We start from the raw sequence: 280,051 nt of genomic DNA, 5'->3' as shown, positions 1-280,051 counted from the left end.
CCAGACATGATTTCACCAAAAACCTTACCCTCAGTGTGGCGACCATAATCAGGAGGGATCCCACAAATCCAGAGTTTCTCCCTGAGGACTGACAGATTTGCACCCCATATCAGGCATCCCAAACCCTGGAACATGCACCAGAGAGATGGGCCCCCAAAATGTCTGTCTTTGAAAATTAACAGAGTTTATTTACATTCAGGAGATCCAGAGGGCCGTAGGCAAGGAAGATACTGCTCTTTACGAGTTCTCATGCAGACTCACTCACCCTGGGGCCCAGGGCAAAAGCAGCACTTTGAAAAACACCTGGACTATACGTGAAGGAGACTCGTTTGCTAATCTGAAAATGTCTATGCAATGGGAGGGGCTTGTTGGGACTCTCTCTGGGTTCAGAGGCACTGGCAGGCACCACTTTTGCACTTTCCCTCTCCCTTACTAACTCTGACATGTGTGCTATAATCCTGCGCTCTCCCAGTGCCTTGCCAAAGCTGGCAGGCACGAAGTAGTCTGCACAGAGGATGCTCTCTGATCACCTGGCTCTGGTGGCCAGGAAGGTTTGCATTCTCGGGGCCCATGGGACTGTAATAATTTGGAGCGACACTTCTTGGCAGGCTACCACCTAAGGGCACTTCCATAGACAGCAGACTAAAACACACTCCCAGTTGTTTTGTGCAAAGGTCTATTTACTAGTCCAGGAGCTTTGGCCTGAGGGGAAGACCTCAGGCTGCAAGACATCTAGGAAAATAGGGAAGTAGGCCAGGAGATGATATCTCTGCTGTCTCTCTTGACCTCTCTGCAGCATGCCAGTTCTTCCCAGAAAGGAGCTTGTACATGTAGCTGGAGCCCTGATTTTTGCAACTGTTGCCCAGGGGAAACCCCCAGCTTGCCTGGTCTGGAGGCCAGGATAGTTTGCAACTGCAGTTTCACAGGACTGTATATATTTTCCTACCCTAAAAGTTGCTGCCTGAGGGTCTGGTTTCCAAACAGCCTGAAACTAGGCGCTGACGACATCCCTCACTTTGGAATGTTGCTGAGGGTCTTGGAACACCCTCAACACCTGGGACCTATCAAGAATGAATCTAGCTACTTAGAAAATCACAAAGGTGAGAGACAGTCAAGAGATAGGACAAGTTGAACACTGAGGTTAATTTCTTACACAAGTTCACTCCTTTAAGACTGAGAGAGGTGGCTGTTTCATTTAATACACAGAAAAACACAGAAAGTCAAGCAAAATTAAGAAATAGAAGAATATGTCCCAAGTTAAAAGAACAAGATAAAATTTCAGGGAAAAAAAGAACTTTAAAAAATGGAGAAATAATTTACTTCATAAAGAGTTCAACGTAATGGTCATAAAGATGCTCACCAAGCTTGGAAGAATAGATAAACACAGTGACAACTTCAACAGTTAGAAAATATAAGAAAGTTGCAAATAGAAATCACAGAACTGAAGATGTAATAAATTAACTGAAAGATACACTAGAGGGATTCAACAGCAGACTAGATGAAACATGAGAACCAATCAATGAATGCAAAGACAGAGCAGAGGAACTCACCAAATCAGAGCAGCAGAAAGAAAAGAAAACAGATTTTAAAAAGTGAAGATAGCTTAAGGGACAGATGGGAAACATCAAATGAACTATAATTCACATGACAGGGTTCCCAGAATAAGAGAAAGAAAGGAGCAGAAAACTTATTTAAAGAAACAATGGCTGAAGACTTTCCTAACCTGGGGAAGAAAATAGATCTCCAAATCCAGAAAGCCTAGAGAATTCCAATTATGGTGGACCTAAAGAGATTCACACCAAGATACATTATAACTACAATGTCAGAAGTTAAACAGAAAAGCTTAAAAACTGCAAGACAAAAACAACATGTTATTTACAAGGGAACTGTCATAAGACTATCAGCAGATTTTTAAGCAAAATTTTATAACCTGGAGTGGAAAAGTACAATACATTTAAGTGATAAAAGGAAAAAAAACTTCCAACCAAGAATATTCTACCCAGCAAGGTGATCATTCACATTTGAAGGAGAGATACAGTTTTTCAGACAAGCAAGAGCTAAACGAGTTCATCACCACTAAACCTGCCTTACAACAAATGTTAAAGGGACTTTTTTAAGGTGAAATGAAAGGGCACTAATTAGTAACAAGAAAACATATGAAAGTTTAAAACACAGATCAGCATTACCCTAATACCAAAACCAGACAAGGACACCATACACAAATACACAAATTATAGGCCAATATCCCTGATGAACATAGATGTAAAAATCCTCAAAAATATTAGCAAACCAAATTCAACAATATTTTAAAAGATTCATGCACCATGATGAAGTGAAATTTATTACAGAGGCACAAGGATGGTTCAACATCCACAAATCAGTTAATTTGATACACTGCATTAAAAAAAGGACAAAAATTATACGATCATTTCAATAGATGCCAAAAATCATTTGACAAAATTCAACATTCATTCATGATAAAAAAATCTCAGTAAGTGGGTATAAAGGGAATGTACTTCAACATAACAAAAGCCATATATGACAAGCCCAAAGCTAACATCACCCTCAATGTTGAAAAGTTCAAAGCTTTTCCTCTAAGATCAAGAACAAGACAAGGTTGTCTACACTCACCATTTTGATTCAACACAGTATTGGAAGTCCAAGCCAGAGCACTTAAGCAAGAAGAAGAAATAAAAAGCAACTGAATCAGAAAGGAAAAAGGAAAAGCATCACTATTTTCAAGTAACTTGACATTATATACAAAAACCCCTCAAGAATCTACAAAAAAACTTTTATAACTAATAGATGAATTCAGTAAAGTCTCAGGATAATCAATATACAGAAATTTGTGTTTCATTAATAATGAACTATCAGAAGAACAAATGAAGAAAACAATCCCATTTACAACATCATCAAAAAGAATAAAATACCTAGAAATAGATTCAACCAAGTAAACAAAAGACTTGTATACTGAAAACTGTAAGACACTGATGACATAAAGTGAAAACAGAAATCAATGAAAAGTTGTTCTGTGTTCATGGATTAAAATAATTAATATTGTTAAAATGTCCACACTATCCAAAGTGATCTATAGATTCAGTGTAATCTCTATTAAAATTCAATGGCATTTTTCACAGAAATGAAACAAATACTCCTAAAATTTGTCTGGAACCACAAAAGACTCGAGTGACCAAAGCAACCCTTGATAAAGATGAGCATAGCTGGAGGCTTCATGCTTCCTGGTATCAAACTTTATTACAAAGCTATAGTAATCAATGCAGTATGGTTTGGGCATAAAAATAGACACAAATCAATGGAACAGAACAGAGAACCCAGAAATGAATCCACACTTAAAATGGCAATTAATCTATGACAAAGAAGGCAAGAATATACAATGGGCAAAAGGGTAGTCTCTTCAATAAATAGTGTTGAGAAAACTGGACAAGTACATGCAAAAGAATGAAACTAAACTACTATCTTACACCATACACAAAAATTAACTTAAAATGGATTAAAGACTTGAACGTGAAACGTGAAACCATAAAGCTCCTAGAAGAAAACTTAGGTGCCAAGTTCTTCACAGCGATCTTTTTGATGATTTTTTGGATCTCACTCCAAAAGCAAAGACAGAACAGCAAAAATAAATAAGTGGGATAACATCAAACTAAAAAGGAAACCATCAACAAAATAAGAAGGTAAACTAATGAAAGGGAGAAAATATTTGCAAATCATACATCCATTAAGGAGTTAATAGCCAAGATATTTAAAGAACTCATACAACTCAATAGCAAAAATAAACAAAACAAAACAAACAAAACCCAAAGAATTTGATTTAAAAATGGGCAGCGGACCTTAATGGACATTTTTTTTTCCAAAGGAGATATACACATGGCCAACAGGCACATGATAAGATGCTCAACATCACTAATCATCAGTGAACTTCAAATCAAAACCACAACGAGATATCATCTCTCACTTGTTAGAAAAGCTGTTACAAAAAAGACAAGAAATAGTAAGCTTTGGCGAGGATGTGGAGAAAAGGAAATCCTGTACATTGTTGGTGGGAATGTAAATTTGTGCAGTTACTATGGAAAACAGCATGGAGGATCCTCAAAAAATAAAAAATAGAACTATCATTATGATCCAGCAATTTCACTTCTGGGTATCTATCCAGAGAAAATGAAAACACTAATTCCAAAAGATATATGCACTGCTACATTTGTTGCAGCATTATTTACAATAGCCAAAACATGGAAACAACCTAAGTGACCATCAGTGAATGAATGGAAATGAGTATGTGTGTATATACAGTGCATATTTTTCAGCCAGAAGAAAGAATGAAATCTTGCCATTTGCAACAACAAGGACAGACCTTGAGGGTATTATGCTAAGTGAAATAAGTGTTTATACAGAGAAAGAAATATACTTTAGATTTCACTTATATGTGGAATCTAAAAGAAAAAAACAAGACAAATGAACAAACAACACAAAACAAAATAGATACAGAGACTAAACCTGTAATTACCAGAGGGGAAGGGTGTTGGGGACTGGGAAAAATGGGTGATGGAGGTTAAGAGGTACAAACCGCCAGCTATAAAATAAGTAAGTCATGGACATATAATGTACAATATAGTGACTACAGTCAATTATATTGTAGTGTATATCTGAAAGCTGCCAAGAGAGGAAACCTTAGAAGTTCTCATCACATACACACAAAAATTGTAACTTTGTATGGTGATTGATGGTAACTAGACATATTGCAGTGACCATTTCACAGATACACAAATGTTGAATAATTATGATGTACACCTGAAACTAACATGTTTCAATTATACCTCAATAAAAAGGAAACTAAGAAAATTTTAATACACGCATATTTTTGCACGTGCACAAAATGACACATGCAAGGCTGTTCTTTGCAACTGTCTTTGCAATAAAAAAAGACTGGAAACACTCTGAATCATGTTTTCATTAAATGAACTATTTTACATGCATTTAATGGGAACACTATACCACTATCGTTCACAACATGATTCAGCTCTCTCTATATATACCGAGATAAATGTACTTCCCAGATAGATTGTTAAATAAAGGTAACATGAATCAAAACAGTGTTATAATGTTCTATTAGTTTTGTTTAAAAAACGAAAAGAAAATACACAAAGAATAAACTATGAAGGATACTGGGACTAATGATTCCCTGTGGAGGTGGGGTAAGAATCTGGGTGGTTAAGAAATTGATGGAAGAGGTTTTTTTCCCTAAAGTATATTCTTTTATAATTTTTGAATAATTTATTATGTGTAAGTACCATCTGTTAAAATTAGTACATGACTTAATGAGATATCAAGAGCACTAACTGTATGCTATGGAATTTCATTTTCACCTGAATGTGGGAAGGAGTCACTGAATGGTCTTAGGAAAGGAGACAACATTACCAGGTGTACAGAAGGAACATCCTGACAACATCGCTAGCATTTGAGTCTTAAGAGTCTGCGTGCAGGGAGCTGCTTAGAACAGTGATTCTCCACCTTTACTTCACACTGAAATGCCTGAACTCCAACCCATAGATCCTAATGAAACAGTAAGGGTATTTTCAGGGCATCAGGGATTTTAAAAGTTCCCTGAATGATTATAGTGTATAGCCAAGATTGAGAACCACTGACATAAAAGGCTATTTAAGTAATTAGGTCATCACTAATGAAGAAGACTCAGTTAAATAATGCCATAGGGGATGGAAAAGAAGACAAATTCTAGAGCTGTTAAGAAGATGAATCTTCAGGACTCACTGATCAATTTGATGTGGGTGTAAAGAAAAAGTGCAGAAACAAAGATTTAGGCAAATAGGTAATGCTACTAAGGAGAGAAAAGCTTTATGGGAGGAAAAGGAATGGCTTTTATTTTGGACAAAATGCTCAGTTAAATGTTTGTGAGATACACAAGTGCAGTGTCACAGGAGAAACTGACTGTGGGCTTGGGGTTTGGAGAATGAACAATGGAGAATATTGTAATTAGTATCAAAGGCTGTTATCGAAAAGAGAGAATGTAGACAAGGAAAAGTCACAAAAATAGAACTATCAACAGGGATGGATTTGGGGGGGCAGAAAAAAGGCCAGAGAGGTAGGAGTGAAGAATAGAAAACAAGGGGTTTCAAGAGGTCAACAAAATAGTAGCCTCAAGAAAAGAATTGCTAACAGGGTTAATCACTATAGGGAAAGACTAGAAAGCCTTTTATGGATTTAGCAACTGGAAGCAGACGTTTTGAGGACAATGTCTATGGACAGTGTGGATAGCCTACTGTGTAGATTACGATGAAGTTTAAGGAGTGGAGTGTGCAGACAGATACCAGACTGCAGCAGGAAGTGGGCATGACAGGAGATGAGGAAGAGAGATGTAGACGTTTCCAGAAGATGGCATCTCTCTAAAGGATGGCTACGAAGAATAGGAGATTGATAAGACTTGATTACTTATTAAAATTGAAGAAACAACCTTAGTGTCTTTGTCTTTACACTAAGGGAAGAGTTATTAAGTAATGATGCTGATGACTCAGGAGAACAAAGAGAAAACTGATAGAGAAATTTTCTCAAGGAGGCTGGAGAGGATGGGACCAAGATTAGGTGGCAGGTTTTGTCTCAAGCAGTGGTACTGACATCCCTTCCTCTGAAGTTGAAAGATTTTAGAAGAGTGAGGATGGAGATAAGTTTGTTGGAGCTGAAAGAGGAAAGTTTTCCCCTTCTCTTCTAGCTTCTATTTCTCTATGAAGCAGGAAAAGACATTGGCTGCATAGAGGGAGGGAAATGTGTTAAGGAAAATGAAGAAAAATTTTAAGTTTAAAACAGCTGGAGTTGGGAGGAGGATGGGAAGGAAAGATGACCAAGATCATGCAGAGGAACTTTCAGGAAGGAGTAAAAACCCTGCTGGTGTTGGAGTCCATCAGACACACTGTTACCTCACTGAAAACTGAGTAAATGATCTAGGTGCTGATAACATAAGCAGTGGGAATTTCAGGCAGGAATCTGAGCCTCCAGAAACTTGAACTGCAGTTAACAGGGCACCCAGACTGGAGGGATCTCCAGGAACACTAACACAGCAGCAGGTGGCTGTAAATTATAGTAAACTCCCTAAAAAAAAAACAGGTGAGGGAAGAGCAAGAAATATGTGATCAGGGAAAGGCTAAAACAAGGAGGAAGAGAGTTTTATGAAGAGCATGACTGACTTGGATAAAGTGGCAGCACAGAGTAAAGAAAAGGGATCCCAGAAACAAAGAATGATATGGAAGAACGTGAGCTCCAGAAGCAGAGAATGTTCACCACTGTGGACCCCTAGGACCACAGCAGAGCCTCAACAAAGACTTACTGAATTAAAAACAGCAATAACAAAAACTGAAAGGCATGCATAATAAATGAAGGAGGGAGCAGCTAAGAGATTAGTTTACCACCCACATTATAGTAATGATATCAGTAGGGACACGGCTCTGGAGCTTACTAAGAGAGCTAGGATTTCCTGGAGGGGTAAGTGGGGGCTGCACTACATGAGTAGGGGCTATGAGTCAATGATCAATCCGCCACTTCTCTTTTTGGCTTACAAAAGAACAGGTCAAGAGGGGCAGCTCTTCTTAAATTCTCTCCAAGGAATGCAGAAACTTCTCTTAGGCCTTGACTAGGCAGCATGCTACTCTTTGCTTGCTTCCGGTACCCAATTGACCTTTCCCAAAAAGCTGTATGTGGAAATGTGTGCTACATCTTGGTCCATTAGCCCTACTGCTCAGTCTAAGAGGCAGCCTTGTTAAACCACCAGGGCCCTTCCTCTTCCCACTGCCAGCTATTCTCATAGTGGGATCTCTGTGAGATCACTGAAAAGCTGTGTTAATTCTACAGAAAAGAAGTATCTGAAGATATTTTATTTTCTCCCTCTATAATCCACCCTCTATACCCTGGCCCCTCACATGCACTTCCTCCAGCCTTTTTATTTTTTTGGATGCTCTTATTATGTCTTTGAATAAAATTGTTACATTAAGAAAAGTAGGGACATTTGACTTCTTGCTGGACTCTCAGTACTGAATTCTTTAGAAATGGATAAAAATAACACTGGAGGAAAAGTTTAAAACACAAACTCTCTCACCTGCCAGAATGAGACTTGAGGTTTATTTTCTAGCTTGAAAATTCTTTCGACTGACATATAGTTTTGTATGCCTGCAATAAACAATGTTCTACTGACATAGCATGCACTATACTCAGTATCCTGTAATTAAGCATTTCTAAAATTTCCATGAATTTTAAATACCACAAAGAGATGCTGAGTTTATTGCATAAATATAAAACAGCTCATTAACATCTGCATGAAGAACAAAATAACACCTCTACATTTTAAAAAGAAACTATTTCTTTTTTTAAAATTGTCAACTTGTCTAGTGCATTTCCTTCTAAGCACTTTGATTAATATTTTCCTGGCTAAAGTGTTTGAGGAAAGGTGTTAAAATTATCTTCAAGTAATTTAGCCATATCTAGCTGCTCTGTGTGACAGTAACAAATGGAGTCTTTCTTCCATGTTGCAAGCTGTCCTCAGAATCACACTATATGATAAATATGGATATTGATGGGAAAAGTATGTATGCAGCCATTTCAAAAGCATGTTGCAAAAACAAATTTTCTCCTATCCCCTCCCCTGCTTTCTCTAGCTCAGGTTTTTTTGCCCTGAGTATGTTTGTGAATACATGTCAAGACCATGCTGTAATAAACCTACATGAAAATAAATACAGGAATGGTGGAACGAAACACAGTAGTAATTAATGAAAATATTCTTTCAGTTGGGTAATTTTAATGTTTTAATTTTACTACCATAGTCATTCAATATAGGAAACTTTTGATTTTGATGATTGTTTCAGGTCTCAGCAATTTTAATTTTTAATTTCTTTTATACAATTCATTTCTTTTTGTCCTTTATTTAGATTATGTAAGTGGATGAGAGGGATTCTTTCTTTCTTAGGTAAACAGTTTGAAATCAAAATGAGAAAAAATGGCATTAGTACCAATATTTTGTTAAAAAGATTCTAGAGAGGTGTTTTCCTTTGCTACATTTTACACTTCTACACTGTTGCACACTGGGAGGATCTAGCTTCTGAAAGCAGTGGTTTCCAAGGATGGAGAGAACTCAGACTGTACTGATTGCCCAATAGAAGAAAATACCAAGGGAAAAGGGAAGGTTGAGAAACAGGTATAGGATGACGATGAATATAATAAGATTTGCCCAAGGAGAATACATGTACACAGCAGTGGCACTAACAAATGCTGAACTGAAGAAAAGACCCCAAATTAAGGATGCAAATTATAATTTTATGATAAATCCATGTTGGTGCCAACAGGAACACCTTAGCACTACTGTACCTTTCTAATAATGAAAGCCAATCTGCTTATGGAGCTGCCCTTTCCTGGATCTTTCAAGTGAGCTAAGCACAGCATACCAATGATGCATTTTTACTCAACAGCCATAATCACTCAGGGACTAAAAAGGTCTAGAAGCAGCAGATTGAACATAATTAAAGGACTAAAAGGAGGCAGAGCTTCTTGTTTATCTATTCTATATATGTGAACTGACAATACAGCAATAAAAATATATATGTATTTTTTAAAAAGGCAGAGCAATGAACAGACTGTTCTGGATTCTATTTTGCCACCAGATAGAAAGGCTGATAATGAATACATTCTTCTGGCATTATTAATTTCCTTGTTCAGAATAGTAAAATGTATCCTAGTATTTCACATGCTGCAAAATTACCAGAGATGCAGTTACAGAATTTTTTAAAATATCCATTTTCTCCATCACTTTATACTATCTGCAAGTGTAAAGCAGAGATGATAAACTAATATCTGCAATTAATAGTGATTCCACTGTAGCAGAACTTAGCCATCAATCACTGCAGTCTTCCTCTAAAACATGCTGCAGAACTAGAATCCTTTCAAGCAGCTCTCTAGGAAGCCACTACTGATTCACCTGAATTGGTCCATGAGATATAACATGGTTTAGGGTAATCCTTATGCAGGTAATCCTATATTCTTAACATCCTTCCTCTCCACCTTCACTTTAGGCCAGGTCTTCACAGTCAAAGTGAACCAGTGTAGGTATGCTAAAGTCGAGAGGCTCAGTAATTCTGAGTAATTCATCTATTCACTTACAACAATTTATTAAACTCCTTTCACATTCCTGTCACTGTATTAGACTCTAAATGCAACAATAAACAAGACTCAATTTCTGCCCAAACAAGGAATCCAAAGTTTAATGGATTTATTCCCAGATTTTCAAACTGAAGAAAAAACGAGGAACAGCTAGCAATTTTCCAAATAGTAAATTTGTCCTTCCACTTCATGGTGGCTCTGAAGCTACAGAAACAAAGCATCAGGTTATTCCGCCCAAGCAATTTTCTCCATGATGCAGCATGTGTTCCCTTGTTCACTAAGCACTGGAAAGTATAAACTTAATTTGGATCAATATATAAAACAAGTGTATAACACCAGTATATCGGGCGCACTGCAGGGCAATGGGAAAACCATAGGTTTGGAACCAAAAAGACCTCGTTTGACTCTCACTTCTCAACTTATTAGCAGAGTTACCTTGCCTAAGTGACTTAGCTCCCTGAGTTTCAACTATGTCGACTCAAAAATTATATATAAATTAATACCTATGGTTATGACAAAGATTAAATTAAATGAAACCAAAAAAAGCCCTCAGAAGTCAACAACTATTTGTAAAATTGTGATGTCCAGCATGGATCACATCCACTAAGAACACTGTCACAGAAGAAGCTAAAATGATAAAGGAGTAGCATTGACTTTCTAAATAATACTCTCTAAAAGATACCAAGACGCAGTGTAAGAGGTATTTAGAACAGACTATTTATTAGCAGAAGCCACATTTGGTCACTGGAGCAGCTGTTTTGAATGGACCTGAAGCCCTAGCAAAGCAAAGGAAATGAGTGATGATTCTCCAGAAATCTTTCACTACTACAACAGAGAGGGGAAAACAAAAGAACAAAAAAAAAAAAAAAACAAGTACCACTGCTTCTCTGGGAATCAGTTTCTCCAGCATTCCTCATGTGCTACTTGATCTTTAATTTATAGAGTCAACAGAAAGCCCTGTCTTCAGCAGCACAGATGCTGGACAAATATCCAGAGCATTGATTTCGGTATGTGGCCAAACCGGTGGCATCATTATGTTGACTGAATATCACTGTCTCTAATAAAAATGCTTTACGTATAGTCTCAGGGAAGGGAGAAGACTGGAAGAAGAGAGAAAGAAATGTAGTTCACAAGTGCTGTTTTCTCTTGGGCCACTTGCCCTCTTTGTTTAAACATTATGTTGTGGTCTTTTATGTCTTTGTTTCCCGCTGTTTATTTTTCCTTTTTATTATTTTGCATGTTAACAGCATCAAACTTTAGGCAAAAGACTGTAAATATAATTTAGTTTTTCATATTAGTACTTGTTTGCAATAAAGCAGTTAAATATTTGATTAAAACATATGTAAAATATGCAACCAAGCTTCTGATTAATTCTATTGCCAAAACTAACAGCAGTAGCCAAGAATCTATACTCAGGAAAAAAAGTTATAAAAAGTTGCTTGTCTTTAGACCTCCACTGAATCAGGGTTTCCCCCTAAGTGCTAGTCCAGGCATATAGCCACATCATGGAACAACAAATAATTTCAGATCATTAAAGGTATTAGCACAACCAAGTATAGATAAGTGATGGAAAGAAAAAAAATTAAAGATGCAGGAAACTCAAATACACTTGTAAATTACAAATAAACTTTAATTTATTAAAGACTATAGTATGTAGGAATACTTGCCTAAATACCCTTGAGAGGTAGGAATGAATGCAATAAATTTGCTTTTTGAGATTTTCCATCATTGTATGTACACATTATATGTAAATGACCTCCATGCCACAATTTTACACAGAACATATTGAGCTAGATTACTCAGCACAAGGGCCACACCCTTACTGGAGAATATGTACACACAGAAGCTGTAAGTATATCTTATTCAAGAATACAAAGTCGTTTTTGCTTTTCTTGACTGATAGATGAGCTGCAGATCAAATCAACAGTTCAATGATTTGATTTATTGCTTGGAGACTATAAGCATAATGACAAAAATACCAATTCACTAGTCTTCCTGCCAAGTGTCTTCCACCTTTAATTCATCCTGTATATCCCCAGCACATTTGCCTTTTAAAAATACCAATTTTATCCTCTTAATAAACCTATAGCACAATAATTATGACCTAAGGTCTTGTTGTCAAAAAGGCATACGTTCACATTTCGACTCTGCCACTTTTTAGCTATGTGACTTCCAGGTATTTAACTTTCCTGAATCACAGCTTCAGTAGCCTCATCTATACAATGGGACTAATAAATCACCTTATTGCCATGAGAATTAAATAAGGCAACGCATATAATACACTTCACAACCATGGCTAGAACACAGTCATTACTCTTTCATGGCATCTCCTTTGATAGCACCATGTTTATGGCGCAAAGTTAAGAATCTTCAACATGAATTTTTTTTTCAGGTTCTAAATCCTGCCTACACATTAGAATTACTTGGAGAGGTTTCATAAAATACTAAAACTTAGGCCCCAACTGAATAACAGCATCATTATTCTTGTCATGGAGCACCATTGTATGTTATGACCCATTAGGAGGACGTGCCTTAACTGTTCCAGCCCACTAAGCTTTCCCTTCTTTTCATCACCTCCGGCCTTTTACATGCCTTTTCATGGCCTAAGCCAGCGTCTCAGCAATCACAAAAAAACACTACATTCTAAATGCTGGGTTTCAGGGTGGGCCTCTCCAAGATGGGCCATTCTGGCTTGCAAATTATTTCAAGCCGAAAATAACTAAGGCCCAAAAGACTCAGGAAGAAACTCTGAACTTGCTAACTGCCTAAAACAATTTCACATAGAAGGCATGTTCCAGGAAGAAGCTATCACTGTATATAACTATAACAAAGTTGAACTAGGTGGAGGAGACAGAGAGGAAATTAGCAAGGTCCATGTGATCCAAATTCTCTCTGTGTCTCTAGATAGTCCATCAAAACATTTGTTCACCAAACATCAACTCTTTTCATCTTCCTGTGAATTACCTCTCTTCCCTTTGAAATCTCAGACCCCCCCCACCTTCTCCTTAGTCCAGAATGACATAAATACCTCACCTTACCTTACTGTCTTCAGAATTCTTCATGCTTATGAAAATCCTCTGTACATAGATAAATTTGACTTCCTCCTGATAATCTGCCTATGTCATTTTAATTATTTGACCAAACAGAAGAACCAAGAAGAGGAGGAGGAAAATATTCCCTGCCCCCACACAAACATACTCTGCCTTGGCAAAATTTTACAATTGGATTAGAAATTATGTTGCAGGCATAAAGATATAGGCTGGAAGCCTAACTCAAACTCATCTGAGGGAAAAGAGCAATGTGTTGGCTGATGCAACTGACTGGATTCAGATACACAAATAACGTTACCAAAGCTCTGTCTGTCTGTCTCTTCTTGATCAGATTCGCATGTGGGTAGTAACACGAATGAGGTTGAATGGTGTCCTCATATAATTTATATCCACCTGGAACCTCAGAACTTATTTGGAAATGGGGTCTTTGCATATGTAATTAGATAAGATGGAGTCATACTAGATTGAGTAGGCTTAAGTATGATGCCTGGTGTCCTTATAAGAAGAAAAAAGGAAACACAGAGACATCTCAAGAAAAAGGCCTCATGGGGACTGGCATGGAGATTAAAATGATGTCCCTATAAGCCAAAGGATGCTGAGGATTTCTGGAAGGCACCAAGAGCTAGGAAGAAGGAAGGAAGGATTTTTCCCTAGAGTCTTCAGAGGGAGCCTGGCCCTGACAAGTTGACTCAACTTCTTAGCCTCCACAACTGTGAGAGAATGAATTTCTTTTAAGTCACCAAGTTTGTGGTCATTTGGAATGGCGGCCCAGTAAATGAATGTACACCCTAATGGCAAGATGTACTTTTGACAGTGGTAGGAAAATAGTTTCGGGTAGCCTCACATTGGCGCACAGCAATATGAACTCACTTTAACCAGTCACTGTGGCCAAGAGCAGGGGTCATTCTGGCCAGGACTGGTTCTCTGTCTTCCCTTCCTGCAGGTCATTTATAGTCCCTCGCATAGTGTGTCCTGATAATAAAGTGGCCCTTTCTTCCTTAGGCCAGTCTGGACCCAGTAATGAGGATTCCCTAGAATGCAATGATCCCCTAATACTGGCCTAAACCTATCACACCATGATCAGCCTACACATGGCACAGCTAATACTAAATTTTTCTTCTCAGTTTTCACCTGTATCAACTTAGTTAGCAATACCCAGAAAGATCTGTATGGTGATGGCCAGCTGACAGAAGCTATAACCTTCAGCAGAAGAAAGTTATATCCAAATCTTTGATGACAGAGGAACAGAGGTAATAAATAAACCAACTTTACTTTCCTTCCACCCTTCACTCTCATGCCAGTCCTCCCCACTGTCAAAGCCATGTAGAGGCAAGAGAGCACCCTGAGGCAGTCCAGAAAAAGTCAGACTCCTGTGGGGTATACAGCAGAGCAGAGAAAATGGGACTGTGGATATGGAGGGGCAAATGGAAGACAGCCAGCACAGTGGCGTTGTAAGAAATAATGTAAGAATTAGATGATAGATCTGGTGTGAGATATAAGTAGAAAATGTAAATGGAATGTTTTATTCATCATTTGTGTCCATGATTTTAAATTAAGAAAATAAAATGATGAATTATAGATTCAGGCCTTTTAGGCAAGTCAGCTAAAATACACTGAAACCATCATAGTATATTTTAGTTGACTAGTCTAAAAAGAAGTGAGATTGTACCCCCCCTCCATCGACATCCTTCCTCTTCTGATATCCTCACAAACTTGATTTCCAAATATTGCTTCTGCTCTCTATCTATGGTCTTCTGACCAATCGACCTCTAAGAAGCTACTAGAGTCTGCATTGTCTGAAATTAAATGCAAAGGATGAGCGAATGGTTTGGAAAACAAAAATGAGTAACCAGCCAGGCTGGCATGATTGATCGTGCTTATGTACACATCAGAAAGATCAATCTAGTCTCCTTGAAAAAAAAATTTTTTTAAAAGTTCAAATGACTTTGCCACGAATCCAATATACAATCATACCTCAGTGAATCCAGCTGTGATGTACCGCAGAGCCTCGTGCGCCTGCTTTTGTGAGGAAACTGTCACCTTTCATATACGTGTCATTAGCCATAAAAGAGGCATGCATCTAAAGCAGGATGCTAACACTATGTGGCAAAAGATAAGACAAAAACAGGCATGACCTGGGCAGACTAGGCAAGTCAGGTAATCTGCCCTGGAGAACAGTGCTACCCTCTGTCCTCCTGGAGGGGTGCTCACTGCTTTTCACAGAGGAATGGGGGCAACTTTGGGTGAACAGCATCATATCCATAATTTCAGCTAAACCAGGATCAGAAGGAAAATTAATTAACTAAGACTTGGTTAGCCAAAAAAATAAAAATAAAAAAATAAACTGCTCCTTAAGACAATGGAAGATGCCTATAAGATTGAAAGTTTCAAATCAGACTCAAATTCCTCATCTACTGAATAAACATGTATTGAGAAAATATTTTACCTACCAGATTTGAAAGTGCATTATTTTACCTGAAATTACTTGAGTAAGTACTAAACCACTTCAAGTTCCAGCAGAGAGTTTTTGTTGTTTTTTTTTTAATGGAAGTATTCATAGATATTGCTTAAGGTTTCCTATAGCCCTAAGTATCTGAATAATTGCCTCAGTTTTTAATGTTATTTTAAATTGAGAGATATTCTCCTTGGTATTCTGGCTTCAAGATTCACTGAGTATAGAATATATTTATTAAAATGGTAACTTGAATTACACCATAAATGAATTTCAGTTATATTCTAAATGGGAAAAAAAGTCAAGAAATTATAACTAAAGAGTTAATTCTAACAAATCAGGTTTAAAAAAAGGAGAGCAGGAAAACCGAGGTAAGAAAAAAAGAAAAAATACATAGATCTTAAAGGACTGTCTCACTTCTCTCACTCAGATTTTGGTCCTTAATCTTTGAAAAGTTGTTTATTTTCCTTTTCAAAGGTGATATTCAAATGTCACACAAGTTATGAAATTACACCTGTTCTTATACACAGAAAATACTTCTTTAAAAGGTTTAACTTTACTGCATACATTTCCTTATGTAATAAAAATGTCCCCACAGCTGTATCTTAAAACTTTATGAATCAGAAGCTAGATTTCTTGTCAGTGGTGTGTAATATCATTTGCCTAACACTACTGTAGGCCCATTTCTAAAACAAATTTGAGTGCATTTCAATTCCAGTTTAGGGGACGATAGTTCAATAGTAAGGTCATTTAAGTTTAACAAACTATTTTAATAAAATGACCTGTTTAATAAGAGTTTATATTCTGTCATGAATTATCTGTTCTGCAAACATTTATCCAGAGGTAAAGTAGGAATCAAGACAGATATGATGCCTAATTTCAGGAAACTCATAGTCTAGACTGATACTCAGACAAATTAAGAGACCAGTTATGTTAAATAGTACCAGAGGAAGGAATTTAAAGTTGAGAGTTTGTATCGTTTATTAGTATTTTTGAAGGGCAAAATTTTCATGTCCATCTTTAACTGTAGCTAGAAATAAGAAATGTAAATGTGCATAATTTGATCAAAAAGGTCCAAAGACTTGGTATAAAAACTAGTAACACTGCAGCCCAGAGACCATGAAGAAGATGAGGCTGTCTTCCTATGCTAGCACTGTAAAAAGGAAATAGGGTTTCTGCTCCTCTGCTCTCAAAGTCACAAGGTTTTGAATCCTTTCAGCACTTCAGTAGCATGTCAGAAGCCATCTACTTCTCTTACAGCCTTACAGAACCACTGTGGATGGTTCTGGGTTTAACCTCCAGAATCACCACTTTCTTTGAGTGAGTTATTTAATCTCCCTGCACCTATCTCCTCCTCAGTAAAACAAGTAATTCTACCTACCTCATGGGGTTGACATGGAGGCTGAAACTAATGTAGCTAAAGCCCTTCAGAAGAATGTGTCTGGCCACAGAATAAAAACAAATGGGGGCAAGTCACGTCATTAGCAGTAATAGTAAGAGTAGTAGCAGGTATACAGCAGTGATAGTTCTGTAGCAACAATATGAACAGTTGTGACCATGAACTAGTAATGGGAATAGCTTTAGGAGTACAGAAACTGAGGGCCTGGCAGTTCGTGCCGTGATCAAGGTTGAATGGCAGCCAACTTAGCCTAAAACATGGCCCTCTGGAGTCTGACTCCAGTCATCTTTCTATAACTTCATGCTACCTTCCTTCTCTAAAAAGATTACATTTTTATAAGCAATTGGTTTATAAGTTTTATCATCAAAACAGAAAAGCATTCAGTGATGTTAACCCTCTTAATAAACTATTTCAATCAAGACACGCTTGAAATAGTCAAGCAGTCATTAGGAAAATAGACCTAGGAAAACGTCAACTACAAACAACTGATTTATTATTTATATACAAACATACTAAAGATAATTTAAAAGAAAAAAAATTCTAGCAAGACAGCTTTTGAAATGTTAAATAAACAAAAAAAACCTTTAGCAAGTCATTCTCAACTTTTGGGACTGTGACTCTACAGTGGCTTATTTTGTATAATGAGACTGCAGCATTATTAAAGGTAAAACAGTTTTATTTTAGTAGTGTCATTATATTTCACTTACTAGTTTTAGCAGCACTCAGAAAGAAAATGGCTGGTAATATCTATGCTAAGTACCCCAAAATGTATTTAATTTGCATTAGGCAAAGAACATTATAGAAAATGCTTAGGAATACCCCTTTCCAACATCTTTTCCTTTCCCTTCCTACAATCACCACCCGGGTTCGAGCCCTCATTATCTTGCGTTTCACTGCTGAAATAACCTGCTATCTTGTCTCCTCCACCTCACTATTTTCCCTTTCCAATTCACTCCTACACTCTCCTTGGAGGAGAATTTTCCTAAAGCCCTGCTCTGATTGTGTCTCAGTGCTACGCTCAGACCTAGAGTATCCTTCAGCTCCCCCTAAAAAATTCTGAACACCTGAATCCAATGTTTACCTTTCACTTGGATCTGTCCCAGCCCAGTTGCAATAATTCCGATAATAGCTTGCATAGTCTTAATTGTTACCCAAAAATATCTATTAATTGTTTTTTAAACATTCCCTGAATATTCTCATTTCTATAATGTTCTTCTTGTGGCTACCTTCCCTATTTCTACTCCCAGACCCATTTCTAAAATCTGAAAGAATATACAACAAATTAGTATTTACATCGAGGACCTTAAATTGTTGACACAGAGATAATTAAATAAATCATGGGACATCTATAATGATAGAATGTTATTCAATTTTTTAAAATAATGTATTGTAGGAATATTTAATAATATGTGAAAGAGTAATGATACAATATTTTAAAATAGTGTATAAAATTATATATATAATAATCATTATACAAAATACATTTTTCAATGTATATGTAAGTGAAAGAAAAGCTTATCTGAAATAAATGTTTAAATCTTGATAGTGAGCTCTCCTGGGTGATGGAATTACAGATAAGTTTTTATAATGTCTAGCAGATAGATTTTTTTCAATTTTTTTTTACACCAACCACATAGAATTAAGCACTTTTATAATTGAAAAATTACTGTTTTTTAAAGTTGGCTCACCTATTAATTTCAGTGGAAATATTTCTTCCTTTGGCTATGGCCCAACTACATTTTATGTTTCCTTTCTTTGAGGTGTCAACATATTGAGACACTCTCTCACCATATTCTCTGGCATATTTTGACCATAGTTTGAAGGAGTAGCTCATAGAACTGTGGTTACAAGACTCTTTCTTAATTATCTGGTACTGAAGCCACCTAGTCTTCACACCAATATTAGACTTAAAAGTGAAAAATTAAACAAATAGGACCTAATTAAACTTAAAAGCTTTTGTCCAGCAAAGCAAACTACTGACAAAATTAAAAGACAACCTACTAATTGGGAGAAAATATTTGCAAATGATAAGGCTGATTAACAGCTCATAGAACTCAGTATCAGAAAACCAGACAACCTGATTGAAAAATGAAAAATGGGCAGAAGACCTGAAAAGACATTTTTCCAAAGAAGATATACAAATGGTTAACAGGCACATGAAAAAAAATGTTCATCACTAATCATCAGAGAAATGCAAGTCAAAACCACAATGAGATATTATCTCACACTTGTCAAAATAGCTATCCTCAAGAAGACCACAAACAACAAATGTTGGCCAGGATGTGGAGAAAAGGGAACCTTTGTACACTCTTGGTGGGAATGTAAATTGGTACAGCCACTGTGGAAAACAGTATGGAGGTTCCTCAAAAAACTAAGAATAGAATTACTATAGGATCCAGCAATTCCACCCCTGGGTACACAGCTGAAGAAAATAAAAACTCTCACTTGAAAAGATACATGCAACCCAATGTTCATAGCAGCATTATTTGAATAGTCAAGATACGGAAGCAACCTAAGTGTCTGTCAACAGATGAAAGGGTAAAAGAATATGTTTTATTTATATATATAAATACATATGGGTGTATTTATATATAAATACACACACACACTGGAATATTACTGAGCCATAAAAAACAATGAAATTCTGCCACTTGCAACAATATGGAAGGACCTAGAGGGTATTATGCTTAGTTAAATAAGTCAGAGAAAGACAAATACTCTGTGTTATCACTTACATGTAAAATCCGAAAAATAAAACAAATGAATATAACAAAACAGAAACAGACTCACAGATATAGAGAACAAACTAGTGATTACTAGTGGGGAGAAAAGGAGGGAAGAGGGGCAAGATAGGGTAGGGGATTAAGAGATAAAAACTACTACGTATAAAATGACTAAGCAACAAGTATACATGGTATAACACATGGAAATACAGGTATTACTTTGTAATATCTTCAAATGATTATAATCTATAAAAATATGGCTCACTATTTTGTACACCTGAAATAAAATACCACAAATCAACCATACTTCAATTTAAAAAGTGAAAATTTAATCCTAATCCTTTTAGAGAATGTTTTGTTTTAAATAAAAATGTCACTGCTTTTATCCCATGAAACCAAACATAACTTAGAAACTATGTTTCAACCATAAAGTGTGAAAATAAACCATTAATAATAATGTTTAACAAGTTCATAAGATGAAATCTTAATGTATAAATACTAACTTGAGTGAAATACATAAATTAAAAAATAACACTTCCTGAGTTCCTGTCATGTATTGTGCCACTCATCTCTCAGTCAGTGATCCCCATTGATATTTATTATTATCAGTAAATTGTAATCTAGTAGTAGATAATTATAATGCCTTTAGCTTATAGAATAGACCTTGAAAAAAGGACCCAGCAAAATGTGTGTTTATTCACTTATAATTCTAGGACCCTGTTTCTGAACATAAATACTTCATGACCACAAATTGGTTTATTTTAAAATTCATTATTTGTTCAGTCTAGGCAGTTCAGGAGGCTAAGATTGTTTCTTTATGGCTTAACATGTCCTACTTTAAGTCACTGTACTTATTTGGGAAGAAACTATAAGGTTTTTTCGTAAATAATGTCTCCAATAGGTACTGCTGTACAGTGTTAATGTTTCTAAACTTGAGGATTTCAAGAAACAGTGTTTTTCTATTAGAAGTGTTGGGGCCAGGGTAGGTTGCCTCAAAATGTGCCTCAATGATGTATTATTTTGAATTAAAGTTACTTAAGAAATGGCCAATGAAAGAGGGATACTCTGACCTTCCTGTCTCCCTGCATGCAGGAAATAAATCTCTCATGTGGAAAGTACCCTCCCTGCATCTGAAGATAAGTCTACCCTTATGACCAGGGATAGGAAATTGGGGCTGAGAAGTCTAAATAAACAAACCTTGTTATTTTTTAATTTACTACCCCAACCCCAAACTGTTTAGATCCTTCACTAACTGAGCACCTGAAATCTTAGTTTCTTGATCCTATCAATTCCTCACAATTTTTTTGTTTCTTCATCTAAAAAGTATAAAAAGGTGCCTGTTTTGGCCACTTATTATGCCCCATTTCTATGAGATGTCCATGCTCATGAATTAAAATTCCTTTTTCTTCTATTAATCTATCTTGTGTCAATTTTATTATTAGTCCAGCCACAAGAACTCAAAGGAAGCCGAAGAGGTAATTTCCCCCTCCCCAACAGAAGAAAATTACAGAAATTATGTCCAAATTTCATTTGTCTTTATGCAAAGTGACAAAGAAGGGGGAGGATGGTTATCAAAATGGCATTAATTTAAACTTATACCATATACCAGCTACTTTATATAATTTATTTCACCTTATTATTTAATCCTCATAAACAATACCCTACATAATGACTATTCCTATTTTGTATTTAAAGAAACTGAGAATGTAAGAGACGTTTACTGAAACATGTTAGATCACACAGCTAGAGAATGGCATATTCAGGATTTAATCTAAAAAGTCAATGCTCTTGCAAGCATATTGTGATGATGATTTGATTTGTCAAAAATTTGTAAGTGACAGAGAGAGAAAAAGCAATCTGACATCATTTCTTGAATGTCTATTGGGCACCTCAAATAAGCACATCCGAAACAGTGCCAGTGTCTCAATGCCATTCTTTTTCCTCAACCTAGTCTTTTCTCCCTCTTACTAATAATAGTACCCATTATCCAACTGGTTGGGCCAATAACCAAGGAACTGACATTAATTATTTCCTTTCCTCACCCACATCACATTGAATCTACCCACAAATTTTGTCTACTCTACCTCTAGATCTTCACAATGTCTTTGGACAGTTCTTAAATTTTCTTACACATATGACTTAAAAAAAGAAAGTTAATATTTGACAAGAGAACCAAGAATACTCAATAGGGAAAGAATAGTCTCTTCAATAAATGGAGCTAAGGAACTGGATAACAATATTAAAAGGAAAAGTTAAATTGGACCTCTATCTTATGCCATTCACAAAAATTAACACAAAATGAACTTTATCACTTAAGACATGAAACTGTAAAAGTCACAGAAGAAAACATAGGAGAAAAGTTCTTTGACATTGGTCTTGGCAATAGTTTTTTTGGATATGACTCCAAAAGTATAAGCAACAAAAGCAAAAAATCACTAAGAAGGACAACATCAAACTGAAATAGCCTAAAAGAAAGTCAAGAAAATGAAAAGGCAACCTACACAGTAGGAGAAAATAATGGAAGACTGTGTCTGACAGGGGTTAATATCCAAAATACTTAAAGAACTCATACAATTTCAATGACAAATAAACAACAAACATTTAAAAATGGGCAGAAGAGCTGAATAGACATTTTTCCAAATAAGATATACAAATGGCCAGCAGGCTTATAAAAAATGCACATCATCATTAAATATCTTGGAAATGCCACAATGAGATACCTCAAATCTGTTAGAATGGCTAACGTTAAAAAGAGATAAGTCTGGGCAAGAATATGGAGAAAAGGGAACACTTGTACACTGTTAGTGGGGAGACAAAATGGTACAGCCACTATGAAAAACAGTATGGAACTTCCTTTAAAAATTTTAAATAAAACCACCATATGACCCAGCAATCCTGCTTCTGAATATATATTCAAAGGAAATAAAACCATAATATCAAAGAGATATCTGCATGCCATGTTCACGGCAGCATTATCTGCAATAGCCAACCTAAGTTTCCATATACAGATGATTGGATAAAAAAGATATGGTATATATTTAGACAATATTATTTAGCTACAGGAAAGGAAATCTTGCCATTTTCAACAACATGAATGAACTCTGAGAACATTAAGTGAGATAAGTCAGACAAAAAAAAAGGACAAATACTGTATGATATCACTTATATGTGGAATCTAAAAAAAGCTGAACTCTCAGAAAGTGAAATGGTGGTTACCAGGGGCTGGGGTGGGTGGGAGAACTGGGGAGATGCTGATCAAAGGGTATAAACTTGCAGTCAGAATATAAGTCAGTTCTGGGGATCTAATGTACTGCATAGTGATTATAGTCAACAATACAGTACTACACACTTGTAAGTTGCAAAGGTCTTACATGTTCTCACCACGTTTAAAAATGCTGTGTGATAATTACCTGATGTGATGGAGAGGTTAGCTAACACTACAGAAGTAATCATATTACAATATATAAATGTATCAAATCAACACCTTGTAGACCTTAAACTTATACAGTTTTCTATGTCAACTATAGCTCAATAAAAGAAAATGCTAATGTCATTTAAAGGCAAACTGATTTTCAATGAGTAACTTAATGTGACATAAAATGAGACACCTATGTATATATGGTTGCATATTACTCCAGGATTTTTGAACTAAGACTATGATGAAGACCAGAGACATCATAGGTACCAACAGAGCCTAGGTAGACTGGCAAGATAAAATCCCTTTGCATCTTGTAAAAGCTGCAAAAGGAGAACCTTTGTTTCTACTTCCTGCACTGGGATGAGAGGCTGCTTGATGAGAGGACATACGAAATTGGTCCAAACAGAACAGCTGGAGGGAAGAAGAAAGGATCCTAAAAAGGCAACCAAGGGACAAAAGGCAGAGGATGAATCTTCAGGATATACCTGCTCCTATGCCAAGAAGGGATGCAACAATGAGAAAGCAGTGACTCTGCACTGTGTCTATATAAATGCAACATTGTACATACAAGATGGTGAGAGAGTCTTGTATATAAACCCTGATATGCCCAGAGAAGAAAATTCACTCAACTGCAGTGTGTGTGTGTGTGTGTGTGTGTGTATGTGTGTGTGTGTAGCTGAAATATACTGGTTTGGATATGCATTTGTGTATATCAGGAATGCTTATATATTGTAAATATGCAATATTAGATATACATCATTACAGAATATGAAAATAAGTCTTCCTCCTCCTTTTCATCTTCTGAAGACCAGCTAAAATTTAACTCAAAGGTAATCTCTGCCCTCTGAGTATGCACATGAATTCTTCATGCATCTCTCACCATAATTACTATGCCGTGCTATGATAATTGTTACAGGTCTTAATCTCTCACTAAAACGTAAGTATTTAAGAGGAGGAACTTGATCTCTAGGACCTAGCAAAGTACCTGCCTCATGATGAGCAATGAATAATGATGAATGGATGGATAAATGAAGGAGTACATATTGTTTTCAGAAATATAAAAATTATACAGAAGTTTTATTTGGAAAGTCTGACATGCACAGAGAAAAAAAATACATCCATCAAAACAAAGTCTGATGAACTGTCAACAGCATAGCCTTAGAATCCTGTGAAGCAGCAGAGGATTTAAATCCAACATTAATGAAATGTGCAGATAATTCTAAATGAGAAAAAAATAAACAGGAGCGGTGACTGAACTGCTGAATGACAAACTTGGGGGATTGGCAGATACAAGGAGATAAGATTTAACATGAATACTGCAGGATAATTTACCTAGGGAAAAATAATCAGCAGTTTCGATATAAAATGGAAACCCATTTTCCCTTTGGAAATAAGTAATGTTTAAAAAGGTTCTGGTTATAGTGGATAATAACTTGTATATAAGCTCACTTTGTAATGCTGTTGTCAAACAGCCACTTGCCTTCCCATTATGAACATAATGCATCGTTTCAACTATGTGCGCGCGCACGCGCGCGCACACACACACACACACACACACACACACGGGAGAGAAAGTACTTTCAGAAGCTTTAGGAATCACCTTGATTCTGCTGCCTGTAATTGGAGCCCTTTCAATAAAGAAAAAGCACCTTAAAGTTTAAGGAAAAAGCCATAAACATCATGAAATGAATCAGAGCCCATTTAATTTGGAAAACCTTGAAAGAGCTGAGAACGAAGGTCATTCTGCCCAGTCCAATGCAATCAACTTCCAGCTGCCAGACAACAATACGATGAATTATTGCTAGCATATATTGAGTGCTTACTCTGCTAAGTACTTTGAAAGTACTTAATTCCCCCAGCAAAGCCATGTCATTGCTGCTTGACATTGTATCCATTGTATAGATAAGGAAACTGAGGCTTAGAGACATCAGGGAAGTTGAATATGGTCTTACATCAATGAAGTGACAACACCATGACTGGTACCCTGGCGTCACAGAATCCAAGACTGTGCTCTTTTCTACTCTGTTCTGTTCTCGTTATGCCAATCTGCTTTTTAAAAACTGAGTTCATGCTCCTTTGCTAGATTTCCAAGGTCCTCCATTAACTGAGGAGGCTATTTCCTTTCTCTTTATCCTCACCTCTTTCAGCTCCTCAACTATTACTCTCCCTTGAATTCAGAGCTTTCTGACAAATTATCTTAAATCCTAACTGTACCTCTTTGCTGTGATGGACCTACTCTAGACAATCTCTCTCCACCCAGCCAGCTCTCCCAATCCTCTCCATCAGGACCCAACCTTCTCAGGAAACTTTAAATAGATTATATTCTGTATCAGAAGTTATCTTCAATTGTCCTGCACACATATTCACGTTTATTTTACTACTGCCAACACTAACCCTGTCTTTATCCGACTCACAGCCAGCACTCTTAGGCACAGAGGTAAGTTCTGTTTGGTTGTTCAAAGAAAGAGAATTAGGGAGACAGGGGAGATTTTATAAGTATGTCCAAAGTTTGGCATTCAAAGAGAATGGTACTATTCACAGGGAACTGTGAAGTTCCCTGTTCAAACTGAGCGGAATGAAAACCCCAAAATAAACTTTGTATGAAAAGACAAGCATTAGATCTACTAAGGCCAGCTTTAATAAAATATATTGACATGTGATGCTCAGAAATTATCTACTTAAACTCTCAGCAGTAGCAGTGAGAGAGCGCTGTTCTGCCAGACAAGAGTCCTGGGTTTTCAAAGCTGCCCATCTGTTTCTGGTTCTGTGTGGTAAAACTCTGGCTATTTTGCTCAGAAATTTATTCTGACTTCCACATCTGAAATGTGAGCTATCAGATTGTGAAAAGGGCATGAGGATTGAATAAATTAAAATGTAATGACCCTCAGCTTTGAAAGTATATTTACCTGGAGGACAGCCTGCTCCTGGGGGTAATCCAAGAGCCTAAAATCAGCTGAGTGTTAGTGCATTTTAGCATTGTAACCATGGAAAGAAAAACGATGATGAAGCCATCAGCTACCCTGTACCACACACGTTTCACTGCCATTGAAAAATGTCCCACATCTGTGTCTTAATGCTGGCATCTGCTTCAAATTACCCTCAGATGAGCTCTACAGCTCTTGCCTAATTGGACACTATCAAAATGATATGGCTGTTACTGCTTAGCTTCTAGTTGCCCTTTATGCAACAGTCTGGGCTGCTAATGAATCTTCATCTTCATCTGCAAAAGCCTTGCCTTTCTCAGAAATTCTAAAAGCAGTGTATTTCAGCAACTCGTTCAAAATATCTTATGTATCATATTATTAGTTCTTAATGAAATGTCTTACTGTCTTTTAACTGAGAAATTTTAAAATCCACTGGTCGGAAGCAACTGGAAACAAAACAAATAGGAAATAAATCCATTCAGACCCTCAAAGAATCGGTTGTACAGATAACAGAGCTATTTTTAAAAATGAGACTGAAGATTAAGCAAGTAAAAATGGTTTTTCTCAAGGTCAAATGTTCCACTAGGAATCTGGACTAGGACCCAGGTTTCCTTTCAGCAGGGGAAACATTCTACCCTCTAGCATCACCGCTGCCTCAGTTTCATTATCACCTGTTAAGATGCATCTTACAGAGTCAGCACAGAAACTCCAAAGGGAAGCTGAGTCCATGCACTACCTTTTCTTTCTTCTTGATAAAACTTGACACAGTATCAAGATGGAAGATATAAGGGAACTTTGTTACCACAAAACACAAGAGTGAAGTTGCATGGCCTTGAGAAAGTGATAGAGAATTGAAGCATGAAAGCCAAAAGCAAGGTCTGTCTTGAATTTAATATATGACACGTCCAAAGGGAATTGATACACTGCAGTATTTTTATAACATGGGCCTCACTAATAAGATGACAGCAGAGTAGGAACCATTAGGAGAGTGTTTCAGTATTAATGATGCCTCATCTTGAAAGTAAGTCAAGAAGATATTGCCAAAGTATAATTTATTAAAACTGCTTACACTATGAAAAATATGGAAGGCTATATTATATAGCAAATCCATTTCAGCACTGTGCTTAAATTTTGTGGTACATACAATGAAATTTTATCTTTACAGATATTTCATAAATGTGTAGTGTATAAGTTATAATATGAATTCATTTCATGAAATTATTTACTTCTGTGCAGTAAATGTGTGTTGGATTCATATCTTAACAAATAACATCACCATCAACTCAAGTTCCCAAGTGAGAATCTCGAATTATCTTCACCTTCTTCTCTGCCTTCAAGTTCTCACCCAAATCTTAACTGACTCTGTCTTTGATACACGTTTGGCCCCACTTGTCCGCTCACTGCTTCTGCTTCAACTCAACCTCGTTTCATCAAAAGATTGAAAAATTAACAACAACGACAGTGACCTAATGTGTCTTGCTGCCTTGACTCTATTTATCCAGCTCCCAGTTTATCCTCCTCTTGGCATCAGTAATGTATTTTTCAAATATGAAACTATCTATATTATGTCCCTGCTTCAGAAACTTCAATAACTTCCTTCTACTCAGACTAAAACTCACAATCCTGGCCAAGTTGATGGAGTAGAGAGACTCACAGCTCACTTCCTCCCACAAATACACCAAGATTACATCTACAAACCCACTGAATCACACAGGACACCTACTGAATTCTGGCAGAGTGTCTCGTGCTTCAAAATACAGGAGGAGTCTCACAAAATCCATGCATACTGTATAGCACAGGAAACTATATTAAATATCTTGTAGTAACTTGTGGTGAAAAAGAATATGAAAACAAATATACGTGTCTTCATGTATGACTGAAGCATTATGCTGTACACCAGAAATTGACACATTGTAAACTGACATATTTCAATTAAAAAAATATACATATATACACACACAAGGGAAAAAAACTCACAGTCCTTTGAATGGCCTATGTGGCCATCAAATTACAGTCACAACCAAGGATGTAACCTAGTATCTAGGCTCTTTTCTTCACATGGACTATCCTGTAAACTGCACTGAATTCTCTGCAGTACTTCAACCCACTCATATCTTTGCTAATTATTTTCCTATTAGTTGAATTTACTAGCTTTTCTTATTCACTGATGAATGTTTACTCATTCTTACTAAATTGGCTTAAATATCAACTCTTCTGTGAAGTCCTTCTGACTTTCCACAGCATAAAAATCTTTGAATTTGCCATTATTCCATACATATACCTACTGTTATTTCTGTCACATTCAATTGTTTGATTTAGTCTATTTTTCTTATTTGTTTTTCAGAATTCCTGGCAGGCAGGGACTAGGTCTACTTGTCTTTTTAATCCCCAGTGTTTAGCCCAATATAGGTGCTTACATTGTAAAGTAATTAATACATTTTTTGCTTATTATTTTGTCATGTTTAATAGCCACAGTGATTGGTCATGGTCTTTACTCTTCAGAATGTTAGTTATCCATAATATCAATTTCATGATGAATTTTTTCATAGCTATGTCACATATGGTAGAAATTTCCAGAGTAAGAACAAAGCAATGTCACTGGATTAGGCAATCATGGTGGTCACTGATAACATTTCAGGGTCATGATAATTCCAGTAGAACTGAAGAGAAACTTAGAGGTTTCAGTTATAACATGAACGTGGCAATAAGCAATGTCTTAAGTATTTTGTAGAACTCTTCTCTGTGCTTTACATACATTATTACATAAACCCTATGAAGAGGAGAGTCCCTGTCAGGTGGTGATGGCTCTAAGCATACACACAGATGTCAAAATTATCAAATCCTACTTTAAATAGATGCAGTTAATTATACGTCTCAATAAAGCTGCTAAAAAAAAAAACCCTCTGAGGAACTTGTGAGTATAGTCTCCATTTAGCAGGTAAGAGTATTGAGCACAGAGAGATTAAGGAAGGTACCCAAGTCACAGTCAGTCAGCTACAGCTAAGCACTGAACCTAAAGGCTCTGACTCTAGACCATGTGCAGGGCTGCTCTCTATTTGGCCATAACAGAAAACCCTCACTTACTCTAGAAGTCCTGCTAAGAAAGAAAGGGCTGGCTGCACAGAAAGGGAACTGTAGAAACTCAACAAGTTCAAGAAAAGATTTGTTTTTCTTTCAAATACATTTTATACCTATTGAGGTCAGAGATAGAGGGGGGGAATCCCTATTTTAAAATTGACAGAACAAAACTTCACATTTTAGTGCTTTGTTTTAAATTATTTTGTATTTAATCACCTAATTACAACTTTAAAGCATACTATTATCAACTCTAAGCAATAAAAGCCTATTATTACTCATGCCTCTGGCAACATGTCACTTGGGTCAACAGCGCATAAAAGTAAAGAGTAGCCCCGAAGCAAGAAAGGGCAGGATGATTGAAGAGGATGTGTCCATCCCACTAGCTAAAGAAGAGCTAAAGAAGCACCTGCTGATAACAGGCTCTGCCTTCCAGGTAGAGGAACACATTTAAGAATGAACCGTGAGAAAGTCTCCTTTAAACTGACCCTACAGGGTATAGAGTGTGGGTGAAGATGGGCCATCCTCTGATCTTCACTTTCTGAGAAAAAAATGATGAAATTGTTTCTATGAAGTATAGTGGAATCCATTGTACATGGACTCTAAACTCAGCACACAACGTAAGGCCTCCCTTAAAAAAAAACATTTAAATTGTGCACAGATAAAGTGATTTTAGGAATCTAATCTTAAAAGTAATCACTTTATGAATAAACTTTTGAGAGCCAAATAGTGAAGGGACTAAAGGAAAGTCTAAATGCACAGTCTTGGGCATTTACATAACTCTACCATTCAGATAACTACCAAAGGCCAAGTAGTAAATTAGGAATAGGTAGAAAATTCAAAACATTTCTGCTTGCCTGAAGGTTCTCTCCTCTCACTTTTAATTTGTTTCTACTGCCTTATCACCTACATTTTGTGAGTTAAATAAGATGGTTGAGTCATTCCAAAGTTAACTAGTAATGATAATCTACCATGTCACATGTAGCTTACAAAGTATATAAAGTATGTAGAACATAAAATAAATACATTTAGAACAATACAGACTATAGAAAGAATGAGATAATGTTTTCAATATCTAAATGGGGGACTAAAATCATATATAACAGGATATATGAAACAGTGAGCGTCCTTCTTGCTCATAAAGCCTCAGGACATCTCCTCAATATTTATGAACTCAATTTCAGGGATTATTGCAATGTGCCATTCTCTCCCATGGGGAGTATGTGCTAGCATAAATCATTTTTATAAAATTGATGTAATTATATTTTCATTTTTCTACATATCTATGTATATGTATACCTATTTAAAATATAATTACATACCATATAGTTCATTTCAACAACAGGGGAAACTTTGCTCCTTGTGAAATAACAGAAAATTAGAGTAAAATATATCTAAATTTATTAATAAAACCTCACATTCTGCTATTTGTGCATACACAAGTACTAATAAATTTCATAAAGTTGATGAATGATTTCATAAAAAAAGAATTTTGATATTTTCTTTCTTCACATTTGTTACCATATCTAATTATAAACTATAGTTACTGTATTCATAAATGTGTTTAAATCAGTTTATTAAGTATTTTCAGTATGAATACTATCTAGTAAAATGATTTTCCCAGGGTATAATTCTAAGTGACCTCGTATTACCGTAGTTCACACTATTTCTCAAAATGGGTAGTGGTTCAGTTCACTACAGCAATTTTCAACATTGGGGGTTTAGAGAGCATTAATGCTGAGAAACACAGTGAATGGAGTTGGTATTTCTTATAAAATACATTTCAAAGGGGATGCCTAACGTTAATTCTGAACTAGAAAAGCAGTGTGCCTTTTATATATTCCTCTACTTTCAGTATCTCTTTAAAAAACCTGCATTTTACTTAGTCCCAACCCTAATTTTCATACGATTCATACACTTACCCACTCTACTACAAATTATAAGTTCACTTCTTATTCTTATTCTTATTCTTTTCAACAAGGAAAAAGAGCCCACAAAGAGCACAGTGTATCTTTTGAGTGTATCGGCTCCTGCCTCACCAGCTCCTCCTCCTGCAGGCCCTTCAGTGTCCTGTTCATGGACCATCTCCCTGCATCAGAAATCTTCCTCACACCACCCCTCCATGAGCATTCATTGCTCACCCTCATGTGTACAATCACTAATTGCTGCAAACAAACACCTCAGCTACCTCCTTTTATTCCTATCACTACTTTCTGTGTCTTTGGGCTTTGCCCCTCCTGCAGCAGTGTTCTTACAGGGTTTTCTGCTGTCTTTCTCCCATGCCAGTTTAAACCACAGCCAGATCAGTTTTTTAAAGCACAGTTTCAACCAGCTCACGAAAAATATTGGTTACTCTCTGTCTTGTTCTTCACATTTTAGGCATACAGGGTAGAAATAGACCACATCCTCTCAACAACGGTATATAGTAGAATTTAGATGAGTAACATAGAAGGCCACTATGTATTTTTAAATAACAATCACAAGTTATAAAATATGTGTGTATGTATATGATGAAGAGGTATTTTTGAATGTTTGAAGTGTTTGTCTTTTGGTGGAAGGAATAACCCAGGACTTTCACTGTCTAGTATATATATATACACACATATATATATACGTATGAAGAATGTTTGAATTCAATTATGTATTGAATTCAGTTATGTATATAAACATTAATTTTGTATTTAAAATTATAAAAAACATGATTTAGAGGCAAAAATTCCTATTAAACAGTTCCTTGTTTAAACATGTAATTAAAATTGCAATAATAAACTATTTAGAAAATAGCAGTGTTAGATTATTACACATAAGGAAATTTGGATATAAACGACACTTGATGCAGAACAAAATTCATAGATATGTATATATGGTTATATATATATAAACATCTTCAGTATTAACCCCCTCATAAAAGAGTAGAAGCTGGGGGACCAGTATGAAGACTTCCAGCAGTCCAGCAGTTCAATCCAGTAGTTCACTGGGGATTGGTTTCAAACTATGGCACTGGAGATAAGAGAAGCAAAGAGATTTGAGATCTGCATCTTAGAGGTAGAGCTGACAGGACATGGGGATGAACGGAAGTGAGATGTAGGGGAGAGAAGTGTTAAGATCTACACCTGGATTTAACACAAAAACAGGGTGGACAGAATTGCTATTTATTGAGATGAGATATAGTGGAGAAGTAAAAAAGAAGAGAGAAGGTAAGGCATTACGAGATGTCTTTGAGACCTCTAAATGAAAATGTCAAGAACACAGTTTAATCTATGTGTCTGGGGATGAGGAGAGAGATCAGAAATAGAAATAAATGTGAGAGCACTCACATCTAGATGGCATTAAAACCCTGCTAGCAAATGAGATAAATGAGAAAACGTGTCTAGACTGAAGAGTGAGGAGGCTGATATTAAGATGTGGTAAAGGAAATAGACAGTAAAGAAAACGGAAATTGAAAAGTCAGGTAAGTTGGAAGAAATTAGGATAGGATTCTGTCTCTGAAGTGAAGAGAGGACTTTTCTTTTTCTCTTGTCTTTAGAAGGAAGTCAACTGTATCCAGTGTTCTCAGTAGAGGGTAAGATAAAGATTAAAAGGTACTGATTAAGAGTTCAATTTCTAACAGCACAGACAATCCTGAAAATCCTTACCCAAAGATCACATAGAAACACTGCATAGAATAGAATAATCACTGAGCTCAGAAGAAACTAAGGGAAATATTAAAGACAATAATACAAAATAAAGATGCAAACCAGAGTAGAAGATGGGTTTTAAAGGCATTATGCCAACTGATATAAGGCAGACACAGACAGACAAATACTTGCGATATCACTTATATTTGGAATCTAACAAAGTCAAACCCATAGAACCAGAGTAGAATGGTAGTTGCCAGGATCTGGGGGTAAGGGAAGTGGGAAGCCATCAGTCAAAGGGTACAAACTTCCAGTCAGATGAATCCATTCTGGGGATCTAATGTTTAGCATAGTGGCTATAGTTAACAATACCTATTACATGCTTGAAACAAAGTATGCAAAAAGAGTCAATAGAACTTAAATGTTCTCACCATAAAACAGAAATGGTAATGATGTGAGATAATGGAGGTGTTAACTAACACCCCTGTGGTAATCATTTTGCATGTATATAAGTATATAAATCATCACACTGTACACCTTAAACTCACACAACATTGTATGTTAATTTTATCTCAGCTAGGAAAAAAACACAGTACTTCCCTGAAAAACAGGCAAAAAAAAAATTAGCTGGGCTGAATGATTAATGTGCTGGTTTTCTTCATTTCCTTCTTCCATGTCACATGTTCCAATTAAATGTTTTCTCTGTTGCTTCTCTGTTAAAAGATACTACTGGAAAAATAAATAAAAAGGGAACAGTGGATTTTATGATGTAAACCCGAACATTCAGTAAATATAGACTTTACCACTGTTCACCCAGGAGAGATGCCTTTTCCAAATTTTATGGAGTTTCTTATCTCTGCTTTGCAGTTCCTAGGCCCGAAGCTGCCTTCCATTAAAATAGACAAACTATCACATCATTTTTCTGACTTTTGAAAGTCAGCCTGGCCATATTGTATTTATATTTAGATGAGTTTGCATATTCACAGACAACTCAGTACTTTTCAATTTACCTATCATTTGTTTTTCAATTTCTAAAAGTAAAAGTATCTGGCTAAACATTTCAATCTGGTGGAGCTGTGGATGGCTCCACTTTTACTGATTCTTTTCCCTAACACCAACTCTTTAAAATAAATTTCATTTATTTTTAAATGTATTAGGTCTTTTCCTTTTGTTCAGTTGTCTGAAACAATGAAGTTAAGTAGGCAGCTGTAACATTTTAGCTAGACAGGTAATATTATATGAAAGAGTAAGGAACATTAAATCAGTTTGTTTATTTTAATGGAGGTACCGGGGATAGAACCCAGGACCTCAAGCATGCTAAGCATGAGCTCTACCACTGAACTATACCCACCTCCCTGAAAGACACTAAATCAGTTTTAATAGTTGCTAGTATGGACTGGGGCACCTGGTGAAAACCTTGTCCCTCAAGGATCTTTCAGGACACATGAAAATACTGCATTTTGATACTTAAATACATGTCAAAGAAATAAAGTTAAACACACAAGCACACATACACAAGCACCCTAAAACTCATATATGCCATGAGCCAAAATAATCAACTTCCTTTTGAATATAAACCATCAAAATTTTCAAATAATCATGTTTGGGATCACCTTTGGAGTACTGTCCATTCCTGAAGTGCTTTCTGAATCACTCATATTAAATTCTGCAGATTCTCTGCAAGGCCTTCACCTTACTGTGCAATTCTGAATTAAAGTGTCCTGAATCATCAGGAAAATTATCCAAGCCTTGAAAGTTGGCAAAAGAGATGATTCAGCACTGTCTAGCAGACCCTCTGGGAAGAGGTTGGAAATCTTCGACGAGACTTGTTATTGACTAGGCTCTTCACAGTTAGAAGTTAAGTGACAGAAAAGTGACAGCAATGCAGACAATTCCTGTTCATAGCAATATAGATAAATTTTTGTCTAATACAGAATATAAATCTCTTTAAGCCAAATTCTCAACAGGTTTTAATTTCATGGTTCCTTCATTAAGTGGTGGATTGATAAAACTTTGACATGTTTATTTTATTTTTGCATAAGAGTCATGTTTTTAACTTTATTGAAAAATTATTTGCTATCAGTCCAACCTCCATTTTTGGCAGGAGATATGAGACCTCACACATGGGACCCTAGTGGGAAACTATCAGCAGCTAACCTAGTTTAAGAATGTCCTAAGCCCCTCCTTGTGACTCACATCAAATAATCAGTCTTCTACCTTGCCAGTTCACAATCTTAGGATAATCTTGGCAATTTGGTTAGTATCTCAAATATATCCACAGAATTTTCTAGGGTTCAAGTATCAAAACCAGACTGAGTTTACCTCAGTGATTGAGCTTTTTTTGTGAGGAGTTTACTTCCATTATGTATCTCATGAAAACTTGATAATTATTAAGAACTAGAAGATCACCAGATGTAACACATATCTCTTCCTACTCAACTAAGATTTCACTGGAGTGGTTCATTAATCAATTATCAACAGATAACATTAATTGAGCATTTAACTACCTGGCACTTTAATAAGCACTTTCTTTACATATACAATTTCTCAACAACATTTTGAAGTAGACATCGTATCATAATCATTTTAAAGGAAGATTAAGGTTTATAATGCTTAAGTTCCTTGCCCCACCATCACACAATCTTTTTAAGTAGGAGAGCTGGAAATCAAACTCCAACTGGCTAGAGCTAAAGCCTTAACCCCAGGATTTCCATTTGTATGGCTCCTGCCTCTTCACTTTTATTTTTCTATTTTACTCTTTTTTCTATTTTATAACAGTGCCAATGTTGTTAACTGGGCCCTGAGCTCCCAGAAAACAGCAACCATTTTAAAAATCCACAACTGTTTTGTGTTTTGAGAAACTGCTGCAAAGAACTACACTTCCCCATACAACTTACAGAACTCACTGTCCTCCTTCTCAGGACTGTTGTACAACTTGTGCATTGTTCACCTGTGACAAGACCAAACACAGACTTTTTTGCCGAGATACAGACCTTCCAATTTCCCCTTCTTTGACAAATCATCTGACATTAGAACTGTTTGTCTCCCTGAAACAAGCTGTGATAGGCAAAATAATGACCCCCTAAAGATATCCACATCTTAATCCCTAGAACCTAGGACTATGTTAGGTTACATGCAGAAGGGAATTATGGTTGCAGATGCAATTTAGGTTGCTAATAAGATCATCTTAAAATGGTAAGATTGCCCTGGATTATCAGGTTGGGTGTAATATATAACCAGTAACATCCTTCAATATGGAAAAGAGGTAGAAAAGGACAACTAAAGAGATAGCCGCATGAGAAAGATTTGACTGATTCTGTGTGCTTTGAAGATACAGGAACAGAGCCATGATCCAAAGAATGCAGAAGGCTACTAAAAGTGAAAAAGAAAAGTAAATGATCTCCTAGGGTTCCAAACATAATAAATTATGTTGTTTTAAGCTACTAAATTTGTGGTAATTCATTAATTACAACAGCAATAAACTACTACACTAGCTAACCACAGACAAAAATCTTTACTGTTGATAGAACTTACTGAGATTTCCCCTACTTGAAAACAACCCAACTACATAAATCACTCCGTCTGCAACTTGTTTGTCCCTCCTTATAAAAGTCTAAGGCATAACCATCTACTGAGACACTTATTTCTGGATTTGGGGTATTCTCACTACTGCAACAACCTGAATAAAATCATCACCTTAACTGTGTAGTGCATTTTGTCTTTGATACTTTGATGCCTTGACTCAAATAAAATTGGACCTCAACTTTGGATCACTTACTCCCAGGTAATGTGATCCAATCCTGGCTTTTGACCTAGGGATCTAATAGTGAGTCTGATTCCTGATCCTTTGTTCCAGACTCTCATCCGCCTATAGAACAGTAAGGATTTCGGTCCCTTCCGAGTACTGACTTGATTTGTGGTGATGACTTCTTTTAGTTTAGGTCTGACCATTTGCTGATCTCTATAAATGGATTTACGGTACACAGAGATCTTGTCTCTGTTGGGTAGAAGATACCACAGGGTCTGGTTTACTAAGCTTTTCTCTTTGTCTTTGGGTATTTTGAACTCCTACCAATTTAGAATCCATAACTGCTGGAAAGAGAATAATTCCTTGACATGAAACAGTGAATTTTGTAATTCTGTGTCTATTCTTGACCCCAGACTAAAATCAGGTGATCTTCAGAAAATGGATCTGTTTAATACTGTTGGTTTAATGAAAACAGCTATGTCTTCAGCATTAGGGATAATACACACTTGTGTATGTAGAACTGTGTACACTTGGGTCTGGTAATGAATGTGTTCAACCACCTTCCCAAAATTGAATCCTAAATTCTATCTTTTGTACCTAAAATTGCCTTTGATATTTCTGAGAGGGCCTCTGGAAAACCACAAAGGATTTGTTCTTCTACCCTCCAAAAAGAAAGACGCTCAATAATTAGGTCAACTTGATATATTACTACTGGTGAGTTGAATAGGAAGGAAGCCTTGCCAAATCAGAAAAGCTAGTAAGTTTTCTCTAGGTTAAGTTTCTATGAGTAAAATGTTATACATATTTCAGAAATTAAACACTGTATGGTAAGTCCCCAGAGATTTGTTAATGTCCCAGCTGTCAGGAATATGCTTCTATTTGAGTCCTGGTGTTGCTCTGCCTGATAGTAGACAACAACAATGTAGTGTTATTGGCCATAATATCAGTTATTTTAAAATGTTAACTTTGATGCAACTTTACCTATTTAATTAGTATCTGGCATTTTTAGCCTAGAGGTTTTCAAGTAAGGATTCACATCTGATCTTTCCCCTTTGAAAATTATCATTAATAAGTTAACCACAGCCATTTTAAGTCTTTTGTCATCTACAGATAGTTTTTTTTTTCTGTTTTATTCTGATGCTTTTCTCAAATCTCTTTTATTCAGCTACAGACCACAAACTGCTGACTTTAACAAAGGACAAGTGAAAGAACGATGCCAAAAACTCTTATATACAGGCTTCTGATGGCATTGCTTAAACAACTTTGCAACCATAACAATGAACTGAGTTAGAATTTTCAGAACTCTAGTCCAAAAGCAGATGGTTTTATGAGACTACTAACCCATGAGCAAGTGGAACAGGAATTATTTATATAAGATTGAAAGAACTAATGAGAGATTATTTGGGTATTTGTTTGGAATATTGTTGATGTTTGAATATTCTATTTTCTGTATATAAGGAAATCCATTATCTTTTCTCTGTATCTTCTCCATCTAGCTCTATTTGTATCTATAATTCATAACAATTTAGTAGACTGTGCTTTTATAAACAGAAATGAAACATTTATCTTCATCTCCTCACCTGATCCCTCCAGAATTAAGAAACTCTAATGTATAGTATTTTTTTCATGGCAATACCATTATGTGAATAGACTCAATAAGATCTGTCTTCCTTATTAACAGCACACTGAAAACTATGGTTATACAATCAATTCTTTGTCTGGAATGTCATATTTTAGAGTGATGCTTACTGAATCAAATATAACTAGACAATTTCAAGGACTTACGGTTGACTTTATGGAGGCAAAGATTACAAAGCTCTCTTTTGAAAAGTGGTCAGATAAATGTCTTACAGACTTCTCAGCCTTAGAGACCAGTAAGGAAGGCCACTTCAGGAAGACCCAAGGACTTAATGATATTTCCAGGACATTGAGAAGAGATGAATTTATCCAAAATTATAGGTACTGCTGGTGAAATCTGATGGTGAATTTTTGGCTTGGCTTCCTAATCTAAGGAGGCTTTTAAAAGTCCTATCAGAGATTCCTCATGGAGCTTCTAGCAAAGCAAACTTAAGAATGTCCACAGTCGCCAGCACAATGCCTGGAACAATAAAAGGTTTGCCCAATAGTTATTTCTTAGATGAATGAATGAATAAATAAATAAATGAATTCATAACAATTACGTTTACAATCTTATTCTTTTGTTAATTCAATAACTATTAATGAGTTGGTACAAGCTGCTTTCCTAGGTACTAGAGATACAAGAGTAAATAAGAAAATATCACAGAAATTACAGTCTGATTCAGTCTTTAGATAAGCATATAGAAATCAGCCTTTTATCCCCATCTCTCAAATTTAGCTTTATATAATCATTTTTCCAGGAAAATATCTGATAGGGTCTTTCCTTAAAGAAAAACAAAACATTCTGAAATGTAAAGTTATTCCTAAATCTAGATAGACACAGGAAGAAAACATTTTTATGAGAGTGGACCAGGATGTAGAAAGAATTTCAGTAAGTGAGAATAGTCAAAGGATCAAAACAGGCAAACAAAACAAACTAACAACAAAAACACATGAAGTTTTAATTCTGTCCTTAGTCCAACTCATAAATATATATTAAATAACATTTCTGCATGAGGTCAAATTTAAACCAATGATACAATGAGTGTTTTTAAATGCCTGTTTCATTTAATAGGCCTGCCAAAATAACGTGTTCTAAAATAATTCACAGTGTACTTCTTTTAGCCTAATATGAAATTCTAGAAAGCTAGTAGTTATCAGACTTTCTAACAAGAAGAAAAAAAGGATTTGAATGTCTGTTCCAAATAAATGATTTGAATTAAGGTATTTGTTAATCTCCTTGTTCTTGTTTAGGTTAATATTCCCACATTTTTCTGCATCCCGGAGACTCATATGACTATCAGGAAGAATATAATTAAGTGAAAGTATCATCGTGAAATAGCCAGTTAAAATAAAACTAGAGATTGCTGTACTAATTTGGCTTTGAGCACATGTAACATTATTATCTCTATCAACTTCTAAACAACCACATTATCAACATATTAGCTTGCTCCTTGAATTTTCCAGGACATCTGACCTTTCCTTGACCACATACTAGAAATATTTTTGTTCATGGAAATTAATGGGCTTTAGACGTTAGATGAATGGAACATTATGATTTAGTATCATCTTTGTTTAGGTTAATTAACATTTCCACTAACTTCTTAGCTTTCCTCTCTTTACAAAGGCATTTCTATAAATTCTCCAAAACTAGCAACTAAGAAAGAGGAAAATAATCCTACAAATATATATTTATATGTGTGTGTGTGTGTGTGTGTGTGTATATATCCTTTTAAAATGTATGAAACCAAAGGAGGAACCAAAATTATCAACTTAAGAAACAGATGATTCATCTGGACACAGACTTATGAATACATTTTATTAAAAATATTTCAAAAAAGTGTAACTTACACTTTTTTGTACTTGCAAGATCACACATTGCTAAAAGATCATCTTTGAAACCTTAATTTGATATAAATTTAAAGACTTCCTTAAATGCAGTTTCCATAGTTTTCCTCAGTGATTTATTTTTCAAACATGAAGTTCTTATTTTTCAAATTAATCTCTCTTGTTACAACTGATTATTTTGGACTATAATTTAGAAAATATGTAGTAATGGCTACTTTCAAAGATCCAAAATTTACTTCTGAACTGAACTTACAGAGGTTTTTGTTTTTTAAATTTGTGGGTCTGCATGCTTTTTGCCAAGGAGCAGAGGTTGTTAAAACTTTCATTCAATAAATGACACATGAATAAATGAAAAGGATGGAAGACATTCATGCCTAACACACCATTCTGAATCCTACATTTCTTGTGATGCATCCCTGACCTGGGTCTGTTCTTTGAACATAGCACCACTTTGCTGATGCTTGACCACTTGGAATTCACTATGACTCGAAAGCAAGCCTAGGATCCCAAATACTGAAAATTTCAGTCTAAGGCCTTCATTCAGAAGAACTTTGTCTCCTATTTCTGCCAGGGTAAGATAAGAAATCACCATGGGACAAAGAGATGGGAATCGCTATTTCCTAGAGGGAGAATATCAGCTGCTAGCAAGCCAGGGTTTATAATATAAGAATTCTCATCAGTCTTTCTACCTCTAGCACTGAGACCATATCAGACCAATCTCCCCACCCCTTTTCTAATGCTAAGCACCAGCACTGTGTCCAAAAATGCCATACAGGTGAATAGATGGAGTAGAAACACATCCAAAAGCCAACTCCAAAATGGCACACAGTCCACAACCCTCCTTCTAAAAATACATCTTGTGAAATTTGGGTTACTGTAAACCAGAGGTCATGTTTGAAAACTGTAAACACTTTCCAGGAAAAGAGGCAATTCACAGGGAAAGGTTTAATCAACCCTATCTAAATCATCATTGAATTCAACTACCTCAAATTTCAGATGTTGGCATCTTGCCAATGAAATTTCAGAGGTCTGATTTGTTCTTGTTTAATGCAAAAAGAAGAAGAAAAAAAAAAACTACCAAAATTAGCAATTTGTGAAAATCTGACCTGAAGTTTGTATGTTTCATGGACCTCCAACTAGAACAAGATGAATATATAACAGCAAATGATGCAAGTTTTAAATATGGAACTATAAAATACATTTGTTGACCATTATTTAAACTTTATTTAAAATAGTAAAGTGCTTCAAAAGGATTCTCTTGATTATAGTATGTAATTCTGTTCTTCACATTCTCTTTTCTTTTCCAACTGTGGTTCTGTCAGGGATGCTAACCTTGGCCACTTCCTTTTACATTCATGATTTGGGCTGTCTCATGGCAGCTTTCAACACAATGGAAGCTGCCACTGTTACTGGGAGGCCTTAGCAAAACTGCTGCTGAGCTTTGAAATCCAAGGAAAACACATAGTATTCTTTAAACAATTTTACCGGGAAACTTATTCCTACAACACCTTCATGGTGAGAAAATCACAAGCTAACCTGAGATTTTATAGTTCAAAAATTCTCAGATCAAAAAGCTGAATTAAATACACTCCATGTGCAAGCTTAAGAAATTGACCATCCATGTGGGAAATGTACCATATGGCTTAACTACCAAAATGTGGTCATAAAATTGTGTGTGCGTGTGCGTGTGTGTAAACAGGTCTCAAATATCGTTAGGTAACCCAATAAATGTATATCCCAAAGTTACTTATACTCGTATACCCTCTTCCTAAATCTTATCATAGGAGTAATGTTGGAAGTTAAAAATATGAGTGGCAGAGATAAGCTTCTTCAACCAATAGGAGTTAGACCTGCAGAGCTGCACTAAAAAGTAAGTATTGGCACTTGTGTCTCTTATTTACGTTCTCTGAAAACCTACAAATAAGTTTATTTTCTAATAACTAAGTTACAGTAAGTAAATGAAGTGATGGAGGTGTTAACTTGATTGTGGTAATAATTTCACATTGAAATATATATATATATATAATTATCTTATATGCCTTAAAAAAAGAATTAAACCATAAAATAATTATACATTGAATGAATGATTTTGAGTCAGGCTACCAAAGCTTAGACAAAACAACTTCCTCCCTCTAAAGACTTGACTATAACTTTTGAATGAATATATTAAGGCATCTAAAAAAGACCGTATCAGAAGGGTGTTGAATGTCTTTCATAAAAATATAGGGAAGAGACAGAAGCAAATATGGTTCCCATACTAGCCACACACATGCAAGAAAGTATTTAGGCAAGCTGATTAGATTCTGATGATAATGGCGATAATACAGCAATGAGAGACTACAAGAGGTGACCCAAAGGTGAGATATGTTTCCTCTTTTTTTCTGAATTCACTGTGCTGGTTCTCAATGTTGGCAAATCAAAGCAAAACAAAAAACAATCAAACAAAAATATTTTAAGTGTATTTTTCTAAGGTATAAAAAGAAGTATTATAAAATTTCATATTTACAGTTTCGCTTATAAAATTAGATTATCTTATAAAATTAGATTATTATATTATATTATTTGCATCTATATCCTTTCTTAGCAAGTACTGACTGGAAATGACTATTGATTACTCTCTATAGATAGAACATATCATCCTTGGTTCATGAAGTCTCCACCACTCATTTTATTCCTCACACTAAAGCCATTTGACAGCAGTGACTATCACTGCTCTTCCACTATTTTCATGTTAAATTAAAAAATATGTCTTTTGCCCATATTTCTGTCAAAAGTGGGAAAATGAAAGTAGTTACAAGAATAGGAAGCACTGGTCATGCCTTGTTTTAACCTCTACTCCAAGTAACAGTTAATTTTTTTAAATAGTCAACTAATAAATTAGCATAGTCTTGGCAATGTTTTAAGTGTTAGTTGGACTCTGAGTACAACCAATTTTGAGCCACTCACTAGAAGGAATGACCAAACCTACATATTTGTAGAGTGATGAATTCACCCAGTTAATATCACCTTGTTGAGACCATCCTGGGAATGTTCTTAATGCAAAATTTAATAAGTTCTTTCCCATTTGTGTGTTGTCTTGCAAAACTCTAAAGACACATGTAGCTCATAACTATTGTTAACTATACAGAAAAGCCGATTATTCTACCCAGAATCCGAGTCTCAAACTGGATATATGTTTGAAGGGATAACTGTAAAAGTCATTGAGTTCAAGAGGTTTAGAAAATTTGTTATTGATGCATTACAGTGAATATTTGGTGTAACACATCAGCTAATGAGTTTGCTTCCTCACAATATTTTAAAGGCCAATTTGTAAATAATTTGAAGTTTGTAAGAGATAATGTATTAGCTCTTACAAATGCTGGGACCATCTAAAATAGCTAACCTACAGTAGCTAAGAAATTTGCTAAAGCAAGTATGCTATTTTCTGTCTGTCCTATTATATCTCTATTCTGCTATTCTTGAGTGTATTTAAAATTACATTCCATGTGGACAAGGTATCCCTTTCTCTAGTGTTCTCTCTGCCCCAATTAGAGAAAAAAAGTCATACGACTTATAAATCATGTAAGGAAATGTAATGAATTGTGTTTTTACGGCAAGCAGACCTCCAGGTTTTTTTTTTAATTAACTTATTGTTACACAAAGGACACATGTCCAGTGTAGGAATATAAGACAATATACATAAAATAAGAGAAAATGAAAGCTACCAATATTTTCATCACCTAGATAGATGTAATACTATTGATATTTTGGTATGGATTCTTTCAGATACCTTGTAGATAAGATAATCTTTGAATTGCCAGTTTTTTTCTAAATTTCAAACAGATAAGTAATGTCCACGTCTATCAGTTAAGTGGATTGCTTATGCCAAAGATACTTCGTGACTCTTAGAATCTACTCTGTGACACTAGGATATAAAGAACAAAACCAGGGGCTTTTCTCAATATCAACCAGATATTGATAGAATACCAAGGAATGAAACCAGGAAAGAATTAGACAAGGTATTTGGAAAAAAGAAGGAATATCTTACCTTCTGGCTTTCTAGAACCACTTTCTTTAAGTAAAATCTTGGATTGCTGGACTAAACACATCTAAATCACATACTCCTTGATAAATTCCCCTCAAATTAAGTCATATTGGGTTGGCAAATCTACTGGAAACCCAACCAAATAGTATTATCAACATACAGATATTCTGTCTCATTGTATTGTTTGAGAAGCTATGAAGTAAATGTGTTTCTAAGCTTAACTACCTCATCTTAATAAATATGCTAATACTGCCTCTTTAATTTGAAAATTCTAAACTCGACATCAGAATTTTATGGTGCCATGGTTGTTAAACTGTAATCATTTCTTCCTAAACAACATGCAAATATTTAATGGCTCTTTGACACTCACAAATATATTTGAAAACTATGCTTTACAAGTCACACAGTTTTGAAAACAAATAATAAAATTAACCCATGTTTTAAAATTTACATAACCCATATTCAGTAATATTTGACAAAACACTATAACTAGAATAGATGAGTACTCTTTGTTACATAAAAATGATATTTTTACTGAAGCTGCCAGAATTTTGGAAAACGCTTCTTTGATTCTGCCAAACTCATCTGGAAGAAAATCAACACACAATTGTAGAACTCATGGAAGTCTAAATAAATGTGAGTTCAAAACAGTTTCTCTTTGTTCTTTAGGATTTGTTTTGAGAACAATTTATCCCACCCTTGTGCCTCTCTGTGTCTACCTTCTCTCTTTCATTTACCTCCTGCCATGGGAAAAGAAAGCAGCCAATAAAGGGCTCTGTCTGAAGCCAAATCAAATTTCTTTGGCAAAATGTGAAGTTCACCCTTCAAATATTTAATTACTTATGATACTGTACAAGAGGTATTTAATATAGCAAGGTTTATATCAGAAGAAAAAACTTTGATTTTCAAATGAAACAATTTTTTAATCTAGTTAAAATCAGCAAAAATGTGCTAAAACAAACAAACAAAAACTTCTGTGTGTTTTTTTCTCACCTCTTAGAAAACTAGAACACAAATCTGTCTCTTACTAATGAGACTACAAGGTCTATTTAAGCTTCATAGTACAGAATACTAATCACCTCCCCAAAATCCATTTTTCCTTTCCAATCAACTCCTACTGTTGGATTCACGGAATTTCTGAAATAAGTCTAGTGTCTGACTGGAGAGGTGCACAAATGACCCTATGCAAGCTATTAGCACATGCCATCACAGAGCCTGGGTGGTCAAGTCAAAGTTAGGCATTTAAGCTAGGTCAGTATATTGAGAACAAATCTCAGGAAATTGGCTCAGAATTCTGAAAGAAGGCCCTCTTTCAGATGAAGTGATCTGATAGACACTCAGTATTGTAACAAACATGGTTGAGATAGAATATTAAAGGGATGGGATCCATTTTTGGTTGACTGGCACGTTTTTATGGTAGAACTCTAGAAGAGCCCGGTTAACCTCAAAGTAAGATGGGCCCTATAGTACTTAATCACCCATTAGCTCGGTCCCCTTGAAGTCTCAGTGCCCTGTGAGCTGGCCTAATTGTTATTGGTCCAATTGCTTAATGTCTTAGAAAGACTGCTTCAGTCACACTAGAATTTGAAACGTTTTTCGGCCTGTGTTATACTAATACCAATATAACTCTCATCTATCATGCACACAAAATATACTTAGGAGCTGAGCCTCAAATGAGTTAGAATGACAGGCTTCTCCTTTTTACAGGGAAAAGATGACAATAGACTATGTAAGGAAAGTCTCATGAAAGGTATCACATGTTTTCATCTAACACTGAAAGTAAGTTCAGGACAAACAGAACTTCAACTATATTGTGCTTCTGTAGTGCTCTCCAGTGAAGGCCACACATTCACCCAAGCTTCAGCACTTTAAAACTTAAGAGAAGACTATCAAGCTATCATTCTGAGATAGTTTTTCAATGTCCATGAAGACTGGAAACACTGTATACAAGTTCTGTATTGTAATCATGTGCTTACCTCTTTAAGCTTACTAGACCTTAAATTCACGGAAAGCAGGGGCTGCATCTTTTTCTTTTTTCAATCTTCCACCCAAAGTTTCTGGAAGACAATAGGTATTAAATCAGTGACTGTTAAATGAAAGATCACTTTGGATGTTTACCTGTCTTCAACCTTCTTGCCAATTTCCAGTCTACATGAATCACATTCTTCTCATTCCCTCTTCATAGCTCTTGAGTAAGAAAATCACTTTATTTCACCAACTTGCTCCATGACCAGTGTTATTCAACTATCAGTATAAACTCAATGACACTCACAAGTCCATATATTAATTATGACTTACTCCATGCTCCGTAAGAAATTGGAAATGTTCTCATTATTTTCAAAACTTTGATCCCATCTTACTTTCTTTTTATTCAATTATCATACTTCCTACTTCAGGGAAATCTGACACAGTCCAGTTTGAGCACTAGTTGTCTTCTCCTTAATCTCAACAAGTAGATACACAGAGAAAACAAACTTATGGTTACCAAAGGGAAAGAGGGGTAGGGATAAATTAGGAGTTTGGGATTAGCAGATACAAACTACTATCTATAAAACACATAAATAACAAGGTCCTACTGTACAGCTCAGGGAACTATATTCAATATCTTATAATAACCTATAATGAAAAAGAATATATATAACTGAATTACTATGCTATACACCAGAAACTAATACAACATTGTAAATCAACTACACTTCAATAAAAAAGAGTAGCTAAATTTTTCGTTATTCTAATTATGTTTTCTTCTTTATCGAGGTAACCTCTATTCTGTTGTGAGCTTTTCAGCCTGAAAACCTTTCCTCATCTAAGTTCCCTTCTTTACTTATCTTTATCACTTCCAATTTCTGCTCCTAGATTATAAGTTCCTTGAACCCCAGATCTATTTTGATCATCTTTGTATTTCTTCCTTCCTCCTCTACATAAACTATGGTCTTGGAAAGAGTAATTACACAATAAATATTTGTTGAAATAATGGCAAACTATATGATATTCTCTTAAATTACTGAGGAATATTTTATATGTCACACAAAAATAGTCCAATCCTATTGTATAGATTTTTTTGGTAGGGGGGCATTGCCAAACAGGCAGCTAATTATGTATAAACAAAGCTACTTCTAATGAGAATTTTAATTCATAAGTGAGGAAAAACACTGAACTTTCCAACTTCTTTGTGCACATATATACATCTTCTCTTTGAAGACTGATTAAGAAAAAGAGAACAATCTCTAATAAACAATTTAACTCACCAGCTGAATGAATTAGAAAAAGAAGAACAAAAAGCCCCAAAAGGCAGCAGAAGGATGGAAATTATAAAGATCAGGGAGGAAATAAATACAATAGGGATTAACAAGACCACAGGAAAAAATCAACCAAACCAAAAGCTGGTTTTCTGAAAGTAAATAAAATCGACAAACCTCTGGCAAAACTCACAAAGAAAAAAGAGAGAGCACAAATTAGCAAAATAAGAAAGGAAAATGGAGAAATTACAACAAATAAAATAGAAATACAGAATATCATACGAGAATATTATGAAAAACTATATGGAACCAAACTGGATAACCTAGAGGAGATGGACAAGTTTCTGGAAACATATTGTCCACCAAGACTGAATCAAGAAGAAACTGACCACTTGAACAATCTGATCACTAGAAATGAAATAGAAATAGCAATTAAAAACCTTCCTACAAATAAAAGCCCAGTACCGGACGGCTTCACTGGGGAATTCTACCAAACATACAAAGAAGAACTCATACCAGTCCTTCTCAAACTCTTCCAGATGATTGAAAAGGAGGGAATACTCCCAAACTCATTCTATGAAGCCACCATCACCCTGATACCAAAACCAGGCAAAGACACTACCAAAAAAGAGAATTATAGGCCAATATCACTGATGAACACAGACGCCAAAATCCTCACCAAAATTTTAGCAAATACAATCCAACAACACATAAAAAAGATTATACATCATGACCAAGTGGGGTTCATCCCAGGGACACAAGGCTGGTTCAACATACACAAATCAATCAGTGTAATACATCACATCAACAAGAGAAAGGACAAAAACCACATGATCATCTCAATCGATGCAGAAAAAGCATTTGATAAAATTCAACACCCATTTATGATAAAAATTCTCATCAAAGTGGGTATAAAGGGAACATATCTCAACATCATAATAGCTATATATGACAAACCTACAGCCAGCATAGTACTCAACGGTGAAAAACTCAAAAGCTTCCCACTAAAATCTGGGACAAGACAAGGATGCCCACTATCACCCCTCCTATTCAACATAGTCCTGGAAGTCCTAGCCACAGCAATCAGGCAAGAGAGAGAAATAAAAGGGATTCAAATTGGAAAAGAAGAGGTAAAAGTGTTACTATATGCTGACGAGATGTTACTATATATAGAAAAGCCTAAAAGGTCCACACAAAAACTACTAGAGCTGATTGAAGAATTCAGCAAGGTAGCAGGTTACAAAATTAACGTTCAAATATCAGTGGCATTTCTTTACACTAATGATGAATCAACAGAAAAAGAAAGTAAAGAAACAATCCCCTTTAAAATAGCACCCAAAGTAATAAAATATCTGGGAATAAATCTAACCAAGGAGGTGAAAGAATAATATACAGAAAACTATAAACAATTGATGAAGGAAATTAAAGAAGACTTTAAAAAATGGAAAGATATCCGATGCTCTTGGATTGAAAGAATCAATATTGTTAAAATGGTCACACTGCCCAAGGCAATCTACAGATTTAATGCAATCCCTATCAAATTGCCAAGGACATATTTCACAGAACTAGAACAAATCATAATAAAATTTATATGGAACCATCAAAGACCTAGAATTGCCAAAGCATTGCTGAAGAGAAAGAAAGAGGCTGGAGCAATAACTCTCTCAGACTTCAGACAATACTATAGAGCTACAGTCATCAAGACAGCATAGTATTGGTACAAAAACAGACATATAGGCCAATGGAACAGAATAGAGAGCCCAGAAATGAACCCACAAACTTTTGGTCAACTCATCTTTGACAAAGGAGTCAAGAATATACAATGGAATAAAGACAGTCTCTTCGGCAAATGGTGTTGGGAAAACTAGGCAGAAGCATGTAAAACAATGAAGCTAGAACACTCCCTTACACCATACACAAAAATCAGCTCAAAATGGATCAAAGACTTAAACATAAGACAAGATACAATAAACCTCCTAGAGGAAAACATAGGCAAAACATTATCTGACATACATTTCAAAAATTTTCTCCTAGAAGAAATAAAAGCAAGAATAAACAAATGGGACCTAATGAAACTTACAAGCATCTGCACAGCAAAGGAAACCGTAAGTAAAACAAAAAGACAACCTACGGAACAGGAGAAAATTTTTGCAAATGAAACTGACAAAGCCTTGATCTCCAGAATATATAAGCAGCTCATATGACTCAATAAGAAAAAACTAAACAACCCAATTCAAAAATGGGCAGAAGACCTAAACAAGCAATTCTCCAAGGAAGACATACAAATGATCAAAAGGCACATGAAAGAATGCTCAATATCACTAATTATCAGAGAAATCCAAGTCAAAACTACAATGAGGTATCACCTCACACCAGTCAGAATGGCCGTCATTCAAAAATCTACAAATGACTTTTTGCTGGAGAGGCTGTGGAGAAAGGGGAACGCTCCTACACTGCTGGTGGGAATGCAGTTTGGTGCAGCCACTATGGAAAACAGTATGGAGATTCCTCAAAAGACTAGGAATAGACTTACCATATGACCCAGGAATCCCACTCCTGGGCTTATATCCAGAAGGAACCCTACTTCAGGATGACACCTGCACCCCAATGTTCATAGAAGCACTATTTACAATAGCCAAGACATGGAAACAGCCTAAATGTCCATCAACAGGTGACTGGATAAAGAAGAGGTGGTATATTTATACAATGGAATACTACTCAGCCATAAAAACCGACAACATAATAACACCATTTGCAGCAACATGGATGCTCCTGGAGAATGTCATTCTAAGTGAAGTAAGCCAGAAAGAGAAAGAAAAAATACCATATGAGATCGCTCATATGTGGAATCTAAAAAACAAAAACAAAAACAAACAAACAAAAAAACAAAGTGTAAATACAAAACAGAAATAGATTCATAGACATAGAATACAAACTTGTGGTTGCCAAGGGGGCGGAGGGTGGGAAGGGATAGACGGGATTTCAAAATTGTAGAATAAACAAACAAGATTATACTGTATAGCACAGGAAAATATACACAAAATCTTATGGTAGAGAAAAAAATGTGAATGAATATTTATATGTTCATATATAACTGAAAAATTGTGCTGAACACTGGAATTTGACACAACATTGTAAAATGATTATAAATCAATAAAAAATGTTTAAAAAAAAGAAAAAGAGATCATTGGCATTTAACTCGACTTCTTATCTAATTTTTATGATGCTTCTTTATTTTGCTGCTTTATGCCATCCTAATTAATGGTGTCACTAAAGTTTGTATGTCACTAAAATTTTCCACTTCAGTCAACTGGCTTTCCTTCTTACATTATTATTAAGAAATTAATACAAATACTTTCTTGTACATTAGAAACATTTCAGACTTAAAGCTAAAACTTGGACAAATACCATCAAAAGAAATTTTCTAAGTTATCTGCAAACAGTATACCTAAGACCTTGTATTATTATATGAAATCATGGTAATAAATAGCTTGCAAAATTTTAATAATCTATTCTGTCTGCAATGTAGGATTTTCAGACTAATGTCTTTTTATTCAATAAAATTAAAGTTGTTTAAAGATGTATTTTCTAGGCATATTTTCTATTTCAGAAAAATTTAGTTCAAGAAACCTGGTGACAGGTTGTCTACATGAAAAGAACTGTCCCTGGTTGGGAGTCACTTATTTCCTATGTTGCCATAGCAATGTGGCTGTCCATCATTTGCAGGGATCTAGTCACACACTGAGAAAAAAGACTTTCTGCCAAAAAGCAATTACTGAATCTTAGAATATTCTATCTGAAAAGAATAATCTCATGCAGAATTTGCTAATGTGTGTTCTCTGAAACACTATTTCAGAGTAATTTCACTGAAAAAGAATTCTCCTTTTCAGAGACTCAAAGTGTACATATGTTTAGTGAGGCTCGAAGTTCTGTGGTAAACAAGCCTGTATAAATAGATTAAGTGTTTTTCAAATATGTTTTTCTATAAAATCTAGTTTTGACAAACACCAACCAACATTTTACTGACCTAGTATTCTTTGGAGCACATCCTTTCTTTTCTCTGTGGTTATATATGGGCTTTTGGTCCCAACACAATTTTTACATATATATGACTTATTCATCAGAACAACATTCTCAGAACATGCCAAATGCTACAGTGAAGTCAGAATTTTTAAACGGCATAACCTTTAATGTACTCATAATCAAAATTAGGAAAGTGTGACCAACATATTGAATTACTGTTAAACATATAAAATTCCACATATTTAAATTTTAGATGTATTTCTAAAGGTAAAGGAGCCTAATAAGCAAAACTGATTTCTGAAATTACCCACTTATATTGTTTGAGAAACACACAGTAATATTACGGCCTATGGTTATGGAAAGAGCTTAACACATCACTATTGGTTTTAACTGCAAATCTAAATCCAGAGATAGAACAGTATGCTTAGAAACACAACAACAGTACACAGCCTTCCCTCCAGCAAATTTATACTCACTTATAATAATAATTACAAATCATCACAATTTAAAGTCAATGAAATCCAGAGGAATGACGGTTCAGGCTTCTAGGACAAAGACTTCTTCCAAATAAGAAGCCAAGGAGCAGACATCTGGTTTCAGCTCCAACACTGTAAAGAGTTGAGAAGTCATCACTCTTACCCTCACAGCAAAGAAAAAGTTGAAAAAACTGAAAATCAATGACTTTTCTTCAATCTATCAGATAATTGAAGTAACAGAAGAAATAGTCACATGAGATCTGGAGAGACAGGAGACACAGAGAATCAGTTTAACTAAAGCAGAAGCTGATGAAGCAAGTAACTGGCAGGAACACTTAAATAGTAATATTGATGAATTGTTAGATGCTGTAGGTGAATGAGCTTGAGAGTTACAAATTCTTGAAGGCTCATCACAGGAGGAAGCTCCACTTTTTACAATTTTTTTTTCCCCAAGAGCTCCACCAAATTCTCACAGGGAATATTAGAGAAAAAAAAAAAAAACCCTCCACGTTTAGGTAGAGAGAGGGGAAAATGTAACAATTTTGAAATAGAACCAGACCTTTCTCCATAACAATAGCCTGACTTCTAAGGAAAAAAAATTACCAAAGGCTTACCTGACTTGGGGAAAGGGTAATTTAAAAACTCCAAGCTCATTTCTGTCTCATGTAAAGAGAGGGGAAAAAGGCTAATGGACACTTATGACATCACAGCGTAGGGACTCAAGCCAACTGAAAAGGCTGAGATTTAATTATAAGATTATACAACACTTCTCCTACCCAATACCTCACCAGCACATCAACAGGGCTCCAGGCTAATAACAGTGGATTATACCTGAAAGAGCTGTAAGACGTGCGCTCTACTTAAGAAGAAGTTCACAGGGAAACACAGAGACAATACGGGAATTAAAAAAAAAAAAAATTTAGGAAACTAAAGCCTCTGGGAACTGCAATTAAACATTAAATCAAGCACAACCCTTAGCCAGATGTCTTAAGTCAGTGTAGGATACTATCACGAAATAGCACAGATGGAGCGCCTTTAACAACAGACATCTCTTTCTCATGGTCGTAAGAGGCTGTGAAGTCTATCAAGGTTTTGGCAGATTCAGAGTTTGGAGATGGACTTCTTCCTCGTTTGTAGATGGCCATCTTCTTGTTCTGTCCTCACATGGCCTTTCTTTGATGCATGCACATGGAGAGAGTAAGGTATCTCATGTCTCTTTCTCTTTATATAAGGTCACTGAATCATGAGGGCCTCGCTCTCAGGACCTAATCTAACTCTAAACCCTAATATTCTCCTAAAGGCCCCACTGCCAAATATTATGACATTGAGGATTAGGACTTTAAATGATTTAGTCCATAACACGAGATTAACAGAAAACTTCACATTAAAGGTTAATTACCTCAGTGTCTATTAACCAATACATAATGCTTGCCTTTGAACAGAAACATTACAAGGCATTCTAAAAATAATTTTAAAAAGAAGTCTGAAAAAACAAAGCAAGCATCAGAACCAGAGTTAGATATGACACAGAATTGGAATTATCATATAGAGAATTTAAAATAATTATAATTCATATATTTAGGGCTTTAATTGAAAAATTAGATAATATGCAGCAAAAGATAAATGATGTCAGCAGAGAGATAAAAATTCTAAAAAGAGATCAAAAGGACATGCTAAATATCAAAAACCCTAAGAGAAATGAAGACTGTCTTAAACGGAATAATCAATACACTGCACACAAGCCTAGGAAATGATCAATGACTTTTAAGATAAGTCAACAGAAACTTTGTAAACCAAAGTGAAAGTATAAAAAATGATTTTTATAAATGGAACACAAATCCCAGAACTATGGGTCAATTACAAAAGGTATAATATTCACATAATTGCAATATCAGAAGAAAAAGAAATAGAAAAAAGACCAGAGAAGTATTTCAAGAGATATAGCTGAGCAATGTCCAATTGTAATGACATTGTAATGACAGATACAAACCACAGATCCAGAAAGCTTAGAGGATATGAAATAGGATACAAACACCTAGGCACATAGTATTTAAACTATAGAAAACCAAAGTTAAACAGGAACTCTTAAAGGAAGCCAGGGAAGAAGACACCTTACCTACAGAAAAATAAGGATAATAATTACATTGGACTCCTCATCAGAAGCTGTGCAAGAAGGCAGTGAAGTGAAATACATAAGATACTGGAAGGAAAAATACCAACCTAGAATTCTGTATCCAGCAAAATTATCCATCAAAAGTGAATGAGGAATAAAGACTTTCTCAAAAAAAAAAAAAAAAAACAACAGAGTAAATTTATAACCAGTGGACATACCTTGCAAAAAATGTTAAGGGAAGTTCTTCAACAAGAAGGAAAATAATGTAGATCAGAAACTTAGACATACGTAAGAAAGAGCATCAGAGAAGGAATAAGTGAAGGTAAAATAAAATCTTTTATTTTTCATATCCTTACTAGAATTAATAGTAATAATACCAACACAAGATATTAGTTGATTATAGCACACTGATAAGTAAAATAAATGACACCAGCGTTATAAGGGACAAGACACAGGAACTGAGAACATTCTGTTAGAAAGTTTCTCTTTATTAACTATGAAACATTGTAGTGTCATTTCAAAGTGGAATTAAATTAGATGTAAAGGTATAGTAGAAGCTCCAGGCAAATATTTAAAAATTAAGAAGCATCATTGACATGCTAGAGAGGAAAGAAAACTGATACAAATGTTTGATTAAAACCAGAGAAGGAAGAAAAAAAAAGTGAAACAAATAGAAAACAGTTTTAAGCATGGTAGGTATTAATCCAACTATACCAATAAGCACTTTAATATGAATAGGCTAATACATCAACCAAAAGCCATAGACTATCAGAGTAGGCAGAAAACAAGACCCAATGTGTGCTGTCTATAAGAAACACACTTTAAATATAAAGATTCTGATAGATTAAAAGTAAAAGTATAAAGATACACTATGCTAAACTAATCAAAATAAATAGCTGAAATAGCTATATTAATTTCATACAAAGCAGAGTTTAGAATAAGGAAAATTATCATAGATGAACAGAAATACTACACATTGATAATGGAGTCAATTCTATAAGAAGACATAAAATTCACATGATACACCAAACAATAGAGCATTAAAATATGAGGCAAAAGCTGACAGACCTGCAAGAACCAAACATATCCACTATTACAGTTGAAGACTTCAATACAACTTTTTCAGTAATTGATAGAACAAGCAGGGAAAAAATTCAACCCAGATATAGTTGACCTAAACAACACTATCAGTCACCTTGATTGAATTGACATTTATAAAATACCCCAGTCCAACAAAAGTGCAATATGCTGTATTCTTTTTTCTTGTAGTGTCCTTCTGTGGTTTCAGTAATGCTCATCTCAAAAATTGAGTTTGGACGTGCGTGTTCTCTCCTTGGAAGAGTTTGAGAAGTACGTATCTTAAGAAATTTAAAAGTGCAGAAACTATACAAAGTATGATCTTAGACTACAATGGAATTAATCAGAAATCAATAAATAAAAATATCTAAAAATTGCCAGATGTAAATTAAACAGCACACTACTAAGTAACACATAAATTAGAGTTCCAAAAGAAATTTTTTTGAAATAAATTAAAATGAAAATATGATTTATCAGAATCTGTGGGATGCTGTTAAATAAGGCTTAGAGGGAAACACAGCATTGAATGCATGTATTAGGAAAAAGATCTCAAAATAATAATCTGAGTTTCCATATTAACAAAATATAGAAAGAACAGCAATTTAAGTAATTTAGAGCAAGCTAGAAAATAGTAAAAACTATAGCAGAAATCAATGAAATTGAAAACAGGAAAATAGGGAAAATCAACTAATCAGAAGTTTTTTTTTTTTTTGGAAAGGTCAATAAAATTGATAAATGTATAGAAAGACTATCCATAAACAAGAGGGAAAACACAGTTACTAATACCAGAAATAAAATAGGGACCATCATTACCAATCCTATAGACATTAACAAGATAATAAGGAATATAATGAATAAATATATGCCCACAATTCGGATACCGTCAATGAAACGGATCTATTACTTGAAAGACACAAACTGACAATACTCATACTAGGAGAAATAGATAATCTTAATAGACTTGTATTTTAAAAATTGATTCAATAATTAAAAATCCTAATAAAAAAGGATTCATAAGGGCCAGATGCTTCCATGGATGAATTCTATCAAATATTTAAGGAAGAAATTATGCCATTCCTTACAACCTTTTCCAGAAATAGCAGAGAACACTACCTAAATCATCCTACGAAGCCAGCACTACTTTAATACTAAAACCAAAGACAGAATAGGAAAGGAAAACTACATTCCAGTATCTCTCATGAACATAGATGCAAAAATTCTCACCAAAATACTAGCAATGCAAATCTAATAAAGTATAAAAGGAATTCTATACTAGGACTATACAGGATTTATTCCAGGTAGGCAAGGCTGATTTAAGATTCAAAAATTTAATTAATGTAATTCATCACATAAAGAGAGTAAAGAAAACTCATACAATCCTATCAATACATGCAGAAAAAGCATTGGAATGAATTGAACAACCATCCATGATTAAAAGAAAACAAAAAACTGGAAAACATCTCAGCAAACTAAGAAAAGAGAAGAATTTCTTCAACTCAATAAAGAACACCTACAAAAGATACACAGCTACTATCATACTTAGTGTGAGAAGATGGACACCTTCCCCCTATGACTGGGAACAAGGGAAAGATGCTCTCTTGATATCAAACTGAAAGACCTCACAGTGGATAAGACATGAAAAGAATAAAAGTTGCACATATTGTGAAAAAAGAAATAAACACTTATCATCTGTGTTTTGTTCACAGATATTACTGTCTAGGTAGAAAATCCAAAAGAATTTTTAAAATAACAATAAAAACAAAAAAGCAATTAGTTTCTCCTGCAACTAATAAGCAATTACAGCAAGGCTGTTACAGGACACAAAATTAATATACAATACTAAATCATTTTTTATATACCAGCAATTTACAAGTAAAACCTGAAGTTAAAAGCATAGTACCATTTACCAAACAAATTAAAATAGTAAAGTAAAAATCTAACAAATATGTAAAGGATCTTTTGTGGAAAACTGTAAAACTCTGATAAATAATCAAAGAAGATATAAATAAATGGAGAGATGTTGCATTTTTATGAAAGGAAATTCAATATTATTAAAATATCAATTCTTTCCAACTTGTTCTATAAATTCGATGCAATACAAAAAAAAAAAAACACCAACAAGTTATTTCGTGTGTATCAACAAACTGATCATAAAGTTTATATGGTAAGTCAAAAAATCCACAATAGACAATACAACATAGAAGAAGAAAGAGAAGAAACGAAAGAAGAGGAGGAGGAGAACACCACTACAGTAAAGTTGGAGGACTGATAATATCCAAATTCAAGTGTCACTATAAAGCTACAGTAATCAAGACAGTGTGGTATTGATGCAAGAAGACGCAAGGAGATCAACAAAACAGACTGCAACACTCACAAATAAACCCTCTCAAATAATATCAACTGCTTTCTAACAAAAGGAACAGATGTAGTGAAATTGAGAATGGATAGTCTATTCAACAAACAGTACTGTAACAACTGGATATCAAAAAAAAAATTTTAACCTAGACACAGACCTTACACCTTTTACAAAACTTAACCACAATGAATCATAGACAAGTATAAAATTCAAAACTAAAATTTCTAGAAGATAACATATGAAAAATTCTGAATAACCTCTGGTTTGATAATGAGACTTCAGTTACAGCAATAAAAATGTGATCCTTAAAAGAAAATATTATGCTCTGTAAAACATACTGTTGAGACAATAGAAAGACAGGCACAGACTGAGAGGAGGTATTTACTAAGCACATACCTGATAAAGAACATATCTAAAATATACAAATAAGTCTTAAAACTCAACAGCAAGAAAGTAAACAAGCCAATTAAAAAGTGGACAAAAGATCTTTCACAAAAGACTATATACAAATAACAAATACATATATGAAAAAATGCTCATCATATGTCACTAGAGAACTGCACACTAAAACAACGAAATAAACTATACAACCTATCAAAGTAGCTTAAATTAGAAAAAAAAACCTGACAGTATGTACTGGTGAGGATATGGACCAACAGGAACTCTCATTCATCGTTGGTGAGAATAAAAAAATGATACAACTTTGGAAGACAGTTTGGCATTTTCTTACAAAGGTAAGCGTAGTCTTAGACCATGTAGCAATCACTCTTTTAGATATGTTCCTAACTGAGTTGAAAACAAGTCCACACAAAAACCTGCAAATAGATATTTTAGCACTTTTATTCATAATAGCCAAAAACTGGAAGCAACCAAATGTCCTTCAGTAAGTAAATGGATAAACAACCAGGGTGCATCCATACAATAGAGTATTATTCAGCAATAAAAAGAAATAAGCACTGAACCACAAAAATAAAGGAAGGGCCTTAAATGAATATCGCTAAGTAAAAGAAGCTGGTCTTGAAAAGCTACATACTGTTTGACTGTAACTATATGACATTCTAGAAAAGAACAAAACTATGGCGACAGTAAAAACACCAGTGACTGCCAGCAGTTAGAAGGATGGGAGGAGAGGAGGCAGGTAGAGGAGCAAGAGATAAGTAAGTGAAAGACAGTGAAATTTTCAGTGAAATGGTTAAACTATCCTGTATGATACTGTAATGGCCGTACAGTTGACCATTCTTGATAGTCTTTTCATATTTTGAGTTATGAGCAGAGTTTAGAAGAGTTGGGAGGCAGAATGGTGTTCTTTCTGCTTCTTTCCCAGCACAGTGCTTGCAATTAACCCCTCACTGCCTTTCTTCCCTGGAATCTTCTTTTCAGTTGTGGAAAAGCAGTACATTTATCCTGAGTGAAGTGACCTATTTAAAATGCATCAAACTATAAAATCTTTAAATCCTTGTCAAGACCAGGCTTTCCTCAAGAAAGGTACTTCATGATCCAGTGGTTTCAGTGCAGAAGCATTTTTTTCCCCTGAAGTTTAACAGAATGAATTACATGCCATTTGACCTGTCTACTCCATTTTTCACTCAACCACTGATTCATATCCTTGGTTAGCTCTTTTCTATGTGGATACAGTCACTTTGCTCTTAACTGAGTACATATTAGCATATATTTACAATAAAAATATATTAGTTTCTTCTCCTCTCTGACACTTTTTTCTTCGTGATTTCCAATCTTCTCCTTCTTTCTCTTAAGTTATACAAAATAGTCTGCCAAATCTCTCATTAAAAAAAAGCTAAATCTTTCTCCTTGAAATGTTAGACGGCTCTGAATGTGACAATCTATGACACTGGAAGTACATTCCTATAGTGTACTCTTATTTGCTAATCTGATTGGCTTTATTAGAGCCAGGCTCAGTCTGACTAAGCAAACCAGATAATCTCTCAGCTAAGTGGAACTGAGAACCACCACCATTCAGAAAATACAAAGATGATACTCATTTATGTCCACAGGTGCTAAAAAGTATACAGCCCCAGTTAGGTCTAGTTGCTGCCACATTTCTCCCATAAATCACTTACCAAATTATATTCTAACTGTCTGTTTATTTCTGCCTCACCCATCTTTGAACCTCATGAGAACAGAAATCTTATCTATCATTTTTTACTATTTTATTTCTAGCACCTAGCAGTGTACCTGGTTATATGAGATTCTTATTAAATAATTGTGAAATAAAGCAAGTAGGTGTGCAGACAAGATTAAGCAAATGGCCAAGATTCTAGTAGTGTGCCAGGAAACCATACTCTATTGTAGGATCTCTCTATCCATTCACTTCCAAGCAACCCCCAAGCAAGCCTAATTAAATATTTCATGTTGTTTAAAAAGGCACCTAAAAGTTTATTGATTAAAATATTCTGAAGCACAAAAAAATGTTTCATTTACCTTTCTGGTTTTCTCCACCTTTACCAATAGACTCACAGTTCTCTCCTAACTCCCTCTATACTTGCTTGCAATTATTTACACTAAGGAATTATTTATAAAAGCCTATCTTGAGCATATCTGCAATTTAATAGAACTCAGAGCCCAATGTGGTAGTGAAATGCCCATAGAAGTCTTTAACTCATTTAAAAAACAGAGTTGTCTTTCTCTTATTGGTTTGTAGGAGTTCTTTATATATTCTGGTTATGGGTACCTTGTAAAATGTATAGATTACAAATATCTTCTCCTAACCTCTTAGTTGTTTTTGGATAAGCCAAAATATTAAATGCAAATCAATGCTAGTTAGTGCTGTTTGTGTTTTTAAAAAGAATTACCTTTCCAAAGTTCTTAAAGATGTTATTTTCTAAAATAGTTACTGTTTTACCACTCTTATTTAGGAATACAATCCATGTGAAATTGGTTTTATGTGTGAAGTCAGTTTTTTTTTTTAGTATACATATTTAATTGACCAGCTGTTGGGTTACAAACTGGGCCCCATATAGAGGGCAAGGAAAGAACAAAGAAAGAGGCAGACCACTCCAGATTAGCAGATGGCGAATTTAACAAGCAAAGGAACTTACATACGAGGCTTGTCTTGGGTGGGTGCAGGAGGAGTAGCCCTCTGCTTCTGCCTGCCAGAATCTGAAAAGTTTATACAGAGGCCTCACGTGGGTTCAGTCATGCATACTGTCCAGATGGTCCCTACAACCCACTGCTCTCTCAAGGTTAAGTCCTTGAAAACCACTCTCACTGTAGGAATCGTGGGCAGAAAGTACATTCCAAACACAGAGGATAGAGTGAGGAGACTCCAACTGCCCAGGTCCAGCTGAAGAGTCAATGGTGGTCATGGCCTCTTGATGAGCTCCACCAGCCCTGCCTCATTTATTTCCCGCTGTATTGCTCTTGCACATTAATCATACATCAAATGAATCTTTATCTTACCTTAGGCTACCCCATAAAGCTGAGTCTAAACCGAGGGTTTATATGCAGATAGTTTATTTTGGAAAGTTATTCTAGGAAAATAAAAAGGTAAGGAAGGAAAGCTGTTAGTAAACTGTATTGATGGTTGTCCAGAGGGCATTGAATTCCTTTTAGTTTCAGAGGTGCATGTGTTACAATGCTGCTGAGTGGGCTAATGCTAGCAGACAAGCTACACATGTAGCAGCAGGCATGTCTTGGGGCAGAAAACAATAGATCCACGCAGATGAGGTAAGGCGTTAATGGCTACATCTTCATGCAGCTGGTCACTGCAAAGCTTAGAATAAAAAGGTGGACTGAGAGGATATGGATCAGGACATACAAAATGCCTGAAACAGTTTATCCCTTAAAGCAATCAGATCTGCCCAAGTCCAGGATATCATAGAGATTGCTTCTGCCTAACCAGATGAGTGCAGCCCCAAGGGAAGAGTAAAGGGGGAGTCTGGTCTTGGATGTAGTTAAGCCCAAAGGATCATTTTCCAAGTAAAATGGAAATTAATGCTATGGCTTCTGCCAAGGGAACTGATGAAAAGTGTTTCAAAATATATGTCTAAAAAGTACTTTCCAGAAGTGAAAAGAATAAACCTGAAACTGGGAGAATTCACTAGGTTGCCTCCTGATATTTCCATGACCAGCAACAGTCTATTAACTACTTCCTGCACATGAAATGTGTCAAATTAGCATGGAGTTGTCAATAAAGTGCCCAAAAAGATGTTCTGTCCATGTCAAAATGATCAAGCTCTCTTTGATCCAGAGTAGACAGTTGGAATGCTAGAACAAGGCTGAATGTGTACTTTTCTCCTTTACACATAAATATGAACTCTTTTTGATTACCTTTACAGTTTGACACTAGGGAAAATATATTTACTGTATCAATAGCTACTGTGTTGATCCATTCAGAGAAGATGAATTTAGTTAAACAGTAGTTCAATATTCCAATGACCGTGCCTGTAGCATGAAACTCTGTCTTCCACTAGAACTAGTTGATCAATCCAAAAGAAGAGTTCTGACCTACACAGCCCAATCACATTCTTTTCAAGTGGATATTATATTAGACCAGGGAGCAACAGAAACTGGAAGTTAGGGGATTAGTGCTGTTAATGGCAACTACCTAGAGAGTGTATCAGGAAACTCTTAATACTAAGATCAAAGGAAGACTACCTTTGCTGCTTTCCTGAGTCCTTGGTTGTTCAATTTTCCTTCAATTTTGTGTTTTGGTTCAATATCCTTCTAATAAATTACTCATTTTCTTTAAGGTAGAGATATTTCCTTATTTATAACCAGGAAATCTAATAAATAATAATAAGCATCATTTGAAAGAGTCAGCAGAGTGTATTGCTCCAATGTCATGAAAGACACTCCAATAGGGTCCTTATTTTGCCCACTATTTTTTCTTTCCTCATACTCTACTCGTGGATACAGTAATATCACTTATCTACTTAAAATACATATATAGGTTTATGGATGTGTTTTGGGACAAAGGCGCTAACTGTTTTGCCAATAGTCATAAGTAGTTTGATTTCTGCTTAGTAAATAATATATCTGCCTAAATTATACCAGAAGAACAAGGTGGTGATTTTGTTCTCCCCAATAACAGAAAAATAAATCATTCAAGAGCCCAAGGAAGGAACATGAACATATAAAAAAGAGTACTTGGAACCAAGTTTACAGTACTAATTCTATGGGATATTATTTGGTATATCAGGAAAAAGAAAGTATCCATCAATAATTAAGCTGGAGAAATGTCAGATTAAACTAAGTTCACAGATTCCTCTAATGCCAGTATTCTTGGAGTCTTTAATATTCAATGCATGCTATGAATCTCCAATAAGCAGACACTTTACAGAAACACTGTATGAAACACTTCCTTTGGGGAATGTTGGGAAGGATTAGGGTTCTGAAGTATATATTTTGTGGAATTCTCTACTTGGAACATAAGTAAAATACAGAATGTGAAATTCAGTAATTCCTTATCTCTGAAGAACTAAGTCCTAGAACATAATAACCTACAATAATTGTTGAAAAAATGAGTATTTGAGTGAATACAGTTAAACTGATGTCATCATAATGATGAGAAGATGTGACTATTTGGTTGTTTTTAGTTTTCACATCTTTTTAATGAAAGTTGTCAAATGATTAAAATGCATGGGTACTACACAAAGTATTTATAAGCTTTATCAGTATTAACTCACTTCAACTTCAATCAGAATCCTATGAGGTAGGTATTATGATTTCCCATTTTACTTATGAACAAATGGAGGTTTAGAAAGTTTAAGTAACTGCCCAAGGATACAAAACCAATGGGTGGAAACAAGGCTGAGAGCCCAAGTTCTCCTGCCTCTGGATCCTGTATTCACAACCAGCATGGTAGTACCCCTGTGTTTGTCTCATATGTTCTGGCATTTGAGAAAAACTCTAATATGTATAAGAAATGAGTAAGTGAATTTTTCTTTGCTTCCAGAATTGAGGTAGAAAAAAAAAGCCAGGAAAAAAGATAAAGTGGTATCTCTCCCTTACCTCCCGCTGAGTGAGGCCGAAAGGCATAGTAGAACACCTCCAGACAGGAGTCAATGAAAACTGGACTCTATCTCAGCTCTGAGAGCTACTGGACTTTGTTTCCTCATCTGTAAAATGGAAACAAGACTTACTTTATAGAGTTGTTCAGGGGATTAAAAAATATATCCATATAAAAGAACTCAAGAGCTAGACTACCAGGATTTGAATTCCAGCCACAACATTTGCTAGCTGAGTAATCTTATGCAAGTTATTTAACCTACCTCTGCTAACTTTCCTCATCTGTAAACTTGATTAGTAATAGTCTCTACCACAAAGGATTGTTGAGACAATCAAATAAGTTAATAAACATAATGCACTTAAATCAGTATCTCACTCATGTAAAGCACTAACTCAGGTTAGTCATAGTAGGTAACCTGCAAATGGTACCTTCTATATGTGTTTGTCCCACAGCACGTACAAAAAAAGAGGCTTTGATAAACTTCATTGGATTAGTCACTGCCATTACTAATTATATGACCCCATCAACTTGTTTAATTTTTCTGAGCATTAGTTTTCTCTTTTCTAAAATGCAAACAAAAAAGGCTGTGTCACAGAGTCTTCAGGAGGATTAAATTACTCATTATATGCAAAGCCTAGTACATACAAGTTTTCATTAAAAATTAGTACCGTCCTTCTTTTATTCCTTCCTCTCTCTCTTCCTTTCACAGTAGGCTAGTTCTTTGAGTCTTAAATAACACATAAAGAAATTTCTTCAAAAATTTGTGATAAGTCGTTCAAAGGTAAAATCATCAAATACAATAATGCTTTCAGGAGGGCTTTGGATATTAATTAATTTAACTCACATACTGTGACAGAAAATAAATGAAAATCTTTCTTTCTTGGAGGCACATTTTTTTCAACTGGTATATTATACTAATAAAGTTTGCTCCTTGCCTTACCAGGATGCTTACAAGTGGTGAATAAACACCTGCAAGAACTAGGTAAATATTACCCAAATCTAGGCAATGTAGTCGACGTGGCAAGAATCTAGTTTTCATGATCAAAGAGTAGATTTTCTTCCAATCCTCTGATCTAATAAAAGTCAAGTGAGGCGGAGAAGTCTTGAGTCAAATGATCTCTTACTAATGCTAAACCTCTGGGGCCCTGTGAACTTACTTAGAGCTTCATATACAATCCTCAACACAAGCATTATGGAAAAATTGTCATTATGAATTGTATTGATGCTGCGATTAAAAGCAATCCTGCTTTATGTCCTTTGAGACACTTAAAATATTACAACCTAAAGACATATAAAGATGTTCTAACCAATCAGCACTAATAACACCTTATACGTATATTAAATTTTATAGCTCACAAAGGAATTTTACGTGTATTATCACACATCATCGTTGTGAAGTAAGCAGCCCAAGTATTATAATCGCAATTTTATTAATTAAGAAGAGAAGACACAGACAGGTAAAATGGTATGCTGAAATTTCACAGCTTGTAAACAGAGACACAACTAGAACACAGGTTTCAGCTTAGTCTAAAAAAAAATGTTATTTCTTCCATACATGCTACTTCCCAACAATGTAGGGGGAAAGTATAAAAGAATTGAGTGGTGATATATTAAACATAGTCATTTGTCCTTACTCATGATGAATCCTGGATTTTGCTTATTAGTCAAATTAATTCCCTTTGGCCAAGGGAGTATCTCCTGCTCTAGCCTCACTGTCAAGTTCTCCCTGATACTCAGCCACACTGAAACGCTGAATATGGCAGAAGGCCTTTGAACCTAACTTTCCCCTTGAAACCAACTCTGTGGGTCATGATAACACCAAATCTGCCCAATCCCTTTTCCTCTTCTCTCTGAAATACTTATGTGGAAGAAACAGAGCCAACCCAAATCAATCTTTCAATAGTTCCCCTCTCATTATTTTAAAAGTATACTACAAAATACCTTTGAAATCTACCATCTTTATGAAGGGATATAAAAACCGACCAATAATCTTTACCCTGTAAGGACAGTTGAAGACTGCTACCTATACCCTATGATCAGCTGACTGTTGATGAGAGATGAGGATAACTAGAGCTAAAAATAAGTAAGGGAAGAAAAATGAATTTGTATTGAGCATCAACTTTGAGAAAAATAGTAAAAGTGTCAATAGATTTTAAAATAAAGTATTTTCAGTCCTAAAGATGTCTTTTAAGTAACATGTGAGTGCATGTGTGTGTGTGTGTCTTCTCTGCCTCAGTTTTCTTATAGTAAAGTCATTTAAAGAATGACGATAGTACTGCATGCTAGCCAATTGCACAAGTGGAGTTCCCTGCACCTCAATGTTCACAGCAGCATTATTTAAAATAGCCAAGACATGGAAGCAACCTAAATGCCCATCAACAGATAGCTGGCTAAAGAAGTTGTGGTATATTTATATAATGGAATACTACTCAGCCATAAAAAAGAATGAAATAATCCCATTTGCAGCAACATGGACAGACTTGAAGATTGTCATTCTAAGTGAAGTAAGCCAGAAAGAGAGAGAAAAATACCATATGACATCACTCATATATGTAATCTTGGGGGAAAAAAAAGGACAGTAATGAAATCCTCTACAAAACAGACTCGCAGACATAGTAAACAATCTTATGGTTACTGGGGGAAAGGGGATGGGAAGGGATAAATTTGGGAGTTTGATATTTGCAAAGGTTAACCACTACATATAAAAAAAACCAAATTTCTTCTGTATGGCACAGGGAACCATATTCAGTATCTTTTAGTAACTTTTAATGAAAAAAGATGAAAATGAATATATGTATATATATTCATGACTGGGACATTATGCTGTACACCAGAAACTGACTCATTGTAACTGACTATATTTCAATTTAAAAAAAGAATGATGATAACAAGCTTTATGGGATATGTGCCAGCTACTGTAATACTTTACATAAATATATTATCTTATTTAATCCTCAGAACAACCTTTAAATGTCAGTATTATTAACCCCATTTTACCCATCAGGAAACTGAGATAGAGAGTGGTTAATTAACCAGCCCAAAGTCACAGAGCTAGCAGTGACAGAGCTGAGATGTGAATCCAGACAATGTCTCTCCAGGGTCTATGCTTTCATTATGATCTACTAGCTCCAATAATTAGTACTATTATTATTATTATTATTATTATTATTATTATTATTATTATTATTATTATTATTATAAACTCTTATTATAGGCACACATTCTCTGCTCAATTAATTTGCCCAGCACTCAGGTCTTTTTGACCATATCTCATCTCACCTCATCCTGAGCCTTAAGCAGGCTGTCTCTTAATCTAGACCTTAGTTCTTAACCTCTTACCCAGGATTCCAGCTGGCACCTTTGCCCCTTAGTTCTCCCTTCCTCTCCAGAATGGCCACCAGGTGGATGCTCACTTGTACGTGAATTTTGGTGCCTGATCAATGTTTCTTTTGCTCAGTTCTTTGGCCCTGGTTTGTGTGTGTGTGTGTGTGTGTGTGTGTGTGTGTGTGTGTGTGTGTGTGTGTGTGTGTGTGTGTGTGTGTGTGTGTGTGTGTGTGTGTGTGTGTGTGTGTAGCGCACATACTAAATCAAAGAAAAGAGCCCTCACTTAAAATTTAAAAGATAAACATGCATTTAAAAGTAAGAAGGAAAGTCCTCATCTCTGGCACATGAAAACTTTTATATTCAAAATATTATTTATTCATTCACTTTTTCTAACACCTCTATACCCTCGACTGTTCCTCATTCTTTACACACAGGTTATGACAAAAGCACTGGTTGCATTGCTGAGAGAAACCCAGAGGAGAAACAATCTTCCTATTTTTATAGCTCCAGGGTTCTCTCCAAAGGTTCACATCTTCAGAATTGCCATCTGTACTAGGGAGAGATAGCTGGAAGAAAGTAATGAGAAACCATTGAGAGGAAAGGCAACGATTCCAAAGGGAAAGATGAATCACCCAACTGTCAGGGTTTTAGATACTGAAAATGTCATTATAGTGAATAATTCAAGCCTCTATTTTCAATTCCAAAAACATGCCTTTGCTCAGTGGCCTTGCCCTCACTGCTGCGTGGGGGGAGGGGACTGGCAGTACATCGATGGTGTCACATGTGACTATGAAGCCAGCTTTGTAGGAGCTCAAGGGGCCTCACTGCACGGGACAAAAGAAGCCTTCTTTCCAGAAAAACATGTCTCACCTGAATGTTTCTGGTCACCCTAATATTTTCTTTTCAGCGTTGTCAATTTAAAATGTTTATTCCTAATCAAATATCCCTGGCAGAGAAAGGAACCTCCAAGATGTATTAAGAGTAAGGAATTCAAAGGAGCAAGGAGTGTAGTAGTAATTTAGAATTATAATAGTTATTTTCAATTTGATTATACTTATTTCATTATAAAAAATAAATACATTAGTATGAAAACTTACAGCAATTTCAGCATAGCTCAAAAATGACCTAATTTCAAATTTTTAATAAAGCCTAGGAAAAAAGGATACAGTAACATGATCACAGAAATTTTAGAAGAAAAATTCAATGATGATGGAGACATTTTCAGCTAGAGGGAGTTGAGAGATCATCTTATATTACCTCTTTACCTCTCACTCTTTATAGATTTGAACTCTCAGGCCCAGTAAACATTCCAGACTCGATAATTAATGCTGAGCTAGATCTAGAACCCAAGTGTCTGAACTTTAAGACTTTTTTTTCTTTATACCAAGTAGCATTCGTCAAACAAAACTGTACTGTTAGTTTATGTATCAGTCATCAAACCAAACTAACAAATTCTAAATTCTTTCAAGAGCTAAAAACAATTTTTCCTATAGTTTACCTAGAATCAGGAGGTTAAATACTTGAAAATCCCCTTTGACATTGAACACTTCAGCTTATTACATCCCCTATTTTTTTCTAACCAACAAAAAATGGGTGTTTGGTCAACCAGAGTTTAGAAAAAGAACTCACACTTTCTTACTTTTAATATTGATAAAAACTGAGTTTTATCTTTTACTATAACTAGGAAAATTAAAGTCAAGATGGCAAATTTTAATAGTCTCTTATCATCTTTAAAAAAAATAGATATAGCAGCTTCACTTCCTCTGAAGCCTCACGCACTTCTGCACGCATACATATTTGCCAGTTAGGCCATTCAGGGGCTATTAGGCTCAGATTCCCATACAAATATAGGAAATAAAATTCTGGCTCTTGATCAAAAACATTCTCAATACGCTCATGACTAGCAAAAAAGAAAAAAAATGAAAAGAAACAATCTTCCCAAGCACTGGGCTTGTTATTACCTTATTTTCAATACCATATGTCAAATGGAATCCTGGGAGGATCAGATATAATGCTGAAAAGTACATTACAAGGGAAAAAAGCTCTCTATTAGTCTGTTGATAAAACGAGGTGAACAACCATCTCTTTTCCTTCTCTAATTTTCTAGTATGGATTCCTGCCTGCAGGTAAATGTGTAAATTACAAATAGAAGCAATCAAGTGTCTATGTATCTGTCTATTAGTTTATGGCCACCCAGCCAATTTAAAATGAAATGTTCAACTATGTTTCATCTTATTACCTTCAGCAGAAAGGAAAAACTAACAACAACAACAAAAAAGTATTGAGTGTAGAGTTTTTAAAGCTACTGAAGTAGTATCATCACAATCTCAAAACGTTGTCATTGATAGGAAAATTTATGGTCAATCATCTTAGTATGTCATCATAGCAAAATGATTGTTAAAAAAAGATCTAGATAATTGAGTCAATTTTTCACTTTCTGTTTGATGATTTAGCAAAATGTAGATAGTGCTGAAACCCATTGTTAAAAAGAAATGGTTTATTAATGAGTCATGAATTAAAGTCTGGAATAATTTAAGTACAAAAAAAGTATAAATGCAAAATTTATTATCAAGCTTCAGGCTATGTTAGAACTTTCTGAAGTTGCTTAATTTCAGTTCTTGTGTAAGCCTCACTCTCAATCTTATAAGATCAGACATTTTTAGAGATGGACCTGGTCTAGATGGATGTGTTTAATTACAGCAAATGGTTTTCACCAATACTAAGAGTCAGTAATTTTAGTTCTTGAAATTACTAGTACTTATTGATTGTAAGTTTGGGAAAATAAGTGTTTTTAAAAATAGTATTTGTCATGAGGTAATTTTATGTTCATTTTTAAATTCCCGTTTAAAAATTACCAGATATTGTTGCATAAATCTGGAAAGGGCTTTGGGAAACACTCATTCAAAATGTGCCTACAATTAGTCTCTCTGGCTCTGTTTCAAGGTTAGATCTGACTATGAGGAGTGTTATAGTCACAGTTTCCACAAATTAGACCCTACGGTGGGTTGAACCCATTGTCTGGTAACCAACAGAACTGATATGTTCTAATTCTACCCCATTTATTCTAAGCAACTACCAAGGGCATTACTTTCCACTATATTCACCTTCTGCTTTGTATTTGTCAGATACTGGCCACAAAGGGAAAGTTTTGCCATCTATTTTAATAAACCTAGGTCAGAGTGTGGTCTGACCAAGAAGTATTCAGATAAGATATTCAAGCCAAAACTGCTATTTGGCATCCAAGGGTCAAGGACAGTGAAAGTCCGTGGGCCAAAAATGCATGAGAGGTGGAGGTCACTAAACAATGTATGCTCCTCATGGGCTGGGCTCATGTTTGTCTTTTCCACTACATCTCAAGTGTCTAGAACATTCTGAATAAATAATCGTTGAGTAAATAACTGAATAATATAAAGCAGAAGGCAGAACTGAAGAAAAAAAAGATGAAGACAACTTATCTTGATTAGCTTTTCACCTCATCAAAACCCTTTCAAACTATACGTAACTTTTCTTCTTAGGCATTCAAGGAAAATAATAGTTATTTTTGCAAAATATCAATCATGTTAACGTGTCATAAAGGATACATAATACTATCAATTCCTATTTCCTTAACAAATGTTACTCTATTCCCCAGTAAATGTGGACTTCACTTCAGAATCTTTCTTAACACAGTGTGCCAGGGATGCACTACTTGTAATACCACTGCTAAGTGAGAGAAAATACAGCCATTCCTAATGTGCAAGAAATACATAGACTGATCTTCTAAAAAGTTCTAGTTTCACAACAAAACCCACAAGCAACAAAGTAAATAAGTTGGACTTTAACAAACAAAAACCTTTGTGCTTCAAAAGACACAACAAGAAATTAAAAATAGAATCCATGCGCTCGGAGAAAGTATTTGCAAATCATGTATCTGAAAGGGGACTTGTATCTAGAACACAAGAAGAATTAGCAAAACTCTATCATAACAAGTCAAATAACCCAATTTAAAAATGGCCAAAGGATTGTTAAGAAGTCCACAAAAGATAAATGCTGGAGAGGGTGTGGAGGAAAGGGAACCCTCCTACATGTCAGTGGGAATGCAGTTTGGTGCAGCCATATGGAAAATAGTATGGAAATTCCCCAAAAAACTAAAAATAGACTTACCATATGATCCAGCAATCCCACTCCCGGGCATTTATCTGGAGGGAACTCTAATTTGAAAAGATACATGCACCCCAATGTTCATAGAAGCACCATATACAATAGCCAAGACATGGAAACAACCTAAATGTCCATCAACAGATGACTAAATAAAGAAGTTGTAGTATATTTCTACAATGGACTACTACTCAGCTATAAAAAAAGAATAAAATAATGCCATTTGCAGCAACAAAGATGGACTTGGAGATGGTTGTACTAAGTGAAGTAAGCTAGAAAGAGAAAGAAAAATACCATATGGTATCACATATGTGGAATCTAAAAAAATGGCACAAATGAACTTATTTACAAAAAGAAACAACTCACAAACATAGAAAAGAAACTTACGGTTACTGGGGGGGAAAGGGTTGAGAAAGGATAAATTAGGAGTTGGAGATTTTCAGATATGAACTACCATATATAAAATAGATGAATAATTTTCCACTGTATAGCACAAGGACCTTTATTCAATATCTTGTAGTAGTCTATAATAAAGAATAATATGAAAAGGAATATATTGTATGTATATGTATGACTAAAACATTATGCTTTATATTAGAAATTGACACAATGTAAACTGATAATACTTCAACAAAAATGTAAAGAAGTAAATAAATAAAAATGAAAATGGGCAAAGGATCTGAACAGATATTTCTCTAAAGATATATACAAATGGCCAATAACCATATGAAAAATTGTTCAACATCATTATTCATCAGAAAAATGAAAATCAAAATTACAGTGTACCTCATACCCATTAGGATGACTTTAGAATAAAAAAAAGAAAGATAATAGTAAGTGTTGTGAGAATGTGGAAAAATTGGAACCCTCACACCCTAACAGTGGGAATGCAAAATGGTGCAGCCAAAGTGGAAAACAGTCTAGCCGTTCCTATAAAGCTTAAGCATAGAGTTATATATGCTCCAATAATTTCACTACTGGTATATACCTAAGAAAAACGAAAACTTAGGTCCACATAAAAAACTACACCCAAATGGTCAGAGCAGAATTATTTATAATAGCCAAAATGTGGGAATAACCCTAATGTTCATTAACTCATGAAAGGGTAAGTGAAGCGTGGTATACCCATACAATGGATTATTATTCAACAATAAAAAGAAATGAATACTGATACCTGTTACAGCAGGATGAACCTTGAAAACACAAGGCTGAGTAAAAGGATTAGTCACAAGGGAAGAACTGCTGTGTGACTCCATTCATATGGAGTGTCCACAATAGGCAGATCCAAATCTGCTGAGTGGTCGCTTAGGGCTGTGGGATTGAGACATGGGGTAGAGGGGCAAAAGCTAACGGGTATGGCTTTCTCTTTGAGCTAATAAAAATAATCTAAAATGGATTACGGTGATGACTTCACAGCTCTGTGAAAAACTAAAAGCCATTAAATGTTACATTTTAAATGGGTGAATTGGACGGAATATTAGTTGTATCTCAATAAAACCACTACAAAAAAGAATTCCAGTTTAAAGGACTCTCAGAATATTTTTTTCCACTCCTCACCTTGACAAGACTTCCATTCTCTTTGTGTCACAAAATTAGTAATGTCTAAAGAGGACCACATAGATATAATATAAACGTGTGTCTGTGTATAAATACACATCATACACTCAAATATATATATATACACACACTTAAAACAAATAGTCTGAGACACTGTTCAACAGGTTGAGCATTCCTTCTCACTTCAATCACAGCCACTTTTCCAACAGTCTCCGTAAGGGTTTTATGACCAGGACCCAATTAGGCAGCATTGCTTAATTGGATTGTTAAGGCTGCCAAAGTTTAGTGAATTACACAGCTGTCACATCAGTACATGAGTGATAGTCAACAGAGAGACAATAACAGTAACAAAAGCACCTAATGTACCAATCACAGGAAAAACAAGAAACTGTTCCAAAGTAGCAATGGAATCATTATGGGGAAAAGTAAGCATACTCTTAATTTCTGGATATTTTGCACATGGAAGTAAGTCAAGAACACAATAGGAATTCAGTAAGTGCCTGACCTCACTTCACTCCTCCCAATACACACACTATGATCTTTAGGACCTTAGACGCCCTAAGAACTTTCTTTACAGAGATTACACCCAACAAGGTACCAAGCATACAAATATTACCCGCGCCCTACCATCCTAGATACAGATAAATCTAAGGAAATACAGAGCTATAAACATGCAGATATATTATGTCTACATCTATCTTCCTGCTGATCTGTAAAAAAAATTTGAAAGTCTTTGTTATAACGTTCTTCACTGTGGTTTGCTATGTGAATTAGTGCATGTTCTTTGAGAAGTCCATGGTGAATGCCAAGATAGGAACAAATGCATCAGGAATTTATTAGGGAAAACATCTACATGAAAGAAAATGGGAGGCTAGGAAGAGGGGCATCAGGAGTAATGGAAGCATCATCTGACCATGATTATAGTCTGACTCCAAAGGAAGGAGGGAGAAAAAGTTGGGTGGAAACCTCCCACACTAATGTACAGTGTAAGGACATTTTAGCAAGGCTACTGGAAGTTCCTGGCACAAAGTTAGCCAGCAGGGAAGGCCCATGTTTCCCAGACACCGGTCTGCTTTAGTATATCTGTTTCGCTCAGTCATTGGTTGGGAGCAGTTCGTAGGAAGCATGGCTTCAGTGAAAATGCAGAGATGGCTTTCATGGCATAGCACTGGGGGCCTTGGTCAGTTACAAGGCCTATTCTCCTGGCCACCACACTGTGATTCATAAGTCTCATCTATTCTCAGGAGTTCTTGCACTTTCATAACCTATGAGATATTTTCAAATGCAAAGAAAAATGTATTAATATTTAATGTGGCAGTAAATAAAGATAAAATAATGGTTGAGTTTGTGGATGTTTAAAGAACACTTGTTAATTATGATTTTGCAGTTATCTTTATGAGATGCAGTAGATGCAGAAATGATTCCAATACTTCACTCTACCCTGTATCATCCACTTTTGCAGTATGACTTTGCAACTCCTCCCATAAAGAAGGGTAGTCTGTTTTCACATTCCTTACACATGGACTAGTTTATTTATTTAAATTGCTTTGATCAACAGACTGTAACAGAAAGGATAGTAGCCCAAGTCTAAAACTCAAGAGACTATGGGCTTCCAAGGTCTCTCTTCCTCCTCTCTGTCATTAGAACATGCCTGGCCTAGCATCTTAGAAGATGAACCATGCAACAGAGCCAAATTGGTACAGATGTTCCAGACGAAGTCCATTCATAGGGGAGACTCCAGCCAAGATCAGTAAAACCACCAGTCAGACCCATATCTACCACAGACACATGATAAGAGAGCCCTTCCAAGCCCAGCTCAGATTCGCAGAACCATCCAGCTGACTGTTCGACTAATGGTCAATAATAAAGGACTACTATTTTAAATTTCTAAATGGCGGGGTGATTTGTTATTCAGCAGTAGCTAGTATGTTAGTTATCAAACATTCTAAAGCTTATATGCATAGCACTTGACTACAGTACTTAGTAGATTATCACCATCCAACCTGTGAAGTAAAATTCGTATTTCATAGCAAGACAAAAATTTTAATAAAAAATTTCTGTATAGCAAAATTTCATATAGCACATTCAGTATCTTGTAGCAGCCTATAATAAAAATATAAAAACAAATATACGTATGTGTATGTATTACTGAAACATTATGCTGTACACAAAAAATTGACACAATATTGAAAACTGACTATATGTCAATTAAAAAAAAATCAAATAGAAAAAAAAATTTTTTTTCTCTCTCCTTTGGCCTCCTCTTACCCCCACTGTGCATTGCGTCTCCACATTATGCATCGCCTAAACTTCCCCATGGGCAGAAATACCTGCTCAACCATAAACAGCAACATTCTCCTAACATCAATGACACCTCCTAAAAAGATAACATTTCTTCTTGATCTTGTAAGGGACCACAATGCCAATTAGATTTGGATTGTGTAAACTGTTGATAATACGTCATTACTGTGCCTTGATTTCTAATAGGCGGAACAGTTCTCAGAGCTTTCTGAGATGCTTTTTCCTATTTATAATCCTTAAATTTGGCTCAAAAAAATTGTCCATTTCTTTCTTAGATCAACTGATTAACTTTTCATCAACAAACCACACATACAAACACAGACACACACACACACTCAGAGTGTCTAGGGACCAGTAAGTGGGAAAATTCCATTGGTAGCTACAACTTTCACCATCATGAATAGGTTCCCTATTGAGCTGCCCTATTTACCCCATCAGATGGTGTAGTGACTGGGATAAAGGGCTGGAGGCCCTGAGTCATTACTGCCATTGAAGGATGGTACAGAAAAAGATCCCCTCAGATCTCAGCAAAAAATGAGGAGGAGATGCTGTAGATTTCACTGTAAAGCAATTAAAAACCAGTCATTTCCATCTGCCTATTTTGGGCCTTTGTAGTAGGTTTGGGAGCCCAAAGCAGTACAACAGTGATTTCTATTTATGGCCAATAATTAATAAGAAAATTGAATGAATAAGAAAATATTAATATGGAAGTAGAAGTTCCATTTTTATCTGGAAACATCATAGCAATAAAATATCTAATCTAAGCATAGTACTTGTGTAAGTAGATAGGGTAGGGGATCCCAGGAGAAAGAGAAACCTGCCATGGCTTTCTTGACAAAAGAGAAGCAGATTTTGGCCTAAACCATTTTGTGATCTAACCCTGGCCATAGTGCTTGCCCTTGAACAGTTCTCACAGTTCTCAGTAATTAATGATCTTAAGGTAAGTAAGAGAATGCAGGAAGGAAACCCAGTCAAGAAACAATAGTTCTGCGATAAAACAGAGTCTGAGCCCCTCCTTAAGGAATATACATAAAAAACTGATATATACCTTTGAGTTTTGCAGGAACTAAGGCCTCCACCCAGGTGGAGAATGGAATGATGTTACTTTTTTCTGACCCTCATGACCTCAACCAACTCAAGCTTGGACTCTGTCAACCTCTGCCCCAATTCTATGCTCAATTCTCCTCTGCACAAGCCCCTTCATGAATATGCTTAAAGCTTCCCCAGTTTTGCTGCTGGGGAAATATTACTTTGGGAAAGATCCCCAGTGTTCTTACTTGCCACAAGTAGTAAATTGCTCCTTCTCTCAATCTTTGGCTTGGCTGTCTCTTTTGGCTCAACACCCACCAAGAGAAAAACCCAGTTTTTGGTAACACTTGAAATCTTAGTCATCTACTAGGTCTGCAGTTTTTGCATCTCCACTCACAATGGACTTTATATTAAATTAATTGTTTTAATTTAACCATTTAATTTATACCATGCCGTATATTTAGGCTGCCACGACTGCTAGTTCTGAGGATGTGTTCTTCATTTAATTTCTAGATAGCAATTTCCTCTGTTAGAACAACAAATCCTATTACACACACCAAGCTCGAAATGATGTCTGGAAATAGGAAACCACACAATCCCTGTAGTGTCCTCTCCCACACCTATTAACATTTAAACGAAATCATTCAGATTCTGGGCCCATAAAATTAACAGGAACACAGCCTAGCCCAGAGTGCTACTTTATACATCAAAGAGACGCATTTGGAGTCCTAGTTTTGGAAAATACTATGGAGACACAAAATCTGAGCAAATCAGAGACAGAAAGCCACTAAAACTCTAGCCAATCACTCTTTCCCCTGTCTTTTTTTCAGCCCTTCATTTATTGACTGACAGAATCCCAGCTCACCAACTATCACAAACAATGAAACTCCAAGTTCCCAAAGTCTAAGATCTGGCTATTGATTCCTTTGCTAGCATTAACCTCTGATAATTTCATCCATTAACCAGACATACCAAACTGATTATTGTCTCAAATGATTTTTGAACTTCCCTGTCTGCTTATGGTAATCTCATCGCCCACCTGAGCATGCCTCTTCAACTATTTCTGCTTGTAGAAATCCTACAGATTTTCTACAACCCAACTCAAGAGCTTCAATTCACACAATGGAAAGTTATTTGTAAATATGTCTATTTTATCCAATATATTATAAACTCCTGGTAGTTAGGGGAGGTTTAACTGCATTTCTGCATACTCAATAAAATCTGGGTTTGTATGTAAAGATTACAATAATAATAATGTACTGATTATGTGAGTATGCACACAAATATATATATTTTATGTATGTGTATATATATATTCCATTTTGCCGTCTTCAGATTTAAAATAAGATCACATGTCTTTCAATATTTAAGTCAACATAAATATAGTCATCCAACATACTATCGAAAAATTCTCCTTGTTCCTTTCCTGCTTTTCTCCTTCTTACCCAGATAGGCTCATATCCACACATAATACCTCAGGGCAAGGGAGGAGTCATGGACAAACGCGTCATGGAGGAAGAACTGAAAAGCCTTCTGCTGCCTTAGAAATCTTCATTCTCTAGTACACTTGCATTATTGCCATAAATGGAAGGAAAAGGAGGTCACTCTTTTTGCAGTTCATTTCAGTCACTGTTTCCTTATATTCTGATAAAGGAGACTCTGCAAAGTTACATTTTCTTGTTGTTGTTGAGAATCTTAAATTCATATACACCTGTATATTTTACACATTTTTCTCCAAGCAACATTCAGAACACTTGGATTCTCAAGCTTTAGCCTAAGCATTGGCACAGAACTATAGGCAGTTATTTCCCTAATACAGCTCAGACCCAGATACTGACTCCAAGTCATAATCCTACTCCCCTTCTCCTCATGGTGAGTTTCCCTTCAGGGACCCAGGGTCTCTTTTCCTGTTTGATGGTCTCAGAAAGGCCCATACCAGTATGTCAGTGATGCCACCTAATAGTTTGAACACTGAAAGTGAAAGAGTCAAAAAAGCACATTTCAAATCCAGATTTTCTTACATGCTACACTTTAATGTAGCTAACTTTCTTAAAAAATGAAAGATCAGAGTCTTAATCCCTTTCTTCCCAGACTTCCTGGTTTTATTACCAATTTGATCACCCCTTTCTCAGTGAGCTGTGATCCCCACACTGCAGAAGGTATGGGGAGAGAGAGCCTGTTAGGCCAAAGAAATCTCCAGTAGCGCTCTGTCCCACCAACACACTGACATGACTAATCTCTCTCAAGCTGTGTTCTTCCAAAAAAGATTTAATGTCTCTGACTCCAGAAATAATGGCAACTAATAACTTGTAAACAGAAGATTCTCTAATTTAAAAATAACTGAAGGAAAGAGGGGAAAGGGAGATAAGAGGGAAGCCAATAAAATGTAACCACTGATCATAATTTTTAAATTTCCTTAAGTTCTATTGTATGAAAGGCATGGCATTAGGCATGTTTTATATAGATTGTCTTTTAATCCTCACAACCATCCTGGTGTCTTTACTGACCGAGGAGCTGGAGAATCAAGCAATGAAGAATGTCCTCCAGTTCACCCCATGGGTGAACACTACACTGAAAAGTAGAACTGACATTTGCCTGATTCCATTACTCATATTGTTAGTCACCAAGTTCAACTGTCCCATTACAGATGCCCTCAGCAGCGGGTTTATTGAATTGGATAGGATGTAAGTAGCTTCACACTCCCTTAAAGAGGGTAAGCCAACTTCATTCAATATATTACACATATTTTCATATGCTGATAAAGGTATACGGAACAAATATATATTAAATGTCTATTCAGGGCACTCTTCTAGGGTTAATTAAACTGGCTTCTTCTCTCTGTCTCAGCATTGCTGTACTGGCATCTACCACACGGCACACACACACGTTTTCTTTTCTACCCTCCTCTTCCCATACTGTACCACCAGGGTCTGATGAGGCAGCAGTAGTATCTTTCCACTGAAAGCAATTCCTATTTCCCACAATACTGAATCATTGCATCTTCAAAACAAAACAATTTTCTCCTGTAACATTTTATAGTGGCTGCAGTTGTCATATCATCATTCTGATCATGCTGCATTTTACAGATCTCTTATGCAACCAGCATCCCTTTCCTTCAGGTCTTTTTTTCTCTTTCATTTCCTGTGTATGATTATTCAGTGAAATTGTATTTTGATTTGCGAACTGTGTTTTTGGACTCAGCAGTTTAAAAAGATTTTTTTTTTAAAAAATGTGTTTGTCTCCTGCATTGCTAGCAGATCTATTAAGTTTTCACTCTTACCTTGGGAGCCTCTCTGGTGTCCAGTATAGTGACCGATGAAGTGGCTTCTTGCCTATACAAGTATTGGGAACAGTGACCACACACACACATTGAGAAGCACTTATCCTGGAATAAAACTCTGAGTGTTTTTTATTTAGAAAACCTCTTGTGCTTTTCATACAGGCAGTAAAACTAAAAATACAAGGTGTTAAAAAAATCCATATAATATTTCATATAAATGTACTAGACGAGTATGTAAATAAGGAATTGGGAGATAAAGACAATGTGACCCATGTTCATTAGCATACAGGTTCATTAGCATGCCTGCTAATAAAGCATGTTCATTAGCACATGATTTCTTGAAGGTCAGATACTTCTTTCATAAATTTGCCCATCATGTCTGCAAAGTATCTATGTACATGTTATTTTTATTTTTTTAAATTTAATCTTCCTTGACTAGAGGTTAACATTATGACCTTCAGACAGTAAAAATACACATGGAAAGATGTGTATTTCCAAAACACATGGAAAATTACTTTGCGATTTGAACCATTTACTGCTGTGTTTCACACACTCACTGATTTCCACTGCTGTTTTATGCAAGTTACAGGGAAGGGAAGGAGCACACAGTCAGCTGCCAGACAGCCCTGCCACTTACCAGAGAGCAAGTTACTTAACTCACCTTAGTTTTCTCACTTTGGAAGTCAAGAATAATAGTATCTATATTGAAGAGTTCATGAGAAGACTGAATGGTGTAATACATAAATATATAAAGCAAATACACTAAAATCATCCAGTTTATACAGAATTCTCAAGAATGGTAACTATTAGTATCAATGACTATTGCCTTTAAAGTTATTTTGAAAAGTATAAATGGTTAAATAACTACAGAAAACTGTTTTGAAATTTTCAACAATAATTATTGCTGGCTAGAACTACATTTCCTGAACCCTAATGGCTATTTTTCAAGTATATCACAAGCTGACTAAACAGAATTCCAATGATAAGAATTCTTGTAATGAAGTTCAGCAGATAACTGCAGGATTGCTGAGAAGAAAGCCTCTATCCATTGTCCCTAAACCCATCAATCATTTTAAATTAGGGAGTTGTGCTTCTTCCACTGAGTGACAGAAGGGAAGGTGTCCTTTTGTATAATACATGTGTACTTGCACGGGCACGTGTGCACACACACACACTATAATCAACTCACTCAGAAGTTAGATGATAAACAGAGATACAGAAGGAAATAAAGGGGGAATGAAGATAATTAATGTAGGGGAAGGAGGTACTGCTATTTTAAATAGGGTAGTTAATGAAGAAGTATCATTTGAAAATGACCTGAAAAAAAGCGAAAGGCTATTAAATGCATAAAATTAAGGAAAAGTATTTCAGGCTGACAGAACAGCCAACTCTAATGGAACAGCCAATGCTAACACTCCAAGGCTGAAATGTGCTTTCTCTGTTCAAAGAAGAGCAAGAAGGTCAATGTGATTGGAGCCAGTGGTTAAGCTGAAATCTGAGAGGAGCAGGGTCCTGATCATTAACAGGTACTTGTATTTTACTACAAGGTAGGAAACCAACAGAGATTCAAGCAGAAGAGTAACATGATCTCAGATGTTGTTGAAAAGAATCACTATAGCTTCTCTGTAGAGACAGACTACAGGAGGTCAGGGTAGAAGCAGAGCGATCCAGTTAGGAGATTATTGGCAAAAATCCAGGCAGGGGAGCAGAGGAAGTGATGAAAAGTATATTCTGAATATATCCTGAACAGACAGGATGTGGCATACACCTAAACATGGTAAGTCCAAGATTTTTCGTTTGAGCAATATGAAGGAAGATATAATCACTTCTCCAGACAGGGAAGACTGATGAAAAATTTGGAGAGAAGATCAAGAGTTCAGTTTGGAACATGTTGATTTTGAGATTTCTATTAGACATCACCAATTATCTAACAGAAAGTTAGATGTTGAAGTCTGGATTTTAGAGGAGAGGCATAAGCAGATAAACAAATTCAGGCATCAACAGCACACAGATGATATCTGAAACCCTGAGAATGGGTAAGATCCTCTGGGAAGTTGTAGATGCAAGGAGGATTATTCCCTGGGATACTACAAAAATTAGCAATTGGGGAAATAAGAAGTTAGAAAGAGTTGCCCATGAGATAGAAATTACATGAAGAGTTTTATGTTTTTTTCTGAAGACAGATGAAAAAATGTTTATCAAAGGAGAGGGTATGATAACTGGGTCAAATGCTGCCAATAGGTCACGTCAAGTGGGGGCTGTGAATTCACCATTACTAACAATGACCTGAGCAGCTTCAGCAGACTATTAGAGGAGAAAACTGGTTTAGAATGAATTTAAAAGACTATAGGAAAAAGAGGATTGGAGATAGCAAGCAATGACAAGTTTTTCTAGGTGTTTTGCTGTAAAGATAGGTTATGAAATAAGACAGGTCTGGGGTAAAATGTGAAGTCAAGAAAAGGTTTATTTGTTGTTTGCTTTTCTGTTTTGGTGATTATTATTTTTCATTTGGGGAATGTTTTTTGTTTTGTTTCTTAGGAAAAGTGTAATCCCTTCCTTTTTCATTATTTCCTTGTGTCCTAAGGGTTAGCATGATTTGGAGGGTGGAACTAATGGAAATTGACTTGAAAAGCTTTTCACAAATAAAATCTTTGTGAAAAATCTTTCTTTCCAAATCAGTATTGTCTGGAAAACTTTCCTAATTCCCATGTGAAAGGGAATGGCATTAATATATAAAATATTCTAAGACTGTTTGGCAATGGGAGTTGTCTTACAAATCATAGAAACCATTAATATCTCTTATTTATATTGGTTAGACAGTGTTTCTGGAATCTTTTTGTTACTGTTTTAGAATCCTTGGGATGAGAAAATGTTTATTCCAGTGTTGGGTAATAATTGCCACTTTAATCTCTGCCTCCTTGTCATCATGTCTTAGGGGACATCCTGTTTCTGATGGCTTGCAAGTGCTGACTTTTTGTGTAGCCAAATCTGACCCTGTTGCTTACTGCTTTATAAAAAAAAATTCTTTAGACTGTGTCGCAGCTATAGCCATGGAATTCCCTGGTCTCATAAAGAAAGATTAAGGCAACTTTTCAGCTGAGTCCGGCTAGCTCACAATTTGTTGGCTTTCAGAATTTTAGACTATTAATCGAGCAGTTAATAGAATGTGGGTAATGGACTGCTTATGTTACTGAACTATAGATGTTTTAGGGTAGACACAAAAATTATTCTGTTACTCTCAAACCTGATACCAGTTATAATTATGTTTGTAATACATAATCATGTAAATCAATTAGGTAATTTAATTACACAATAATGTAATGAACTATTACATAAAATCCTGAAACAAACATTAAAGGGGGTTGTTATTTCTATGAAAACTAAGCTGAATCTTTTGGTAAGACTCAATAAATAAAAACATTGAAAAATTTTCTATCAAAGTAAATATGGTGAGATGTCTTCAAATAATTTGGAAAAAACAAAAACAAAAACATAGGATTCTACAGTAAAATTTTCTTTGCTAGTGTTTTGTTCTCACTCTAAAGGAAGATCATAAGTAATGCATTATGTATACATGACTTGTAAAACAACAGTTGGAGTATTTCTTAAGTTCCTGATCTATAGAAAGTGCTTGTCTCATTAAAAGATAGGTGAATGGATATACCTCTGAAAGTTTTAAATGTAAAAAAATTAATCTTTCTTCCTCAAAAGACTAAAAATAGACTTACTGTATGATCTAGCAATCCCACTCCTGGGCATATATCCAGAGGGAACCTTAATTCAAAAAGACACCTGCACCCCAATGTTCACAGCAGCACTTTACACAATAGCCAAGACATGGAAACAACCTAAATGTCTATTGACAAATGACTGGATAAAGCAGCTGTGGTATATGTATACAACAGAATACTACTCAGCCATAAAAAAGAATAATGCTGTTTGCAGCAACATGGATGGACCTAGAGATTGTCATTTTAAGTGAAATAAGCCAGAAAGAGAAGAAAAATACCATATGATATCACTTATATGTGGTATCTTATATATATAAAAAAAGTCAAATGAACTTACAAAACAGAAACAGACTCGCAGACAGAAAACAAACTTATGGTTACCAGTGGGGGAAGGGAGTGGGAAGGGATAAACTGGGAGTTCGAGATCTGCAGATAACTAATATATATAAAATAAGAAAAACAACAGATTTTTACTGTATAGCACAGGGAACTATATTCAATATTTTATAGTAACTTATGGTGAAAAAGAATATGATGAGGAATATATGTATGTTCCTATATGACTGAAGTATTATGCTGTATGCCAGAAATTGACACATTATAAACTGACTATACTTCAATAAAAAATATTAAAATGTAAAAAAAATTAATCTCTTTATATATCCATTTTTATGATTCTCTGCTTTAACCAGTTTTTTGATTAACTAACTATATGAGTCAGGGTTCTCCAGAGAAAAAGAACCAATAGGAGACAGATATAGATACAGATATTATAGTATATGACATTTATTATAGATTATAGACATAGACATGATGTATAAAGACATTCATTATAAGAACTGGCTCACATGATTACAGAGCTCAAGAAGTCCTATGATCTGCCGTCTGCAGGCCAGAGAACCAGGAAGGCTGGTTTTGTAATTCAGTCCAAAGGCCTGAGAGCCAGAAGAACTGGGTTAAGTCCCAGTCCATGTCCAAAGGTCCAAGAACAAGGAGCATTTATGTCTGAGGGAGGCAGAAGATGGATGCCCCAGCTTAAGCAAGAGAAAGCAAGTCCACCCTTCCACCAGCTTTTTGTTTTATTCAGGCCCTCAAACGTTTGGACAATACCTACCCACACTGGTGAGGCCATCTTTTTTAGTCAAATGATTTAAATGCTAATCCTTTCTAGAAACAGCTTCACAGACACACCCAGAAATAATGTGTACCAGCTACCTGGGCATTCCTTAGGCCAGTCAAGTTGACACATACAATTAACCCCAACACTGACCATTAAAGTTTTCACAGTTTTTACTCTATTTTTCAAGTATTTTATTTTTCAATATTCAAGTGGCTTTCTAAAACATAAGTAAATCAATCTTTAGGCTAAATTTAGCATTAAACTCTGTTCAAACCTTATACCCTAAGTATTTTTCAATATTATTACAAGTCTTATGCGTAATATTTATAGTATTTAACAGTCAGTTCAACAGAAGACAAACCAGTTAGAATAGACTGCTGGCCAATCAGACTTCAAGCCAGTCATACACAACCTGTATGCATAGAACATACCTATGTGTGCCAAAAAAGTCATCATTTTAATAAGAATCTCCCAAATAGATAGACCATATTTTATTTCATCACACCACTAATCTTAGACTTGAAGATTGATTTTTTTTCCCTCTGATACTAACAATGTCGTAACAAGCATACATGCCACTTTATACTATGCTTTTGAATAGAAAATTATGATTTTTTTCCCTCTGATACTAACAATGTTGTAACAAGCATACATGCCACTTTATACTATGCTTTTGAATAGAAAATTAATTTTCTTCATGACAAAACAAAGTGAGAAAGAGAAGACTGTTGTTTGTCACTGAATAGCCTTCTTGCTTGTTAGCCGTATACTGCATTATTTGCTTCACAAAGTATTTAAAATGCAGTGTTACAAATGAATCCCTTCACTTCTTTTAAATTTATTCCCTAAAATCCAGGTTTATTTATTTAGTAGCTACACTTCCCAAAATTCTCCAGCTAATTACTAGAATCTCACTTTGGTTTGACTATAAAGAATTAGAAAAATGATATAAAAGGTATTTCCCCAAAATTAAAGACAGAATGTAAAATTCATAATTCTTAATTACCCTGCCTTCTATGCTTGAATTTTGTGTGAAACAACATGTGCTGTCATTTGAAAGTACTAATGCTGGAATGATGTCAAAATTTGCCATATGACATCTCAAAGAATTGAAGAAAAATTCTGTTTCTGAAATAACTTAATATTTTGATACTGATACTTTCCCATATTGTACCAGAACATTCCTGAATGCTGTTCGATGCATAAATAATATTTTCACATTGCATTCCTAAAAATCTTAATTCTTGAGGATTAAAAACTGTCTAGTCGATTTTTTTCTAAGCATCCTTAATTCATAGTAGCATGTGATAGTTAAACATCTTATTAATTTTGAATATGACAAACACGAAATATTAAGTCATGAGCTTTCTGAAGTCTCCTAAATTTTACACTTTCTTTGGAAGTTTATGCAAAATTATTTGACATTTTTTTAAGTTTTCATCCTGACAATTTATAAGCTAACTAAGAAGAAATAGTTTTAAACTCTTATCCTAGCACAACATAATAATTTCAAAGTGGTAAACATATAAACCTGGGACTCAAAAATTTTAGGACTTAGAGTTACTTCACATGATCATATAGTCCATCTTCACTTTATAAATGAACAAATGTATATTCAAAAACTCAAAAAAATTATCCACAGTCACATGGCAAGTAAATTCCTTGTCCAACTTATTTTCACTGCCTCAAGATCTTGTGACTGTTTACCCAATATCACCAACTAAAAAAACAAAACAAAACACCGTATGTATCATCTCTCCATAATGTCATACAATCAGTTTCATTTCTTTTTAACCTATTCAACATATTGGCTGTTACAGCATTCTGGAGGAAAAAAACAAAAAGCAATGGTACCAAACTGGAAGTAAACAAAGTCCAAGTCCTGGTATCCCAATCCCGAGCATTTTTATTAACTCCTCCTTTCCCAAACTACTTGTGCTGAGGGGACAAAAATTGAACTCTATTTTACAGAGCAGAGACCCACACATACAAGAGCGTAAGAAATTTGATCATTCACTGTACTGAGATTACATCTGATGCTATGTTTTCTTTTACACGTAATCATTAAAAGCAACAGGTGGTCCAATCTGCAGGGGAACTGATGGATATGGATAAATTCCAATGAGTAGTACTCAAATGGACAATTAATGCCTTGTGGGAATGTGTGTTCTGAATGTCAATGTGCTCTCAGTGATATACTAAACAAAGCTGCTTTCAGCGGACAAAGTTTTTGTCCACTACACTCTCTGTGGGTCTTCAATTTGTTGTCAGTTTCTAATACCCAGAACTACATTCCTCCCATCTCATACTAAAGCATGAAGTATGTCCTCTTCCTTATCTATGTTACCTTCTCCATCAGAACATTTTTCCGAGGTTCTTACCCAAAGCAAAGAGAAGTGTAAACCAAATGACTGGCATTTCAAAGAATTAGAGACATCACACTGAGCCGTAAGTTACCTTATGAGCAATGGAAGTCACCTCAAATACAGAAACACATTAGCAATTTTGTCCTCTGCCAAAAGCACTTAGTTTTCAAAATGGAATCTTGAAGACTCCTTGCACCCTGCATGACCCTTCATTTCTGTGGTTGTACTGGCAGATCATTTAAAGCCATCTAGCTAAGCTGTATAATATTATAATTATACTGTCACATAAGAAGATTTCCTATGAAATTAATGAAACACCATTCACCTCAGACAAGAGCTGTGAAAGCTTAGAGCACTCTCCTGGGGTGCACTTTTTCTATATCAAATCTGTGTTAAGGAGGAAAAAAATCCTTCAAATCATAATGCAAAGTACAATTCAAGAAACCAATTTTGCTAAATATTTTTCTCTGTTTTGTTTGTTTTCCTTAATTTGAGGATATTTAATTTCCTCTAGTCTCTCATAAACATAGAGCTATTTAATTAAAATCAACAGAAAAAATTAAAAGAAAAATAAAAACAAACATGAAAATGTGGTATCTTGAAAATATTCATTACCTCTCACTGGTCTCCATGTAATTACAAAGTGGAAAAACAATTTCTTAATTCTTTTGGGATCCCAAAACTCAATGTGCTCTCTCTAGATATAAAATAAGAGTATTTCTTCCTTTTTGTGTTACATGTATGAAATTTAAATAACTACATCTAATTACAGAATACAGAAAAACAAAGTGCACACCAATGTGAAGTAAGCAGTTACATTTCAATAACAGATTTACTCATTTTCATCTGTCACGATGTGTCTTCTTGGTATCAGTTTCAAGTAAACAGGAAAAATGTGCAAAAAGACACTTGCCCTTTTTACCTTGTCCAACTCTTGTTTGGTACTGACATCTGTCTCCCACAGTCTCCTTCTACCAACATTGTGTTTTCAAATTATTCATTTCACCCTAATATGTGTTGCATATTTGTTATACGCTAGATATCTGGGCTACTATTCTACTTCATTAGTGATAGGATTCATCACTCTATGCACTTACACATTTACCATTTGTCTCCTTCCTTCTATGTGACAGATGTGGGGTAAGCACTGGAAATTACAGAGTTGAACAAAATCATAACCCACTGCCCTCAGAAGCCTAGAGTACAGTACAGTATGTTCCTAACATATTTTTCAGTATAAGAACCACTTTTAAATATCAAATAATTTTGAGTACCACCCCACATATCAGAGGAGTTATACTTCTACAAGAGGAAACATGGGGAAGTAAAGCTACTATGAAATCACTGTCTTCTTAAACTAGTTGACATTTAATTAATCATAGTGTCTATGTATTTTTTTAACATTTTTTATTGATTTATAATCATTTTACAATGTTGTATCAAATTCCAGTGTAGAGTACTATTTTTCAGTTATACATGAACATGTATATATTCACTGTCACCTTTTTACCTCCGTGAGCTACCATAAGATCTTGTATATATTTCCCTGTGCTATACAGTATAATCCTGTTTATCTATTCTACAATTTTGAAATCCCAGTCTATCCCTTCCCATCCTCTACCCACTTGGCAACCACAAGTTTGTATTCTATGTCTGAGTCTATTTCTGTTTTGTATTTATGCTTTTTTTTTTTTTTTAAGATTCCACATATGAGCGATCTCATATGGTATTTTTCTTTCTCTTTCTGGCTTACTTCACTTAGAATGACATTCTCCAGGAGCATCCATGTTGCTGCAAATGGTGTTATGTTGTCGGTTTTTATGGCTGAGTAGTATTCCATTGTATAAATATACCACCTCTTCTTTATCCAGTCACCTGTTGATGGATATTTAGGTTGTTTCCATGTCTTGGCTATTGTAAATAGTGCTGCTATGAACATTGGGGTGCAGATGTCTTTCTGAAGTAGGGTTCCTTCTGGATATATGCCCAGGAGCGGGATTCCTGGGTCACACGGTAATCATAGTATCTATGTATTTTAGAATGAAAGTACTTGTATACGTGAGAAATAATATTTATTTTATTTGTGTAGAGTGTTAAGGGCCTGGTATTTTGATTAGACTGTTTAGAATTTGATTCCCAGACAGTCCATCTACCTGCGAAGTAGCCTTGGACAAGTCCTTTGACCTCTTTAAAACTCTCTTCAACATAGAAAAATGGGCAAAGTAAAAGTCTCCTTAGCTTTACTGTCAGGATCAAATAAACATAGAGCTATTTAATTAATTAATTAAATTTAATTAATTTAATTAGGTAACTGGGAGAGTATCTGATGCAAGCTGTTTTTGACAAGTTATCTTTTAAAATTATTATTATATCTCAGATAATGACTGAGAAAGATTTCAGGGTCTAGTGATAAGGAATTGGCACTAGGTGAGTCTCAATGTGAAGCATGTATCTGAAAGAAAGATAGCAGCCTCGAAGGAGCCTCCAGTGGATAAAGATTCTGCCAACAAATCACAAGCCTAATTGTAAGGATGAACTAATTGTAATCCCCAGGAGAACATGGACTTCGTGTCTGCACTATTGTCTACAGCAGATCTTGGCACATTGTAGATACTCAATGGATAGAATTCATTAACTATTGCCAACATTTGAAGATAAAGGAAGAGAGAGCCATTTCAAACCCTGTATTTGTGGATGAAGTATCACACAAAACTATTTTATTTAAATCTGGAGAAATACATAAAGGAATTTGAATTTTCCCACAACTTAGAGCAACATTCAAACTACTCTCCAAAATTGTTTCTTTTTCAGCTTTATTCCAAAGTTTTGACTGTGCCACGTGTTCCGAAACATAATAATATTTAATATTTATTCACTTTTTTTTTCATTTTCAGGAATTCATACCACTAGTTTAGTTAAAAAACAAACTCATAGGCTTCAGTGTAAAAGGGCAATCTTAGAAACACAACTTTAACAATTTAACAGATAACCCACACACAAAAGAAGAAAGAAAAAAAAAAACAGCAGCCTGCACACCAGAGAAGGGCAGACCTGAAAGGTAGATCTTAAATCTTAAAATATGGATGAACTCTTTTTATGAAAAATATATGAATACTGTTGAAGGAGAGGTAAAATGGAATTCATTTTCAATAACAACACACTATGACCCTCATGTTCCCATTTCCAGTTCATTTTCCCAGAACACACAACAAATGGCACTTAAAAAATGCATTCAACTCCTCTCCAGGGAGTATTAAACTTTTAAAGTATTAAAAAGCGCCTGCCAATGAAAAGGAACTCATCTACAACCTGAAGATTAGTCGTTGCCTTCCCACTGAATTTTAAGAGCCAAATTTTCACTTCTCTTCACTCATACTGCATTCAGCATACCTGTAAAATAATTCAACACAATGTCTCACATTTACATTTCTGGTTGTTATGACATTTCTTCCTTCTGTAGTCAGTGATGAGGGGGTACAGTAAGGATGTCTCTTATTCAGTCCATGCCCTAATCTGGTACAAAGGTCATTAAAATGTCACCCACTGAAGCTATGACTAGCAGGAACCTCAAGAAAACAAATGGGATTACTTTCCTACAATACCAGCTTCCCAAAATACTGTCAATGAAAATGGAAATGTTTCTTATGTCCCTTTCAAGGATTTCTCAAGGTCAGAGTGATTTGAAAATCTAACAAATGCTAGAGTATACCCTCTGGAAACATGTCTAGAATGCATAAAAAGTAACAAAACTTACAGACAAAAAGTACCCTCTAGAGTCAGTTTATAGAGTCTGACTTAGTCTGTGACTGAGGAACTTTGCAAGGTAGAGGTATCCTAACTCAACTGGCCCCTTATTTGCAGGGAATTATACCAAATAAACCAGAATCTCTCTGGACAGAGTCTGGATCAGTATATTTTAAAAGCTCCTTAGGAGATTTTAATATTCAAATATGTTTACAAGTTATCAGTAGTAATAGCACTAAAGGGAACTATTTATTGAAGTTCTCAATGAATTAGACACTGTCTTGAGAAATACATATACATTATAATCTTTATCCTTAATTAAGGATATGAGTCATGTATCATTTTCTTTATTTTGTGAGCAAGGAAAACAAGACTCTGAGGGATTAAGTAACTTGCCCAAGATCACAAATAGTAAAAGTCTATCCTAAAGTTCAAACCTAGGAGAGCTTGATTCCGAACAGGGTTTGGAATTTACATAGGTTTATAATTTTATGAAAATATCTATCATCCTTTTGTCTGCTCACAGATGGTTAAATTTTTATTGTAAAATGTGGTGAACAATTGTATTGTCAATTTTGTTAAGCTGAGAATTAAGCTTCCCAGAAAACTTTTTTCTGTCTGGTCCTGGTTAGAATTAGCCAAAAGAAGAATTTTCATGAGATTTAGAGGCGGCGGTAAGTGATAGAAGCAAAACAGCACAAAATTATTCTCTAACGTCTTCTTCAGAAGTTGCAAATGTATGCCCACTGGGTCCAGCTTTCCTTCCTTCGCCCCACATTGCACCCTGCTCACCTCCCTCAACTGCAGGCTCCACCGACCAAGAGATGGGCCAGCTGACCCCTGGAGGCAGTATCTTCCAGAGATTTCTCCAGCTCCTCATTTCCATCTCTCTTCTTCTGTTGGATGAGCCTGACTTTTCAGATCAAATGGTTAGTGACCAGCACTGCATAAGATTTTGGTTGCTCCACATCCTCATCAACACTTGGAACATCAGTCTTTTAAATGTTCACTATATTACAGTATTCAAAGGTATCTAACTGTTGTTTTAATTTGCATGTCTATGATAATTACTATAGTTGAGCAATTCTTCCTGTATTTATCGGTCATTTGGATATCCTAACCTATGAAATATGCCTGCTCGAATCTCTTGTTCATTATTCTATTGGGTTTTCTCTTTTTAATGTTGACTTGTAGAACTCACAATGTGAATACAAGCTCTTTACTGGTTACATGTGCTCTACATATCTTCCCCACCCTATGTAAAGTTGTTAGTTTTTCAGTCAACTTAATCAATCTTTTTAATATAAAATTTTTGCTTTTTCTATCTCAAGTCATGATTGTATTACCTTCCTGAGTTGTTTTCTTTTGTTTTGTTTTTTGTTTTTTTAAATCTACAATTCTTCTGGGATTGATTTTGGTGTACGTTGTAAAGTAGGAGTTAAACTACTTTTTTTTCTTATAAGCCATCCTATTCAAATATCAGTTATTGAAAAGCCTATTCTTTTCCTCCAGAGCTCTTTAGTGTCACCTTTTTTTCCATAAAGCAAATTTCAATATATTCTTCACACTCTTCCTGAGAACTCATTTCTCTCCTATAAATCCAGTATAGTAGCTTATCTTGGTGACAATACTGTACTTTCTTAATTACTATGTATTCAAAATAATTCTTGTTATCAGGCAGAGCAAATCTTTCCCACTTGTTTTTCATAAGCTATGTGTTAGCTAGTTTTTGGCTTTTTTCCATTTTCCTATGAAATTTAGAATCAACTTGTAAAGTTATATACATATATGCAGATTTTAAGAAAATACTTTTGTGATTTGATTGGTGTTGCACTGAAAGTATCAATCACCTTGGGGAGTATTGACAGGTCAACAGTATTGTGTCTTCTGTATTTTCTGCATGAAGGTCTAATACAATTATTTTTTACTCAGATTTTTATAGTTTTTAATGCTACTGTAATTCAGTATCTTTTTAAAATTATATTATCTGTTATTACTACTCATTAAATCAAATCATTGATTTGAGGATTTTTTTTGAGTTTTGTAGGTACAACATTTATTTTCTGAGAATAATGATAGTTTATTTCTTGCTTTCTAATTTTCTATTTTTTTCACTTTGCTTACAGTCCTGTGTAGGTTCTCAAGAACAATGTTAAATAGAAATGGTTGTATCTGCCATCTTTACCTACACAAATCTTAAAAATAAAGCTTTCATCATTTTGCCAATAAGTAAGATGTTTGCTGTTAGGTTTCTTCTAAAGACCTCTTTTGGGGTAAGGGAAAAATAAGAAATGTTCTTTCTTTTTTTAGGTAGCTGAAATTTCATATATAAGTATGCATATATAAATATATTTAAGTATCTTTCTACAACTATTGAAATAATCAAGTTACTTTTCCCCTTTATCAGTAAGTTGCATTGGTTGATTTATAAATCTGAAACAAGCTTCCATTCCTGGTATAAATCCAATTTTGGTGTGATGAAACACTTTTAAGATATTATTGGAGTAACTTGAAGATATTTCACTTGAGATTTTTACATTTATGCTAATGAGTGAAAATGACCTATAATTTTCTTATCTCATTGTTTCTGTTGACAATTCAGATGTCAGTCTCACTGCTGTTCCTTTGAGGTCAATCTGTTGACTTTTCTATAGCTGCTTTTAGTATTTTTCTCTTCAGTTTTCTGAAGTTTATTGACTGAGATTTGAAGTGATTTCGTCTGGAATTCTTTGTATCATTCTTATAATTCATAAAACCTCTTGGAACTGTGAGAAATAGTTAGTTATTATCTCTCCAAATATATCTTCTGCCCTAGTCCACCTTTCCTTTTATTCTGGGGCTCCAAGTAGTGTATATTAGCCTTCTTGGTGTATCCTTTATGATTATTAAATTTATACTGAATTTTTTCCATTATTTTTTTCTCTCTGGTCTTGATTCTATGTATTTTATTTTGATATAGGTTCTACTTCACTATAGCCTCTTAAGCTATATCCAGTATGCTGCTAAACTCACGATGTAGGTTCTTAACTTCTATTATTTTATCTTTTAATTCTTTAATTTGTTTCCATTTTTCATATTTTAATTTTTTTTGCCAAATTACTCGATCTTGTCTTAGCTCTTTGAATATAATATGAAGTTATTTCTTATTTTGTATCAGATAACTCAGGATACATGGATCTTCTATTGTCTTTCTCATTTTTCAACTCTTCCTTATTGACAACGTCCTTCTCATTTGTCACATCGTTTTTATTCTTTGCTGAACATTTTATTGTATTTTGGAAAACTACAAAAAAAAATGAGGCCAGGATATTTCCACCAAGATTTAATTTTGTTTCTGCCAGGTACTGGGAGCACTATCACTCAGGGATTACCTCAACACAGTTTCAGGGATGGGAATGATAATAAGCTGAGGTGCAGTCTCCTACAAGGCCTTGATGAATACCAGCCCACACTTAGCCATGGGACAAAGCTCCCTTAACCTACCCTGGCTTCTCACCTGCATATCCTAACGAGATCATTCTTCACTGTTATTCACAATTTAATGCATTTAAGCAGAGGTTTTTTTAAATGATATTTTTAAAATGATATTTCTGTGCTCTGTGTGGAAAGTGCCCCTTTCATTTCATGTCAATACACTCTGTAATGACTCCATTGCTAGTTCAGGGGTGAGATTGGATGGCTTGTTTATAAGCATACATTTTTATGTGTAAAACACACAAAAAGTTATTTATATTTATTGGGAAAATATCATATGTATTCTAATAGGAACATACACACACCCATATAAATCAATTAAAATAATAGCAAGTAAAAGCTTGTATTAAAAATGTTACAGATAAGACAGGGACTTAACCTACTCATGACTCATCTACTCCTTGCAGAGGGTTGATCATAACCATTTCAAATCAAGATAAAAATCTTCAAGCAGAAACCTCAAGAGAGAACAGCTTCACAGAAACTATCTACCTCAAAGTTTCATGAAGAGTCTCTCTTTTCTAATTTACCAGAGTGCCTTCTGAGCAGCTGAGACCTGTGCAATCTGCAGTAAAGGGTCTCTTCCTCTAACAACGTAATTAAGGCAGAAACCAGCTCTTACTGCTGCATGTTAATTTCCTTTTCATTCTGAAGTAAACAGTTAGGGAACATTGGAAAAACAATAAAAATTCAATTAAGAAGCCCTCAAGACTCTAGCTTCACTTTTAGTTATCAGGAAAAACTAATAGCGCACAAAGGAAGAATGTTAAAAAACAGTAAATCAGATGTTTGGTCCAAGACAGCAGTGTAGAAAGAGCCTAAACTCACCTCCTCCCTTGGACACACCAAATTTCTAGCTACATATAGGTAGGACAAATCCTCCTGAAGAACTGAGTGCTGATTGAACAGCTTCTTCACAACATATGATAGAGGGGCACAAAGACATGGGTAGAAGAGATAGAGACATGGTATTGACGACAACCCCACGTCTGATGCAGTCATCTGCAGTAAGGAGGGTTATTACTGAGGCACCCTCATGAAAACTTGCTTGCCCTGAAGCTAAGTGAAAAAATGGTGGTTTAATGTGTACCCACACATTACATGACAGAGATCCATTTACTAACACTAGAATATCTGCTAGGGAAGGGAATGGCTGGCAATGTCCAGGGTTGGAGACATCAGAGAGTGCTATTTTTTGCATTCCCCCTCTGCCTTGAAATCAGCAGTAGAAACAAGGTTGAGAGACTCTCACCAGCCTGCCAAGGCCATCCCAGCACATCCTGAATCCCTGGGCCACACCAGACACAGCCATTCCACTAGGTGGTCCCAGCACAGTACACAACAGCAAGTCCACAGCCCAGTCACTCCAGCTACAGCCAGCCTGTCAAAAGTGCCTGGAACATACAGTCTGCACGTGGGGAATTCCTAAGCAAGGCCGTATCTTCATGACTAGAAGAGGTAGCGGTTACATCTAATTCACAGAAACACACACAGAAAATCAAACAAAATGAGGAGACAGAAAAATGTGTGCCAAACAAAAGGACAAGATAAAACGCCAGAAAATCCAAATAAAATGGAACTAAGTAATTTATTTGATAAAGAGTTTAAAGAAATGGTCGTCAAGTTGCTCACTAAAAACACAGAAGAATGGAGACTCAGAGTGAGAACTTCAACAAAGAGTTAGAAAATGTAAGAAAGAATCAGAACTAAGGAATACAATAATGGAAATGAAAAATACATTAAATGAAATCTACAGCCTATTGGATAATACAGAGCAACAATCAGTGATCTGGAAAACAGAATAATGAAAATCACCTAATCAGAACAGCAAAAAGAAAAAATAATTTAAAAAAATAAGGAGAGTTTAAGGAACCTTAAGGACAACAAAGCATACTGATACTCACATTATGTAGGTCCCAAAACGAGCAGAGAAAAAAAAAGACACAGAAAACTTGTTTGGAGAAACAGTTGCCAAAAAAAATCTCCTAACCTGGGAAGGAAACAGATACTCAAGTCCAGGAAGCAAAGATACCTAAACAAGATAAAGATGAACCCAATGAGATCCACACCAAGAAATATCATAATTAAAATGGCAAAAGTTAAAGAGAATTTTAAAGGTAACATGAGAAAAACAGTCACATATAAAGAAACCAGCATAAAATTATCACCTAATTTTTCAGCAGAAACTCCAGATCAGACAAGTGGCGTAAAGGTTATCCTTCAGAACAGAAGAAAAGATAGTCTCCCAGACAGGCAAACTTTAAAGGAGTCCATCACCACTAAACAAACCTCACAAGATAATGGTAAGGATCTACTTTAAGTGCAAAAGAAAAGGCCATAATTAGAAATAAGAAAATATGAAAAAAAAACCTCACTGGTAATGGCAAACATACAGAAAAAGCAGTGGATGAGCCACCTAAAAAGCTAGTATGACAGTTAAGAGACAAAAGTAGTAAAATCAACTATAACTGCAATAAATAGTTAAAGGATATCCAAAATTAAAAGATGCAAAATGTGTTGTCAAAACACAAAACATGGGGTGGGGAGTAAAAATGTAGTGCTTTTAGAATGCATTCAGACTTCAGCAATTATCTGCTTAAAGCATTACATAATGATAAAGGGGTCAATCCAAGAGGAAGATGTAACATTTTAAGTATTTAAGCTTCCAACCTAGGAGCACCTAAATACATACAGCAAATATTGACAGACATAAAGATAGAAATTGACAGTAATACAATAACTGTAGGGGACTTTAATACTCTTCTTACATCAATGCATAGATCATCCAAACAAAAAAATCAATATGGAACCACTGGTCTTAAATAATGCACTAGACCCAATAAATTACAATATATAAAAAAAATTTCACACACAAACTGCACAATACATGTCTTTTCAAGTACACATGAAATATTATCCAGAATAGATGACACATTAAGCCACAAAACAAGTCTCAAAAAATTTAAGACTGAAATTATATCAAGCATTTTTTCCAACCACAATAGTATGAAATGAAATTATAAGAAAATTGGAAAAAACATAACATGTGGACTAAACATGCTACTAAGAAACCAATGGTTTAACAAAGAAATTTAAAAAAACACCTTGAAACAAATGAAAATGGAAACAATTTTCCAAATATTTATGAAAGCAGCAGAAGCAAAAGACAAGCTCATAGTGATTCAGGCTTTCCTCAAGAAATAAGGAAAATCCCAAATAAGCAATTTAAGTTTACATCTAAAGATACTAGAAATAGAATAACAAAAAATCCTGATGTTAGTAGAAGAAAGGAAATAATAAAAATCCCAGTGGAAATAAAATAGAGACTAAAAAATTTCACAAAAGGTCAATGAAACTAAAAGCAGATTATTTGAAAGAATAAACAAAATCAATAAATCTTTAACCAGACATCAAGAAAAAAGAGGGCCAAAATAAATTATCAATGAAAGACAAGAAATTACAACTGATACCACAGAAATACAAAGAATCATAAGAGACTATTAAGAACAATTACATGCCAACAAATTAAACAACTGAGATGTAGATAAAAGATTGTACGTTCCTAGGAATTTAAGACTGAATCAGGAAAAAACAGAAAATCTAAACAGACAGATTATTAGTAATAAAACTGAATCAGTAATCACAAAATTCCCAAAAAACAGAAGTCCAAGAACAGACAGCTTCACAGGTGAATTCTACCAAACATTCAGAGTTAAAACTTATCTTCTCAAATAATTCCAAAAAACTTGAAGAAAAAGGAATACTTCCAAACTCATTCTAAGAGATCAACATTTTCCTGATACCAAAATCAGACAAAGACGCTACAAAAAAGAAAATTACAAGTCAATATCCCTAATGAAAATAGATTCAAAAATCTTCAACAAAACATTAGCAAACAGAATTCAGCAATACATTAAAAAAGGATCATACACCATGATTAAGTGGGATTCATTGCAGGGATGTAAACATGGTGGAATATTCACAAGGTAATCAATATGATACACATTAGCAAAAAAAGATTAAAATCATATCATCATCTCAATAGATGCAGAAAATGCATGACAAAATTCAAATCCATTCATTTAAAAAACTTTCAAAAAAGTAGGTACGAGTGAACACACCTCAACATAATAAAGGCCATGTATGACAAAACCATAGCTAACATCATAGTCAACAGTGAAAAACTGAAAGCTTTTCCTCTAAAATCTTGTTCCCTCTAAGGGAACAATAAAAGAATGCCCACTCTTGCCACTTTTATTCAACATGTTATTGGAAGTCCTAGCCATAGCAATCTGACAAGAAAAATAAAAGAAATCCAAACTGGAAAAGAATATGTAAACTGACACTATTTGCAGATGGCATGATGCTATATATAGAAACTCCTAAAGACTCCACCAAAAAAAAAAAAAAGAAGAAGAAAGAAAATGAAGTAAATGTGCAAGATACAAATTAATGTACAAAAATATGTTGCATTTCTATACACTAATAATGAACTACAGAAAGAAAAATGAAGAAAACAATCCCAGTTATAACTGCATCAAAAAGAACAAAACATAGGAATAAATCTAACTAAGAAGGTAAACATCATATACTTTGAAAACTACAAGACACTGATGAAAGAAACTGAAGATAGCTCAAATAAATGGAAACCATGCTCATGGGTTTGAAGAACTAATACTGTTAAAATGTCCATAGTACCCAAAGCAATCTATATTTTCATTGCAATCCCTACCAAAATGTCCATGGCCCTTTTCACAGACCTAGAACAAATGATTTTCAAATTTGTACGAAACCACAAAAAAAAGTGAACAGTCAAAGCAATCTTAAGTAGAACAAAGCTAGAGATATCATGCTCCCTGACTTCAAATTATACTACAAAGTGACAGTAATCAAAACAGTATGGTATGGCACATAAATACACCCACAGATAAGTGGAATGGAACAGAGGGCCTAGAAGTAAGTTCATGCTTGTGTGGTCAATTAATCTCTGACAAAGGAGGCAGGAATATACAATGGGGGAAAGACAGTCTCTTCAATAAATGATGTAAAGAAAACTGGACAGCTGCGAGCAAAAATAAAACTAGATCACATTCTTATATTATATACAAAAATAAACTCAAATTATGTTAAAGACTTAAATGTAAGACTTGAAACCATAAAACTTCTAGCAGAAACTATAGGCAATAAGCTCTTTGACATCAGTCTTAGCAATATTATTTTGGATATGTCTCCTCAGGCAAAGGCAACAAAAGCTAAAATTAAAAAATGGAACTACATCAAACTAAAAAGCTTTTGCACAGCAAAGGACATCATCCACAAAATGAAAAGGCAACCTATAAAGTGAGAGAAGATATTTGCAAATGGTTTGTTATGTAACAGGTTAATATCCAAAATATATAAGAACTCATACAACTTAAACAATTCAAGTAAGAAATTGGCAGAAGATCTGAAAAGACATTTTTCCAAAGAAGCCATACAGATGGCCAACAGGCATATGTAAAAAATGCTCATTGTCACTAGTCATCAGGGAAATGCAAGTCAAAACTACAATGAGATATTACCTCACACCTGTCAGAATAGTTATCATCAAAAAATGACAAACAAATAAAAAACTAGTGGTGGTGAAGATGTGGAGAAAAGGGAACCCTTGTGCACTTTTGGTGGGAATGTAAATTGGTACAGTCACTATGCAAAACTGTAAGGAGGGTCCTCAAAAATTTTTAAATGGAACTACCCTTGAGAGATACAAACTTCCAGTTATAAAATTAATGTCATAGTGATGTAATGTACAGCATAGTGAATACAATCATTAATAGAGTAATAACTTCGTGTGGTGACAGATAGTAACTAGACTTATTCGGTAATGTATAAAAATAATGTAACTATGCTGTACACCTAAACTAATATTGTAAGTCAATTATACTTCAATTAAAAAACAGTGAATTAGATTTTGAAATTCAAAGTCATGCTGCTCAGATCCTTTAAATGTAAAATGCGAATTACTCATACCTTCCTTGTAGGTTTGTAGGGAGGATTAAGTGTGGTTATTCATTAAGCAATTTCCATAATTCTTAGTACTTTAGTCTAAAGAAAAGTCAAACTAATATTGTAATTATAATGTGAAATACAATATGTTGATTTTCAAAATTTACCCATGTAAGAATTATTGTCAAAACAATAACTTTACCTCATGTTTACAGATACCTACTTTTTGCAGTCTATAATTTGCTCCTTGGACAAAGCCTGTGGGAAGCAGCTGATACTCCATGGAAAGAAAATTTTGCTTGGCATTAGAAGACCTAGATTTCAATTTCCACTGTGGTATGCATTAGTCATCAAACTTAGCAAAACTCATTTAGTCTCTGCCTAGTTTTCTTATACGCAGACTAAGGATAATATCTTCCTCAGATTTGCCAGGAGTAATTAGACAGCACATGTAAAAATGCCTATGTCTATGGGCAAGTAGGTGCCCATGAACAGTCTCTGCATTACAAACCCCATTTTAAAGATGAAGAAACTGAGATTCAGAGAGTTAAATGGGTCATTGTTACTCCATGAAAAGGACATGATGGCACTGAAAATAAAATGCAGTTTATATGAACATCTGTTCCAACACTATTTTGTTTTAAATTTGTGGGTTTTTTAATTGAAAAAAACGATGGTTAGATGCCAAGAAGCAGGTGGCAATGCCTTAACTGCATGTGTGTTGTCAGGCCCAAGGGCCTCTTCCTTGTCAAGGGGAGTGCTAACTTTCTCTCCTTTCATACAACACCCAACACTCTTCTAATTTGTTTTTTTTTTTTGCATTTATGAACAAGAGGCTTTAGTATGAAACGTATGCTGAATTTTATTCACCTTGTCCCATATGATTCAGCAATTACTATGTGCTCCAAATATCCAATTAGAATATTAACTACTTATGTATAAAAATATAAATATGGAATCATGATATTATACTGAAAGCATCCTACCTGCCTATCAAAACTTATCTTATGTATTTTATCATGAGGAAACAGAGGTCATAGGCCAATCAGGGAACATGTGGATGAGCTTAGATATTGAGTTGTGTATGTTGAGGCTGTAAGGAATCCTGAAAATCACTGAATCAGAAGAAAATCCCCTTATCAGCTTGTTTGCTTTCCTTTTGTTTCTTCCTCATAAAAGTCATGCACAATATGAAAATAGTTATAAAAGAGTATCAGTTAAGCAGAAACTTGGCTTAACTGACTTCAAAACTTCTGAATGTGTTGTGTGGTTTAAGGAAGATTATTGAAAGAAGAGTCTTAGCAAATTGAAATGATGGCTAAAAGCATTCTCAAGCATAAAGAAGATTTTCCCTGTTTAATAAATTCTTAGCTGTAAAACTATAAATAGTAGGGCCTCAAAATGAAACTAAAAATAAGGTTTCCTGATCGAGCAATTAAACTGTAACCAGCGCCGTGATTATCAAGCATTTATCATGTTCCATTTGTTAAGAAAATCCAGTTAACTCAACGCAGGTAAATTCAGCTACTGTCCTCCCAGAATGAGACTGGACCTTGAGAATGAACTGCCCTTCATGCCTGGTTGCTTAGGATTCTCACTTTCTTGACCTTTCACCTCCCCTCTAGGCCTGAGAGCCAGAGAACCCCCATGATTTCATTAGAGTAAATTAGATGTCACAAGCTGTTGTGATCTGTCAGCCAGGTTTAACAGCGACATTGCAAGTCTTCTTGCAACTCTCCAAGAAATCAATAATGCCTCCCTTGGCAGCAGAATCCTAAGCTCAGATCACTTTGTCACATTTTAAAGCAAATGACACAGCATGCAGAAATGGGTAACAGACAAAAAGCAAAGAAGTACACAAGTACTGAAAGTGCTCAATCCAAGGAGGAGAAATTAAGACCTTTGTAAAGGAGTTTCTAATTATATTCTCCCTGACTGTCTATCAAATGGGCAGTCTTCTATGTTTTGAAAAATCACAAGATAGCAACTTTAGGATTTCAAATTAGCACACTTCTGATAACTGGTGTCTGTTTTGAAGTAGCAGAGTTAGCTTCTTGAAGAGGTAAATAATTCTAATGACCTTGTGGTCCAGGGCGGAGTTTCAGAAGATAAGGAACCCCTTCTCTATTGTCCTGTAATTTATGATTACTGTTGATATTATAGTCATTGGTCGTCTTATGATTTCTAACTCACAGATGAGAAAGAAACAACAAGCAGAGTCTTCTGAATTATTTTATAGAGTTGGGAGGATTTGATTCACCTTCATTCTTCACCTTAACCTTGAAAGAATTATCCTGTGTGGAGATGAAAAGAAACTGTAAATCATGTACCAGCAAACTACAGACCACAGAGTAAATGTGGCTCACTGTCTGTTTGCGTAAATAAAGTTTTATTGGAACACAGGCATGCTCATTAGTTTATATATTGCTTGCAGCTACTTTCCTACTATAAATGCAGAGTCAAGTAGTTTGACAAAGATCACATGAACTGCAAAGCCTAAAATATACTATCTAGCTCTTTACAAGACAGGTCGCTAGCTCGTGATCCCAGTGATGCTGAGTTTAACTCTCTCTCCCTTTGTGCAAATGAAAATTGCAAAATTACAACTGAAGTGGCCACAATAAGCTCCATCTTAGGGCAGGATTTGCAAGAGAAGTATTTGCTGGGGATTAGATAGAAGAGAACCCAAAAACAGAGGAAAGCAGGTAGAAGTAGAAGTAAAATATATTGTATATCAATTATTTACCAAGCACTGTGCTAAACTCTATATATTACATTAATTTCCAACGGCTGATGTAATGAATTACTACACAAATTTATTATATTACAGCTCCGGACGCCAAATATTGAAAATGTGTCTCACTGTATTAAAATCAAGGTATTGGCATTCCCGTGTTTCATCTAGAGGGTCTTCAGGGGACTCTGTTTCCTTGCCTCGATCAAATTATAGAGGCTGCCCACATTCCTTGACATTCCTTGGTTGGCATCCATCTTCAAAGCCAACGATGTCCTGTCAAGTCTTTTCCATGCTGCCTGTTTCTTCCATATTTAGGGGCCCTTGTGATTACCATGGACTCACCCAGATAATTCAGGATCACCTCCCCATGCTAAGGTTAGCAGATTAGTAATATTAATTCCATCTGCAAACTTACTTCTCTTTTGTTACGTAATCTAACATATTTATAGGTTCCAGGGAAAAGGGCATGCACGTCTTGGGAGGGCAATTAGTCTGCCTACCACACATTCTATTATTTAATATTCACACTAATCCTATGAGAAAAAATATAATTTTATTTTACTGATCAGAAAACTAAGGTCGAGAGAGGCTAATTAACCATCAATGTCACATGGCTACTAAGTAGAAAAGATGAGATTTAAATCTGGTTCCTTCTGGTTCTGAAGATTATGTTCTTCTGTCATGCACTGAGTAATAGTACACTAAGACAACATTCACTCTCTCACAAAATACCTTCTTAGTTTCTCACATAGCCTGTGGAGCAGAGAATATCACGTTCGCCTAGACATGACTTCTCCTCTACTATTCTGACACTGCACGAATGCACAAAGACATTTACAAACGGACATATATTAACAACCTTGGTAGAAACCGATTTCTTAAACTCCAGTTTAGCCAGATAGGCTGAACTGTAAAGAATTCTTTAAAGAAAGTTCATTGCTGATTTCGGAAACCAATCACTTCTGTTATAGGTCAGCATGACAAAGATACATGTGGGCCCAAAAACTTAAGACAGGAAAATGTAAGACAGGACTGGAGTTAGTGAAAAGATACTGGGCTAGCAACTCTTGGCTAAGTGCTATATCCAGAGAATAAAATATTTCACTTACCACTGGATATACTATAAAATTCAACCTGTGTGCTTCTTCTGTGACTTGCTTCAGATCTCAGCCTGACAGTACGGATATAACTTTCCTTTTCCTAATTAGTTGCTCAAAGAAAAATCTGTCAATATTTACAGAGATACCAGTATCTCCCTCTTGAGATGTCCTCATCTAAATTGTCCAAGAGTTTGGGGTGCTGATTCAGACTGAAAGGGGTTGGTTCAGTTCTAAAACTGTCCCATTAATTCATAGGGAAGGACCAATGCCTCTAAAACTACAAAAGATTGAGTCTACACAGTCTTGAGAGCCACATGCTCACTACTAACGATGTATTTCCTTATCCAATTCTCTATGTAGTAGCTCTTTTTAGATTATAATTTCATATTCGGGCATCTTTACCAAATGTAGGTTGGATCTACAGGGACCTCTTGTCTCAGACATCACTGTGCAAAACAAGTCCTACCACTCACTCTTAGGTGATTCATTCCGCCTAAACTCACACTGGTTTCCCCAGTGGGGTGTTTGTACGTCCTTTCTTATTAAAAGATCTCAGTGTCTCCTTGTCCAGGTAGGAAAAAAATTTCCTCCTCATTTCCAGTGAGTAGCTCTGTATCCCAAGTAGTACTGTGAGGGTCTTTGTCATGCCACAGAAGATCTCTCTCCACTTGAGTGTGGAAAGCATTGTCTTATATTTAATTGAAGGATGATATGTAAATACCTTTCCCATAGATGAACTCTCCAGTCTGACATGCTGCCTCCATCTTGACCATGAAAAAGAGTGGTGTAATTACTAATTATGTTGCATTAATTTTAGAATGTTATTTCAGATCTTCTCAACTGTTTTTATCCTTAAGTTAATTGAAAAATTTTTTTAAAGCCCCTTCTTGTCATATTAAGGAGAATTCATTAAATAAGCATTGAGAGGGTCAATTGTGATATTCAGTCTAGTCATGATGTTCTCTCTGGTTAGATGAGGAAAGAAATGTTAACTTAACAAAATTCTGGCCCCCAGAGAAACTAGTCGTGTAAATTCTGGTATTATCCCTCTCCACAGTGCATTGTAGAAGAGGTACTGAATGTGGATAAGAGTCTTTACTAGTGGTATTAACTTGATCACTTTATTAAAGTGATGTCTGCCAGATTTTTCTAATATAAAGATACTGCTTTTTTTCCTGTTGTACTTAATAAACATCTTTAGGGAAGTTACTTTGAGAACATGCAAATATTCTGTTTTTCTTCATAATTTTGCCCATTAATTGTAGCATCCATCCCTAATTCTTACCTTTAACCATTATTGTTGTGGTGTTTGCCAAAGAGTCATTTTCTATTTCCATCATTGCTTCTACATTTAATTAGAATTCTACTGTAAGCAAAATCTGTCCTTTCTCCCACATTTATGTATTCAATTGTTTCTCTATATTCTTAGGAGCTCATGGATATTTATTTTATTTTATGGGTATAAAATACCCATAATCATTTATTTTTCTCAGAGTGCCCCATATGTGGCCATTGGAAGTCCTTTTGTGTGGATTTCGATGTCTGTTCAGCAAGCTCTCTTCATTTTGTGAGCACTTCATTATTTTCTAGGACAATAATATATATTCCAGGATCATTTTTATATTTTTACTAGTTCAGCTTTGATTCAGTAATTTCATTGGTACTGAACTGTGATTGTTTCATGATCTACTCAGTTGACAGAGCTAGTAGAAAGTGAGAGAGAGAAGTGTGTATTATCTACACATACTGCATATACACAAATCTACACGTGTGCATACATACATATATGTATATATCTATGCAATATAGTCACCATTATACATTTATGTACATGCATGTATGCAAGTATGCATATATACAATGCATCTATATCTCACTATGTACATGTGCATATATAATATACATACTGAGAAAGAGATATACACACAGATCAGAGGAGTTCACTAACTTTCCCTGTTTCCTTACTTAAAGGTCTCTCCTTTGAGTGAGAAATCCAGCTCTAATTATTCACAATATATGTACTTATTTGCTCTGTCCTCATAGTCTCACAACGGATCTCCATAGCCCTGTGAGAAATGAGTTTAATATTTGCATACTTGTATAGCATACCTATATTATGATATATTGGTTCACAGTTATTTTGTGAGTATAAAGAGCATAATGTTTGTTCACAGATCTTTTTGTCTTTAGCCTCAAAGTACATAGTCAAAATGCTGTTCAAAACTTAGGTTAGTTATTTTCTTCCCACATTTAGTGTGGTTATAAAATTTATTGGTAGTTCTTGTTAGATTTAGTTTGTCACTCTTCATATTTTGTCTTCAATCTTACCACCAATTAAAATTCTATTGAATTTTATTTATTTATATTTTGGGATATGTGAAGTATTACCATGGCTTCAAGCATCAGAACGATTTTTTCTTTAAGGTATATTCAGAGATGTATCACTTCTCCCTCGTCTCTTATGCCTCATTCCCATTACCTCATTCTTTCCACATTCTTCCCACTCAACCTCTGAAGATAATTCATTAGGTTCTAGTTACTCTTTGTATTTCATTTTGCATAAATTACCAGATATGTATATATATTTTTCTTATATGTTTTTTTCAACATAAATAGTACCACACTGTAGATACTCTCTTGCAATTTTCTGTTTTCATTTAACAATATCTTAAATCACCCTGTATCAGTTCAGAAAGGTTTTTTTTTATTCTTTTTTTTTTAACAACAGCATAGAACTTCATTGTGTGAATGTACCATAGTTTATTCAAGTAATTTTACCCATATGGGTATTTAGATTGTCTCCAACAATTTGCAGTGACAAACAGTTCCTAATAAATAAATATGTGTATTTTTATTTTCACATTATGGCAGTGTATGTTCAGGAAAAATTCCCAGAAGTGAAACTACAACATCAAAATTTAATTGCATATTTTTTTTGATGGATGTCTTCATCTGTTCTGCTTCCTGGTCACACCCTTAGTGTTCACTCCCAAACAAGATTTCTTATTTTTCACAACATGGATTGGCTGAGAATTTTCCAAAACTTTACGTTCTACTTCCTTTTTGGTTAACAATTCCACCTTCAAATCATTTCTCTCTTCTTGCAATTTACTGTAAGCATCAGGAGGTGTTGCCTTGGTACTTTGCTTGGATGTCACTTCAATACTTTGCTTAGAAGTTTTTTTTTTTTTAGCTAAATGTACAATTTCATCATTCCCAAGTACTACCCTCCACAAAAATACTTGGACATTAACACAATTCAGCCAAGTTCTTTCTCATTTATATAAGTCTCCAATAACATGTTCCTCATTTCTGCCTGAGACCTCTCAGAGTGGTCTTTACTGTCCTTATTTCTACCAACATTCAGCTTAGGTAGAATGTTGAAGCTCTCTCTACGATGAGACTTTCTCTACTGACTGTTCTCCTCTTTTCCTTCTGGCTTCTCACCAGAATTGCTCTTATTAATAGTTCATCCTTTCAGCTTCTCCCTGTAACAGTTCCAAGCCACTTGCTCAGTTTTTAGGTATTTGTAAGAGCAGTACCCCAGTCCTCAGCACCAATTTGTCTCAGGCTGTTCACGCTGCTATAACAAAATACCATAGAATAGGTGGTTTAAACAACAGAAAATTTTCTCAGTATTGGAAGCTGGGACATCCAAGATCAAGGTGCCAGAAGATTCAGTACCTATGGAAGGCCCACTTTCTGGTTCACAGATGGCCATCTCACAGAGTCCTCTCATGGCAAGTGGAGCAAGGAAACTTCCTAGTGTCTCTTTTATAAGGGCACTAATCTATTCCCTCATAACCTTCACCTCCAGAAGGCCCCACCTCTAAATGTCATTATATTAGGAATTTCAATGTATGAATTTTCAATGTATGAATTTTGTGGAGACATACATTTGGTTTTAAGCCTTATATATTGGTAAACTGCCTTCTATAAGGCTTGTATTAGTTTGCATTCTCATCAGAAGTATATCAAAGTATCTGTTTCCCCACAATTTCACAAATAGAATGTGTCATCATATTTAATTTTCACCAATCTGACAGACATGTATCTAATTACTCTTATTTTAATGTACTTAAACATTTTTCATATGTTCAATGGACATTATGTTTTCTTAAAGTAAGGCAATGTGCAAAAAGAAATATTAAAATTAGATTGATAACATATAAAAGTTTTAGGGAACACAATGTATGTTCCAAGTTTATGAAGAAATTGTGCAACTTGTTATGTGCTACATTTGGAAACTTTACCTTTAAAACTTTATTTACTAAATAATGAACAAATGTTCAATATCAAGCAGTGCTTGTCAAGTTATCTGTTAAATAAACAAATAAATAGATTCATAAATAAAATATAGCAAAAGGCTTTCAAGAAGGGAATTTAACATTGCAGTAAGTGTGAATACTACTAATAATAATCAACTATTTGATTCCAAGCTTTATATAAACCATTAATTTATAATACACATCTTAAAAACTAGTTTTACTAGAAATCCTGGAACATCCATATCTTGGGAAACTTTATTACTGGTATCTGCCCAGAACCTATAAATCAATTTTCAGGTATGTTCCTTTTTTTAATCCAATAAGTAAAAAATAGTTACACTTAAACATTCATACACACAAGACAGACCTCAAAAATCATTAGATTCATCAAATATCTGAAATGCTTTCCAATCTGAGTATCTGCAAAAGTGCCTTTAAATTGTCTTAATATAATGATTTCTTGGGATTTATAAGCTACATTACAGCATTTAAATTCTTATATTGGCCCTCATTATAGGCAACCAAATGTGCCAATAAAACTATTTTTAGCCTGGTTTCCCAGGGAACCAAGGCGTACAAATTTTCTGTGTGTCAATCTAGTTCTATCAAACCATTTGATCTCATGAGCATAAAACAAATTTAAAATTGGAAAGAGGAAATCCAAACTAAGCAGATTTTCACTAATTTAAAACATCCAATGGTCATTAGGTAGTATCAGTGACTAGCACTCTATTTTCATGGCTTAAAATAATTCATTGATTAAGCTTCTGGCAAGAATTACTACCTACAGCCACACTGGTTGTATACTACACACTTCCAAGAGAAGTACTCACATAGATTATAGATATACAGTACCCGTGGAGTTAATGCAGTACACAACCTACCCAACTTGAAATACAATGGGCCTGACACCTGATAATATCAGCCGGCATAGCTCAAGTGTACAAGGACAATTGCCATGACATCCCAAGGTGAGCTCATCTAAAAACTAAGAAAAACTAATTGTTAATTTCAGACATGTCTGATTAAGAAACCAAATGTTCAGAAACTAAAATCCATACTTTGGAGATAACTAAACATACAACACAAGTTGCTCTTATAAACTATTTACTATTTGGGATATTTGTTAAGTAACAAATTAATCAATTTATTAATTGCAACTGGTTTTCAAAATATGTTCATTCATGTATTTATTTAGCAAAAATCAACTGAGCCTTTACATGTGTACTAATTATCATCCGTAATACGCATGATTGGAAATAAACCCTATTTCAGGCAGAATTCTGCCTCCCTATACTGGAAACTGAGAATACTAGTTGTTCTCTTATTCCAATACTAAAATAACAACACTAAATTCTATAAATATCTAAGCAAATAATTATCCACAGGATACAATGGGAAATTAACGTAGGCTAAAAAGTGGAAGGGCTGTTATTTCAGTTTTTGTTGTTGCTTAGTCACATATATAGAACTTACCCAAAACTAACATGGGCAATAAACATTTATCTCTGCAAAATAGTAGAATATTGAGAATTGTTACAGAATAAGATCAGCTAAATGAGAAAAAAAGATAAGCAGTCATATTGCCTGAGACAAGAGGTTACATAATGAAAACAGAGGTGGCCCAGAAGGGAAAACCTTAACCAGAAAGCATAAGATGGAAATTCTTTCATGAAAAATGGAAAGAGGTAAAAATTCAACACTATCTCAAGATAACACTGTAACCCTGAAGTGATGGAATTCACATATAAATTAGATATACAGTGTGGTTTACTGAAGGGAAATAATACATGCAATTACAAGACAGTTAAAGGTAATTGGCTATCTGACTAGGGGCCTGCAGGATCAAAGGACTCATAAACTGGCTTTTGGGTAATTGATGGGAAATATCATAATATATGGGCCTGATATCGCTGATTGTAAGTTGAAAGGGAAGTCTGATTATTGTTGTGATTGTAGAGTTGTTTTGTAACCAATGAGATGCCACCAGAGATTGGTATAAATAAAATTCAAGAGACCATTTCTCTGTTTCTCTATGCACAATGAATAAGTAGAAGATGGCAGGAGCATGTCATAAAAGCTCACAACAACTGCAAACTCCTTCCAGGAAATCACTGAAATGGACAAAACTGAAGAATGAGGACACATGGGAGTTGTTCTCATCAGCCACTCAAAAAAACGGTAACTGGGGGATCAATCCTGAGACTCATCAACAAACTATGATGGCTTAATCCATGGAAAACTACAAAAATTTTGTGCTGTCTCTCTTGGAAGAAATTCTTAAAGGGGAGGCTTCAGGTCTGACATAAAAGGAGTTTTGTGAAGAGAGGCTCTCCTGAGAAGATCACGTTCCTACTAGTTTGATGTGAATACCCTTAAGGAAATCTTATGGGTTCCTGGACATCCCAGGAAAATGAAATAAAACCTAGATAGCCCTGTACCTGCACAGAAACGGAAGTCTTCCCTCCACTCCAACAGAAATAGATGAGGACCCCCATACATGGTCTTTCAAGGACTTCAGTAACCTTGATCCCAGACAGCAGGGAGTGGGGAGTAAATATGGTATTATAACCCAGTGTAAAATCTACTCACCTACAATTGGGACTTATGCCACATGACTCAATATTACTTTAAATAATGAATTTATTTTACTTATGTATGCTATCGAAATTGCTGATTCAGACTTACGTAAGCAGAACAAATCTGTGCTTACAAAAAATTTAAGGCTTATTTCTCTCCTCTCCTCTGCCCAAATCTGTTCTTATCAGAGAAATACTCAAATATAAATCTCAAAACTGCTTTATAGTGCATTTTATTGTTGTTTATTCCTTTGCTTAGCAAAAATAACAAGTTACTTCATTTTATGTTTCTTCAAAGTGTGTGGATATTTACAAATTAGGATTCCAGTTGAAAATAACAGAACCAACTCCCACTGGTTTCAAGAAGCAGCAGAAGGAGGATGCAAAAGAAAAATGAGTACAAAGAAAAGCGCAAGAGTCTATTTATTATAAGGCAATCATCAATTATGAAGAAACATTGGACTCTCGAGTAACCCAAAGTCTTTTCTCTATGTGAGTCATAAGAAAGGAAAAGAACCAAGAAACAGAACACTAACAATCTGGGAGTATTTTCTCTACATCCCTCATCTTTGGTCTCTGCAGATCTTCATTGTACATGAAAGTAAACAGCTGCATCATTGCTTCCGAGCTTTTACATCTCTATTCAATTAATTCCAGAATCATGAGAATGAACATTTGATCAGCCCAAGTTTGATTAAGTTTTCACTCTTCATAACTAAGCTAAAGGCAGATAAAACGAGGCTGCCTGGAGCCCACACCTGTAAAAAGTGTAGGCAGTAGTGAGAAAAGATAAATTGAACACAAAACTCAGTGGTTTCCATCATAGTTTATAACTTGTTTGATATATTTCTTGATGTTTTATTTTTAAGAAACTAGTAGCTAAACAAATCTGAACAGATATTGTGGAAACTGCCTGTCTCATCTCTGAGGAATGACTATCACTTACTAGCAGAGAAAATAACTTTTCCCCCCCAAAATATAAGCTGGAATCTGATTAAAACTAAAGTGATAATTTTTGAAGTTTTACAGTAATTTTCATAAATATGTTTTCTTCAACTATATAACAAGAATACTAATCAAAGTGTCAAAATTTAAGGACACTGACTTTTCATCCTGACATAAAGAATATATTTGCAGGGATGTAGTTTTAATACATGCTTAAGAAAAATAACAAGATATTGACCCACATACTCTAGCTGATACAATACCAGATGAAGTATTTTTTATTATCAGGCACGTGGATGTATATCCTCATGTTTTTAAATTCTGAAGTATTTTGAAACACTTGAATATTCAATTGCACTTCTCAGTTTTCATATAATATTTAACATAGTGAATGCTTATTATATATAGATATTATTTTCTGACATTTCTTTATCAAGTATCAGACATCTGCCAGGGACTGCCAGAAGTGAAGTGAGAGGACCAGAGAAAAAGCTATAATTCTCAGACCGCAATACAGAGCCTCTGACTTCAGGTGCTCTACTGGGAGCCTCACTGAACCGCTGAGAGTCAAAGACTGAGTTAAGCCCCCAGGAAGACTTAGTAAGAGGTGTCTTAACAGGTTTAGCAACAGGGTGTCCAAGACCACACACCTGATTCTAACATTTAGACAGTCCTTACCCTACACCCTTTCACACAGAATTATACAGAAAAAAAATATGCCTTCTACCATTCAATAGTTTGGAAGGACTGAAAAAAATGCACACAAAGAATATGCATCACAAAAGGAAATGGGGAAAGAGCAGAGGAGTTGAGCAGATTCTCTACACTCTAAAAAAGTTAGCATCCTTGTTTGTAAACAGAAGTCATACAAGAGATTCAGAGAAAAGAGATTAGACAAAAGTAGGAAATAAAAAAATATGACTTAAATAACTGAAAGTCTGAAAGTCACATTAGAAATTATAAATACTGAAGAAATGATATCCAGAAGCATGTTTGTATTTTTGTTCATTGGGAGGTTTTTGATCACTAATTCAATCTTCTTATTGGTGTGTTCAGATTTTCTATTTTTTCATGATTCAATGTTGGTAGGTTGTATGTTTCTGGGAAATTATCCATTTCTTTTAGGTTCTCAAATTTGTTGGCCCTTTAATCTTCTTAACGATATCTTTCAAAAGCAGTTTTTAACTTTTAGTTACATGAAATTTATCAATTTTCACATTTATAATTTGTGAAATTTCTGGTCCTATCTAAAATAATTTGCCTGTTTCAGGGCTGCCATATTATCTTATATGGCACATTATCTTATAGACACATTATAAATTTAACTTTTATGCTATATTTACTATTCATTTTGAATTTGTATATAGTATGAGATAGGGAAGTGTTTGTTTTTCCATGTGACCATCTAGTGTTCTAGTGTCGTTTGTTGAAAACCCAAACCTTTTACTTTGATTTTCAACAAAGATGCCAAGAGAATTCAGTCAGCCAAATTTAGGTACAGAGAAACATAGCTCTGATTCGTGATAAAAATTGCCAGTGAAGTATGAATAGCAGGGACATTAGTCTGATATTAATACAGCTTTTGCCCCTCCTTCTTTAAAATAAGTACTTGTAAGGTATATCATTTTCATCGATTTACTTTACCTATGTATGCCTTCACATTAAAGTAGGTTTCTTGTAGATTATGTAGTTGGATCTTGCTTTTTCACCTAATCTGTCTTTTGATTGGCGCACTTAAGCTATTTACATATTAATTATTTATTTATATGCTTGAAGTCAAATCTACTATCCTGATAATAAATTATTGTCTATTTGTCCCATTGCTCTTTGTTCCTCATTGTCTCACTTCTTGATATCTTTTGGGTTAATTATGTACTTTTTAGGTATTTCACTTCATCATTCTATTTATTATTAACTGGCTAGCATAGTTTCTGATGAGAAATTTGTGATAATTCTTGTCTCTCTGCTGTATGAAATTAATCAGCTGTTTGTAAGGCAATAAAAGATTATTAATTTTTAGCAGTTTTAGTTATGATGTGTCTTAGAGTGTTTGTGTTTATACTAAATTAGGTTCACAGAGCTTCATGAATCTGCGGGTTTGTTGTTTTGATCAACTTGGGAAATCTTCAGTCATTTTTTCAAAAATTTTGTAGCCCTACTTATACATGTTATACTGCTTAATGTTGTCCCCAATGTCACCAAGGATCTGTTCATTTTCATTTCTGTTTTTCTCCTTGTGCTTCAATTCAATGAGATTCAAGTTCACCTATCTTGTCTTTTGCAGTGCCTAAATTTCTTTTAATTTGATCATGTGAATTTTTCATTTTAGATGAAATTTTTCATCTCTAGAAGTTCCATTTGGTCCTTTTTATCTCTTTACCTTCTTGTTATGTTCATGTTCTCCAAATCCTGAGCACATTTAGCATATGTATAACAGATACTTTACATCCATTATCTTTTCTGAGACTGTCTTTATGGACTTATTTTCCTTATTTTGGAATCACATATTATTTTCTTGTGTCTAATATCTTAACTGGATGCTGACGATCTTGAATTTTATATTATCGAGTGTTGCATTCTGCCGTCTTCTTTCAAAGAGTACTAGATGAGTTTTTATGGTAGGCAGTTAACTTACTTGAGGGTAAGTTTAATCTTTTCAAAGTCTTGTTTCTTTATCTTCATTATACATTTTAAAGTAGCCTTCACTGTAGTTTAGCACTATCACTTAGATAAGACCCTCATTTGGGCTCCACTGAATGCAATAAACATTCAAAAATGATTCTCCATTCTGGCTGGTTTGAATACAAAAATCCCCCAGCCCAGTGTAAGCTCTGGAAGTTTTTCTACTTTCATTTTCCTGGTTGTTCTTGGCCCAGTTTCATAAATTTTCACCTTTTGCATATGTAGCTTTAACACAGTAATAGACAATAGAAAACTCATGCAGATTTCTGGAAGATTTTAATTTGTACCTTCCTCCTCTGTTATTCTTGCCTCCAATTTACAGTTTCTTTAACCCTCTCAGACTTTAGTTTTTAACTATTTAATTCAGTAAGAATCAAAGAACTTCATGCTTTGCCTTTGATTGCCATTACTTCACCATTGTTTGGAAAGTGCCTCTAGGTTGAAATATGGGCTCTCTCAATGCTCAATGGGTTTATGTTCCTTTTGGCAAGGACTGTAGTTCTCTGCTGCCTAATGCCCAATGTCTGAAAACACGTCCTGTCATATTTTGCCCACTTTCCTAGTTGTTTACAGTAAGATACAAATCTCAGCTACTACCTCACAGCTGAACCTCATTTCTATTTTATACTGTCATTTGCAGTAATGTGAAGGATGAACTGGAGCATGTAGAAGCCAGTGATGGGGATAACAATGTAAAGAAGACTGTGGTAGGTAGTTTGTAGAAGAAAAAAAAGCATTTGAATCAGCAATATCAGTGGAAATAGAGAGAGGTGGAGAGTATGAAGACAATTTCAAAGAGAAAGTTTTTTGTAGCAAGAATGTCATCAGTACCTTCTAAAACCTTGATCTTTGCAATCACATCATTTATCCCTATTAAATATAACTATCTACATTTTAAATGTATGATTTATCATCTATTTTTATGACATGCTTTCACTTTTCATGACTACTCCAATGGTGTACTTTAAAGTAACACTTGAGAAAGCAGGAACCAAGACTATATAATATTCCTCATAGAGGAAATTTTTGTAAACATTCTTCACAAATCTACACAGAATAAGGCAATCCATTCCTAGATAATGAAAGTCATCCTAGATTATTTTCCTGAAAAGAGGGGAGGAGTGACACAGTTAATGCAAGAGAATATGTAACTCAGTCAGCCTTTATGATTTTTGAAAGCTTGATATAATTTTGACAGATTGTTATCCTTCTAATTATCCTTCACTTTATTCATATTCCATGAACATACATCAGATTTAATTAAATATGACACTTGATCATGACATTGTACTTTTGAAATCGTGGTATTTTTGAGACACATACTTATGTATATATGTGAGTGTGTGCATCATGTGTACATACACATACATACCAGTAAGGGAAGCAACACAGGCAACGTCAAATTATAAAAGTGCTAGAACTATATAGTCCAGTCATGGTAGAGATACTACAGAAGCCAAAAATAAAGAGAAGTTAACTCTTCAGTAAGCAGGCTTTTGAGCTGGACTTCAAGGACCCACAGGGGAAAAAAAAAAATGGGGAGGGGTATCCAAATCTAGGCAGAGAGGAGGAAATACATAAGGAGAAAGACTGGACTGGCAGCACATGCTGCTTGCATGCTTTGTTGGATATATCGTCTTCTGCTGCACTGATCTCAATGTGGCTTTTCAGAAAGCGTCCCTACCAGTTTGAGATCAATGAGACAGATACATTTAGAAAGCACTGGAACTATGCCAGAAACTCATACTTTAAAATAAAAAGCTTTAGCAGCCACTCTATTAAAAGTGCAAGAAGAATTAAACACATTAGATAAATATTCATCATAATTAACATTTACTAAGCCCTTACTATGTGGTAGGTACTATCACATGAATATGTACATATTAAATAGTTGAATACATAATACATAAAATATTGAGTTTATTTCCCAGTAAGTCTATTTTTCATTTCACTATGACAATGACAAAGAAATGTTTTTTGCATTTACCCAGTAACATGAGTATCATTATAGTCCAAAATGTAATGTCTGTTGGTAACAGCATAAAAGGTAAAAATATGAGGCAACTGGCTACAAAAATTTTCTCACAACATTTAAAGATTTTGTTTTACAATGGTAAACATGCAAAATGCTATACATTTATAGATAGAAAAATGCTAAAATTACTCTGTATCTTTAAAGTTTTGCCTTTAGAGTGTCACTGGAAGTTGCAAAAGTAGAAGATCACTGTCAAAGACAAGAAAACAACATGTCTGTTTGTGCTTCTGTACACAGAGGGGTGGAAAGAAGAGAAGTATTTTTTCAGAAGTAATAACTACATTTTTTCAAGTTGGTTAAAAGATAAATGAAAAAAAGCCTAAGATAATAGCAGATTGTTATTTTCTCAAATATGCTTCAGGTCTTTCTGGTGTAAAAAATTTAACATGTAAAAATAGAGAGTTTACTTTGTTGTCCCCCTCTTAGGTAGTTTTATTCCTATGGTTCCAAGAATAAACTTGAAGATTAGATACACTGTACTTGTGCCTTCAGTTTGCTAATAGGCATGTTTAGAGGCCATTGGTTTCACTCAGCTGGCAGCCACTTTGCTTCTATTTTTTCCCTAAAAGATTTTTGAATTGTTAAGTACTTTAATGTTAAGTTTTTTTGAGCAAAAACTACTCTGAATGTTAATAACCAGAAGCTTTTATCAAGCAGTTTTCTGCAGTAGAACTAGGTATGACATTATGAAAATAGGATTTAAACAAACAAAGGCTGTTTACCAGGTTCCAGAAAGATTAATTTAGTTTATTTTTTTGGAATAAAATGTAGACTCCATTACTTGAAATCAAAATTGTTATTATGATAACCTTAGGTAGATGAAAGCACTGAGTTATTATATAATTACTGTAACCATCACTGTTTTCATGATTACTATTGTTTAGAGCTGTGGCCGAGGTTAATCTATGAAAATGACAAGTCATGGAAATTTTTTTTATCTTTTTTCTTTATTTTACAATGAGAAGTTATTTTATTTATTATGCTGCGCCAATGGTCTGTCATGGGATTTCTGATGCCTCAAGCTTAGAAAAGCTTCCAAAGATTTGAAGTTTCCTCTTGTGAAATGGCAGTATCAAACACTGTATGGTGGTTGTACTAAATTCAATTTTTTTTTTCACCATGTTGACAGATCAATTAGAGTCTAAAGCCCAGCAGGCATAGTCAGAAAATAATGAATTCATGGTGAGACTAATCAAAAACTACTAGCATTCTCTTTTTCCTTCCTCATCATCAAAACTAAGAACTGGGAAATAAAAACATGAGTAACAAGTCACCTTTCCAGAGTCCAAAATGAAAATGACCTTTTGATTTCTCTGGTAATGTAATCCAAATGCAATGTGAAAACAAATGGATCATTCAGCATATTGGTTTAATCTATTTTGGAAATGAAAGTCTGACTCACAGACAAGGTAAAAGGAACAGCTCCCCAACCATTTCAGTCAGAACTCTGTGTAGAACTGATCAACCACACACAAAATCATGTGCATGTCAGTTATTTCCCTGCTCAGCCAATCATACCTTTTCAAATAAAACACAGTTAATAACCAGAACAAAAGTGTATACTCTTGGTGCTGCTACTGGTACGCTAGTTGAGTTAATTCTGGGAATCTTAACTCCAGAATTCCCATGTACTAGCGGCCATCTCATTATCCCCCTATTAGCTAAAATCATCCCTTTAAACTTCATGAATTTCATTGTAAACATGCACATGGATATTAACAAAGCCTCATAGACTCAGAATCATAAAATACTAGAGTTGGAAAAAATCTTAGAGGACATACTGTCCAGTAATTTTAAGCTGTTATTTACTGTCGTGTAAGTAGGCTTCTTGAAATCCATACTTTTGATTCAATAAAAGCATTTTACTTTATGTGTTTTATACACGGATATGACCTAGTGCTCCCAGTAAAAAAAAAAAGTAGGTATGCTCTAATTCAAAGTATGAAATCTACTTATCTGTCTAGTCCAATTATTTTATAGGATAGGTGGGGAAACTGAAGTCCTTCCCTGTTCAAAGACTAGGACTTGACAAAAGGCCCACTACTACTTAACAACTAGTTAATACAATTTGTTGTATATATCCTGTGGCTAAAGGCAAAAACTCAAGTCAAATGAGCTTAAAAGAAAATGAAATGTAGCTTGTTACATAAATGAGAAGCTCAAAAATATTTTCAAATAAAGCTGGAGCCAAACGCTCAAAACTAATGTCCAAGTGTCCCTCTCTTTCCATCTCTCAGCACTACTCTTCCACGTTGGCTTTATTTCTAGGCAGGCTCTGTCCAGAGAGTTGCCCTGCAAACTTCAGATTTACATTCCAACAGCCTCAAGTCTAGTAGAAGGAGGGCTTCCCTTTTGCATGAGTTTCATCACATTTGAGCCAACATTGAGGCTCCCTGGCTTGAATCTTGACACTGAATCCATTTCTTTACATAGGGAGGTGGAATATGCTGATTAGCTTCCCTTTGAGTAGATGATAGTTTGAGCCTACTTGAACCACAGAGATGCACTGTGGAGGGAGGGTAGTGCTCCTAATGAAAGTTGAGGCTCCATTATCAAAAGAAGTAGCAATTAATGTGGAAGAGGAACAATACAAAATATGCACAGCCATTGGTTATCTGACTCTCTATCCAGAGCTTGTCTATTAAGCCACTCCCCATCCTTAAATGACAGTGATAGTGGCACACTCATAAAAGGCAGAAATGGCAACAGGCAAATCCAAGAAGCAAATGTCTCACCTCTGCTTTTCGTATTTACCACTCTAAAGAAAAACCCTCTTTCATTTTAGGTGCCCTCAGGATGCCTGCATACTACTTGTTATAAGAAAGCAGCTAATGAATTAACTTACATTCTCTTTACAGCGAGTTCTAACTTCTTGCTTGGTCAGCTACTTCCTGCATATTTGTTCCTTGGGCACTCATTTCATACCTTTAGTAAATCACTTGCAATCTGACACCACAATTTATCTGTTCTATGTACACCTGAGCTCCTCAAGGGCAGACACTTTTATTTATCTCTATAACATTAACACTAACCTCAGTGCTTGGCACATTCCAAATGCCGAATAAAGATGGATTTATTATTTATTATTGTTGCAGTAATAATTTGACAGGAGTCCCAAAATCAGTTTCCCAAACACTATCCTTTCAAATGTTCTACCAAGAAGGGCCGCATGGTCAAATAGATTTTAGAAATACTGTATGCTATAAGCCATCTTAGAAATTCATGATTAAGGTATATTAGATGCTCTGATGTGTCCTGTTTGAAAAAGTGCTTGACTTTAAAACTGTCTGCAGTATTCATAATTGATTTTACCTTATATATTAATATCCAATGAGACCAAAATTACACAGACCAAAATTCAGACCAAAATTCCAAAATTCTGGGGGAAACACTGCTTTTTTTCAACCCTTTTAAAGAAGTTTTTTTTTTGCAGAAGCAATTTACAAAAGATAATACTTAACTGAAAAAGATAGCTTTCTCTTTCACTCCCTCAGCCAGCCTGCATTCTGTGTACGCCTACTCCACGCCAGCAAGGGCTCTTGCCTTCTCAGAGTCTATAATCTAGTAAGTGGAAACAGGCAGATTCATTTTTAATATTAAATCTTTTTATTCTTATTATAATTTGAGTAATTCCTTGAGCACAACAAAGTAGAGTGAAGGTCAGCATAAAGGTTCTGGACATGCATTACTGCAGAAACCAAGTGACTGAAGACTCAGGAATGTTGACAGAAGTTTACCTGTTGGTGTTAGGAAGAGAGAAACAGGGTGATGGAGAGGAGAGAGAGATGTAGAGAGGGAGGAAGGGAAGAAAAGGGGGAAGGGAGGGGAGGAAGGGAGGAAGGAAAGAGCAGTCAGCAATTCACATATATTACCCCTGAAGCTGCATGCTACTACCTATGTTTCTTTCAATGTTTCTGCTCTGCAAAATGGCCACCTTCCACTGTGCACTCAAGACTCAGAACTCTACAGTGGAGGCCCTGAAACCAAATGGCACCTGGAAATGTTGTGAGGCTCACAAGGAAGAAAACATGAATTTTATACAGTTGTGTATTTCAAAAGGGGAGCTATTTTTTGTTCCTGGTCAGACTCTTAATCTAATTGGTAATGGAGTGTACACCAGTACATTTGGTTCATGAAATATTTTGATATAATATGAAACATTTCAAACATGGTCCCTTAGGTGTTTGGTGCTCTAAAACTATATAAAGCTCAGTTTCACTTTCCCCAAAGCAAGTTGTCTGAAAAATGGCTTGTGTGTGCATGCATGTATGTGTACATACTGAAATTAAAGCCATGTTGACCTCTCAGATTTTTAAAATCTTAAGTTCAAATCATTTCGCATATCTGTTAATTTCGTACAAGTATTGATGATAGATGCTTCTTCAGCTAGAATGTTTTAAGGCTATTTCCTTACGCACTGAGGGCTTTCATTCAAACACATCCCCCACATGCTTATGCTGAACCAGCAGCACTGTCTGGGGCTACAACCCAAAGGCCAGTCCCTGTCCACACCTCACACTCTGGTGGGAGAGTCCCATAATTATAATATAATTTGGATTTTCATATGTTTAGAAATGTAAATAACCACAAACCTCGGTGACTCAGAAAAATCTCAAAGAACAAGGAACACTGAAGCTAAATTTCAAAGATTAAGGACCAGCTTTAAACTTTGTAATTTATAGAGCATTCATCTTTGACGGTGACTACAGGAAATCTCTTTTTTTCTTGTCCATGGAGCTACTCAAACATGAATCTCTGCTTTACTTTTTATTCCAGTGTGAATTCATTTAATTTCCTTGCATTCCAGTGTCACCCCAGGAACAGCTCTATGTGGCATATCAGCATGCTTGTCTATCTTGGGCATTTATTTTATTTCATTCTATTTTTATGTCATTTTTCTTGAACACCATGTGGCTCCAAAAAACAAATATAACTCCTTAAGCAGTTCTGACAGGTTTGGCGTGATTAAACCAACTTATGGAAATGACTTGAGTTATATGCTTTTCTTTAAAAAAGTTTCAGCTTTGTAAGTTGAGCAAGAAAATGTTGTGAAAAGGAAGCATAATATAAGATTGGATTTTATTTACTCTAAGGGAAAATGTAAACTGATAAAATGAGAATAATTCTTTAAAACCTACAGAATCATTACATTACACATAAGTTAATGAAGTTTTAATAAATCTTAATCATGGAAGTACTAAATTCTTCTTGCATAATTTAAAACAAACAAAACAAAAACAATGAGCTAACTTAAAAATTACCAAAATCTCAACACTCAGATATAAATACCATTTACATATAACTACATTTACATTAGAGTATGTATTTCCAGACTTCTTCCAATATATTGACTTATTTACATCAATATTTTTAATAAAATGGGTTTATATCATGCAAACTGTTTTGTGATCTACCTTTTCCATTAAATAGTTGATTACCAACATCTTTCATTATCAATGCCATTTCTAAAGCAATTAGAAACCACACTTAACAAATGTTATTATGAAAGCATCTTTGCATATAATCTTACCTAGATAAATTCCTAGTAAAGATGTTCAGTCAAATGATACATGCATCACTAAGAATTTTTTGACATAATGCCTAATTTTCTTCAGAAATATTCTATCAGTGTAAATACCCATCGATAGGATATAATAGTGCCCAATTCTCCTTACTTTTGCCATTACTCAGTATTAGTTGCTTTTGTTTGTAATTTGCCAGTGTGACAGGTAACAATATTTATTGTTCTAATTTGAATTTCTTTGATCACTAATGAAGTTGAAAAGGTTGTTGGTTTGTTGGATTTTTTTAGTTTACTAGTTATATTTTTTCTTTTGTGGATTATCTATTTATGTTCTTTAGAAATATCCTGTGTAAAGTTATATAGTTTCAAAGGAATCAAGTACTTTATAAATTTCACCAATAAAATACTGTACCAAAGGGGTCAAGCAATCATGTTCATATATACTTTTTTCTAGATAAAATATTAAGTGTGCCTTTTTGAATGATGCTTTTCTCATTGCTTCCTATGCTGCCACTGGGAGGTAAGAAGAGAAAGTGGGTTTTTTTCCCCTTATTTCCTTGACATTTATGGTATTGAAACTTCTGAAACTTAACTGCCAATTATTTTATAACATGTCTACAATCTGAGTTTGTCTGACTTTTTTTTACAGTTAGACTCAGGTTATGCATTTTGGGGCAGGAATATCACAGAAATGATGCTAGGTATGTTCTTCTGGCATCCTATCAGGTGATGCATGGATTTGATTTGTCCCATTAATAACAGTGTTGATTAAGGTTGTGTCTGCCTGGTTTCTCCACTGAAAAGTTATTTCTTTGAAATTAGAGGTACTCTGAGACTATGTAAATATTATGCCCCTCATCAAGTTTTATTATTTTACTTAATTTTTTGGTGACCATGTTGACTCAAGGATCCCTATTCTATTCAAGGAGTACAATTCATTATTGTGATTATTTAATTCTCAAACTGTCCTGGATTTAACCAGCAAGAACCCTTTTTAACTTGACTATTATGTCCCAGCATATTTTGAGCATTTCCTTTGACAAGATGTTCATGGTTCATCTTGTAATTTCCCTGCCCCAGCTTGGAATTAGCCATTACTCAAAGAGATTTGAATTTTTCTGGTGGAGAATGGCTATTAGAAGACAAGGCCTGGGCTCACTGATATTGGATTACTGCTACCAGACCTTTTCAGTGGACAGAACTGATGAATGTATGTTGAACATACACACACACAAAACATACATCTATATGTATTTTTATATCAACATATATGCATTGAAAATTACAAGCTCACATTGATACCTTTAATTCCAATCCAATACCACAAAACTTATTCTAGGTTTCTCCCTTTCCATATTTGTAACTCTCCTTTCCAAGTTACTGGATTTGCCAATCCCCTTTATGTAACCTATCTCCCATAGGTACTGCCACCCTCTCCTCATGTGGATGCCCTCATCACCCAGCCCAGGCTATTACCCAGCTCAGGCTCCAACACTTCACATGCAGATGCTCAGACTCTGACAACCTTCTCTTCCAGGCTTCCCCGATCCATGGACATCCTTTCAATCTTTTCAGGTTTCAATACAGCATGCTAGACACTCTTCCCATGGATGCCCTCATTGCCCAGCTGGGCTTTGACCCCTACACGGAGAAACTGTCCTCAGCCAGCTAAGGTGCCAGCACTGAGTCAGGATATCCTTCACAAGGAAGACCTCCTCACCCATCTTGACTTTAAACATCATGGGCCAGGCTGCCTCTTGCAACAACAATTTGCTCACTCCACTCAAACTCTAGTACCCTGACAGCCTACATGAGTGATATCATCACTGGGCTGCCCTCCTACACAGACTTCTCTCTTCTCTTCATACATTTTTTTTTTAAACACCCTGTGCTGGACCATCACCTCCCAGTGTGGCCCCATCCTTACTTGGACTAGGTCTCTCCCATCCCTCCCAAGTGTGGACACTCAACTTGTTTGACCCACTTCTAATTGCTTTTGTACTGAACTGCTCAAGAAGAGGAGAGAAAGAGATAGGAAGGAGAGAGGAAGAGCAATAATTGTGTTTTAATGAAAATGAATTTCTAGGGTTCTTACCCTGATGTTTTTATCACTTAGAAATGTATTCCCCTTCACAGTGGAAACGTTCTTAACGTCATTAATCAAAAGAAAGTTTTGTTTATTCTTCGTTTAAAAAAAATGAAGTAGTTGCATGTTAAAAATGATCAAACTTTATATTCACTGAGGGAGCACAGAATTCAAGGATTTGTCTACACAGAGCAAGTAGATTAGATCAGAAACAGGTATTTTGTGCCTGGAGCCAATTTAGTAAATATTTCTAAGAAGTATCTACTTAATGCAATTATTCATATTTCTTAGCCTTTCTCTGGGTCATTGCCCCCTTTTGAGAATCTAATGAAAACTATGGCTCTTGTCAGTAAAGCATAAACACTGATACACACACACGCACACACACAATTTGCATTCAAATTCATAGTGCTCACATTCTTCTCTATAGAGTATTTGACTTCCAGGTCAAGGTCAGAAATAAGTCCTTCAATAACATCAGCGTTTGCTTACAGAAATATGAAATCAGCATCTAGTCTTTGAAGCCAGACCAACCTAAGCTTAAGATTAAAATCTGCCACCAACTTGCTTTATAACTTAGGCATTAATGTCCCTGAGCCTTATTTATAAAATGGATATGAAAACTACCTCTGGGCTCTTGTGAGAATTTGAGTTTATGTAGAAAACAGTATTTCTATGAAAACTCACAGTGGTTGCTTAGTATGAGTTAATTTTTACTATGTGACTATTTGGGACCATCTGAACATTTTACAGAATGCTTCAGATTCTCCCTAGAGGCTTGATGCCATCTTGGAAAAGAGGACTTGAAAATCCAAATTCGTCTAGTTTCTATCCTTTGGTTCTGCTGTGAAAGATACTGGCTTAGTGACAATTCTTGAGGTTTAAAGGAGCCCATAGTGCTTAATATGTGTTAATTCTTCCATTAAAGTTCAGAGAGTCCAATTTAAAAGTGCCTTCACAGGTTTGCTGTGAGAGTCAAGCAGGTCAGAAGGAAGTAACAGGAAGTGAAGACAGAAGTCCCCCTAAAGGAGCAGTCATTTCTCAGCTTCAGACCAGTGCTTCAGTGGAGGAATGTGGGCCTAGGTTACTAGATTCTATAAAGTTTTTCAGAGAAGTCAGAAGTTTGGGGTTTTATAAGAAATTTCTCAAGTTTAACACATTGTGCGCTCAATTTGCAACCTCTGTTTTAAATGGGGCCATGCCTATGTCAATATTACTCCCTTTTTTTCTTTTGATAAAGAGGAGGGAAACATAACTACATGAAAACATATGTTAAGAGTAGCAAAGACTTTCTCCACCATCATAAAGCTATTTAAGATAAACAGAGAAAGCAGAACCTAAGTAAGCTTCTTGGCAATTTTATAAATGTCCCTGAATTCTAAAAAGAGAGTTAATACTATTAAACTTTATTATTATAGCTTGAAGACTGCATTGATGGCATTATATAAATTTGCCTACTATTTCAGGACCATAATATTAAAATAACTAAAACTGATGTCATCATGCAGTAGTTTGAATAGTCAGAACTTAAACTTCAAGTTTATTTATAAATTCTAGAAAAGCCAACAGTGGCATTTGCTCTATACAGATTTTTTAAAATACATAGATTGTTATGTTTAGCCAAGCTGTGATTAACCTAAGTATAACTTATCAAAAGTACAAAACTTTTATTTGAAAACCCTCATTAAAGTGTAGTAATCCAAGGTAGAGTTATTCTTACCAAGCAAGATTGAAACAAAACAACACAATACTTTCCTATAAAGAATTGCTAACTTTGTCACTTTAAATTAAGAAAATGTATTTCCCTGAGGCTATATATTGTTTTCTTCCCAAAAGTGTGCTTTGGACTCATTTTTGCACTGAGGTCATTTCCCTGATCTGGCCCTATGAAACCAGGAACTAAAATACTCAAATAATAGTGACTGCAAATACTGTCAAGATACCAATGAAACACAAACAAAAACAATATTAAGATAATCTTTAACAGAGAACTACTTAAAAAGTCAATTCACTCTTTTTTCTTATAAACTTCATCTCTTAACAAATCAAGTTTATGGCAGTTTCACCAACACTGAACATGCAGGGATCCCATGCCATTGCCTACTCTGATTTTTGTCAATATAAGAGGAAGTCCCTACAGACAACTAGTTACCAAAAAAAAAAAAAAAAAAAAAGCTGCTCTTCTTCAATCTCTAAAATGTCATTTAGGAAGTGAAATCTGTATCCTCTGGTTGCCTTCAGAACTGTATTATAAGAAACGGCTTCCTGCCTCAAGGTGCCATGAAAAATATTATCTGAAGTATTTTCCAAAAAAGTCATCAAACTGACTAGTTAACTCAGTAGATACAGCAAATAAATTCCTGTGGGGGAAACCACCATATCAATACAAGGAATGGAAAAATTAGTGTGTTACATTAGACAGTCCTTCAACAAGCAAGACATTATTTTCAGGAATGGGAATCATGAAGGTCTAAGAGATAAAAGTTCCAGTAATTAAAAAGAAGCATTAACTTCTTTCTCTGCAGATGTGCCCTGAGTCCAAGAAGCAGGGCTGCAGGACCTCAGAGTTGGAGATGTGATAGCGGAGGATATCTGTACAGAAATTCCTGGATGAAATTCCACACAGGCTGAACGCCCCATAGAAATCCCCCACCAACCACTTTCAGGATGTGGCCGAATCAGAGGAAGAAGTGCATGGCTTATCCATGTTAAGAGGGCTTCAGTAGCTCCCAAGAGCCCCCTGCTTTCCCAAGTGACATGGCAGAATATTCAAATTTTCCTTTCCTTCCAAAAAGGCAGTAGAAATGCCAGAGAAAGAGAGTATGTGTCTGAAAGGCTGCTAAGAAAAGGAAGGGGACAGACAAAGTAAAATAAGGTCTGGAGATAGATGAGAATGTGTTAACCTAGCATACCTTCTGGGAGAAAAAAATGTGATTAACAAAAGGTAGTAGGAAAAAGGATTCAGCAGCTAATACCAATAAGAATGAAGAGCCAGGACCACACACCCCCTCCTGATGAAATGATGCTTCAAACCCTCCCACTCACATTTAGGGCAGCCTTAAGGATCAAAGGAAAGCAGGAAAACTCTGGGTGACTTCAAGAACATCGGGTTTAACTATGATAAACCCAAACTAAGAGAGCAATTACTCAATCACGGTTATATATGCATCAGTGAAATTATACCCCTGGTATAATTAAGTTCAGTCATTTGTTGCAATAGAGCAAATTTTTAAGTATTATATTCTGAATTTTGTGGCTTAAAAATTCACAGTGATACAATTATCATCATCAACTCTCACTCAGCAAAATATTTTAGTCTACTCTTTCAGCCTTTTCCCATTCACATATTGTATTTAGCACTTTGGCTTTGGGTGAGGGTGGTTCACAAAAATTCAGCTCATACTGTCAAGTGTTTTTCACTTACTTATTATGTTAATAAGAACAATGAATAATAACACATACATAGCAGCTGCTCTATGTCAGGAACTGCTTTAAGGGCTTTAAATATACTAATTCACTTAAGTTTCACAACTACCTAATGAAGTAGGTTCCCTTATTATTCAGTTTTAGCAGATGAAAAGACTGAGGCACAGAGAGTAAGAAACACATCAGGAAGTGGCAGAACCTGATGAAAACTCAGGCAAGCTCCATAATCTGAGCTCCTAAGCACTGTGTCTCCTTAATCAATCTCTGAAAACATGCTTCCAAGGTCTTCCACACTGTCTGCGCACCATCATTCAAAAACTATTGATGAAATACATAGATGACGTATGGTGCCAAAATGTTCTAAAATTACTTATGTACTATGATTAGTTTAAACATTGTTCTATTGCCAGACAAATCAATGGTATTAAAAAGTAATGCTAGGATGACCATCTTTATGTACAAATCTTTTATCCCCCCCTAATTTCTGACCCACAACTTAAGCTATGTGCCTAAAAGGGAATTACTAAGTCTAAGAGCATGAATGCTGTAAGTTGTCTTACAAATAATATCAATCTGTTTTCCAGAAAAGTCATTACCAATTTAACTGCTACCAACGGTGTATTGTTTCACTTCATCTGTGCCAAACACTGAGTATCTAAAGTTTTCCTGTTAATGTAATAGCTAAACATGTCATCTGAATATTGTCTGACTCTGCATTTCTGATGACTACTGAAGTTAAATAAGGTAGTTTTGGGTTTTTTTTATGTTTACTGGCCATTTCTATTTCTTTTGTCTTTGTTTCGCTGACTTTCTAAGTCTAAATCTAACTCTAATTTAACTATTTGTTCTTCTTACACGGATTTTTTTCCACTACCAACATGGTAAAAATTTTTGTTGCCATAGAAAATACATGGATACTTTCTTGCATAATAAGCTACCTACAATAAGTCCCTCATTCAGAACAAGTGACAGAGTAAGGGCACAAAAGGGCAGTTGTAAGAAAATCAGATCTACAGGAGGAGCATATAATTTAATGTTTAACCTCTCTCCCCTACCTCCCCAAAATAAACAAGCAAATAAATGGAGCATTAAGCTGAATATGTATAATTGAAAGTTAAAAGACATAAAGTGCAAATTGAGCAAATAGCTTCAGGGGACACATATTTATTCATGACCATTAGGGTTCCAAACCATAAATCTACTTAATTAGATTTCATTACGATACTGTGCAAGACAACACAGAGATTATAAAATCTGAGAGCAGCATTTTACATATTGCTAGAGGGATGGTCTGTTTATGCAAACAGATATATCTTCACTCAAAAGGACTAAATGAATGAATTGTTTAAGACTATATGGCTAATGAGGGGAGTGAAAAATTAATAACAGTTCTGAATTTTTCAAATTTCAGAAATCTTAACCTCTCTTTTCTACTGGGACCTTTAACTCATCAGGCATCATACAGTAAAATAATGTAGGAAACACTGAAGAGCCTCGTGTTTCTGAAATGTAAACTACTGCCTTCCTAGTTGATATTTATTTACCTATTTCATTATAATTTATCTATTTAACAGGTCTTTTCCCCCTATAAAGCTGTGAGTTCATTGAAGGCCATAGCCATGACTGGTTCATCATCGTATTCTTAATGTCTGTAATAGTCCCTGCCACATGAAAGGGATTCAGAAAAGGTGTTGAATATAGGAATAAATGGGCACTAGGAAAACATTAAAATGCCAGTAAAAAGAGCTTTCATTTTTGGTCATCATTTCTAACTTTAAAAAATAGTTCATACCTTTACTCATCTGTTATAAAATCAAAATCTAGCCTTGATCATTTTAGTATATGTCCCTTGAACTGGTGATAGCTCCACATAATTTCTTTATGCTGTCACAGTCAACTGATCATGATACATGAAAGAGGAGATCTTTGGGGATCAAGAAGCTAACAATAAATAAATATCAGATCCAGGTACACAAAGTGACCATAAGACACTCAAATCCCCAGCCACCACTTCACGTTACTATTGTGAGGAATAAGCCAGGGACCCTGTCTGTGTGTGCTAATGGGATGTGACATTTGGAAAATATGGATTAGTCTCTCTGCAAATTGGATTCTCTAAATAATCACCTTGGGTAGGATATAAACAAATTTCCTCAAACTTTTTGACAACTGCAATCTGCTGCATGGGTCCACACCTAGATGTTACCTCCAAAGATGTATCCTCCCCATCAAATCTCCCATCTGTGTATCATGGCTGCTCATCCTTGTGTTCATCTACACTACAGACAGTAACTGAGCACCTGACACTCCAGGACTGTGGTAACTGCTGATTACCGTCATTTCTAAGCTTGTCAAGTGACAGTGCAGAACCAAGAGACACAGGTAATAAGCCAGTATTTCCCAAGCTTTTGCACCTCACAACGTATGTAGAAAATGCAGGTACTGTCCAGAGGCAGATGAGGCTGTTCCTGACAGCACCCTTGGCCCTGGCCAGCTGTTTATAGGTCCATGAATGGGCCACACTTGTGTAACTCTGTTTAGGGAAGATGCAACTTCACAAGACACAGTTTTGAACCTACTGTGTATCTCAAGGTCCCATTTGTCCAGCTGTCAGGTAAATTTCATCAAATTCAGTGATGCCTGGGTTAGGAATCAAACACAGTCACATTTGTGATTTTCTCCCTTTTTCCTCCTTCACCATCATGCTCAAGGCTGACACTCAGGGGGCTTAAATGCTGCTAGGATATCAGTGACTATGTAAAGACAAATAGAAGTTATAAATAAGAGGCTTAATTCTTCCTGCTAAGAATAAGGGAAGAGATATCCCTCCTTCGTTTTCTTAGAACATTTTATTTTGTAAACTTGTAATCATATTTTTAAAAAAATCTTAAAATTTAAAAACCTGTGGGAAGGGAGGGGGTCTCATGTCCACAGGTACCTGGCTCCAAACTACATCTCTCTATGACAAAGGTTCTGCAAAGTGTAAATGTTCCTTAAAGCCAAAAAACTAACACAGATAATGAGCCCAAGTACTGGGCAAATTTAGGAAGAACTCTGTGTGAGCAGTAATCATTTATCTTGAGAACATATATGCAAGGTGTTGTACCTGCCTGTCTATACGGAAGAGTGAAATTTCTGCTTTGCAGTGTCTTAGCAGATTGCCTGTGATGTGATCAAATTCTGAGTTAATGCTTCTTCAAAAACAAAAGTGTTTTCTTTCTCTACTACTTTTGTGTAGAGGTTTTCTGGGTTGGGAGATTTTATTTTTGATTATATTTCCACCACAGGGAGAACAAGTTTGCTCATCCATCTTTGTCTTTTTTCCAGCTAATCTCCCCATTTCAATGATACTCTTTTCTTCACGTCTGACACTTGAGCGTGTCCCGCATCAGGCTGGCAATCCACTGGAGGATAGATATGTCATCATCCCATATCTGGTGCGGTTGATCAAGCTGCTTTTGTTGCTATGTCCTGACCTCCAGAGATCTGTCTCTCCTGCCAGTGTCACATGAGATCAAGGAGCCACCAACACTGAGACGCCACTCACCACACTTTGGGCAACTAGAAATATCACACTGATACCTCTGTTCTCTATTTCATCATGGCAACTTAGAGAACTCTCCTGTAAGACTCTTTTTCCTAGGCATTCCCTATCTCAAAGCCCTCTGATTTCTCAGAAGACCACTGTCAAGATTTGGCTTAGGCTGGAGTCAGGGGCAGGGCACAGATCTCCTACATCATATAACACGTCTTTTAAAACTCTTCTCTCCTCTCTAGCAGTGCTGGCCTTTTATCTTGTGTGGAGAAAGGGATAGGAGAAAAGCCTGTTCTGCCTAATTGGAGCTTCCCTTAAATATTTTCCTAACTTACATTGCAATTGTGCCTTTTAAACATTAAAGGTAGTAACTTTGACATATTTGTTCTATTTCCATGGCACCTAGACAGAGGGCAAGGTCCTAGAAGTAGTTACAAATGAAGCATGCAGGTGGGGAAAAATATTACAATCCAAGGCATCATCTACTATTCATAAGATTGAGGGTGTCTAAACCTCTCTCTAAAATTCTCTTAAATGATTATCAGGCTCTATGTGTAAAGTAAATAATCTGGTTGCTTGAGTTTCTTCCTTTCTTCCTATGGCACTTGCACAACAACCCTTAATTATGGCTAAATTTGTAGGTATCTTCTTTTTACCCCCCCCCCACCCAGGAAGAGAACAAATTTAGTTGATTTTGCATGTTTGGAATTAAAACAAAAAAACAAAACACCTCAGCCTAGTAGATGGAAGGACACTACAGGGCCATTTGAGGACCTAAGAAAACCAAAGGCAGTCCCCATTATGAGGACTAAAGAGTCAAAATCAATTAGATAAAGAGACCTCCTGGCCTGTGAACTAAATAATATGATGAAAAACTTGCAAGGTAATGAAAATCAATATGTGTTCATCTCTGTGTAGAAAAACCCAATATATTCAGAGCTCCTTTAACTTACTACCTAACAAAATGTATTACAAAAGTTACTTTAATAGAGGTGAGACGTGCTAAGGAACATGATTATAAGGGGCCATTTTACTCAGGAAGTTCCCAGACATTCAGTCACAGAACTTGATTCCAGCTAATCATGGCATGTGGGCATACGTTCTTGCATGTGGAAAGTGACCAAACTAAAAGGAGGTGTGTACCAAGTCATACTACTCATCTTCTAAACTTACACCTGTCTTCGGTTGGTTGACAATAGCATTTCCAGGCTCAGGAAGTTTATTAAAATATTAAAAAAAAAAACTAAATGGCAAGATAATTGCTCATGAAAGGTAGGAAAAATAAATCAGAAAATTTGATAGGACCATGGTTCATCTGCAAAGATTTCAAACCTAGAGTTGATTACAATTGTTGAATTTGCAGCAAGGAGCTAAGAGGAAAGGAGAAATCAACAATCTTGCTAATAACTCACTTTTTACTTAATTTCCCAGTTCAAGTAATGTAAGGATTACACATAAGTTCCTATACACCACAGTTTCTATCCAGGTATTCATTTTAGTGATTTTGTGTTTACTTTATATTTTAACTAAAAATAATTTCAACCACACAGAAAATATGTGAAAGAGTAGCACAATGTACACTCATACAGCCCTTTTTTTTTTTCCACCAACTAGTGATACCAGCCATGTTTACATTTTACAAACAGCTATGGAGAGAGAGATGAGCAGACAGACACATACGTATTTCAGTTGTTGCTATTGAACTTTTTGAAAGTAAGTTTTAGCCACACTGACATTTCACTCCTCAAAATGTCAATGTGTACCTCCTGAGAATTTGGACATTTTTCTAAATAACGACAATATCTATACCATACCCAGAAAATATAACTGTTATACAAGATACTATTTTACAGTCCTTATTTAAATTTACTAATTAATCTATACAGCCTATTACAACTACTGTAATTTTGGTCCAGGATCCAAACTGGGTAGCTTAATGAGATAAGTGTTCAACATTTTTCACTCTCCCTTCTCTTGCATTTGGCCCTAGCCAGGTGACTGCCATCCATGAACTGTTAGAGGACTTGAAGTAAGCAGGGCCTGGAAATGCACTTTCCTGTGTGTTTCTATCAGTCATGAAAAGAGCTTCCCTAGAGTAGGAACTGTACCTTCAACTAGTGCTCTGAAATAATCACAAATGGAGCAAAGCTACCCAGCTAGCTGATCAGGAACCCAGAAGCAAAATCGATGCTTATCATTAGATGCCAGTTAGATTTTGTACTTGGTAGTTATGCCACAAAGCCATACATCAATTAAAGATCCACATGTATTTACATATGTCTTTTTGGTGTCCTTTAATCTAGAAGAGTTCTTCCTAACCCACTACCCAAGCCCCAAAAACACTCCCCCCCACTTATTTTTTCTTTCAAGTCACTAATATTTTTTGAATAATGTATGCTGGTTATCATGTAGGAGAGTCCACAATCTGCAAATGTATGATTGTTTCTTCATGAGCAGATTCGGGTTCAATGTTTTTGGCAAGAACATCGAATTAGTGGAGTTATTTATTTCCCATGGAAATACATATTATCACATAAATCACTGAATATCAGTTTGTTCAACTTGTAATAACGCAGAGTTTGGTCACTTTGTTTAGGAAATATCTGCTTTATTTCTCCATTTGAGTGGTATTTCTTTCCCTTTGTATTTAATAAATAATCTCTGGAGTGATACTTTGAAACTTTGATTATCCTAGTCCCAAGAATTTTTTACAAAATGACTTTAGTGACTATTGTGGTCCTTGCCTGAATCAATTTTTGCATTCATTGGTTATTTTTAAATAGTGATTTTTAAAATTCTTTATTTCTATAATTCTTAACTGCAATTCTTTTGTAAAGAATGCTCTCACCATTTGTATTGTATTATTTTAGCAATGAACTCATGGATTATTTTATGTGTCAATGGGCTATTATCCATTGATACAATTATTGGGGGCAGAAGGGGGTGCTCATAAAGTCCCTAATTTGACCAACTGAAGTTGTATCAAACTTCAGTATCTTCTTATTTTATCAGTTTGCTATAGGTGAGTGTGGACAATATGTCTAAACTCGCCTATTAAAAATAGTGCTGTAACAACTTCATACAGTCATACACTCATAAGAGCAGAGTTGCAAAGTCAAAGATAAATACAGATGAAGTTTTGCTAGCTAGTCCCCAATTGTCCTTATTAGGGGTTGTGTCAATCAAAGTCCAATCAGGACAAAGAAATCCCACAGTAATTTGAACATAGAAAGTTTAATATAAAGAATTATTAACTAGTAATAGGTGATTAGTGTGACAGGTGATTGGCTACTGAGGGGTAAGAAAATGCCAAAGAATAAAGGAATATCAGATACAAGGATAATTACTATCCCTGAAGCTGAGAAAAGTACCAAGTGAGGAGAAAAACTGAGACAGACTCCCACCCCATTGAAAAAACTGAGATTTAGATCTCACTGGAGAGGAAATGGTTATATCCCTGGAGAGCAGAGAAGTTTGCTGAGGTGTCTCAGGCCAAAGTTGGCAAACAGGAAACCACCTCCTGGGGTATAGATGAAATGTGGTTGGGAGCTGCCTGGGGGGAAAGGTGGAGGTACCCAGCTGTTGAACTACCTGGGTTGCCAAAAGAGATATTTGTGAGGAGGCCAGCAGGAATTATCTCGCTGGAGGGATGTTGAAACTTCTAGGAAACCAGCTAGTTTCCAGAAGTTCAGCCAAGCAGCCCAGAAGCAAGCAGGAAAGCACAGTAGAAACATAGATAACCTCCTTCCTCCTGCAGTGTCCCTCCAGTGCCTTCTACTTGCCAAGCTTAATATAATGCCACCAACTCCAGTTTCAGTATCAGAAGTAGGACAATGCAGGGGGATTTGGAAATCAGAGGTCATAAATTGCTAACTGGCACCAGCGCTGAAACATTTTACATTCCACCAGCATTTTGCATAACATATAAAAATGCCTTTTTCCTCAAAGCTCTAGCAACCAAAAATAAGCTTTTGGATTTTTGTGAATCTTATTGATGAGAAATGGCACTCCAGTATATTCATTAATTTTAATGTGTCTTCTAAATTCAACATTGTTTATGTATTTAAGGACCATTTTAGATCTTTTTCTATGATATGTCTGTTCATATCTTGTCTATTTTTCTATCAAGTTTTCATTTGAGTTTTCTTTTTCATTGATTTTAAAAAGTTCTGTATGTAAATAGAGATTGCCCTTGATCTGTGACCTATATTATATTCTCTCCAAATTTGTCATTTTTCTTTTCATATTATTTGTTATCTTTGTTTGTTTTGGGGGGTTTTTTGGCCATTACTTAGTCAACTTACCTTTTCTTTATTTGCATCTTGATTTTGAGTCATGGACAAGAAAACTTTCCTTATCACTAGAAATTCATCCATGTTTTCTTCTAATACTTGGGCAGTTTCATTTTTAAAATTGAGATATAATTGGCATGTAACATATGAGTTTCAGGTGTACAACATCATGATTCTATATACAAACTGCAAAGTGATCTCCACAATAAGCCTAGTTAACATCCATTACCACACAATCACAATTTTTTTCTTGTGATAAGAACATTTAAGATCTTAATTCCATTTTTTTTATATTTCTAAATTAATAGGATTTTATTAAGTACGATGTGAGGTCTCTTTTCCCTAGTGACTACTTGGTTTTTATTTCAGTAATTTCTCTAATGATTTGAGATGATTTCCCTATCAGCTATTAAATTTTCAATGATAGCTAGAAAACTGAATAAAAAAAGAAGAGCGTTTAGCTTGCAGAATGTTAACATAAAACATACCACAAAGCTTTCATAATTAAAGTAATAAGGTACTGGTACAGATACAGAGGAATAGAACAATGGAAGAGAAATTGAAGTCAAATTAGAGTAGAGGTCAGGGGAAAGGCTACATTCAGTCATGAGTTTCAGTCTTACAGAGGTCATTATGAAGTAATGGAATTGGTTGAAACTGCTGCATAACAAAATACTCTAAAGCTTACAATAAAATGGTTGTTATTTTAAATTGGTATGTCATGATTTTGTGGGTCAGGAGTTCAGGCAAGGCTTAGCTGGGCTACACTTATGCTCACATGACATTCATAGAACAAATAAATTTATCTGTGAGACCCAAAAGCTCCATTCACCCACTTTAATGGGGGTGTCCGAAAGGCTGGGCTCAACTAGGGGTGTTATCCAGAACATCCACAAGTGGCCTCTCAGTCATAAACATTTCATGGTAGTGGGCATCTTAGACAGTAGCTCAAGGCTTTAACCCAAAGTGTTCTAAGAGCTCAAGAAGGAAGCTGTCATGCTTCACCTGAACTAGCCTCAGAATTTACCTCAGAATTTGTCTCCTCTGCCACATTCTATCAGTTACCAACAAGTCAAAGGTCCAACACAGATTCAAGAGGAGTTTGTGAGTAACCAGGAAGCTGGCTACTACAAAAGTGAAAAAAAATATATTGCAGAAGAAAGATTCGAAAATGCCTATATTGTAAAAGGGAAACTTGAAAACACTGTGCGGAAGCATACTAAGCCTACTCAGCAAATAATTATAGAAGAAACTGCATAATTTAAGAAAATAAAAGGACAGAGTCAGGAAGAAGGATGGTCCACATTGTCACAGGCTGCAGAGGAGTATGAAGGATGGAGATGTTGAAAAGACAATTAGGTCTGTTAATAAAGAGACAATTGGTGACTCTGTGTGTGCAAGCGTGAGTGCACGTGCATCTGTTAATCCCAAACTCCTAATTTACCCTAACCTCCACCCCTTGTCCCCTTTGGTAAACATAAGTTTGTTTCCTATGTCTAAGTTTATTTCCAGTTTGTAAGTAAGTACATTTTAATCATTTTCTTAAGACTCCACACATAAGTGATAGCATATGATATTTGTCTTTCTCTGACATACTTCATTTACTAGGATAAGCTATCCAGATCCATCCATGTTGCTTCAAATGGCATGATTTCATTCTTTTTATGGCTAAGTAATATTCCACTGTGGATATATACCATATCTTTGCTATCCATTCATCTGTTGATGGACATTTAGGTTGCTTCCATGTTTTGGCCATTGTATGTAGTGCTACTATGAACATTGGGGTGCAAGTATCTTTTTGAATTAAGAGTTTACTCCAGAAATATACCCAGGCGTGGGACTGTTGGATCATATGGTAAGTCTAGTTTTTGTATTTTAAAGAACTTCCTACTGTTCTTTATAATGGCTACACCAATTTACATTCCTACCAACAGTGTAGGAGGGTTCCTTTTCTCCATACCCTCTCCAACATTTATTATTTGTAGACTTTTTAATGATGGCCATTCTGGCTGGTGTGAGGTGATACAAGGTCACTGTTAACTTTTAAGGAACTTAGTTACTGAAGCTTTCCCTGATAAGTTTTGGAAAATATAGTGTACAGAGTGGGAAATTCACTAGATACTTCAGACCTCCAGTAACTAGTCAGTATTTTTATCTCCTAAAGTGAAATGATAAATAATCATCAAATGGAAAATCAGTGAATATGGCTATAGCAGGTATTTACTGAGTTATATATTATACCTCAGATGTAAAAAATAATCAAATTAACTTTCTACATAAATTATAAGGATCAGATGCTATGTTTTATATTCATCTCTTATCCAGATTAGTCCTAGGCACTGGAATTTACTGTAGCATGTAACAATTATCCATCTTCTCTAGATAAGTCCTGAAATTACTTTCAGAGATTTTTCCTACCACTAGTCCCTGGCAAGGTGTGGAAGAGCTTAACTTAGAGACAATGCAGAGTAGAAGGGTCCCATGGAGATTCTACAGAGCTCATGAAGTAAAAATCACAGTCAAACCACTTATCTGGAGCAGGCAAGTCAGTGAAAACTCAGTAATTACCACATTTTATGCAAATGGTCTTCTATTGTAGTATCTATTTTATAATGAATAAAAAGAAAAATTAAACAATCTTGAATATAATTGTAAAATTATAGTTGAAATTTTCTTTTTCCCCTAGAGTAATTTAAAAACCAAAACATTTTTCTTGAGAAAAAAAAAGTCCAACTTTCTGTATTGTTTACCCAAATTGTCCCTGCTAATTTAAAAGTGAAAAATTCAGTTAAATAATTATTCTGTCTAAATCAGAAGTAGATGTTAAGCTCCCTGAATACAATGCCCATAACTATTTCTTCTATTTGAGGAATAATATTATGTAAAGTTTTAATGTGATTTTATCTTTTGCCTTTTCCAGACCACTGGAGACATCTATTTCCTTGAGGGAAGATTGGATCTTACAAAAGAAATGCAAAGTAAAAGAATAAGATACTATTCAGTATTTGCTATATAAAATTACACAAACAATTTTCTAAATTTCTTTATCCCTCCATCAAGCACCCCAATTTATCATAACAGCAAGTAAGCCTGAATGACTCGGATCTTAAAGTGCTCCTATAATGTAGAGAATATTTCTCTTCTAGTGATCCATGTTTAGAGAAGGATATGATGTGGGCTAAGGGGGGAAAAAAAAACCAGACCTCTGTATTCCTAACACAGAAGAGGGCAAAAGAAAAGGAGATAGGAGGAGGGAAGTAAGTAATTATCTCTCTTATTTTCCCTCTTGGAGCTTCCACATAGTGAAAGAAGAGATATAGGAAACACATCAGAGAGGTAGATCTTTCTGTTTGCGACCGTAAGAGGAAGTTGGCTTGCTGGCTGCTCAATCCGTATTTCGGCTACTGCCACCTCTAAGTTACCTTAATTGTACAGTATGATCAGCCCTGGGAATTAGTTCACTGAGTCAGTGAGGGTTGGTTCCTCAGCAGCACAGACTGAGCTCAGAAGTGATGTGGAGCATGGCTGGGGATACCTCTCTAGGGAAGGGAGCCTAGCAAATCACCCCAGGTGGAACTGAATCAAGTCATACCATGCCCTTGCCAGAGTCTATAGTGCTATGGGGAATAAGAAAAGGCCAAATCATCTAGGGAGCACCACCATCACTTGTCATGACCAAGTGGATAGAAAAAGATCACTAAACTGGTGAACCAACAAGGCAGTACTCACCAAATGGACAGAAGACACTGCCCTTGAGGTTAGAGAAGTCAGGGAAACACACTTAAGGCCTTGAATCGCCCTTCTTATCATGAGCTTACATAAATCCTTACCTCACTACCCCTGTTTCCTACCCCAAACACATATCCATACATTCACTTTCACAGAGAGGATCCACGAGGAAAGGCAGAAGATGAGAAATCAGGAACATTCTGGTTTGCTTTCTCCTTTGAAGACTTGAGCACTACTTGAAGGAGCTATTTAAATTACCCAATAAGAGGGCAGTGACATCATCAACATGATGACATAGGTTGTTCCAACTTCAGCAGCCCTCACAAGAACACCAAACAGCAACTGTCCATAGACAATCATCACTGGGAAAATCCCAAAACCCAGGGGGAGGCTGAAGTACCCCACCAACAACAGAGGTGGAGGACACATTACAAGGGTAAGAAGGATGGTTCTACTTTGACCACACTGCCCCCTCCCTGGCCAGCACAGTGCCTCACCAAGAAGGCTTCCCTGGGCTTATGGTTTCTTCACAGGGAAAAAGAGAACTCAGGGTGATACTCAGCTTCCCCAGCACTGTGGAATGCCTCCTGGAAGGTTCACTGAGATCTTACCACACAGAGATCATTGCAGGAAACAGCAGAACCTGAACATACTGTATATTTGAAAGTCACTAAGAGAACAGATCTTAAATTTTCACCAACAAGGTCCCACTGTATAGCACAGGGAACTATGTTCAATACCTTGTAATAACCTATAATGAAAAAGAATATATATATATATGTATAATTGAATCACTATGCTATACAACAGAAACTGACAACTTGTAAATCAATTATACTTTAATTACAAAAATAAAAGTAAAAAAGACTGAACTATCTTAAAAAAAGGCAGTTATGTAATGTAGTAGTTTTCAATTAACATTACTGTGGTATTATTTTGTAATATATTTATATCAAATCATCATGTTTTCCACCTTAAACAGTGTTATATGTCAATTATGTTTCAGTAAAGTTGAAAAAATAAATTATACCAAAAAACTAATTTTAAAAGTTGGCTATTTAGTTATTTTCTCCTAAAAAAGAGAAAAGGACTTTGTGATGCTTCTATAAACAGTATTTAAAATGAGATCTCTTCAAATTCAGGTATTTTGGTTGAAGTATGAATTAAATACTTTCAGCATGCTATATTTCTTCTGTGGCCAATTCCATAAAATGTTGAACATTTAAGTGGCAAAAGGAAGTTAGAAAGTATACAAGGAAAAGGAAAGGATAAAAAAGTTCTTCACTTGATTTCTATTCAAAATTGATGTAACTAAGTGTTTTGTACCCTGTAGACATGTTACTGATAATTTCTTACCATTTACTAAGTCTCTCTCCTCAGTAGACACTAAAAACAACAATAATCAGTAAATAGTGTCCATCTGAAATAATACTATTTACTACATTGAAGAGTTCTATTGATGACTGTTATTTGGCTAAAAAGGAAAAATACAAGAGCATCATAAAATAGTTTTACAGCTACTAACTCATGGATTCGCTAAACTTCAAACAAAATTATTACCCCAGCAGAATGTTCAAATATAGGAGCAAACGCTTCTCCTCCCTTCACAGATCTGGATTTAAAAAGACTTAATGGAAAGAGCAAACAAGAATACAGGGCTAACATGTATCATAATAATTTCAGTGTTCTAGAAAAGAAACTCCTGATGGAAAAAGAAATTAACATATAAGAGAAGAATACAAAAAGAAACAATTACCCCTGACACAAAACTCAGCAGTTTATTAGTTTTCACACCTGGGAGATTACAACTCAAAAAAAAAAAGTTCCAGAGTCCTATTCAGATTATATATTGCCCAAGGTTACCACAGAGAAAGAATGAACTCATTGTCACTAAGAAATCTTCTGGTCATACAAAATGCTTAGGAAACAGTGAAATACTAAAGACAGGAGAACAATTCCAGTAAGTTACTGGGTTTCAAAGATGTAAGTACTAGAAAGGAATAAAATTTTAAATATAAATATATAAAGCAAAAGTACATTTCCTATGGAGAAGTTGTACTGTTTCCAGATTACAAAGGTCCAACCTAAACCACAGGGGAGAGATAAGAGTACAGACAGATAACACTATATGCATGGATCTATTTCAGGCACTGTACAATGATTTACAAATTAATTAGATCTTACACTCAAGGAACCCATATCTTACCAAGGAAGAGATGTATAGACCAACCAAGATAGGAAGTTGCAGTGATATCATTGGGTCCAGGGGAGTGTAAGAAGTGATCACTCTTGAGCTGGAGCAATAAAAACAGCATAATGAAGGAAATGGAATCTAGCTAGTTATTAACTGCATTAATAAGATGGAGGAGAAACACAACAGAAGAAACATGAGTGAAAACATAAACCCAAGACAGTGAGATGTGTGTACTGTCACCTGGAATATAGCAGCTACCCCATAATTTGGAGATGAGCTGACATCCAAATTTACTTGCCAGGTGACAGAGGTGAGAAGATGCAGGTGGGGGAAGGGGTAGGAAGAAATGTGGTGAGGACTGGGTGATAAATTACCTGGGGAAACTGACTGACATCATACACACAATATCTTCTCAAAGTAGATACTTAGTAAATTTGTTAAATTGAAGTAATGTTAATGAATGATCTGCAGTTATTTAGCATCTTTCATTTTAGACTTTGTGAATAACATCCAGTTTGTTGCATAGTCCTTCATTTTTACCTCTCTAAATGTGTAAAACCAATTCTTAGTTTGTGGGCCATACAAACCAGGCTATGTGCTGGATTTTGTTTGAGGCCATAGTCTGCCATTTCCTGCTAGACCAGTCTTACTGATATATATGAATTAAAATAGCAACAGACAGATACAATGAGTAACATAAAATAATTATTTCTCCATAATCATATAGGGTATTTCCAGTAAAGGAGTTAATGGTATTATTTCAAAGAATATAGTTCTCAGCAATAGATTAAACAGGTTATTTGTCATGTTAGTAAGTGAACAAACTATATTTAATAAAATCCAGAATATACTCTACATCTGTGATCCTCTGAATACCCTTCACCTCACCACCTCCAAGGACCCTGGTAAAGAGCACACGGACACCTGTGCCTACAACCTTCAGGCAGGAGACTGGAGAATTTCCAGAAAACACAAGGTAGTCCCACAGAAAAGACTTGTAGTACTTCATCTGGGGGTAGTCTAACAGATAGGCCAAATCCCTACCCATTCATTCCAGGCATCACAAGTTTCCTAGGCCCTCAGCTGGAGTTTCCAGTCAACTCGACCATTAGCGTGATGTAGCTGTGGTAAAGAGCAGAGTCTCTGGAAGAGAGCTCACAGGTTCAAATCTTGGATCTTTATGGATGATCTGTACAATCTTGAGAAACTTAACGTCTTCACAACTGAATTCCCTCACCTTTCAAGGGAGATACTAATGTTTACTACATGGGGTGTTAAGAGTGATAAAGGAGCTAATGTTTGTGAAGTGGGTTAGAACAGTGCCTGGTGTATAATAAGCATTAAGTCCTAGAAAGAGAAATCACTATTATATAATCATCATAGTAATAATTAATCCAAGCATTGGTGGAAACAGGGAGAAAGGCATCAGTGCGACCAAGGTCTGGGCCACCTATTTCTACAGTTTACTTATGCCCTCATGCCTTCTTTGGCTTAAAACTTTATGTATCAATTTCATCTTACCATAAATTGATCCTAGGTTCACCAGACCTTTCCAAATAGTATGACAAAATCCACTTCAAAGTGGGTATTTCTGACCATACTTCCCTTTGTGTTCCATGGTCAAGCACTCTAACTCTACCAGAGCCTAGTACCATGCCAGGAACTATTATTGAAAGGTGTGTGGTTTTCCACTACAGATCCCAAGACCCTGCTCTAGAGCCTGCGCAAGTGGTTTGTATTGTGATTCTCCTGTTGATAGGGGCTTGCCGTAAACCTCCCACATCTTTTCTCACTACAAACACCTCCAACACCATACGTTATTCTGAGTCTATGGCCTGTCTCACTGTAGCATCTATTTCCAGTAAGATTCTTATTTGCGTTTGTTTATGTTTAATCTAAAATGGTAAAATATCATTTTAAGATTAAGGGAAATAATAGTTCTGTTAAATGCTCAGCTGACACACAGGATCATAAATGCAGTCTGGAGACCAACTTTAAAACTTAGAGCTGAGATTGATTTTTCTTTCTGAGGCATCCTTGGCACGGCAAGGACAACCAGAATAAGCTAAAGAGAGGCATATTTCAGCTATATCTAAGGAAGAATTTTCTAACAATCACAGCTGCCCTAAGAAGGAAAGGACATGCTCTGAAGATCCCCCTGCTACTGGATAACCATTTGGATAATCCAGACATCAAGTGGGAAATTGGACTTTATCAACAGTTTGTAACCAAGGATCAAAATCAAAATTACCTGGAGAGCTTTTTTTTTCAAATCATATTAACTCAGAACCTAATTCCATAGGTACTGAGGCTGACCAGTATTTCTGATAAGCAAACCAGACAAACTCATGGACTAGATGACCTTGGTACTTCTCTTAACTCTGAGGTCTTCGGTTGCTGTTGTTTTGGTTAGACATAGAAATCCAAGTGATAATACAGATTCAAAATAGAGATTCAAAATAAAGACTCATAGTTTTCCCAGCATGAACAAGTAAATTAGACTTTGGAAGAGAAAGCAATTGTAAGAGTGGAAAAAAAAAATTATCTCCAGTCGATACCCTCACTCCCCCTTCCTTGCCCCAACGATTGATTATTCTCTAATTTTGCATGTGATCAGAGATAGTTTAAATGGATAGAAAAAGATAATAAAAGAGCAGACAGGTATTCAATAGAAATCCTGGAGCTACTGCAAACAAATATTGATAACTATGTCTTATTAAATTATATTATTACCCTATATAGCTGGAATAATTGGTCTCGGTAGAATTTGGGATGTTTGTTGAATTCCCTCTGAAAGTAGCTTTATTTCTTTATTTCCTATGAAGGCTAAATGATCTTATAAATATAATGCACATCATGTAGTTTAAAAAATGCCCTAGAGGGACACATAAGGAAGCTCAGACAGGGTTGCAATCTTTAAGAGGAGGAAGTAGTTTACTGTAGCATATTTTTTTGCCTTACCAACCTATAAACATTACAAAATTACAGCCCCATTATGCAAGTTTTAGATGTGAATAAAATGTTTCTTTGGATATTTTTCAGAAAATCATGAAATAAAGTAGATTTAACCACACTGAATAATAAAGCTATAAGCAGACTGCCGATATATCTCCTTTCTCTACCAGAACAAATCAGGCTATTTGTCTAGAGTCTAGATACTTCTCTGCAGTGTCTAATAACTTCCTAAGAACCTCAGTGATGACTAAGTTCAAAGGTCTATAAAGTAGATTTTAAATGAGCATCTGTAAACAGTTAACTAGCCAGGGTTTGGAGTCAGAGACACTTGAATTACATATCTAAGTTTCTACACTTTCTATGTGAACTTGGACAACCTATCTTATTCTGCTAAGTCAGTTAGCCATTCAACAAACATTTAATGTGAATGCTAAGCACTAAAATTTATATTATCTTGGTAAAAAGCTTGGTAAGTGTATACCTTCATTCAAACTCATGTTTTAAAATCTGAATTTTATGCATGTAAATTTTACTTAAAAAAGCATACACTTTGCAATTTCGGGGAGATTGTCTCCGCAGGCAAAGGCAACAAGAAGCAAAAACAAACAAATGGGACTATATCAAATTAAAAAGCTTTTCACAGCAAAGGAAACTATCAACAAAACAAAAAGGCTGCCTATTGAATGGGACAAGATACTTGCCAACTCTGTATCTTATCAAGAGTTAATATCCAAAATACACAAAGAACTCACACAACTCAACATTAAAAAAAGAAAGATTGAAAAATGGGCAGAGGACCTGAGTAGACATTTTTCCAAATAAGACATACAGTTGGCCAACAGACACAATAGAAGATGCACAACATCACTAATTATCAGGGAAATACAAATCAAAACCACAATGAGATATCACCTCATACCTGTCAGAATGACTACTATCAAAAAGACAACAAATAACAAGTGTTGGTGAGGATGTGGAGAAAAGGAAACCCTCAAACACTGTTGGTAGGAATGTAAATTGGTACAGTCACTATGTAAAATACTAAGGAGTTTCTTCAAAAAATTAAAAATAGAACTACCATACAATTCAAAAATTCCACTTCTGGCTATTTTTCTCAAGAAAACAAGGATACAAATTGAAAAAGGTATTTGCACCCGTATGTTCATGGCACAATAGTCAAGATATGGAAGCAACCTAGTGCCCACTGGTGAATGGAAAAAGAAGACGTAGCACATATGTACAATGGAATATTACTCAGCCATAGAAAACAATGAAATCTTATTATTTGTGACAACATGAATAGACCTAGAGGGTTGCATACTAAGTAAAATATGTCAGACAGAAAGACATGATTTCACTTATACGTGGAATGTAATAAACAAATGAGCTAAAATAACAAAACAGGAACAGACTCATAGATACAGAGAACAAATGGGTGATTGCCAGGGGGTGGGGGGATATAGAAAGTGAGTGAAATAGGTGAGGGAAATTAAGAAATACAAATTCCAGTTACAAATGAGTCATAGGCATGAAATGTACAATTCATATATATATTTCAGTTCTGTCCTTATAAATGCATATTTGTCCAGGTAGGAGGATACAGGTATTCTATTTGACAGTTTAAAAGCCTGGTTTATAATGTTTATAAATGGTACATGGGCCTCTGTTTGTACTTCTGCCCTAGATGGCAAATAACAGTACTGGTCCTGGCTACTATGACTCCTAGATATTTTCCAGCATTAGAAGGGACATCTTGTAATGAAATAGCAGCTTTATCTGCCAAGCAGGAAGCACATCTTCCCATCAAAGGGCTCTTCACTCCTTCTATCTAGCCATTCCCCTCTATGTACAGAGAGGACAGATAACCACAGGCATAACCACTGAGCTTGTTTCTAAGAGTGTTAGGCTCATGCATTGTTTTCCAGAAATAGTAAGAAAAAAAAGAGTATCTATACTTAGCAATCAGGATCTTGGGGCATAAAGCAGAAATCCTGGCCAGCTCAGAATGGAACAAGCAATGTGGAATCCACTGGAGGACCCAGATAGGGTCAGCACTTGTCCCTCAGCCTCCTTTGTGAGACAGAATCCAGGACTTGTCTGATGTACAGTGTGGGGAATATGGTCAATAATAATGGAGTATTTTTGTATGGTGACAAAGGTAGTCAAAAGGTACAAACTTCTAGATGTAAGATAAATAAGTTCTAGGGATATAATGCATAACATGATTAATGTAATTAATACTGTTGTATGTTATATATGAAAGCTGTTGAGAGTAAATCCTAAGAGTTTTCATCACAATAAAACCCCAATTTTTTCTTTTTCTTTTATTTTGTACTTATATGAGATAATGAATATTCACTAAATGAACTGTGGTAATCATTTCAGAATGGATGTAAGTTAAATCATTATGCTGTACACTGCAAACTTAGTGCTGTATGTTATTATATTTCAATAAAACTGGAAGAAAAATAATTTTAAAAAATAAATAAAGCAATATTAAATACAACTAAAATCATAAAGGATGGGGTGAGTATTGGTAAATAGATTTATAGTGTAAACTTTCACTTCTCAGTTGGAGATCAAATCTGATTCTAATTGAATATGATTATTGTGCAGATAAATAGTAAGATAAAATGTACTGATTAAAAAAAGACTCTGAATCTCTTTACTTAAGGCAGAAGATTGAGAAAGACCATCAAATCAAAGTTTAACAGTTTATGATGGAAAAAGATAAAAACAAAAGCCATTTTAAAAATAATATACCATCATAGGGGCTCCTTCTCTCAGTTTCCTCATATGGGATATGAGAAGCTTAATCATAATGATCTAATTACAATAATTTGCTAGGAAGCAGTCTACATTAAGTAGTAAGATTTTGGAGAATTATACATGTTAAACCCTAAATTCAGACACAAGTTTGTTTATATATATATATATATATATATATAAAAGCTTGTTATATGAATGAAAAATGACAAAATACCAAAGGCAACTAAATTTATTACTGCTCATGTCTAAGTGTTCTACTGATGTTCTATTTTATATTCATTCCATAACATTTTTATTTTCTTTCCTTATTGTCACAAAATTATGAAAGCGCCACCAATCATGCTGTTATAACTAAAATTTTCACACAACTTGAGTGTTAACAATCATGATGTATATGGTTACTGGTGGAAAGGGGGTGGGAAGGGGTAAGTTTGAGAGTTTGAGATTTACAAATGCTAGCCACTATATATAAAGATAGATTTTTAAAAAAGCTTCTGTATAGCACAGGGAACCATATTCAATATCTTGTAATAACCTTTAATGAAAAAGAATATGAAAACAAATATATGTATGTATATGTATGACTGGAACATTATGCTGTACACCAGAGACTGACATTTTAACCGACTGTACTTCATTAAAAATGTAAAAGCCAAAAAGAAAATCATGAGGCTTCAAAGCCCTCAGACCTGCTGCTGTAGGGGTTAAGGGACAGTTCCCATTTTCAAAGAGGAAAAACTGGCCTTAATGTCTCATTTGTTTAATGTTCCATTCTACTGAAGGTCTATAAGAACACTCGTTCACAGATGAGTTAGAAGGTGCTCTTTAAAACAGAAGATCTGCAGTTGAACAGTAGAGGAACTACTGTATAATAACTTGGATCTTCGAAATTCCCAGTGCACATGATCATATTATGAGCTCAGAAAAGCCCTACAGGAAAGAAACCTGTCTAAGTTTGTTTCCTTAAAGCATTTGACCACTGAAGCCATCATTTTTCAACCTAACAATTACTGACATTGGTGTTTCTCAAACTCAGTGTAGGTATACAGTGTGTTTTATGAAAACACTGATTCAAAAAGATACATACATTGTAATGCAATTGTCAGTATAACATCATTTACAATAGCCAAAATATGGAAGCCACCTAAGTGTCCATCAACAGGTGAATGGATAAAGATGTGGTATATTGATACAATGGAACATTACTCAGCCATAGAAAGAACTTCTGCCATTTGCAACAACATGGATGGACCTAGAGAGTATTACGCTTAGTAAAATAAGTAAGACAGAGAAAGACAAATACTATATGCTATCACTTACATGTGGAATCTAAAAAATAACACATATTAATGAATATAGCAAAACAGTAACAGACTCACAGGTACAGAGAAAAGACTGATGGTTACCAGAGAACGGAGGGAGTGGGGAGAGACAGGTTGGGGTTAGAGGATCAACAGATGCAAACTACCATGTTTAAAATGGATAGGTTACAGGGATGTATTGCACAGCACAGGGAAATACAGCCATTATTTTGTGGTGACATTAAATGGAGTATAATCTATAAAAATGCTGAGTTGCCTGAAATTAATATAATGTTTTAAATCAACTATACATTAATCAGTAAAAGAAATCTGAAAACAAGCATAAATAAAAAAACAAAATTTGTGTTTCAATCTATTCATTTATCTCCTGCAGTGTTTTTCTGTCTACTTATTATTTATGCTAAGTCACTAGTTTTCAAAATTTGCTGCAACTGGAATTACCTGAGGAGCTTTCAAAATTTGACGCCCACGACATACTCCATACCAATTAAACTAGAATATTTGAGAGTAGAGATCAAACATCAGTGTTTTTTGTTTCTTTGTTTCATTTTGTTTTTTTAAAGATCCCTTGGCGTGCTTGGCAAATTGAGAACCACTCTGCCATGTTACTTAAAACACAGATATTGGCAACTCCTAAATCTTCCTTATGAGTTGCACATTTTATTCACTATAAAATTTCTTCATTTCATTTTATATTTCTGTATCTAAACCAATCTCATCTGATATTAAGGCAGTTATCCCTGTCTAAATTGTTTACATGTGTCTTGTTTATCTTGGTCATCCTTTTTTTTTTTTTAACTTTTAAATGTGTAGCTCTTGTACACAGCATCTCCTTGGGTTTTTCTTTTTTTTATATAATCTAAATGTATCTTACTGATGAGATTAGCCATTTGAGTGGTTTGATAAGACAGACATACTTGGTTTTAATAGTGTCATGTTTTCTATTTTCATGGCTTTATAATGGACATTTATTCTCTTTGCTTTGTCTTGTATTTCTTCTGCTAACTTGAAAGGTTGCTTTTTTTATTACAATATTTAACCCTTAAGTATAAATTTATATGATGATCTAAATTCTCTTTTTTATATCTATTAATTCCCTATTATAAGCAGTAATGAAACTAGTATGTTCTCAGCCCCTCACTCCCTCACAAACTCCCATTAAGTAGTTTTATTCATTTTACTATGTTTTGGTGTTTACTAATTTACTGTTAACTATCTTCTCAACAATCAAGGCAAAAGCCACATGTCTGAACCTTTGTAAAGTCATTAGTAATTTCTGTTCTCACTATCATTACCATTACGACAGCAATGCAACATACACGATATTAGTATCTTAAATATGAACCAAATGATTCTCTCTTGGCTTTCCTGAGCAACTTATTCCATCCAGAGTTTCTCCTATAGAAAAAAAAAAAATGACAATAAAATCTGCTTTCCCATGAGGGTCCACCACCTAAGATCATGAGCATTGTGCTTTGCACCAAAAAGACAACCTCTTATTTTATGTTAATATATAGTCCTCAAAGAGACAAGTGAAGAGAAATAGGTTTATTTTTATGTTATGCATGAGAAATTAGATGGTTAATTTTCAAGGGCTGCTTCAAAAAAATCCCAAATGAATTAGCCAGTATTAGCATGTGAAAGCGATCAAGAGACTTTGCAAAAACACAATGCAAAATGAATACAAATGATTTGGCTCCAGATCTGATCAAATAGAGGACTGAATTAACTAGCGAACAAAATTAAGTGGAAATGGCAGTATTTCACAGCTAGTTAGCTGTGGCTATGAAACACAGTACTTAAAAAGTTAGACAACCATTCTGAATCTTTTATTTTTTCCAACCAGAAGTATCTCTAAAATTACCTGTCTCTGTATGTACTAATCAGACTTGATGTCATTAGTGATCTGGTATTTGAGGTCATTCAAAGCAACAAAAACAGTAAGTATCTACTGAATATCTAAAGCATTCTATATCGACCACAGTATCAATGTTTTTTTTTTTTCATTTCATTTAAGTCAAATGAGAGTGGAGAGAAAAGGAAGGAAGACAAAAATAAACAGATGGAAATTTTCACAAGCTTTCTAAATTTTTAACATGTTTGTAATTTTAATGTTGACATAAGGTACACAGCGTCTACTCTAAATTCAAATAACCAGTCAGTTGAATGAGAAATAAAAGAGGAAAAACAAAACCAACAACTAACCTTGTAACCATTTACTCTAAATCATGCATGTCTAATATCCAATTCTTTGAAGAAATCTTCTTCACTGTTTTATCTTTGGCATTACTGTCCTACAACACAATCTAATAAATAGATACCAAAGGACTTTATAGGACTGTCTCTTGGATATTGCTCCCAAAAAGGCTGAGGCAATTATTCAGGAGTTTTTTACCACCAGTCTTTTTGGCATTACAATGTCCTAGTTTTTAACTGATGTCAATTCACTCTCACCAGTGTGAAAACCAGAGACATCCTTAAGCCTCCCAGGATAAGTTACTCATTCCAGAAGAGGTATGTGGACATTTTTATTATCATACTCCTGATTTGTTATTTGTATTCCTCAATGATTCTGTCAAAAAATCCTCCCTGATCAAGTGGAAATATGAGTTTGATTCTCAGAAAATAAATGTGTGGTAAAGGAATATGGAAAAATATGAACTGCTCAGAACTTCACTTAACCCCTAAATTCCTGGGTCATTTAACCTCCATTGGCCTCAGCTGCCTCATTTATAAAATGAGAAAAACTAGACTTAGGTAATCCTTAAGTCCCCTTACAGCCCTGATATCCTTTGATTTTATAATTCTATGACTTTCTTTCCACCATTTTTTCAACCAGCCCTAATACAGCCCCCACCAATGCAGAGCTAGACAAAATTTAATATTTATACTGCAAATAAGATAAATGTCAGAAGAGCCTCTCCTCTGAGATTCAAATTCACTCTGTACTGCTGTCCATTCCATATACAACCTTCTCAATCTCCTTACTGGTTCAAATTTCCAGCCCGTGTTTACTTCTTCCCTCTTGATGACCTGTGACTTGTAGATTCCTTACACTTTAACAACATAAACCATGCCTTCCTTGACTCTTACATGCAGTTCTTGACTGTTAAATATTCAGTGTCCATTAAATGTCTGCTGCCTTTTGCTGATCACCCATTTATCAGTCCTACTACACTGCTTCATACTCAGAGGCTGGTGATGAGCAATTGAGCAGTTTGTTTCTCAGTTATTTTTTAACTATTTAATGAATTATTTCTATAGACAAAACATTGTGAAATATCCTAGAAAAATAAAAATGAAGGTAAAAGTCACTGCACTCATGATACCTCAGTGTTAAAATATAGAAAGGACCACGAATAACACAATGTACAAAGAGAACAGTATATGCTGAGAACAGGAGGTGATCTAATACAGGGGTTGCCTTCATATGAATTCTTCATCAAGTGTTCAAGTTGTTGGAGTCTCCTTCTAAACAGGATGCACTAGTTCATCTTTATTTTATTTTAATTTATTTCATTTTTTCTTATTATTCAGTATTTGAATAGGTAGTTTATGTACATAATATAATTCATATTATACAAAAAGTATACTGTGGGGGAAAGAAAAAAGTCTCTCCCCTGTTCTTTTAGTTCCCTTCCACAGATGCAACCACAATGTCTCAGAAACACAGCTTTAAAGCTTAGTTCCAGATTTATAATGAAGGATCTATCAGCCCCTTCTGATTCCAGGGGCTGGTGTTACATGATCAACTGAAAAAGAAGTTAGATAATATTTTAATTCTTAAGTCTACAATTTTTGAGTCTAAAAAAGCTGCTTTTCCAACTCCATGAATACATGTGCATTTTACATGATTACATACTTGAGCAAACAATGTATTGGCCAGTAGAATTCTCTTGCTGTCTCTACTAGCCATGTACTGACCTACACCATCAATGTCTCAAGTTTCATTTATTATGTCACCGCAAATTTTAGACTAACATTTAACTTTTGAAAGATCCAAATTGATGCAACTAGTTGAATAAAGGAGTGTTTATCTGTGTTTATCATGCGACAGGTAAAAATCTCAACAAAATTAATATTTATTCATGCCTGCTAATCTAATCCATTCTGCTTTTGCTGTTGTGAAAGCAGTGAATCAAAATTGATATCTATTCTGGCTCAGCATCATATAACAAACGAAGATCTGTGTTGTCGAATTTTGCAGTGTTCTTAACATTTATTGATCACCAATTGAGAGGGAATGGAGAGGGTGTTGCAAAAATTAATACTAAACCAGTATACAAAATGAAAATCTGAGTTTTCGTGGACAATTCAGCTTAGTTTTAATACATAATTGTTACATTGTCCTTTTAAAAGACCTAAAATAGTTCTCAAATATGTCTCAGCAATTTCTAAAGTGTATCACTTGCTAGTTTAACACATCTGGCAGTAAGTTAGAAAAGAGCTGAATATTAACACTAGTGAAATGTCAAAGTCCAGAGGTCTCAGAAAAAGGATCTATATGAAATATTTTCAACAAATTTGATTTTTAAATTAATTTAACCTGGCAGTTATGCGAAGTCTTTTACAGTTACTTAATCATCTATTTTTATCTAAGATGAGTATTTGCAATACTACACATTATGGCTTATTTGGAGTTTTTTTTTTTTTCTTAATGGGAATTGTTAGTGTTAGCGTTTGCAAATTATTCTCCAAAATGAGGGCATTTCCACTAAACCAAATGACTTACTGACATAGATAGAGAAGTTTGTGACTTACTTGCCCAACCATGATTTATGGGAAGGGAGCTGAGTATCTTTTCAAGGGCCTGTTCTGAATACCTCTGGGCCTGTCTAAAATTCCACAGCACCCTGGTGCAGGCCGTTAAAAGCTGCACATTCACGGCCAATTCAGCATTATCTCTGGAGGACTGCATGTAGGCGTATCCAAGTCCCCAGCCAACTGCTTCTCTTAGTGGCATGGTGAGGGCAGACACCAGATTCCAAAGAATTAAGGTAACCATTTGGAGAAAAACTTGACTTGAAGACATTCACTTTCCAGATTTGGTCAATGAAAAGAAAAAAAATGAAAAGATAAAATTAGTGGTTCTTCTATATTATGTAAATACTTTATGAGAATGTAGATGTATATTGTTTATATGTTAAAAAAAATAAAAGTATGGGTAATGGAGTCAATGTCTTAGACAATGGTAAATATCTGAGGGCCAAATAGAGAGAGCACAGGAAAAGATATTGAAATGCTGAAGAGAAGGGAGGTCTTTATGATAATGAAGCCCCAAGGAAGTCTCCTCATGTGGGTCTTTAGATCCAAAATGTATAAATAGCCCGTGATCTCTACGTATTAGTTAGGATTGCTGTTTTGCTATATGTAACAGAAACCATACTCCAGTGGCTAAATCTCTTGATTTTTTTTTTCCTTCTCATACAAATAGTGTCGATTTGACAGTCTGCAGCTGGTGTCTTGACCACACAACATCAGCTATGTCTCAGTACCTTCTCTCATTCTACTCTTCTGTTTTTCACATGTGGCTTCTCCCCTCACACTTGCCATTATAAAAACAAGAAAGAAGAGCAAGGAGAAATAGCTTCATCAAGGAAGCAAAATACCTGGCTGGTTTTTGCTTAAATCTCACTGTTAGAGCTAAGTAACACCACCATCTCCCAAGGAGTCTGGGAAGACAAATTTCACGGCTGAGCACTTTATTGATCTTTCCTCCAAAACTGAGAGTCTTTCAAAAAGTAAATGAGTATGTATATTGATCAGACAATTAGTATCTGATGTATTTCAAACCGTTGTCTACCTAATATTATTATATATGTTTCTTCCTTTTTTCCAACTGACGTAATCCCAAAGTCTTACACAAGCTAGTAAATATATACCTAGTTCAAATCCTGGGTTCCTTTGGCACTCTAACAGGTCTGCATGTCTGACAACCTTGAATGCAAAAAGAAAAAAAAAAAAGTTATCTGCACTCCAACATCCAGGAGGAAAAGTACAAAAAACAAACAAAAACTCCCATTCAGAATAGGAATGTAATCAGGAAGCATGCCAAATGGGCAACAGCATGGACTCCCTGCCCAGGTCATGGCGACCGCTCCCTCACTACCTGGAAGCCTCTAGTCGCTCTCTGGGTGGACTCCCTTTGCCCACTGCCCTTAGGACCTGCCATGGAGAATCTTCCTTCCATTATCCTTCATGGCCACATCTAAGGTGAGCATTTTTGAGGAACTAGTTCGTGGACGCTCCAAAAGTTTAGCAGCCTACTTCTTCTGGCTGCATGTTCAGGTCCCTGAGGACTGCCTTCTTAGGTCAAATAGTCAGACACCACTGACAACCACAAAAACCTTTTTAAGTCAAAGTCTAAGAGCTATGACCCTTCCAAATATATGGTAGAATGGTAGCTCTATTCCAAGTTCATTCTCTTTGTTGGGCTTTCCTAAGAGTGTCAAGAAAAAACAGCATCCAGAAAAAACATATTTTCCTACCATTTCTCCTAAAACTACAGTCTTGGTCAGCCTATGGTAAGTCTCCTAAGGAACAACAGGCAGCGGGTTGGTCAAATATTTAAAAAGGATCCCCATCTCTGTCCACCCTGCAATATAACTTCTTAAATAGCCTGTAGCCTTGTCTTCTCCACTCTCTACTCATTCTGTTTGCTGTTGTTGTTTTTTTAACTTTCAAAACCTTAAACACAGGAACCAAATCCTTTATGTACTAAAGCTTTTGGGGGACTACATGACACAGAATCCCAACTAAGTATATTTTTCTTATCTAAATGAGAGGAATGTATTTTGAATATTTTTCTTCTATGTATATTTTTCCTCCAAAAAATGTTCTGCTCATGTAACAAGAACTATCTGCAGGTAGACAGTCTACATTTGGGGCTCTGGCTTCACAATATAATCAGTGTCCCAGCCTTTCTCTGCTTTCCACTCTGCCATCATTATAGGCTTCTGTTTTTATGCTGCCACCTCATTGTCACCATGAGTGTTCCATTTTCAACAAGAAAGGTGGAGAGGAAAAGGCATTCATATTGGGAAAGAAAAACCTTTCACAAAAATGTCAAGCACACACTTAATCACACCACAAAGTTCAGAGTAGTGTCAAGTGGCCTATCTATAAGAAAATTCTGGTAAGGCAAGGCTTTCAGCCAGACACTTTACTGCCCCAAACAAAATGTGGGCTTTCTGATGAAGACAGATGGGAAAAATGGATATTAGGGTGACAATTAGTGGTGCCTGCCACCTCTCCGCACCCCACTCAAGAGGACTGGGACATATGAGAAACACACAATTGAATGGAAGCCCTTAAGATTTCCAAGGCCATGCTGCTATGGAGGAAGAATGAGGAGAGTATAGCTTCAAACCACTGATAATCTAATGAGAAAGCAAAAGTTTGTGAAGAAGTACTATAGTTTCAATTGTCTCCATGAATTCATAGGTAAGGAACTTTTAAAGACAAACCAGGTTGGAGTGTGGAAGGTTCAGTGGCACAAATAAGGAGTAACTTCAAAATTCAAAGAGCAGAAGTGACACCTCAAAGTATAAGAATCTGTCTCCAAGTATCAGCATCTTCAAGGCTGACCCTTCCCTCCAATAGCAATAGTTTTTTCTCAAAATGAAAAGTTGTCTAGTCATACTTCTCCAAAGATAGTCCAGGACTGATGCTTTGCTTAGCATCCCCTCAAATCCTCACTGCTTACTTTTCCCAGATCTCTTTGGTCATATTTCACTTTAAAGACACTATTTTCTGTAGCCCACTTTCCATCCTATTGTTTAATCAAGCTTTTTCCTGAAGTCGCTTCTATTATCCTTCTTTCCTTACATCTCAGCATTGTTCATGCTATGTTGCTATGTTGGTCATAAAAAAAGTCAGTCAAATTGGATAATACTATGGTCAAAAGCAAATGCATGAAAGTATGATATAGTAAGTTGATTAAAAATTGACTGAGTTAAAAATTCTGATGTCAGGACCCTCATATTATGAGTTTGAGCCTAAGGACATCTTGCCTCATTACATCTCATCATACTATGTTACTAGCACACTCTAACCAGATTTGTAATGCACTGTAATTTATACAGACAGTATTTCCTCCTCAAAAAATCTTCCAGATAAGTTATCTCTCTCATAGGTGGCACATGATTTCATCTCAATATGAATCTTTTTCTTCATAAAGAGTAAACAATATATTGCCATTGTTGCATTTGATTTTTCCTCCTGCCATTTAATTATAGGCTTTACACCCCAAACATACTAGAATACTCACTCTCCATATGTACACTGCTGTTTTACAAAACTAGACCTTGGCTAATGCTCTTTCTTCTGCTTTCAACATCTTTAACTAGCTTAATTGCCATTAGCTAGTTAATTCTTAGCCTTTGTTCTCTACTATAACAAGAAGATTCATGAAATTTTATATGGCTCTGACTAGGAAGAAGCTTCTGCAAAACTAAACTTTTCATATTTTTATTTTCAACTAAGAAGTAATCTTCGCAGGAAGTATTGTAACTTCCTTATATGGAGAGAGAAAAGACAATGGGAAAATTTTATGACCATACAATTTCCATGGGGGAATTTCTTGGACATTTACTGTGACCTTACTGTCAGAGCAAAAAAGAAACATCACTCTTGAGCCTGGGTTCCCAACAACCTATCGTCTCTGAAGTTGAGGAAACAGTAACTATCTTTTGAATCAAATCCCATAAATTTTAGTTGTCCTTTTTAAATGCCTTGAGTCAATCTTAAGTCACAGAAATTCACCTTTGCCTTCAGCATGATCAATTTTCCTGAAGACACTTTAATTCCATTCCAGTTCTCAAAGACACTATTATATTGGAGTTAGGGGGTGGGGGGAGAAATCCTCCGGGCAACAAATGACTTTAAAAACACAGCTCCCTTTGTTTCTTTTGTCAATCTAAGAATATCATTTCCTTTTTTACAGTTAATCAATTCACCTATCAAACAAATGCAGAGAAACCACAGTTCTTAAAATTCTAAAGTTTCTTTAATTAACTTTTTTAAAAAGTTACATGACTCTACTCATTCACACTATTTAATTCTGAAGTAAATACCAAAATGTCTTCAAAAGAAAAAAATAAAAATTGAATGTTCTGTCCTAGTCTATAACTACACTAGGAGAAACACACACATTTTAGAAGAGAAAAACTTGATTATATAGGATATTTTAATATTCAGACTATCCACCATTTGCTATTAAGTTCTATTCAAACCAAAATGGTAAACAAAATAAAGGGGTCTTGTGAGAGCTAAATAATGCAGAATAAAGTATGTGATCTATAGCCTAATTCATTGATTCAAAATATATTTTGGATACAAATATATGTCAGCTACTGAATTAGGTACTAGGAACACAAGGATGTATAAGATGCTATCCCATTTCTCAAGGTTGTTACCATTTTCCTTTCCTTTTTTCCTTCTCCTTCTTCCCTCTTCCAGGGTAGACTATTTCTTAGGAATAGGACCATCAACACCAGTTCTCACACTCATGATTATTTCCTGAACAGATCTTATTAAAGAAAGATCTGGTTATTTCACTTTCCCAAAAAGACTGGAAAATTTATGACCTCAGGAATAGTTTTAATAGACAAATTTCTTTTGGTGTGGTTTTTATCAAAGTTGTACCCTTTACAGAATAATACAGTACAAATATTATAATCATTAATATTTAAGGTGACAGTTTGACACTTAGCTTAAAATTGTTTCTTTTCAAGGACACTTGAAATAAAGCCTTAAAAAGATGACAAGTGAAGATACGATAAAATCTTTAACACTGATGGCAAATTTTTCTTGTAATCAGCAAAGTCAATTATTTAGTGACAACACTGAGCAAAGGCAAACAGTGCATACGTATGTTAAACTCCTGAAAATTGGAAAAGGCATGATTTTATAAAATTGACTCTAAACATAACAAATCATTTTATATGAAAGGACTCAGGCTCAGCTCTGGTACCTGGCTTTCCATGGATTTGGGTTCTTTGGGAGCCATCTTGAAGATGTATTACACAACTCTTTCCATGGCATTGCTAATAAAGTTGATCACTACAATTTATTGAACCCCTATTTCTACCGGTGCCTGACATTTGTACATTACAAACCACACAAGGACAGCTGTGCATCTTGTTTAAAAAGTTTGTAAAAAGTTGTAAATCAAAGGAATCTTTAGCCTTCCCAATAGTACTTCTTTTTAAAAATTAGACTGTTCCTGCATTATACTTGTATAATTTGAAATCAATTTTAAAACTATATCCTATTTTTCTGGGAAATGGTATGGAATAGTGGCTTATCTAGCTTTCTCTCCCAGGTAGATTTTTGCCACATATTAGATTTCTCAGGGAAAAAAAGACACTGGGAGAGGGAGATTTACATGAATGAGGTTTATGAGAGAGTGTTCTTCGAGAACAACTTCTAGGAGGGGTGTGGAAAGAATTAAGAAAAGGGAGAAGTTGGGCTGTGATGCAGTTAGAGCATAGGCCTCAACCAATGCCACAGGGATTCTGCAGGTGGGAGGGTTGCTCAGAGTTGCTCTCCCTGAGGAAAGTGAAATAGGCCTTTAAATCTCAGCATCACCCAGTCAATGGAAGTGGGTTCAGTCTATCCAGCTAAGGGAAATTCCCAGGAGGGACTCATCTAAGGGCTGTCAGTTACCAAGACTTTCAGCAGCTAGGGCATGAGCACTTGAGTGCTCTAATACCAGTGTGGGAGTCGGGAAGAGTCTGGACCACATCCACTACAAGTATGTAATCTCCTTGAGGAGAGCAGTGACTTTAGCTTCATTTTCTCCTTAGCCTTTTGCATGATTTCTGGCACAGGACAGAGATTCAGTGAAAACTTGCTGAATGAATGAGTAAAATAACATGTCTCATAACTATAAAACTTAAGTTTTGCTTGAGTATAAAGAGAGATAAAGAGTGATGAAAAATGAATCTAGAAGAAGTGAATAGGGTTCTGTTATGGTTAATTTTATGTGTCAACTTGACTGGACCACGGGATGACCAAATAGCAGGGTGAACATTATTTCTAGGTATGTCTGTGAGGGTGTTTCAGGAAGAGACTAGCATTTAAATTGGTAGGTTGAAAGAGGCAGCTTGTCCTCCCAATGTTGGTGGTGGGTATCACCCAACCTGTTGAGGGCCTGAATAGAACAAGAAAGTAGAAGGTTGAAGTCTTACTCTCTCGGCCTAACTGCAGCAGCTGAAACAGGTCTTCTCCTGCCCTTAGATTGGGATTTACATCAGCAGGGCTGTACATCAGCAGGGCTCCTTGTTCTCAGGTCTTTGGAATCGGACTAAAAGTTACACCACAGTCTTTCCTCGGTCTCCAGTTTGCATCCAGACCACATACTGTGGGACTTCTCAGCCTCCACAATTGTGTGAGCCAATTCCTTATAATATATCTCATATGTATATCCTACTGGTTCTGTCTCTCTGGAGAACCTAATTAATACAGAAATTAGTATCATGAAGTGGGCTGCTGCTCTAACAAATACTGAAAAATACAGAAGTGGCTTTAGAACTGGGTAACAAAGAGGATCAAAGTTTTGAGGTACATGCTAGAAAAAGTTGATATTCTGTGAAAGGACTGCTGAAGACAATTCTGGTGAGAGCTCAGAAAGAAAAGAACTGTACAGAAAGCTTCCATCTTCTTAGAAAATACATAAAAATCATGTTGGTAGAAATATGGACAGCAAAGGCTATTCTGATGAAATCTCAGATGGAAATGAGGAACATGTTACTGGACAATGGAGAAAAGGTAATCTTGTTAAAATGGCAAAGATCCTGGCTGAAATATGTTAGTGTTCTACTGTTTTGTGAAAGGTACAACTTGCAATCAATGAAATTGGATATTTAGCTGAGATTTCTAAGCAAAATATTGAAGAAGCACTTTGATTCCTTCTGACAACTTATAGTAAAGTGAAAGAAGAGAGAAATAAATCGAAGATAGAAAATTAAGAGATTCGGAAAATTGTCAGCCTATCCAGAATGCTGAGACACTAAAGTTGTGGCACCCACAACAAACTGATAAAGAAATTAGAATTGGTATGAACCATGGACCTAATCAGCCACCCAAGCAGAAACACTGACAGTCTGAACTGAAGAGGTTAGAAACAAGATAAAATGAAGGAGGGCTGCAGGGCCTCTTAGATACTACAGAACTGCTCCATATTGCCGTTCAGCTGTGAACATGCACTGTTCAAGACAAGGGAAAGACCCCAAAGACAATGCAATTAAGGCTGCCACTCCCACCACAGCCCCAGAGGGCGTGGCCCAGTGAGCAAGGTTGCTTCCACTTTGGTTTCAAAGGGCAGGATCACTGCCTGGCAGAACTGTGGGGATACAACTGTAACCCCAGTGGGTCCTGAAGGTGGGACTGCCACCCCAGTGGACCCAGAGGGCAGATCATTAAGCCAAAGAGAACTGTTCTCAAGCCATCAGGTCTAATGGAGTTTATCTTACTGGATTTAAGACTTGCTTGGGACTCATCACTTTTTTCTACCTTCTCGTTTCTCTTTTGGAGTGCCTATCCCACCACTGTATTTTGGAAGCACATAACTTATCTATAATTTCATAGGTTCCCAAGAGAGGAATTTTGCCTCAAGATGAATTGTACATTGAGTCTTACCCATATCTGATTTAGATGCTACTTAGATAAAACTTCGGACTTTAGAGTTGATGCTGGACTAATAAGTCTTTTGAGCTACTGGGATCTAGTACACATATTTCACATGTGGAAGGACATGAATTTTGGGGGTCCAAGGGCAGAATGCTATGGACTGAATGCTTTGGTCCCCTCAAAATTCATACGTTGAAAGTTTAATCCTTAATTTGATGTTATTTGTGAGGTTAATTTGGGTAATTAAATCTTACGAGTGAAGCCATTATGATGGGATTAATGCCCTTATAAAAGAGGAAGAGACATGAAATTCTGTCATATGAAGATACAGCAAGAAGGTGTCCATCTACAAACCAGAAAAAGGGCCTTCACCAAAACCAAATTGACCAGTGCCTTAATCTTGGACTTCTCAGCCTCTAAACCTGTGAGAAGTAAATGTCTGTTGTCTAAGCCACTCAGTCTATGGTATTTGTTACAGCAGCCCAAGCTGACTAAGACAGGTCCCTATCATATTCATACATTGCGTTAAGCTGCAGTAAAGGGTATAGATTGTATTTTATGCACCTTAGGAATCCTTTGAAGTCTTATGATCAATTTAGATTTCACATTGATCACTTTGCCAACAATGTAGATAAAACAAAACAGGATGAAACAAGACAAATCATAGCTATTCTAAAGGTTTGGGTAAAAGTTGATGAAGTTCTGAAATAGAGCAACAGCAGTAGAAATAGAAACAAAAATCATTTTTGAGAAGTAGGACTTGGTTCTGTGAAGGAATAAGGGAGAGAGGGGAATGTAAAATAATCCCATGTTTTCCAGCTAATGCAACTGGATGGTGGAATTAAGAGAAATCTCACATACAAGAGGAGTAACAGTTTTGGAAGAGAAAGTCCCCAGGCCCTTGACCAGACCAGAGAATATGACTTGCTCACCATTTTATTCCCAGCCCCTAGCATGTGCTAAGCATGCAGAAGTATCACAGAAAGAAATCATTAGAAAAATGAGGAGAGTGGATGAAGTGACATTCAAGGTTTTGGTTCCAGTATTAGTGCACTAAATAGTGTCTCCTGCACACTGTAATACTCTGGTTCTCTGAAATCACTTCTTGCAAAAGTATCTGTTAGTATGCAGCTCTTCACAAGGAACGCTCAGAGGACATACTCTAAGAGGCCTTTCAAAAGTTCAACAGATGCCTCAGGTTTCCGAAAGACTTGATTCCAATAGCATCTGTAAAGTATACTGCAACTATTTTTAAAGCTATACTTGAAAATACACACTCAACAGTAAGAAGCATATCTGAGTGCTTCAGAGACCACTAATAAATTTCTTTGTGTTTTTATATTTGATAGTGAGATTAAATGTCATAAACTTGGATTAAAATGTAGATCCATACTGACATAACAACTTATTTTTTTTTACTACCTTAGGGTTTATTATTTTTTACAAAATTGTTATGTTGCTTTAAAAAACACCAATTTAGCATTATCCTTTTATTTTACAAAGAAATTTAGGCCTAGGTAAGTAAAATAATATGTCCAGGATACAGAGCACATCACTGGAAGAGACAGAGCTACAAACCAGTTGCCCCAAGTAAGAGCATGATGATGCTCTTCACAGTACCACACTGCTGGGAGGAGATGGGATTTTCATTCAGAGGACTCCTTGCTACTGACGTTAAGCAGTTACTTTTCCCTCTTGTAGATAATGTGATTGAGTGTTCAAAAAGCACTTATGTAACATATAAAGGTCAAGAAAAACCATATCATTTGTCTAGGAGGCAAAAATTAAAGTCTATAAATTATAAACAAGGGTAATAACTATGATAAAGAGTCATAGTGAATGAATCAAATCCGTGAGTCTGTAGAAAGAGATTGATTACAAACACGTTACTGAGGTGAAGGCCAGGCTGGTGAATAAACGAGGGAGGAAACAAGTTTCCTGCTCCTCTTTTCCAAGGAAAATGCCTCCTATTTTCAGTTTCTCTTGCAACCCTGCAGAGGTGCCCTCCTTTCCCTCAGTGAACCAAGTATCATTCACCAAACTGCCCACTGTAAAACCGCATACTGCTAAGCACACTGAGCACTCAAGTCACAGAGAGAAAGTAGTCCCTGCCCTCGAAGAGTTCACATTTGCAAAGAAAGAGATTAGGAGAAAAAAGTGAACAATTACTGAACCATTTCTATTTCCTTCTGCCTTCATCACTTTTTTTGAGAAAAACAGGAATGATTCATGAATTGATGGCTTCATTAGGCATAGCCAGTGATAACTTATTTTTATCTACCCCATTTAAAAAAAAATGTCTATCCATGGTTTTTATTTTCAATTTGGCTAAACCAACTGAGTCCTTCTTCCCCAGAGTCCCATAATCACAGTAGACTATATGCATTAATTTGACTCTTCTTTACCTTAAAAAGACATACTATTTTTCTCTCTTCATAGTACAAAGTGATTAAATTAGAATAGGGTGAGTGTACTTTTTCTGGAGAAATGCAGAGGGTAAATATTTTAAGCTTTGCAAATCATATGGTCTCTGTCAGAGGCACTCAACTTTGCCGGTGGAGCCCAAGAACAGCAGTAGACAAAATGTAAATGAGTATGTCTGTGTTCTAATAAAACTTTGGTTATGTACACTAAAACTAAATTTCAAATAATCTTCACTGTCACAAAATATTATTCTTTTGATTTTTTTTCAGCAACTGAAAAATCACCCATTCTTCATTTACATGCTGTATAGAGCAGGCCAGATTTGATTTGTATGACATGGTTTGCCCACCTCTAAATCAGAATTTTAACTTCACTAACAATTTTTACCTAGAAATACATTGTGATTCAGGGATTTTTAGGGGAAGGACAACTATCTCAGACTATACATTTGGCTCCATGGAAGGTCTGAAATCATTTCCTGTTTGAGCATGAGGTCAAGAAACAGCATCTTTGAAAGAAAATTAGTCCAATTAAGGAAGAGCCTGGTACAACAAGCAAAAAATATTGATTGTGTTCAAAGTAACCTTCAGTGATTCAGTCTTGATTCACACATATTGTTAGCGGAAAGGCAACCGAATCTTGTTCATGAGCTTGCCAGCTCTGCTGAGAGATCCCGAGCCAGGCTAAGCTTGTAGGGAAATGGCTTCCTAAAAGCATTTATCTGGTTGACTCCTGCGCATCAATTCATGGATTAAAAAGAAAACAACAAACAAAAAATCCTCTCCTACAAAGTAAACACGCCTATTTATCACTCATCTAATACCTTGGTTACACCAATAAGAAACTTATACTGTGGAATTCAAATTAAAATTCTGTCTTGGTTCACATCATCAGGACTCACTGAGAGAACAGCTCATAATTAGACAGTTGTCCAAGATTTAATTCATAAGTCAGGCAAACATCTTTAAATGTTATCTAAATCTTCCCATTTAGGGAAGCCAGTAGGAAAATGTAAGCATGCCTACATTATGGCTAAACTCCAACTAAAAGTAAAATATTTTTATCATTTGATACATCAATAAGAATTCTTCAATCTTGGAGGAACTAATAGAAATCTGTTTTGCCATTCTAATTAGTACTTTGAAAAACCAGGTGTTATTAGTACTTAGAAAGGCTCTTCTTCCTAAGTCCTGCTAATAAACCAGCAATCTATTGGCTCTTTGAGAGATTTAAAGTCAACCAGTTGTTCAATACTAATGTCATCTTGCTTATCTCATCCTTGGCTGGAATTTAGACCTTCATTATAGTATCAGTTATAAAGAGCAATTTTTTTTTAATTTACAATCAATTCACATTTGGGTAAATGTGATTTTTCCTTCTTCCTATAGACAGAAAAGAGCATCAGAAGAAATATTCCTCTACTTCAAATAAATTAGGGCCACCACAAAGCTTCTAAGTGGCAGAGCTAGAATCTAAACTCAAGCAGACCAACCAATCCAATGCTCTTAGCCATGCTGCTACACTGCCTCCCTCTCTGCATCACTAGTTATCGATATGTAAGAAAGCAAGAAGAACTTTTAGGAAGCTTTAACAGTTTAGGCATAGATGGAAGAGACCCTGCAATTGCACTGTGATTGTAAAACTATAAAGAAGTGATAAAGCTGAGAAATATTCAGGGGGTCAATCAACCAAACTTGCTAGACGGACGGAAAGGCAGGAAAAAGGAGAGATTACAGAGACAAGAATAATATCTGTATTTCATTCTACAAATATTTACTGAACACTTACCATGTGGCTAGACCTGTGCTAGATGTTGAGAAAGAAAGTGTGGGTAAAATAGACCATGGCCCTGCCCTCTTTCAGTAAGATCGTGTTATTAATAGAAAGTAGATTATATATACACAGACTGTCTAGAAGGGTACACTGGAAACTGGTAACACTGGCTGCTTAGGAGGCACACAAGATAGATGAAGGGGAAGGGACAGGAGAGAAACTCATGGGATGCTCTTTTTATAGTGACTGCATTTTAAAATGTGAATGTATTAGCTATTTTAATTTTTTTTAATCAAGCACTTAAAAAAATGAGACTCTACTCATATTCAGAATTCCTTAGGAAAGTATGTCATTCTGGGCATTCTTTCACCTGAATATGAATGATTTTAATTTTATCATTTCAGGCACATTTGCCAAAATATTTCATTTGTAATACTTGTGGCATTTACAAACTGTCAGCTTACTTTTTAATTTTGTAGAGTATATTCTGGCCATTTTTCTTTAGGCTGGTAAAGACTGTGAAATGACAGGACTTTGGTCAGCTCAGACTGGAGGAAAAGTAAAAACTACAGAGAGAGGTGTATGTGTCTCACTGACTCCCATGTGGCCAGGGTTAGATCTTACTACTGGAGCCAGTAAGAGAATGTGGAGTTAGTACTTCAGCAAGACTGTTGCCCAGAGCTAGAGAGCTAGCAAAGCCAGGTCAGTTTGGTACAGAACAGAATTGAAAAAACAGACTAAGGCTGATACAAAGACCAGGAGGCAAGGGTAAGCCGCAAATCAAAGTTTCTACAGAGATGAGATCAAGAGAAGATAAGGAATGAGAAAATGGGCAAAGTGATTCCCATGAACACTGTTAGATACTAAGATGTTCACAGGTGCCTTTAGGGGTCAATTATGCATGTATTTCCACGGTGAGTTAAGCTGGAGCAAAGAAGACAATATTCCCCCAGAGATCTCAGGTTTGAAAGAGGAGAACACTAACCAAGATCCTGAGGACCATCGGCAACATCATTAGTATCACTTAAATGTGCTACCTCTTGTACAAGACGGCTTTATTCCCAACTTAAGTTTTTTTTTTCAATATGTATTATACCTCCCACTAAAGAGTTGTAAAATTATTAGACATCACAAAACATTATCAGACAGTATGCCAAATAGTATTAGGACTATTTTATATCTAAATAAATATATCAAGAATAAGAAACACAAAGCTTCTCTGCCCTGTCAGACACAGTGCTTTTTAAAACATTTTTTAACATGAATATGATTTTTCTAAAGAAACTTTTGTTTTGACCATGACTAAGGTAATATATGCTCATTAATAATCAGTAAGGAGAAAAAAAGGAATCAAGGAGGGAGAAGGCAAGACGAGAAGGAAGGAGAGAGAGAGAGACAAAACATCTCTGCTGGTAAAATTCTGGCATATCTCGTTACTGTTTTATTATTTTATGTATTCACATTTACAATTTAGATGGATGGATGGATGGATAATCATGCATCTGAGCTTTTTTTCACTAGATCTAGATAATTTGCTATTTTCCCATAAAATTTTCCTTAAAATCATTTTAATTTCTACAGTACAATCCATTAATTACAGATTTTTTGACAGGTTCTACATATCTGTGGCAAGTTGGCTTCTCCAGGAAGCTGGCTCAGACTCAGCTTAGGGTGCAGAATGTTTAGGAAGGAGGGTTTTGGGGTCAACACCGAGTTGGGGGTGGGGGAGAAAGCAGGATTGAGCAGAAGGAAAAATCAGGCTGCAATGCTGGCCCCACAACAAGCTTGGTCAACCCCATACTGAACTCTGGGGCTAAAATTTGTCCCATAACACCTCCCTCCAAATCTATGTCATGGTACACAGAATGTCTTGAGAAGGGTGGTTTCCTGCAGTCACCTGGAGTCTGTCTGCCAAAGGCACTGCCACCTGAAACTGACTTCTGACAGCCATCTCAGCAGCTGGGGCAACAAACTCTTCGCTGCAGGGAGATTTGGATAGCATATGGCCATGTCCAACACAGGATCATACTCAGCTTAACTTTACATTTGTGTATTTGTATATTCTTACCAATTTTTCTTTATTAAAATAACTCAGTACTTATTTTAAAACATGTATTTAGGTTTCTAGTCTCAAAACTAGAACTACTGACTTAGTATCTGAATTTTTCTTGAGACATATGGCAAACTACCCTCCAAATATTTGTTCCAATTTGCCCTCATACCAGCAATGTGCAAGAGCTGTCCATTTCATAAGTTTATCACCTTTGGATAGTCTCATTTATAAATCACCATCTGACAGGTTAACACATTAGTTCTTTTAAAATTTCCTTTCTATGTATTGTCAGTGAATTTTAACATTTATGTTTCGTCAATCAATAATATAACTTCTGTTGCAAACTGCCAGTTCTCTCACTTTGCCCATTTTTCTACTAGTATATTAGCATCATCATCATTAGCAGGATTTAAAAGAGTTCCCCATGAAAATATTCTACTTTCAAAATCTGAAGTTGGTTACTTCAACATACTCAATTCTTCCCTCCTACCCAGACCACTTTATTCACTCATCTATGTATTTGAGACTATATTTTTCTATCTTTCCTTCTAGCTGGCAAACCAAAGGGGATGAAAATTATGATGCAAAATAGTCTCATCCACAGGATAGTACAATAGCGTGTATTTCAGAGAAAGCCTTAGAGAGATTCTCAAGGAAGTTTACAGAAACACTACTTATTAACTAGATAGATAATATATAATGCGTACCAATATAGTTCTTGTCAGCAGCTAAGATATAAACTGAAGAACTGAATTATTTTCTTTTAAAATGTATAAGCAATCATCGTTTTATTATTAACTGACACTTTCAGTGTGCTTTGGAAATCAAGAATAAAAAGGAATTAGTAGGTATTTATTTTCTCCCTGTAAGCTTTTCATCTCTTATTTTGCCACAAGAGCCTATTAGCTTGGGTTTTCCGTTTTAATTCAATCGGTTGCAAATGAATTTTCTGAGGAACAAAGAGTATTCCTGAGAGATGTTGTATGATTTCCATATTGCTTTTTTAGATTTAAAAAAGAAAACAAAGGTAATGAAGTTGATAGTAATCTTCCTTTCACGTAATTTTTTTAATCTCACGAATTTTTTAGGTTTTTTAACATTTTTTATTGTTTTAGTCATTTTACAATGTTGTGTCAAATTCCAGCATAGAGCATTATTTTTCAATTATACATCAACATATGTATTTTCATTGTCACATTTTTTTTTGCTGTGAGCTACCATAAGATCTTATATATATTTCCCTGTACTATACAGTATAATCTTATTTATCTGTTTTACATTTTGAAATCCCAGCCTGTCCCTTCCCACCCCCCACCCCCTTGGCAACCACAAGTTTGTATTCTGTGTCTATGAGTCTATTTCTGTTTTGTATTTATTTATTTATTTATTTATTTAGATTCCACATATAAGCAATCTCATATGGTATTTTTCTTTCTCTTTCTGGCTTACTTCACTTAGAATGACATTCTCCAGGAACATCCATGTTGCTGCAAATGGCATTATGTTGTTGGTTTTTATGGCTGAATAGTATTTCATTGTATAAATACATCACATCTTCTTTATCCAGTCATCTGTTGATGGACATTTAGGCTGTTTCCATATCTTGGCTATTGTAAATAGTGCTACTATGAACATTGGGATGCACTTGTCATTTTGTAGTAGGGTTCCTTCTGGATATATGCCCAGGAGCGGGATCCCGGGGTCATATAGTAAGTCTACTCCTAGTCTTTTGAGGAATCTCCATACTGTCTTCCACAGTGGCTGCACCAAACTGCATTCCCACCAGCAGTGTAGGATGGTTCCCTTTTCTCCACAGCCTCTCCAGCATTTGTCATTTGTGGACTTTTGAATGATGGCCATTCTGACTGGTGTGAGGTGATACCTCATTGTAGTTTTGATTTGCATTTCTCTGATAATTAGTGATAGTGAGCATTTTTTCATGTGCCTATTGATCACTTGTATTTCTTCCTTGGAGAATTGCTTGCTTAGGTCTTTTGCCCATTTTTGGATGGGTTTTTTTTTTTTTTAATAGTCAAGGTTCACTGCCTTTCAAATAAACAGTCACCAGAACACCAGTGTGTCAATCATGGCATAGACAAATGATGTGATAAACTCTAGAAATCAAAGTGAGCTAGTTGTAATACGTCTTCATATGGAATCTGCTTTACAAGTATTAAATGCAAACCAGGTTTTCCTTCTTTTGGTGTCCAAGCTTTTTTTTTTTTTAACCTACTCCTCCCACCTACAGTTAACTTTTCTTCTTTATGTATTTTTCAGAAGCAAAGGAATTCATACCAAACACATCACTTAGAGTTATTATATACAACTGAAAAGTTGCTAATTGGAAGAGAACTAAATACTTATTAGCAAAGTAGGGACTCAGTTTGTGTAGGCTTAGCAGACGATCATGGTCTTAATGAGCTCTCTCTCTGACATTGCTGCACATCTGTCAATGATTCAGAATCCATCTACTCAGAGCACAGATTAAAAATAAGAATTCAGAGGCCAGGTATCTCTAGTCCTAACTCTTTCCCTTTCTCTGAAACCTCTGTCCAATTTCTCTTTGGCCTAGGAATGGAAGCATTTTTCCTGGTTTCAAACACACACTGGTTCTAGGATGAAATGCAGCCTCCCTACTCCATCTGAGAAGTCTCCGTGACAAATACTGTGTATGCACACTCAAGCCTGTGATTTTTGTCTTGTTAATTTGTTTGTTCCCAGGCTTCACTTGCTTGACCCAAACTACCATGGTTCTGCTGAACTTGTGGAATGACAGTGATCTGGCAGCAGACTCTTCATTTCTTAGCTGCAGTCTTGGAGAGGCTGCCTCCGATAGCCTTAACTGAGAGTTTACAGTTTTCATCCTTGGAAATAAACCAGGTCTGTCCTCCTTGAAATCAAAGAGTGTACGACAGTTTGAATAGTGGTCTCAGAAAGACAGCAATTTCTTTTCTTTCTTTCTTTCCTTGTTTAGTTTTACTGGCTACTTAGCATTCAGTAATCAGAAAATAGTTAAAAAGCATTCAAGATCATCCTTGGTACTTTTCCTAACTGTGTATCCCTTGGGCATCTAAAGGGCATAAGCCACATCTGTAGGGCTCTTTCTTGCTGACCCAATTGGAACACTGGTAATGAGGGAGAGCTCTTCTGAGGAACTTCTGACCCATACCAGCTTATCTAATAAATGAGTTTCAGTAACAAAGTAATTGATTCCTCAGGATACAAGCACATAAAGCATATCAGGCTGAGACAAATCTCCTTTTTTTGCCTTAGAAAATATAAACGGTACAAGGTTGATTTCAGAAAGGAAACAAATCAAACAAATCCATGAATACTGCATCCGTCTATCCATCCGTCTATCCATCCATCCGTCTATCCATCCATCCGTCTATCCATCCATCCGTCTATCCATCCATCCGTCTATCCATCCATCCGTCTATCCATCCATCCGTTTATCTATCCATCTAATATAGAAAACACACACACATATATGAGAAAGAGAGAGCCCTGTATTGGGAGGATATACCAATGGTTTGCAATTCCATGGACAAAAAGATTTGGATAAGAAAGGAAAGACATCATCAAGGGCAAACCATTTAGTCTCAATCTGTGGGACACAGCCAACACCCAAGCCATGAATCTTGAAATGGAACAACAGAATGGATACTTCCTCTACCATCACCAAATAGCACAAGTGTCTTTTTATGCCTTATCTACCAAGCCATATAATGTGTATATTTTGCATGTGGTGGGTGTTAAAGGAGGGCTTTTGAGCAACTATGGTCTTCCTTTCATGTAAATTTTCAGATAAGGGGGTACACTGACCCACTGTCATCAATATTTGTTTGGTGGGTAGAGCCCCCTTCTCCTTTTCTCTGCTTTGGTTACCACTGTCACTCTAAGTGACTTATCTTCCCCCATCAAAACTACCACTTAGGAAAGGATATGTGATATTAAATGACTTCAGTCAGTACAATTTCTCCCCAGTTAGGATAGCTTCGACCAGAATCAAGTATTTTAGGCTCTAAGACTACACTACATAAAGTTCTCTCTGATTAAACAATGTGAAAACCATCACACTGTTAATGAAACAACCATTGGGTCATAACCAGTACTTCCTGTGTCTCAGGAAACATCAGCTTTTTCCTATTTTTAAATACAAATCCAATTTGTCACCACACGCCCCACCAATTCATACAGAGAAATATCCCTAACAATTCCATTGATATCTTTGCTTAAAGCCCTTTAATATCTTCCCCTTGTTCATGGTATAAAATTTTAAATTCTTAAAGAGACCTCATGATCTCACTTACCAGCTCATCTCAGCCCAAATGCCCTGGTTATTTCTGCTTCAGTCACACTAAGCTTTCCCCAAGTTCTTCAATGGAAGCTTCCCCTCTCATCTCAGGGAAAGCATGCAGAGCCCACCCTTTCTGCCAGTGCCTTGGCCAGCTCATACTGTCTATCAAGTAGCACAAAATAACACTCTCATAATACACTGAACTTATTGTAAGTAGGGGAACAAGGTTAATAGGAAGATGTTAAGGAAATTCTGGACTGGGAAATTGAAATGTATTAGGTTTAGTTAATACAAAAAAAAAAAGAATGAGTTTAAGCAGTGAATTTAAGGTAAACATTGAGAAAAACTGACAGGCTAAAGAGAAGATATATACATTTTTGAAACCTTAAGGGAGAAGTTGGCCAAGGGCAAATAGCCAGGAGAGTACAGAGTCCAGTTAAGACTGAACTATGTATGAGAACACATTCTCTGTCCAGGGTCCCCTCTGCAGTATTAATAATAAATGCAACATACAAATAAAGTCAACAGTAACTAAGGGCAGAATAACACATGGACTAGCCACCTCCACTTTGGGGGAAGCTCAGAAGGGGAAGGATTTATTAAGTGCAGAAACATAAGCTGATAGAAGAGTGGACTTGAGCTGTAAATAAAAGAAATTGAAAGAGCCTGAGAGCTTCTGGCATTGTCATGGTCAGATATTCACAATGCCCCACCTATTCTGCCTGAGGCATTCCTTCACAAAGGAAAACCTAAAGCTCAGTGATTGTAGAGATCATTTTCAAAAAAATTTAGTGAATCAGCTTGGGGTACTAGGATTTGTGTTAGCTTACTAAGAGACTTCTCTTCCTCTTACTGTCAACAAGGAACCCACCCAAAGGGGTTGTCCTCATAAATATAAGAGGAGAGCAAAGACAGCACTGATCACGATTGTGTTTAAATGTTAATGCTGAGATTTTTAAAGCTTTGTCTCACCAACTAGGCTGTAAGTACCCAATGTGTGAAGTCTGTTTTTCTCACCGTTGTGTCCGTTGCTTATTCTGTTGCCTGGAACATAACTGAGAACCAATAAATACTTAAATGGCTGACTGAATGAGTGGCACAGAGAATTTATATAATTGTGGGTATTTCCTCAACCAATTTATTCCGGACATAGAGGACTATCCCCAGTATAAAATGAGCCACCTCCCCCAAAAAATGTGGTGTCAGCAAGCATATAGAAGATACTCCACGAAAAAAATCTTCCACTTAATGGCAGTCATAGGGTCAAGCCTTCTATCTCAAAAAAATTTCTACCCACAACCTGTATCAACATATTACCTTTGTATAATATGTGTTGAGTTTGAAATTTGTGAAGTGAGAAAGGAATAGTTTTCTTTCTGATATATCTCTTATTTGGAGTGACTTTTTGAGATATGTGAGGCATACATATAGCAGCTCCCTTGATGCTGCAGTAACCTAAGTTAAAGGCCTCAAAAAAAAAAAAAAACAAACTCTAAAAATGACTTGTTTCTTTTAACAAAACCCAGAGCATCACAGGAACTGAAAATGGGAGTATAGGCAAAGGTCCTGAAATGACAAACTTCTTCTCTGCCTTTAAACAAAGAAAAAAGCAATTTGATTAATTTACTTTGATTTCAGGGTTCATCATGCTGAACAGAGGAAAAACAGGGGAACAAGATTTCTGCCCTGAAATCTCAAGGCATCTTCCAGCATCTGGGGCTGGCCTATTTCATCCACATAGTCACCGATTGCCTTGCAGTAGGTGTGGTTAACAGACCAGCAAAATCCACATCACCAGGAAGCTTAAGGAATACAGAATTTGAAGCCTCATTTTAGATCTACTGAAACTGAATCTGTGTTTTATCAGGCAATTCATGTGTCCATTAAAGTTTAAAAAGTACTGACCTGGGATCTATGGTATATAATAAAAACCTGGGGCTTATGTGTTAAACTATATTTTAGAATATTTTTAAACTAAAATTTAAAATTGGTGGAAAAAAAGGATGATTCTTGAGACACACATAGATGAAAGGATTTCTTTTCATAGGAAGATACTAAAATTTAGAAAAGGTCAGAAACTACATCCTGCAGCTCCAAAAGGCAAATTCAAACTGGTCTAAGCAGAAAGAACAACAAAAGCATTAATCATTCCCTTCCAGGTCCTCTAGCTTCAGATCTGCTCACAGAAAAGACAGAAGGAAAATGCTCTATCCCCAGAGGAAAAGTCAAAAAGTCAGACAAAGCCAGGTGCTCAAAAGATACTGGAAGAGAAGCCCAGAAATTAGAAATTGTATTCTTAATATAAAAATAGTAATTCTATTTCTGATCTCTCATTTTCTCCTTCCAGCATACTTTAAATTTCTCCATTTGCACAGTTATACACATTTTATACATTCCTCATTTTCTTCATTAACTTTAAATCCCGTAAAGAAAATGACAGCTCCTCACCTCCTCAAAATAATTCAGTTGTTTATAAAGACTTAAGTACTTTTTGACCACTCACTGTCTAGAATATAAGGAACAATTAAATTTCCCCAAGTGAAAGCAAGAGATTCAATTTCTCTTGCAATACTCAACTCACTCCTTTTTCTATCTCCCAAACCCCTGAGAACCAATTTCAATGTCACCACCTTAGAAGAATCTTCCCTGCCTCCCCCACTTCTTCCTCCCTACGTCCCAAGTGCTTTGTCCTTCCCTCCACTAGAGCACTTACACTGTGTTGTGAATCACTTGCTGTCTCCATACTCAATTATGACATCCTTAAAGTCAGCACCATGACTCAGACATAACTAGAATTTTCCAGCTTGAATCAAATTTGAATCAAATGTCTCATTTCAGCCTATGTGAGTCCAATATCTTACTCATTTTTTCAGTTAATTTCTGTTCTTTTTTCACAACATTGCCTCAGTTTCTGGTTAACCTCTGTGCATGTGTTTTATGCTAATTAGTACACAGACCTCAGTTTTATGGACATTTGCCACAAGAACTGACTATAATTTGCTTATTTTATCTTTTTCTTTTTTATTTGATCAAGTTTTCTATTTCACTGCTACATATTCTAATTTTAATTTTAAAATTAATTTGATAGAAATGTCTTTTAAGAGCAGAATTTAGTCCATTAAGACTTCATACACTTGCTAATACATTCAATTCTGTTCTTTGTATGTATCTTTTATCACATTATTCTACTTTTTCACTCTTTGTTTTTGCTTTTGGTTTGATTAAGTTGTTATTCATTCCAGGAGCTACTCACTCTAGCTATTTCCCTGCAAATTTGGATTTCCACTGTATTGTATTTCCTTTATGGGATTTTTTTTTTAACCTTTTCCGATACACTACATGCACTTTTGTTTTTTCCTGTTCTCTGAATATAGGATATTGACTATTTTCTCCTCCAAGTCTCTAGGTTCCTCAACTTCCTTCACCACTTTAACATGAGGCTCAGAATACCTGCACTTCACTATCACTTAGCTTCTAATATCCCATCCATGTTCTAGAAATTTTTAATATTTTATAACCCTCATTTCTCCCTGTGTGAATGAACTCTTAAATGTTTTTTGTAATCATTTATACTTTTAGCATTGTTCTAAAATTGCCCTTGCAGTATGTCTTTTCTGTTTATAAACTTCTCATTTAACATTTATATCACCTATTTCCAAATGGTCAAACTTTATCAAGTTGTTTATAATTACTAACTACATATGTATATATGCATATCTTTACTGAAAATATTATAGCTCACCACTTATTTGCTATACTCTTCTTCCCCATCTTGAAATGTATGCTCTAATTTTTTTTTGTTGTTAAGTATTTTTTGAGTATTTTCCTCTGATGAGTCAAATGGATCATCTATTTTCTCAATTATTGTATATATATCCATAAATAGTTTTCTATCATCATTCAAGATGAATCACATCTCCCTGGTAATAGGTTTTTGAGATGTAGAAGATGGTTATTTTGTCATCTCCCAACTTCCAGTATTTCAAATAGAAAATCTAATACTAGTTGAATTATTTGCTTTTGTTGGTACTGTTAATTTCTTAATGCCAATGTAAATTAATATTACCCTGAATGTAGATAGGAAGTTTCTAGGCAGAGCAGATTTTATTTAAAGTAAATAATGTGCCAGCTTCATTGTGCTCCAATTTCCCCCTAATGGGGCAATACAATCAGTTAAATGTCACCCTACACATACAGTGAACTGTTAACAATGTTGAAAATACAGATTTTTGCATTGACATGAAAGAGGCAGATGTCTACCTTCTCTTTTTGAGATAGGGTTTCTCTGGGTAATGGCAGGATTCTGGGTTCTTATGCTAACGCTTTGGAATGTAAATAAATCTCTCCCTGTAGAAGATAAAACCAGAGTATCCAGCTTTGCAACCTGTGGATTTGTCCCTGATGCTAGTGTAATCTTCCTTGAACTGTAACTATATACCTCCTAATTCTGCAGAGTTAAGTATCTCTGGAGTTCTTACTATCTAACTAGTCATAAATTAACTTCCAGGCTTGTTTTTAAATGCAGGTCACAAGTTTCAATAAAATCTAGACAGCCCTAACTCCGCAGAAACACAGCTGTTTTCTCTACATCCCTATGGGTATTTATTTTTTGTTCACATGCTTAAGAGGTTTCTCTGTATTCTTAGAATTGAGAATTTTGCCAAACTATGTCCAGGAATATATCTTTCTCATCAAACCTGCCCAGAACTTTGAGCGCAATTCAAGTATTTATTCAGTATGAGAAATTTTGCCCTGATTATTTGTTTAAATAATTGTCTGTCTTTCATATGATCCTTCTCCTCTTTCTGGAACAGTAGTTATTTACATGTTTGTTCTCCTAGATGCATCCTCTAGATATTTTTCCTTCATAACTTTTAGGTATTTCTTCCACCTCATTGTCCAAGATATTTGAGATACCTAAAAATTGACTTTAAAATACAACAGTGTTTTAAATATCAAGAATTGTGTTTTCCTGCTACACCTCAATCTCCTTAAGAATGCTTATAATTGTCCTGTTTTTAAACTGCTACTAGTCTCTTTTAGAGTATCTATTTGATCTTCCTATCTCTGGCTGTTGAGTCTCCCTAAAATTATTATCCTCTTCTTTGTCAGGTCACTATGACTCAGGTATGGTAATTGGAGCACTCTTAAGTAGCAGTAAGTCTGTAAGGGGCAAAAGGTAAAGTCTTCAGTAACCCTATGGGCCAATAGCGTAGTAGCAGGATGACTCCCATTCCCTCAATAGATAGAAAACAAGGTACTTCCTCATTCTATCTCCCTGCATATTCCCACCTCAAGTGTCGGAAAACTTGGCTCACCCATTCACCTTCTCCTAGATTTCTTGAGGACTTAAAAAAAAAAAACTATGCAAGCTCACATGAGGCTGATATTAACCTTCTGTCAAGGGTCTAAGATCTGTTACATTTAGAATCTCTTCCTGGAACTCACTGGCTTTGGCCCATGAAGGAGAAAACTGGTTCCAGCTATCCTGTCCGGATTCTCCTAGGGACCAAGACTCAATTACTGTTAGCCCTAGTTGCTATTCTGCTCAAGAGAAGCTGGATTAGAGTTGGGAAGTGTAAGCAAAGCACCAAGCTATGATTTTAACCTGTTTTCTGAGTGAAAGGAGCAGCAGTTGATCAAAGAAGCTGGATGGTTTCAAAAGATGTAAAGAGGCAAAATGAACAATGTTTACCAAAGATTACAGGTTGGAAGTGAGGAGGAAGAATTAAGGCTTCTTAGTTTGGAAAAATAGTTGGGTAAAGTCATCAAGAAATCAGCTGTTTCTATCTAATAAAATTTCATTAGATCTCTAAGTTCACTGCTACTGAATTTTCTGTGGCTCACATACTCTCCCAATTATACCTCTTCTTTGAAGGAATGAAATAACTAATGACTGTTAAGAGTGAAGGACATTTAAAAATATTTTTACACACAAGTCTACATATGGTCAGGATTGCCCCGACCTCAGTTTGTAAATGCATCCTCCAACATCATCATTATCATCTTGCTGTCTATTACACTGATACCAGCTAAGGGCTAGAGAATAGAACTCTTAGCATTAAAATCAATCCCAATTTGAAGCTGAGAGGCTTTTTAACTTCAGGTAAAGATGTACACCAAGACATACTGTGATAAATTGCTTGGCATAGTGGTACTCAGAGTGCAACTTTATAAACCTAACTCCAGCACTTCAAAGTGTACTTTCAGATAGGGTTAATAAAGTCAACTGGGATTGCTGATACTTAATCAGTAAGAGGAGTGTCACTGCTCATAGTTTCAAAACAGTCTCTTTAATCTTGTTATTTGTCACTATATGCCTGAGAAAGCATGGGATTCATAGTACTTTTCACTTTCTGAAAGTACCAAGACTATTCTATTAGCATACTTACAATTTATATTCATCTATGTTCTTTTGAACAGGAACAGTTTTTGAAGTGGAAATATATACTGTGCTCTTGCCAGCAGTGGACTCTCAAAGCATAATGGCAACAATAGTAACAATAATAATAATAATAATGCTGTAACATCAAAAATGTTGAACAATGAAGGGCAAGATTAAAGGCTGAGCACAAGAGACCCAGCTAAAGGAGAGGAAGATAAAAGGAGAAGAAAGTGAGCAAACAGACAAAATTTATTCTTTATTGTAATGAATGCTGAGTTAGAGGAGAGCTGGAATATAGAATAGCTCTTAGTTGTTTGCTTATTTACTCTCCATATTGTTTCAGGAAGAATTTAAGACTCCTTACATGAACTGGGAAATTACATAAAGGAAAAAGATTAAAAAAAGAACACCAAACAGGGATATGTGTACAAATTTGAGTTAGAAATAAGTTTAATTTAAAAGTGCATATATAAAACCAACACACTTGCCATAGAAAGTCGTAAGTTTGACTCTGAGCTTTTCAGTAGTCAATTCTAAAAGGCAAGCACTGCGGTCAGTTATACAATTCCCAGTATGTGTATACAGGACCTCCAATTGTTCAAGGGTCCTACAGTCATTCTGGAGGCTGAATTTAGACAAGAGTATCTCCTGGGATTTCTTGTAAAAGTAACTGTGCAATGTAATGGCCCACATTTTCAACAGCATTCTTACAATAAAAAAACCCAGCAAGATCCATAAAACTTTCTTATATTGTCCCTCAGCCAGTGTTGGGCAACTAAAAAAAAAATTTTTTTTAATTAAAAAAAAAAACTTTATAGGGGGTGCTGAGTGGTAAAATAAAGCAAAAGTCCTCAAATATTCAAAAAAAAAAAAAAAGCTTGGTAAAAGACAATATGATGCTGCATTACCCCAATGTTTCTGGGTATCCAGTGTCTATGATCTTTCAGAAACAGCCCATAGACCTCCACTGGGCACTAGTGGTTTTGAAACAGTAAGTAGAGATGTTAATGTGATTCAGGAAAGAAAACTTGATAGTTTGGTGAACTAATGACTTCATTAAATTTCTAGTTTCTTTGGACCCAGCTATCTTTGAACATGGTTCTGATTTTCCTAAGACATGAACAAAACTTGGGCCTGGAACCAGGATTAGAAATAGGGCAGAGGGTAAAAAGCCTCATGAGGCATTTATAATCTAAAATCTCTAACCCAGAAGAAAGGTTCACTCTTTTTAAAGGCAAAGTCCCCGTTTAGGCCTCAGAGTCATTTAACAAAAACCAAGTTATCTGTTATCCTGAAACCAGAGAGTACAGAAGCAGAGATTTCAAGTGAAAGAAGCAAAGATCAAAAAATAGAACAAATCCTTTCTGGATCTGAAGTTAATTTTGAAAGATGGAACAATAAGCAAAAGAGGGTTGATGGTAGAAAGGGTAAGAAATCAGTTTACTGAAACCAGCTTACAAAAATCTTTACAACTAGATAACAACAAATCAAGTGTTAAAATTCTTATTAGTAAGTATCAAAGTGACAGAGTTACAAAGTGTGGACAGATTATTACAATTTGTTTCCTTTTTTCACTCTCAGGGCACAACTTGAGCCTTTATGAAGACTTGTTCATGGTAACTGAATACCTCTTCTTTCTCTAATTTTAGGTGCTAAATGCAGAAACCTGAGCCAAAGATAAAATGCAGCATATGGGGACCTAAACGTGTTTACACTGCTTCTTGAAGTTTTAAAATCTGAATGAATGGATAGCATTCATTTTAAATTCTTACTCTCTCTGCTGTCACCTTAGCTTTACCAATTTCTTCAGTCATTAACTGATTTTACCCAATGGCAAAAAATATTCATGACTCATATCTTAAAACTAAGAGGCTGAAAAAGAAATGGTCTCACCCATGGCCCTAAGACCCACTCTCCATTAAGACCAATATCAATTTTAATGTAATCATATTGAAGGCCAGACATCCTTTGATCAATGGTGTCTAGGTGACTATCAGAGTAACAATTACGAAGACCAATCTCAGAGCCAAGTTTTAAAGTGCATCAAGAAAGTGATGACAAAGACAAGATTTAAAATAATATTAAAAACAAACTAACAGAGCCAGGGTCTGCAGAAATCTCAATTATGTAATTTGAGCATCTATTTCCTAAAACACATTTTCATTTAGGAAAGCCATATATATATGTGTGTGTGTGTGTGTGTGTATATATGAATAGGTTATTCTAGCAAAGGAGAGCAGTTTCCTGCATTGCCACCTACTATAAAAGATTTTAAAGTGTCCAAATTAGAAGTCTAAATTTGAAGCATTCTAGAAGTCAAAATCACTTACAAGCCATTAAGGATGATTTTCCAATACAACATTAGCAAGCTAGAAGCAGTATCTGTTCCTCTGAAAATTCATCCTGTCCTCATATTCTGGCACTATAAATTAAGAAACTTAAAACTCAGTAATTATAAGCTTCTAATTGCACATCTTCTTCTAGTAAGATTACCTGGTCATTCTAAGACTGAACAAACATTCTGAAAAGGCCCTACCAGGGATCTGCATATAAAAAGGTTTCTTTTGTAATCTTAGTCCTAATCCTATTTCAGAAAATATCTTATTGAAGAGTCTGATAAAACCATTTCAATATCAATGTGCTTGCTCTGTGTTATTCTAAACAAAAGTCTTATGGCTGGCAGTCATCCCCAGCAAACTAGCTTTCCACCATGCATCCTTTTAAACGTTTCCTCTAAAGCAACGTTTCTAAATCAGTATGCTTTCAACAAGATACTAATAGATGTTCTGTGAGGAGAAAAATAAGTTAACATAGTTAACTAAGCTTTGAGCTGGCTGGTAAAACAAACTTCAATGGATTTCTTAATTAGAAGAATTCTCTTGAGCACTTAGCTTCCCCCTTGAAGAAGAGGCAGCATTTAGCATCACTTAAGTTCCTCCTCCCTTTGTTTTCCCCCAGAACACTATTTCTATCTTCCAGACTTAATTCCTATGGAACAAGTTAGGAAGAATATCTTTGAAAGACAGTAAGAAGAGAGAGACTGTAGGATGGGGCTGGTGAGCCTCACTCAGTGGAATGTACCTGTATTATGGAAATACACTGCTTGAAGTTCTATTCCACAAGCCAATTCTATCTAATGACCAGCTTATCGTCCATCCTGGATGGAAAAGCCTGATTTTAGGTCTCTGATGCCCTGTGTCCCAGGAGTCAAGCCTGTTTTATGCCTCTACTGAACATGTCACCATGTCACCAACCTCACCGAAGAGATGGGATTGCCATCTGTCTCCATCTAGCTGCAGATATGAGAGTCTAACTATATAGGTGCAGAGGGCCTATATAGACTGACAGCCATGGTCTGGCTGGGTTAAATAATGCCCCTCAAGCATTAGGCTGATTTACATTTAGAGTATTTACTCTCAACGAACAATGGATGAGAATGGGACACAGCATGGAAGAGAAGCCAGGCCTGCCTGCTCTCTCAAGCTGCTCTGAGATCTTTACCCATGTAGACTTACCAGGATTCCAACACCCCTCTAGAGATGTCAACAATCTAGTTCAGAAACATTCAGCTTGGGAAAACAAGTCCAATGAGGATAAACTTTAATTAGAAGCTGGTCTATTAACAAAAACATTTGCTGGCTAATACAACCAAGAAATGGTATCCAGAGGCTGACAAGCTTATTCAAGGTCATATCTCTAGAATTCTTTCCAACACACCATGTTATTTAGTCTATTCACTCTTTCTCTTCGTCAAGGTGTTTATTATTAGCCCGATGTCCCTTCCTCACAAAACCATACCTCACCAATTTATCTACAGCATCTCTGTCCCAATTCTTTTACTTCAAACCAATTATCAAAATTTGAAATTAATTTATGTATTTGTTATCCATCTCACCCCACTGAAATAAAAGTTTATGATGCAAGTATCTTATTCTTTTTGTTCCACTTTAATCCCAAATACCTAGAACAAGTACCTGGCACTTACTCGAATTAAATCGAAACAGATGATCAAGGAAGAGAAATCTACACTTTCAAGTTAGCAAAAACTCTAATTCCCAAGATAGACTTTCCTTTATAAGCAACACTCAGTCTATAAAGGGAAATTAGGATATCCTACATGACGGAAACTTCTAAGGAGATAATCACCTGCCTGAAATGATTGAAGGAGTCTTCAATTGGATGCAGGAGGCTGAATCTCATGGCTCTCTAGGGGGCCATCTGTTTACATCTATACTAATACATTATTTCTGTTCACCTTCTGTTACCCCTATCTTGGATATCTGTGGTTCCTAGCAGTTAAAAGAACCCAGATACTCCTCCAAATTTCTATTCTGATGAACTGCCTGGCACATCTCATAATATTAATGCTCGTGACTTTGACAATTCTGGTGTAATTAATTAATTAGCATTAGACATTGCTCACATTGGTAACCTGATCAGTTTCCTAATATTTCTATGATAAAAAAGATGTATCATGAGAATCATTTAAATAAAGTAAACTGAAATAAATATTTAAATCACTTCAATGATTTTTAAGAATTGGGGAACACACTAGGGTTATGTCTTTAAAACCAATGAAAACTGTAAAATGCTATAAGCTTTTAGCTATCCTCCATTCCCAGTATGAAATCTCCAGCTTTCTGGGTATGTGTGTATTACTGACATAATTTTTTTACTTTTTACCTGGCTATGAGAAAAGTCAATATGAAGGATAAGACAATTTTTTAAATCAAGTTTGCAAAACAATGACCAAAGAAATATAACAAAGGGTGAGGACTTAGGGACTGTCAGGTTTAAGAAAAGAGGATCAAATTTGAAGAGATAATAGACCAACGAGACACATGATTTGATTTTATGGGTGCACCCCAATATTGCCATTTAAGCTATTTCCCTCACTGAATGAAGAATACTTTCTAGAGAGTTACTGTACAGGCCCCTCTGCCATTACACTTCAGGATGTGTACTTTTCTTCTAAAATATGTAGACAATTAAGGTTTCAGTTAATTCAACTTACTCCAAATTACTTTTAAAAATTAAGAATTCATAGTCACCTCTGGAAGATAGACCACTCTCCCAAAAGTGACCAGAGTCTAGACATACTCTAAATACTGTCATAATGCTTCACAATTATAATAGCAAGAGCTTACCTGGATATTACAAATGCCTATTTGATCTTTTCAAATAGCTTTCAATCATGAAATCACATTATTTCTTTTATTCCTTAAGCACTTAATACATTTATGGTCAGTACTACATAGTCTGGGGTCTACCTCTTTATCATTTCAGAAAACTGGATCTTAGAAAACTAGAAACTTTTTGAAGGGTTTAATCAAAATTCTAGCAAATTATTTTATGGACATTGACAAAAGGATTCTAAATTTATATAAGGAGGCAAAAGACCCAAAACAGGCAACACAGTATTGAAGGAGAACAAAGTTGGAGGACTGACACAACTTGTCTTCAAGACTTATAAGGCTGCAGTAATTAAGACAGTGTGGGATTAGCAAAGAAGAAACATATCAGTGGAACAGAACAGAGAGCCAAAAAATAGACCCCGTAAATACAGCCAACTGATCTTTTATAAAGGAGCGAAGGCAATACAATGGAATAAAGTTAGTCTTTTAAACAGAGCTAGAACAACTGAATCACATGCAAAAAAAAAAAATCTAGACACAGACTTTACTCTTCATAAAATTAAATCAAAATAAATCATAGACCTAAGGTTAAAAAAACCCATAAAATTCCTAGAAGATAACACAGAAGAACATCTAGATGATTTTGAGTATGATGACTTTTTAGATACAAGACTAAAGAAATAACTGATAAGCTGGACTTAGTGAATATTAAAAACTTCTGCTCTCTGCAAAAAACTACAAGAGGATCAGAGGACAAGACAGACTAAAAGAAAATATTTTCAGATGACATATCTGATAACGAACAGTTGTCCAAAATATGACAAGAACTTTTAAAACTCAGTAAGAAAACTTGATTTAAAAATGGGCCTAACAGATACCACACCAAATAAGATATAGAAATAGCAAAAAGCACACAAAAAGGTGCTTCACTTCATATGTCATCATAGAAATACAAATAAAACAATGAAATGCCACTACACACCTAGTAAAATGGTCAAAATATAGGACACTAACACCAAGTGCTGGCAAGAATATGAAGCAACAGCAACTCTCATACATTGCTGGTGGGAATGAAAAATTCTATAGCCACTTTAGAAGACAACTGTCAGTTTCTTATGAAACATACAACCCAGCAATAATGCTTTTTGGCATCTACCCAGCTTTATTCATAATTGCCAAAACTTGGAAGCAACCAAGATATCCTTGGATAAATAAATAGTGGTACATCCAGACAATGGAATATTATTCAGTACTTTTAAAAAAATGAGCTATCAAGCCATGAAAACATGTGGAGGAAATTTAAATGCATATTACTAAGTGAAAGAAGCCAATCTGAGAAGCCGACATACTATATGATTCCAACCATACAATATTCTCGAAAAGGCAAACTTACAGGGACAGAAGAAAGATTAATGATTGGCAGGAATGACAGGGTCAATGGAGAGAGAGATGCATAGCACAGAAGATTTTTAGGACAACAAAAATACTCTGTATGATAGTATACTGATCAAAATATGTCACTACATTTTTGTTCAAACCTATAGAATGTACAACACTAACAGCGAACCCTAAGGTAAACTGGATTTTTTATGATTATGTTAATTTTGATGATTATGATGTATCCACTGACATCATCCTTGGTAAAAGAACTGTACCCTTCTAGTAAGTGATGTTGGGGAAGTCTATGCAGGTGGGGGAGCATGAAGTATATGGAAAATCTCCATACCTTTCTCTCAATTTAATGTAAAACTATTCTTAATTAATTATCTTAAAAATTTTAATTAAATAAAGAAGGGAGGCAGCTATAAGGAAAAAGGTGTGATGGTTTAATTCTCCTTTTGTTTTATCCTCCATTAGCAGAGGCCTGCTTACCAGCCGCAGGTAAAAACCCACATCCCAGTTCCACTGCCCTTTGACCTTCACATATTCTGCCCCACTCCCTGCTTGTCCAGCAACAATGAATCTGTTTTACCTGTTGTCACCACCTTGTAACATCATGGGGTCCCCAAGGGAGTAAGAGTCACTAATACTGATGAATGCCCCACTAATTTTCCTGTGCAAGCAGATGCTATCAATACCACTGACCTCAACAGGCAATTGCTGATTAGCAGAAGAAACAGCAGCTCCTCACTTAACAAACACCAATAATAGGGAAGAACTCCAGAGTTAAAATAGGAGAGTGAGCTGCAGTGGGAGGGAAGAAAAGTCTTTACTCTGGAAACAACTCTCAGGCGGAGGAAAAAGAGAACTTGAGGAGGCATAAAAAATTAGATTGTAGTCCCAACTGCACTATTAACTGGAAGTACCAAGAGGTAACTCCATCAATAAGTAAATTTATAATTTTAACAAAATAAGTAGCATTTATGAAGCCTTCACTGTGTGCCAGAAAATGCACTAAGCATTTTACATGAGTTGTCTCATATCACCCCTTACAATTCCCTTTTGAGATAAGTACTCCTATTATACCCATTTAACTCATGTGGAAACTTGAGTATTTCGCAGTATGTACTCATACCTCTCTACTCTCTCTCTGGTATCTGAAGCTCCTAATTGGACCACTGGGAAAATGTGAATTTAGGACAACTTTGGTGTTTGCTTATGTCTTTCCACACCTTGATACTTCTCTGGGGTGCTGTCACTTGTGTGAAAATGTTGGCATCTCTTTCGCTTTTCTCCCAGTTATGAGCTAGAACAAACCAGTGAGGCTTAACAGTGACCTGCACATCCAGGGCTGAGTGAGACAAACTTCTCAGTAATGTATTTAGGGCAGAGAATAAATAGGAATAGAAATAGTTCTACTTTCTTAGGTCACATCATTTGCTTTTAAGAAAAAGAATAGGAAGGGAGAAAAAAAGCAAACAATGCAGAGGCTACTCCTTCTCAAGGGTAGAGTTATTTGTCAGTGAGTGGTTACTTCTCATTAAAGGTAGCATTAAGGAATCTAGAAACAGCTTCCAGAATTTCTCCCACACTCAAATACAAGCTGCTTATATTCTTACGTTCTCCACTCCCCACAAAAATCTATTTTGATTAAAACCTTGCCTTGCACCAAGATTTAGTAATATACTTAAGCAGGAAAAGTATTTATCAGTCTCTTTCACCTTAGTACAAAGTAGTTTATAGTGCTTTATATCTGAAATAGATTTTGCTACAAACATAATGGAAAATGTGTGAAGTACCTCTGTAATTAGAAAGGGGTAGAATGTTAGCATAGGGCCAGCTCTGCCCCTCTAGAATGGTTTTCATCCTCTAAACGTTACAGTAAAGTAACAATGATCATATCACTAACTTGTATTTACAGTTCTACAGACGTCACATAGCATATACGATCTGCACTCTTATCACAGCACGTTAGAATAAAAGAGAGAAACCCAGGCTATGCCTTGCATACAAAAGGACTAAGACTATGTAGATTACAAAGAGGTTTCTACAATCAGGGGCTCTGGCAACACCCAGTTATATGGCTGTGGCACAAGGAGTTACTTGGATTCAAAAATTTGAATATCCCAAGGCCAACATAGGAGAATAAAGTATAAGTTTTGGAAACTGTGGGAATATAGTAGAAACACTGGCTCTGCCCTTGGTCCAATGGGCAACAGAAGTGCTCAGATGCAAATTAGGATCCTGGTAAGGAGAAGAGTGACCCAAGAGAGTGATTTGATATTAACCCCTACTTCATTGTGGACAATGTAGAGGGAGCTGGGGTGACTTAAATGGAAAAAACAGATTGTTCCTCTGTGCAAGTGAGTCCTGGTTGGGGAAACTGAAGACAGAACAGACACAGAAAATGAGATGGAGGTTGGCATTATTGTTAGAGGCCAACCAGTTATTTTCTCTTAACACTTAAGTGGTAGAATAGAGTAAAACAGAGTTTGGTTCAGGTTGGCCATTGATTCACTGACTGAACTAGACATGTTGTTTTATCTGTGTTTAATTTGTTCATTTCTAAATTGGGATATTATTTTATCCCTACCTCCTTTAGATTGTTACAAAAATATTTTCTGTTTTTATAAATGAAAAGTACCGTAAATATATTTTAAACAATGAGCTTGAAAATAAATGAATTGTGGTAGAAGGACACTGGACGTGAAGTCAGTAAATTTGAGGTTAGAATATGGCAAGCTCTGAGGACAGATCATTTGAGCCCTACTCTTTGTTCTATCACTTAGAACTACTTTCTCTCTATCTTGGTTTCCTAAAATCTGTAGAATGAAGAAAGATAACTGTAGCCCATCTTCATACATTGGTCATGTTATTGGATTTTAATCTGAGAACTGCTGTTAATTCACTGTATGATATTGGCCAAGTTATTTATTTCTTTGGGCTTCCATGTACTCATATTTAAAATAGAGATTTTGATATCAAACAAATGATTTCTAAAGTTCCTTCCAAGGCTAAATTCCATGATTCTCTAAGTTATTTCCATTCATTATGCACGCCATTTGGACTATGCATCGCATATAAAGTAAATATTGCAAAGTTTTAAGTTGATAATGAAATACTATCAGTGTCTTGGAAATGTGTTAGAAAAATAACTAATAAAACTCGTAACACCCATAGCAAAAGGAAATGAGACACTTAAAATAGTAATAAAGACATTAATTGTTCTGTTAATAAATGGTACAACGCAAATATAACTGAGTCTATCACTATAAGTCAGTCTGACTGATTCACTCAGACAAAGAAATAATATTGTAATTAATGTACACGATTTACACATATAGGGAATGGAGACAATTCTTTAACCACTAGTTGCAAGTCAGTTTAAGAATTATACTCAATCATTTTAAATGGATTGAAATCCTCATATGCCAGCCATGAAATTGGTCTTCAGAGCTCTCCCACACACAGCTCCTATACAGGGAACATAGCCAGACGGTTTTACAACCCCTGTACGCTGCTTTCCATGTGGAAATGGCAATTCTAGGGCTGTTTCACTGCCTTGCATGCTTCCTGGGAAAGAGCCTGCACCAGATAGCTCCCAATTTTCACTGACTCCTCAAAACCATTAAAGCCTACCTTATAATTTCTGCCTAGAAAATGTGGATGCTAACTAGGTCATGTATCAGACAAGTTAGTACCTTCCATTCTGGCAGTTAAGGGTCTCAAAAATGTTAGCAGGAAGTGTTTCTAAAACTTCTCTGGTGTTAAATGCAATACTGTATGTATTTAACATTATTCACATTTGTTACTGGACGAGTACTATTTTTTGATGCACAAATCTTAAGGTGTTTCCATGTTTCTATTTCACTTGTCATCTGGATTCCTTCTTCTACCACTGTCCAGAGCAGGAGCAAGCTGACAACTCCCTGACTTCTGGAACGCTAGCCCATTCTCATTCTCCACATCCTGGGCCCTATGCCTCCTCCCCAAGTGCATGCTTTATATGTGCGTCTATGTCAGGTGCCACTTTATCCAGCCTTGAAGCATTTCTAAAACCTCAACCCTCTTATCTCTGGTCTCTTTGCTTTTTGCATTATTTTATTTCTGATACTAAATCTCTAATTCTATTGGCTTTAAAATGCAGTGTGCTTATTAGTCCAGATGTATAGACCCTTTTTTATCCTCACTGAGCCAACCCTCGTATCATCTGCAATAAAATATGAAAATGTTTAATTATCTTAAAATTCTTTAAAAATTTATATAATCAAAATGTGAAATGGATGTCTTTAGCTTATAACAACAGAAAGTGAATGACTTCATTCAGCAAGTACCTGGGGCTCTTACCTAAAAAGAAATATTTCAGAAATAGGTCAGAACTATGTCATAAGACAAAAGCTAACTTTATTTTCCAACTTGATTTAAAATAATCTATTATCAAAACCCAATGCAAGCTTTCACTAATTTTTCTGCTTTGGGTTTAAAGCAACAATGTTTAGTGAGAATATCAATGTTTTCCTTATACCTTCTGTCTATCAGAGAACTTGTTTCCAGTTTTCTTATAAAACATTAAGAATCTAGTTCACATCATGCTGAAACAATAAAGTTGAGTAAAAACTGAAAGGAAATACATCTTCAGTGAGATTCCATCATCCCCTATTAATGCCATAATTGAGGGCTATAAATCGGTTTCTTATACAATTCATGCAATAAAATACTTAATGGATTGTGAATGACATGTTATAAAACTAGGCATTAAGTATCGCAATTTATATTTAAATGTGCTCCAGACATAAATAAATGTTCTATAAATAGAAGGCTTTCTCAAGTCAGAAGATATAACCTTCCATTTACTTTTAGCAGATTTGGGAGCAGAATCATTACAGAGTATGTTGCTGTCACCAAATTGTTATTTTATCTTGAATTAGGTTGTGGCTTTTTGGTTTTTATTTTTTAACATTGAAAATAGTTTATGATTACTAAATTGTTCAAGAGCTCCTCAAACAAAAGCAGTTCCAAGTATTGCCTTTGTAAGTTAAGACCCTTCAGAGAATGTCAGAATATTCTTCCCCTGAAATTGACTTGTTTGGCATTAATGTTGCTGCCTGATTGGAAATGAAGATATGATGGAAAGATGGAATAGAGCTAGAATGAGGCATTTGGAATCATGGAAACCTCTATCAGCCAAAACTCCCCTTTGTCCCTTTGTTTCTCACCCTCTCCAAATGACCATTTCCCTGGGGGACATTACTGTGGCAATACCACAAAGGAAACTGCAACAAAGACACGACCTCGTCAGTCAAGACACTGGTGAGCAACCACCCCTCGCAGCACCTTACAGATCAACAGCATGGCTCAGGCCCTGTAAAATGCACCAAACGTTAAGTGCTGTAAGTGTGAAAATGAAGCTAAGTTTTAGATCCTGCCCAAAGTTTAACCCCATTTCTGCTTGGCATCCAGTATGGCAAATCAAATGAATAACGCTGAGGCATCTCTCATTTCTGTTGTGAAGTCCCACCTTACCTTTATATTATGAATATGTGAGTGTTTGCGTGTGTGTGTCTGTGATCTCTGCCTTTAGAAAATCTGACAAATCTGACTACTTCAATGTGTTCAGATGAGCACTGGCTCACTACATGAGAGAGACAAAGTATGGACTCACTTATGTTTGCAGATGAGACACACCAGTAAAACACTAGTCCTATTACCCTGGGGGACTGAAGGAGCCAAGAATATCTGAACACTAGACATAATGAACCATCATGGCCAGAGCTGGATGTTGAGTCTAGGCCTGAGATTTGATTCTATGTTAACCCCATTTGGTATTTTATAGCCAACCATTTCAGAATTATATTTCCTTATCTTAAAAGTTGGGAAAGGCAGAAGGTCAGAAAATGAACTCTAACAACCATTCTAATATGAACATGCTCAGATCTGAGTCTGAATGTTTCAGTACTATCCACATCATCCTCTACTTTGTTACATTACCAACCCCATACTAGTCTGATCATTCCAAACCCAAATACAAATTATTCACTGGGGAAGCTGCCTAGACTGTAATTTCGTATTTTTCAAGCAATATATTCCCCGGGACTGAGCTGAAAACTCTCTCTCGCAATATTTGCTCTGCTTTTCAAAAATATAACCAGGTTACCTGGGACCAGAAGCCACCCAACAGCACTTAATAGCCATCACTGTCCATCTAATGATGCCTGTGCTCTCCTCTACTGCCTCCCTTTCTCTCCACACTTTCTCTCATATCACTGAGCACCAATGCATGGCAGGCATGGTTCTTGGTAATCAGGCGGGGAACAGCATTTATGAAAGCCATGTCCTAGCTTACAACTGTCAAGTTCAGGTACAGTAACAGATCCTGTGAACATTATACATCTCGTTTTAAAAGTAAAAAACAACCTTAGTCATGACTTGTCCAAGTTCTACTTATTAGAAAAGACGTTCTATAAAAGGAATTTTTGTCTGTTTAATCCATTGCTGTGCCCTAGACATCTAGAAGAGCAACTGGCAAATAGTAGGCACTTAAAGGCTAATAATACTTATAAACAGTTGCTTGAATGAATCTCACAACAGATATGTGGTAGAGAAAGAGTGATTCCAGGTCCAGGTCCTATAAGTCCAAATCTTATGAATTGTTGATATATTCAGAGAAGTACCAGTTCAAGTCACTGCCCTCAATTACAGACGTCAGCAGTTATGTGAGCTAAGTAACACTAATCTCTGTGCCTCAGTTTTATCATCTGTAAAATTGGTGTAATAATATTTGTTGAAAGGTCAAAAAAAGTTAAAGATTGCAAGAGAGCTACCATAGTACCAGGCATATCAAAAAGGCTCAAAAAAATCTTAGATTTGTTTTCTTTTTCTCCCCTCCCCTTTTGTACACTATCCCCATTTTTCCACCCCTCTTTTTTTTCTGACTTTATTCTTCATTTTCAAAATTCCTTTACCTCTTTCAGGGTGAATGTAAAGGTAATTTAAAAAGTAAAAAAGGCTCCTCCTATTCCCCATGGCTACTGTTTTTAAATATATCCTCCATGACTCTAAAACTAGAGAAAATACCCAAAATAATCCAAGGGATTTGCAAAGTGATGCTAGCACTTTGTAAAAATGAGCCCTTGTCCCTACACTTGTTCTTTATAGAAATTTGTTCTTTTGCAAACAATTATTTCATGGTGGGTTTCTGATTGATTTCCTTAACAACAACAATAACAGAATTTCAAACCTCCCTATCTTTCTTTTAAAGTTCTTCGTTGATGTAGATTTCCATTTAAGTTACTCCTGAGTTGCTTAGCCTTTTACTGGCCACCAGATTCTCTATTCTTTTCTTCTCTTTAATTCTGGAACACTTTGAGCCTGTCTCTCTGAAAATAGAGTTGTTGTTGCTGTTGGTTTTCCGGATGCTGTCATCCTTAGTGATCTTTTCTCTGCTCTACTGATTTATCTTTTTCATAACAATAGCTTTCACCTTTTTACCTAATTTTCAAAACTCATCTTTCTGCAATAGTGATTTTATGCTTCTGTGTTTGGCCATTTTGACCTTTGTAGCAGTTGTCCTTTATGGGCTAATAATCAGCTTGAGGTGGTTCATCTGCCGTTGCTGACACTCTAGGCAGATCAGCTGTTCTTCGTTTTCCTCCCTAATTACTCTATTTCATTTTCAAATGTTCGGTGTTGTGTTTAAAAAGTACTTCTCCACATTGGAAATTCTGCATATTACGCTCTTTCCTTTCATCTCACTTACATTTCATGAGGCTTTATATTAGTGAAACATGCTAATTAACTGAATCTAAAGGATCTGCTCAAAGCCAGTCTCCATAAGGGAAAGTGAAAAATTCCCATGTGATGTATGAATGTCACTCTGGTTTCATCAAATCTGGAGTATCAGTTAGGAAATTCCCTGAAAAACATTGTCAGGCCATTTCCATCAGGTACAGCAATGTCTTTACCTCGACCCTTGCTGTGATCTCCTAATTATAACCTTAAGAGGGGAAATAAGTACTGAATTAAAATTTTCCATTTTAAAATAAGTCTGAGCCTCTGACAGAATTGTTAAATAGACATATATACATCAGTGTCTTCCGAGATTCTCTATCCCAGCCCACTTCAACCTTTCCAAGTATTCCTTTACCTCCACCTGTGTTGAAAAACCTCATCCTTCATGATGCCCCTCCTGAATATCCCAAGGAGCCCCTATTCAAACCTACCCTCCAGATGTGGAGCTGCCCGATGTACAATTTTCCAGACACCCCATCCCATCAAAGTTTATCATATTATTCTCCCATTATTCTCTTCTTCTCCTGCTTGAGTCAAAGTGACTCAAAACTAAATCTCAATTTGATATTTATAGTTACTAATGACTGAAAAGGTGACCCTTCTCACTATATTTTTAAAAGTGCTTCTAATACTTTAATCTGAAATGTAATAAAATGGTGGGAATTTCAAATTCCATTGTAGATGAGCAAGGGAGATATGTATGGATGATGACAGGACTAATGTTACCTTCCGTTTATGCTATGTATAAAGCATTTTGCTCTGAGCATGAACATCGCTGCCCCTGTTCATTGCAGACTGCAATCAGATAATTCTACAGTCTATATGGACTATTTCTGGTGGAATCCTGATGAACTAAACCTTCTTACCTTTGGGGGCACAGTGATTATGAATTATGAGCTCAATTTCTGAATGCAAAAAGACAATGCTCTCTAAAGAGGAATCCAGCCTTTCAGACATTAAGCAGAGTGGTTTTTTTTAATCAATTAAATAAAAGGTTTAAATTTTCCATACTGTTTGAGGGTCTTAAATTTTTAATTCAAACTAATATATCAAGAAGTAGCACTTAAGAAAATGGAATGATGCAAAGGGACCTTTATCAGATGATAAGTGGATAACAGAAAAATGCTGACAGATCAGCAGAGTTATCTAAAAGCTGAGAGGCCAGCAGAGCCTTGCAAACATCCGAGCCTGGCCAGGGAACAGAGATAAATGAGAGCAGAGATCAGGAAGCTCATCCTTACCCTTCTGTCCATGAGAGGAGACTCACAACATGTGAGGTACCTGTCTCTCATCACATGTAAAACTGCAAAACTTGCAGGGTTACTTTGATATGAACAAGGTTAATGTGCTACTTAAGATTAATTGTGACTTCACAAAGAAATTTATGGAGGATGAGAGAATCTGAAAGTGAAAGGAGAACCAAAAGTCTTGTTAGAGATTTATCACAAGAAGATGATGAATGAATGCCTTCAGAGCTCAATAATAGGATTTTAAAGATTCACAAAAGCAGCATTAAGGAGATCTCTGGTGCTTACCTTAGACAAACTAGAGCTGGTGGATGGATGACAACTCTGGTTACAGCAGCGAGGGGAAGCTCAGCTGTTTTTTGTTTTTTTGTTTTTTCCCCCAGACCGGGCCGCAAGAATTGTCTGCTTTGGTGAGGTTTTTGAATTCTCAGTCTAGTCCTCTACAGGACATTCTTATAGGTTTAGTTTTATGTTGATCATTAAACAACAAGGGAAACAAAATGACCACTGATGAGGCACATAGTCCAAGAGATCTGGGCTAAGAGTCTCACCTCTACTCATTAGCTGCACAATCTTGGCAATTCACCTAATTTCTCAAATCTTCTACTTCCCCATAAGAACAGGAAAAAAATTTTGTCAACTTATATTTTTGTTGTGAGCGTTAAATGAGATAATGAATTTTAAATGATTAGCAGGTCCTTTAGCACTCTGGACAAGGAGCTAACATTGTCAGACCCATTTTCATTGCTGTTGTTGTTCTCAGTGGTAGTAATAACAGTAGTAGGTGTAGAAACAAAGTAAAGGAGCTGGGGGCTCAAACTGTTGTAGTGCCTTGTGCACCCATCTCCACCCCAAGTAAGTTCTGCTTTCTAACCAGAAAATCTTTCCCTTCCATAAATAAGCAAATGATTATCCATCTTTTCATTGTCAATATTTAATCACAAAAAGTGTCATTACATCATTATTCATGTAGAACATGTTACAATTAATTATATCAAGCTTATCTTACTTTTGGATTTATTGCAGTTGTAGAAGAGCTTCAGGAGGCAACCAGGACTCCACTGGCTGTATTAATATTGTATCCCTTTAGGGGAGGTTTTCTGGAAAGAATTTTACTGATGCCTAAAACATATGTGGACTCTTGTTACCTTACATTTCGGCAGGGAATGTGCTTTAATTTTGTCCAGAAATATTTAAATTAAATATGGTTGAGTCCTGAAGTTCTCCATTCATTTAGTGAACAACCCATTTCTTTTTGCTTTATACATTTCAGAGAAAGGTGAATTAAAATTTTAAGGAAGCTTTTGGTCAGGATAACTAAAATAGAAGATTGTGATCTCCAGTGGTTACGGAGTTTAAGCACGAAAGCTGCTTATTCTGGCTTCGAGGTGTTAGGCTAACCCAGTAGACTTCCAGCCAGATGCCTTACTCAGTTTTTCTTAGTTGTGTTTACCTGTTCCTCCTTTCCTCGACTGTCTTCACATCTCACTCTACACTCTATTGGTTATTTCATTGTCTTGCAGGTGAGTATCTGCAGCCAACTCTGTCTTCCTACCTCCAGACACATCCTACCTCCAATACAGCCAGTTGGCACTCAAGATTCCTCAAGTTCGTGTCTCAATGGCAACATAATCATTTATTCACTCAACGATTATTACCAGTGTGTCATGTGCCAGGCCATGTTTTAAGCCAAGAAGATAAAATAAAGCTTACAATATATTGCGGGACAGAGTTCTTAATCAAATAATACCATACCAAAATAAAATTTCAGTCTGTAATAGATGTTATAAAGGGAAAGCAAAGGTATCATAAAACATTTTAAAGGGGAATAAGCCCAAATCAGGAAAAGCTACTTATCTTCCTCTAATGTTCCAAAATCTCATTAAATGGCATCACCATACCCTCAGATGCTCAAGCCAAAAATCTAGATGAAAGTTCATTTCTCCTTTTCTCTCTGGTTTTTGAGTAAATCCTCTCAAGCATAGATCTTGGATGTTTTAACATTGGTCCATTTCTTTCCATCTCCTAGTCAAAGCCAAAATTATCTTTCCTAACTGATTTTCCTGCGTCAACTCCTGGCCCTAAAAACCAAGCCGGATCCTGTGGGTACAAAAGCCTTTCCGTATCCCCCAGTTCTTGTTGCTAGAAAAAGGCTTTAGTCTTCCTAGACCTTCCCTGAATTTCAAAGATCTAATTCAAGCACTTACTAATTAGGCAAGTGAGAGAACGCAGAAACAAAGTAAAAGTAAGCCCAGCATAATCTTTCCCAATCACGTTAGCTTAAACCAATACTTAAATTTATCACCCCAAACTGTTGAGATAATGTCCCACGGCTTCAATCAGCTGGCCCCAAGCGGACTTAAAAATTGATGACACCAGGAGGTATCCTGATCAACTGAGAATTGAAACAGCTGAGCCATCACAAAGGCTCTAAATAATAAAATATCTCCTAGAGGAAAGGTAAAGGGTCACCAGACCATGACTTACGAGCTTATTTTACAGGTACACATAGACTAATCACGACCACCTGGGACAAAGGAACTCACCACGGTGATGCCAAAAAGTCTGCAGCTGAGATCTTATCGCAAAGCTAGGACTACAGAGACCCTCTCGCCCCTCCCCTTTTGGCTTTAAAAATCTTACACCCTGGCTGGCCAGCCAGCCAGCCAGCAAGATGGATTTGAGACAAGCCTAAGTCTCCCGTCTTTCAGGTTGGCGCCACCTTGAGTCATCAAACTTTTCTCATCCAAAGAAATGTTTTGGTTTGTGATCATGGTTTCACAGAAGCCCCCTCCAATCTAGGCTCCACACAGCAACCAGAGTAATACTTCTAAAAAATGTTTATGATTTCTAGTCAGTTCAAAAGGGTGACAGAGGAAGATCACGGGCTCACCTCCTGTCACGGACGCATCCAATCTGCAGCGACATGTGGAACAACTTCCTCTGGAAAAAAAACCTAAAAATTGTCTAAGCAACCTCTACACATCAGGAAAAGGAGAAATGACCCACAGAAAGCAGGCAGGAGAGGCTGGGACACAGTCTCATCATAAACGGCACCCCTGAACCGGGACCCACAGTCAGGAGGAAACTCAACACCCCAGCTTCTCCCTGAACAGCGAAGAATTCGAACCCCACACCAGGCACCACAACTTTTAAGACTTATTCCTGAGAGACGAGTCTCCAAAACCTCTAGCTTTAAAAAACAACAGGGCTCATGTCCACGAGACCCACAAGGCTAAAGGCTACAGTGACCTGAGAAACGGCTCTTAATCCGGCGCAGGGACTCACCAGCCTCAGCGCCCAGGCTGTGCGGAAGAGGCTCCTCTGCTCCTCTGCTCCTCTGCGAGCTTCGCACTGAGGGCCAGGCGTCTGACGGAGCACTCGCCGGCTGGCCGGCACCACCTCGGCTCTCGCCGCCAGCGGACTCTAGCCCGGACGCCATCTTGTCTCTCTCTCTTTCCTCCGCGGGCGCCATTTATACTCTCCCTCAGCTGCGTTAAGTGGCCACGCCCCTCTCCAAGTCCTGGCAGCAGCATGTGTCTCATTTTTTTTTTTTTTCCCTCAGCAGGTGCTAGCTTCACACTCGCCCTCTCCAGCGCTTTCCAGGGCGTCATCTCAGGGGCGGGAGAGAGGGGTTTTACCGGGGTCTGGTTCCCTGTTTTTACAGCTGCACCCAGGTGACACCCCTGGATCACCTGGCTCTTGAGGCCCCAGGGGCTTGTAATTATGGGCTCCACAGGGTTGTAACAATCAGAGAGACCGCCTACCCAACCCCCAGGGCCTTCTCAGATAGCCACTGAAACACAGCGCCAGTCTTCCTGTGAAAGCGGCCTATTTGCTGGTTCTGGAGAGTTGGCCTGGATGGGCAGGCGTCTGGATTGTAACTAAGGGTCTATGAGATGGAGGCCGGCAAACAAAAATCTTTGCATAGCCCTACAGTGGCTCCAAATCGGACATAGCCCAGGTCTCGGCCCTTTGGAGCCTCAGTCTTTGCCAGTTGCTGCTGAGAGTAAAAGAGAAGAACAACATAGCCAAGGCTATGAGTAACCACAGACATTAAGATCCAATTAGGTAAGATGCACTCTCTATAATTAGCACAGCCTGCAGGATACCTTAACCTCTATAAGCAGCCCAGGATCCTGCTGTGAGAAATGAAGTAGGAGAAGATAAAAATTGTCATCAAAAATATTTTTTCTCTATTATTTCTAGGAGACCATGTAATGTACTTTAGAATAAATATGTGTATGTATATATATACAGATACATTAATATGTATTGTTATACACTCTGTATGTATTATATACATACATGCATAAACTGCTGATTGTATATACACACATAATGTGTATGTGTGTATATATACATACACACAGACTATGTACAATATATATTATATATGTGTGTGTAGTTGAACAGGTAATACATGCAAAATGCATTTCCTAAAAGGAGCTATCAATTAACGAAACAAGATTAACCTGGTTTTGAAAAGGAAACTAGCTAAATTGAAGCCGAATGAGCTCAAGAGAGTGGTGCAATTTATCTTTAATAAGGCATAATTTGAAATTGAAACTGTTTCCTTATTATTTCAGGCTCAGAACTAGTAACTGTTTTTGAATCTTTATCTTACATCTAAAAACTTGCTGGACCTCATTTTGAAGAATAATTATTTATTAACAATAAATTATTTAAATTACTTGAGACTTCACATTAACTAGAAACCCAAATGACTTATCAAATGAGTTCTGGAAGAATTTCTAAAGTAATTGTACATATAACAGAAGTAACAGCCAACCCAACAGGCCCAAATTAGCTTCAGTGGCAAACTCATTTTCTATTAGCAGAGAAGTTACGGGGCTAGGGAGGGCACAGGAACAGCTCGCACCGTTTTCATCTGAGCTGTTTCATCCAAGCTGCCTCCGGTAATTAATTTGGGCTGAATCTTTCAAACAAGGTAGACTTACATCATTGACTAAATCTCAGTAGACTCTGAAAATCTGAACGAGTTTGAGCAGTCAACGAAAGTGAAGTTCTCATGAAAGCATAAGAGAGTTGAAAGAATTATATCAAATCTCATTCTTGATATTTTTATTTTAGAGAAAGAAAATTGCCTACAGTTAACTTAGATTTACAATGACTGCTTTCTTCACTTATTTACCAGGATCCTGAGTTTGTCTAGTAGTATAATTGCATAAAGTTACTTCTCCTATGTAAACTGAAAAATTCTGATCTGTTGCTAGGTCCACATATCACAAGTTGGTCCACAGGTCATTGTTTGAGAGAGATAGATATTGATCAGTAATTTCATCGCTGGCTGTCAGAATCACCCTGTAGTTTTAAAAATTACTGATACCTGTGTCCTACCTGAAATCTAACTAATCAAAATGCCTGAGCAGAAGGCTCAGGAATGTATATTTCTGTAAGGTCCAATGGTAATTTTGATGAACACCCACCATTTAGAATTTATGAACTGGATGATCTCTAAGGTCCTTTCCAACTCTAAATTCTATAATTTCTTTTAAACACCTATTTAAAAACCAATCTTTTCTTTTTTTCATGAAGTCATATACATTCCTAGAGCAGCCAATTTTGATGAATTCTCTAAAGAAGTATGTTTCAAAAGCAGTTGTAAAAGTAGCAGGGTTTATGTTTTAGGAATGCCTTCAAATCAAGTAAGACAAAAGCAATCAGTATTTTAAAAGAATAGGAGAGCTTGTCTTCCCCATAAAACAAGAAATCTGGAGGTGGGCAGTTGTTGTGTTAACTCAGAAGTTCATTGAAGTTGAGATGGTCTTCTAGTCACAAGATGGTTTTGTACTTACAACCATCTTGGCTTCATTCAAAGCAGGAAGAAGAGAGAAGCGCAAGAAACCATCTCTAATCAGGAAAGCAAATACCTTACAAATACCGTCTGAGTAGACTTTTCATCATGTCTTATTGACAGAACAGGTTCTTAAGACCACGTTGTGCTGTAAAACATCCTGAGAATTGGTTTGGACCAGTCTAATCTATTGCCAGGGCCGAACACATTACAGCCACACTAAGTGAAAAAAAAAATAAGATTCTGGTTCAAAAAGAAGTTGGATATTGAGTAGGAAAAATGTTGCAAACAATTTATTTTAAGTCAACTCTGAAAAAAACTTTTGAGATACATTTCAATTATATTTTATTATGGGTAATAATAATAATCAATTATAATATATGAGAAATGTTCATGGCTTTATGCAATTTCTGAAGAATAACTTCACAAACATTTGACATGTAATCATGAGTACAAGTGTGATCCTACCTTTCAAGCTTATTATTTTGAAAAATAACAATTATTGTCTACATTAAGGTCTTACATTACATCATTTATAGTACATATTTAATCTATGGCCATTATTGTTTTGCACTGTTAAGCCAAGATTTTCATTCAATAAGAAATAAATCAGGAACAGATAGAATTATTTTATTTAAAATCACAGAAGGAATTTTAAAAATAGGAATTTTAAAGTCCATCAGATCCCATTGTTCAATTTGGCAACAGGTATCAACAGCCTTGAAGTAGGGCACACATTATTGGCTTTAGCTGTTCAATTTTTTTAATCAGAAAAGAATACAAAAATTATCTATAAATTTGTTATTTTCAATAGCATAAGATTTTAAAACTAGTTTAATTGCCCAAGAATAATGAATTGTTCTATGAAATATACATTATCATATCATATAATGAAATACCATTTTCTTGTTAAATTTAATTAATGATTTAAAAGACTACTTAATGCCTGGGGATCTTCATAATGTATTAAATGAGTAAAGAAGGTACCTAATTATGTGCATTATGTTCCAAATTGTTCAGATAATAATTTATTTTTTACTTTAAAAATTTTTTGACTTTATTTTTGTGGGGGGAGGTCATTGGGTCTATTTATTTATTTATTATTAGTTTTTTTTTTTAATGGAGGTACTGGGGATTGAACACAGGACCTCATGCATGCTAAGCAAACACTCTACTATTTGAGCTGTATTCTCCCTCCCCAATAATTTATTTATTTAGAATATACTATATGCAAGGTTTAAAGTTTTGCATGTATTTATTTTATTAGATTCTCACAACTCTAGGAGGGAGGTTCTACCACCCTCCCATCTTACAGATGAAGAAACTGAGGTTTACAATAATTTTAGAACTTACTGAAAAATACACAGCTCACAAATGACAGAACAAGGATCTGAACTCAGAAAGTCTAGTTTCAGAAGCCAGGTTTATACATCTACAATAATATATATCTACAGAAAAATATCTTGGAAAAAAAATGCACCAAAAGGATAACAAAGGTTATGTCTGCTTGGTAAGATTTCACTATGTATTGTGTGTTTTCCAACATTTTTAGGATAAATATTTATTAACTATAATCAGAACATACAATAATTATTTCCTGGGCTTTCAAATCCTAGTAATCACGCAATACGCTTTTTAACCTAGTTTGATAGGCTATCAAATAAGCCAGTGCTCTACTCAACTACGGATAACATGAACTCTACAAAGTGTTACTCTTCTTCTTCACTAAGAGCTAAGACCTTTCTAAAATCATTACTTATGCCCAGTATCTCCTCTACAGTCCTCTTTAAGATCAATATCTTATTACACAGGCATCATAAAGTCAATTTATGGAAAGGAAATAAAATTCATGACAATCTATCCCTTGTTTCGTGAAATCAAGAAGGAGGAAGGAAAAAATTAAAAATAAGCATGTTTAGAAACTCAATAAATTCCATTCAACACACTATGTATCCAGTAAAAGAGCCATGGAAATGTATAAATAGTAGCTAATAAAATGAGTCCCAAAATATTATCAAGTAAAAACCAAGAATATAAACAACACGAAGAGAAAATTCTCATGTATGTTTAAAACTTCTATTTTTTTGCATATAAATAAATAGAAAATGGTCTCAAGATACGTTTTCAAAAACTTGCACCAAAAGTTCATGAATACATCTCTTCCAGGAGGAGGAGTGATAACAATGTGGGAAGAAAAGCACTATGGAGAGGCTGTCAGTTTTTACTTTACGTAGGACTGCTTTATTCCAAGTTTTTAAAATGTATTGTGTATTTATATTAAGCAAGTTTTGAAGAAATGTAATTAATGAATACATATTCTTCAAATTACCATCACAGACTCTATCCTTACTATAACCTATTTGTATTATTGTTGTTGTTTCATATATCTCAGTAACTCTTTTATATATAATAGTATGTATTTGTCTGATACAATTTTAGGAAAAAACAAAGAGGAAATTAATTTACCTCCCTAATTTTAATAGGAGCAAAACTGAATATATTTTCTTTTGTTTTTGAAAAGAAAGGAAGCTCATTGTCTTATATGCAAATATTGTTGACTGTTAGCTTCCATCACAAAATAAATATATACATTTACAAATAAAATTAGGTAAAAGAAAAGTAGATATACTTTATAACTGAAAATTTGTCATTCTCTGTGCAGCAAGACAATTTAGATATTCTCATTGTAAAGTTAGGTGTATACTTACTGAGTCCATTTACTCTAGCACAAAGTTGTTATTCTATTGAACTTTTTTTTGAGAAGTATTTCTTCCTATAACAGTATGGAGATTCCTTAAAACACTAAAAATAGACTTACCTATGATCCAGCAATTGCACTTCTGGGCATACATCCAGAGAAAAATCTAATTCAAAAAGTACATGCACCTTAATATTCATAGCAGCACTATTTACAATAGCCAAGACATGGAAGTAATCTAACTGTCCACTGACAGATGACTGGATAAAGAAGATGTGGGATATATATATGCACAATGGAATACTACTCAGCCATAAAAAAGGGTGAAATAATGTCATTTTCAGCAACATGGATGGACCGAGAGATTAACACAGTAAGTGAAGTCAGTCAGAGAAAGACAAATATCATGTATTACTTATATGTGGAATCTAAAAAAATGACACAGATGAACTTATTTACAAAACAAACAGACTCACAGACATAGAAAACAAACCAGCAGGGAAAAGTGGGTGGAAAAAGTTGGGAGTTCAGGATTTGCAAATAGTATTATATATAAAATAGATAAACAACAAGATCCTACTGTGTAGCACAGAGAGTTATATTCAGTACACTGTAATAGCCTATAATGAAAAAGAATATGAAAAGGAATATATATATATATATATATATACACACACACACACACAGACACACACACATATGTGTATATATATACATATATACGTGTGTGTGTGTGTGTATATATATATCACCATGTTGTACACCAGGAATTAACACAGCATTGTAAACTGACTATATGTCAATAAAAAAGTATTTCTTCCTAAATGAAAATTGGAGAGAAAAAAAAACATATCAAATATATGATTCCATTCTTTTTGAAAACCTCAAACTACTATTTACTACATGTTATACAAATGCCTAAACCCTTATAATCAGTATCAATGATCAAAGGGAAAAAAAGGTATTATATTTAATGTGAATTGAAGAATTTTAGGTAAATTGAATGTAGTTATTTTATCCTCTGTGCTTATTTTTTTAATTGTACAAACAACTATGAAATTTTCTATAGAATTTTAGTGAAGAAAAAAGCTGTAAAGACCATTTAACAGATAAGAAATCTGAAGTGCAGAAAATAGTCGATCCAAGTTATAAAACAAATTATTGTCAAAGCTCAGATTATAACAGAGATATTCAACTTAAAAGATTGGTCATGTGTTAACAGATGGAGCATCACTGGAAATAAGCTTTCAGGAAAAAAATTCTAACCTATTTAAAGATAATACATGACAAGTATAACAGCATACTGGTACTATTTATGACAAAAACAAAACACTTTGCTAAAATCATATACTTAACATTGTTAAAACTTAAAAAGCATGAACAGTGAATACATATTGACCTGGTTCAATAAGTAAATATTGTTAAGCTCTATTGGAAAAATTTTTAAGGAACGCAATAATTCAGAATGTGTTAATCTATATTGATTAACTGAATATAGATTGAAAAATTTCTTCTCAAATAAAATATTACAATTAATTAAATATCAACTCCACTGAGAATATTGTGATGTTGCTGGTTAAACTGATTTCTAAATGTTTTTGGTTTTTTGTGTTTGTGACTATAATGGCTATTTATTTGGGGCTTGAAAAAAGTTTGTATATGTAGGTTGATTTCAGGTTCAGTAAACAGTCATCATTATACTTTCAATTCACGGTTTAATGCAAATCTTGCCTTCAAAATTTAAAATAGGAATGCTTTTTTTTATGGAGTTATGATAATGTATGAGAGAACAATTCTAGGCTGAGGGTTCTCTTGAAATAAAGAGAATCTAAAAGTTCAATGATAAGCAGTGCATGGTTTAGTATAAGTGCTCAGTAAATACTTAACTTCTAATTTTCATAATTACCTTAAATTCTAGAAGGAAAATCAATTAACTTGAGAGTGATACCACCAAGGGCATTTCAAAGAACAAAGGATTAATTATTCTCCATGATGCCATTTTCAACAGTATTTGATATGGCCATAATATATCCTACTATACTATTTATTTATAATGTTTTTATTGATTGCTTATCATTTTATACACACTGGTCTAAGCCTTGTGGATGCAGGAGCAAACAAAGCAGACCAAAACCTCTACCCTCATGCAGCTTACATTGCAGTGAAGGAGACAGACATAACAAGATAAAAAATAAATTAGAGTCCATTAGTTAGTAATAGGTACTAAAGAGGAAATATAGCATGTTTATTTCCAGCTACCTCCTTGAACCATAAAGAATGCAGCACTTGTTAGTCACGGGTTCTGTTTGTTTACTTGATGATATAATGATTCTGTTCTAAATCCTTCCATTTCTGAGCTAACCTGAGTTATCATTTCTTGACTTTTTCTGTTCATTTATATTCCTATTACGATTTAATCTTGGTTTTACATGATCCAGATTCAACAAAGCTTGGTAGGAAAGTAAGAGAGTGTTTTTAAATCTGTCATATAAATGTATTACCACTATCCCTTTGGCTCCCACAACTGAACTGGTACACCTCCATGCCCTCTAGAAGGGCTCAGTAAATGCCCAGGAACATAATGATACAGAGCGCCTTGCATGTGCCACTGAGCTTGCCAATAAACTTGGTCTGTGGAAGTCAAAGTATACAATGACCCAACCCCATCAATAAAACATTATGCTTCACTTAGTAACTGGGCCACCCACTGGGGAACATGCCACATGCAGATACCCAAAATTATTTAGTGCTCATAAAGAGAAACTTCGTGATTACCCAAACATGTTTTTTTGTTTTGTTTTGTTTTGTTTTTGTAGAGGACCCTATAAAGACAACCCTCAGGGCAAAAGAAATGCTGAACAATTTGTGCTTAAAAGTAAGCCATCAAGAAACCTGAAGTGCCAGTAGATGCAATCCATTATTGACTAACTCAAGATTTCACTGAGAAAGAGTGAGACTATTGGCAACCCATACATTTAATCATTTCATGTGTGAAAAACACATTTTTTCCTCTGACTCCTAAGAGCCAGGAAGAATTCCAGACACTGAGTCAGTAAGACACATGCTTTTTCTTCCAGGAGTTCACAGAAGGACGCAGACACCTAAATAGAGAACCACGTGTCCTATCATAAGTACAACAATAGGAAATGAATAGGGACCTATTGGATCTCAGAGAAGGAGCACCTATTTTGGATGCAGGCTGAAGAGGGAGAGATATGGCAATTAGAAAAGATGTCCTGGAAGAAACTTGTACCTGGGTTATCCAGATGAAAGAAAGAAGAAATTCAAGGACATTGAAATGAAACCACACAGTATGTACTAAGAACTACAAGCAGTTCACTGTCAAGCAGGAGCAAACTTGATATAGAGAGCAATGAAAAACAGATGTGGAGAGATGTAGGGACCAGATCCTGGAAGCTTGAACTGCATTCCATAGGCAATACTTGAGGCATCTATGCGCTTTTAGGAAAAGTGGACCGGAGCAGATTTGTTGAGGATAGAAAAAATAGATTAGGAGGTTATTGGTTTAATTATGAAATAAATATGATAATAAATGATAATAAAAGCCTAAACTAGGTAGTAGTTGGGAAGGTTAAGCGGGGACATTGGCAGGAGTTGGCAATTGATTGATACATAGGAGTAAAAGGAAGTCAAATATAACTGCCTGGCTTCTAGCTTCCATAACAAGTAAAGTACTCTTGGGGAGTCTCAGGCAAAAGGGTTTGCTTTTGGAGGCTGCTGTGTGGCATCCAGGTAGAGAGGACCTGCAGGCAGCTGTAAGCACAGCCTTTGAGTTTTATGTCACCCTTTTATAAATGTTCATCCCCTTCAAGGCCATCTAATCTTTATTTTCATTAAATTTTATTGACTTAATTAAATTTTAATGATTTAGATACAAATGTTCAGGCTAAAGGGCAGGAAACACAGTGGAATATATCCTGCTTCCCTTAGAGAAGGTTCTGTAAAGACCTTTGTTACAAATGAACTCTTTTTTGCTTACTGTATGGAGCAGAGGGGCGGATAGTACAACCAGTCAATTGGGTTTATAGTTAGATAAATAATAATAATGATGATGTACAATTAAAAAGAAGAAAGGAAAGATGATATAACATATTTTACTTTATTATTTATTCTCATGAAAACCTATTAGGTAGAACATTATTAGGTAAAATATTATTTTCAATTTACAAATGAGGAAAAGGAACATCATAGGGATTAAATAAATAGTCCTAGATAACGTTGAAAGTCAGTAGCTAAGTCAGGATTTTTAAAAAAGGAAAAAAAAGAACTACTATTGATGGAAGACCTAATTTACATATAACCACCATATTTTATTTATATTCATTAATTTAATCCCTTGGGGTAGGTATCACTGTTTTGAATTTCTTTTTTATTATACACTATAACAGAAATTTGCCTGCTCTTCAAAGAGATGTTTCAGAAGTCTGTAAATATTTCATTCAAGTTTTATTTTTATATTTTTTAAACTAATTTAAAAAACTATTATAAACAATATACACTTACTAATCACAAAATATACTACATTAGAGAAAACCAGTATGTTACTGTTTGTTCCCAGATTAAATTGTTTAGTGGCAAATCTCCAAATATGAAGTCTCTTCTCATCTCCTTTTGAAAAGCGTACTATGATTGTAAGGTGTTACATTTAAAAAAAAACTGTCATATTCAGTTACTTATCTGTGTGAATGGTAATTTTCTCTATATCATGCAGATAAAATAAAATAAGTAATTTGGATGCTGAATGAAAATTTCATGTTTATCAAAAAAGTTTCAATTAGGATATTTACATGTACTTTACTAATAAACGTAACTTAGGAACTGTATTTTACTAAAGCATGAATTTCACCTGTTTTATAAATTTGGATTTCAGATAAAATTTCATTTGGCAAGAAGAAATTCTGCTTAAAATAATCAGCACCAATAAGTTTTAAAAGCATTAAATATATTTTTCTTTTTAAAATTGTTCCTTTTGGTTAATCAATATGGCCTCAATTTCATAATAAGACTTATAAGCCATTTCTGTGCAGTTAGGAATGTTCCCAAAGGCACATTCCTGTCTATTCTGAAAGCTAAAGAGACTTTCTAATGCCTGAAGATGATTTCATCTACTGTTTTTCTTTTAATAAATTTACGCTTTTAGTGTTGCTCATCACAACATAAATTATATAAAATCTGATGTTTTAAATTCTAGTTGATTGAATTTTTATGATTCATGTCTCCCTATAGGCACAAGTTTAATAACTTTTCTATTTTCCGTAATGCATAACACTTGGAAAGATTTAAGAGTCCAACAGTTGCTGATAGAGTTTGTGTGGCAGATTACCAAAGGAAAATATTGCTAGATGAAAACAGACTTTTTTCCCCTGACATTTGAGATTCTTCATGGCTGGACGTTTATCAACCTAAACACTAACTATAGCATTTCACTCACTTTGTCCTTAATTGTCTACAGAACAAATTAGGGTATTCAAGAATGTCCAAAAAGACAAACAGACAAAAATAATGAAAGAAAGACAGAAAGAAAGGAAGAAAGACAGAAAGAAAGGAAGGAAGGGAGGGAGGAAGGGAGGAAGGGAGGAAGGAAGGAAAAAGCCTGCCTACTTTTGTGGGTAAGAATACTCAGCTACAATACTAAGAAATCTGCTTACTTTAACAAGGTTATATACCAAGGCAGTTATTACACATGGTGATGGTGGGGTTTTTTGTTATGTTTTGGGGTGTTTTTTGTTATTTTTTTCTTTTATTTTTTAAAATTTTGGGGGGTTAGGGGAGGTAATTAGGTTTATTTATTTTCAATGGTAGTACTGGGGACTGAACCCAGGACCTTATACATGCTAAGCATGCACTCTACTGCTTGAGCTATACCCACCCCCCCAGTGATGGTTTGACTGGCATACAACTTCAAAGCTATCATGATTTTAGAATTGTCTTCAGAACATTTGAAGTCATGTGGTTGAAGTTTTATGCAGTATCTCTTAAGACTCCAGCCAAACCATAGACTTCTAAAAGGCAGGAACCATCCTTTCCAAACCTCAGAATGACAGAAGCAGTGCCCTGCATGTGGTGAGCACACACTGAACAAGGGTTTGTTTATATGATTTATTTTAAGCTCTTTACCTAACAAGGAAATCTTGTGAGGGCAGAGGCCCTGGGAATAGCCTAAAGTTAGTCAAACTTTGGCAGTCTGGCATCGGTTCAAGCTAGTTACAGCTTTAACAAATTAAGCCTCCTTCTTTGTCTTTTCAAAAGCCTACTGTGGTCTTGCCAGGTGATACTCAAGCCACTTCAAAATCACAGCACAACAGACGGGCAGTCTTGTGGGGACTCACCTTCTATTTCTTCATTCTGTCTTCTTTATGCTGTCTTAGTAAAGTCTGTCACTTTCTCTTAAAGAACAGTGCGATGAAGGAACTTGTAGAACTGATGTCAGGAGTGACTGTCTTCTCTCAGCTCCTAGGCCTGATCACCTGGGCAGAGGAAGAAAAGCGAATCAAAGTGGGTGGACCAAAAATACAGAAAAGCTGGGGGAAGCCTGGAATATTCAGAGGAAAGAAGAGAGAATCATTCTGATGACACCAACAAAATAGCCATCTGTTCTCTCTTCGATGGACTGTTAACACCAGATGCCCTCAGGAATCTCTGGGAAGCTCCACTTCTGTAATCTTGTGCCCCTTCCTTCAGGAATGACATACCACAAAATGGTGTGGGAAAATGGAGATGCCTCCTGTCTCCCTTGGGATCCTGAGAAAAGACATGCTGAGCTGTGCATGCAAGAGGCTTAATGGGATATGTTCTCAGGAACAACTGTTAGGAAGCAAGGGAAAGAGGGTTGAACAGAGGGAGAAGACAAACAGGTGCAGTTGTAACAGTGGCCGCACTTGAAAATTTCTAAAGCTTGGGAGGCCCCCAAAAGTGTTCTTATTGAGGCAAGGAGTATGGGCTTTAGTACTGCCCAATAGTGACCTGGTGCTGGCTGTGGGCAGCTCCTGGTCAGGGGGAATAACCCTGAGAAAGGCTGCCCTTTTCCATCAGAGTGAATCCTCAGAGAGGGATGGTCTTAGGCTGTCAGCAGCCAACAATGCCAACCACTTAAGAGTAAGTGCCTGTTTCCTTAAGAAGGACCTGAGGGGCATGACATGGTGTCACTCTTCCTGCTCAGCCAGACTAATCAGGACCATCCGTAGAAACAATCAGGACTGATTCTGACCCCAGGTTTATGTTACCTTCACATTTCACCTTCTGCTGAACAAAGTCCTAACCAGATGACAAATACCACTCTACATGGGTCATTTCGTTTTGTCTTCTCATCACTGTAAGATTTTATTTGTCTCAATGTGTATATAAAGAAACTGAGGCTCAGAGACATGAACTTTCCCAAGTTCACACCACTCGTGAGAGCACTACTAGTACTGAAAATTAGATTTTTCTGAATCCAAAGTGTTCTGAACCACTTCATAGCATTCAAGATTATATTGTATTGGTTGTGTGAGTTTTTTAAAATTTTTTTAAATTTTTATTTATTTATTAGTGGGGGGAGGTAATCAGGTTTATTTATTCATTTATTCAATGGAGGTACTGGGGATTGAACCCAGGACCTCATGCATGCTGGGCATGCACTCTACCACTGAGCTATACTCTCCCCTCTCTGGTCGTGTTTTTATTCCTGACCATCCCACAGATACTTGTGGGGAGGGGTACAATGCATTGACGTAGAGAAAGGCAGTGCATAATTCAGAAAATTGAGGTTTCTGAAAAGTTACTGAATATACCACATCATGTGCCCAGGAACATCATTTCCAGGCCAATGAGACAGGAAGAGGACTTCACACCAGCCAGGTGAGCTAACCTGGATCAACATCATGGATCTGGAACTCTCACATCTGAACAAATGAACCTGAAAATCATGGACTGAAGCAACAGTGCTAGCCATGGGATTACCTCCAAAAATATCATTTATAAGAAGACTCTTTTTCTCAAACATCTTCCTTGCATCACTTCTCACCACTCCAAACCCAGCATTCTACCACAAAATCAAAGATTTATTGAAGGTAAGGAACTGGATTTGAATGGTGTTCTAAGTGTGTCACACTTCAGCTGGCTTTTTTCATTTGTTCTTTTGTCTTTGCTGTTATTTCTTTTTTTTTTTAATCTCCTGATCTTTTCCCAGAATAACTACTATGTCTAGTTCAAAAGCAGAGCATAGCAGATGTTTCTCATCTCAACTACACAAAGGTACTATGCAATTATGGAATATACCAGAAGTTTGGAGGAAATGCAAATTATTCATTTAATAATAAAAAAAATTTTAAACAGAAATCATCACAAGAGACTATTTTCAAAATGTTTTGATGCCTGCATGTAGGATTATTTTCCTGTAATAATTACAGTTTTATGTTCTAGCATGAACCTCAATAATATTACATGTATTAAAAGTCTGAGTTTTATTGGAAGTCTGAGAACCTGATGACTGAGAACAGTTTGTTTCTGGACATCTCTCCCCAAAACAGAGCAGAAACAACTTCCTCCTTTCTCCTTTCCTTTCTCATTTCTACCCTTCCCCCACCAAGACAGATGGTTGTTGTAAGCAAGCAGAATTACCAAATTGGACAAAATTTTCCCAGTCTTGGGAAATAAAGATTGAGTACAGACAGGAGATGACCTTTTCTTTCCCTATTTGACTTAAATTAATAAATCCCATGAAATAGATGATGCATGCAGTCCAGAGTCCAAAACCCAGGAAGAATTCAATAAATATTTGTTGAATTCATAAATGCCTATCACCTACTCTGTGAAATCTCCCCATTTCCTCTAGAAGAATTAACCCTTCCCTTCTCTGTGCTCTGAAAACATTTTGTGCATTTTTCAATAACATTCTCACGAACTGAGAATGTTTTTATTTTGTTTTATTTAGTAAAAGCTTCTGTCTCTTCCTCTTGTCTTAAGGGCAGGAACTGGTTCTCATTCAGTCTATATTCATACTTTGCCCTGCACAAAACAAGACTCAATGACAGCGTTTTACTGACACTCATGATCAACCATTTTAGGACCTGGAAGAATGGGCTGTGGAATTGACAGGTGTGCCAAAAAACTGATGCTGGTGGCAATGGCAGAACTTTATATATAGACAAGGAAGGTGGATTCAGTTCTGCTAGTTGCCCACAGAAATTCTGTAGCACACTGCAATGCACTCCGTCTCATTTTGGCATTGCTGTCCTCCCATGCCATCTGCAAGCGGCACAACACCGTCAGGCTGAAATCTACAAGCTGTAGTGCTAATGGTATGCCTGGGTTGAAGGAAAAGAAAGGAGACCATTCAGGCTGAAACCCAGATCTACTGCTGGCATAAAAATTGTGCTGCAGAGAGCTGCCAAAGCTTCTCAGGCCTGACCTGAGACGCAGGAGTTTTGCTTCTCTGGGTGAATTTAGGAATGGTTGAATGACCATCATTTCATGCCTCATTTCTTTGTCCATGCCTTTGCTCCTGAGAAGCAGTACTATGTGGTGGCTACAGGGTGAACCCTGGAGTCAGGTGGCCTGCAGTTGAATCCCAGCTCCACCATTTTCTAGTTGTGCCCCACTTAAGCAGGTTATTTAATGTCCCCCATGGTTCATTTCCTCTGCTAAAAAATGGAGAAATAATATTTAGGTCACAGGGTTGGTGTGAAGATTAAATGAGTACCTGGAAAGCACTCAGAATAGTGTATAATGCAGCATAAATCACCTAACATGTCAGCTACACAGCGGGCACTGTGTGTTGCATGATAAGGAGTCTGGAGTTTACTCTGAGTACGTCAGTAAGCCATTGGGGAGATGGATCTGATTTGTTTCGTAACTATCACTCTGACTACTGTGAGAAGCTGGATTGGCAGAGAAGGAGTGGAAATGTGGAAGTGAGTTGGGAGGCTCCCATGGCAGACCTGAGAGGAAGTGATGATGACTTGGAGCAGGTGACAGCTTCCTCTAGAGGAAAAATAAGACAGGGTGGGCAGGATTAGCTGTATGTGGGGATAGAACAATAAAATTTGCCAAAGGAGTACATGTAGGAAGCGAAGGAATGGAAGAAAGAAATAATCAATAATGATCTAGGTTTCTGGCTTTAGTCATGGAAGCTCAGTGATGTCATTCACTGCAATAAAGATTGAAAGAGGAACATATTTTAAGAGAGAAATCAAACATTTTTGCAGGGAGTTCTAAGTTTCAGATGTCTATGAGAAGTCCATATAGAATTTTCAAGATTTAAGCCTGGAAATTATACAAACATCTACATGGAGATATAAACTGGCATTGGCATATAGATATTTAAAGCCACAAAAAGAAATGGTATCTATGACTTTGGGGTTGATATAAAAGAAGGAGGAGGACATAGTCCTAAATGACCCCAGTATTTTAGGTCAGAGAGAGAAGTATCACATGAAGGTGACTGGGAAGAGTAACCAGGGAGACAGGAGAAATCCTAGGGAGTGTGGTATCATAGAAACAGAGAGGTGAGAACGTATGCAGGAGAGTGAAGTGATCTGATGGTTCTGACTACTGTGTCAACTAGTCAGGTGAGCAGAGAAAACTGTTACTAGATTTAGTGACATGGGGCCACTTATGACTTTGACAAGAATCCTTTTGATGGAGCATTGGAAATTAGAAGGCAGTTGGAAAGGCATTAAAAAGTTAAGTGGTGGTGAATAAATGGAGACTTTTTGGAGAAAGTTTATATTAGAGGAGAAGAGTGAAAGAAAGAGTATAATAAAAAGACTCCATTTTTGATATTTGACTCCTGATAGCTTTTATATCCCAACCCTCCTCCGGACCCTATGCCTGACATCTGGGTGAGTGGATAAGAAAGCCCACTTGCTCCCTCCCTCTCTTGGTGCTGCAGGGAAAGTCGAACCCACACAAACCCCATCCAGCCCTCAAGATTCCCCACCCCACCCCACCCGTCTTTGCTCTTGCTTCAGTCCAGACCAAACCTGAGCCTTTCTCCTGGGGGAATCCTTTTGTTGTTTATTGTGTGAATAATAAAGCTTATCTCATATATTCCTGGTGCCCATGTGTCATTCATGCCAACATCAGGCATAATTTCCTGGTGGAGGCTGCCCAGCATTTGGCAGGGGACACTAAGCACCCAAATAAAACAGAGACAGATGCAGGGCATGAGGTCAAGGGAAAATTGGACATTCTGTTTTCATGGATGTGGGAGAACATAGAACATGTTTTTATGTAAAATGGAAAATTCCAATAAAAAGTGAGATACTGATGAAGCAGGAGAAAGAGGGAGTAACTGCAGGAGCAAAGTACTTGAGTGGCCGAGAGGAGCTGGGGTTCGGGATAAGGGCAGAAGCTGGCCATCAATAGCAAGAGAGACACCCATCCCTTTGTAACAGAAGAGACGATGTGATTCAATTCAGATATCCCAAATCTGAGCCAGATAATGGGAATGAGTGCAGAAGCAATGTTGGAAGATGGCAGAGAGGTACTGACACTGTGGGAAGCTGGAGAGAAAATGTGCTTCTACAAGATTCAAATTGGAGCTCTTACAAAGTGCATCCTGTCTAGGGGCCAGCCGTTTATCAATCGTGGGTCTGCACCTAGTCCTCCAGAATTGCTGGTATTCCCTATGAATTACTCCTGCCATTCATGCCCCATAAAAACATGAGACTGGTCAGAACACAAAGGCTATGCATCTGAATATGCAGTAACAGTTCATGATTTTCATCACAACCTCCCTAGCTGCATTTTTATCTTCATCTTAGGAAGGATGTGTTACTAAAAAAGTGTAGACATTTCCACAAATAAATATTTCAATTTTCATTTCTTTCTATTTCGTTTCTTTAGGGTTTTTTCAAACTGTTTTAACAGTTGTCTAGATATCAAAAGGTAAATTGTTAGTTATTGACTCCTTATACATTTTTTTCCTTTGAGATTCATGAACTACGTGTTCAAACTAGGAAAGCAATTCACAATACCCCTGAGAACCAGCAAGCTGAATAGAAATGACGATATCTCCACAGAAATAGACTCATTACTCTGCCAGTATTGCACAGGGCTTTATGAATAATTGTTATAAGACAAAGGGGCGTATAGGAGGAAAGCTTTTGCATTTATCTTAGATTATATTTTTGTACTGAAAACAATTTATCCACTTGCATTTAATTTCCTTTGGTGTTAAGTTTGCTATTTTCCTTCTGCTCAAAACAGAGTCACAGTCTAACATTTGGAAATTAAAAAAATATATTAGTATACAATAAGTTAACAACATAAAATCAATAGCTGTTATATTTTTATATTAAGGAAATTTTAAAAATATATTAGTATAAAATATGTTAACAATGTAAAATCAATAGCCGTTATATTTTTATAAATACAATTTCTGTATTTTTTTCACTTTAAAATGTCATTTAAATAATAACATATGTCTGGGGTTGAGGAGAAGAAAAAGAAGACATTTTCATGTCTGCTATGTGGCGAGTGCTAGGTTTGGTGTGTTGAACACCTTATCCCCTTTGAAGTAGGTTTTATCTGCACAGATGAGAAAACTGAAGTTCAAGAGTTTAAATAACTTGTCCAAAGTAAAAAAGCTAGAAAATGGCAAAGTCCCAATGTAAATATACATCTCATTTTGAAATGCCTTCTGTTACTATTTCCCAAAATAGAGGTTAAAGGGAAGGTGAAGGATTCCCATTAAACTCAAAAACTCATAACATCAAGTAATTTTAGACATTTGACATTTGATGATTGACAATGACAGAGTTTTCTCCCTTCAAATTACTGGCATTCGATGTGGCTAATATTCAGGTCAAAGTCATGCATCTTTAACTGTGGTGATCAATCATTTCCTTCTTTTAATCTAATCACTGCCTTTCTACTTGCATGATCAGAAAGTAGGAGCAAAAAAAGGGGGAGGGTGGCAGAAGGGCCATTGAGGGTTATAGGAATCCGAGTATAGTTCTTCCTGAGTAGACAGTTTTGTCTACACTTCAGTTCAGCACACCCAGGGTGTAAGGGTAGAGATTAGAGCCTTTGAGGAAGTCAATTTAAAAAACTCTAGAAAGGGCAGTTTGTTTGGTAAATTGACCTAACATCTTTAAATTAAAAAATAATAATAATAAAGCAATCTCATATTATTACTTTAAAGGAATATTTACATCTGTGCTACAATAACTGATACACAACAAAATATCAATGCAGACCTTTCACCTGTCTATCCTGAACTGACTATACCACACTGAGCTACTTCTAGCCCCAGGAGGATAACATTGAAAGATTTTATGGTTCTGATTACCAAGGTGAGTTTTGCATTTGTTGTTGTTGTTGTTGTTGTTGTTTATTTGGTGGGAGGTGTTTTTTTTGTTTTGTGTTCTAACGATTTGATGACTGTTTCTTTAGTTAGTTTTATAATTTTGACAGTTTAGAATTTAGACAAGACAGATCAGCTGGGTTCATTGCAGTAACAAATATCCCCCACATCTCAGGGGCATAACACAACAAACATCTATTTCTCCATCACATCCCATGTTCTTTGGAGACTGGTGATGGGGTCTGATGGAACAGCCACCAACCTAGGGCCTCGGTCATCACCCTTATGGAAGGAAACAACATGGCAAATCACAGACCAGCTCTCCAGGCTTCTGCTCAGACCTCACCACTACTTATTTCCCTGACCAAAGCAAGTCACGTGACCATAGCTAACTTCATAAGAGGAGAGAAGAGCAGTCCTGAAACGTGTACAAGGGAATAACCAGAAATATTTGGTAGAAAGCCCTTGTAACCTCACCACAATCATTTCTTTTCCTTTGATCTTTCTTTTACCAGGCAGAAAGACAACGAGAGATAAACTATCAGAAGTTAGGAATTCAGTCAACAAACTAAAGGAATCTAAGTCCACCTAAAACAATGTAAGAATGATATAAGGTAGGTTCTGAATTAAGAACAGCATTTGTTTACAAAGGAAAGAGAGGGAGAACATTTCACTTGAGAACAGATTACCAGGAATGAAAGATGACTTATTACACAGGACCAAGATTATATATACATGGTGGTTGTGTCCCCATACTGATCCACAAAAGTTAATGTAACCCACCTGTAAAAGAAAACCAGAACTACAGGTAGTGTTGGCCTTAAGTTTGGGGGTTTAGGAGCAGGAAATATTATAGATAAATTTCAAAAGTAAAAGGAGGTAGAAAAGGGAAAGCTTCTATTTCTGTCATTGAAATTCAGGGCTGATCCTAAGCAACCTTTTTAATCGATAAGGTTGACTCTGGTACCTTAGCCCTGGGCCACAGACATCATTGATCTCACACTGTCATCCATGACACAGAGCCCTCTACTCATAACTATTGTAATCTCTAACATTATACTAAGATCTGAAATTATTTTTGCCTTCTTGCAGTTCCAGTTTCCTTTATTTTAGTGCACTGATTTTAGATAACAATTAAATGAAAAGGTGTGGTTTAGTGGAAAGAAAACTCAGCTAATCATCAGGGCATATGGGTTCTAGTCCCACATCCAGAATATACTTACTAGGTTATAATTCTGTGATACACTGTATGGGTTTTAATGTATTAATCTACAATATAAAAAGAAAAATAAGAAATAAGAGCTGTCACAGAATCAAATGAGATAACAGGAATATCTTCTTTTAAAATTCTAAAAGTAGTATAGAATTATAAGGTGTGGTTATTATTATTTTTATATGGTAATCAATCTGATTAAAACAAAGTATACTAATGTTTTAAAAACTGACTCTTATATAACCCAAACTGAGCTACTTGCATCTTCAAAAGTGAAAGTTTAGAAATCCAAGTATTGGCTTTCTTGAAACCAGAGACTTGTTTCTTTCACTGGTCAGTCATGGTACATAGCATATACTCAATAAATGTTGCATTGCTCCTAAGAACAAAGAGGGAACAGTATGAGCTAAAGCCTGGAGAAAGCAGGAAAGTCATCCTGAAAAAGGACTAAAGGACTGTACGTGATGGGGAGTGTGTGGAAATCAGGAGTCACAGGGTTGAGGATGGGTCGATGCCATTAGGGGTCTTGAGAGACAGGAATGGGAAGATAAACTTTGCAGACATACAGCATACAGCAATGCCAATTAAATAAAAGGCACAGAAGCTGATGTCCAACTGTCCTCAGTCCCAAAGTAATGAACCTGTTAGGGTAATTTTTACCCCCTTTTTAGACATTCCTTAGTAAACAACTGACAGGTTTCTAAATGGCAAAGATTCCAATATTCCTGTATGAGGGGATTTCCCTTTCATCAATTCATCTGCTTTTCTTTCCTAGTTTAACATATATTTTTACAATTTCCTGCACAGCTTAAAATTCTAGTAGCTACTATGTGGGCTGTGTACCTTGTTCTGAGATGCTTTACACAGACATAAATTACATATGCACAGAATACATTAGTGAGGGCTCTGGATGAAGTGTTTGATAGGTAGCAAAGGACATATAAAGAAATGTTAGTGCAGCTTTTGTCAATCAAGGACGGAATTAATCACCAGCAATATGGACACCCTAACTAGACAGTTTGATTAATATGGCAGAGATACGGATTCTTCCTAGTCCTTCACTTGCCTTGTCCTCCTGGTAAACAACAAGACCTCTTCAAAATACAACATTTCATTTAATCAGGCAAACTTAAGATACGGAACCCCCATGGCTTCTTGGAAGAGCCTTTCATCTCAGGACAGAAATGTTAAAATGGGACATCATACTTAGTTCTAGTTTGAGAGGAAAAGACTAAGATTAGAGAGAGACCATTTCTCTCTATAAATTTTCTTAAAGAACCACATTCCTGATGGATTTCATTCATACTCTAGATCAAAGCATATCCTTTATGTCCATAGATATACATAGCATATCTCACTCAAAGAAATTCTATGATGTAATTATATTATCCCTCTGCAGTTTTCTCATACATTATTTCTGTAATTGACCTCTATTTCACTTACATTTAAAAATTAGATTTTTGAAAAAAGTATATAGTGTGATCTCATATCAGTCATTTCTAATCAGCACTTAGCCCAGGGGGAAAAAAAAATCACTTTTTAATGTAAATTTCAGGTCATTCCAGCTGAGTCATAAAAAATGATGATCTCACATCTAATATCTAATTATCTCCCTAGGAAATAAGGTTAAAGAAGTTATAAGTAAGAAAACCAAGTAGGAAGATGCATTTCTCGACTTTACATTATTATGTCTTCAGCCAGCCTCATCAAATGGGAGTAAATTCAAAAAAGATGGTGGCTAAAACAGAACTAGCAGAAAAGCTAGCTATTTACCTTTGCTGTCCGAAGGCTGACCAGCGGTCCTGCCCTCACTCTACTCCTTCTTTCTACCACTAATCCTGGACTAAATGGATCTCCATAGATCTTGTGTGGTTTGAGTACTCTGTGACTGAGAAAATCCACAGTGTGGCCAATAATATTTTCTAAAAATTCTGCCACAGCAACATTTCCACATTTCTACATTCTCTCTTAGAATTCTGCCACTCTCCATTAGAGGGACAGTTTATTTCCCATTCTCTTAACCATCTGGACCAAAACAATGTGGTGGACATGATGCTGTGTGACTTTTGATGATAGCTCATAAAAGATGATATGGCTTTTGTGGCCCTATCACTCTCTATGTTTGCCCTTTTAAGTCAGCTGCCGAGCTGTAAGGAAGTTCAAATTAGTGCTTACAGAGAAGCCCATATGGAGAGGAACTGAGACCTCTGACCAACAGCCATGTGAGTAAGTTTGGAAGAAGATGCTCCAGCCTCAGTCAAGCCTTCAGATGACTGCAGACCCACTTGACATCTTGACTACAACCTCATGAGAGAGCCTGAGTCAGAACTACCCAATAACAGTGTTTGTTGTTTCAAGCCACTAAATTTGGAGTAATTTGTTATGCAGAAATACTTAACTGTTACATCTTCCTATTAAGGTTAAATGAATGAAGACAATGACCTTCTGACAATAAACACCACCAGAAACAAAGTGTATAAAAGAGAAAGAGCCAAAGACGATGGTCAAGGAGAAAAAATAAAAAACAAACAAAAACAGCAACCAGAGAAAGAAAGGAATTCTGGTTTTCATGGCATGCTTTAAGTAATTCAAAGAGCTGAGGGCAATTAAAATTATACTCATTTGCCTGTGGCTATTGAAAGCTCTTGAATCCCATGTCCAGGGATTCTGCTCCACAAGACTCCTCAAAAGAGAACAATGTACAAGAGAGATATCCTGCCTTTTCAAGTACCATAAATAAGGCAAAGAATATTCAAAAATTAGAATTTTTGCAGTATGAAGCAACTCAGTTTTCATACTTATGACAATTTTTTTTCTATTAAATGACTCATATGAAAACCTTGTGACAAGAATGCCAGCAAAAGTATAGAAGAGAGCTCATTGTTATTTCAAATGCTCTCAGGATCTCTGGGAAAGGGGAATATGCCAATGTGTATGCACTGACCTGCAGCAAATCACAGCAGTGATTTTTTATGACATCCTAGGGACCATTATGAATAACAAGCAAATTCTGAGTGAAATAAAAGAAATGGTGATGCCATATTCTGGATTTTCTTAAGAAATCCTTGAAATCATATGTATTTCAGAATTCAGAACTTCTTGGATTTTAGAAAGGTAATCTGTGTATATCACAATACCCCAAAACCAACAAGAGTAATATTTCCACATAAAAATGAATGAGTATTAACACTAAATAAAATATAAGTAGCCTCAAATCTATTCAGGTTAATGTTTTCTTACAAATAAGTTTCAGCACTAAATTTATGAAAATATTTTGGTATTCAGAGCTTTTGGGGTTTTAAAACTATAGATAAGAGATTATGGACTATAATGATAAAAATATCTACAATTTGTAGATTTAATTTGTGCCAGTCATTATGTTACTCTTACTTGATTTTCCTATCTTCCCTGTGAAAAATGATAAAAGTGAGGACTATAGTGGTTCAGTAACATTTCCAAAGTCACAGGACTAATAAGTGGGCAAATTTAGGATTTCATCTTGAGCCAGACTTTGAATGCAACTGCCTTTAACCACTCTACTGTATTGCAAGGGATATAAGATTGTTGGGCTTTTTTTTTAAATTGAAGTATAGTCAGTTGACGACATTGTGTCAATTTCTGGTGTACAGCATAATGTTTCAGTCATACATATACATACATATATTTGTTTTCATATTCTTTTTCATTATAGATTACTACAAGGTGGAATATAGTTCCCTGTGCTATAAGAAATAGACAACAAAATTTCTTCTGGGTTTTCTTGCTTTTTTTCTTTTTTATTTCTTTTAATAGAAGTAATAATGATGTTAAAGAATTGGGGGAAATAACTGTCCTGACATTAAATTAATACCTTTAATACCTTTAAAAAAAGGTAAAAAGAAAATCTTGTTATAGGTCTTATACCAGGCTATACCATCCAGGAATAGCAACATAAAGTAGTAATTTCACTAGCAGTAGGGGTTGTAGGCAGGGTTAGGTGAAGGTGACCATGATTTGAGTTTGAAAAAAGGCATAGCTAGAAAGGAATGGGAATTATTTTCCTCACTTTTTGTAATAGTGAAGATATTCAGAAGAGTAGATAGTGACAGAACCCTAAAAAGAGACTTTCTTTTGCAAACACTAAAGATGATTTCAGGAAGAAATTTAGGTTCTCCAGATGACATAGGAACAGAAATACCTAAAAAATGACACCAATGGAACAGCTAGCAAAGAGCTGGGAAAGAGTCTCAAATCAGAGGATTTCTGGAAGCACTGCACACATAAGTTATGCACCAGAAAGCTGTATAGTGTAATATGTGTTGATGATTTCCATCAAAGAAGCTGTGTTCCAAAACAATGTCTTAGGACTGCTGGCAAGTAGAGAAGCCACGGGCTTCCTTCACAGTTCATTGTCACAAGAGCTCGGGAAGTCCTCAAACAAAGTGAAATGTGTGTTTCCCTTCCAATTCCAGCTAGCCAAACAAATCAACTCATACTAGCAACACCTCTGACACAAACGCCATCCATGCATGAGACTTACAACTATATTAGGACAAGGTAAATTTATATCTTAAACAAATGCTTTCCAGTGAAAACCATCACGTGAGTAGTATTTTGATGTAAATACATGGATGCTAAAAGTAAGAAATATTTTAGTTCAGACAGAGGGATTAGGATACCATCAACTAAGAAGGTAAATTAACACCTAAACACAACAGCAATAATCAAACTGTTATAGTTTGTCGTGATCAGCTACTTCCATACACAAGGGAAGCACCAAGATCAGCAAACAGTTGTAAATATTTGAAAACATTTGCTTTACAAATTCCTAAGTCAAGGGTAGAGCCACAGATAATTGTAGATAATAGCCTTCTGTTAACCTAAATAAAATTGTGAAGCCTTGTGTCAGTACATAAGAGTATGGGTGGAGTCCAAGACTTTATAAAATAAAGATGTCTGAAATTTATACCTGTTTAAAAAATTAAATCTAGTTTAATTTGCTTGTGGACACTAATGCTTTTTTAATTGTAAGAATATTGATTAAAATGGGACTATATGTGTAGAGATACAGAAAATATCAGATCTAGAAAAGACAAGTAAGTAGAACACTATGATAATATAGCTCATTATTTCCTAGATTTAGGTATAGTATAAGTCACATGTGGTCCTTAAAATGTAACATTTATGGAATCTGAATCTATAGAAAAATATCAGTATACTATAGTTACACTGTTAGGATATGAAATGGAAATATATTATTGCCTAAATTGATCCTCATTATATACTTCAGGACATAACAGAATATGGATAAGAATGAGTAAAAATAAACTGTCAGGTAATTACAGCTCTGAGCGTCTGATTCTAAGAGAGCATGCTTAGAATCTCCTTTAATAAATGGCTCTGACAACTGGCCATATGGAATGGTCTGGCTCTCTTATTTCTGGGTGTTCGGACTTGATTTTTTCCCTGTCCTCTTACAGCCTTCAGCACCAATGAACAAGATAAGGAAAACTGGAATGGGCAGCTGAAGCTTCTGCGGGAGTGGAACCAGCTGGACCTAGCCAGTGATGTGATTTTCACCATAAATGGCCCATGGGAGGTAAGTAAGAATCCCTCCTGGGTTACTCCATTGTCAGGTCTGGTCCACTTCTGACAATGTCTTCACTGTTCAATCCTATCAAGGATTGTTCTGTCCTGGTATGTCATTGTTGCCAAACCTCGTGTTCCTCATCTGCAGTATGGGATAATAACATTGACTTTGTAGGTTGGTTGTAAAGAGGTAATAAAAATAAATGCACTAATGTAAAGTAACAATCCACTAATACCATCCAAAGTTTACAGCTCATCAGCCATGATGTGAGAGGTGATTCTCCATCTGGGTGTAGAGGTACAGATTTTCTCCTGGTAGCAGATGGACAGAAGTGTGGAGAAAATATGTGCAGGATGATTGAAAGGGATTTATCAGAAGTAGCTTGACTAAAACCAAGACAGAAATACTCATTTTGCACCCTGCCCCACCTACCTAGCCAAGTTCTGCTAAGAGAATTGTCATCAGTGAGACACATAAGAGAAAAACAGAGTAAGTTGATTGAAGACATACAATGTATATCTTAGAGCTAGAAAATTAGGATTCCCCCAGGCAAATAAGCACCTCTGCTATAGAGGCTGTATGTTCAATAAAAACTGTAGCTTTTCCCAGTAGACTGACTTTTCTTACTTGCAATTTGATCAAAGTTGTAGGACTGTATTTTCCAGCCGTGTCCTCTTGTGCACAACTAAAGTTAAATCAGCCTTAGGAGCTTTGTTTTGTAGGAACAACTACAAACCATCACACTGTAAGGGGCTTCTTTGCTTTCAGCTATTCTAAATTAAGTCATTAGTGGGCAGTGAAAATTTAATTTTGTATATGTGTAACATTTTATAAAAATGTAGGTGCATGTATTCCATAATGTTCATCCTTCACGGTTTGGTTCAGAAAACACTTAAATTTTTTTTAATTGAAGTATAGTTGATTTACAATGTTGTGTTAGCTTCAGGTGTACAGCAAAGTGATTCAGTTATGCATATAACTGAATATATATATATTCTTTTTCAGATTATTTTCCATTATAGGTTATTACAAGATATTGAATACAGTTCCCTGGGCTATACAGTAGGTCCTTGTTGTTTATCTATTTTATATATAGTAGTGTGTGTCTGTTAATCCCAAATTCCTAATTTACTCCCCCTCCCCTTTGGTAACCATAAGTTTATTTTCTATGTCTGTGAGTCTGTTTCCATTTTGTAAATAAGTTCATTTGTACCATTTTTTTGAGTCCACATAGAAGTGATATCATATGATAATTATCTTTCTCTGAAAGGATATATTTTGGTAGGAAAGATGCACTGACCAGCAAGTGCAGGAGTAACAACAGTGGATTTATCTCTACATCATGTTTGATCCATAGTGCAACAGTCTATCCTGAGCTTGACCTAAATGATCTCTGAAACACCTTTTACCTCGGTTGCACTTCTGCCTTTTCTTGAGCACCTGCATCTAGAGACAGCACTCCTTACATATCATCTCTAATTCTCACAATGGCCCTATAAGATGTATCTCCATGGTCCTTGTGTACATGAGGAAGCTAAGGCTCAGAAGGATAAACTAATTTAGGCAAAGTGTTATCCAAAGAATAAACAGTGCAGCAGGGACTTCAACTAAAGTCCATGTGACTCCAGAGCTCATACACTGTCCACTAAACCCACAGCTCCTCGTGAAACTGGATGGAAAAGTTACACACTGATAAGAAAAGGAATGAAGAACTTTGCTACTATAATGTTAGCAACTCACCAAAGAAACAGTTGTTAATTATGTTGGGTCTTTGAGGGTTATATTCTCCTTACAGAGACTGTGAATGGGAGTTGAAAGGCTCAAAGAGTGAGGAGGAGGTTGGGAGAAAAAGCACATGTGAGACCCAGGGCCTGTCATTTTTAATTAACAACAAACTTGATTGCTGCTCTTAACAACCCTAGCATAATCTGAGTTGTTTTCCAAGTTAAAAAAAATGTCTTGCAAGTCATGAAATTTTCATTAACTCCAAAGACGCCAGGTTAACCTGGTCCATGGAGAAAGTACAAAGAAAATTAAATTTTGGCCATGATCTATGAAATATACATCTCACATACAAATATGCATTTAAAGCTATAAAGGAAAATACACATTCTACAGCAGGGTGATCTGCTGAAAACAGGTTAAAAAGTTTAAAGTCACAAAAAATTAAGCAAAATGATTAGTCCGCTTATATAAAAGTTTGTTGCTAAGCAACCACATCAATGGAATATTTCAATTATGATTTGAAGGTCTCGAGCTCCCCTTAGCAGTAACAGAAATAGACATTCCATGGCTAATGAAATCATCTTCTCTTAAAATACGGAAACCTGAGACTAATTTTCTGAAACAATGCGTCCTAGAAACATGGCAGCATATTAATATTAAAACATAGAGTGAGGGCCTGGTAACTATAATCTGTTATTTTCCATTGCACATTGACATTTACCTACTAAAAACAAGCTCTTGTGTAGTCTGCTCTGTTCTTTAACATTCAGCAAAATAACTAGGTATCTAGTTCCTTTTTGAAATCATAACTATAGCCATTAAGCAGGTAAGTGATGAGGCAGTTATACAACTCCCAGAGCTTCACACTTCTCTTTAAAGAACACGTTCCTCATCTTTTGGTTTTAAGATCCACATTTTATATACGAAATAGGAATGAATTAGGATGCCTTGCTACCTGTTATAAACAGTGACATCATTTTAACATTTGAGTATATGTATTTCCTTCTTCGTCTCCCTACCAGTTGCGATCTGGTCATTGTTAAAATGAAATAGTAGAGGCGGAGCTTAGCAATGCCATGTGAAGCTGCCCAGTGCATTCTTCCCCCAGTCAGACTATACCTGAAACAATCCTTACAAATGATTTGATGGTTCTCTCCTTAACAATTGTCCTTAAAAATGGATAAAACATCATCCTCCTATAACTGGTTTCAGAAACTAACATTTCATTCATATTAAAAAGTGAAAAGTAATGTTGTATCTGTCTTTGTCTGGGATTCTCCAGGAACAGATCTTGGAACAAAGATTCCAGTGCAGGTAGTTAATGTTGGAGGTGACCCTATCAAGCACAGGTAGAAGAGTGGTGGATTGAGACCAAGAATGGGAGGGAGCCTGTGAAGATTATCAAGTAAATCACCACTTCGGGTAACTTGAACCTAATTCTGCTGGAAAGCTCTGGGAAACGGGGTGGAACACATGTCTTACAAGTATCCCACAGAGGGGCTGAGAGTTGAGTGGTCCCTGGTAGAAGCAAAGTTTCTAATTCCCTGGGACTTCCAGCAAGCTTCATGGACAGAGGAAGACTTCAGCCAAAAAGATACAAGTGATGGGAACTGAATTTCTAGCTAATGAGCAATGAAATAGTGAATAGTGAGAAATCATGGAATTAATACTTCTGGAAACATCTATCAGCCAATAACCAAGGGGAATTGGAGAATAATTACATGAGTTTCCTTGCCATTCATGTGGGATTAACTCTAAGGCATATGCTATAATGATGTTCAGGACTCAGAGCTTCACATCCCCACAGCAATGACCATTTTGATCTTACCCTTCTGGGCTTTTCTCTTACTGTCTCACTTACTCTCTCCTGGAATCACATCCCAAATAAAGTACTTGCATTTACATCCTAACCTCAAGGTCTGCTTTGAGGAAGAAATCAACCTAAGATATCAGAAAATTATTTTAACTTGTGACCAGGAGTTTTGCGAAGTACCAACATTTTGTAGCAAAGACAGTTAACAATGAGCAAGACTGATTTCAATCACCAGCATAAAGGTCAAATTTAATCTCTCCTTATATTAATTCTTCCCCCAAATGTTCTACCAGATCAACCATCTTACTTCTTCACTGTATAACCCTTGTGGCACTGAATACCCAAATTTTACAACTGGATTATTAAAGTAATTTTTTGGCATCTCCCAAAAGATGACTCTACCTTGCTCAGAACCTATCGATAGTATAGTAATTATCTCATCTGGGCTTTTCCAAGAGACTCAAACCAAGTGCTAAGAAGTCTCTCTCTTTCTTATTACAATTTCATCATTTACACAGCTGTCAAATCAATGTTATACTACGTAATGATATCACTCCCAAGTTCAAAAGCATTTGATGGTAACATGGTTCTTACAGAAATAAATAAAATACCCTTGACTTGAAATTCAAAGCATTTCAAAATTAAATTCCAGCTTACCTTTAATCAGAACCAACTTTCGAACAGCAAATCCCCTACTGCACCCAAAGTAGAGCTTTTGGGAATGTGCTATAAGCAGGTATTAGGGTGACCAACCATCTCAGTTTGCCTGAAACTGACTGTACCAGTTTTACCACTGAAAGTTCCATATCCTAGGAAACCCCTTAGACTCAAGCAAACTTGTACAGTTGGTCTCCCTAGGTATGATAGTGTATTTATTTTTCATAGCATCAAGGAAACATCTATGCTCAAATAAATTAATTATCCTATCTGGAATAATACGCAGTTGAAAGAAAGAATTTTATATGCCACAGAGTGAAAATGGATAGAAAGTATATTAAATATGTTATAAAAGCAGTATGGTATGCTATTACTCATAAAAATCAGATTCCCCCAGATTCTCTAACTACTTACACCTAGTATCTATTGAAACGAAACTACCTTCACTCCCAATAACCCTTAGAGCCTCTACATTCCTGAGCTTCAGTCATTTGTTCATGCTGTTTCCCCACCACTGGAAATGCCCACACACCTCCTATCAACCTCCGTCACATGGAATCCATTCTCCAGGACTCATTGGAATGCTACCACCTCCATGAAGTCATTCTTGATTCCCTGCCTCCTCTCCTAGATTGGGTTTTCTCTTCACTTAAACCTTCACCCTGTTTTGTTCCTTTTTCACAGCACTTAGAGGATTTTCATTATTTCGAATGTATGAAGAGGTGTACAATCACATTTTAGGATACTGTCCCCTATTCCTCACAACTTCTCTGTGAGGCCCCTGTACAAGGCAGGGATTCTTTTCTTCATCAGACACCCAGGGAAGCTGAGGCACACAGAGGATTTGGTCAGCTCTCTGAGTTTAGATCTAGTGAGTGGCTGAATTACAATTCAAGCCCTAAACTTCTAATTCCAGGTCTAGGTCCTGTTCCTTACATTTATGTCCTTAAAGAACCCAGTAGACATCAGATGATTTGAGGTATCATTTGATGATGCATGTTAATCATCACTGTATTTTGGTAACAACATTTAAGTAGAGCTTTTAATCCAGACATTCACATTCCTCCCTTAGGTAAATTTTACTTGCTGGTACTTATTGCTGCAAATACACATTTTTCCAGTATAGTCCTCATTTGTATTTCTTGTAATTAAGTACCATATCTATTCTTTAATATGTCCCCTAGGCCAAGGGTACAGTTTTAAGAGCACCTATGAGGCACAGTTAATCACTATAAAGCTAATCTCTCCTTTCTTGATTACCTACACTTTTTAAAGGAATGTCCTCAAATTGTGATCTGTAAATCATCTGCGATAGAACCTTCCAGATGCCTTGTTATAAATGCCCATCCCCATGTCCTATCTCAGATTTACTTATTCAGAAGACCAGGATGTCTAGTTCAGAAATGATGACCCGTATGGGGTAAAAGTTTAAAACTGAACAGAAAGATTAAAGTTTACCCCCTAAGCCTTGCATGCAAAGTCCTCTTAAATATAAAGATAATACAGTACCTTCTACTGGAAACCTCTCCTCTTGGCTTTTTCACCTTATAAATTCTGGCTGTGGTCTCTACCATGACAATGACACTCTTTCTGTTCTTCCCCACCATTCTAACCCTACTCATTCTTGTAGGCTAAATCCATCTCCGCTCCAGTGACGTCACATCTTCCTCCTCTGAGTCATTACCATTGTTGGTGCTATTGCCGTGACTGCTTTGGTTGAGGCAACATGCATCAAGCACATATGCCAGGCATTCCACTAAGAGTCTGATACATACTGTCTCTTTAAATCCTCACAGAAAACCTTGTGGAGTAGGTTCTACTATTATCTCCACTATTAAGATGTTCAAAATTAAAATCAGAGACTCTGGGGTGTCATTAAACCTCTATAAGGGGCAGGGTCACATAGACTTGTTGTCTCTGATGCCAAAGCCCACACCTTTGGGGACTGTACCTCTTCCCTCAGTACAGCATCTCTACCATGATAGGCACATGTCATGATGACAACTGATGGTGCCAGGTCCTTGGGTGGCTTGATGAGCAATAAAGCACACTGAACCATTCTTACCAGAAATAATAAAATCTAAATAAAGCTAATTCCTCAAACTGTCCTACTGGTTTGTCTTACCTTAAAGCTTCAAGAAAAAACAAATGGTTTATTTTACTTTCAATAGCAGAATGGCCCACTCTACAAACAACAATGTGGTAATTTCAAAGATACTGAATGTGTACTTGACTAGTCAATAAACAACAACAATGTAACAATAATAACAGTGGTAGATAACATGCATGATTGCCATTACAGGCCAGGCACTATAGTTAGCATCATTGTGCATTATCTAACTTAATTCTTGTAACAGTCCTAACAAACAGACATTATCACCACTACCCCATTCCACAGATGAGGAAATCTTGGCTCAGAGAAGTTAAATAGTCTGGACAAGACCACTTGGATAGCTATGGTATAGCAGTTAAGTAGACTCATACCCTGGTATGATGGACTCCCAGATTCAAGCTCATTATTTTCTGCTTTATTAAGTAAGGAGATTAATTTTGAGATTACTAGAGACTAACTTTAAACCAGTAATTAAAAATTACTTTAAAAAATGCACATACTAGAAAAATAGGCTCATCCAGCTCATAAATGAAGACCAGACCATAAGACTTCTCTGTTGATATTAAAAGAAGACTGGAAAATAGGCTTGCTGGTCACATCAATGAATGTAAGTACTTGTCAGCTTGGTTTGGCACCTAAACAAATATATTTTATTAAAACTCAAATTCATCTGACTATAGAATAAATGAAGTTGGCATTGGTCCAGAAAAATAACCTAAGTTTCAGGTAAGAATTATTTCCTCTAAATACCACAAAGCAGCTGTGCACACAAAATTTCTTGGTGGAATAAAAGTTTCTCAAAGACTGGCTAACAAAATAGAAATTTCTTTCAGATAAAGCAAGCATTTTGTTAGTTTGGTTTTACCTTTAATATTCGTACCATAGAAGGAGCGGGGTGGGTAAAACTGGAAAACGTTAAAAAGATAGTACTGATTTTACTTGATATTCCTTTGCAGAAATTCTGTTCTCAGTTTCCCTCTCTGCTGCCCCTGCCCACTTTAGAAAGGAGGAGACCGTAGAGCCCACCCTCAACATCAGACATAAGTAATGGGGTCCTTAAAACCTCTGGAGTTTGCTTAGCATGAAAAACTTCCTAGATACATCGCTCAGCAAAGTTAAGACACAATGCTGTGGCTAGGCTACACACATCACGCCCTAAAACTCTCTCTTGGGAATATGTAGCATCCTTCTCATCTAGAAATTTAGCATAAACATTTTCATTTCTATGGGAAACATATTTTAAAAAAAGTCAAGTTAGTAAATGGCATGTAAAAGTTTTCCAATATTCTACAGTGTTACACACACTCTGCTCTTCCCATCCATCACCTTGATGAAGCTTTTTATTACTGGGTACATGAGGAAAGTTGTTTTGTGTGACTGATTAAAACGATATTTTCCCTGGCTAAGGAATTTTATAGGCTGTCTGTAGGTGGGATAACTGATCACATTCGTTAATCCATTCATTTCAGGTGGAAGCTTCAAATGGCACGTCCTGATTTTAATACACTTTATAAATTTGCTCTGCTCTCTATACCTTCTGCCTCAAATGTGCTTGTTTCTTTCTCAACCTATTTTGCTTCTTCAGTGTACATCGCCTGCCATTCCTCCCTCTGAATAGCCTTTCCATTTCTAGTCAAAGAAGCAGCCCTAACAGAGCACTCCCAAATAGGTCCTTTACTTGTCTTTTCAAACTCTGTTTTTGACCCTCACTTTCAGTGAAAGTATCCTACTTCATCTCATCTTTCTTCATTCTTTCTTTAGTTGACATTAATTAGTTTTATAAATGTATTTATTATTGACAAAAATTCAGTAAACCTATAACATCAGGGATACATTGCATGAAAGATGTTAAACACAACCAAAATTCACTTTTATTTTTCACTTTCAAGAAAATCAAAAACTCAAGTATTCTGCACATAAAAGCTGTTGAGTTTTCAGGCAGCCTCTCAAGATTCCTCCAGTATATGAGTGTGCATGAGGGGAAGACAGGGAGGTGGAAGCACACTTGGGTACCCTGGGGAAGATAATACCTTCAGAGTTCAGTTTTCGTGGATGTTCAGAGACACAGTGACTTGTTATCTCTCTATAGCTTAAAGCGCCATCCCCAAATTTCAATGTGGTGTTTGCTTTGGGGCAAAAAAAGGAAACTTAATGTTTAATCCATGTTTCATTTCTCAATATTTTTAAGATTATATGTGAGTTTAGAAGCCTCAGCTACAGTTTATAAGTATCTAGACAAAGCAGAATTACTTCAGAAATAAAATTATCCAGCACATTTTAAGCACAATTCATGATTTTCCATGTCAATACTGGTTTGGAATTAGAGCTGCACTATTAAAAACCTCAGCTTACCTCCTTTCATATCCCACCCATTTGCCTATCCAGTGATTGACTCTTAAAGGCCAACCATTAGAGACACTTACGTGGTTTCCTACTCTAGCTGCCCATTAGAATTAACAGAAGAACTCTGAACTCCCAGGCCTCATCCAGACCAATTAAATTAAAATCTCTGGGGGTGCTAAATGGTCATGGGTGTTTTTTTTAAATCCCCCCAGGGGATTTACAAGACAGCCAGAATTGAGAACTGTTTTACTTGACAAGGGACACACTCATATGATCCTTCTCCCACTGACACATTGAAGCTTTAGTCAATTGATTTTTAAGTCTGGAAATTCAAGGATGGAAATTCTCAATAAGCAAAATTCTTTGTGCTCAGGAAGAAGAGTAGAGATACTATTATACTGCAGAAGACAAGCTTTAGGGGAAAGGAGAAAGCACCTCAAGTCTAAAGAGCCACCTTATATGAAAACTAATCACCCACCTGTGTCTTCTGAGCAAAGTACATGCATTTATCTTTCAAAAGGGACTTACTTTATTTAAATATTTAGAATCCATCAGCTGTTCTTGAATACTGTCAAATGGTAAAGACTAATAAAAGTTTTTTTAAAAAGCAACAGATTATTGAGTATGTATGATGTGATATTCTGTGTTATTTTGTTAAATATTCAAAATAAATTATACATGCTTGTTAATAGTTAAGGAAACAGAAAATAAGAGAAGTTGAGTAAATTACTTCAAATCATATGGATGAATACCTAGGTCCATGTATCCTGAAAGAATGTCCACTTTTCCACACTTTGCCTACTTTGCAGACATTTTAGCCTAGTTGGAGGAAACACTGATGATAGAGGAGCTTTTCTAGACTTAATTCTGACAGAAAGAGAGGAAGGAAGGAAAGAAGGAAGAAAAGAAGGAAAGGATGAAGAGAGAGAGGAAGGAAGAGAAAAAAAAGAGAGACAGGCAAAGAAAAAAAAAAGGAAAAATATTAATGTAAAAAAGGCAATTATAGAATATTTGTTAAAAAGAAACCCTGAGAAAAGAATTTTACGCATGGTCAAGCTGGCTAAGATTGGAATGAATTTAATTAAGTGAATGAGTTTTAATATCAAAGTAAGCTGGTTCAAAGTTAGAATTCGATTTTCTCTGTTAAAAAAACAAAAGTCTGCTCTTGAGAAAGAAATTGTAAAAGGGTTTTCATTACTTTCTAGTATCTGACTAAAAAGCAGAAATTTTATGTTTTAGCAAAATAATTTCTTGTGTTATTTTTATCAGGCCTTTGATTGCTTAAACTGAATTTTTTCAATATTACAAGAGCTAAGTTTTTTTTTTTTAAAACAACTGTTTAACTTTCTGTATTTGCCTTAGACATCTTTGTCACTTTGTTTAAACAGATAACTAAGTACTGTTTGGTTCACAGTGACCTATGGTCCTATTTGACTGGAGTTTTAAAACCTTTTGATGTCTTTGACAAATTTTCTCAAATCAAATTCTAAATGAAGTCCTTTTAATCTGACGCTAACTTTGGGATTTTTGAGAGGGCCTCTGGAATGTCTCAAAGAGAGATATTAATCTAATTAGACTTCTTTGCCATGTTAACTTACATGGGAAGCATTGTCAAGTAAGTGATGATAAACCTTTTAGGTTATATTGTGTGAACTGGCAGGGAAGAAGAAATTTTCCTCTATCTTCCTAGGTTCTTCTAACTGGTCTAAGAAATTGACATGAGACAGGTTAACAGGAGAAAAATCAAACAAAAGTTTAATAATATGTACACATGGGAGAGACTTGGGAAGATTGAATAAGTTTTCAAAATAGCCAAAACCCTCATCTTAAATGCCATCCTTAGCTAAAGACAAAAGACGATGTGGGGAGAGTCAGTCATGGGACATTATCAGGAAAAGCACAGGTTAACAAGGGTAAGGTTATGCAGATTTAAATCATTATCTTCTCCATTGATAAGAGTTTCTAGTGATCCTCCTCTTTCTGGAACAGTAAAAGAGACAAACCTACAAATGGAGATTTTTCTTACAAATGATTATGTTCCTTACAAAAGGGTAACTCCTACTTGGTTTTCAAAATTGTTCCCATTAACTTCAGTTTCTTAGAAAATAACTAGTTTAAAATAATTAACATGCCAAAGAGACATATTTTGGGGTGACAAATTCTATTCCCCTACAGGATGGATGTTATTAATGTAAATATTCTAGACATTATATGAAATTCCTGAAATTTGAATATGTCTGGGTATAATGTTACTGGTCACAATTCTAGATATTATCTTAAAATGTTATGTGTCAAAGAAATAACCAACTTTTTTGTTAATTGCATTATAATTAGGTATTTAAACATGCCATTTTAAGTCTTTTGTTATTTATAGATTCTGTTTTACTCTGATGCTTTTGCAAGAATGCTTCATCTTCAAGAAGATTCACAGAAAGGACTTTTTGACAAAGACAGTTTTCTGATAACTTTCATACCACTGAACTTGGTAAGAAATTACAGAACTCTAAATAGAAAAACTGATGACTTCTTAAATCTACTAACAAAAGATCAAGATCAATAAGAATTAACTACATTGGATTGAATAAGCTGATGAGAAAGATAATACTTTTTGTATCTTTTTGTCTGAAATCTATGGGCTTTTTAAACTTTTGTTTTCTAGTTATAAGGAAATCTTTCCTCTTAAGCTAAGTGTGATTTAAAGCAATTTGGAAAATGATACCCTTGTAAGCATACTGGAACATTTACCTTTTTTCTCCCAAACCCAATCCCTCCAAAATTCGGAAACTCTTAGTATTTTTATATTCATGGCAATATAGTTATTTACATAAGTTTATTAAGAATCTTTTCTTGTAAGCGGACACAACTGGAAACACTGTTTATATTACAAAGGCTTTAACTGGAATGTCATATTTGAGAGAGACATGCATAGAATCAGATATGACTAGACAGCTTTAAGGAACTAAGATTGACTTTATGGAGTCATAAAGCCCATTGGAAAAACAGCCTGGTACCTTGCTTACAGGGTTCCCAGCAGCCCTGGTGAGTAAGGAAGGTCCCTTCCTAGCAGGCACAGGAATCTCAGGATATTTTGGGGACCTCAAGAAGAGAGGAATTCACTCAAGTTAATAGATAATACAGGCAAGTCTGATACCAAGTTCTTGGTTTGGCTTCCTGGCCTTTAAAAGTTCAAAGTGGGCAAACTGAAAAGTTTAATCTGGACATTTAAAAGTTTAAAAGTTCAATCTGGATATTCCCTATGAAAAATTACAGCAAAACAGAACTTTTGATAAAGCAGAACTGGATTTATGTGAATAATTGGGCCAAGTTTAATAAAAAACTAGACTTATTTTTACAAACAAATTAGCCTTCATTTGGCTTTCTTGTGTAGAAATATAGGCAATATTAGAGAGATAAAAAATTATATTTCAGTAGAAACTATAATACTATTATGGATATTAGATTCTAGTTCTGTTAATTGACTTTGAGGTTTTGCTTTTCTCTAAACTGGACTAGATCTTGAATTCTTCTAATTTCCTCAAATATTTGGCTACAGCTCTCTAAACTAACATTTCCAACTTTCTCCCACTTTTGATGTGAAATCTTGAAAACTAAAGCTGCCCTTTTCCTGAAGTGCTGCAAACAGAAGCTGAATGACTTGATATAAACTTAAGAGAGATCACCACAATAGCCCATGTTTAGATGATCGTTAGGCCTGTTGCTGTGTAAATCACTCAGAAGGTTTACCTGAACACACCTGATGGCATCGTCAGAGACATTTCAAACTGCAAAAGATGCTCTGATCCCGACATAGAGAAATCTCATCTGTTAGCTCCCAGGACTCAGACACTGGGTTTATAATTTGCTCCAACCATTAACCTTTGGTTTTCTTTTGTCTTCAGAGAAATGCCTCATATTAAATACCTGATTGCTTGCACCTTCTGGGCCTAACTTTGTGAGTTTATCTGCATCACTGCCTCTTGAAGTGAGTACCTGAACTAACCTATTGTCAGAACTAAGAGACTGGTTCAATGAGATATAAAGCAATCTATCAGCTTAACTTCTGGAGTGTGAAACTTCCTGAAGAAGTTTCAAAGTGGGACTATAAGGGAATAAGATTTGCCACCCCCAAAAATGTGTCTTTGCATGTGAATTATTTTGAGCTGCAAACATCAAGGCCCAGAAAACTCAGGAAGAACCTTTGACCTTCCTCCTAACTGCCAAAAAATATTTAGTTAGACAGCCTGTTCCCAGACTAGAGACATCACCAGAGAAATCTGAAAATAATACAGGCTAGATGTGGCGGGGGAGAACTCAGCAGGGACTGGAAATCAGAGTCCACTCCATCCCATTGTCTCTGCAGGGCCCAGCAAACATGTTTAGTAAACATTCATCTCCCTGTGAATTGCCTTTCTCCTCTCTGACTTCCCAAACCACTATTCCAGCATCCTCTTTTGTCTTTAGCTGAAGATGGTATTTAAGGTGCTTGGGCTTTGGTCATTTTGGTGAGTTACTCAATTTTCCTGGGTCTCTTCCATATATACATATTATTAATGTTTAATTTTCTTGTATTAAAATGTATCAGGTCAATTTAATTCTTAGATCAAACAGAAGAACCTAGAAGGATAGAAGGAAAATATCTTGTTCCCAAACAACACGTTTTAAAAAAGAACCTATTTTTTAAATTAATTAGGTTAAACAGATTCTTAAATGAAATCATACATACATATCTTATTGTGGTGGTATATAGCTTTTTAGAATTTTTAGAGGATAAATGTATATATAAATAAGGTATATGTTTGCATTAAAGAGAAAATATAACAATTTTTAAACTGTTAAGTTTATCATTTGTTCCACTATATCCTCTATATTTTCTCCCTAATTTTTTTCTCACCTTTAGTGTAACACTGTAAGGATTTTCATGCTATCAAATTCTACATCTAAAAATATAAATGTTTATTTTTCCAGATTTATGAAATATATTTAGAGACTATGTAATATGATTAAGCATGGCTAGTGTAGGAATTTGTATCATAAATATCTTTCTTTTTAATAGAAAAATTTTACTTCATTGTCTCATCCCCAATTATAAAACCCAGACTATAATTTTGAGTATTTGAAATAGTAGTTTGTGGTTAAATTTTGCAGGAAATTTTAAATAATTTTATTTCTCACAGTTTTAAATCTAAATATTATTTGGATTTTTATTTACCTACTAACATGAGCAAAGGTTATAAAGATAAAATTCACTGAAGAGTAATTAAACCTAATACAAACATGTGGAAATTACTGAACTATATTTGTTATTGGAAAATTTCAAATTAATATGGATTGCTAAATAGCAAAAATGTTTTTAAAACTAGTGATCAACATAGAAGGAGTTCAATTAAGTGGAATTCAAATGTTCAATTGGAATATTTTTGTATATTTTTATAAAATAAGCCATTTTAGAAAAATTAGAAAATGTACAAGGAGGAAGACATTATTTAATGGTAATTCTATTGCTCAGATGTAAACACTTTTCACATGCTAGTATAAAGCTTTTAAAAATAATACATAGTTATATAACTAGGGTGTATGTATATTGTTGTGTGGGAAGAACTGGTTTACAATAAGAGAAAAATCCAACAAACAGCACTAAAACATAAAAATGCATATTGTTTACATAACTGGTAATCTGTAGGTAGAGAGTTCTAGTATTGGCTAAGCACATTTATGAAATCAGGTAGTGAGTCACTGAAATAATTTTTATTATTTCAAATTGTTTGATTCAAGGTCCTTTGGATTTCAGCTAAAGCTGGGAAGCCAGCAGGTAGCCACTGTCATGACAGAGCTTTCTTTCTTTACTCTTAAGAGACTATAAATGCTTTCTCAGAAGCCCCAATTATACTTGCCTTCAAGACTACATATCAGAACTGGGTCACACAGACATATTGTGTTACAGGAAGCCAGAGAAAGTAAATGCCTGAATGTTTCAACTTTTATAAGACGGGAAGGCAGAGGAATAAAAAAATTGGGGGAATGGCTTTGGGGGAGCCAAATGGCAATATCTACCATGGTGGGTATGTATGTGTGAACCTAGACCTTATTTTTCACATCTGAGTACTAACATGTATATTTTACACCTAAAAATAAATGACACTTATTCTAAATAACTCATATTTTTAATATGAATTTTAGTGGTTAGCTAATACTTTGTTTTACCTATGCACTGTTTTTATTTAAACTATTCTCTGTAAGGTTGGTTTGTTTTACTTTCATTTTTATCTCTTCTGTAAAAAAAAGAAGACAAATTGGAAAGGTGTCAAAACTTGGAGAAGTGACCTGCACAAGGGTGAGTTTTCTGTTATTGTTTGTATATTTTGTTTTGTTTTCTTGCAGTTTTGCTCCAAGTAAAGGCTTCATTCAAGGAGTGATGCAGTGGCTCAAACTGCTAAAAATCCAAGAGAGTCCCATATTTCTGGCCAGAGAAATCAGAAAAGAGGACTATTGTGTGCTCGAAGAATTCTAGAGGGGAGAAAAATCCACTCTCTATGTTCAATTCTACATAAATATCATTCTAACCCATGATCTACACATGTGCAGACTAAATCCAAACCAGTATAGTAAAAGCTTATGAAACAGGAGAGATATTTCTAATACCCATACAAGTCTCAGATTAATTTTTGAACTATGCATACTGAGAACAGACACAAATAAAACCTAGATAACAGAAGTGAGATTTGAACTGCTGCCTACAAAGTCAAGAGCAAACAAAATCCAATATAACCAGGTGATAGCCAATAAAAACAAAAGTGTTGATATTCTCTAGGTTAAGATAACAGATTTCAAAGTCTACACAACATAACATTCACAATGTTCAGAATACAATCCAAAATATTCAAAATACAAAGAACCAGGAAAATGTGATGAAATTTCAAAGAAAATTAATCAACAAATATCAACAAGATGACTCAGATGTTGAAGCTATCAGAGAGTGATTTCAAAACAAATATGCTTCAGAAGACTTTAACTTTCCATTGACATCAATGGACAGATATTCCAGAGAGAAAATCAATAAATCAATAGAGACCTAAATAACGCAATAGACTTAACTGATGTTTTCAGGACATTATATCCAAACAAACAAACAAAAAACAGAATACCTATTCTTATCAAGTGCACATGGAACATTCTCTAGGCTAGACAACATACTAGGACACAAAACAACCCTCAGCGAATTTAGGAGGCTAGAAAATATAATCATCTTTTCTGACCACAATGACATGAAATGAGAAATCAACCACAGACAGAGAAACAAGAAAAAATGATTACATGGAGTCTAAACAACATGCTATCAAAAAACCTGTGAGTCAATGATGAAATAAAAGAAGAAATTAAAAAATACCTTGAGACAAATAACAATGAAAACACAACCATACAAAATCTATGAAATGCAGCAAAAACAGACGTTAGAGGGAAGTTTACTGTCGTATGGGCCTTCCTCAAAAAAGAAAAAAAATCTCAAATAAACAACCTATCCTACCACCTAAAAGAATTAGAAAAAGAAGAACAAACAAAACCTAAAGTCAGTAGAAGGATGAAAATAACAAAGGGCAGAGAGGAAATAAAATAAACACAGATTTAGAAAACAAAAAAATGAATACAACCAAGAGCTAGTTCTTTGGAAAGATAAACAAAATCAACAAACCTCTGGTCAGGCTTACCAAGAAGAAAAGAGAGAGGACACAAATAAGTAAAATAAGAAATGAAAGAGGAGACAAAACAACCAATATCACAGAAATACAAAAAAATCATGAGAATACTATGAACAATTATATATCAACAAATTGAACAATTTAGAAGAAATGGGCAAGTTGCTGGAAACATACAGTGCACCAAAAGTGATCAAGAAGAAATAGATAATTTGAACAGATCAATCACTAGAAATGAATCAGAATCTGTAAAAATAACCAAACAAACAAATAACAACAACAACAAAAACCCTCGCATTCCCCGCAAACAACAGTCCAGGACCAGATGGCTTCACTGGGGAATTCCACCAAACATAAACAACAAAGAAAAACTCATATAAATCCTTCTCAAACTCTTCCAAAAGACTGATGAGCAAGGGATATTCCCAAAGTCATTTTATGAAACCTTTATCACTCTGATACCAAAATCAGACAAAGACACCACCAAAAAAAGAAAATTGCAGGCCAATATTGTTGATGAACATAGATGCAAAAATCCTCAACAAAATATTAGCAAACTGCATCCAACAAACATAAGAAAGATCAAACATCATAATCAGGTTGAATTCATCCCAGGGTCACAAGGATGGTTCAACATATGCAAATCAATTAATGGGATACACTGCATCAACAAAAGAAAAGACAAAAACCACATGATCATCTCAACAGACGCAGAAAAAGCACTTAATAAAATTCAACAACTATTCAAGATAAAAACACTTACCAAAATGGGTATATAGGAAACATATCTCAACATAATAAAAACAGTTTATGATAAACCCACAGCCAATATAATACTCAATGGTGAAAAGCTGAAAGCCTTCCTTCTCACTAAAATCTGGAACAAGACAAATGCCCACTCTCACCACTTCAATTCAGCATAGTATTGGAAGTCCTAGCCATAGCAGTCAGACAAAAAAGAAGAAATAAAAGGTATCGAAATTGGAAGGGAAGAGGTATGTATGTCATTTTATGCAGATGACATGATACTCTATATAGAAAACCCTAAAGACTCCACAAAAAATTTATAAACTACTAAACTGATAAATGAATTCAGAAAGATAGCAAGATACAAGATTAACATACAGATACCAGTTGCATGTCTTTACACTAACAATGAAATATCAGAGAGGAAAAAGTTACAAAACAATCCCTTTTAAAATCACATGAAAAAAATTACTTTGAAATAAACCTGACCAAGGAGGTAAAAAAGTTATATGAAGAGAACTATAAAACATTGATAAAGGAAATTGAAGATGATTCAAAGAAACAGAAAGATATCCCATGGTCTTGGATTGGAAGACATAATATTGTTAAAATGGTTATACTATCCAAAAGCAATGTACAGATTTAACACAATCCCTATCAAATTACCCATGACATTTTTCACAGAAATGGAACAAATAATTCTTAAATTTATGTGGAACCATAAAAGACCTAGAATTACCTAAGCAATCCTGAGGGAAAAGAACAAAGCTGGAACCATAATCCTTCCAGAGTTCAGATAATGCTACAAAGTTACAGTAATCAAAACAGCATGGTATTGGCACAAAAAAGACATATGGATCAATGGAACAGAATAAAGAGCCCAGAAATAAACCCACATACCTATGGTCAATTAATCTTTGACAAAGGAGGCAATAATATACAATGGAGAAAAGACAGTTTTTTTGGCAAGTGGTGTTAGGAAAGCTAGACAGCTGCATGTAAGTCAATGAAGTTAGAACAGTCTCTCACACCATATACAAAAATAAATTTAAAATGGCTTAAAGACTTAAATATAAGACAAGACACCATAGAACTCCTAGAAGAGAACTTAGGCAAACTGTTCTCTAATGTAATCATACCAATGTTTTCCTAGGTCAGTCTCCCAAGGCAATAGAAATAAAATAAACAAATGAGACCTAATCAAACTTACAAACTTTTGCACAGCAAAGGAAACCATAAACAAAACAAAAAGACAACCTACAGACTGGGAGAAAATATTTGCAAATGATGTGACCAACAAGGGCTTAATTTCCAAAATATACAAACAGCTCATACAACTCAATAACAACAACAACAAAACCTCCAATAAAACCCCCAAAACAATCCAAACAAAACATGAGCAGAAGATTTAACAGGCATTTCTCCAAAGACATAAAAATGGCCAACAGGCACATGAAAAGATGCTCAACCTAGCTAATTAACAGAGAAATTTAAATCAAAATTACAATGAGGTATCACCTCACACCACTCAGAATGGCTATCATTAAAAAGTCTACAAATAATAAATGTTGGAGAGGATGTGGAGAAAAGGGCACCCTCCTACACTGTTCATGGGAATGTAAATTGGTGCAGCCACTATGGACAATAGTATGGAGTTTCCTTAATAAACTGAAAATAAAGTTGCCGTATGATCCAGCAATCTCACTCCTGGACATGTATCAAAAGAAAACTCTGATTCAAAAAGAAAAACATGCACCCCAATGTTCACAGCAGCACTATTTACAATAGCCAAGACATGGGAGCAACCTAAATGTCCATCAACAGATGACTGGATAAAGAAGTTGTGGTATACATATACAATGCACAACTACTCAGACATAAAAAAGAATAAAATAATGCTATATGTAGCAACATGGATGGACCTAGAGATTATCATACTAAGCAAAGTAATTCAGACAGAGAAAGACAAACATATGATATCACTTATATGTGGAATCTAAAATATAATACAAATGAACTTATTTACAAAACAGAAACAGACTAAAAGATACAGAAAACAAGTTTATGGTTACCATAGGGAAAGGGGGGTAGGAGAGGGATCTGCTGTTTGGGGATTAAGATATGCAAATTATTATATATAAAATAGATAAATAACAAGGTCATATTGTGTAGCACAAGAAACTACATTCCAAATCCTGTAATACACCATAATGGTAAAGAATATGAAAAAGACTATTCACATGTATAAATTGAATTACTTTGCTGTTCACCAGATACTAACACAAAATTGTAAATCAACTATACTTTGATCAAAAATATATAAAAAAAATGGAGAGTTGATTTGACAAGATGATTCTAAAATGCATATGGAATCTTAGAGCTGCTGGGGTAACTATAAAAAATCTTAAAACATTAAAAAAAAAATGTAACCTGCCATGCCAGATAGCCATCAATTTTTTAAAAAGTGTGCTGCTATACTTTAATAAACAAATATACCAATAGATTTGAAAGGTTCCCTGAAAGAAAGCATTTTATGGGAACATGTCATATTAAAATGGTATGACTAAGTAGGAACAGATTATTAAAATATAAATAATTTAGGGACAAGCTGTTACAAATATGGCCTAACAAACATAAAAATAAATTTCAGATAATTTATACTATTAATTAATGAATTGGGGCTCATATGCAGACTTCTTGTATACATCAGTAATCTTTGTTCTACATTTTTATTTGATTACCTTTATAAATTGATAGTTTACATAATTTCTGATGATACACCCACATTTTTAAATGCCTATAGGACAGCTTAATCTGAAATATCCTACAGCAAAATACTATTTCTTAAACTGAAATTTGGGCATATGAGAGTTTGTTTCATTTTTTAAAATAATTTCACATATGCAATAAATGATTTATATCAATTTAATACACAGATGCATATTTAAACAAAAAAAGGATGAAAAGAGAAAATGTTTTGAAAAGTCACAATAAGAGAGGAATTAAAAACTAATTATTAAAGGCAATGCAATAACACGAGAAACACATATTTGTAAAACAGATCCCAGAGTTTTAGGTAATAGAATAAGTGGGTTATGGAAATACAGTTTTAAAAATTTCTACTGGTTTCTTCTTTATACTTTCATTTATTTTTATTATAAATATGCAATACTTTTATAATCAGAAGACATACATAGTTAGCCCTCGAACAATACAGGGGTGAGGGTGCATCAACTATTCGTACAGTCAAAAATCCCTGTATAACTTTATAGTTGATCCTCCATATCTGCAGTTTCACATTTGTGGATTTCATCAACCTTGGATCATGTAGTACTGCAGTAGGTATTTAGTAAAAAAAAAAAAAAATCCACATATAGGTAGATCTGAGCAGTTCAAACTCACGTTGTTCAAGGGTCAAAATGTCCATACAAGCTGGTATTAATTTTCCCAAAACATCTTAAAAATTTCTAGCTGAAAGCCTTTAGAAGCCTCTTTTGCCTCCTTCATTTTACATTTTTCAACAAAAAATGACGTTATTTTTTGAACAAAGCTTTTTTCTTACCACTATTTTTATTGTTTATTCCCCTAAAATCTAAGAAACTAAAATTTTTATAGTAAATAGCCCACTGACTGTTAAACATGCACTTTTCCAGTTAAAGAATTTTCATAGTGAGGTGCTAAAAGATAAGGACTTATAGGAACTAAATGTTTATACATCCTACATTTTGCCTGCTGACAACATATCTGAAAAGTATGGAAGTAACTGGAATTCGAATGACTTACACTCTTTTGATCAGTTCACATTTAAACAAGTTATTGACCTGCTGTCACTTCCTGTTTTCTCAGCGCTGACAGATTCTCTGATTTGGTAACAGATTTTTATGTCATCTGTTTTTATGTTCTGCTTATCAAATGGAAGGACAATGACAAGAAAGTTGAAGTTACTCTGAAATGCTTCAAGACATGAGGAAATGTGAGAGGCAAAATAACACACCTTTTCACCATTCAAAGTGTTGAGGATTTGAGTTTCTCTACATATTGCCACCTCATAGGTAGTGTATACAAAAATATCATGCCCTTTTATTTGCAAAATTAAGAAAAACAGATATTTTCTCAAGAAATAATAAGTGGAAAGTCAGTGAAGATATTTGCTGTTTTTCAATAATTTTTCTAGACCAGGTTCTAGAAAAATATAAAAGCCACTTAGCAAGTTTCTTATCAATTGTTCTGTTAAGATTGCCCCTTACAGAAATGACAGTTTCAATATATTATTTTTATATTGCTATATATTTTTAATACTACAAAATATTCTTCATTCATTCAACAAATATAGTTTGATCATTAGATAAAACCAAAATATACCATTAGAAGAAATACTTGCAAATCAAAGAAGCATAAAGTACTTCCTCTGCCCTCAATATGTTAATATATTTTTAATAAATTGGAGCCACCTTGTGAAGGGTTTTATAATCAGATGGTTTGTGATCACTCTCTTGCAATCACCGATCTTAACTAATATTTAATTAATAATAGTCCAGTTTCTTACAGACTTTTGTGAATGCAAATTCTCATTGAAATCCTTAAGACTCACAGTGAATTATTTTCAAAACTAGTTGGTGTATTTGTAATGGTTTTTCTCATTAAAAGATTTTTTTCTTTTCACTGGATTTACCAAGTTAGAAATAATTTTTGCAAGATAAAATTTTTTCTGTGATCATTTAAATTATGCTGTGTACCAAATAAAAAAAGAAACTGGTTAACTATATCTATGTATTTAAATATTTACTCACTTTATAACACTTTCTTGGTGTTGAGGCGAATGCAACATAAATTTAGGACATCTCTATCATTCAGAAAATAAAAGCTTTATACTGGGGAGACAGTCATAAAAAAGTAACAGGACAGCATCTGGGTCTCTTATAACACACTTCCTCTCCTTTCTCGTCACCAGTGGGGCATATGCTTCATGATCTGTTTGTCATGGGGATGTTTCTCTCTGAAGCAATGTGAAGATTCAAAGCAAACAGGACAGGCCGTTGCACACACAAGGTGCTGCAATGTGACATGAGTCTTGCTGACTCAAGCACAAGGGCAGGCAGAACAGGGTGGATCTAGCTTTGAAAACGGGAAGGGAGCCAGCTGGAAAATAAAAGGGCTGAAGTGACCAAGAAGACAATACTTCTGGACACTGTGTTTTGCAGACTAAGAACTGACTGGAAGGGATTCTGAAAGTGCAATAAGGAAATACTGAGAATCTGTTCATCCAACTAACAGAGTGATTCTATTAGTTTTGATAGAATAGAATCAGAGGTAGTAGATGGGTTCCACACATAGAAAAAAAAAGTAACCATTTTTAAACACCAAAATAAGTGATACATATAATCATTAGGAAAAATATGTAGACTCATATGTGATTTATGATCCATATTATTATTGATAGTGGACATCAAATCATTTTACATTGGAATTTAAAGGATATCCTCTGTGTTTCTTATACTTTTACAAAAACAGATAGGAAAAAACCAGGCTAAAGTAAGCTTCCCTTCCAGTCTCTCAGAAGTGAACCATCAAATGAGAGGAAATGCCTCAAGTATGATAGTAAATGAAAGCAGATACTAAAAACACATTCCTGATAACATTATCATCATCTAACTCCCAATCAGCGATTTTATTTGCTCTTCTTTTACTAGGTTATTTTAAATTTAAAGTGGATTTTGTTTAGATTACTAGGTAACATCTTTTAAAGATGGCTGATATTTTATGACAGTAAAATAATTAAAATCCTAGTTATAGACAGGTTTTTCTTGTTGACATTTAATATAAATTGTACAATATCCAAATAGTATACTATCAAGTTATTTTATGATGGAGATCAATTTTTAGACAAAAATAACGTATTTTAAAATTTTAATCTCACAGAATTTAAAGTCTCTGGTAAACAGCAAATTTATGGGAGTCATCTGTGAGTCACTTATTTATACATTAATTTATTCATCTTTCAAAATAATTACTGGATACCTATTAGATACCAGATATTATGCTAGGCATTGGAGACAATAAAAGTGAATACAATTTTGTCCTTGGATAGCTTATGTTTACCAAAGGAAGAGAGATTTGTAAAGAATCATAGGCAATAGAATATTTATGACCAAAACAGAAAATTGCTCAAGATGCAGTGAGACTACAAACAAAACAAAACAAAAAAGGCTGATTCTACTTGGCTGAAATGGAGGAATGTCAAGAAAGGTTACAGAGAAATGGTCTTGAATGGAGTCCTGAAAACCCCAAGAAAGTTTGCCAAATAATCTTAAGCAGAGAAACAAAATGTAACTGAGCTATTCTGGACTATATGCATGGAGAACATTGCGACTCAACATTAAGGAAAATTCCTCTTGGTACATATAGAAAGTCCACAGCATAAATCTAAAAGGACATTTTTACTTTCCAAACCCATTGCTAGAAAAGTTGCACTTTTATAGTATGTCTCTATGAATGGGGAGGGGAAATAAAATCAGAGCATCTCAGATGTCAGAAAGGATCATAATACTCATATGTTTCCAATCCCCACCTAATAAGGGAAAATGCAAAATGAGATGGATTTTTCTGTGAAAAGCTAGAAAATTATCTATATCCAAGGCAGGTGATTTCCTAGATTTTCACAGAAATAATCCATTTAATTTTTTAAACATGTAATAATTATTACTGAAGTCCATTACAAAATTCTGGCATATAACTTGTCTAATTATGTGGGTCTAAATCTATACTCTGAAGTCACACTAAGTATCTAAATTTTCTTTGCCATAGGCTTTATAAAAGTTGGAAACATATATTTGAAAAAAGATATCTTTCTAGACAATAATTGGCATTGTTAAAATTTTCATGTATTGTTCACGAACTATCTTCAGATTTATCCCACAAGATATGTATCACAGGCTCAAATTTTCAATAATATATTTCAACTTAATTACCATAAACTCTGATTATATTTTCCAAAGATGTTTTACTCATCAATTGTTGACATGAAAATAAAGGATTCTTTCCTTGAATTTGCCATGTTATAATTGTTTCTAATATTGGATAGACTAAATATAGAGATCCTAAAATTTTTTATTTTAACTTTTATCCATCCACAAATAAAAAGTATTAAATTTCTAGAAATTGTGGTTAGAATACTTAAAAATTTGACCCCTAGAAATTATGGGTAATTTATCATTTAAAAAGTTAAAATGCTCTTTCAACTTTTTTAAAAAGGACTTAAATAAAAAGATGTCAAGAATATATTTGCAAAGAGGAACTAAACAGTTCAAGTATAAGAACTGATTTATTTTTGATGGAGGTACTGGGTTTTGAACCCAGGATCTTGTGCATGCTAAGCATGCATTCTACCACTAAGCTATAGCCCTACACCCCCAAACTGATTTTTGTCTCCATAATTAAAATCCTTTAAAAGTATTATCAACAATATTTTAGGAACCAGGATCCTGAACATAAAAGAAATCTCATAATAAATGTGAATATGTATGCAGCTGGTCGATTAATTGACAAAGCAGTGAGGATTGTGAATTTGTAGGGGCAGTGGGAATAAGTGCTGGTACTTCAGACAGTTGATTAGAAATTCAGGGGCAGCAATCTGCTTATAAATCAGTAAGTTTAGGTTTCAAAATCCTTCTGATACTCAAACCAAATTGCTTAGGATAGGAGCCTAGAATTGTTCATGATATGCACTGATCTATTCGAGACACTATTAATATGCTGAAGTCATATGCTTCCATATATTCAAAATAAATTCTTGCCTCTTTGAAATACTCTGAGAATCATCATCCTTCAATAAACAAATGAAGCTCTGATGCTGCTTCTCCTGGAGCAGCATTGCTCAAAAGGAAAGCATCCCCACAGACAATTACAACTTGCAATTCTGTGTCTACTTTTTTGACGGTTGAGTACACTCTGAAACTACCCTTCACAGTCTCAGAAGTCACAGGAAATTTCTCCTGATCAGCGTTACATGGGCTTCTCATTAGACACTGGCTTCTGTCACTGTGAAGGATAACAGCCTGTCTCCTGAAGTGCTCCTAGAGGCCCCAAAGGAATATTGCATACATCATTCTGACTATATTTTGAGTGAGGCTGTCCCACACAAATGCTGTAAAATTGGTGAAAACTTGCTCAGTCATCGTTACATAACATTCAGGCAAAACACAGACACAAGGTGAATTACAAAATAAAACATACATTTGGATTTTGTTTCTTCATTAACTGAAGAGTTCTGCTTGTTATGTCATAGAACATATAAAATATAAATTCACCCAAAAAGTTACATTACTCAAATGAGTGGAGGAAATGGTGAAATATTTTGTTAACTATTATTTTTTAATCAGGAAGGCAACTTTCCTTCCTTCCTTTCTTTTCCCTTTCTTCCTCCTTTCCTTCCTTCCTTTCTCTCTCTCTCTCTTTCGTCTTTTCTTTCTTCCTTTCTCTTTCTTTCCTTTTACCTTTTGATCCCCTTCACACGTTTCTCTCACCTCCTCCCACCCCTACCTCTAGCAATCTCTAATCTGTTCTCTGTATCTACAAGCCTGGTTTTTCTTTTTTTTTTTTTGCACGGGGGTGGGGAGCATTGTATTTTGCTTTTTTTTTGGATTCCACATATAAGAGAGATCACATATTTGTCTTTCTCTGTCTGATTTATTTCACTTGACATAATTCTCTCAAGATCCATCCATGTTCTTGCAAATGGCAAGAATTCATTGTTTGTTTATGCTTGAATCCTATTCCTTATACACATACATACATACCACAATTTCTTTATCCATTCATCAATTGATGAACACTTTTTTTTCCTATCTTGGCTATTGTAAATAATTTTGCAATGAACACGGGAGTGCATATATTTGTTAAGGTTGGTGTTTTCATTTCCTTTGTATAAATACCTAGAAGTGGAATAGCTGGATCATATAATGATTTTAGCTTTAATTTTTTTTTTTTAGAAACCTCCACAGTGTTTTCCATAGTGGCTGTACCAATTTACATTCCTACCAACAGCACGTTTATAATAAAATAAATTAGAAAGACTATGAAAGCTAGCTTTACAGAAATAGCTGATGCAAAATACTAGGCCAAAATAATATTTTTATGAAATTTCTCTCATAGAAAGGCATCCTCCCATTTTTCTTTCTTCCTATTTTCCCCTGAGCTTCATTGCTCCTTAAAATATCCATGTGACTAATTTAAAAAATGACCTCAATTTGATGGATCTGGCACCTTCTTTTCCTAGCTCTTCTTATGTCTAAAACTAATCAAAGAATTAACTTTTCTCCTCAAGTAAATGGCTCAGGATGTTATACTGCTGAAATTTTCCAATATAACAAATATGTTAAACCACTCATCAGATAAATAACCAGAAATGACCTATTTGATAATAAACTCTATGCTGCTTCTCTCTCTCTCCCTCCCTGATCCCTCCTTCTCCTCATCTCTCTGTGCATATTCATACATACACACACACAATAAGGAAACCCTCAGGTAAAATACTTTCATTCCCTCTTTCAATGGTAGATATTTAGTAAATTCTGAAGAAAATTTATAAAAATTATAATCCGTTATAGTATTTATTGCACACAAACATTTGAAATTCTCCTTAGTAACATACTTCTAAAAAAAGAAATTTTACTTTCTCAGCAGCTTTTCACTCTGAGAGAGATTTTAAACATATAAAGTATTGCCTTATAGCCATAGAGAAAGTATCCTTTTTCTCAATTTGGTAAATATTTTCCACATTGTGGAACATTAGTAGAATCTACAAGTGGCAGATAGTCTTCAAATACTGTCAATATTCTAAACAAGAAAAAAGTCCCATTCCATCATGTTCAGTACTCTAATCCTGTTGAATGATAGAGGATACTTCAAACATGAATAGTTTGGTCTCTTGCAGTTTCTGTCATGAGAGATGCACCATCCTAGCACAGTGCCTGATTCATAAAGGGAGGTGATATATATGCCAGTTGAAAGAATAAAGATCTACATTACATAGGGTAAAATGAGCCAAGGAGGTTCATAAAACAATGCTAGAGAAACTGATGTTATGCAGACTTGGCATCAGAACTCAGAGAACAGAGAAGCACAGGGGAGTAACATCATAGGACAAATTATGCCTTGGAAAACATCCCTAGTGTACTTATTGATACTCATGGGATATTAATTGATCGGTGCTTTGTGAAGGCTCTGCCGTCTTGTTCATTTTCTCGTATGGAGAGTGAATCAGTATTGCATGTTGATGGGGCAGATATTTTATTTCTCTCATTTTGGGGATTTCTTGGGGTTGCTTGTTATCACCAATGAGGTGTAAGCAAGGTTTAGGGGAGATATATCAGGAGATGAAATAACCTGGTAAAACACTGATATATATTTCCTTGGGTTGACTTTTATAATTTAGCACCTTTATTTCTGATTTAATAAAACTTGACAATTTTTACACACCAAAAAAAAAAAAGTATCATGAGATATTTCCCATCTAGTGAACATTATCTGGTGCTTGTCATATTTTATGTTCTATCATAGTTCCTAGAGATACTATGTTATCCCTAAAGTTATACTAAAGTAATGGTAGGAGGTTAGGTGGGGACACAAAGACATCCCCTATATGCTCATTCTGATCCCTCCTGCTATAAACTTAGAGCAGGCACGGTGCTGAGCACAGTGAATAAGTAGATGACATAAACTCTTGAGAAAATTAACTTCACATAAGTCAGAAAAAGCAATTGTGCCCACTTTGCCAAATTTGAGAAAGGCCAACCACTCAATCTAACCTCATTTTTATCATACTATCATCAGGTTTATAATGCATATTTGTGCATATCAACCTAGGTCAAGAAGAGAATATGTGCTCCTATATTAGAATATTTGCTGGGCCTCTAACAAATATAGAATATTTACTGGACCTTAATGGGACTGAACGACCCAACAATCACATTCATCATGAGGCTCTTACCTACTGATTCCCTTGGTCACATGTAGCACAAAGGTATTTTATACTTAATGCAAGTGTAAGGTATATTGGAGTCTATGACATATTATATTAATTAATCTCAAAAAAAGAAAAAATATAACTAGAAAAGTTTACTTAACATGTATGTAGATGGATTTCTCTATTTTTATGCCCTAGAAACCAGATTAAGAATCAACTGGTCCACTCTGTCATCAATGTCTTTTCTTTTTGCTCCAAAACAGGAAAGGGAAATTTGAGGTTTATAAAAGGGAAAATATTGTTTTATATCAGTGTCAACTGGAAGGACACAGAGTATAGAGGAATTTTATGTATGCTTTTTAGTATACATAATTTACACATTGAAGAGAATCTGGAAGCATAGTTCTAACTAATATTTACTCCAGGGAATAATTTCTTGTATAGAAAATGATGTTTATGATATACATTTTGGCTACTAATTTAATATGTGTGCAATTCTTACATGTACATTTTTTTAACTTTCCTTTTTTCCTAAGTTTCTCTTTTCCTTCTTTTTTTTTTTTTCTTTTTTTGAGTCTGTCCCAGTTACTAAATCAGAAACATCTCCAAAGGGATGTAGTGAAAATTGTTATGCATGTTATGCCAGCTTTTAAAATGTCACACAATAGATCCATGCAAATATAGACTGCTGATCTTTCACAAAGGAGCAAAGACAATACAATGAAGCAGAGATAGTCTTTTCATAGAATGATGCTAAAAAAACTGGACATTCACATACAAAAAAAAAAAAAAAAAACCAGACCAGATCTTACACCCTTCACACACACACAAAAATCTCAAAATGGATTACAGAACTAAATAGAATATGCAAAAACTGTAAAACTTACAAAAGATAACACAGTAGAAAATCTGTATAACCTTGGATTTGGTGGTGACTTTTAAAATACAACATCAAGGACACGATCCATGAGAGACAGTAAATAAACTGGATTTCATTAAAAACTTAGGCTCCATGAAAGACAATGTCAAGAAAATGAAAAGACAAACCACAAACTGAGAAACAACATTTGGAACACACTTATCTCATAAAGAACTACTATTCCAAATAGATGAAGAACTCTTAAAACAACCCGGTTAAAAAATGGGTAAGTATATATACAGATGGCAAATAAACATATGAAAAGATGCTCAAGGTCACATGTCAGAAGGGAAATGCAAATGAAAATAACAATGAAATACCACTCCTTAACTATTAAAATGGCTAAAATCCAAAACACTGACAACACCAAATGCTGACAAGGATGTGTAACAATAGGAACTCTCATTCATTGCTGATAGGAATGTAAAATGCTGGAAGATTTGGAAGATAGTTCGGCAGTTTCTTAGAAAACAAGACATAAGCTTATCAGAGGATCCAGCAACTGCACTTACTGGTATTTACCCAAATGAGTTGAAAACGTACGTTCACACAAAAACCTGCACATGGATGTTTATAACAGCTTTATTCATAAATGTCAAAATTTGGAAGCTACTAAGATGTCCTTCATAAGGTGAATAAATGGATAGACTGTGCTACATTCAGACAATGGAGTATTATTCAATACAGTGGTCATGCATTATTTATTTGTATGCTTTTCTTAGATGCTGCTAATATAAAATAATGTGCTTAAACCTCTGTTCCTTATCCCATCTACCTTAGATATTTTCTCTAAATGTTCTTCTATTTAAGATGAAAATTTTAGAGCACCTACATTTTCTTATAAACTCCTTCCACCATTTATCCTTGCAACATGTTTTGCCTATACCTTTGATACTGTTTGCATTCTGTTCTGTGGTGACATGTAAGTCTTCTGGCTTTCTCTATAGTTTATTTCCAAATACTAAAAACATAGAGATCATATATATTATATATAGTATAATATATATATATTTTAATTTTCAATACATATTATGCTTATTATAAAACTTTATGTACATAAAAATTACTCTGTGAATTTTTTAACAGCAGAGCTAATTAATATATTAGAATTACTTTCCTTCTCTTTAGACCCAACATCACAACTCTTGTGCCACTTAGAGAAAATGTTTCTAGCATCAGAGCAAAATCCATTTTTTTCTTATTTTCCTCCATTTGCTTAGATTTAAATCACATTTAAAGTGTGTTTTACATGTAGATGACGATGTTCTTCTACAGATTTTGTTTCTGAAGGCTTTTAATTGCTCTTCTTTTCTATTAACAAAAGTGAATTTCCCCATACCTACTGTATAAATACCCTATCTAGAATTTCATGTACTTTTCCATCCATTTCTCAGAGGCATTCCCTCCTAGACGTTTCAAACTCCTGCTTTACTCAGATCTGAGTCAGCACAGCTGTCATACTAAAATTTCGTTTCACCGTCACCAATCTACTGTTTCCTGAACCCCAGGTTACTTTCCTTTCTGATTTTTCTCCTTTTGCTTTGAAGAAGTAACTTCCTAAAAATTATTGTCTTCTAGTTTCTTATTATATTTTATTTCTAATTAGATTTTAATTGCTAATTTTTCTTTTTAAGATAGATTTTCTTTTGTTGATATTGATCTATACCTCCAATTATACTTCTCCCTCCATTGTGGAATTAACATTTTCCTTTATTATTTTTTTTTTTCTTTCTGTTTTCTCTTTCATGCTGCTGGTTTTAATTGAGTGGTCATAGCAAAAATGAAGGACCCAGTTGATATGTTTCCTACTAAGTTATCATGATTTCCCTCTCCCTTAATGTAGGTAATGCCGGAGTGGCAAGCACTCAGCTCAGAGGTACTTAACGCCAACATTAAGAACCAAACAGCTCACCAAATTTCTTTCGAGAAAATCCCTTTACTTTTTGACTAGGGAGTAAAAAACTGCTTGCTGTCATATTAAGGATGCTGTGTAGAATAGTTAAACTGTCTAGGTGTTACATAGTTAAATACAGCATCAATCCTCCTTTTTCTAGACTCCCCTCCCCTGCCTATTTCTTGGACCTGGACTCTCAAAACATTTTCGCTTAGCTGTATATATCCTAGACAGTGGCTTACTTTTCTCATCTTATCCATCAATTTACTTTGCATATTCTGTTTTCTAGAAATTTATTGCGAGTCCTCATCTGCTAATAACTACATTGTATGTTTTTGTTTAGTTTTACAGGATTGTTCTTTTTTATAATTTTCACTGAATGACAGTAGGATTTCAAGAGGAAGAGGAGAAAAATGTCTGCTCTCTAGCCATGTTTTAAAAAGAAAATTTTAAGTTAACTTTCATATTCTTATTTATTCATATTCTTATTTATATAGGAAAAATGACAACATGCATAAACCCAATATATGTATAAAAGTTCCTATTATAAAAATAAAGTTTTTCCCGTTAACTTGCCTACTAAAAGTTATTCACATCAAAATATATTATTTTTAAAGTGATGTTTTGAAATTAATGTGTGTTACTTTTAAATAGAAAGAGATGAGTAAGGACTCTATATAATCAATTTACTTGGGGGAAACCAGCACTCCTGAAGTGATACATTTAATTTGCATACTATTACATAAGATAATAAAATATACTTTGCTAAAAAACTCTTTCAAAGTATTTTCCCCTGAAGAATCTTGACTACTTCAGGGCATGGCATGCAATTTGGTGGTTTTTATTTGCTTTCTTTACAGCAGAGTTCATAGATCAAGTTGATGGACCATCACACATTAATTAGTTATTATATAAACACATTTAGAAGCTGCATTTATTCCACAAACAAAGGCAGGTCAAATATGTCATCACAAAAATGGATCTAAATTGTTGTATATAGCCCATAATTCATTATTCAGATATGAAAAATGATTTTTAGTAATGAATTCCCCATATAACTAATCAAGTTTATTTTCTAAACTCTGAAGAAACCATTAATTTGCCTTGTTATAATAATCTATTTTAATGGGCCTTTCAGAACTCCCTATATGGCTACTAATGACTCTGAATATAAAAGTCATCTCATGTTTCATCTATTCCAAGTTTATTTTCATTAATCATTATGAAATCATTGAAGCACTGACATTTTTCTACACAAATAAACAGCTGAGAGCATCCATAAAGAAAAATTTATGTGAAGCTAAAAAGCCCTTCTCAGAGAGGAATGAAAAGGCAACTCCCCGCTAAGGCAACTGTTTGGCAAGAAGAGCTTTAAGATTGACCATCCACAAGTCACTTACATGTTAGTTACTCAGTGCTCTGAAAGTTTAGATGGACTCTAAGAAACTTTAAGTCTTCATTAAGAAGGACATGTACCGAAGCTAGAGGGTAGTGTAGCATTTCCAATAGTAACATTTGGCCCATGATACTATGACACTAGCGCACAGGACCCCACCAATTCATGACGATCAGTTTCCTGTTCAATTACCCAGGCTTTTTCTGGTCGGACAACTATTTTATTTTTAATCACAGTGATTATAGTTTAATAACAATGTGGGTTTTTCTAAATTACCATTGCCTTGCCACATGAGCTTGATTATGATTTTGGGTAATTTATCTAGGATCCATTTCTAGATTTATAAAAGTTCAGTTGCTGTACCTAGGTATGTTCTTAACAAGACTGAACTTTCCTTAATTGTCATTAAAAGTATGATGGCCTAGATTACTTACATTTTAAATTTGCCTTTGAGCTATTATCTCCATAACTTTATCAGTTTCCAAAGGAGATTTTTCCCAGATATAAAAAAAGTAGGGAGGATGTATAAGATAGGACCTGAAAAACTCCAGTAAACCGCAAAAGAACATGCACTATGAAGATTATAAAAGATCATATATACAAGATAGTGAGCACTTTAAGATCATATTGGCCATGTTTGCATATGGTTGGTATTTCCATTAATATAAAAAAATTTATTGGTGTTTATGGGTGGGGAGAGAGGGCTTTGAAGAAGCATTATTTTCCAAATAGTACTTAGTGAAGACAGAATATACATAAAAATTGGTTTCACTTACTATCCACAGTGAACGTTTTAATGTGCATACATGACTACTGACAGTTTTGTTTACGGTGTAGAATACAAATTTAGTGGCATATGCTTTTTGCTCCTAATGCCATTTAACGATAACCCAGCATCTATTCTAGGCACTGGAGCTGTAGCCACACACAAATCAGACATGGTCTCTGTCTCCATGGAGCTTTGACATGGTACCTTTTCATAGGTTGATGCTTTTCCCCATAATGTTCTTTAATACAATATTCATATCTGCCTTGTATCTACCTGTCAAAGTCACATAGTGAAGTCCATTTTAGCTTGCATTTCTTCTGTGAAATAGCCCTGAGATCAGTTCTTGGTCCTTAAACATTCCTCAAACAGTATAAAATAGTGTAATTTCAACTGAGATTCAGGATAGTAGTTTCAGGGGAAGGCCCTGGAACTTAGTGCTCAGATTTAGATATTACGTCTGCCACTTACTTTGGCAATGTTTTATTTAACTACCTTGTTTACTTAGGGTTCTTACACAAAACATGAAGAAAACAAGAATACCTGTGTCCTACAGTATCGTGAGGATAAACTTGGTTACACAGTTTATAAGCAAATCATGTAGGAAAGTGCTGTCATGAAGCACTAAAGAATGTTAGTTATGATTCTATTTATTTTTACCCTTACTATTCATAGTACCATAATTGTATTACACTGTGGAATGGTCCTGTTCTCCAGGGAAAAATCTAGTTGTTAGGAGAGAAGTAACATTTACTCATTACGTACTACAAATGCCTAGTTCTTGGCCCAAAGTGATGCTCAAAAAAATTATAGATTTGAGTTTAGTCCTCACTTGTATCAAATTCAATGTGACAACTCAAGAGGGAGGCAATGACATAAAGAAAATAGAGAAATATAAAAACTATAAATGCCTTTCTTTGCACAGTCCAATGTTGAAGTCCAAAAATAGAGAAGATTCAGGGAACTGGAAATTAAGAAGATTTAGATTTAAGACCGGCTTCACTGTCCCTGATACATTAGGCAAAGTTGTTAAACTATTTTATCCTAAACTCTCTCATCTACTCAGTGAAGACTGTAATAGAAATAACTTATAGTGTGAAAGGGCATTACACACACACACACACACACAAACACTGCAACAGGAAGCTGTTTGACTTAAAAAAAAACAAGAAATGTATTTTCATTTACTCATTCAACACATACTTTTTGAGAACTTACAACACATAAAACTCAGAGGGTTGTACATCTGTGGACTTTGACGGTGGACTTACCCATGACATAAAACTATGAATACAGCTTCTCATCTATACCACATTTTCTCCGATATGGGAGACTGAAATGCCTCTTGAATATGTTACAATTAGAGAATATAGTTCTTACATGTTGTCACAGCATGGAACTTACCTGGCTTACATTCATCCTAACAAATGCTCATTTACAAGACAAATTACGTTTCTGAAGTACTGCTTTACCTCTTCGTGTAGTTACACTGAGGACAAGTTACAAGAATGTAAAGGACAGAATTAGGCTTTTTTTCAATGAATAGCAGGATTATAAACCATAAGATTATAGAATTGGATAATTAATATAAATCAGAAACCATCCAGGGCAGTATGTTCAATTCACTGAAAACATTGCAATAGCTTTGCAGTTCAAATCATTATCTCCCAGCCCATTAGAACTGGCCTACCAAAAAATCAACTGTCAAAGTATTTTGCTTCGTAAAATAATCTTCTATCCTCTTAATTTGGGATCTATTTGCTTATTTGCTCATCTCAAATTATACATTTTTTCTTGAGCCCTTGAGTCAAACCCAAAGTATCCTAGACATACCAATGCATTACTACTCACTTTTTGTCGTATCCTTGTGATCACGATGACAGCGCACAAGCTTTTCCTAAACATCATGATATCCAGCCCAAATAAAATTAAGATATAAACACACAATAAAACATACTATGTATTTGATAGATTTTTGGTCCTCTTCTAGGTAATCACTGTAAAATTACTAGTACAAGAAGACTAAACTTCATTATACAAATAGCCCACACTGAAATAAGAGAAACTTGACATCTTACAAGTAAAATCTATGTCATTATTTAAAAACAAAAACAAACAAAAAAACCCTGAATGTATCTGTTGTGAAAGTTACCTCTAAACATTATAAGATTTATTTATTTATTAATAAGTTTAATAAAATATGCAATCTGCCTAGGAATTAGCTGTTTTATTCTGAAAGACAATATGCAGAAACGATGATGATGATGAAGACAGTGATGCTGATATTGATAAAGATAATGCTGACAACAAAGAAATCCTGATTATATGTAGAAACAGGAAGAAAAATCCAAAAGTGATCTCTTACTGTAACCTAATTTGACTGAAATGATAATATTTTAGTAACAGGAGCAACAATGATTATAGTTAGAGCAATCTCTAAATGACTGCTGAATTATTTTTAATTTAACTTATAAATGGTTAAATAAAACTTTAAAACTTTCCCATCTGGGATTATCATTTTAATTAAAATAAGTAACATAATAAGAATGACATTTATTGCCACTACTTATTAAAGTTAGACATTTACATTATGGACATTAACATTTTGTTTTTCATATCTATTATGACTTTATCCTTTAGCATTTCTTAATCCTATTCATGGTTTGTATGGGTGCCCAGAGTTCATTATTTTTAAGTGTTAAAATGGACATTTTCCCTCAGTTATGTCTTCCATTTATTATTATCTTTAAAAATTGCTTATCCAGCTTCAAATCTTTATTTACTTTCAGCCTTTCCCATCCAAATAATTTGGCAGTATTTCTAAAATCATAATCTGTCTCTCAATTAGTTGGGCTATATTATATTATATATACATATTCCAGCACTGGATATTCTGTAGTATGTTCCCAATTGTGAAAGAGTCCTTATAAAATCTCCATTTTCTGATAAACATTGTTAACTGTATTCCTCTTTTAGAGATTTATATCATGTATTTTTATTGTACTATATATAGAAAAGTGTTTAAATTATGCTTATCCAGGGTTTTCCAAAATCACTTGGATTTAGACTTTTTCCCCACCTCAAAACCCCTCTGAAATATAATAAAGAAAAGAAAAAATGGAAATAAAAGAAATAAAAGAAAAAGCCTGCTTAATAAAATCTCAAAGACTATATTTGGTCATATTGTATGAAGTTTTATTTCGGGGCTAGTTTTATTTCATTGATCTCTCTATGTATTCTTTTGTCAGCATCACTTAGTTCACTCTATTTCAATTGTTAACAGTTGCATAAAATATTGCATTATCTCAAACAGGATATCTGCAATCACTTATGATATTTTTAATTTGTTCATAGTTTTTCCAGTTTATTTTTAATTTCATATTAATTTAAAAAACAAGTTTTTGAGTTCCAGAAAGATGTCATCAGACTTTTAATTGAAACTGTATTAAGCTTTAATTAAACTTTGAAGAATTGTTTTTATAATATTTTGTTTTCCTTTACAGGCATGTACTATGCTACTCCATTTATTAAAATCTACTTTTACTTTTCACCATAAACTTTGTAATTTTCTTTATATAGTTCCTGCACATTTTTTGTTGCATACTCCTGGGCATTAACATTTTTCATTAATATTCTGAATGGAATACTCTCTCTTTCCTATTATATCTTCAACCTGGCTATTACTGGGATATGTCTATTCATTTTTTCTATATTTCCTGGATCTAGATGCTTAACTGAACTCATAAATTATAATAATTTTTCTCAGAATTCAAGTTTCTCTTGGGATTGAGTACATAATCACAATGTCTGAAAAAATTAATGTTTGTCTCCCTCCAATAACTATAACTTATTTATTTGTTTAATTTCTTACTGTTGAAAACTTTTGGAAAAAATATATAATAGCGTTAGGTGACATATTCCCTTTATTTGCAATTTTTGTTAATTCTTTTTCCAGTATTTAGCCCTTTAATAAAAATTCTCCCCAAAAGTTCACGAATGGACTTCAGGAACTCCTTGAACTCATGGAATTATTTGTAATATTATGGATGAATATGTGTTTCCCTGGGGAGAGAATTCTTAGCTTTAATAAAATTTCAAAGGGGTCTAGACACAAATAAGCTTTTATAAACCTTATTTTAGGAATTAGAATATAAAATACTATGATAATAAGTGTAAAATTCAATTAAATAAGCAATTTAAGATGGAGAGGTAAATTTAAAAACTAGAATTAAAAATTCTAATTGACAAAGAAAACATGAAAAATCAAATTATATACCAACTGAATTCAACCATATATTTAAAACTCTAAACTGAGGTATCTATAATTCAAGCAACTAAACAACAATTTAAGTTTAATAAATCCATTCATGACATAGACGCCGAAGTCCTAGAACTATCCCATTTCTGATCTCCCTACTTTAAGACATAGTTGTGCTTCCTAAAACTACCATTATCTCTCACTGCCATGAGTGGATAACCATTCTTTTGTCTTATCAGCACATTGGTGGTATTTTTGGGAATTCAGTACAATTAATCATAAGAATTTAAGGAAAAATAATAGAACACCATTCAGACTGACTATGGAGGCTGGAGGACAGCTTTGTCTCAACACGTGAAGAGAAGTGAGTTGGTCATTCAGCTCTAGAATCATCATACCTTGAATTCTGAATTAGTTCTACTGTTACTGCAGTGTTTGTGGTATGAGCATTCAAGATGCCATTGATTACAGTTGTCATGACAAAGCAATCAGCAGGCAAAAATCCTGAATTCCAAAACAAAATTTGGTAGAATTGTCAATTTGTGCTTTTAAAATATCTACACTGTTAAATCAATTTATTTCATTAATTTAGCTTTTTTACTGTTACACAAATTCTACTAACCACAAAATTCCTAGAGAATGTGAAATATTAGCCTGCTTCTATAATTATTTGCAAGGAGAGTTTTCACATACACTACCTCTTTTGATCCTTAAAGCAAATCAGTCTCTTGGTACCACTGCCTCGAAAGGGCAGACAAATAAAAATAAAATCTATCCTGGCTAATACATTATTAAAGGTATTTTTTTATATAACAATTAAAAAGTTTTCCTGTTATCATTGACCAAAATATGCTAAATGAGTGGCTTTTAAAAAAAAGAATTCTGAGAGAAAACTAAGTAAAGTGTTATTACTAAATAATATATTAAAATTATTTCAGAAGAGCCAAATATGAATACTGTAGCTTCAAAATAATTTCTGCATAAAATGTTTTGTGCTAAACAATGCATTTTTATATATTTTAAATTGGCTTCCTAAAGATATTTTTCCAGCAATATGAATCACAAAAATTCCCCAATAATTTATAAATATTAACTTGAGATTATTGGAGGGAAACCAATCTGAAAACTTGAAGAGCTTGAATTAAATAACAATATAAATCAATCTTTTTTCTTTCAATTACATTCAGAAACTTGAACTAAGCTAATAAAGTATTGTTTAGAAAATTCTATAGAGAATCTTCTTTTAGAAAGGTGTTTGAACACAGTCTTTATTTTACTTAAGTGGGTTAAAGATCTCTATATGCAAACTTGTTTACTTGTTTGCTTAAGAAAACGGTGGGATTTCTGTGGCAAAAGCAATGGAAAATTTCAGCCTAAGCTTCCTGAATTTTTATAACCTTAATAAGCAGTATAATCCAAATGAATCGCATCTGGGATGCTATTTAGTATATGGAAACTGACAACTTTACTGTTTAGGGATTTATTGAATGTTAATTTGCACTGCAGCCTAATTGACTCTGAGAAATAATGTAGATATCTTTTCTGGGACCTGAACTGTCCCACGTTAACAGTATTTCCAGAGTTTTGATACCCTAATTATAAAAGACTTTGATGATCACAAAAAGGATAACTTAACCTCAACTCCTTTTGAGATGCATTATTTTATCTTATTCCCATTACAGGCCATGATTAATGGAGATGTAGCATACTTCATACTTAAATTTAAATACATTAAATAACTTGTTATCCACCAAAACATGAAAAGCAAAGTCTCATCACAATTACTGTTACCAGAAGATCACCATGACATCACTGTGACTGTACATTACAATAGGCATCTTGCTTTCCATTAAATCAGGCCACAGTGACACCATCAGTCACTTAGTTCATCACATTATCATAAATTTAATTCTATCTGTAAGTACTTCTTGGATTAATAAACAGGTGATTTTTTAAAATGAATAATCATGTAAGTTTTTTCTTCCAGTATTCAGAACTAAGCTCCTACCACGGAATTCTATTCAATGAATCTCTGCTGACTGGGGATCAGGTTGGGTTGCTGGATTACCCCAGGTCTTTGCAAGGGTGGGAAGTGAAATGGTTACTCTTGATATGTGATGGTGGTGTATAAGTCCAAGCTGCTGGTCCCCTACTGAGGCATATTAAAAAGGCTCCCTGTCCCCTGGTCTCCTCACACGGAAGCAGGGGCAGGGACCATCAGCCCACCTACCTACAGTGCACCCTGACAAACTAAAATACACAGCTCAGATGGACACATTCCTGCACGTACATGAACCTCACTAGACATACATAAATATGTCCAATTGTAATCAGAAACTTATTTAAACAAGAGTGATGATGTCTACATGTATTAATGAAAAGTCATACATTCAAATTTTTATTTATTCATTCATTCAGTAAATATTTGTCAAGTGTTCCAGGCAGTCAGGGCACAGAGGATGGTTCATTTAATGAGAAAAGACATTGATAAGGAAAAAATTGTGTCTTATATAAGCTTTCTGAAAAATATAATTGACGTATGACTGGGAATGAGGGCCATGTTATTTTATAAGGATAATCAGAAAAGACTTCTTTGTTAAGGTAATGAGATGTGAAGGAAATGAGGGGAAGAGCTTTGTGGATACGTGGTGAAAGATCTTCCCCGCAAAGTGAGCAGGAAGCACAAAGGACCTAAGATGAAAGCACACCTGGTTATTATCTTAGGTGTATTAGTTGCCAAGTATTCATTTCATTGGAAACTACGTAGTTTATATTATATTAAATTATAGAAAGATTATAGATATTATATACCCTGCAGTATATGTTATAATTGCATATAAAAGATATATTAGGTCAATACATACTGTCAATTTGTGAAGGTGATCAGGTTGCTGGATGGTACATGCAGCTATCAATATTCATCATCTGATAATGCCAGTGATTTTAGTATGAGTCTAACTTGCACTAGTTGATGTTTAGATTTAATTAGGATAATTTTTCTACAATAATTTTCTATGGGAATTTCATCACCTTCCATTATGACTCTCTTCTGAACTTCAGTTTATAGCTAACTTCAGGGATATCACAGCCATGGTGTATTCTTACACTTAATGGGTAGTAATCAAAAGAGATCTAATTACAACTAGCATTCTATATCCTCATTGCATTAACTTGCTGTAATGAAATAAACTACTGAATTACTGAATGGGAATATACCTAGTAGCTTATAATATTTAATTTCAATGCTAAGTGTCTCAAGTTAGAGCACATATTTCAAAATAATAAGGATAGAGGATCTGCAGAATTACATTGGTGATGTGATAATACTGTTTCTTTTATTATATTATAGTAATACTGTAATGCTGTTTATTTATAAATAAAAATAAATTTATTATTTATCTGAGACATATTAGGTACAGTGCAAACTAGGAATGGAAGGATCTTTTCTAGTGCTATAAAATATAGTTTTACTAAGTTTTTAATTAACATAAAGGAGATACTGCATTAGGCAGTTGAATTAACTTTAAAAATACTGATACTGAGGACTGGAAATAACTCCATCAGAAGGATGACTGTACTTGAAATCACACAGAATCACTGTAGAGGTTTCATGTTAGCCAAACACTCAAGTAAAACACCTGCAACAAAAGTACACGTGAGTTACATTATGAGTGGATGTCGTTTTTGCCGTTTTCTTGAAACATCTGGTATCTGAGAGATTGAGTTACACATTAACATTTTATTCTCCTGATCTCCATCTTATTTTCCTGTATTAAGTTGGAGGAAAAAATGAAACGTGCTTAAACTATACTATGACATCTCCCCACACAAATATGTTCACCAGTTACAAGTTTACCTTATGCATTGCAACCTAAGAGTTGATAAAGACAGAAGAACTCCTTTGCATTTTTCAAGCATTATGACTGAGTTCATTGTTTAACATACTTTACAAATATATTTATATGAGACTTCATGAAGTTTTGCTCTATTAGAGTCTTATTAATAGAAGCATAGAAATAAAAAAGAGAAAGGCAAGAAGTGAAAATGGAATCACTTCCTATAATCTCAGTTACTATAAATTGCTCAGTGAATTATCATTATAATTACTCATTTTTAAAGAAATCAGTTTTATGTAATTTCCAATCTCTCTAGATACTAATAATACAGCCAAACTATTATAAAATATAATGCAAGGTATATAACCTAGAAAAATTTTAATGCAAAAATTATTTTGCTCTGAACAAAGGTATCTAATGCATACTAGATGTGAGAACAAATGTCCCTCTTGGTCTAAACTTATCAGAATTTAAAATAAATACATAACTACTATAAAGTAATGTTGCAAACAGTAGCAACTGTGAGTTGTGTAGTTTTGAACAACTGTATAAATATTTTAAGCCAGCGAGAGTAAAATATGAGACCAGGGCCAACTTTCCCACAGACACATACTTTCCTGGGACTCACCTAAAGACTTTTGAACTAAACTGTTCAGGCAGTAAAGAAAATCAAAGGGAGAATAAATTGAGGGTTACAGTATGTTTTAAGTATTATATAATGCAATATAAGAGGGAGTTTTGTAAACTGAGGAAAGCTATTTGATAGGCTCTTCAAATGCAACAATATAATATTGTAAATCAACTGTACTTCAGTTAAAAAATTACAAACTTGAAAAAAAGTTATTAGAAATTTCCACCTACAAATTCAGGAAAATTGGATTCATATAACATGTAAACTCAAGTAAAAAGTTACAAAGAATTATTGCAGTCAAATCCCATAAAAAGTTACTATAAGAAAAAAAAAAAAAGAAACAGAACAACATGTCCACACACAAAGAGAACATGAAAGAAAGACATGTTCAAAGTCTGAAAAGTTTTTCTGAAAATAAAACACAGAAGTAAGGTAGCAGAACTAAAGAAAGAACTGGAAATAAAAGCAAAATTCATTTCAGAAAGAAAGACTAAATTAGAAAGAACACAGAATTGACTAATCATAATAGATAATGCCTCAAAATAAATAAAAAGTGAGACAAAGGAAGTTTTTAAATATCAAAATAAAATATAAGGATATGGTAAAGAAAAAGATTCAAAAGAGAATGACAGATAATAAAGCAAAGAACATGCAACACACAGATAACAGGGATCCCTAAAACAGAAAACCAAAACAAGAGATTAGAACAAATAATAAAATCTGTAATTCAAGAAAACTTTCCTTAAATAATAATCATAATTAATATTTAAGCTATGTATTATGGAGCACTATACAAATCTAAGGATATCATTCCCAAGTAACCGGAACTGAAACATATTCTAGTAAAATCATTGGACTTTAAAGAAAAAGGCAAAAATATCCTTTGATCAGTTAACAAAAAGGTCATGTGATTTAAAGAGATGACAGTAGAGTCTCATTAGATTTTTCAACAGAAATGGTTTATGTCAGAAAAAAATGGAGTAAAATATTTAAATACTCAAAGAAAATATGACAACAATTTTATATGCAGCAAAATTTACCTTTAAGTATAAAAGGTACAAACATCCAAGATCTCAGAGAATTTTTTTCCTATGAGCCCTTCTCAAAAAATCTACTAAATAATGGGGTCAGACAACAAAATAACAAGAAAGACCTCAACATGAGCCCTGGTAATGAGAACAAATGGTTACACATAAACTTAACACTCAATAAGAGTTAAAGGGGGAAGAGTATGTATGTAATACTTGTATGGGGACATATAAAGTGAGGGAATTAAAGACAGTATAGTCAAACAACAGACTCAACTGTTTTCAATAATCATGATTAGTTGAGACTGTTTAACATGCGATTGTTGATACAAACTAGAGAAGACACAGATGTAACATGAAAGAGGTTAACTGAAAAGTCTGTAGTCTTGAACTGAAAATATCAGAATAAGCTATCTATATCCCACCTCTACCATTAAAAAGGCCAAGAAACAATGATTAATCCCATAGTAGTGAAGTTTCCTAGCATTCTATCCTCAGATTGGCATCTTTAAGTGCCATTTCCCACTATGAAGAAGAAAGGAAGGAAGGAAGAAAGGAAGGCAGGCAGGCAGGAAGGAAGGAAGACAGGTAAACCTAGGGCTTCTTTGAGAAATGATCAGTTCCATATATGTGTTAGGAGATATACAAGATGATTTTGGAAGGTACTGACATGGTTGTGATAAACATTTTATTAAACTACAGTCTCTTTTGCATGGTTTTTTGGGTCTTGGTTTTATTTCACAATAAAAAAAAATTAGAACAGTAAGGTAGCACAGCATGTTTGCAGCTGGGTGCAAATGCAAATAGCTCAACACTAGTTTTATTATACCTTGTGTGTGTCATATGTTTACATTACCTGCCTAGTTTCTAAAAGTCTTTGAGTTTATGAACTTTGCTCCAGTCTTTTCACATCTTTAAATTTTTCCAACTCTCAGGGAAATTTGTCTTCAACTACCTCTTGAGCAGAGAGGTCTGTCCTTTCTGTGACTATGAAAGAATGGATATCACAGTAACACTCATCTGGGGGTTTCCACTGAATGATTGGTGATGTAAGTTAATCCATCATACCATCTGAAGATCTCAACTATTTTTAAAGATCCTTATCAGTGGTGGATATGTTTTATGCATCTCTGACATGATAAATGACTAGCCAGATGTCTTCTATAATAAATACTGTCACTGAATTTATTTTGATTTGTGAAATTTGGATACAATAGTGACTGCTCATGGCACCGTATAAGGCTGTCCCCAAAGATAGTTAAAAAGGAAGGACATTTTCAAAGATGTTTCCCAAATAGAAATTATTTATACTCCTAATTACACTTAAAATCTAGCATTATTTTACATTCACATATCTCCAGTCTATATCTTCAAAATTTAACAATATTTAAAAAGTATCATTATATTAATGAAAGCATTACCAACCATCTCTGACTTACTATGGTTCCACTCATGATTCTTGACTTTATGATGGTCTGAAAGTGATAGCATTCAGTTGAAACCATACTTAAAATTTTTAATTTTGATTTTTTCCCAGGGTAGCAACAGGCAGTACGATACCCTCTCTGACGCTGGACAGCAGCAGCAGCACAGCTCCCAGTCAGCCTTGCGATCATGAGGGCAACAAGTGACACTTAAAACCAACCTGTGCCCACACCACCACTCTGACTGTCACTTTCAGTACAGTATTCAATAAATTACATGAGATATTCAACACTTTATTATAAAATAGGTTTTGTGTTATATGATTTTGCCCAACTGTAGACTAATGTTAAGTGTTCTCACCATCTTTAGGGTAGGTGAGGCTAAGCTATGATGTTTGGTAGATTAGACGTCTTTAAATGCACTTTTGATTCATGATATTTTCAGTTCACAATGGGTTTATCAGTACATAATCCCATTGGAAGTTCAGGAAGATCTGTACATATATAAACAACTGTTAATACAGTTATCACAGAAAGAGAAAATAAGCAGCATTTTAAATAAATGCAATGAGATGGAGGGACAACACAAAATAAAGTTTACTAAAAACCAAGTTTCCTTGAAAGAAGGGGAAGTCAGGATAAATAATCTGAGGTTATTTACAAAGATGATATTACAAAAAGACTGCTGAAAGGAAAAAAATGTCTGGACGATTACTAACATGAAGACTAATATGAAGCATTAAGGGATATATGAGTAACATAAGAACACGATGATGAAGAGATTTAGAGGTTAATAATTTCAAATATTTTGGAAAATAAAAGGAAATCGAAAGTTTGAAAGGAAATATATATCATATTCCTTGTGCTGTGTTCAAGCTCATTATAAAATAACCACCAGCAGAAAAATGTAGTTACATGTGCAGCAATAAATACGTTACACTAAATAATGGTACATATACATGCAAAATAACCTGTGCTCAGTAGCAGACACACACAGTTATAAGAAAAATAATATCGAGATCGTTTCATAAAGGAAGAATATAGTTAATGATGAATAAAGTAGAAAAGAAAGAATATTCCTTTTGTGAAGGCACATAAAATTACACAGAAGTCGAAAAGACAAAAAAATTCATTCAAAATCTGTTCATTTCAAAGATGATTTAGAATGAGGAGGATGCCCAGTTGGAAGAAATTATTTTAAAACTGGGGCAAAGAAGTATAAATTTGCAAAGAAAACTAACAGAAAAGATAAAATATACTATACTCCTGGTATATAACCTAAACTTACAAATGCTCAAGAGAGGATTCTACTGTTAACCCTTAATAATGAAGAAAATAAAAACTTATAAGAAGAGTTTGGCATTAGATTCTAGTTTTGTTGAAAAACATGAATGAGTGTATAAATTAAAGACAATAAATAATGTAGTACATGATTTTTCCTTTTTTTAGTTCTTAATATAATTTCTGATCCTTCAGATGAATTAAGATGAATTTATCAGAAATGAAAAAAAGTCAGCGAAATGTACATTTTCATTAATTTCTTGAAATTGAATCATTTTACTGACTTATCTCCAAATACTCCAAATATCTCCAAGAACAAGAGTGGGGATCCTCCCTCCAGGATTTCCTTTGTTGCTTGCAGGGGACGGAGTGATATACTCATTGTACATTGTACACTGTACATTGCAGGGGGCTGCTTGATAAGTGAATTGATGGAAACTGGATGTGGGAAGGGAGGACTCACTCAGCCCTGGGCCAGTGCTGCTCCCCTTCCCTCAGTATTTATCTCGGAACGGCTCTCCCGGGGATGAGAAAGAGAGGGAAAGAAGACAGCCTCCCACACAGGGTAGATTTTGTGAAAATGCATTTGGTTACATGAGGTATAAGGGCTTCTGCAATCTGAGCTACCCTCTCCTTTCTTTGCTGCTCAGTTTTCTCAGGTTTTTTTCTGTACCTCCTTTATCCTTCCTCATGACAGTCCTATCATTCCTCACCTCCCAATAACCTGCTTGGGGCCCTTCTACAAAGTATAAAGTACAACACATGACAGATTTGAAACCACACTTGGCTGAAACCGAGACATCCCCTCAAGAGCACTTATGAAGGTCAGTGGCCCAGAAATGATGGTAATACTTAGATTCCATGCTGGGGAAAGTCCCTGACTCACAAAATCAGCAAAAGAAAACACAAACAAGTTGAATTATTCCTATCAAAAACCTTTAGAGAAGGTTTAAAATAATAATGATAATAAATAATAAAATAGCAACACTTAATTATAAAGATGACCTATCACATTTTTGCTCAAGTATTTAAGAGTATCATAGTGTATGTTCATATGGCTTTACAATCTATAACATTTTGACATTTCCTTCTGCTTACTGGGGATTTAGAAGAGACAAGTGCTATTTATATAACCCTAGGTAGCATGACATCTGCCCTCTTCTTTGTTCTCAGACTGAGGTTGAATTCCCTACTCTGTCACCATCTAGCTATGTGATCTTAGGTAATAAAGATTTCTTGAGTGTTTAATAAATGTCTGGTACTCTTTTAAGTACTCTTCACATGTATTTAATCATTTAATTCCAAATCAGTGAAGTAGGTATTACTATTTTCATACCACTTTCATCAATTAGGAAACCAAGGCACAGAGAGACTGTGAACTTTTCCAAATTCACATGGTCTTTATTTGCTGGGCTGATTTTGAACCTGGGCATTCTGACTGTATACCTCCTAATCATAAACTCTATACTCTGTTTACCTTCCTTGTAAGTCACTGCCTTTCTGATCTTCTATTTTTCTCTTCTATATAATTTGCTAACAGGGCTGTCAGGAAAACCAGTGAGATGCATCATGGAAAGCAATTAACACAATGTCTGGCATGTACTGGATGGTTAGCCCATAACTGTGCTATCATTCTTTAGGAATCTAAACAAATTACAACTCAAAAATTTAAGTTTTAAATAAAACTTAAGAAACAGGACCAAAAGTAGAGTAGCTTGGTCTAAATTCACAGTTGCATGGGCTAAAATCCAGTGCTCAAAATCATACTGAATTTTAACATTTACTATAGTCTTGTTATAAGAACAATGGAATGTTAATAGACAAGTGTGTTGGAAGGAGTAGCCTCCAGGCTGATAACCTCAGTACTGGGAGAGTAGTAAGGATTAATGCTATGAAGTATGGTGTTCCTTGTAAAACCTCTCATTCAGGGTGAGGACTCTGACCTATCTACAGGGACACACTTAAGAGTTGGTGGACTAATAATATTAAATGCTCCAAGGCAGCATTTCTTTAGGTTTCTATTGCTTTAGTTTACTGCTAAGAGCGCTTAATACCTTTGATTTAAAATCTCTTGTCTCTGCCTTGAAACTGTGGCCAAAGAAGCTTTCAGTATGGAAACCAACTGACTCCTCCCAGGAAGCAGAATGTGTCAGAAATGAATGCTCGGTTGCTTGGTCTTGCATGTTACTCTGTTATTTATTTTCAGGAGACAAATATTCTGCTTTATATACAAAGCAAAAAAAAAGTTTTCTTTCAGGTTTCTGTAACAATAATGAATATTCCCTTTCTCAGAAGACTGAGTATATGACTGCTCAAGAAAGACAGTCAGAACCAGGAAAGTCCTATTAGTAACTGGTCATTAACATACCAACAATAAGAGGATGCGGAACTCCTGGTAATAATAATGGTAGAACATAAGTTTTTCCAAATAGTGCAGCAGCTAGTTTGCTGTGGGAAATTACTGGATACCTCGTGGGTCAAAGTAAACTTCCACTAGAAACACATCATAAAGGGAATTTTGAATTTTACTACAAAGTAATACAAGTTAATCTGAATTTTCTGTTGAGCACCTTAAAATCAGATACTACTTCCTTCCCTTAGTTTACATATGTACATAGATTCATTTGGGATCTAGCAGTTAAACTTGTTATGATTAATAAGAAAAGAACTTAGACATTAAGTAATGTATTTGGGTCAAAGCAAATGACTTTACTGGTTGGTTTATGATATTGTACAGTCAATTTCTAACACAAGTAGAGTTAATGTTAAAAAAAATTATGAGGTTGGGGGAATGTGATACTAAGGCCATGACTTCTCAGTTTGTGTGTGTGTGTATGGAAAGGGTTTGGTGGCTTCAGAAATTGATATTACTATAGCGTTACTCTATAGTTTCATGCAATAATTCATTAGGTATGTATACAATGACACTATGTTCTAAATCTGATAATTTGCCAATTTTATTTTTAATGAATGTTTAGGAGTTTCAAGTTATTATCAGACAGGCATATTTTTACAGTACCTTCAAGCTTTAGAATCTTAATAAGAGTGATTTGGTAAAATTTGATTAAATCCAATCTAGTTATTAAATAAATTTCTAATGTGAGAAGAATTTTGTTTGGAGACATCTAAATCTACAGGATTGCAAAGAATTAAAATTAGGATCATTCCCTGCTTCCAAAATCAAAGAGTGAGCAGTGACAGCAAGAAGTAGGTGTGTCATTAGCAATTTACAAGGACAAGAGAGAACAAATCTCAGTGGTCAAATTGTCTCAGTAAGATGCTGAAATATCCGGTGTTGTTTTGAGCATGAAAACTACGCCAATCTGGTTCTCTCTCTTAAACTTGCTAAGCAAACCAAGGAAAACTAGAGCCAAATTTAGATTGAGGATGGGGAGAGGGGGAGAAGAGAGACTGAAACAATTTAAAATCTGCCTAGAACAACAGACAAATGTTTTATTTAAGGTGCTGCACTTGCTGTTGCCACTCACGTGACACAGGACTGCTACTGAAGTCTAAGTTCCACGTTTTAATAATGAACTACAAAGAGCAGTTGTTTCTGGTAGCCAAATGAGTTCCTCTCTTGGCATTTTTCACCTTTGGTTTCTGCCTAGTGACACTGAAAGTGCTTGGATACAGTCCTAGGTGTGATGGTTAATTTAATGAGTCCACTTGACGGGGCCACAGGTACACAGGTATAATTGGTTAACCATTATTCTGGGTGTGTCTGAGGGTGTTTCTTTAGGGAATGATTTATTTCTGTCTACCAATTCATGGAACAATATTACCATCTTTTTGTTAAAACCAGAGGCTCAAGTAATTTGTTACTTGAACAAACTTATTAATATTAGAGCTGCAATTCAGTCTACTTCAAACCTTCTACTATGACAAACTGTTAATCTGTGGGAAATCCACTCCAGGGAGTGAGGGCAGAGCCTGCTTCATGGATGTTAGACGTATGCACTTATACAAAGATTCATGATCAAAAAGGCACCATCCTTGGCTTAAAGCCCTGCTGTTGCCTTCTTGTAATACTGCATAGTTTTATCTTCGAATTCTTATTTTGGAATTAAAGTCTGATAGGACAGTGGAGCATGCTTGAGCAGAAATGATATGCACAATGTGTGTATCTACTGCCATTTCTCACTGACACATTTGCATATAGCATTCATGCTGCCCCGTGAGCACAGTGGATCAAGGATAAATGGTAGTACAGCAAGACTTAAAGCAAACAGTGTCACATGTGACTGAACAAGCAGGGGCACAGACAGCTGCAAGCTGCCATGTTTGCCATTCAAACCAAAATTTGTTTCAAACACACTATGGAGGCAATGAGTGGGTCTCTAAGAAGCAGGAATGATCAAGAAAACCTACCATATTTTTTCTTACTCATGTTACCTTTCTATATTAGCTAACCACTTACACTGAATGCGAGGACATAGAAGTTAAAAAAAAACCTCCTCCCTTATTCTCTAGTAAGCTGCAGGTAGACTGTATTGGTCCAGTGCAGGAAATCAAGAAGTGAAACAAAAATCTGGGGGCCAGTTTTGTATATTGATTCTACTGTTCTGGTAAAACAGAATAACATATGCATGGATGAGATACAAGATATAAATTGCTCAATTTTGGTGATCCTGTATGCCCTTTTACTTGCATTTAAAACAGACATTGTACAATATGAAGATAAATGGCAAAATTCATGCTAATAATTCATTTTTAGTTTAGAACAACATTAAATAGCAAATACAAAACAACATGACAAGTCAAAAGACAGAGTAGAAGCTATATATTTTAGTATCTTTAATGGCATTTTTTTCTTCTTTTTGAAGAGCAACCCTATGTTTTCATTCTGCAGAAGGCCCCACAAATGATGTGGCTGGCCCTTAGTAAACAGTAATATTGATATTACAGAAACACATGGAATTTGTTCATCTTGGTGATTTTCAATCTTCATTGTGAATCAAAATCATCAGAAAATGTTTTTTAAGGGATGTCTAGATCCAAACCCAAAGATTCAGATCCAGTTGGTCCAGTGTGGATGCAGCATTGATTTAATAAGCTCTGTGGAGGATTCAAATGTACAGTAATGATCAAGAACCACTGGTATAGATGTCTCCATGCTTACAAAACCCCTAATCACATATACTGCATAATCTTAACTAGAGGCTATACATTTTAATAGCAGCTTTCTGGAGATAATGCCTCAAACAAAACATAAGAAAATAATAAATAGCAGGCCAGAGAGGGATCTTCAGGGACCTTGGAGTCTATTTTCAAATCACCTATTACAAGTAGGCACAGGATAGTTTCCATCTGGTACTTTAACCAAAACAAAATTCGAAGAAAAAGTTCAAAAGCACTGTTAAACAATGCAGTCATTGTTTGCTGATGGAAATAGCATTTTTAATTATTAAATTATTAATGTAGTTATTTTAAAATTATTTCCTTGGACATAGAGAAAATAGACTGACATGTTTTGTTATTTTTATTTTCTAAGTAAATAATTCACATGTAGAAGATCTGACTTAAGCTTCTTTAGCCAAGTCTTAAGTAGATTCAGTAGCTGTTTAGATTCACAGTTGACAGAAGGCATTGTATTTCTGTCTGCATATGTCTGTCCACATCCTGTCTCTAAAGCTCCTTAATAAGGATGTTGTTCCTCTCCTTTTTTAATTTGTGAGGGATGAGAAGTTAGTGTGATAAACCTATGTAGGAATTCAAGAAAAGTTCATGGGTGAGCAAAAAAAGAGAAGCCCTTTCTCCAAAACGCAGGAAATTCTTGGAGTTTACTTTGAAAACAGTTATAATACTTTTACTCCTTTCAATAATATTGACTCCCTAAAATTTATATTCAAACCGTGGATATTATAAACCTCATAAAGAATACTTTTTATTGAAGAGTAGTGGATTCATTAAAGATGTTTCTAATCTTTTATAAACTTAAATTTACTAAACATCTCTATAATACAAAAGTTAATGAGATACAAAAAAATGATGTTCTTTAAGCAAACAGTTGAAGGAGTACTTAGAGTTCTACTTGATTTTGGTTGGTTTATCTCTGCAGGATTTTTCATAACCTGTAATATGCAAATATCCATTATGTATCTTCAAGATAGTTTTGGACCAAATACTAGGAATATTCTTTTTTTTTTTTAAGCCACTATTATTTCCCACTGAAGTAAAAGTAGCTAATCCTTTTGGACCATGTAACTACTGAATGTTTCAAATGCAAAATAGGCTGTATGATTTTTTCCTCTTTTAGTCTCTTGAATACGCCTGCATATGCTCAGTTTGAGATTCAGTGGGTAAGTCAGGTAGGTACCAACAACTATTTTCAGTTCAAGGGCTATGATGGAAGAAACTCTTTGCACGCTTCAGGTCTAAGGTCTATTCTCCAATTTTTCTTTATTAGATTATAAAATTGATATTTGATTTCTATCTTCACAGTAAATATTCCCAGACCTTAGTTTCTTCTGTCTAGTTCAGGAAACCTATTGAATGAAGACGATGAAAGAATAGTTAAGTGTGTTTGGATATGCCAAATTAAACTGATTTTCTAGAAGGTAGTTCTTTGACATTTTTAAATACTTTCTAGATCTTTTGATTTAAATGCTCCAAGATTACTTAGTGAAATCAGTAGATTTATAGCTTTTGCTCTTAATTTTTTAAAATAGTATATGCTCTTTACCAAACATTTAAAAATGAAGAAATACATAGTGGACAGCAAAAATCCTCTATAATTACAATTTCCATAGATGACAAGTAGTTACAAACACTTTCAGAGAGTTTATCACAATTATACACATTACATTTATCTGTGTATATATGTCCATGTGTGTAGGTAAAATTAATCACATAAATAATCTTAATTGATATTATTTTGACATGCAAATTCAATGTCAAATTAGCCTTCCCTTCATATCAATAGATTTCCTATATCAGTAATTTGTTCTAATACCAGAATTATTTTCCTCATATGGTGTGCTTTTTCATTATATCCCATAAACTCCAATACAATGGAAGCTCTCATGAAATAAAAAATGTATTTAAATATTTAAAACATATAAAGATGCTTAGTTTGACTAATCTGTAAACTTGATTTGTGTTCCTACTATTTATGACTTAAAAAAGTAGTCTATTTACAAATTCAAAATAAACAAGATGTATATTTATAAATGTTAATATATATACAAATGTAAAATGTTCATATGTAAATGTATACTATGTAGATACATAATGTATTTTATTTACCAGTCTTTTTTTTTAATTTATTATATACTGGGTATTTAATTTCCAGAAGTATCTGTCCCTTCACTGGCACAGAAGCTAACATGCTAAGGAATGGAGCAGGTTCATTGCTCCAAAATAAGCTAGGTATAGTCCTGTTTAGTTGAAAATTAGTGCACTCAGTCATGCTCAAAACCAGCACTGTGCATGCGGCTGACAGGAAGAACCTCCTGATTACGCAGTGGCTGCAACTAAATAAAGCTGAACTGGGGGACCAGCTGACAGCATGCAGAGTCAGAGCCACAGCTGGAATCCCTTGTGAGCAGAAGATTCAACATGGAAATCCCTTAATTTAAAGAACTGGTGTCACGGTGGGAAGGAACAGACTGGGAGTTTGAAATTTGTAGATACTGACAGGTATATACAGAACAGATAAACAATATTATACTGTATAGCACAGGGAAATGTATACAAGATCTTGTGGTAGCTCACAGTGAAAAAGTATGTGACAATGAATATACGTATGTTCATGTATAACTGAAAAATTGTGTCTCCACTGGAAATTGACACAACATTGTAAACTGATTAACTCAAAAAAAAAAAAAAAGAACTGGTGTCAAGGAGTGTCAATGGGGCCATCTGGGGGGGTATGAAGAATAAGAATGCCTGGCAAGGAGAAGAATCTGAGACTGATGAAAAGTACTGTAAACTTTAACAAATGATAAATCATAATGTTAAACCAGAAGAAAAAATTAAATTTATTATTTTAATACAGAGTATAGTATATGGTAAGGTTGGTATATAGGAACTTAAAAGGCTCACTGAATTAAATAGATTTTGCCTTCCTAAGAGTGTATCCCAATAAAGTTCACTTACTTGCCAAAACATAGCAGATTATATGTGTAATAGGTAAAAGCTGGAGACATGAGAAAGACAGTGCATGAACACTTTTCAACTCAAAGAAATTCAAGGCCAGAGGTCAGAGTAAAAGAAAGCAGATAGTCCTCCAGTATAGTCCTTCTGAGATTACACTAGGCAGCCTTGCTCTATCTACCTAGATTGACGCTCTTAAAGATGATCCCTAACGATTAAGGAATTCATTTTGAATTAAATGCTCACACTGTCATACAGGAGAGAAGGAAGTCTACAGAGGATGAAGCTACAATGACAAATCAGCTTTCTATCTTGGACTCAGTGCCTGTGTGCTCTCTCTGCTCCTTTTCTCTAAGTAAAATGGATGTCCTTGAAAACAGACATGAATTCTGAATTATGAATCTTGAAACAACTGGTAAAATAGGCTGACTTTGGTTTTGAAGAAACTTCTATGTTAATTGTTTGCATTATGGGCATTCCAAAACCTACAAACCATATGGTAAGCAATGAATGTGATGTCTACATTATACAGGGAACATAGTGTTAATAAATTTTCTATTATTTTTCCATTAATTTTTAAATACAACCTAGTAGTGTTTTATACTTACTATTAAATCATGCATATTTTTTCAAAGGAATGCCAAAATGATACAGAAGGAATACCAAGCATTTCTGGGAATTGGAATTAATAATTTGTAGCACCTAGTACATTGCATTTACTTATAGGTTTAATTCAGCAAACATTTATTTGAGCTCCTACAATATGCCAGATGATGTGTAAGGTTAAGAAGGCAAAAATGAATAAGATATAGTTACTTTTCTCAAGGAGCTGGGACAAGGAAACCTAAGGGTGGGCATAATGATAGAAAGAACATGGAAATTCCTTGTAAGAAGGAAAACTAACCAGAGTCCTGACCTGACTGATATGCAACTATTTCCTTTGTGTCTAAAGAGTACAGGTTTTCACTCAAGCCTAACAATTATATCATTTAAAACATACTCTACTTCATTTTCATGTTTGTCACCTATTATTTCAAACCTTTCTCCTTATGGAGTCTATAACATTCTCAGTGCTTTTCCTTTCATTGTTCAAGAGCTTGAAGTTTTGTTCCTGTTCTAAGGAGGCAGTCAAGTCAACTGGTAACATACCCTGAGTCTCAGAGCTCACCAGGAATCTGAGGCTCACCTGTCTCCAGCCCTCAAGTCACACATGAACACCAGAAGCCCAGAAATATTAAGCAACTTTTTCAAAGTCACACATTTTTAGCGGCAAAACAAAGACTAAGTATTTTAAGTCTTAGTTCAGACTTCTGGGAACTCTACTAATTTACTCTGAAGTGCAGGAAAGACTAATAAGAACACAGTTCCAAAGGTAAAAGGTAGGACTTCAAGTACTGAATTTGGAAAGTATTCAATGTTAACGATTTCAGACATCTCAAGTCAGACCTCCAATACACAATGGTTATTCCCATCAATAGACAAAAGGCAGCAGACTACCATTTCCCCCTTTTCCTTTGTTCCCATTTTCACTTTTGATGCTCTGTCTCTTAGCACAGTTTTACTAGAAACAAACTGGAACAACTCCAGCTGGACCTCATTTCCAGCTTTCAAGTACTGGCCATGGTACTTCAAAGGTAGTCTGTCTATAAAGATACTAATCAACCCGAGAAAACAGACTCGCTCCACAGAGAATGGAAATTGTTCCTATCAGGTGTGCTCAGCAAAACAGAGAACTAGTAGGTCTGAGGCCAAACACCTCGATATACATTAGTTTTATTTAACTGTTTCAGAGTTGAAAGGAGAGTAAATAAAATTTGTGCCTGAAGTATGGGGACTGAACAAGGCAGACTGAAAAGTTACAGCACGGCTCCACTTCCAGGGGATCTGGGAACAGAGAGCTGACTTCTTCTGGAGCATGAGCCTGCCACCTGCGTGCTGTGTGAAACCATGTCCGGTTGCTTTAGGGCAATGGATCATACCCTGGGGCCAGAAGAATCCATGGACAGAATTCACAATGAATTTGAAGTTCTAAGTGAATTTCTATTTGAAAAAATAGTTTATTTATTTTCTTTTACTAACGTCTAGGTAAATTTAGCATTTCCTTCAATTATGAATGTTGGCACCACACCATGGCACCCTGATACTGAAAAGGAAGAAATATTAAAAATAGATGCATGAACTAGACCCTGAATAAATCCTGTCAATAATAAATTTAAAATATAGTTCTGAGTCTGAGAGGGGACCAAGACAATATTTCTTCTGTGCAAACTGTGCTGATACTGTATTAGCTCATTTAATCACAATAATAATCAGATGAGGATGATTTTATTATTTTCCTCCTTTTAAGTGGTGTGGACTCTGAAACCGGAGTAAGTAATTTGTCTGAAATTATTGTCGTAGTCAGTTTGGGCTCCCCTAACAAAACACCATAGACTGGGTGGCTTAAACAACAAAGCATTATTTTCTCCCAGTTTTGGAGGCTAGAAGTCTGAAATCAAGGTGCCAACATGATTGATTTCTGGTAAGAGCTCTCCTCCTGGCTTATGAATGGGTGCCTTCTCTTTGTGTCTTCAAATGCCTGTGAGAGTGAGAGAGAGTGAGAGAGAGAGAGAGAGAGAGATTGAGCTCTTGTCCCTGTTCCTCTTCTTATAAGGATACCAATCCTATCGGATTAAGGCCATACCCTTATTAACTTCATTTACACTTAATTGCCTCCTAAAGACCTTTTCTTCAAATACAGCCATATTGGGGTACAGGCTTCAACACATGAATTGTAGGCACACCATTCAGTCCCTACCAGTCATGAAATAGTAAGTCAAGATAGGTCTCTTGGAGTCCAGAACTCACAGCCTTGACTGCTGTAACAGATCCTTTTCCAGCACCATAGCCAAGCGGTTCTTAGGCAGTTTGAGTCTCAGTGGAAGGCTGAAGTGCTAAGTATCTGAAATCAAGGGGGAGCACAAACTCTCTGGAATGACAGGATGGCTGATAATGCTGCACTACCTGATGGTGCTAATTCACTGGATCTCATCCACTTCTCCTTTTGTCCCCAATCCTGGGAACATTCGACAGTGTTTGAAGACGTTTTTAGTTGTCACAACTTGAAGGGTCTGTGCTACTGGCATCTACTGGCTAGAAGCTGCTAAAATATCCTCCAATGCACAGGACAGATCCCCCTTGACACAGAGAATTATCTAGTCCAGAATGTCACTAGTGCCCGGAGGCTGATCCCATTTACTTCACACTCTCCCCAGGAGTGAGTCATATTTTGAACCCTGCCTGCTGAGAGTGGGGCTGAGTCGTGACAGGGAGGGTCTCAGCATACGGAGCCAGGCTGAGCTCGGGCAGCAAATGCAGCACTTGCCACTGCACCAGAGGGACTGCGTGAGGGGTGTACTAGTGCTAAGTGATGAAGTGAGAACCATTAGCAGTGGATTCACTGGATTTAACTGCTTTTCAAAAGCTGACAAGATTTGTAAAGGTTTTCTACCAAAAAAAGAAAAAAAAACTTAGAATAAATCATTATAGATTTTCAAGTGCTATTAGTATTTAGTATTCTCAGATGTCATAGGAGTCACCTGTAACAGTTAAGCTTTATCACCCAAAGTCTTATTTTCATGAACCCATTCTCAGAATGTGCCAACTTAACAATATTCTATGAAAGTAAATGAAAATGTGTTCTATTTACCTTCTTTGCAAACTAGTTAAATACAAAATTAACTAATAATAAAGTCATGGGTTTAGCAGGAAAATAATTAACCAGTACAATTCTATACATTTTCTTTTAGTTTTATTTAATATGCACAATATTTTATTTTTACTTTACAACGCTATTTTGAATTAAGCTCCTTGTAAGCCCCAAGAGTGTATGAACTTGAATGTTCTCATCCCTCATGTAAATCCTCAAAGACACAAATAAACAAAGCACTGAGCAAATGCTCCTCAAACTGTAATCCAAACATTAAAATCTACTTTCTCTTTGTTCAGCAACTTTTATCAATGATAAAGACCAGGCAATGATTTATATCTATTTGGCATTATAAGAATACTGCCTAAAGCCAGTGAGCTTTTCAGGGCCTTAACTGATTAATATAAAAAGATAAATTTACTCCAGAATACTAAAAGAGCACTTAACAATCAAAATTAATTAATTTCAATAATTGTACTATGATATCAACTTCATTAAATATTAGTATTCATAAATGTGTTACCATAGTTGTCAAAAAGTTTATGTTAGATTGTTTTTTACTTAACAAGATGTTCTTTGCTTACAAAGAATTGAAAAAATTAGTCCACACGACATTTTAAATCGACTATACATCAATAACTAAAAAAAAAATACTGTGTTGCACACTTGAAAGTTGCTAAGGGGATAATTCTTAAAAAAATCTCATCACAAGAAAAAAAAAATTTAACTATGTACCATAACAGATGTTAACTTACTATGTTGATCGTTTCACGATATACAAATAATGAATTATTATGTTGCACGCCTAAAACTAATATGTTATATGTCAATTATACCTCAATTTAAAAAAAAGAAACAAGGAAACCAAAAACAACAAAAAAATCAGGCTAACACAAATTAAGATATTTTAAAAGACTGAGCTGTAAAAATTATTTTATCTTCTTCAGTAAAAATATATTCAGGAAGGTATGCTTTAATGTATTTTCTATGATATAAGATGGAAATTTTAAAAATGTGTAGGGCCAACAAAGGTTCTAAAATGACAACTAAATTGGAGCCTTTTAATTACTATCCTGCCTCTTTTCATTATTTTACTGAGGTTACATCCTAATAGTAAGAGAAAAATAAACTGCTGAAATTTAAATAATATTATCATGGCTCACATCTCAGATGCAGAAGTAAAACATCTGTAGTCACAAAGTGGAAATCTCTCTCAAAATTCATTTGAGGGAATCAAAAAATATATATAATCATTTTTTCCCCTCTGGCAACAATTATTTCTTTCTGAATCAAGAACCAAGACTTCCTGTTGCCTGCACAAAATACATCTACATGCACCTGATAAATCAGGAGTTAACATTTATTTCTTTATAATTGGGTTATATTTCCAGTCAGGGAAAAATGATTTTTGAATAATGGGTCAATTATTATTTGCTTCTTTGAGTGAACATATTGAATGAAAATTAGTGTTTTAAAATATACATGTACCTTAATAATTAAATAGCTAGTC

The 280,051-nt window shown here is 35.3% G+C and overlaps 2 long non-coding RNA genes and 1 other non-coding gene across 6 annotated transcripts; 1 reads left to right on the top strand and 2 right to left on the bottom strand.

The window, feature by feature from the left end:
* Positions 1-38,567: 38,567 nt before the first annotated feature.
* On the bottom strand, positions 38,568-225,554 carry LOC140699799 (uncharacterized). 2 transcript variants are annotated; one of them, XR_012078042.1, is made up of 4 exons: positions 225,467-225,554; positions 207,531-207,668; positions 46,042-46,122; positions 38,568-38,674 (listed from the first exon to the last, which is right to left on the bottom strand). It is a non-coding gene; the product is annotated as an uncharacterized lncRNA (long non-coding RNA). The 2 variants fall into 2 exon arrangements; XR_012078043.1 differs by lacking the exons at positions 207,531-207,668; positions 225,467-225,554 and adding an exon at positions 63,320-63,415.
* LOC116282463 (U6atac minor spliceosomal RNA) lies at positions 100,031-100,152 on the bottom strand. The gene has a single exon (XR_004191980.1). It is a non-coding gene; the product is annotated as a U6atac minor spliceosomal RNA (small nuclear RNA).
* Positions 225,555-232,956: 7,402 nt separating the features above from the next.
* On the top strand, positions 232,957-265,744 carry LOC140699798 (uncharacterized). Of its 3 annotated transcripts, XR_012078039.1 has the most exons (5): positions 232,957-233,060; positions 233,822-233,904; positions 236,205-236,253; positions 264,987-265,100; positions 265,589-265,744. It is a non-coding gene; the product is annotated as an uncharacterized lncRNA (long non-coding RNA). The 3 variants fall into 3 exon arrangements; XR_012078041.1 differs by lacking the exon at positions 264,987-265,100; XR_012078040.1 differs by lacking the exons at positions 264,987-265,100; positions 265,589-265,744 and adding an exon at positions 252,488-252,666.
* Positions 265,745-280,051: the final 14,307 nt, after the last annotated feature.

This window comes from Vicugna pacos, chromosome 11, assembly GCF_048564905.1.
Source record: "Vicugna pacos chromosome 11, VicPac4, whole genome shotgun sequence".
Classification (NCBI taxonomy): Eukaryota; Metazoa; Chordata; class Mammalia; order Artiodactyla; family Camelidae; genus Vicugna; species Vicugna pacos.
Note: the sequence above shows the minus strand (reverse complement) of the source record. Positions and strands in the feature narration are given on the sequence as shown.